This window comes from Aristolochia californica, unplaced genomic scaffold (assembly GCF_029961685.1).
Source record: "Aristolochia californica isolate CCGP_79_NKW_82.1479 unplaced genomic scaffold, dmAriCali1.0.hap1 SCAF_12, whole genome shotgun sequence".
Classification (NCBI taxonomy): domain Eukaryota; kingdom Viridiplantae; phylum Streptophyta; class Magnoliopsida; order Piperales; family Aristolochiaceae; genus Aristolochia; species Aristolochia californica.
The window spans coordinates 15,122,971-15,377,699 of record NW_027181793.1 but is presented as its reverse complement, the minus strand read 5'-3'; the positions used below and the strand labels follow the sequence as shown (position 1 = coordinate 15,377,699).

Genomic DNA, 254,729 nt, shown 5'->3' with positions numbered 1-254,729 from the left:
TTAAATTTTATCAAAGCTAAATTGAATCTAGAAGAACTAAAGTGAATCTAACAAAACTAAATTCAAAATACCCAATGTTATAATAGATACCCAAATTTTTAATGAAAATACGCGAGTTATAATAGAACTTGGTTATTTTTTTTCAAAACTTGGGGTATCAGCTATCCTACTTCTAACTGAACTTGGATCTCCATTAGAAATTAGGCAACACGTCAATTTTCCCCAATAAATCAAAATGAAATGAATTTTTTTTCCAAATGAATAAGTATGTAATAGTTATTTTGTACATGATTAGTTGTTACCATCTAACTCTAAGGGTATAAAAGTAATTTTTATTATATTAAAAGTATAACTTAAAGATAATATCTTAATTTATCTCATAAAACTATGAAGGTAATCTTCTCTTTTTATATGATGTTTTTATAGGTTTTTAGGTATTATGAGACAATGTCATTCTTTAATTTTAATTAATTTCTTTAAAAAAATTACTAATTTTATGTTTATTTACCTGTTTATTTGATTGATAATCGAGTAATAAATGGAAACGGAATATTCTTATTTTTAGTCGGATGGAACAACATAAAATAACAAAATGGTAATTAAAATATACAAAAATAACTTATTTTGTTTCATCTACATATTCTTTATACCCCTTCTGGATCATTTTCATGTAATCAACTAAAATAACGCTATTAAATAGGTACAGTTTGGCCAATTGAATAGGATTCTATCAAATCATGTTCCCTACTCCAGTTAATACGTATAAATACATGTGATTGGGTAATAGTAGTCGACCTTGCCAATTTTTGTAGTGAACCTAAAAGGGTGGGGAAGGACAAAAACAAAGGGGAAGGTGTTGGCCTAGGCGGCTTCTCAATAGGGGTTGAATTGAGATTTACAAATAAAAAACTTAACTTAGGCGTGGAATGTAAAACATGCAATATTGTAATTACAAATTAAAATTTCAATCACACACCATAGGAGACAAAATAATTTTTGTTATCAATGTTTCCCTATTGGTACTCACAACCCAATAACCCTTGATTGGAAAATTCCAATATTTAAACTCTAGTAGCTAGAATTTACACAAAGAAATTTCAGCTATCTTTTAAGCCACGTAACTCAAGTACTCCTTTTACAAATATAATCTCCTCAAGATATTGGCTAGATTATAGCTCTAGCTAGCCCTTTCTATCTAGATTAAAATAGGTTACAAATAAACATTTCACAAATGAAAATCAAAGAAAAGAAAAAATCACTTACACCCTTTCACTTAGAGATTACCTTCTCCTTAAGAGACCAAACATCCACTATTTTTTAACACAAAGTGAATAAGGGAGTTTGTCTAAATGATATGCAAGGAAAGGTAGAAAAAAGAGTAGAAGATTTGCAAAGGAATGACTCTCTTTCACTCAAAAACACTTTAGAGAATAATTTACAAGACTTTAAGAATAAGGCTTATAGATTTGCTAATAAATACTCATTAACTTCTCTATGTGAGGTTTGGTGGGGTATTTATAACTTCCCTAAGCCAAACTAGCCATTTTTACCCATTTACAAAAGTCAGTGTCGATCATTGTAAAGTGATTAATTGATCAAATGATAAAACAATTGAGTACAACAACTATTTTTCTGCAAGGATGTGATTTACTGATTGATGGTATGATCAATCCATATCTTCCCATTGGGCCTAGCATGTTAAGTTGATCGATCATTGCCATGGGATGATCGATCAATCAGAGTTCCCTCTAGCAGTGCAATACAAGTATGATCAATCAGTGAACTTCTTATGATTGATCATGTTTTATATCCCTAACTGACAAAATTTTGTTTGATCGATTAGTCATATGGGATGATTGATCGTTCCATGTATATTTTGCTTGTTTGGATAGTATTGATATATCAATCTAAGTGGGATGATCAATCATTCTTTATAGCATGAAATGGTCATGTTCTTTATAATCAATCAAGCTTTATAGAATGAAATGGCCATGTTCTTGATGATTGATCAATCAACTTAGGTTGTTCAATCATGCTCTATAAACTTGGCTTTTTCACTTTTGGATGATCAATCATTGGTAGATGTTGATCGATCATTTCAGTGTCAGTTCAACTAAGTTGACTTTCAAAGTATGGGAATGATTGATTCTAAGTGTTCTAACATGTTTGAAAATGTGTATTTAATATTTTAAAACATATATGAAAGCAATGCATGTCCTAAAGCTCCATGTAACATTGTACCTCAAATCGAAGGAGTTTGGACAACTCTCTTTTACATGGACTGATTTTTTATATACATCAATGAATACTAAACTCTAGTCTTCACATTGTCTTCTTTTCCAAGGGTGCTTCTTCACGAGTAGACTTTCCATGATGTTTGAGGTCTTGAGTAGACTTGATTCGTTAAGAAGCTTTAGACATTGAAATGCATATATGTTAAAGGTAAAGTATCTGAAATACTTAGTTTGCAAATTGTTAGGTTTATTAAGTTTTGTTATCATCAAAAGTAATAAGAGAGAACCTACGGTCAAAAAAGGGTAGAGGAAAAAAAACCCTCCTCCCTAACTCTTTACCCCTCTTCATTTGAATAGTCATCATAAAAAAAGTGGAAGGGGTGATGGCCCTTCTCCTTTTCCCTAGAGTGACAAGGGAGGATCCCAACTACCACACAATAGTGGAAAGGTTGAGGGTTTTGTCCCTAGTTGCAGACACATAATAGAGAGGGTGCAATCCATATTAAGTGTCGTAAGGTATAAATCTAGAGGGGGGTGAATTGGTTTGAATATTTTATGTCAATTTTAAATCCTTATTCACAGTGTGTCTTATTAGTGTAATTTTGCCTACAAAAAAGATTTTTACAACAAGACACTAGGCTACACAAGTTTAGACGACTAAACAACTTTACTGTTGAATTTATGGATAATAAAAATACTTCATTGACTTCATTAACTTATTATAATCAGAGTACATGAACCTCTATTTATAATAAAGGAAGGTAGTAGAATCCAATTACAATAAAACTACCTTTGTCCCAATTACACCCAAACTCTAACACTTAAAGATAAGTCCTAGTATAATTAAATAACTCAATATAGATAAAAGACAAACATAACTCAAACTAGAACTCTTCTAGGACGTGACCATAAGCTAAAGATGCCTTTATGAGTCCTTCTTGATATTCTAACTTATGTGATAAGGATGTCAGCTCATGGTAATCATGGTGGGTCTTACTTCTTATGTGTTTGGGCCCATCTTGTGGGTCTTCCTTAGTCGTGTGGCCCATCTTATAATACTCTTAGATATGTGGGCCTTCCTTGGTCATGTGGGTTGGAGCCCATCTTCCAACACTCCCCCTCAAGCTGGGGGTGAGAGAACATCATGAACTCTTAGCTTGTTGCAAATGATATATATAATTTTTTTATATAAAATGGCAGTCCTCCCATCTTCCATGAGGCCCAACTGGCCAATTCAGGGGGGTACAATATAGTTGTAATAATAAGTTCCTCCGTCGTGGTTTCCCAACGGTGATATTTTTTTACAGGGTATTAATTTCCTCTTGTCATGGTTTCCAAATCGTGATATTTTTTTATAGGGCCCGTCATGGTTTCCCAACCGTGATATTTTTTAGAGTAAAATAAATCCTGGTATGAGAATATGTATTGAGGCCACCTCTTCTTCAATAATAATGTCTCATCCAAAGAGAAATAATAGCAGCAGTTGTAATGTAACACGAACATCTTCCAATACATATAACACGAACTAAAATAATAAACCTTGTAGAAGGACCCATGAAATAATCATAATCCAATATAAAAAAATTTCTTAGAAGCATAAGCTTTGTCTCTTGTGTTCCCCCTTTCTTGAATATTTTGGTCACATAATACTTATCCACAACATATGGAATAAAATACATCTTCCTTGTACTTCTTCTACTTCTCCCCCTCAAGTTGGGAGGTAATGACAGTGATCCCAACTTGAACCAAATATCATAGATGTAGCAATAAGCCAAAATAACAAAGATGTATAAATAAGACCTCAAACCATGGAGAAGTGAGATATTTTTCTTGATATATCAACTCAAAAAGTGACACAAAACAATGGGCTTAAATTCAGATTTTTCAATGCAACAAAATACCAGCATGACCTTTGATTCTTCCAATGCAAATATATCTTTAAATATAGATAAGATTGATATGAAATTTTCTCATTCTGAAATTAGCATTAAATAAATTTTATCCAAGTATAAATTCTCTTCATAAAATATAATTATCATAAGATAAATAATATGATAGATTTCAATCTTTGTTATCTGGCCAAACTAAGCATTATTTCTCCTTTTTTTCCCGCATGACCATTGACTCTTCCAAGATCAATATCTCCTTATAAAAAACAAATATAGAGAATTGATTGAATAGGAAAGAAAATATAGTTACAAATATTTATTTTGTTATATAATTCTCCATATAAAGTCTCGTTCTTGATAGCATAAAATACTTCGGAAGATGAAGCTTTCTGCTGCTGCTCGAACCTTTTTTTCAATCTGACCTTCACTGCTTCAAATTTTGATTTCTCTTTGTAGATAACTCCGATTGAAAATTGGTTATATATGTAAGAGAATAAACTTAAATATATTTCTTTTGATATATATATCTCAATATAAAGTCTAGTTCTTGATAGCATAAAATACCTCAGAAGTTCAAGCTTTCTGCTACTGCTCGAACCTCTTTTGCAATCTGACCTTTGCTCATTCAAATATTGATATCTCTTTGTATATGACTCCGATTGGAAAAAATAATTTTTCCTTAGGAATTAGACTCAAATGTATTTCCGTCAATATAAATTTTGAAATATTAAACTCTTGTTATAGAAGTGAAAAACATAAAAATCTAACAGGTGTAGGGACTAAAAAAAATAACCACGAACCCTAACTGATAATGATGATAAATTAGAAAAGAGAATCTCATTACCTCTGTGGGTTGACCACGTCAACTCACAGAACCTGCTTTGTTACCATGTTGAATTTATGGAAAATAAAAATACTTCATTGACTTCGTTAACTTATTATAATCAAAGTACATGAACGTCTATTTATAATAGAGGAAGGTAGTAGAGTCCAATTACAATAAAACTACCTTTGTCCCAATTACACCCAAAATCTAACACTTAAAGATAGGTCCTAGTATAATTAAATAACTCAATATAGATAACAGACAAATATAACTCAAACTAGAACTCTTTTAGGACGTGACCATAAGCTACCTTTGTTGATCTTCCAACTTATGTGATAAGGATGCCAACTCGTGGTAATCATGATGGGTTATACTTCTTATGTGCTTGGGCCCATCTTGTGGGTTTTCCTTAGTCGTGTGGTCCATCTTATAATACTCTTAGATATGTGAGTCTTCCTTGGTCATGTGGGCTGGAGCTCATCTTCCAACATTTACAATAAAAAACTAGGCTAAACAAACTTTGACCTACAAAAAAATTTGATAGCAAGCGTAGACTCAAAAAGGGATTTCAACAACTCAATCCACATCCATGAAAGTTTTCTCAAGGAAGTGGGATGAAGGTTTGGTCTTACTTACAAATAAGCTTTCATACAATGCCTCTTAAATATGTTTATTTTAAAATACAAAAATAGTGATTACACCCAGTCTTATTTACTCAACTTATGTGGGAGCAACTCACTTAATTTTGAATTAAGTGCTCGTGAGTAAAATCATGATTTGTTTTCCAAATTAGGGAGGGCAATATGAAAACAATTCAATACTAATTTGATATAAAATTAGAAACAAACGAATGATTATTTGAACTTTATAATTGATATGAAAATAAAATATTATAGTTCAACAACGCTAGACTAAGTACAATCAATAAATTTTAAAGTACAAGCTTATATGCTCTTGGATTTTTAAATTTGGCTTAAATAGCCTATGCTTATGCAAATATCATATCAAACACCTTCGCTAGAATGAATAAGATGATTTTAAAGTATTCATACAATGATTTCAGCAAGAAATGAACTAAGTAAATGTATATTTTAAAGTAAACACCACAATACACTTAGTTGAAAGATATGATGTAATTAGGGTAACACTCATGTAATTAATTTATGTTTTTTGTTTCTTCTTCACTCTTCTACAGTGAAGGGCATAATTGTATCATATCTTCCCACAAAACAGAAGGAATAATGAGGTTATAGACTTGTGTCCAAACCCTTCCTCTAAAGCTCTATTTATAAACGAATAAAAGTAAAATATTACAATTATGCCCTTCACCTTAGAAGAGTGAAGAAGAGACAAGAAACATAAACTAATTACATCAGTGCCACCCTAATTACTTCATATCTTCCAACAACTCCTTGAGGTTTGGGTCTTTGGAACTCAAATTCGAACTCCAAGATTTGATCTTATAGTACAAGAGAGCTTGGGAGTGGTTGTGGGCACTTTGGGAATCAAGAGAGTTGTTGTTTGACCTGAAAACAACTTAAATGAAAGAAATCTTAATGTTCACAAAATTTATGAGAAAAGGACAAATTGTCTTTTTATAAATTTGAGTAAAATCTCAATAAAAATTATAATCATATTTAAATATTTTCAACTTGAGTTGTTGATTACTTAGATAAGTCACTTACAAATTTTAGAGACCTATAAATATTGAATCGAAGCCTAAAAATCCTCTTTTGTAACTTTCTGGGCCGCATCATTAAAACATATTTTTTCTATTCGAACAACTCTTGTTCCAATGGGGACTTTTGTTACAATTTCAATTCAAACACTTTTCTTGTTCAACAACTTCTTTTTTGCTCGGGGATTTTGTCGTAGTCAGATTTTCTTGTTTGAACAATTTCTAAATTTTTACTTGAAGTTGTTTAAAAAAAACTTATTCAAGCAACTTTCTCTAGTAACTTTTTTGTTGTTGGAATTTTTTCCAACAACAAAGTTTGATCAAAGATACTTTCTACAGAGGCCTCTTATTGCTAAAATTTGTTGGAAAAACAAAGTTTGAACAAACAAACTTTCTTTAGAGTCTTCATCTTGCCAAAATGTATCTGATTGTTAGAAACATATTTTTCTCCAATGCCTTTTCTATTATAAAATCTGTTTAAACAAAAGAAGTTGTTGAAGCTTTTTCATAACTTAAAATATTTGCGCAAAATTTTTTCAGGGTACACAATTAGTCTTAAGTGCCTGTTATCATCAAAATTATATTGAACAAGGATCTTGAGACCAACTACCCCGCTCTTCCCCCCTTTCATAGTTTGACATGGCAAAGGGGGGAGGGTGGAGGTCTTGGTCCCTTCCTCTATCAGTAGAATGTAGAGAGAGGGATGTGCTTTGCCCTTTCTTCTTCTTCCTTAAAAGATAAAGGGAAAATACTCTCCAAATTTCCCACACTTTTTTTTCTCAATCACTTTACACTATCAATCAAAGTGTTGACTTTTGCAAACAGGCAAAAAAAGGACTAGTTTGAGTTGGCGAAGTTATAAATACCATACTAAACCATGTATTGAGAAATTAATAAGAATTTATTGGCAAATATTTCAAACATTTACTCTCAATCTTGCAAATCTCTCAAAAAATTGTTTAGAGTGGAAGTGTGAGCTTTACGCTTTGAAATTCCATAACTTTTTCCACCCTATCCTTCCATTCATATTAGTCAAGCTCCTTCAATCATTCCATATTCTACTATTAAAGAAGAGGAAGCTTGGATCTCTCCAAGTAAGGATGTACAATTTTCCATTCTTTTTGCTTAAATTTTTCAAAAGTTCATATTGAACCTATAGGATCTAGAAAGGGTCAACTAGAGCTAAAATCTAGTAGCAATGTCTTGGGGAGATTGGTATTGTTAAAAACGTGTTTTGAGCTACTCGTGGGTTAAAGAGAGCTGGAATCTATGTGTAATTACAACTATTATTGCTTTAAGTAGTGAAATTTCTCAAGCAAGGGTTCTTAGGCGATGAATACCAATAGGGGAACATCGATACAAAAAATCTTTTGTTTCCTATGGTGTGTGCATGTTTTGATTTACATTGAAATTGCTTTTATGCATATTTTTTATTACACACACGACTTAATTTTAATTTGATATTTTCTTCACCTCCCTCTTGATAAGCTACCTAGGCCAACAATTGGTTTCAGAGCAAATCAAACACTTAATTGAAATCAAAATCCACTTTATTTTGAAAAAGATTAAATGGCATCTCAAGACAAATTACTCCTTCTCGAAGGACAATCTGCCAATTGTCCACCTTTGTTGAACAAAAAAACTATGGATATTGGAAGGCAAGAATGAAGTTTTTCCTTCAATCCATGGATTGTGACATATGACATGTAACCAAGAATGGCCATTTTGAACCTCAAAAGTTTCAAAAAGGCATTTCAATTGAAAATGAATTCAATGAGCTGACTAGGGAAGATAAAGAGCAACTCAAGACAAACCCTCATGCTTCAAACCTATTGTTATGTGCCTTACGACCAAATGAGTTCAATAAGGTCTCCATATGTAAGACTGCCAAGGAAATTTGGGAAAAACTAGAGGTCACACATCAAAGAACCACTAGAATTAAATACTCTAGAATTAGCTTATTGATAGTCCAATATGATGAATTCAAAATGAAATTGGGTGAGTTGGTAGCTGTGATGAACTCTAGGTTCATTCATATAATTAATGAATTGAACATTCTAGGATAAGAAATTTCCTTGTATAGACAAAATGACAAGCTTCTCCAGGCACTTTCAAAGTCAAGGGACATGAGGAAGACAACCATTCCTGAGAATGCTTACTTTAGAACTATAAGCTCGGAAGAAGGACATAGAAGGAACAAATGTCAAAAGTTTGAAGAAAAAACCCATCCACAAGCAAAGATCCCAAGAACAAGAAGAAGGTCTTGATCTTTGCTTGGGATGCTATGGATGAAGAATCTAGCCACTCAGAAGAAGAAGAAAGCGATGCTGGAATCACTGCAATTGAAGACAATGATGATGAGTCTACCACTTCCAAAGACGTAAGTGACTCAGACTATGAAACTGAGCTTGAATTACTTTTAGAAAAGTTAATTCATTATATAAATAAATATAAAGAAAAATACAATGCTCAATTACACAAGATTGCATGGATCAAGGAAGAGCTTGTTGTCTTAAAGGAGGCAAATTAAAGCTATATAGAAAATGACTCAATGCAAAGTAGATTGATTAACAAGCAATCATGTGATAGACTTGCATTTGAAAAGAAGATTTTACAAATAGAACAAAAAGTCAAAGTTCTATCTCTTAAATCCACACCCAAGAGGAAAGTTGGTAAGAACAAAAGAAAGCAAAATAAGAAGTTCCCTCCCATTCCTCACATTAGACGCCACTATTACAATGAGATGGGTCACTATGCCTACATTTGCAAAGTTAAGAATGAAAAAGGCATCAAACAAATTTGGGTACCCAAATCAACCAAAAAATGTTGAGGTAACCCAAAAGAAGTTGGGCAAACAGGTTTCGAAGCCCAAATCACCTAGCACCTCAAATGTCATCCCAAAGGGACCCAACCTAAAATGGATCTCTAAGGGTTAAAACTTTCGTGATATAGGTTTGTCTCCGAGCCAAGGAACCAAAAAATGTTTGGATTTTGAATAGCGGTTGATCGAGGCTCATTACTGATTATAAGAAGAATTACATTGAACTCAATCCCAAAGATGGAGGTCATGTAACTTTTGGAGACAATAGCAAAGGTGCCATAAAAAGGAATTGGTAAAATCGGTACCTCAACCTCTTTCACATCCTTTGTGTATTATCTAGAAGGATTGATGAAAGACTTACTTAGCATTAGTCAATGTTTTCATGAAGGAAACAAAGTTTCCTTTGAAAAGGATAAATGCTTAGTAAAGAATGAAAATGATGAACTAGTTCTAGAGGGACATAGAAAAAGGAATCTCTATGTAGTTAACTTAGTCAATTTACCATCAAGTACTGTCATCTGTTTGGGTGAAAAAATTGATGAATCTTGGTTATGACATAAGAGGCTAGGACATATAGGAATAGATTCCTTGAACAAAATAGTGAAAAAGAACCTAGTGAGAGGACCATGCTTAAAATCATCATATACAAAGGTTTTTAAATCATAACACGTGCTTTAGCTTTTTCCAAAAAGTAAAATATCACTTGAAATCATGAAAAAACTCTAGCTCATAATTTGCATTTAGACAAGTTTAGGAACATCATTTAGAATATGCTAATGCACTTAGAGAAAAATATTCCCATTCTTTAAAAGTCTCCATTGTTGAACTATCATTCGATTGATCCAATAACCACTGGTAATGATCAATCATTCAGAACCGTGTAGGCAAAAAATGCAAAGCTTGATCGATCATCCATAACATGGATCAATTCTGCCCAGGAAAGCAAATTTTATTTGGAATTATAGATCATCCCACCTGATTGATCGATCAAACAAAAAATTGCTAGTAAGGGACTTCAAGCATGATCGATAAAAAGAAAATACACAAATCGATCATACTTGTATTGCACAGCCAAAAGGAATCTTGATTGATCGATCAACCATTGATCGATCAACTTGACTTTTTTGGCCAATCAATGATCATTTTGTGATCAATAAGTCCATTGATCAATAAGTCACTATTTGATAGACAAGTAGCCATTATGATTGATTGAACGAACAATCACTTTTTAGTGATTGCAAAAAGGAAAATGACTACTAGTTTGGATTGGGTAAGTTATAAATACACCTACAAACATCTTGTGGACGAGGTGTTTCCAAAAATTCAACATGGTATCAAAGTTCTATGAGTTGACTTAGCCAACCCTGTGATTTCTTTCTGATCTATAATCTCTAGTAGTTTAGGTTCGTATTCTATCTCTTCTCTTTCTTTTGTCGCATACCCATTATTTTCTTGGCATTCACACCTCTATACTGAACTTTTTTGTTGCAAGATGGGCCCAGCCCACATGACCAAGGATGGCCCACAAGTCCAAGTATGTGGAAGATGGGCTGAAGCTCACAAGACCAAGGAATGCCCACACACCCAAGAGAGGTAGAAGATGGGCAAACGCCCACAGACCAAGGAAAATGCCCACAAACCCACATAGTGATGACAAGATGGTAACGAAAGAATCCTCTCATAGAGATGGCTTTGATGTAATTAGTTTAAGTTCTAGGGGCATAATTATAATATTATAATTTTATCAATCTATAAATTGAGCTTTAGGGTGAGGGTTACGACATAAGTCCATAACCTTTTTTCTTCCTCCTGTTTTCTCCCAATGGGTGTCTCTCTCTTTTTCTCCATGAGCTAATAAATCCATGGGGTGCTGAAAATCAACATGGTATCAGGGCATTGATTTTTAGGATTCCTAGTATGGCTTTTTAGAATTTCTATCTTATTGTCTTGGCTAATCATTAAGAGTTTGCCTACCCATATTATTTTTCCTTACTTCTTGCAATTACTAGTATCATCGAACCTTTCAACTTTTCAATCTTTGAATCGTGAAAATATTTGACACCCATCTATCTGTGATTCTCTTGATCTGTAATGATGTTACTAAACTGTGGTGAATTCAATTGTGAAGAGGTTTATCCACGAAGTTTGCACAAGCTTTTGGTTCGCGGTCCTTATCTACTCAAGATGCATTAGTAGAGCTGGCTTCTGGCTCCCTGGTGAAAACAAAGAGCCCAACACATCTTGGAGGAGCTCCTGATAAGGGAAGAAAAGACTCTGGAGGGAACCCAGGCAGTCAGGTGGAAGCCCTTATCTCAGCCAAAAAAGACATGTGATTTGTAGGACTTCATCTCTCAGTGATACAAATGTTTCAGAAATGTCTTTCGTTGACATGCTGAAGAGCATGAAGAATCCAACACCTGCTCCTGAGATTGATGTTGGGGCACATGAGTCTGATGCAGGACAATGGATGAAAAAAGTGGGAAGAAGAAAGGGAAGAAAGGTCGACAGATTGGAGCCAGCGTGCCATGACGACATCACTAGCATCACTCACAGGACCCGCATTATGCAACGACCCACTTTTGGCCATCATGGATGAGGAGGCTACTGAGAAGCAGATGCAGAAGCAGAGGGCTGTCACGACAACCACGACAACTGTCATTCAAGTGTTACAATGTGGGACCCACCATGGTTGCACGAACTGGTGGAACCCATCATGAGGACATGAGCTAGAATGAGTTCAAAGATTTGAAGATCAAGTGGGACCCACAAAGATACCTCAAGCTGATATCCTTACCAACATGAGTTGGAATGATTTGGCAATCTTCCTTGATTGATTTATCTTCCGTTGATTGTTGTAATTTGGTTAACCATGAATGATGTTATTAAGGATATTAGGGAATCCTAATTGATTAAGGATTTTCCCTAAATATGTAATGGACTAGTATAAATAGGGGGTCTTGGTTGAAGCATTCAATCAAGCTCTCCTCTTCTCTCTCTCTCTCTCTCTCTCTCTCTCTCTCTCTCTCTCTCTCTCGTGTAAAGCTCTTCTCTCTTGCCTTGACGTCTTCGTTCTTTCTTCTTCCTTCTCTTCTCTCTACCTGAGAGTTCTCTTATCCTTTCCCCTTTTTTCTTTCTCTCTCCCCTTTCTCGAGATATTAGTGAAGGGATCCTAAATTCAACATGGTAACCGGAGCAACAAATTTAGGATCCCACGTAAAAAAGGAATGCTCTAAGAAGACATGATCAAAGCCACTCAAAGAAGGCTCTTTGTGAAGGAAGATAGTAGCTCTTGAGATAAGTTTTCTTTATTACTATTATTTCTTGCAACTGGTTTTGGGGTTTAGAAGATGATTTACAGATGGTTTTTATGATTGTCTTCATTTTATAAGTTTATGAAGATATATATATCTCGGATGAGAAAGACAATTTTATTGATTTGAAGATATTTTGACCGAAACCAGTTTATGATGAGATTGATACATAAGAAGTTATAATTCTGTGGAAACAAGATTCCTTGATAAAGAATATTGATATTGAGCCTATTATGAGTGATTATTTATTTGTTGAATTTCATAAATATGATTACTTAGTGTTTATGCTAAGTCTCTCCATTAACCGAGTTGATTATAGAATGTTACTTGGTTTCTTTATAATTCTTTTGGAGAATTTTTTAAATTGATATGCTGAGTATGGCTGAAGATAATATGAGTAACAAAAGTGATATACTCAGAATTACTACTATACCCTTGAGAGGGTTATCAAATTTCATGAGCTGGTCCACATCAGTTAGAAGGTTTCTTATAACAAAGGACCTACTTGGTCACCTCACTAACCGTGGATCACCAGTTGATGAAGAGGATATTTTTTTATAACAAGTGGCTAAAAAATTATACTTTGGTGATTAGTTGGCTAATACATAGCATGGAAGAACATGTCTCTAACAATGTTATTCATCTTGTTACTGCTAAGCAAATTTGGGAGACATGCGCTAAGCTATATTCTAGTCCGAATAATTCAGATGTTGAACACTAAACAAGGAGAGAATATCCATGAGTACTTAGCCCACTTTAGAGGCTTTCTTCAAGTGTGGAAATTAGCTATGCCTACTACCAAAGATGTATCGATACAAGACAAGTAGAAAGAAGCATTAGTAACGGTTATTTTCCTTGCAAATATTAAACCATATCTCGAGATTGCTAAGAGTCAATTTCTTAGCTCTTCTGCTATTCCCACCTTTGATGATGTATGTGCCACACTTCTCCGTATTCCAAACGCTTCTTCCTCTAATACTGAAGTATCATCCGCTATGTACTCTGGACATAGGGGAACATCATCAGATCGCAGTCGAGGCCGGGGCAGAAATTATAGAGGAGGATGAGGAAGAGGTGGAAGGAATGGTTTTGACAGAAAAGATGGGAAGGAATACACTCATTGTGGGAGATATGACCACACTATAAACACATGCTATTATTACAAGGAATACTTTTACTGTGGAAAATATGGCCCCTCTAGAGAAACATGTTATAAAACCAATGGCAAACCAGACTGGAATAAGGCTAACCAAGCCTTAGTAAGTGATGCAAAAGAGGATCAGCCCACCACATCCAAAGAAAAGTAAATATTTACTGATGAAAAGTATGAGTTGTTCCAGAAAATGAAAACAATGATGGGTTCTTCTCCAAGTACTTCCTCAACTACCACTGCCACCGCCGCTTTAGGTATGTAGTCTGCCTCCTCTTCATCCTAGATAATTGACTCAAGAGCCTCTGAGCATCTTACATGTAATAAAAATTTACTACACTCAGTTTCTTCGTGTCTTTTACCCAAATTTGGTACCATAGCTGACGGTTCTCAAACCAATGTTCAAGGGAAAGGATCCACTTCTATTGCACCATCACTTCCTCTCATTGATATACTTTTTGTTCCTACCTTCCCTTTAAATCTCCTATCTGTTAGTCAACTCACCAAATATTTTAATCGTTCTATCACCTTCTCACCTACTTCATGTGTATTTCAGGATCTTATGACAAAACAGGTGATTGGTGGAGGCCGTGAACAAGAGGGGCTTTACTATCTGGATGTGCCAAAAATAAATACCGTTTCCACCAACAAAACTGAGACAAAGCTGTTGAATTTATGGAAAAGAGAAACACTTCATTGACTTCATTACCTTATTATAACCAAAGTACATGAACCTCTATTTATAATAGAGGAAGGTAGTAGAGTCCAATTATAATAAAACTACATTTGTCCCAATTACACCCAAACTCTAACACTGAAAGATAAGTCCTAGCATAATTAAATAATTCAATATAGATAAAAGATAAACATAACTCAGACTAGAAGTCTTCTAGGACGTGACCATAAGATAAAGATGCATTTGTGAGTCCTTCTTGATGTTCCAACTTATGTGATAAGGATGCCAACTTGTGGTAATCAAGGTGGGTCCTACTTATTATGTGCTTGGGCCCATCTTGTGGGCCTTCCTTGGTCGTGTGGCCCATCTTATAATACTCTTAGATATATGGGCCTTCCTTGGTCATGTGGGCTTGGGCCTATCTTCCAACACTCCCCCTCAAGCTAGGGTATCTCCTTATTGCAAAATTATACCGAGAATTGGTTGATTAGGTAAGAAAATAGACTTACATATATTTGTTTTGATATATAATTTTCCATAGAAATTCTCTTTATTGATAGTGTAAAATACCTCGAAAGTTGAAGCTTTTTGCTGCTACTCGAACCTCTTTTGCAATATGACCTTTGCTACTTGAAATATCGATTTATCTTCGTAGATAGCCTAAATAAAAAATTGGTTGAATATGTAAAAGAATAGACTTACGGATATTTCTCCATATAAAGTCTAGTTCTTGAGAGCATAAAATACCTCGGAAGCTGAAGCTTTCTGTTGCTGCTTGAACCTCTTTTGCAATCTGACCTTCGCTCATTCAAATATTGATATCTCTCTATAGATAACTCTGATTGGGAAAAATTATTTTTACTTGGAAATATCACACAAATATATTTCAGTCAATATATAATTTGAAATATTAAAATCTCATTATAGAGGTGAAAAACACAAAGAAAATAACTGGTGTAGGGACAAAAAAAATAACTATGAACCTAGACTTAGGGTTTGGAGAAAAGGATCTCATTATCTCTATGGGTTGACCAAGTTAATTCATAGAACCTGCTTTGATACCATGTTGAATTTATGGAAAAGAGAAATACTTCATTGACTTCGTTAACTTATTATAATCAGAGTATATGAACCTCTATTTATAATAGAGGAAGGTAGTAGAGTCCAATTACAATAAAACTACCTTTGTCCCAATTACACCCAAAGTCTAACACTTAAAGGTAAGTCCTAGCATAATTAAATAACTCAATATAGATAAAAGACAAACATAACTCAAACTAGAACTCTTCTAGGACCATAAGATAAAAATATCTTTGTGAGTCCTTCTTGATCTTCTGACTTATGTCATATAGATGCCAGCTCGTGGTAATCATGGTGGGTCCAACTTGTTATGTGTTTGAGCCCATCTTGTGGGCCTTCCTTGGACGTCTGGGCTTGGGCCTATCTTCCAACAAAAACAATGGCACAATCGGTTGGAACATCTGTCCGTATAATCTCTTCATCATATTTTTCCTACTCTGAAAGCAAGGTCGGAGTTTCATTGTGAAGTCTATCAAATGAGTAAACATTAGAAGTCAAGGGACCCTTGAGCGTCTCAAATATTTCTCAAGTCAAATATTTTATCACATTTATTGATAAGTTCACTCGTACCACTTGGTTATTTTTGTTTAAAGAGCATTATGAAATACCATTGATATTTAAATCTTTTCATGCTATGGTACTTAGTTTCGTCAGAAAATAAAAATACTCTGGTCTAATAATGCCAAAGAATACACCTCCAAAGACCTTGACTCCTTTTGTCATGAAAATGGCATTATCCATCAAACATCATGTGCCTACACTCCTCAACAGATGAATGGAAGAACCCTCATATTCTTGAGGTAGCTCGCGGTTTAATATATGCCATGAAAGTTTCATATTTTTATTGGGCACATACAATTCTTACCGCATATTTTCTTATAAATCAGTTACCATCTTCCATTCTTGATAATAAACCTTACTCTCTATTATTACCAAATGATGATCCTTTTTCACTACCCTTGAAAGTCTTCGGGTATTAGTGTTTTGTTCATATTTCCTCCCTAAAACACAGTAAACTTGATCCCAAATCTATCAAGTGTATCTTCTTAGGATACTCTCGCACACAAAAGGGTTATATTTGTTATAATCCCACTCTTCAACATTTACTTGTGTCCAGGGATGCCACATTTTTTGAAGACTCTTCATTCTATTCTGACCGTGCTCCTCTTGGCATTTCTTCAGTACCAGGTTCTCCTCGATCGGTTGTGTCCCATGCGACACAAACTACTCAGCCCCCAGAGACACTAGCTGACACCACACCTGCTGAGTTTATGGATCGCACTGAGGTTAGTCCATCATCTCTAGTTGTCTTTGGCCCTCAATATGATATTCGTCTTATTGCCGTGAGAAAAGAACCCAAATCATGCACTAGACCCTCTACTTATCATCCCATTTCAAATTTTGTGTCTCATCATCATCTATCCCCCATATGTTGTCAAATTCTTCTACTACTTTCTCCATATCTATTCCGAAGTCCTATCATGAGGCTCTCAAACATCCAGGGTGGAAGGCGGCAATTGATGAAGAAATGCAAGCACTTTATGAAAATCAAACATGGTCTATAGTTCCCTTTCCATCAAATAAGAAACCCGTCAGTTGCAAATGGGTTTTGTTGGAAGATAAACTCAAGCTCACACGACCAAGGAAGGCCCATAAGATGGGCCGAAACCCATAAGAAGTAGGACCCATAATGATTACCATGAGCAGACATCTTTATCACATCAGTTGAAAGATCAAGAAGGCCTCACAAAAGTATTTTATCGTATGGTCACGTCAAAGAAGAGTTTTAGTTTGAGTAATGTTTGTCTTTTATCTATATTGAGTTATTGAATTATGTTAGGACTTATCTTTAAGTGTTAGAGTTTGGGTGTAATTGGGACAAGGGTAGTTTTATAGTAATTGGACTCTACTACCTTCCGCTATTATAACTAAAGGTTCATGTACTCTGATTACAACAAGTTATTGAAGTCAATGAAGTATTTCACTTTTCCATAAATTCAACATGGTATCAGAGCAAGTTCTGTGAGTTGACTTGGTCAACTCATGGAGGTAATGTGATCCTTTTATCTAAACCCTAAACCCTAAGTCTAGGTTAGTAGTTATTTTTTTTAAGTCCCTACACCTATAGTTTTCTTTGCGTTTTTTACCTCTATACGTAGTTTTTTATATTGAAAATTATATATTGATGGAAATATATTTGAGTCTAATTTGTATATCAAAACTATTTTTTCCGATCAGAGTTATCTAAAGAGAGATATCGATATTTGAATGAGCGAAGGTCAAATTGCAAAAAGGTTCAAGTAGCTGCAACAGTCTTCAGATTCCGAGGTATTTTTTGCTATCAAGAAATAGACTTTATATGGATAAATATATATTAAAAGAAATATATATGAGTCTATTATTTTAAATATTCAACCAATTTTTTATCTGAGTTATCTACAAAGATAAATATATATTTGAAGCAGCAAAGGTCATATTGAAAAAGAGGTTCGAGCTGCAGTAGAAAGCTTCAAATTCCGAGGTATTTTATGCTATCAAGAAAGAGACTTTATATGGAGAATTATAAATAAAAATAAAAATACGTAAGTCTATTTTCTTGCCTATTTAACCAATCCTCGGTATGATCTTTTTATAAGGAAATATTGATCTTTGAAGAGTCAATGGTCATTCTGGAAAAACAGGAGAAACATTATTTAGTTCGGCCAGATGACAGAGACCGAAATATATCAAATCATTTATCTTCTTAAAATTATATTTTATGAAGTTAGGTTATACTTTCATGAAACATATTTGAGTCTAATTTCAGAAGGAAAATATTTTATTTCAATCTGATCTATATTGAAAGATATATTCGAAATGGAAGAATCAAAGGTCATGCTGGTATTCTTAAGTATTGAAAAATCCGAATTTATGCCAATTGTTTGCATCACTTTTTGATTTGATATATCAAGAAAATATCTCACTTCTCCTTGGTTTGATGGCTTATTTATACATCTTTGTTATTTGGGCTTATTGCTACATCTATGATATTTTGTTCAAGCTGGGATCACTACCATTACCTCCCAACTTGAGGGGGGAGAAGTAGAAAAGTACAAGAAAGAGGTATTTTATTCCTTATGTTGTGGATAAGTTTTTGTAACCAAAATATTCAAGAAAGGGGGAGCACAAAAGATGAAGATTGTGCATCAAAGAAGAAAATTTTATATCGGATTATTTCATGGGTTGTTTTACAAAGTTTATTATTTCGTACGTGTTGTATGTGTTGGAAGATGGTCTTGTTATATACAACTACTACTATTATGTCTCTTTGGGGACATTATTATTGAAGAAGAGCTGGCCTCATACCATCATTTATTTGACCCTGTGAAAAAATATCATGGTTGGGAAACCATGACGGAGGACCTTATTATTACTTCTATGTTATCCCCCCTCCCCTCTTGTAATGTCTCCTACCACTTGAGAGTCGTTGTCCTGTGGAGGGACACGGTGGTGGACACTTTAGAGCAATGCCAATAGACATACTTCTGATAGAAGACAGAGTGTGCCCTACATCCAGCATTAAGATTGGAGTATGGAGCAATGGCTTACCGGCTAGGAGTGATTTTTACTCACTTATATTATGCCACAGGGCCTCATGGAAGGATGCAACAGCGTGAGGGGGAGTATTGGAAGATGAAGGCGTATTGGAATATGTGTCATTTTATACAAATATTCTATATATCATTCATCAAGCTGGGAGTTCATGTTGTTCTCTCACCCCCATCTTGAGGGGGAGTGTTGGAAGATAAGCTCAAGCCCACACGACCAAGGAAGGCCCAAAAGATGGGCCCAAACCCATAAGAAGTAGGACCCACAATGATTATCATGAGTTGGCATCCTTATCACATCAGTTGGAAGATCAAGAAGGACTCAAAAAGTATTTTATCTTATGGTCACGACAAAGAAGAGTTTTAGTTTGACTTATGTTTGTCTTTTATCTATATTGAGTTATTTAATTATGTTAGGACTTATCTTTAAGTGTTAGAGTTTGGGTGTAATTGGGACAAGGGTAGTTTTATTGTAATTGGACTTTACTACCTTCCTCTATTATAAATAGAGGTTCATGTACTCTGATTACAACAAGTTATTGAAGTCAATGAAGTATTTTACTTTTCCATAAATTCAATAGGTTTTTACTGTAAAACACAATCCGGATGGGTCCATTACATGGTTAAAGGCTCGCCTCATTGCTAAAGGTTATACACAATGTTATGGTATTGATTATGAAGAAATCTTCTCTCTAGTGGCAAAAATGAACTCGGTACGTGTGTTTATATCTCTAGCAGCTAATTCTTCCTGGCAGGTATATCAACTTGATGTGAAAAATTATGAATGGGGACGTCAAAGTAGAAATTTAAATGCAACAACCACGTGGGTATGTGGTTGAGGGGGAGTCAATATGTCAACTAAGGAAATCTCTTTATGGTCTAAAACAGTCTCCTCGTGCATGGTTTGAAAAGTTTAGCCAAGCCCCCATGTGGGCTGGATTTCACAAATGCTTTGGAGACCACTTAGTATTTATTAAAGGCACACCTAACAATAAGGTAATTATGGTAGTATATGTTGATGATATTATTATAACTGGAAGTGATCCCGAGGGCATCCAAAAAACAAAAGAAAGGATATTTGCTGAATTCAAGACAAAGGATCTTGGACTACTCAAAAAAAAAAAATTGGGGATTGAAGTACTACAATCCAGACATGGAATTATACTATCCCAAAGGAAGAATGTTCTTGACCTACTGAAGGAGACATGAATAATGGGATGCAGACCAGCAGAAATTCCTATGGACTCAAATACAAAATTATGTGCAAGTACTGGAGAAGAGGTAGATATCGAAAAATATCAAAGGTTAGTGGGAAAATTTATTTACGTTTGCATAACAAGGCCAAATATTTCATATGCAGTAAGTGTGGTAAGTCAATTTATGCACAAACCACAACTCAGTCATTGACAAGCACTAGAAAGGATATTGTGATATTTGAAAGGAGCTCCAAGAAGAGGGCTTCTTTATAAAAATCATGGTCACTTCAACATCCAAGGATTATCAGATGTAGACTGGGCCGGATCCTCAGATGACAGAAAATCTACTTCAGGATATTGTATGATGGTTGGAGGGAACTTGGTTACATGGAGAAGCACGAAACAGAATGTAGTTGCACGGTCTAGTGCAGAAGCAGAATACAGAGCCATGGCACACACAGTTAGTGAACTCCTATGGATTAGATCCCTTCTCACTGAAATAGGATTCTAAAAAGAAGCTCCTATGGATTTATATTGCGATAATCAGGCATCAATACATATCACATCAAATTCAGTCTTCCATGAGAGAACAAAGCATATTGAAGAAGACTGACACTTCATACGAGAAAAATTCCAAACAGGCATCTTGTCTCTCAAGCATATATCTTCGTAGAACCAAGTTGTAGACATTCTCACCAAACCAATCACTCATAAAATTTTATCCACCATCTACAACAAGCTGGACATCTATGATGTTTTCTCACCCCCAGCTTGAGGGGGAGTGTTACAATGTGGGAGCCACCATGGTTGCACGAGCTGGTGGGACCCATCATGAGCACATCAACCAAGAGGACATGAACTGGAATGAGTTGGAATATTTGAAGATCAAGTGCAACCCACAAAGATACCACGAGCTGGTATCCTTACCAACATGAGTTGGAATGATTTGGCAATCTTCCTTGATTGATGTAATTTGTGTTGGAAGATCAAGAAGGACTCACAAAGATAACCACAAACTGGTTGGAAGATCAAGAAGGACTCACAAAGATAACCACAAACTGGTTGGAAGATCAAGAAGGACTCGCAAAGATAACCACAAACTGACATCTTTATCTTATGGTCACGTCATAGAAGAGTTCTAGTTGATTTATGTTTGTCATCAATTTATATTGAGTTATTTAATTATGCTAAGGCTTATCCTTAAGTGTTAGAATTTGGGTGTAATTGGGACAAATGCAGTTTTATTGTAATTGGACTCTAATACCTTCCTCTATTATAAATAGAGGTCTATGTACTCCGATTATAATAAGTTAATGAAGTCAATGAATTATTTCTCTTTTCCATAAATTCAACATGGTTTTAGAGAAGGTTCTTCGAGTTGACTTGGTCAACCCACAGAGATAATGAGATCCTTTTCTCTAGACCCTAAGTCTAGGTTCGTTGTTATTTTTTTCAGTCCCTACACCTATAGTTTACTTTGCATTTTTCACCTCTATAATGAGATTTTAATTTTATAAATTATATATTTACGAAAACATATTTGAGTCTACTTTCCATGGAAAAAAGATTTTTTTTCCAATCGGAACGATATTTGAATGAGAGAAGGTCAGATTGCAAAAGAGATTCAAGTAGCTGCAAAAAGCTTCAACTTCAGAGGTATTTTATGCTATCAAGAACGAGACTTTATATGGATATATATATATATCAAAAGAAATATCTATAAGTCTATTCTCTTACATATTCAACCAATGTTCAATTGAATTTATCTAAAAATAGAAATCGATATTTGAAGCAGTGAAGGTCAGATTGAAAAAAAGGTTCGATCAACAGAAGAAAGCTTCAACTTTTGAGGTATTTTATGCTATCAATAACAAGACTTTTTATTGAGAAATATATATCAAAATAAAGATCTGTAAGTCTATTTTCTTACCTATTCAATCAATTCTATATCTGAGTTTTTATAAGGAGGCATTGATCTTGGAAGAGTCAATGATCATGTTGCCAAAAGGAGAAACAATACTTAGTTCTACCAGATGATAGAGACTAAAATCTATCAGATTATTTATTTCATGATAATTATATTTTATGAAGATAAGTTATACTTGGATGAAAGATATTTAAGTTTAGTTTCATAAGGAGAAATTTTATGTCAATCTGATTTATATTTTAAGATTTATTCCCATTGGAAGAATCAAAGGTGTTGGTATCCTGTTGCATTGAAAAATCCAAATTTAAGCCGATTGTTTTGCATCACTGTTTGAGTTGCAATATCTGGAAAATATCTCACTTCTCCATGGTTTAAAGGCTTATTACTTCATCTATGTTATTTAGGCTTATTGCTGCATCTATGATATTTGGTTCAAGCTAGGATCATTGCCATTACCTCTTAGGTTGAGGGGGAGAAGTAGAAGAAGTACAAGAAAGAGGTATTTTATTCCATATGTTGTGGATAAGTTTGTGTGACCGAAATATTCAAAAAAGGGGGTGCATAAAAGATGAAGCTTCTGCATCTAAGAAAAAAATATTTATATCGGATTATGATTATTTCATGAGCCCTTCTACAAATTTTATTATTTTGGTTCGTGTTATATGTGTTGGAAGATGGTCGTGTTATATTCAGCTGCAACTATTATGTCTCTTTGGGGACATTATTATTTGAGAAGAGGTGGTGTTATGCACCCAATAACGGGCCGAGTCATGCAGAGATGATGTGGCTGAGTCAATTACTCTGGCTGAATCAGTTACTGAGTCATTAAATTTGCTTTTCAAGTTAAATGCCATGGAGGGGAAAATCTGTAATTTTCCCTTGAACCTTTTTCTTTTCAAGTTAAATTCTATGGAGGGGCGAATCTGTAATTTTCTCTTGAACCTTGTGGACATGAACCCTATTTAGAGGGAAAATGGAATGGAAAAGGGAAGTCTGAATTTAGGTTAAACAGAGGGTTTTGAGTTCTCCTAAACGAGCTCGGGGGTGATCATTCTCCTTAACAAACCTAGGGTTTTCAAGCTTCCCTTCAACTTGATTTTCTTTTCTACCCTCTTCTTCCCGATGAATCCATGTGTTAGATCCGGGACCGTATCAATGTGGTATTAGAGCTTGAACATGGGTGATTTGTCCAGGAGTGACAAGCGACAAGTAATTTTTGAGGACTCAATAGCTCACCGAGTCACCCAAAGGAGGCGTCAATCACTCACTGAGATAATTACTTTTACTTTCATATTTTATATTTCTTTTAAGTATAGTTTTTCATTAAGTATGCAAGGGTACATGCCATAGGGGCAGAATTGTCATTTTTATGCCCTAAACTCTAATGGCATCAAACCCGATTTCGAGGGTAATGGAAGGGAAGAAAGGTAAGCATTCAATTAGGTTAAACAGGGTTTGGAGTTCTCCTTGATGAGCTCTAGGGTTTGGTAGGTCTCCTTGACGAGCTCCAGGTACACGTTCTCTCTTGAATCTGAGTTTATTCTTTCCCTCTTGAATTTTGTTTTGTATTGTTCATATCGAGACAAAGGGGGAAGATTTGTTCTCTTTTTCCGAGCTCAATCAAAGGATATAGCCTCTCTCCATCCACAGCAGCAAGAGTGGGCTTCTCTCCCTCTTTCCGAGCAAGGGTAGAGGCTTTCCAGCCCTATAAAGAGAGCAACCCATAAGAGTGGTGCTTCAACCTCTAATCTAGCGAGGAGCAGGGTTAGGGATATCTAACCCCTCTCAGCCGTGAGCAGCAGCAATAAGCCAAGAGGGTCCTAATCCCTCTCAGCAGTGAGCAATCAGGGTGGTCCGAGAGCAGCAAGGGTTTCTCAACCCTTACAGAGAACAATAATCTAGCTGTAAAAAGGAGACTCTTTTAGTCCTTACCGAGAGCAGCAACTCTCCTAAAATGCTGGATTCATCATTCCCACGCCGAGTTACTCGATCCATGGCCAGGGACCATAACAACGTGGTATTAGAGCAGGGTAACACAGGAGAGCCCAACAATGGTGAGTTAAAAGAATTGATGATCAGAGGGCAACAGGCATAGGTAGAAAATGAAAGAAAGTTTTCCCTAATCATGGAGAAGTTGGAAAAACTTCCTAATATGAACCTCCAAATTTATAGACTTTCTTGAATGATGGGAAATATTACGGTTGGAAGGAACTCAACCACGGAACAAAGAGGTGAGGACAACTCACACAACAGAGGGAGAGACCAGTTTGTAGGGCACATTGCCTTTCCAGCCCAGACGGGAAATTTCAACCAAGTAGGAGGCACCATACTAAGGTATACAACATTTGATTTCTCTACTTTTAATGGGTCAGACGACCCCTTGATTTGGTTACATAGTTGAAATGTTTTTTTTACCCATCAAAGAACATCAGAAATTGATAAGGTGGGACTGGCTAATTTCGACATGCTCGATGAAGCACAACTCTGGTTTCATCAAGTAGAGTTGGATAGACTAGTGCTGGATTGGGAAGAGTTTAAGGAATTATGCACTATACGGTTTGGTCCTCCAGCCCACAGTAACCCCTTGGGGGATTTGATGTTGTTACGACAAACTGGCCCAGTGGAACTATATCAAAAACTGTTCCAAGAAAAATTGGCATGAGCCAGTCAGATGGTTCGTGTAGACCAACAGGTCAATTTATTTATGGCAGGCCTTAATGAATCATTATGGTTTGAGGTGGAGTTCCATGCACCTGCCGACTTAGCTGGAGCAATGAATCTAGCTTGATCACTGGAAGCTTGACAAAAAGTTCAAAACAAGAGGACAACTTGGCAAGGGGACCCGAACACTTCCAATAGTTGGCAAGGGAGGCGCAACACTACCAATCGTATAACTTTTCCAACAGGGCAACATGTTAGAAATAATCCCATTCCTACTCTTGCAGCACATATGTGACCATAACCTCTATTTGCAGTAGATATAGGTCAGATTTTTTGTGGTCATGCCATTTGGATTATCCAACTCACACTCCACATTCCAGGCATTAATGAATGAGGTATTCCTCAACTATCTTCGCAAATTTGTACTTGTTTTCTTTGATGACATACTCATTTACAACTAGTTCGAAACTCAGCATTTAGAGCATTTAAGATTGGTATTTCAACTGTTATGTGCACATCAATTATATTTAAAGAAATATAAATGCTCATTTGCAACATCACATGTGGCCTATCTCGGACATTTTATTTCCCATGATGGGGTCATGGTTGATTCCGAGAAAATTCAAGCCATTGCCGAATGGCCGCAACCTATGAATACCTTTGCTTTGAGAGGGTTTTTTGGATTGGCAGAATATTACAGAAAATTTATCAGGAATTATGGACCATTAGCCGCACCATTGACAAATCTTCTCAAGAAAAATTCCTTTATTTGGAATGATCAGGCAACACAGTCCTTCTCAGATCTCAAATTAGCTCTTGCATCCGCACCAGTTCTATAACTTCCCAATTTTGATGATTTATTTGAGGTCGAGTGTGACGCATCAAGTGGGGGCATTGACTCCACACTATTGTATATTTCAGTAGGCAGTTGGCAGTATGACATCACAAATTGCTAGCATATGAACGCGAGTTAATCAGGTTGGCCAAAGTTGTCCAACATTGGAGACCGTACTTATGGGGCTGTGTATTTATCATTCACACTGATCATTACAGTCATAAATATTTGCTTGAGCAATGCCCCATGACTTCTCCTCAACAACACCGGATCAATAAATTGATGGGATTCGACTTTACAATGGAATATCGAGCTGGGCGGTTAAACAAGGTGGCCGATGCGTTGTCACGACGTTTGGAGACTCCGTCGCTTCTCTATGCTATCAGCCAACCTCGTTTTATTCTATTAGGCTTGATAAAGGAGGAAAAAGCTAGCAATCCGGTTCTTCTCAATATGCACAAGCAAATTACAGAGGGGGCATAGGACTCAAGATGGGCCATTCAGGATTCTCTTATTTACTACAAAATTGATTTTATATGTACCACACACTTCAGAGTTAGTTTCAGTCATTGTCTCTGAATACCATGCCAACAGTCATGAAGGCTTACAGAAAACATTGCATCGCATTTGATCGGATTTCTATTGGAAAACTATGAAGACCTCCATTGCAGCATAGTAACATCCTATTCGGTGTGTCAACGTAACAAGGCCGAACACTTAAGTCCAGCGGGTCTTCTCCAGCCTCTTGCATTTCCTACACAAGTGTGGGCTGATATTTCTATGGATTTCGTCAAAGGTCTTCCACAATCTTCCGCCAAATCGGTATTATTTGTGGAGGTGGATAGGTTCTCCAAGTTTGCTCACTTTCTCAAGCACATTTTTCGTTTACATGGCATTCCCAAATCGATTGTCAGTGATCGTGATGCGGTCTTTACTTGCACTTTTTGGCGGGAAATTTTTCGTCTATGCGGCACCAAGTTGAAATTCTCCTCATCTTATCATCCTCAAACAAATGGCCAAATAGAGGTAGTTAACTACATTGTGGAAATGTATCTCCGATGTCTAGTGGGCGATCATCCTAAAAACTGGGTTCAATGGCTACCGTGGGCCTAATCGTGTTACAACACTTCATTCCACACTGCATTGTTGTCTACTCCCTTCAACATTCTATATGGAAGAGATCCTCCTCGACTTCTCTCGTATACTCCGGGCTCCACCTGAGTGGACTCTATTGATCAAGCACTCATTGAATGAGACAAGGTGCTACAAAATATTTCGGCTCGCCTCCTCAAAGTACAAGTTCGTATGAAAGACTTCTATGACAAGGGACACAGGGATATCACATACAAGGAAGGAGACTATGTATGGTTACGACTCCAACCTTACCGCTAACACTCAATAGTGGGCCAACACCATCATAAACTTTCCCTGAAGTACTTTGGACCTTTCTCTATTATTGGATGCATTGGGCCAGTCTCCTATCGACTGCAACTTCCAGCAACAACTAAACTTCATGATGTATTCCATGTCTCCTTACTTAAATCCTTTAAGGGTCCACCTCCTCCTTCAACCCCATCACTTCCTCCGGTGGAGAATGGGCGGGTTATTCTTACTCTAGCTACGGTATTGCATGCCCACCGTATTAATGACCAATTGGAGATTCTAGTCCAATGGAAGGACACCAAACCAGTAGCTGCTACATGAGAACAACTAGCCTACTTCAAACAGGTCTACCCAACTTACGAGCTTGAGGACAAGATTTTTCTCTAGGGGGGGGGAGGGGGGGGAGGGTAGATGTTGAGGACTAAATAGCTCACTGAGTCACCCAAAGGAGGCGTTAATGACTCACTGAGTTGATTACTTTTACTTTCATATTTGATATTGCTTTTAAGTATAGTTTTTCATTAAGTATGTAAGGGTACATGCCGTAAGGGCACAATTGTAATTTTTAAGCCCTAAACTCTAATGATGTCAAAACCTATTTAGAGGGTAAAGTAATGGAAGAAAGGCAAGCATTGAATTAGGTTAAACAGGGTTTGGAGTTCTCCTTGATGAGCTCTTGGGTTTGGGAGGTTCCTTGATGAGCTCCAAGTATAGGTTCTCTCTTGAAGCTGAGTTTATTCTTTCCCTCTTGAATTCTGTTTTGTATTGTTCTTACCGAAACAAAGGGGGAAGGTTTGTTCTCTTTTTATGATCTCAATCAGAGGCTTTAGCCGCTCCTCCATCCACAACAGCAAGAGGGGGCTTCTCTCCCTCTTTTTGAGCAAGGGTAGGGGTTTTCCAGCCCTATATCGAGAGCAACCCATAAGAGATGTGCTTCAACCTCTAATCCAGTGAGGATCAGGGTTAGGGACACGTAACCCCTCTCAGCCGTGAGCAGCAACAATAAGATAAGAGGGTCATAATCCCTCTAAGCAGTGAGCAATCAGGGTCCATCCCTTCCTGTCTGAGAGTAGCAGGGTTTCTCAACCCTTCCCGAGAACAACAATCTAGCTATAAAAGGGAGACGCTTTTACTCCTTACCGAGAGCAGTAGCTCTCCTACAACGATGGATTCATCAATCTCATGCCTAGTTACTTGATCCATGGCCAGGGACCATAACAGTAATTGCCAGAGAAATATGGACAGAAAGAGAGGTGTGAATGGCAAAAAGATGAGCAACATGGCGGGCAAAAGATGAGGAGTGAGATGCAGCATGAAAGACTAGGTTTAACCAGTAACTCGACCTATTCACGAGTAGGTTGATGGAGATACTGGCTGGAATAGACCAAACCCCAGACACGTCAATTCTGGAAGTGAAGGAGGACAATAATATTGAGGAAGAGGAAACTTCCTGTAACGTCAGCTCTGCTTCCCGAAATAATCCAAAATAGAAGTCCGGTGTGGGAATCGTTGATGGGGGTGACTCTTATTCAAGGGCAGAACTCCTTATCGAAAATATCTAAACTGAAAATGAGCCAATGATGGCTAAGGTTCTGGACGCCATGGCTATCATAGGCGAGTCTTCGAATCCCTCTGTCGGGTGTGTACAAATTTGGGTAATCCACACTCTATCAGGGGATACCGATCAACATTAGTATGAGGGTCCTTCTGCTCGTGGGGAGGCTTCTTCTCGTAGTGATGGATAATGGGGCTTCAAAATTTTCATTGGGAATGAGTTGGGTGTTCTAGGAACAGTAACTACAATGGGTTTTTGGAATTCTAGTATGGATGGTGTATGGTGGCAGTGACAGAGGTGGCTATGGTGCCCCACCTAGTAGTGCTGGTGGGTTTGGTGGTGATAACTTTGGAAATGGTGGCGGTAGCTAACCTGGGGATGGTGCGGTGGCTTTTGTAGGGGAGTACTTTGACTCAATGTCACAATGAGACGTGGTAGTTGGGGAACCACCACCTTGTTGAATTTATGGAAAAGTGAAATACTTCATTGACTTCAATAACTTGTCGTAATTAGAGTACATGAGCCTCTATTTATAAGGAAGGTAGTAGAGTCCAATTACTGTAAAACTACCCTTGTCCCAATTAAACCCAAACTCTAACACTTAAAAATAAATCCTAACATAATTAAATAAGTCAATATAGATAAAAGATAAACATAACTCAAAATAAACCTCTTCTTTGACGTGACCATAAGATAAGATACTTTTATGAGTCCTTCTTGATCTTTCAATTGATGTGATAAGGATGCTAGCTCATTGTAATCATTGTGGGTCCTACTTCTTATGGGTTTTGGCCCATCTTGTGGGCCTTCCTTGGTCATGTGGCCCATCTTAAAATAATCTTAGATATGAAGGCTTTCCTTGGTCGTGTGGTCTTGAGCTTATCTTCCAACACTTCCCCTCAAACTAGGGGTGAGAGAACAACATAAACTCCTTGCTGCAAATGATGTATAGAATATTTTTGTATAAAATGGTACATCTTCCAATATTCCTTCATCTTCTAACACTCCCCTTTAGAAGTGAGAGTAAAAATCACTCCTAGCCGGTAAGCCATTGCTTCATACTCTAGTCCTAATGCTGGATGTAGGGCACACTCCATCTTCTTAGTGTATCTATCGACATTTCTTTGAAGTGTCTACCACCGTGTCCCTCCACAGGACAACGACTCTCAAGTGGTAGGAGTCATAAAAGCCATTACAGGGGGGGGGGGGGGGGGGGGGGGGGGGGATAACATAGATGTAATAATAAGTTCCTCGGTCATGGTTTCCCAACCGTGTTATTTTTTGATAGGGTATCCTTCGTCATGGTTTCCCACCCGTGATATTTTTTGACGGGGTAAAATAAATGATGATATGAGGACACCACTTCTTCAATAATAATGTCCCCAAAGAGACATAATAGCAGCAATTGTATATAACATGACCATCTTCCAACACATATAATACAAACCAAAAAATAAACTTTGTAAAAGAACCCATGAAATGATCCGATATAAAAATTTCTTCTTAGATGCACAAGCTTCATCTTTTGTGCTACCCCTTTCTTGAATATTTTGGTCACATAAACTTATTCACAACATATGAAATAAAATACCTCTTTCTTGTACTTCTTGTACTTCTCCCCCTCAAGTTGGGAGGTAGTGGCAGTGATCCCACTTGAACCAAATATCATAGATGTAGCAATAGGCCCAAATAATAGAGATGTACAAATAAGCTCTCAAAAATGGGAGAAGTGATATATTTTCCTGATATATCAACTCAAAAAGTGATTCAAAAAAATTGTTTAAATTTGGATTTTCAATGTAACAGAATACCAACATGACCTTTGATTCTTCCAATGCGAATATTTCTTTAAATATAGATCAGATTAACATGTAATTTTCTCATTATAAAATTATAACTTCTCTTCATAAAATATAATTATAAGAAGATAAATAATCTGATAGATTTTGGTCTCTGTCATCTGGCCGAACTAAGTATTGTTTCTCCTTTTTTTCTAGAATGACCATCGACTAGAACAATATCTCCTTATAAAAAAATCATATCGAGAATTGGTTGAATAGGTAAGAAAATAAACTTAAGTATCTTTTTTTTATATATAATTTTCCATATAAAGTCTCTTTCTTGATAGCATAAAATACCTCGAACGTTGAGGCTTTTTGCTGCCGCTCGAACCTCTATTTCAATCTGACCTTTGCTGCTTCATATATCAATTTCTCTTTGTAGATAACTCAGATAAAAAATTGGTTGAATAGGTAAAAGAATAGACTTATAGATATTTCATTTTATATATATTTCTCCATATAAAGTCTAGTTCTTGATAACAAGAAATACCTCAGAATTTGAAGATTGCTGATGTTGCTCAAACCTTTTTGCAATCTGACCTTCGCTTATTCAAATATCGACATATCTCTGTAGATAACTCCAATTGGAGAAAATAATTTTTATTTGGAAATTAGACTCAAATATATTTTCGTCAATATATAATTTTCAATATGAAAAGCTCTGTATAGAGTAAAAAATGCAAAGAAAACTACGGGTATATGGACTAAAAAAAATAACTAATGACCTCAACTCACAGATTCTGCTCTGATACCATGTTGAATTTATGGAAAAGTGAAATACTTCATTGACTTTAATTACTTGTCGTAATCAGAGTACATGAACCTCTATTTATAATAGAGGAAGGTACCTGTGGTGGTCCGCCCTTACCGTTACCCCCACTTACAGAAGAATGAAATTGAGTGCCAATGCCAGATTGTGCTTGCCCAAGGGATTATTCAGACCAGCTGGTCTCCCTTCTCATCCCCCGTGTTATTGGTCAAGAAACATGATAAATCCTGGAGGTTTTGTGTTGACTACAGAGAGCTCAATGCTCAGACCATTAAAGATAAATTCCCCATTCCCGTGGTTGATGAGATGTTAGATGAATTGTATGGCACCACCTTATTCACAAAGCTGGATTTGAAATCAGGGTATAACCAGATTCGGGTTCACTCTTTGGACATGGAGAAGACAGCGTTCCGCATGCACCATGGGCATTTCGAGTTTCTAGTCATGCCCTTTGGTCTCTCCAACGCACCTTCCACTTTCTAGGTCCTCATGAATGAGGTATTTTGCTCTCTCTTAAGGAAGTTTGTTCTTGTCTTTTTTGATGATATACTGGTTTATAGTAAGCACTGGGATGAGCACCTTCATCATCTCCGCCACGTATTCACTATATTACGCTCCCATCATTTGGTTCTAAACAAATCCAAATATTCAATGGGCACATCAGATGTAGCATATTTGGGCCACGTTATTATATCAGTAGTTGGCGTGAAGGCAGATCATAGCAAAATCCAGGCAGTAGTCGACTGGCCTACTCCCACATCAGTCTCAACGTTAAGGGGATTTTTGGGCCTCGTCGGTTACTATAGAAAATTCATTCATAGCTACTGAAAGATTGCAGCTCCGCTCAACAATCTCCTTAAGCGCAATGTCTTTATTTGGTCAGAGACAACGGATTTGTCTTTTGAGAATTTGAAGGTAGCATTGTCATCGACACCGGTACTTCAGCTACCCAACTTTGCTGAATTGTTTGTGGTTGAATGTGATGCATCTGGAGGGGGTATTGGAGTGGTATTACAACAGCAAGGCCACCCCATAGCTTATTTCAGCAGGCAACTCGGCCAACATCACCACAAATTAGCTACCTATGAAAGGGAATTGATAGGTTTAGCCAAAGCCATACAACACTGGAGGCCCTATCACTGGGGGCGGCCCTTTCTTATAAGGACAGATCATTGCAGTCTGAAGTACCTACTTGAGCAGTGTCTCACCACGTCACCCAGCAACATTGGCTGAACAAATTGATGGGATTTGATTTTCAAGGTTGAATATAAACCTGGTAACCTCAACGTGGGGGTAGATGCCTTGTCCCGTAGGGACCTGCCTGAGCCTCAGCTACACGCCATCAGTCAGCCATGATTTCTTTTGCTGGTCTCTATTCGGGATGAAACACAGCAGCACCCGGAACTCCTTGAGCTATATAATAATATTCAGCAGCACAAAGTGGATGAAAATTGGGCCATTCAGAATCGTCTCATCTTGTACCGGAATCGGATTTATCTCCATCACACCTTGCTACTCATTCACAGCATATTGTTGACCTTTCATGACAACGCCAATGAGGGCCGCCAGAAAACATATTTTCGTCTCAGTAGGGATTTTTATTGGTGGGGCATGAAAAGGAGTGTGGCAGACTATGTGATAGTTTGTCAAACTTGTTAGTGAAACAAAGCAGAATCCTTAAGTCCAGCAGGGTTACTCCAACCCCTGTAGTTACCTTCACAAGTATGGGCAGATATCTCCATGGACTTCATTGGTGGATTACCCCCATCTTCGGTCAAATCAATTATTTTTGTGGTGGTTGACCACTTCTCCAAATATGCACATTTTTTGCCTTTGGCGCATCCCTACACTGTGGCTCACGTTGCCCAGCTCTTCATGGATCGTATTGTCAGATTACATGGGGTGCCTGCGTTCATTACTAGTGACAAAGTTGCCCGCTTCACCAGTACTTTTTGGAAGGAACTCTTCAAACTGCAAGGAACATAGTTGGCCTTTTCCTCAGCCTACCACCCGCAGACCGATGGCCAAACCGAGGTAGTGAACCATGCCTTTGAGATGAACCTCCATTGTTTTGTGGGAGACACGCCTCAACGGTGGGTTAGGTGGCCAGCATGGGCAGAGTTCTGTTATAATACCTCCTACCACAGCGCACTTGCCACCACTCCTTTTAGGGTCATGTACGACAGAGATCCTCCTTGGCTCTTATCCTATGAATCAGGCTCTTCCATGGTGGCAGCCCTTGACCAAGCTTTGGTAGAACGCAATGCAATGCTCAGCCAAGTGTGCACTCATCTCCATGACGCACAATAGGCCATGAAAATCAATTATGATAAAAAGCATCGCAAAGTGATTTTTTCTTCGGGGGATTATGTGCGGCTCCGTCTTCAACATTACAGGGAGCTCTCCCGTACGACCGCAAAATGTCACAAATTGTCCCCTAAATTTTATGGCCCATTCCAAGTCATGGACAGCATTGGCACAGTCGCCTACCGTGTGAAGCTTCCACCAGATGCAAGGCTCCATGATGTTTTTCACATCTCTCAGTTGAAAGCATTCAATGGCTACTCTCCATTGTTCCACACCCCTTTGCCACCACTTCAAGAAGGACGGGTGCTATTCACTCCAGCTTAGGTGTTGCAGGCTAGTCGAGTTCAGGGCGACTGGGAGATTTTAGTGCAATGGGCGGACACTGACCCCCTCGACACTACATGGGAGCCCTTGGCATCTTTTAAGGCTCTCTACCCCGCTTTCGAGCTTGAGGACAAGATCTTTCTTCAATAGGGGGGTGATGTTATGGACTCCATAGCATCTCGGGTAATAAACAGACGTAGGTGGATGTTGCATATAAATTTCTTCTTTAATATTCCCATTCATAAATGCATTTTTCACATCAAGTTGATATATCGTCCAGGGCAGTCAAAGATAATAATATATGTATTAATTTCATTTTTACCACTGGAGACAAGGTTTCTTCATAATCAATTCCATAACACTGAGTATAAACTTTAGCAACTAGTCGAACCTTCAATTGTGCAATTGACTCATCCGGATTATGTTTGACAGTATAAACCCACTTGCACCCAACGGGTTTTTTATCTGTTGGAAGAGGAACCAGTGACCATGTCTGATTGTCATTAAGTTCCTTCTTTTCTTCATCCATTGCTATCTTCTACCCTGGATGTTGTAGAACCTCATGATAGGACTGTGGAACAGATGTGGAGGAAATAGAAGAAAAAAACTGACAACATAAAGGTGAGAGGCGTAGATGAGACACAAAATTTGAAATGGGATGAGAAGTAGAAGGTCTAGTGCATGATCTAGGTTATTTCCTTATAGAAATAGGACGAATATCATATTGTGCGCCAAAAATAATTGGTGATGAAGGACTTACCTCTGTTGGATCTGTTAACACGGCAGGTGTGGTGTCGGCCACTTGCTCTGGGGGTTGAATAATCTTTGTATCATGGGGCACAAGCAGTCAAGGGGAACCTAATACTGAGGACAGACCAGGAGGAGCACTATCAAAATAAAATGAGGAGTCTTCAAAAAATGTTACATCCCTTGACACAAATAAATGTTGAAGAGTGGGACGATAACAAACATAACCCTTTTGTGTGCGAGAGTGTCCCAAGAAGATACACTTGTTAAATTTAGGATCAAGTTTGTTGTGTTTAGGAAAAGAATTATGAACAAAACATTGACATCTGAACACTTGCAAAGGTAGTGAAAATGGATCATCATTTGGTAATAATCTAAAGTAAGGAGATTTATTACCAAGAACGGAAGATGATAGATGATTTATAAGAAAGCAAGTCATAAGGACTGCATGAGGCCAATAAAAGTATGGAACTTTCATGGCATATAATAAACTTCGAGCTACCTCAAGAATAGGACGATTTTTCTGTTCGGGTACACATTTTAGTGAGGAATGTAGACACATGATGTTTGATGGATAATGCCATTTTCTTGACAAAAGAGTCAAGGCATTTGGAAACATATTCTTTGGCATTATCAGGCCAGAGAATTTTTATTTTATGACCAAATTGTGTGAGTACCATAGCATGGAATGACTTAAAAATAAACGGTATCTCAGAACAGTCCTTAAGTATAAACAACCAAGTTGTGCGAGTGAAATCATCAATAAATATAATAAAATATTTTGCATGAGAAATGTTGGAGATACTCAAGGGCCCCCACACATCAGTATAAATTAAAGAACATGGAGTAACATTTTTGATTTCTGGACGAGGAGAGTATGTACTCCTTTGATGTTTACTCAATTGACAAACCTCACATTGAAATTCTGACCTTACTTTAAGAGAAGGAAACATATAATGAAGAGACTGTATAGATGGATGTCCCAACTGATTGTGCCATGACCGTGTCTCATTTTCAGTAGTGGAAACCATATTTATTTTTGGCATGTCTAAGTAGTAAAAACCCCCTTGTTCATGGCCTCCACCAATCACCTGTTTCGTTATAAGATCCTGAAATACACATGCAGTGGGTGAGAAGGCAACAGAGCAATTAAAATATTTTGTCAGCTGACTAACAGATAATAGATTCAAAGGGAAAGTAGGAAAGAAAAGAATATCAGTGAGCGGAAGTGATGGTGTGACAGAAGTGTATCCTTTCCCATGGACTTTGGTTTGAGAACCGTCAGTTATGGTAACAAACTTGTCTGAAAGACTCGGAGATAGAGAATGTAATAAATTGTTGTTACTTGTAAGATGCTCGGAGGCTCCTGAGTCAATTATCCAAGATGAAGATGAGGTAGATAGCATACCTGAAGCAGTAGTGGTAGCAGTAGTTGCGGAGGAACTAGGATAAGAACCCATCATTTTCTTCATTTTCTTAAATAGCTCATACTCTTCATCAGTAAAAAATTTATGTGCTGCTGATTTTGTGGGATTTTTTTTTCTATATCACTTACAAAGGCTTGATTAGCACTTGTCAATTCTAAATGTCCATTGGCTTTATAGCATATTTCTTTATAATGACTATATTGTCCACAATAACTGCATGCCTTGGAATCCTTGTAATAACATTGATCTATAGTGTGGCCAAATTTCATACAATGAGTACATTGTTTACCATCTACTCTGCCAGTACCAGTCCTTCCACCTCTTCCTCTGCCTCCTCTATAACCTCAGCCTCAGCCTCGGCCGTGGTCAGACCATGATCCTTTATGATCGGAATACATAGCATATGATACTTCAGTAGTGGAGGAAGAAGTGTCTGGAATACGAAGTAGTGTTGCACATACATCATCAAACTTGGGGACAACAGAAACACTCAGAAGTTGACTCTTGGCAATCTCAAGATGGGGATTAATATTTTTAAGGCAAATAGCAGTAATTAAGGCTTCCGTCTGCTTGTCTTGGATAGAAATATCTATGATTGAAGGCTGAACTAACTTCCACTCTTGAAGAAAGCCTCTAAAGCGGGCCAAGTACTCATGGATATTTTCTCCTTGTTTAGTATTCAACATTCTTTGGAGAATGTCATATGGTCTATGTAGTGTATCCGGGCAAGAGTATAGTTTAGCACATGTCTCCCAAATTTGTTTAGCAGTGTTAAGATGAATGACATTGTTGGAGACATGTTCTTCCATGTTGTTGATTAGCCAACTAATCACCAAGGTATCATTTTTCAACCATTTTTTATAAAAAATATCCTCTTCATCAATAAGTGGTCCTCGGGTGGTGAGTTGACCAAGTAGGTCTTTTGTTATAAGGAACCTCCGAACCGATGTGACCAACTCATAAAATTTTATACCCCATGTAAGGGTATAGTGGTAATTTTCATTATATCACTTTCGATATTCATATTCTCTTCAGCCATGATAGGCCCTTCTTCTTCAAAAAAAAAATCTAACAATAACACCAAGTAGTATTCTTCAAACAACTCGATGTATGGGGAACTTTAGCATTGAAGCTAAATTATTATTCTGATTTTTTCTCTAATACCACTCATAAGAAACTCAATAACAATCTTCTATATCAGGGGACTCTTGTTCCCATGAAATAAAAATTCCAACAATTTGATCATTGACTGGTCTCAGTTAACAGAATTTCCAAACCGAGAAAACAGTTTTGATAGCTTCTTCTAAATAGAGAGGCCTGCATATCCACAATATAATAAGATGAAAACATTCACATACTCATATTTAAATCATCTTCTAAATTCTGAAACCAGTAACATGAAGAAAAAAATTTTAAGCACTTATCTCACGGTTTATGATATTTCTTCACAAAAGAGCCTTCTTTGAGTGGTGTTGATCCACTTCTTTAGAGCATTCCTTTTGACGAGAGATCCTAAATTTAATGCTCTAATACCATGTTGAATTTAGGATCCCTTTTCCATTATTCCAAGCAAGAGAAAGAAGAAAAGGGAAGAAGAGCTCTCGGGTGGAGAGAAGAAAAAAGAAAAGAGAAAAGAGAGAGAGAGAGAGAGAGAGAGAGAGAGATTAACTTAAGAAGGAGATCTGTAACTTGATTAATTCCGAATTACAACACCTCTATTTATAGTAGAGGAAGAGATAGAGTCCTTATACAATTAGCCTTTCAATCTCCTAATTACATTCCAAGTCTAACTCTCTAAGATAAGTCTATCAACACAATCTACTAGAAGTCTAATATGAGTTGAACTAGAACTCCTTCTTCAATCACGTGAATATAAGGGAGGCCAACTCGTGGCCTTATTCTTGTGGGTCCCACATGATCTTCCAGCTCATATTGATAAGATTGCCAGCTCATCGTATCTTTGTTGGTCTCACTTGATCTTCAAGTATTGAAACTCGTTTCAGCTTGTGCTTCTTAACTCCTTAATTCATGCTAGCTTGGGTGAGGACTCTTCTTGGTGTCCCACGTCCTCATGGTGGGTCCCACCAGCTCATGCACCATGGTGGGTCCCACATTGTAACACTAAATGATCATTATTCTGATTTTTTCCTAAATAACCACTCATAAGATGACTCAATAACAATCTTCTATATCAGAGGACTCTTATTCCCACACAATTTTTTTTTTAATAATCTTCTTATGAACTAGTCTCGATAAAAAAAATTCCCAACCAACAAAACAGTTTTGATAGCTTCTTCTAGACCGAGAGGCACTCATATCCATAAGATGAAAAAGAAAATATTCACATAATAATCTTCAAATCATCTTCTAAATTTGGACCAATAATATGAAATAATAAAAATAATGAAGGAACTTATCTCACGCTTTTGATCTTCCGTCACAAGGAGCCTTATCTTAGTGGTTTTGATCATACCCTTTTAGAGCATTCATTTTGACGTAGGGATCCTAAATTTAATACTTTGATACCATATTGAATTTAGGATCCCTTTTCTGAAATCACGAGCAAGAAGAAAGAGGGAGAAAAAAGAAAGACGAGAGAGAGTGCTCTCGGGTCAGGAGGAGAAGAGAGAAAACTGAAAAAGAAAAGTGAGAGGTTAAGCAAGAGAAGAGTTCTTCACGTGAAAGAGATAAACTTAAACTCCCTTTCTTAATTATAATCCATGTACAATGCCATCTATTTATATTAGAGGATGTTGTAGATGTTGGAATATATGCTTAGCCCACACGACCAAGGAAGACCCACATCTCTAAGAATGGACCACACAACCAAGGAAGGCCCACAAGATGGGCGTGTTGAATTTCTAGAATAGTGAAATACTTCATTGATATCAATAACTAGTTGTAATCAGAGTACATGAACCTCTATTTATAATAGAGGAAGGTAGTAGAGTCCATTTACAATAAAATTACCCTTGTCCCAATTACACCCAAACTCTAACACTTCAGGTAAGTCCTAATATAATTAGGTAACTCAATATTGATAAAATACAAATATAACTTAAACTAAAACTCTTCTTGGTCATGACCCTAAGATAAAGATACTTTTGTGAGTCCTTGATCTTCCAACTAATGTGATAAGGATGCCAGCTCTTGGTAATCATTGTGGGTCCTACTTCTTATGGGTTTGGGCCCATCTTATAATAATCTTACATATGTGGGCCTTCCTTGGTGGTTTGGGCTTGATCTTATCTTCCAACACTCCCCCTCAAGCTGGGGGTGAGAGAACAACATGAACTCCCAACTTGCTGCAAATGATGTATAAAATATTTTTGTATAAAATGACACATCTTCCAACATTCCCCCTCATGATGTTGTATCCTCCCATGAGGCCATACGGCATTATAAGGGTGAGTAAAAATCACTCCTAGCTGGTAAGCCATTGCTTCATACTCCAGTCTTAATGCTAGATGTAGGGCACACTCCACTGCTATCGGTAGTGTGTCTATCGGCATTGCTCTGAAGTGTCCACCATTGTGTCCCTCCACAGGACAATGACTCTCAAGTAGTAGAAGACATAAAAGCCATTACAGGTGGGGGGTGATAACATAGATGTAATAATAAGTTCCTCCATCATGATTTCCCAACCGTGATATTTTTTTTTGACAGGGTATCCTCTGTCATGGTTTCCCCCTTTTCTTGAATATTTTTTTCACATAAACTTATTCACAACATATGAAATAAAATACCTCTTTCTTGTACTTCTTCTACTTCTCCCCATCAAGCTGGGAGGTAATGGTAATAATCCCAGCTTGAACCAAATATCATAGATGTAGCAATAAGCCAAAATAATAGAGATTTATAAATAAACCCTCAAACCTGGATGAAGTGAGATATTTTTCTGATATATCAACTCAAACAGTGACACAAAACAATCGGCTTAAATTCAAATTTTCAATGTAACAGAATACCAGCATGACCTTTGATTCTTCCAATTCTAATATATATTTAAATATAGATTAGATTGACATGAAATTTTCTTCGTCTAAAACTAGAGTTAAATACCTTTCATCCAAGTATAACGTCTCTTTATAAAATATAATTATAAGAAGATAAATAATCTGATATATTTTGGTCTCTGTCATCTCGCCGAACTAAGTTTCGTTTCTCATATTTTTCCTGAACGACCATTGACTCTTCCAAGATGTATATCTCCTTATAATAAAATCATAACGACAATTGGTTGAATAGGTAAGAAACTAGACTTACGTATATTTATTTTTATATATAATTCTCCATATAAAGTCTCTTTCTTGATAGCATAAAATACCTCAGAATTTGAGGCTTTCTGTTGTAGTTCGAACCTCTTCTATAATCTGACCTTTGTTGCTTCAAATATCAATTTATGTTTGTAGATAACTCAGATAAAAAATTGGTTGAATAGGTAAAATAATAGACTTATAGATATTTCGTTTGATATATATTTATCCATATAAAGTCTAGTTCTTGATAGCAAAAAATACCTCAAAATCTGAAGAGATCTGTTGCTGCTCTATCCTTTTTGCAATCTGACCTTCGCTCATTCAAATATCAATATCTCTCTGTAGATAACTCCAATTGGAACAAATATCTATTATTTGGAAATTAGACTAAAATATATTTCCATCAATATATAAATTAAAATATGAAAAACTACGTATAGAGGTGAAAATTGCAACAAAAACTACAGGGGTAGTAACTGAAAAAAGAAAATAACTACGAACCTAGACCTAGGGTTTAGGGTTCAGAGAAAATGATCACATTACCTCCGTGAGTCGATGTTGTATTTATGTAAAATTGAAATACTTCATTGACATCAATAACTTATTGTAATCAGAGTATATGAACCTCTATTTATAATAGAGGAAGGTAGTAGAATCCATTTACAATAAAACTACCCTTGTCCCAATTACACCCAAACTCTAACACTTAATGTAAGTCCTAACATAATTAGGTAACTCAATATTGATAAAATACAAATATAACTTAAACTAAAACTCTTCTTGGTCGTGACTCTAAGATAAAGATACTTTTGTGAGTCCTTCTTGATCTTCCAACTGATGTGATAAGGATGCCAGCTCTTGGTAATCATTGTGGGTCCTACTTCTTATGGGCTTGGGCCCATATTGTGGGCCTTCCTTGGTCATGTGGCCCATCTTATAATAATCTTACATATGTGGGCCTTCCTTGGTCTTTTGGGCTTGATTTTATCTTCCAACAGGGCCCAAGCACATAAGAAGTAGGACCTACCATGATTACCACAAGTTGGCATCCTGATCACATAAGTTGGAAGATCAAGAAGGACTCACAAACGCATCTTTATCTTATGGTCATGTCCAAGAAGACTTCTAGTTTGAGTTATGTTTGTCTTTTATCCATATTGAGTTATTCAATTATGCTAGGACTTATCTTTAAGTGTTAGAGTTTGGGTGTAATTGGGACAAAGGTAGTTTTATTGTAATTGGACTCTACTACCTTCCTCTATTATAAATAGAGGCTCATGTCATTTGATTATAATAAGTTAATGAAGTCAATGAAGTATTTCTCTTTTCCATAAATTCAACATGGTATCAGAGTGGACTTGGTCAACCCATAGAGATAATGAGATCCTTTTCTCTAAACCCTAAACCCTAATTCTAGGTTCGTAGTTATTTTTTTAGTCCCTACACCCGTAGTTTGCTTTGCATTTTTTACCTCTATATTGAGATTTTCATATTGAAAATTATATATTTTTGGAAGATATTTGAGTCTAATTTTTAAGAAAAAATGATTTTTTCCAATCTAAGTTATCTAACAAGAGAAATCGATATTTGAATGAGAGAAGGTCAGATTGAAAAAAAGGTCCAAGCAGCAATAGAAAACTTTAACTTTCGAGGTATTTTATGCTATTAAGAATGAGACTTTATGTGGATATATACCGTGTCAAAGTGATCTTTGTTACAATGCGGGACCACCATGGTTGCACGAGCTGGTGGGACCCACCATGAGGACATGGGATGCCAATAAGAGTCCTCACCCAAGTTGGCACGAGTTAGGAGATAAGAAGCACAAGCTAGAATAAGTTAGAAGATTTGAAGATCAAGTGGGACCTACAAAGATACCACAAGCTGGTAACCTTATCAACATGAGCTAGAAGATCATGTGGGACCCACAAAGATAAGACCACGAGCCAGCCTCCTCTCTTATGTCCACGTGATTAAAGAAGAGTTAGAATTCAAGTTATATTAGACCTCTAGTAGATTGTGTTATCTTTTCATGATAGGCTTATCTTAGAGAGTTAGAGTTACAATGTAATTAGGAGACTTAAAGTTTAATTGCATAAGGACTCTATCACTTCCTCTACTATAAATAGAGGTGTTGTAACTCGAGATTAATCAAGTTCTACAATTCTTTCTTGAGTAAATCTCTCTCTCTTTGCTTGACGCACATCTTGGTTTCTCTTCTCCTCTTCTCTCTACCCAAGAGCCTTCTTCCTTTTTTTCTTATTTTTTTTCTCTCTTCCCTTGCTCAGGATATTATTGAAGGGATCCTAAATTCAACATGGTATTAGAGCATTAAATTTAGGATCCCCACGTCAAAAGGAATGCTCTAAGAAGATATGATCAACGTCACTCATAGAAGGCTCCTAGTGAAGGAAGATCAAAAAGTGTGAGATAAGTTCCTTTATTATTTTTTTATTACTTCATGTGACTGGTTTTAGAATTTAGAAGATGAGTTAAAGATGATTATGTAAATGTTTTTCATCTTATGACATTATGGATATGACTCTCGATCTAGAAGAAGCTATCAAAGCAGTTTTTTCGGTTTGGAATTTTGTCTAACCGAGACCAGTTCATGATAAGATTGTTGCAAAAAATTTGTCGGAATAGGAGTCCCCTAGAATAGAAGATTGATATTTAGTTTCTTATGAGTGGTTATTTAAAAAAAATGATAATAATGATTATTAAGCGTCAATGCTTAAGTTCTCCATTCACCAAGTTGTTTGAAGATTACTATTTGGTTTTTTATTAGAATTTATAGGAGATTTGTTTTTGTTGAAGTGCCCATTATGGCTGAAGAAAATATGAGTAGAAAAGGTGATATACTCATAATCACAACTACACCCTTATGAAGGGTATCAAATTTTATGAGTTGGTCCACATAGGTTCGAAGGTTTCATATAACAAAGGACCTACTTGGTCACCTCACCAACCGTGGACCACCTATCGATGAAGAAGACATTTTTTATAACAAATGGTTGAAAAATGATACCTTGGTGATTAGTTGGCTAATCAATAGCATGGAAGAACATGTCTCCAACAATGTCATTCATCTTGACACTGCTAAACAAATTTGGGAGACATGTGCTAAGTTGTACTCTAGTCAAAACAATCTACATAGACCATATGATATTCTCTAGAGAACATTGAATACTAAACAAGGAGACAACATCCATGAGTAGTTGGCTGCTTTAGAGGCTTTCGTCAAGAATGGAAATTATCTCAGCCTTCAACCACAAATATTTTTGTCCAAGACAAATAGAAAGAAGCATTAATTACTACCATTTGCCTTGCAAATATTAAAACTCATTTGGAAATTTCCAAGAGTCAACTTTTGAGTACTTCCGTTGTCCCATGTTTGATGATGTATGTGCAACACTACTCCGTATTCCAAATACTTCTTCCTCTACTACTAAAGTCTCATCCACTATGTATCCAGAACATAGGGGAACATCATCTGACTGCGGTCAAGGTCAAAGCAGAGGTTATATAGGAGGACGGGGAAGAGGTGGAAGGAAAAGCTTCGCCATAGCAGATAGAAAAGAATATACTCATTGTAAGAAATATGGTCACACTGTAGATACATGCTATTTCAAGGAATGCAGTTACTGTGGACAATATGGTCACCATAGAGAAATATGTTATAAAGCCAATGGCAAATCAGACTTGACAAAGGCTAATCAAGCCTTTGTGAGTGATACAAAAGAGGATCAGCCCACAAAATCAGCAGAAAAGAAAATTTTTACTGATGAAGAGTATGAGTTATTTCAGAAAATGAAGACAATGATGAGTTCTTCTCCTAGTTCCTCAGCAACTACCGTTGCCACCACTGCTTCAAGCACGCTATCTGCCTCATCTTCATCTTGGATAATTGACTCTGGAGCCATCGAGTATCTTACAGGTAACAAAAATTTATTACATTCTTTATCTCCATGTCTTTCACACAAATTTGTTACCATAGCTGACGGTTCTCAAACCAAAGTCCAAGGGAAAGGATCCACTTCCGTTACACCATCACTTATGCTCACTGATATTCTATTTGTTCCTACTTTTCCTTTGAATTTGCTATCTGTTTGTCAGCTGACAAAACATTTTAATTGCCCTATTACCTTTTCACCCACTTCATGTGTATTTTAGGATCTTATAACGAAGCAGATGATTGGTGGAGGCCATGAACAAGGGGGGCTTTACTACCTGCTTGTGCCACAAATTGTTGAATTTATAGAAAAGAGAAATAATTCATTGACTTCATTAACTTATTATAATCAGAATACATGAACCTCAATTTATAATAGAGGAAGGTAGTAGAGTCCAATTACAATAAAAATACTTTTGTCCCAATTACACCCAAACTCTAACAGGATAAGCCTTAGCATAATTAAATAAATCAATATAAATATAAAACAAATATAACTCAAACTAGAACTCTTCTATGACGTGACCATAAGATAAAGATGTCAGCTCGTGGTTATCTTTGTGAGTCCTTCTTGATCTTCCAACTTTTATGATAAGGATGTCCGCTCATGGTAATCATGGTGAGTCCTACTTCTTATGTGCTTGGGCCCATCTTGTGGACCTTCCTTGGTCGTGTGGGCTGGAGCCCATCTTCCAACACTCCCCTCAAGCTGGGGGGTGAGAGAACATCATGAACTCCCAGCTTGCTAAAAATGATGTATAGAATCATTTTTTATAAAATGGCAGTCCTCCCATCATCCAATACTCCCCCTCACGCTGGTGCTCTCTTCAAGGAGGCCGAGTTGGCCAATTTAGAGGGGTATAACATAGATGTAATAACAAGTTCCTCCATCATGGTTTCCCAACTGTGATATTTTTTTACAAGGCCCTTCATGGTTTCCCAATCGTGATATTTTTTTACAGGGTCAAATAAATGATTATATGAGAAATGATATCGAGGCCACCTCTTCTTCAATAATAATGTCCCCAAAGAGACATAAAAGCTACAGTTGAATATAACACGACCATCTTCCAACACATATAACATGAACCAAAATAATAAACCTTGTAGAAGGACCCGTGAAATAATCATAATCCGATATAAATTTTTCTTCTTAGATGCACAATCTTCATTTTCACTCCCCCTTACTTGAATATTTTGGTCACATAAAACTTATCCACATATATGGAATAAAATACCTCTTTCTTGTACTTCTTGTACTTCTCCCCCTCAAGATGGGAGGTAATGACAGTGATCCCAGCTTGAACCAATTATCAAAGATGTAGCAATAAGCCCAAATAACATAGCTGTAATAATAAACCCTCAAACCAAGGAGAAGTTAGATATTTTTCTGATATAGCAACTCAAATAGTGACACAAAACAATCGCTTTAAATTTGGATGTTTCAATGTAACAGGATACCAGCATGACCTTAAATTCTTCCAATGCGAATATATCTTAAAATATAGATCAGATTGACATGAATTTTTTTCCTTTTGAAACTAGACTTAAATAATTTTTATCAAAGTATAACTTCTCTTCATAAAATATAATTATTAGAAGATAAATAATATGATAGATTTCGGTCTCTGTCATTTGGCCGAACTAAGCACTGTTTCTTCTTTTTTTCCTGCATGACCATTGACTCTTCCAAGATCAATATCTCCTTATAAAAAACTCAGATCTATAATTGGTTGAATAGGTAAGAAAATATACTTATATATATTTCGTTTTATATATAAGTCTCCATATAAAGTCTCATTCTTGATAGCATAAAATACCTCAGAAGTTGAAGCTTTCTGCTGCTGCACGAACTTTTTTTACAATCTGACCTTCGCTGCTTCAAATATATATTTCTCTTTGTTGATATATCAAAATTAAAATTGGTTGAATACTTAAGAGAATAGACTTATAGATATTTCTTTTGATATATATATCCATATAAAGTCTCATTCTTGATAGCATAAAATAACTCAAAATTTTAAGTTTTATGTTGCTGCTCCAACCTCTTTTACAAACTTACCTTAGCTCATTCAAATATCAATTTCTCTTTGTAGATAACTCTGACTGGAAAAAATAATTTTTCTTTGGAAATTAGACTCAAATATATTTCCATAAATATATAATTTGAAATATTAAAATCTCATTATTGAGGTGAAAATGCAAAGAAATCTACCGGTGTAGGGACTAAAAAAAATAACTACAAACTTAGACTTAAGGTTTAGGGTTTAGAGAAAATGATCTCATTATCTCTGTGGGTTGACCAAGTCAACTCATAGAACTTGCTCTGATACCATGTTGAATTTTTGGAAAAGATAAATAGTTTATTGAGTTCATTAACCTATTATAATTAGAGTACATGAACCTCTATTTATAATAGAGGAATGTAGTAGAATCCAATTACAATAAAACTACTTTTGTCCCAATTACACCCAAACTCTAACACTTAAGGATAAACCTTAGCATAATTAAATAACTCAATATAAATAGAAGACAAACATAACTCAAACTAGAACTCTTCTATGACGTAACCATAAGATAAAGATGTCAGCTCGTATCTTTATGTCCTTCTTGATCTTCCAACCAGCTTGTGATTATCTTTGTGAGTCCTTCTTGATCTTCCAACTTGTCTGATAAGGATGCCAGCTCATGGTAATCATAGTGGGTCATACTTCTTATGGGCTTGGACCCATCTTGTGGGCCTTCCTTGGTCATGTGGGCTAGAGCCCATCTTCAAATACAAATAAATGCAATTTCCACGAGTGAAATTGAGACAAGGCTATGGCACAACCGGTTGGGACATCCATTTGTGAAATCTCTTCAATATATGTTTCCTACTCTTAAAGTAAGGTCAAAATTTAATTGTGAAGTATGTCAAATGAATAAACATCAAAGGAGTACATATTCCCCTCATCCAAAAGTCAAAAGTGTTACTCCATTTTTATTACTTCATACCGATGTTTGGGGACCCTGGAGTGTCTCAAATATTTCTCAAGCCAAATATTTTATTACATTTATCGATGATTTCACTCGTACCACTTGGTTGTTTCTATGTAAGGAGCGTTATGAAATACCATTGATTTTTATGTCATTTCATGCTATGGTACTTACTCAGTTTGATCATAAAATAAAAATACTCCGGTTTGATAATGCCAAATAATACATTTCCAAATACCTTGACTCCTTTTGTGAAGAAAATGGCATTATCTATATAAAATCATGTGCCTACACTAATCAACAAAATGGTGTAGCCAAACAGAAAAATTGTCATATTCTTGAGGTAGCTCGAGGTTTATTATATGCCATGAAAGTTTCATACTCTTATTGGCCTCATGCAGTCCTTACTGCATGTTTTCTTATAAATCGTCTACTATCTTCCGTTCTTGGTCATAAATCTCCTTACTCTATATTATTACCAAATGATGATCCATTTTCACTACCTTTGAGAGTCTTTGGATGTCATTGTTTTGTTCATAATTCATTCCCCAGACACAGCAAACTGGATCCTAAATCTATCAAGTGTATCTTCTTGGGATACTCTCACACACAAAAGGGTTATGTTTATTATAGTCTCACTCTTCAATGTTTACTTGTGTCAAGGGATGTAACATTTTTTAAAGACTCGTCGTTCTATTCTGACAGTGCTCCTCCTGGTCTATCTTCAGTACCAGGTTCTCCTAGACCGGTTGGGCCCCGTGATACAAAAATTATTCAACCCCCAGAGCAATTGGCTGACACCACACCTGCCGAGTTGACATATCCCATTGAGGTAAGTCCATCCTCACCAGTTATTTTTTGTCCTCAATATGATACTCGTCCTATTGTTGTAAGAAAATAACCTAAATCATGCAGTAGACCTTCTACTTTGCATCCCATTTCAAACTTTGTGTCTCATCATCTCCTATCACCTTTATGTTGTCAATTTCTTTCTTCTATTTCCTCTATATCTGTTCCACAGTCTTATCAGGAAGCTCTACAACATCCAAGGTGGAAGGCAGAAATGGATGAAGAAATAAAGGCACTTCATGAAAATCAGACATGGTCACTGGTTCCTCTTCCGTCAAATAAAAAACCCGTCGGTTACAAATGGGTTTTTACTATTAAACATAATCCAGAAGGGTCAATTGCACGACTGAAGGATCGACTTGTTTCTAAACGTTATACTCAGTGTTATGGTATTGATTATGAAGAAACCTTCTCTCTAGTGGTAAAAATGAAATCAGTACATGTATTATTATCTCTGGCGGCCAATTCTTCATGGCAGATATATCAACTTGATGTGAAAAATACCTTTCAGAATGGGGATATTAAAGAAAAAATTTATAGGCAGCAACCACTTGGGTATGTGGTTGAGGGGGAGTTTGTATGTGTACTAAAAAAATCTATGTATGGTCTAAAACAGTCCCCTCATGCTTGGTTGGAAAATTTTAGTCAAGCCCTCATACGGGCTAGATTTTACAGATGCTCTAGAGATCACTCAGTATTTATTAAAAACACACCTAGAGGCAAGGTAATTCTAGCAGTATATGTTGATGACATCATTTTACCTGCTAGTGATTCCGAGGCTATCCAGGAAACAAAAGAAAAAATATGTGCTGAATTCAAGACAATGGATCTTGGACTACTCAAATATTTTCTGGGTATTGAAGTATTACAATCCAGACATGGGATTGTGCTATCCCAAAGGAAGTATGCCCTTGATCTACTGGAGGAGATAGGAATGATAGGATGCAAACCAGCAGGAACTCCTATGGATTCAAATACAAAATTATGTGCAAGTACAAGAAAAGATGTAGATATCGGGAAATATCAAAGACTAGTGGGAAGACTTATGTACCTGTGCGTAACAAGGATAGATATATCATAAGCAATAACTTTGGTGAGTCAATATATGCACAACCCACAACTTAGCCATTGGCGAGCACTAGAAAGGATATTACGATATCTGAACGGAGTTCCAGGAAGAAGTTTTCTCTATAAAAATCATGGTCACTTCAATATCGAAAGATTCTCAGATGTAGACTAGGCCGGATCCCCGGATGACAGGAAATCTACTTTGGGATTTTGTACGATGGTTGGAGGGAATTTGGTTACATGGAGAAGCAAGAAGCAAAATGTAATAGTACAGTCTAGTGCCGAAGCAGAATACAGAGCCATGGCACACACTGTTAGTGAACTCCTAATTAGATTTCTTCTCACTAAATTGAGATTCTACAAAGAAGCTCCGATGGATCTATATTGTGAGAATCAAGCAGCAATACACATTACATTGAATCCAGTCTTCCATGAAAGAACAAAGCATATTGAAGTGGACTGTAACTTTATACGAGAAAAGTTCCAAACAAGCCTTTTATTTCTAAAGCATATATCATCATAAGGTCAAGTTATAGATATTCTCACCAAGTTGGTCACTCACAAGATTATGTCTACCATTTGCAGCAAGTTGGGCATCTACGATGTTTTCTTACCCCAGCTTCAGGGGGAGTGTTACAATGTGGGACCCCCACCATGGTTGTAGGAGCTGGTGGGACTGTTATGGTCCCAGATCTGACACAAGGATTCGTTGGGAGGATCTGGGATCTACCACAGGTTACGTGTCTGCCATGCATTACTGTAGGGATATTAGGAAGACATGGGAAAGACGAAGATCAATGGAGGATGAGAGAATACATAGGTTTTTTAGGAAAACCCTAACCACGAGATCAAGAAGGTGATCTCAAGCCTGTTTACGCTAGATTTAACCTAATTCTCAAAGCTTGTCCTTCTCATTACTCTTACCCCTTAAATAGGGTTCACCCTGTTAGGGTGTAATGAAATATTACAAAAAATCCCTATGAATAAAATATTCCAAAAATATTCCAAAAATATCTCTATGAATAAATAATTCCAAAAATACCCATGTGATCTAAAACTGAAATAAAATAAAGTAAATTAAAGAAAATAACTAAAATAATAATGTTATTGTGTGCAAAACATTACACCCCGCAGAAGAACGAGCTTGTCCTCAAGCTCGGATGTAGTGTCTATATGCCGACGTCTTCACTGGTGCCCGTGTAGCATCCGCGACAGCCGTTTGAGCTCTCTGGACCCCCAAAAACTGGAGCAAGCATTCTAGGATTATTTTTTTTTAGGTCGAGAGAAAAAAAATAAATAATTCTCGTGGACATTCTTTATTTTGCTAGCTTGTAAACAAATATTCGATGGTTGAGATAGATAGAGCCCATGAAGCAGCGTTTGTTTGGAGTTGTATAAGGTGAGTTCTGAGGCTACTTTCCTTTACAGGCATTGTTGTTGTTGAAACTAATAGGTCTCCACATGCGTCAAGCAGGACACTCTCCAGTGCTGCTACGGTAGCAAGTGCCGACACCAGAGAATTCAACTCCTCTGCCCTTGACAGTAAATGATACATTGAGGAACCCATGGCTGGCACAACATGAACAGATGAACTAATTGAATCCTTCACCAGCTATACATCTGCCCTCGCCCCATCAGTGACAGGAAGGTGGAGAGGACATACTTCCAATGTTGCAGTAGCCCCAGCCAAAGACAGTGAATGCTCTCTATCCCGTACAACCCAATCATCAAGGTAGGTAATTTGATCAATAAGTAGTGAAGCCAACGTCATATCTTGCCTGAGTTGCTGGAGGATGCTCCTCTTCATGGGGACAGAATCAAGCTGCTGCTCATATTTAACAGAAAATTGAAAGACCAAGGTTTTGTCTTTGGTAGAGAGTTGAGGAAGCTGTGAAGAGATAGCAAAAATTATGTAGTCTAGAGAGGTTTGGATGCCTTTATCAGTGGGATCACCACTCCATTTTCCAAAAGTGTGCACCCAATCACCTGCCATTCTTTCATCTTTATTCCAATCTGATTTCACCCAACAGAGTTGTTGGAGCCGCTCTCCTACCATTAGTTCCATTGAGCTGGGGTAGTGACCAAATCTGTTTGGTTCCAGAAACTAGCCGAGATGAAAATTTCTTGCCCTTTGAACTGCTGCCATATCGTCGATTCTCTTACTAGAAGGTTCATACCACAAGAAATCTAACACGATTCCAATGCTGATTGGCATAGCAGCAGACCCAGCAGTAGTTACTGCACTAATAGCATAACCATACAGCACAAATGCATCCTTAGCAGTAGATACAGGTGCCCAGCAGTAGAAGTTCTCAGGCTTGAGATCTCAGTGCATGACCTTATGACACATCTGCACTACTTCCACACATGTTCTGGTAAGCCCAGCAGCAGTCCTTTCTGTAAAATGTCCCCGAGCAACCATACGACCAAACAATTCACCTCCTGCACACAATTCTAGCACAAGATGCACGACAGGATCATCCTCGTAAGTATCCCTCAAACGCACTATGTTTGGATGTTGAGGTAAATGCTTCATAATCTCCACCAACATGCCACTTGGAGCCCGCATAATCCCTCGGTGATAATTAAGCCCTTTCCCAAACAAAAAAGGAACAACTGCGTTGATCCTACTATCAATGGCATGCAGCTCCCTCCATGACACTCCAGAAATTCCAATAGAAATTCCAACAGAATTTCCAGTACTTCCTGTCAGTTGCACCTGGATGGCATCTTTAGGTAGCCCATACCTGTGGTATCTTTTCGGCACGTCATGACTTCGCATTGTGCCAACAGCACGATTCACAGTGCTAAAAGGCATAGCCATGTATACTTGCAGGCCACTTTGCAAGGCAGGTGTGCCTGAAGCACTCAATTTCTTATCCAATGCCATGGCCAAACCATGGACCTGTTTCTGTACACCATATAGAGCTGCATAATATGTTGCAGTGTGTGGTTGCTGCTGGGGTGCCCATATCATCACTGCAATAGCAGCAGGAAAGGGAGAGAATAGCAGCATCTTGGCCTCATCAGCGCGAGCGCCATAGGTCACTGCTGCAACTACTTTATGAATAAATAGCACTGGTTGCAGCAGTGCCACTGGTGGCTGCAAAGCCGTAGCAGCAGCACAAAACGATTTCTGGAAGAACCACGTGGCGGCAAAACTAGCACAAATAACCTCCAGTACACACCTTTCTCGAACCTCCCTCGATACTCCTCTTGCACACGGTGGCAAACACTCTCCTGCAACCAATAAATGAACTCAGCTCTGTGAACAAGAGGGTAGGCCTCAGAATGCAAGTCCCTTGGACCATTCTTGACATCATCAATCATATCCCTCCCCTCATCCACATCGGCATCTACACGTTGTGGTTGAGATTGGCTACTGATTTCCCATGCTGAAAACAGAACCTGGATCAACTCCCACCCCATGAACTGGTACAACAAATACATAGAAGAAGAAGCAAAAGACCCATGAGGTTCATCATCAACATCCAATTCTTCCACCCCAGTGGTACCCTGTGGCTCCTAAACCAGAGTATCATCCATGATAATATCAACCTCAACCTGCTCGTCATGCAGTCCAAATCTACTGAAATGCCAAACAAAAAATCTCCATTCACCCTTTGGAGGATCAAAAGAAATAAATTTAGCACCTTGCCATTGGTTCGTGATTCAAGATAATCTAAGAGGTGGATCTTATTTGACTTTGTCTGAAACTAGTAACTTCTTTTGGAGTAGTAGTGTAACTTCAGCCGTCAACCTTTTATTTTTTGAAGCTGGCTTGGCACCGGGTTTGATGCTGGAACCTAGTCCAACCATTTCTATAACTAAAGTAAGACCATCTGCAGGACCCCATGAATACAGTGTCCCCGATTCATTGCATACCAGTACACGACATTTTTCTTGGGCAATTCATCGAACAGCTGCAATGCCTCATACATCTTCCCTTTCTTCCCCCACAGATTGCAAACAACCTGGTCCAGATAATAAGCAAAGGGAAGCAAGACTATGCAATCCACAAACAGAATTGTGAAAACTGCTTTGATCCTAAGATCAATCTCATTCAAATCTCTCCAACGAATTCCAGCAGGTAAATTAGTCAGGGACAACAATTGAAAAGAAGAGGGAAACCCCGATTCCAATCTCTGAGACACATACCCAACCACACCCTCAACGTCTAGAATAGCAGCATCTACAGTCTCTAATTTACCTTGCTTATCATGCAGGAGCATCCCAATAAGCACAAACCGATATGGGAAATCCAGCCTGCTGGTGGTCTCATCAATAGAAAGAATAAACAGCCCCACATTTTCAATTGGGCAACGAACATACACACAGGTAGTGTGTGCATCAACAGACAAACAGAGTTCCTCAAAAAAAAATTGTCGAGACGCTTACCCCCCCCCCCCCCCCCCCCCAAATTGGAATTTGGGTTTGCGCTGGTCTGCCGAGAAGCAGATTGCGAGTGGGATGTGTTGGCCAGAAATCCAATCCCACGGGAGTTGTTTCCGACTGCGCCGATGGAGCCTCCTCTTCCTCCGGTGGCCCACAGGAGGATGTCGAGGTGTCCCTGCTAGAGGATTTTTCGTTGCCTAGTTTGAGAGGCGTTCTAGCGCCCCTTTTTCCCGTCACCCTTTCTCCCATGGTCTCCAGCCATACCGGCTGCCAGATCGACGGACCCGGTGAAAAGGTGTTGCGATTGGGTGCCCGTTGAACTTTCTCCGACGGCGAACAGTACCCCTTACGGGCTTCTCCGTTGGGTGATTTAATTTGTGTCCCCTATGGAAGACTTCTGGTTGCCCGTGATAAGGGGTTTGGGAAATACCCCTCTGATTTCCCCGAATCATCATCGTCCTTCGGCTTTGGATTTTCGTGCGCGGAAATCTTTATTTTTTGTGACGCCAAACCTCTCCCGTCCGGATTTGAGGGTGCCCCCAAATCGTCCGGTGCTGATGATTTCAGAATTTTTCCCTTTTTTGGAATTTTTGAATTCCCAATTGCGGATGTCGCCGCTGTCGGAGATGCAGAGGGGTCTCTGATTCCTTGCTTCTCCTGCCAGTCCGAGCCAGCGTTTGAAGCGGCAGTGAGTTGCTTTCTATCATAACGTGCAATGGAAGCATCTAATCGTGCTCGTATTTCTTCCAATTCTTTACCTATAGCAATCCATCTTTCTTGGGATATATAATAACCCATTGTGTTCCTGCTCTGATACCAGTTGTTATGGTCCCAGATCTGATACAAGGATTCGTTAGGAGGATATGGGATCTGCCACGGGTTATGGGTCTGCCATGCATTACTGTAGGGATAGTAGAAATACATGGGAAAGATGAAGATTAATGGAAGATGAGAGAATACGTAGGTTTTTTAGGAAAACCCTAACCTCGAGATCAAGAAGGTGATCTCAAGCCTGTTTATGCTAGATTTAACTTAATTCTCAAAGTTTGTCCTTCTCATTACTCTTACCCCTTAAATATGGTTCACCCTGTTAGGGTTTAATAAAATATTACAAAAATATCCCTATGAATAAAATATTCAAAAAATATCCCTATGAATAAATAATTCCAAAATACCCCTGTGACCTAAAACTGAAATAAAATAAAGTAAATAAAGAAAACAACTAAATAATAATATTATTGTGTGCATAACAGGGACCCACCATGAGGACGTGGGATGCCAATAAGAGTCCTCACCCAAGTTGGCACGAGTTAGGAGATAAGAAGCACAAGCTAGAATAAGTTAGAAGATTTGAAGATCAAGTGGGATCCACGAAGATACCACGAGTTGGTAACCTTATCAATATGAGCTAGAAGATCATGTGGGACCCACAAAGATAAGACCACAAGTCAGCCTCCTCTCTTATGTCCACGTGATTAAAGAAGAGTTAGAGTTCAAGTTATATTAGACCTCTAGTAGATTGTGTTATCTTTTCATGATAGGCTTATCTTAGAGAGTTAGAGTTAGAATGTAATTAGGAGACTTAAAGTTTAATTGTATAAGGACTCTATCACTTCCTCTACTATAAATAGAGGTGTTTTAACTCGAGATTAATTAAGTTCTACAATTCTTTCTTGAGTAAATATCTCTCTCTTTTCTTGAAGCACATCTTGGTTTCTCTTCTCCTCTTCTCTCTACCCGAAAGCCTTCTTCCCTTTTTTCTTCTTTTTCTTTCTCTCTTACCTTGCTCGGGATATTAGAAAAGGGTTCTTAAATTCAACAATCTTGAAGACACACCCTAGAAAAATAGCTCATTAACTTCTTAAAATCACGTTTGGTGGGGTATTTATAAGTTCCCCAAGCCAACTAGCAGTTATTTGCCCATTTTCAAAAAGTTGACGTGACATTGATTAATCAATTTAAAGTATTGATCAATCAATCATGTATAACAGACATATTTTTGTCAAAAAATGGTCTATTGATCGATGGTATGATTAATCAATATCCTCTCATTGGGTCTAATAAGTTAAGTTGATTGATCAATGTCCAAGGACTGACCAATCAATCAGTTTTCCTACTCACAGTGCATTGCATGTATGATCGATCAATGACTTGTCAACGATCGATCATGCTTTATGTCCCTAGTTGGCAAAATTTTGTATGATCAATCAGTGTGAGGAGGTTGATTTATCATTCTTCATATTTTTACAATACTTGGACATCATTTATTGATCTATCCACAAGGGATAATCGATCATGATTTATAGCATAGTTTGGCCAAGTTCTGGTTGACCAATCAATCACCCTTGATTGATTGTTTGTGCTTTATATTTTTGTCCTATGTACTTCTGGTTGATGGATCATTGGCAAATGCTAATCAATCAATTCAGTGCCAGATCCCTAAGTATGATTCTGAAGCATGATTAAATTCGATCCTCTGTGATTCTGGCATGTTTAAAACATATTTTTACATCGGCAAAATATGTAGACAATGCAATTTTGACCTGAAACTCCAAAGATTCCCATTGTAGCTCAAGTTTGAAGATATGGGATGCTCTCTTACATAGATTGAGTTTTGTGATTTTTTTAGACTTCCTAAACTCTAGTCTTCAATACTTTGATTCTTCTTTCTAAGTGTGCTTCTTGAAGATGAATTTGACATGGTACTAAAGCTTGAGGTCTTAGTCATGCTTTTACTCGTTCTTTGCATAAACCTTGATTTGTGTCTCATGAACGAGTTGCATCTAAAAATTCTATATTTTCCAATGTTAGACCAAATAAGTTTTGTTACAATCAAAATCAAGATGGGATTCAATGCTGTTATGATCATGGGGTTAAGTACTTAGTTTTCCGCTACCAAAAAGATCGGTCTTTTGGTATGTACTGGTTAAGTGCATAACATTTGGTATCAAAGTTATACCATTGTTGCGAGTTTGAATCCCAGAGGGTGCAACCTAGAGGCCAGATTAAAATTACTGGTAGGCTCAAAAAGTGGGTCGGGCCAGTGTCACTACAGTGGGCCATCGTGGACATCGACTCATAACGGTGGGAGTATTGTTATGATCTTGGGGTTAAGTATTTGGTTTTCCACTGCCAAATAGATCGGTCTTTTGGTATGTATTGAATAGGTGCATAACAAATGTTCGCTCAACAATCTCTCCCCTTTTTATGATGACAAAACCTAATTTAGAAAAACTAAAATGATAAGACATCCCTATAAGTAGGAGCTTATGAAATTTATCAAATTAGGGATATAGCTCCCCCTTAATCTATACATGTCAAGTTTTCAAATTTTATTTTAATGTAGTGGTGCTTGTGACTTTTTCTCATTCTCCTCCTTTTTGTCATATGCAAAAAGATAGTGTAAGTGAGAAATGTAGACAAATAATTCGCTAAAAGGCCTTTATTTTCATAATCTTGTAAAATATTTACATAAATTGATTACAAAAGAATGTCAAGCAACTATGACATATACAAAATGTGCATAAAGGGAGTTTGCTCTGTAAACTTGGTGGCTCCTAGTTCTTAGGCAGTGGCGGTGGAGCAAGGCGGCTGAGAAGGGTCTTGAGCATGGAATGGAGCCGACATTGTCCTTCTTGTAGCACATGTTGACCCATCTCCAATTCCTCGTGTGTAGCCACCAAGGCAACCTAAGTTGCTCTCGACTTTTTGACGGCTTCCTCTAGTCTCTAGAAATGGTCAAATGATGAAGAAGTCTCATTGGTATGCTTTCTCTTGACAAATTCAAACTAATCAGGTTGTGACTATTTCAGACTTAGCTCATCTCTGGAGCCCACTTCCTAAGGAGATGTCTTGCCTATGATCTCGTTCTACACCCACTTACCTCTCCACTTGGTGAAGCCAAATTTCCCAACCTTTGTATCACCAATGGACATTTTCCTAGTCATGTTCACACTCTCGTCCTTGGTGAGGTCCACTTTGAAGTCATAGAGGATGGTGGTGATTTTTTGAGAAAAGGGTAGAGGGTCTACTCTCATGTTCAATGTAATGTCCATCATCTTAAGATCCATGAAGTATCTGAAATCCAACTCGACTCCTTGAGTAATGGCCCACATCTAAAAAATATCAGCGGTAGTCAATCTTGAGAATGTGCCCTCAAATTGAAGACATTGGTTACAATCTCCATGTACACCTAGAACTCCATACTTAAATCCTCGATTTTAATTTCATAGGAGCTTCCCACCGACTGTCCAAACACTTGGAGGATGACATATTGAATGCTCTTGGCCAATCCACTGGGAAGTCTTATCGCCAGCTTTCTTTTATATATCGTTTTAGACCCATGAAGGTGGTGCCTAAAATCTCATTGAGTGGGCTGGAGTGGAGAGAGATAAGGGTCTTCTTCACATAGGAGGTTATTTTCAAATTTCCTGGTGACTCTTCTTCTATCTTTCGGTTTGTATGAGAGACCTTAACAAGTAGAGGGAAAACTTCCTCTTCACTCCAAAGAACCCATGTAGGGCAAGAAGGCATTCTCAAATCCACTAAATTCCCTCTTGCAAAAGCCTTCATCTACTTTACTCGGCTCTACAATGTTTTTCCAAAAAATGTTCTTGAAATACTTACTTCTTTGTACTCAGGTCCAGAAGTGTTCTCTCTATTTTGGCATTTCCTCACACACATCTGAATCATTGGAGGGAGTAGACTTCTTTGTCATGAACTATGTTCTTACTATTGGTCCAGGTAGCTTCTCAAGAGCAGGGGTGAATTGAGTTTTCACAAAATAAAACTTAAGTGTGTAGGAATTTAAGTAAAAAAACAATGTAAGTACAGAGACAAAAATTCACACACCATAAATAATACCAAATATTTAATTATCGATGCTCCCCTATTGGTATTCACTACCCAAGAACCCATGCTTGGGAAATTCCACTAATATAAACTCTATTAGCTTGAATTTTACAAGAAACATATTATGACTCTCTTTCAAGCCACGTGTAAGCCCAAATACACAATTACAAAACAATCTCTCCAAGAGATTAGCTTAGATTATATCTCTAGGAAACCTTTATATCTAGATTTGAACAAGGTTCTAGATGACCCTATCAAGAAAATTAAAATTACTTTATAATGAAAAACATACACCCTATAGATTTGTGGAGAGATAACCTTCTCCTTGAAATGTCCAAGGCTCCAACCTTTGATGCACAATGGTGATGAATAGGAGTTTAACTATATGTGTGCAAGAAGTGGAATTTGAGAAAGGATGAAATGGTTTTGCAAAATACTCTTTCTTTCTCAAAATTGGACTTATGAAGGAATTTCAAGTGTTTGAGAGTATAATGTAGTAGGTATGCAATAAAAGCTCATTAACTTCTCAAAGGGACGTGTTATGGGGTATTTATAAGTTCTCCAAGCCAAACTAGCCTTTTTTTCATTTAGAAAAAGCTCGCTTCACATTAATTGATTTGTGTAAAGTATTGATCAATCAAAGGTGTGTAACGGCTATATTTTTGTTAGAATTTGACTTATTGATCGATGGTATGATCGATCAGTATCCTTCCTTTGGGTCTAACAATTTAAGTTGATCAATCATGTTAAGAGACACCCACATGTGTTAGCATAGCTAGTAAATAAGGAGAACTTTCTTAAAGATGGCATAGAATTGCAAGCGGGTGTATGTCCCCTTATGTTCTTTTAGTTTTTAAGCATGTAGCCTTAAGGGCATTGCAATCATTGTAAACACCTTCACACAACTATAAATATAACATCAAGGCATTGGGTAGAGCATTCAAGCCACTTCCTCTTGGCTCAAATTCTTTCATACTCCTTTCTATCTTTTCCTCTTCTTTCTCTCCCTTGGTTTCATCTCTCTTAGTTTCTCTTTTCTCTCCTTCCATTGAGATTTCTTGTGTTTATATGTTGTCCCTAGAAATCACCATGGAATTGGAGAGGGCAAAGATCTGAAATTGAAAAGGAGAAGAAGATGGAGAAGAAAGGGAGGAAGAAGAACAACAACAAAAAGAAAAGGAAAAAAAAGGAGTTTCTCGTTTTCCCTTAAGTCTTTCTTTCCCAATTCCTATTTTTCATTATATATTTTACTCTCTTACCTTATATTTGATGTTAAGTTGTGGAGCCTAATCAACTTTCTTTCCCAATTCCTATTTTTCATTATATGTTTTACTCTCTTACCTTATATTTACTATTAAGTTGTGGAACCTAATCAACACCTTACGTTGAGTTAGTACACGATATATTGATGGTTGTTTCATTAAGGGCAGTTTGGGAATTTTACTTTTGTTAAGAGATTGCCCTAGTTTTCTCTTTATGATTGGGGGGTGCCGTTATTAGGGTTTTATCATCATCATTCAAAGGAGCATCTTGAGTTTCAACCGTTAAAAAAAATACTTGTAAGTGTGTGCAATTTCTGTTGTAAACTATTTCATCATATAGTAGATTAATGTAGCGATGGAAGATAGGACGTAACCTCACCTTGAGGTGAACCTGTATAAATCTTTTTTGTTCTCGTACTTGCTTTTTTTTTCATTTATTATTATTGTTCTCGTTAGTTTGGAGTTGGGGCATTTAATTCCTAACATTTACTATAGAAAATTATATACCATTAGAAATATATTTGAGTCTAGGTTCCAAATAAAAAATAATAGTCAAAATCAGATTTTTATAGAAAGAGAAATCAACATTTGAAGCAGCAAAGGTCATGCAGCTTAAAGGTTTCATGTAACAGCAGAAAGCCTCAACTTCCTGAACGGTTTGTACCAACATTAGTGAGGATTTATATTGAGTATTATATCTCAAAAGAAATATATGTGAATCTACTTTGTATCCCGATAAACTGTTACTCAATCTAATCTTTCAAGAGAGAAATATTCACATTAGAAGAATCAAAGGTCATTCTGGAATCATGTTGCATGCGGAAATCCGAATTTAAGCCAAATTTTTTGCTTCACTTTTTGAGTTGCTAATGTTGGTTGAATTTCTTGTTTGTTTTCAAAATCTAGTCAAGAATTTACCAACTTGAGTATTTTTCCTTCCTTAAAAGTTTCTTTTGTTTGATCTCACATTACATTAGTTTCCTTAAGAGAAGTCTTTCATTTTATGTGTTTATTTTCCTTTTTTTAAAAGTCTGAATTTTTTTTATTTAGAATGCTTTGTTTCCTAATTCTAGATTCCAAATAGGTGTCATAAATCTCCCTTATTCTAGAATTATCTCTTGAATATTTTCTTTGTGAATTGGTCAAGTTGTGTTAAAAAGTAATTGCCTTATTTGAGAAATCTATTTTTAGAAAATTTCCATTATTATGTTCTATTTCAAAACTTTCTTATTATATTTTTTTTTAATTTTCCTTGTTTATCATGTTAATAGAGGAATTATTTTCTTATCTCCCTCTTGAGTCAAACCTAGTCACTTTTTATCTATCTATTTGTCTAAAAGCACCTCCTTTTTAATTGGAAGTATGAAGAGCTGCATTGTGTACCTCCTTCCTTTTGAGTTATGAGAGCTACCATCTTTTTATTCACACATCATCAAAGTACCTTTTTTTTCAATTTGTGTTTGATAAAATCACTTAAGAGCAATGCCTATAGACCTACAACCTAAAAGTGTAAGAGTGTGCCCAACATTCAGTTTGAATCAAGTCTTTTATTTTTCACCCAATAAGTGATTTGTGTTTGAACTACCATTAAAAAGTGAATACTTTGTTGTACCCTAAAGTTGGGCTATTTTTCCTCCATTGAAATTGAGTGGAGTGTGTTTCAGACTATGACCATTTTAACTGGTGTATGGAGCTTTGTCGTATGGCTAGGAGTGATTTTTCTTCTCTCACCATTATATTGTGCAAGCTAAGAAAAAGATTTCAAACTTGAGAGAGAAAAATCGAAGAAGAAGTACAAAAAAGAGGTAACCAACAATGAAGAATTCCATGTGTTGTGGTAATCAATTTTTATGTGGCTAGAATTTCCAAGGGGAAGACAAGATGAGAACAAGATGAAGACTACAATGAAGATGTGAACAAGAACAAGATGAGTCAAAGTAAGTCAATCAAAATTTATTTTTTAAGCATACGAGTTTCTTGACCAAGATTATTTGCAAGGCAAGTTACAAACACGAGTTTGAGGGGGAGTGTTAAGGGACACCCACGTGTGAGGGGTGGCATAGCTAATAAATAAGGAAAACTTTCATAAAGATGACATAAAATTGTAATTATATAAAGTGGGGTATGTCCTCTGATGTCCTTTTCCTTTTGAAGTATGTAGCCCTAAAAGCATTGTAATTATTGTAAACATCTTCACACAACTATAAATATAACTTCAAGGCATAGGGTAGAACATTCAAACATCTTCCTTTTGGCTCAAATTCGTTCATACACCTCTCTCTCTTGGGAGAGCTAGAGTTTATCTCTTCTCTCCTTCCCTTGAAATCTCGTGTTTATGTGTTATCCCTAGAAATCAACAAATCAATGTACAGGGAATGATCGATAAGTTAGAATTCCAACTAGCAGTGCATAACAAGTATGTCCTTGGTTGGCAAAAAAATTTATGATCGATGTATGACTGCAGGTTGATCGATCAATCAACATGATTTTACATAGTTTGGACATCATTGATTGATCAATCAACGTGATTTTACATTGTTTGGACATCATTGATCGATGAGTCCACTAGGATGATTGATCATGTTTTATAGCACAGTTTGGTTATGATCGATCAATCGACCCGAATTGATCAATCATGGTTCATATTTTTGGCTTGATTCCAATTTTAAATGTAAGTTGGAGCACCAATTTTAGGCTCAAAGTTGAACTCAAGTTCAAAATATTAAGATCAAGCCAAGCTCGAACATATATAAGTTCAAGCTTGGTTTGACTCAATATCACCCTTAATCATACACATATATTAATTTGGAACTTTAATATATGCACATATGTGTGTTAGTGTGTGTGTGTGTAAGAGTATTCAAGGGTATAAAAGCATTTATATACTATTATATTCAGTAAAATTATCTTAAAAGTTTTACTCTTATATACCCACAAACGCTAGAGTATCTTTTATCCTTCCATTTCCTACGACAATAAAAGCAAGATTGGCCAATAACCATTAGGAACTGTTTTCCGATGCTCCATAAACCAAGGCTATTTCAATCTTGAAAGTCACCAGTAACAAAGAATTTCGCCTTACTTTTGCCCGTAGTGCGAGACTACTCAAAAATTATAATACTTACCTGAACATGATTGGAGTCATGGGACGATGATTAGGGTAACAAAAATGGTATGCACCTACTTAAATCAATCCAGATTCAATGTGTTAAGTGAATATCTGAGAAATTAGGTGCAGCATGTATGATAAGAGACGATTGTATTGCAATAAAACAAACAACAAATATAGCATATCTTTCAACTAGGCTGCACTTGGGAAGTTCAACTAATGTAGGCATCAAAGTTTTGCCGAGCAGCAGATATGGGGCGATCCACAACAATTGAAGACAAAATCTGTTCAATTAAATATAACAACTGAAGAAAAAAAAATATAAGACAAACAACTGGATTAAATCTCCCAAGATTTTGATTTCCTATATCAAATTTACAGTGTTATCATCTGCTAACTAATCTTTGTTAAATACGTGAACTCAGTTAGTCTTTTTCTCTTCTGCAGGTGTTGTAGAAGCTGTAGTTTCGGTGGCCGTGGCACTGTCTTCATCATCGCCCCCAAAGCCATACTCATTCACCCGCTTTTTGTCAACTGGATAAATCCATCTTTGGTAAAGATAAATGAGGAAAATAGCATCTGTGTGTATTCAAAGACAAGAAAGAAAACAGTAAGCCAAACTGGAGTAAAAAATTATTGAAAAACATTACGAGTTTTGGGTTGTCCAGAATTAACAAAACCCCGCAATTACTGGCTCTATGATCACAGGAAATAAAGAGTTCTGGCACAGAGGAAATATGCAACTCACCATCTCTAAAAACAGATAATCGATGTAGAATGGGCATTTTGATTACAAAAGCAAAGAGATCATCCACAATAGTGTTCAGAAACTTGTATGTCATTTGCCTCCATGGCATATGAGCGACTGATTTCAACTTATAGTTTATGAAGAGCTGAGGGCACATCATAATGAAACCTGCAGAACCACCAAGAGAATAAAAAAACAAATCATTTTTTTCCCACAAGAAAGAATGAAAAGAATCCTGCCTTGCATTTTGAGTTTATGAAAATTCTGAAGAATAAATTTCTGTTTTATATCAGAAAAGAAAAGAGGAAAGAGATATATCCTTCATAGCAGAAAAAATGTCAAGCTCAAACTTATGGGGATACAGTGCTCGATGTGTGTGTGTGTGTATATATCGCAAAAAGGAGTATAGACTTATGTCAATATAAGCCTGGGTGCACCTAATTTTCATTTTTACATCAAAACTGAATCGATTGACTTAAAAATTAATATTTTATTAAACATTTTTCAATTATCTTATAAATTCATGTCGATGATATTTTGAAAAAAATAATTTTTAATTTTTTAGGATAAATTGAGATAATGGGCATTGTTGTAATACGATAAAGTAAAATGCATTCTTGTATATAGGTTAACTTTTGTGAAGAAGAAAAAATTAGGTGCAGCAAACCATGGCTGGACTTGAATCCAGCCTCTTTCCCTCTTATATATAGATATAAAATGTGATGGCAAAGTGTTAACATGTAAATGGAAAGAGTGGTGATGCTCAACCTTTTATTTCAAAACTAATGCAATGATAGAAGACAACATTAGTAGGAATGCGGAATTCACCCAAATTTATCACATGCATTTCTCTAGAGACTACATTCTATCTCGCAATCTTCCATGCACACTAACATCGCATACAAATTTTTATTAACTTATCTAAGAGATGCAGACTGGAACAAATCAGGGATCTTACCAAACATATAAACACAGCTGGTGAGGGAAGAAAGAATCCAGGAGTACCAACTCTTGTGGCGCTCATACTTGAGAGAGTACACAGCCGAGCATGCCACCAGAAAGAAGAGTACATAAGACAGGTATTTCATGGCAAGATCATCATACTCCTTGGTCTTATTATTCTTATAAGATTCACGATCTCGAAATCTCAACTTAGGGATCTTTCCACTTCGGTCAATCTGAAAAGATCCAAGGTATTAGAAATAAATGGAATGGGGACATATAAGGAGTTGAGTGTAATTACAACATGAAACTGTCAAGGCTTGCTGAGGTGGACGCAAATACCTCAATGTGCATTGCTTTCCCAATCTTCCAAAACTCAATGCAGCAACCAACCCCAGAACTGGCCAGGATCATCCAGGAAGTATCATTATCAAGTAGGTAGAGGAAAACAATCAGCTGACAAGCAAAGTTCACAACAACAGACTTCGCAGAAAGTCCTTCCATTGACTTGTTTTTATTCCAAAACTGGATATCTGGAAAAAGATAAAACCAATTTTTGTGTTGAAGAATTCCAAATGACAGAGAGAGAGAGAGAGGGAGAGAGATTCCACATACCATTTTTAAAAGCCAAGAAATCAAATACAGAATGTAGTAAAGAAACGACCACTGTTATCATCAAAAGGTAAGGATTTCCTTCCAAGAATACCCTCTGCCATGAAAGAACCGAATTAGACATTGAAAGAGTGAAAACTGCTAAAAGGCATTGGCCGCTTACACTTTAGAAGCTCCAAAGGTGCAAAGATTGGTACAGAATCAAGAATTCTAAGAAAAAATCTTCCATACCCTCTTTCAAAATATTTAATCATCAACTGTTTCTAATTCATAAGATAGTCTACAAAAACAAGATGGTGATCAAGTCTCTCTATTGCTTGTCTGGACAAAGGTATTGCCTCGTACTAGTTTTCACAAAAATATGTACAAGATATATCAAAGAAGAGAAAAATAACCACGTAAAAGGTCAATACAAAGAAAGAACATTGCGATAGAGGTTACTTAATGAAATTTGATGTAATACAATTTTTTAATAAATCTACAAACAAATATAATATCCAATTTCATTTTAAGACACTGAACCATTCTGAATAAACAGAATGAAAATGTAATTCTACATTAGACAAGGGGAGTCAAGTGTATTTTAAATTGAAATTGTCCAAATTTCATTTCCAGAAAATATGGAATTTGAACACTTTGAACGATCATGGAAAATAGAAACAACAGATTCTACTGATCTTCAAATGTCTCTGCAAAAAGTGAGAAATGGAATTCCACAGGGGTAGGAAACAGCCCAACAACAGCTACACCATTTCCCCTCTCAGATTTGAAGGAAATACCACAACAGCTCAAATGCCCCTGAACTGTGATCTCTCTACCTCCCCTTCTGGATCCACCTGCAATGAGCACACACCTCACCCTTTGTACCCTTGTCCCTTGTGAACAGTAATTTTAAAGACAAGAAGAACTCTCAAATTCTGCATTCTGGAAATCTAAATTCTAAAATTTATACAGTAATAGCTTTCTAGCAAATATAGTTTACTAATGTAACCCCAAATACATGACCATTCCACCATCCTCCCCTAACAACAGTAAACAAATAAAATATAAAATAAACAACAGATTATCACGGTACCTTCAGTTCATCGGCCTCGCCTTCAAGCATGCTTCCATAATTGCGGTTCATCTGAAAAGACTGATCAATCTGAAGGAAAAGCTGCCATTTGGTCATGCTGATAGGACTAACCTCCAAATGAAGAGGCAACTCTGTCACTGAATCATTTAGCCGTATCAACTTATCCCTTAGCAGCCAAAACTCATTGAAGAAAATGGTAGGATAATAACCCTGAGACTTTTGCTGAACATTCAAGTCTGTGGTCTTATAGTTAATTATAACAACTTCTCAAATAAAATAAAGAAGAAATGCAGATGGAATTGGAATTATGACCTAAGAACAAATATTGAAACTTTGACAAATAAATACAAGAAACCTATGAAATTACTTTAAGGAATTGGTTCCTGGATAGGTGACAAGAAAAACCCAGGAAAATTACATCCTTGGATGATTATAGCTACAGAATAGACTTTGTTTCTGAATTTATGTTGATAGTTGAGCAGGAAATACAAATAAAAATAATAATAATAAACTCTACAAATTATCAGGGATACAACCAGCAACATTTGGAGGGATTGCATTAAGGGTGTACCTGCAGGCAGTACAAGCATTTGAAATTAGAGCTTACTATCATATAAAGAGAGGATAAAAATAACATGAAGAATCATGAGAAAGATGTAGACAAAGCCTCATTCCATCTGCCAACAGAGATAATAAAGACCATTTTAGTGATTGTCATACTCAGTTTATCTTTGCAATAGATGTGGCATGTTCCAGTATGTGAGTGTGATCCACATTTGGTAACACAGTGCATACCAAGCAATGTACAGGCTTCTCAAATATCCAGTACAGCTTGCATCCACCAAAGCAGAATGCATTTTCACGTAATGCAATACATTTATGGTGAATGATGTGTGAGAAGGACTCATGTCATAACCGGTGCTAATGCTCCACAAACTCCAGCCCCAGATAGTTCACAGATATACATATATTTGAACTCTAAAACCATCCTGTCTTACTCTATAAATAATTGACACATAGAAGAACAAGAGTTTCTTCTTCACTTCTTACAAGAGAGAGAGAGAGAGAGAGAGAGAGAGAGAGGGGGGGGGGGGGGGGGGGGGGGGGGGGGGGGGGGGGGAGAGATTTACTTAGTAAAATCATCAACAAGATTAATTGTGATATTTGGTTTCCAAAATGAAACCCATTCAGTGGGGCCATCATCTTTAGTATCCTGCGGACTTTCAACAATAGCCTGTATGATCAAACAAGAAAAAAAATGGTGAGGACATTGACTCAACAGTAAGGGAGGTGTAATATGGCTCTCTAAAGAAAAGATATATTGAATGCATTCTAGCAAATATAACCAGAGACAAAGTGGGACACATATGTTTTGACTCGGTACAATTAAGATAACTTGACAAGCAGTTTCTGAATCACAATAAGATAAGATAGAAAGGAGTCAATAGAACAGTGAAAGAAAAACATATATACTCATATAAAAGTAACTTCAAATAAACCACAAAACTTGGTGAAGAGTAGTCAAAGAAAAGAAAAACCTGGCTGACTGTTTCACCCTCTTCAGAGGGTTTTGAGTCTCCCAACAAGCTCCTCCTTTTGTCCACTTTTGACTTTGGATAGTAAACAACAATGGCTGAAATTTTGGGTAAAAAATGGCAAAGATGGTCTGAAACTGCCACAATGTTATCTAAGTAAATAGAAAGCAGATCACACCATACTTACGATGCGTTTTACCAAAGGCAGAAAGTGGCTGATATTCTGGATCACTAGGGTCTGGAGGATAACCAGAGCGGGCAAAGAAAACATGTGCATAGAGACTCCCATTGTGTTTTAGAGCCTATAATAAGAGAAACATCTTACTTTGCGGCCAATTTACGTCAACTTAAGGAAAGGGATCTAATCCATATGGGACATGAGATTATTCAAGGAGCAATACCTCTGATGGAGAATACTTCAGAGAAAGAGCTCTAGTGCTATGTTGTCCCCACACAGTATATGGTATGTTGGTTTCGTGCCAAACAAGGGCAGCCTCATTACCGAAGTCCTTGAACCTTTCCTGTTCAGAAAGATACAGCCACATGTCCTGCAGAAGAAAACTAGAGTTACAATTCATTTGAAAACTTTGGGTGAAAAAACAGATCATATAACTAAAGATGAAATGAGAAAGGCTTTGATAACTTGTAGCTGTAGAGTATAGACATCAGACTGATGTTAAAAAAAAAAAACAAAAAGTCTCTGTAACTGCTCCAGACACGCTTAGCTTTTCAAGTTATGAGAGAAAAATATCAACCTCGTTTTGCCACAGGAAAAAATAATTTGTATTCAAGCGTCACGTAACACGTTCACAGAATTCACAATATATTACTTTACTCAAGAAGAAGCCATACAGAATTACAGAGAGCTAGTAACTGACATGAAATTTTATAATCCTTAAATTTCCTTTTGGAAACTTAACATAAGGCCGAAGCAGCATACAAACATTTCAAAAAAAGTAAATAAATAAATTGCGGTTATGAAGCTTTCAGGATATGAGAAAGGCGTCGTTATCAGTAAGTTCAGTACGACCAAAGCACAAGTTAAAAGACGATCCAGAGACGAACTTCCGATAGATCCAACCGAGTGAGTGAGAAAATCAGTAAACAGAGAATAACAGAGGTTCGGTACTGACGAGAGGCACTCCCTTCTGAAAGAGGTTGGAGATCTGGTGAGAGGGATCGGAGGAGGTGGGTTTCTTGGGCGAGAAGAACCGCATGGCGAAGTACCATATAACCGCCATCCGAACTATCCCGGTGATGGTCTGGCCCATCCCCGCCTGCTGCTGCTGCTGCTGCTGCTGCCCCCGCCCTTGGGGTTGCTGCGTCTGAGCCTGAGTCTGTTCTGAAGGACCCGCCATGGATCCCACGCCGGACACAGGGAGAACAGAAGGAGAAGAAGATCTTTTCGCGAAGGAGAGAGGAAGAAAACGATAGTGCGTGCTGAGCTATATAGTCCCTCGTAGCCTTCGACAAATTTACCGCGACCTAGACACAGACCCAAAAACTTGATGACGTAGAGGGAAAGGATTGATCAATGGGATTAGGGCAAGTCGCTTTGGAAGAGTCAGATGGATAGCTTCGGTTGAGAAAGGTGGGTCGATGGATGGACTATTTGTAAGGTACTATTTGTGTATAGATAAAAACAAAAGGCAAAAATAAATTGTCATACCATTAATATTTAAAAGATAATCTAAAATTATATATGGATAAAAATAAATTTTCATAACAAGTATATTATATTAATCACTTAAATTTCCTTTGTTATTTCTATTGATGGGAAAAGGATTATTTTAATATTTAAAAGATAATCTAAAATTTATATATGGATAAAAAATATAAAATAAAATTTCTTAACAAGTATATTATATTAATACTTAAAAATATAATCACTTAAATTTCCTTTGTTATTTCTATTGATGGAAAAAATAAATAAATAAATTTTCATACCAAGTACATTATTTTAATATTTAAAAAATAATCTAAATTTTATATGTGGAAAAAAATAAAAATAATTTTTCATAACAATTATATTACATTAATACTTAAAATATAATCACTAAAAATTCCTTTGTTATTTCTATTGATGGTATGAGCCTAGAGTCTAGTGGTGGGAATGGTTGAGTTTGGATTGGGTTTGAGTTGAGTTAACTTAAAACTTATTGTTAAATGAATTGACTCCAACTCGACCCGTTTATTAAATGTCCTAACTAATTTGGATGAGGTGACAAAGGAGTCGTGATTGGAAACAATTGCGAAGAGAGTGGTGAGAACAGAGATTGGTCGCCCATTTCTCATCACCACGTCATTGATTCTAGTAACCCACGACTATCTTGATGCATGGATTTTTTTTTTTTTTCTTTGGGTACCATGAGACCTAGATATGTGGGAGCAAGTTTGTCGATTTTCTTATGTGCATCCATTTGAATTAAACTAGTACGAAACACTAATATCGAACCTGAGATCTTCTTGGACTTTCTTTCATAAATGAAAGCTTAGGCCTTAAGGTTTAACGTTGACCGAGTGTTGACTCTCTTATTGATTTTTATGATAACAAAACTCCATTGAGCTAACAATTGCAATTCTAGCATTTCATATGTATTTCCTTTAAGAGGCACAAAACTCAAAAGTCAAAGCAATGAACTGACACATGCTTCTTGAAGACCTCGAGCTCTATGGAATGGTAATGTGTTCTTCAAAGAGTACCCTTAGAAAGAAGCAGAAAATTGAAGACTAGAGATTAGGAAGTATTGAGAAAATGTCAAAACTCAATCTATGTAAGAGTATAACCCCAATCCTTCAAAAAATTGAAGTACAATGTAAATGTTGGAGTTTGAGGACATATTTGCATTCAAAATTTTATCAAAGCATGCATACATTTTAGACATGTTAGCATCACTTTACGATTACAAATTTCTATGCTTTAATAGTTCATATAGTAAAATGCCATTTGATTAATCGATCAACATCTGTCAATGATTGATCAACCGGAAGTGCACGTGCCAAAAATATAATGCATGATTGATCAACTTAAAATATCAAACCCAACGTGAAGATATTGATCAATTATACCATATAAATTGATCGATCAACTTAAAATGTTAGACCCAACATGAAGATATTGATCGATCATACCATCGATCAATAAGTCATTTTCTAACAGAAATATAGCCGTTATACATGATTGATCGATCAATCACTTTATACTGATAGATCAACGTGAAATCAAACTTTTTGCAAACTGGCAAAAAAATGACTAGTTTGGCTTGGGAATCTTATTAATACCCCACCAAACCTCCCATTGATAAGTTAATAAAGTTTTATTGGCATACCTACCGCAATTCATTAAAATTTTCTTGAAATTCCTTCCTAAGTTATATTTTGAGAAAAAGAACCTATGTTACATATCTCTTATATTACTTTATAAACTCCAACTCCTTGCATACAACTAATCAAGCTCCTATCTACTCTATTGAACGTCAAAGGTTGAAAGCTTGGAACTCTCAAAGAGAAGGTTATCTCTACACGGTTTAAAGGGTGTAAGTTCTACCTTTCTTTTGTTATTTTCATTCCTTGATAAGTTCAGTTAGAACCATGTTAAATCTAGATAGAAAGACCTACTAGAACTAGAATTTAGTTAATTTCTTGGAGAGAATGATTCGTGATAAATTTTTTATTTGCTATTGATGATTGGCAAATGGCAGAGAAAACACCTGGAAGTTCTTACGAGTGACAAGCTTGACGGGGATGCAGTGCAGTACTTTTCAAGCTCTTTGTGATATCTTCCATTGCCTTTCCTTGCGAATGCAGTTTCGTCAATCATCCTATCCATGAGAGAATTCCAAGGTAAGTTGGATTGATCTACAACGAATATGAGATGTAACTAGTCTGTGGCAAATTCTCTGGCTTTGATGGTTCAAACTCCACTAGAGTGAAGCAGGAAGGCATCAACTTTGCTTCCATCAAATTCGGGCTTCTCTGCAACCATGTAGGGAATTGTACTCCAAAGGGGTTTTTTTTCCAGTGAAAAAATTGGGTGAATGAGAAAATAAATTTGTTTTTCTATGTGGCAAAAAGTCCTTTAAAATTTACAATGGGTTGACCTAATGTTTTTACCCCATTAGACCATGTCCTTGTTTAGGCCAATGTATGTGTGGTCAAGTTAGGTTTTACAACCATATTTCACCAATTACATATCTTTGATATTATTTGTCATTTGCCAACGGATTCTAGAATATTGAGAAGCACTTTTCAATGAAAACTAGGCAAATTCATAAGGAGAATACTAGACAAAAAAGAAACTTAACATAGGTTTTATGTAATGGTTACCCAGTTTGACCCCCTAGCCTCCTCCCCCTTACTAACCCCTCTACTCAGGCTCCCTTCCAAAGACTGGATGTAACTAAGGGAAGGAGGGACCCTCCCTCTTTGGAGAAAATTAATTAATAATAAGTTAAATAAACTTCACAAGTATTTATTCGTCGATTAATTTAATCCAAATATATTATATATTATAATCATTCATTTTCTCAGGTAATTTTCTTAGAATTTTTATTTTTATTTAATTATAAAAGTTTTGGCCACCCCCCCACCCCTTACTTTAAAAACACTTTTATGCAAATGAATTAGAAGATTTTAGACTATTATTTTATTATTTTAATAACTTAATATATTATATTTTTGTTGATAATGTGGAAATTCTTTGCATTTTTATCCTTTTCAATAGCTCAAAAAATTACTATCCATTATTAAATATTATATATTTTAAATTTATTTATAATAAATAAATAAATATAATATATTACTCTCCCTTTTAAAAATAAATATAAAAGCATGATTAAGAATCCTGCTTAACTACACTTGCAATGTCACAAGTAAAAATGCTTAACTGTGGCATGGAACCATACACGTCACCAAAACAAACTCTATTTCTCCGCATCTCTCCTCCTTTCTTCAGTTTCTGTGTCTATCCCGGAAATTGACCTGCGAAAGCCATCTTCACACTGTCTTTGCTTCTCTTTTCTCTCTTCATATTCTTTTCCAAAAAGAGAGATAGGAGGGCAGGCCACCGGCCTCCGGGAGACTATCCAACAGATCATCTGGTTGCTGAAAAACTAATGAGATACGTTGGGAGATCTATGGAGCCGTAAAATTCATTCTGTAATTCTGATTTAGTTCTTTACATTGTATCTGCCAAAAGAGAGAAAAAAGCGTTGCTTCGGAGAGTTGAAAATTACAGGAAGTTCCGTATCTGGAATAGGAGTGTTGGTTTGGGGTCTCCGGTTTCTGACTTTTGGATTATTGGTTTTGAGAGGGAGAATCTCCGCTGGCCTCCGGGAGAAAGAACGGAGAGGGGGTGGGCAGCCCTCCCATCTCTTCCATTGCTGCCAGCGCCAGGGGATGGAGAGGAGGTTCCTCCATCCTCTGCCTCCTCCCTCCTCCCGCAACGAAAATAAAAAAAAACGAAGCTGTAACATGCCACGTAATTTACATGTCACATGTAAAGAAATTTACGAGTTGACGTGTGAGTGTACTTAACATTTTCAATTTACTTGACCATGTTTTATTTCAGACCATTCGATCAAGTTTCTACTAATCCGACGGTCACCAGGCTGGGGAAGGAACCGGGTGACGTACAGAACCATCCTCTTCTTCCTCCCAAACGACAAATCCCGTCCAAGCTATACTGCTACACGCTGCTCTGCTCTCGTCGAACAACTAGCAACCAGTAAAGCCTTCGCTTTGAACGGCCGGTGGCTTTCTCTCCTACATTTCAGGTGTGACAACCCTTACCCAGAGGCTTGAGATGAAAAGTTTCTTGCTATTCTTTTTATTTCCACATTAAGTTTATTTGGTCTCGTGATTGCAATGCTTCTATCATAAAAGACCTAAAATTTTCTTTCGTTCGCCTAGTAGAAGGTCTGGAAATCTTAAACGAGCTTCCTGTACTCTCTCCTGTTAGTGAAGAGCACAATAGATAAGAGGATTCTGTCCATTCGACCTCCTTTCGCTTTTGTTGTTTATGTGGTTTCTGGAAAATGAATATTTGGTGGCGATGAATGTAATCCTGCCAATTAAATTCTGTTCAGTTTCCTCTTGAAATATTCCTAATGTTTCTCCACTTATTAAACAAATTTTGACAACGTATGTGCGTGTGATTTACAGCTGTTGTGCTTTTGAGCTGTAGCTGTTTTCAGTTGGAGTTTGATTATATGAAAATACTATTTTGTTCTCATTCTGACTATGTTATTCATGGGTGTAAAGAGTATATTTGAGAGTTTAATATGTGGTTTATTGGATATACCTTTTATTTTGATCAGTGTCTAGTACATGATTTTAGTGGAGATGGATTCTTGTAAGTGATGAGATCCACGATATGCTGAATTCTCTGTGTGTCTGTAAACAGAGAGGTGAAGATGCAACCTCACCTTCGCTTTTGTACATGGACAAGGCAAACTTCATTCATTTCTAATAGATTTCAAGGCTATATGATAATCTTCGAAAATCTAACTTCAATAGATTGACCAGCATAAGCCCAGAGGAAGCTGACCACTGTTAAAATGCCCACAGGAAATGTATATATACATTTCATCTTTTTTTTTTATTTTCCTTTTATCGAATGAAAGAGATTTGCTCTTGTTCTAGTCAGAAGTTCCATGAGCTTATAGAGACATTCAATGACCAAGCAAGAACTTAGTAGCACCATCTGTAAGCCATTCTATCCCACTTTTTAACCTAGTAACACTTAGAAAAATTTCCAGAAAAGAAACATGACTGGGTAGTGCATAAATGCTTGCCTCTGCTCCCCCAAGGCCATAGCCTGCACAAGCTGATCTTCGGTGAAGTCAATCTTCACCTGAAAAATCTGTTGTACTTCTTATTTGCATGATGCAATGAACTAGAGACAAAACAAAGCAGCAATTAACTCAAGGCTTGCACATGCTGAACGAAAGTACAACACCATTTCCTTCTACCATATTCATTTTTTTTTTGAAAAAGATGTATATATATAAACAAGAAAAATGCAAAAATTACAAAGAGGGGAGCATATCCCTGACAACCAGGGAGTGTAGGGTAGCTCTGTGCTTAGCAAGCGCATCGGTTACCGAATTTGCGGATCTCGGAATGTGAGACCAAATACAAGATAAAAATAAACAAATTTCAATAATCTCCCAAAAAATGTCCCAATGGCGCCATGGGGGGAGGGGATGCACGCTCGCACCATCCAATGACCACCTTCGAGTCCCCTTCAATATGAAGGGGACCTGTGCACTTATCTCTGAAAATGCAGAGCCCGTTGAGGAGACCATGAAACTCCGTAGAGTCGGTGATTCCTAAAGGGCTGGCATATGAGTAAAGCTGGTTGCCTAAGTGATCTGAGATAACCCCGCTGAATCCAGAGAGCCCGGGATTACCAAGAGAAGAACCGTCAAAGTTCAACTTAAGGTAACCAGGATCAGGAGGGGTCCATTCCTGCATAGTCCGGATCTTTGTTCTAGAGTGCATCCTAGCCAAATTAAACCAGTTCTCACTGATAGGGGTCCCCACAAATGAGGAGAAAGACTTCTTCATCAAGAGCCATGAAGAAATATGTCCCACAACTCGGTCCGCCACCCAGTCCGTTGATTCGATTTTACCTTTGAACCTTCTACGATTGCGCTCAGTCCATAGACCCCACGATATGAAATTAGCACAAGCCGAGAGCATCACTTTTCCGAGTCCAAAAAGGGACATACCAAGTAGCAACTTACTGAATGAGAGCAAATCGGCCGCCATACAGAATTGAATCCCCAACATGCTAAGTATGGATGTCCACACCTTCCATGAGAAGATGCATTGAAGCAGAATGTGACTTGTGGACTCAACTTCTATATTGCAAAGAGGACATAAGGGGTCTACTGAGGGGTGACCTCTTCTTCTAAGCACGTCTGTCGAGAGAATCTTGCCGTGACAAGTACTCCACATAAAGAATTTAATCTTAGGAGGAGCACATAGATGCCATACAAAAAAGATCTCATGATCCTGATGAGGTGCATTCCAACCATTGATGAAACTGGATGCAGATGATACTGAGAAAATGCCTTTTTTCTCCGGCCACCAAAAGAGCTTGTCTGCCACCAAAGGACGAATTTTTACTGCAGTTACAGAATCCATCAGTCGACTGGCCTCTAGCGCCTCAGTGTCCAAAAGTCCTCTTCTAGGATAAAGGTTCATACCACCCCCCTCGAAAGCATCTGCTATTGATATATTTCTACGGGTGGATAGGAGAAACATGCTTCTGAAGGAATTCTGTAGCGGTGCCTGCCCCATCCATAGATCATCCCTAAATTTGAGGGACCTACCGTTTCCAACATAGAATCTGCAGGCAACTGAAAAGTTTGGAAGAAGTAGGTATAGTGCTCTCCAAATTGAAGATTAAATCTTCGATTTCCTCCTGATATCCACCAATGAGTAATACCCCCAAGCTTGGCAATAACCATTTCCTTCCAATGATTTGAGGAATGAGTATTGATTTTCCATAACCATTTAAGGAGCAGAGCTTGGTTCATATCTTTGGACTTTTGAATCCCCAGGCCACCCAAATTTTTTGGCAAACAAACTTCATCCCATTTGACTAGGTGAAATTTAAAAGTATTGCTCAATCCTCTCCATAAAAATTTTCTTTTGATTTTATCCATTGTCTTACATATGGATGCAAGACAGGGCATAAAAGATAGTGGATAATTTGGAATACTTGCAATGCAAGACTTGAGAAGGGTGAGCCTCCCTGCCTTACTTAGTAACTGCCCTGTCCAGGTTGCCATCCGGGATTCAATCCTCTTAACCACCAGATTCTAAAAACTTTTACAGATGCGGCCGTTGAATAATGGTAGGCCAAGATATGTGGTCAGTAAGTGGCTTGTCGTACAACCAAATATACTAGCCATCTCTGTAAGAAGCTTAGGGCTAACATTGAACCCCATTAGAGAGGTCTTTCCCCAATTGACTTTCTGGCCTGATGCTAACTCGAAAAGACCCAAAACCGCTTTGATCTTTCTGACACCCTCAATGTTACCGATCCCAAATATGATAGTATCGTCTGCATACTGAAGGATGGGAATATTAACAGCTTTTTGAGGGCTGATTGGAGGAAGCCATCTTTCTACCATACTCATATGCTTGATCATCAGTATCCAACTCCATCCCTACCTTTGGCTTCTTTTTTCACTGCCACTTGTGTAGAACTTTGGCGTTCCACTTCGATAGTGTCCATTACCTATAAGTTGAAACACATCACAATCAAAGCAGACATCAATTGAATATATGCTATCTAAGCTTGAGAGAGTTATGATCTACAATAGATCTTTCCAAATTCAATTTTGCCATATTTCAGTTCACTACAATCTTTTGTTATGTAAAACCTACCGATATCCAGCGACTGTTTTAATTCATCCAAGACATTTCTTACATCCCAAGCCACATTAAATGCATAATATGTAAAACTTACCAATACCCAATGGAACCTCTTCAAAGAGTCTTGCAACCCATATCACATTACAAGCATTACCTATTCACATTTAAAGAAAAAAGACAGAAAAAGAAAAAAACTGTTCGTGGACTTGAAAAAGAAAGTTCCTCTAGCAAAAAAAGTTAAGTCATTTCTGAGACAGGAGGAAATTATTAAAAATAGTCAAATTACATTAAAAAATAGTCAAATTAAAGTGTAGCATCATAAAGACTATAATTTAGCAACTCTCACCAATCCCCCTATTACTAAAGGAGAATTCAAACTGAAGAAGTACTGGCGAACAAGCCAGTTTCAAGATTCAATTCAGCAAAGCACCCTCAGCATCAAGTTTTTGCTGTCAAATTGATAGTAGAAAAATTTGAAAGAAAAACTGCTGCAACTAAATTAAACATGAAGGCTTATAAAAAATAATTTCCTACCCTAAAGTCTAAACAGGGACCAGACCGATTGGTTGAATCAGATTCAATCGGAACCTGTACCTGTCCGGGTTGTATTAGGCAAAACTTGGGGGAGACTGAGAATTGGCTCGTCTGACTGGGTTAAGCGGTTAAACCTCTGAACCGCTATGACTTGGCGAATCCGTTGGACCTGTCTACATGAGGAAAAGAAAAATCACAAAATGAAAGGGATCGGCCGATCAGGATTAGGGCTTCTTAGGGCTCATTTCGTTTTTTTCCCTCTCTCCCAGAGTTCTGCTGCCTTCTCCCTTCTCTTGACTCTGGAATATCCTGGCAACAATCTGGAGCTCCAGCGTGCTCCTCGGATACTAAAGACATAGGTGGTAGACTTCTAGTGAACAAATTTATCCTTGGGTTAGTGATTTCTGTTCTCCACTTTTCCTCCTTTCGATTTAATTTTCTTGGAGGCGACTGATTTCACCTATTTGACTGAAATCTGAAATCTTTCCCAAGTAACCATTACGGACGATCTTAGAGGAAGATTCAAAGTCGCCGTTCAGTATTGGGTCTTCGGTGACTAGTGAAGACCCATTTGAGAAGCTTCCCTCTATCTTCCCATAAGTAATTAATTTTTCTTAGTTATTTTCATTCTAATCTCAGTAGTACTTGGTATTTTAATCTCAATAGATAGTTTAGGTCTCCAATGTTCCAATACGACTAAATTTCATGCTTCAGTTGTGTTGATTTTCAGGATTCCATAGTATTAAGATTTTCGGTAATGAAGGGGAGAGGGAAGAAGGAAGAAGAAGAGAAAAACCTAAAAAAAACAAAAAAGAGAAGAAGAGAGGAGAAGAGAGAGAAGGGAGAGAGGACATCTAGGAGAGAGAGGAGATGAGAGCACATGTTAGGAAGAAAAGAGGATGAAGAATAGGGTTGTGGACTTGTCCAAATCCTCCCCCTTAACCTTTATTTATATATACTAAAAATACCAATATTACAAGTATATCCTTCATCCTAGTATGAGTGAAGAAGAGACAAAAAACATAAGATAATTACATCAATGACACCCCAACTCATTCACATCTTTCAACACTCTCCCTCAAGCTGAGAGGTAACGACAGTGATCCCAGGTTGAAACAAATAAAGTAGATGTAATAATGATCTCCTTCATCAAAGTGTCCTGAGGATAAGTACGAAACCTGACACAGACTCTCAAAAATTAAAAAAATGGGTGATAAAACATAAGTCGAAACCAACCTCAAAGGATTTCGAACAAAAATAGTGATAATAATTACTAAAGTGGGTAATGCTGATCATTCACAAGACGACGATAAAAAACCCAAGGGTACCAAATAAAAAGTCACACTGGACTTAAAAAACACCCATATATAAAACAGACCAACCATAGCAATGCACCAAAAATGATTGGCCAAAGGGGGTAAATGAGAGTCAAATAAAAGATGGCAGGAGAAAAACTGCCAAATAATAAAAGGGTAATGGAGAATCAAAGGAAGATAAGATGAAGAAGCCGGGAGCTATCATGTGCTTTATTTTCTGAAGTGATTCAAATTCTTCATCATATGAAATTATGAACCAATGCCAACAACAGTCAACAAATAATGAACCCAAGACAAGCAACCGAGGATTTCTTCTTCAATAATATTGTCTCAATCAAAGAGACACAATAACAGTTGTGGTAATGAGCCAGTACCCAAATAAAACATACCAAATATGCAATTATATAGCAGCGGATAACTGGTAAATAATGAAAATCCTTAAAAATAATAAGGATACATGAAATAATCTGCAAAAATTCCATCTTTGAATAAAGAAGTTGTGCACCAAGTAATAAACTGAGGTATAACTCTAGAACTAAACATCTATCTGGCTAAATTGTATGGATGGCTAAGCCCTATCTCCCCTAACCCTGCCCTTGATATTAGCCTCCTCCAATATGCAGATGACACTATTCTTTTCTGCGATGGCACCCTTAATCAAATTCATAATTTAAGTGCCTTACTGAGCTTATTTGAAACCTCGTCTGGACAAAAAATCAGCTGGGAAAAATCCTCTATTTCTGGGTACAATATAGAACCTGGTCTTCTCAACTCTATGGGAAATTACCCTGGCTGCCGCATTGAATTATCCTCTGGTACATATTTGGGGCTTCCTCTGACCCCACGTCTCCCCTCTAAGGCTGCTTGGCACCCAGTCATTGAATGTCTGGAAGGGAAACTTGCCACCTGGCGAGGAAAATTTCTCTCAAAAATAGGCAAGTTAACTCTCATCAAGTCATGTTTACAAGGAATCCCTAACTATTATTTGTCCATGTTTTGTTGCCTAGCGTCTATCAAAAACAGAATTGAGCTCCTTAAGAGGCATTTCTTTTGGGGAGGCCCAAATGGTGAAAAAAAATATCATCTGGTAAGATGGGAGGAGGTTTGCAAGCCAAAAGTTCTAGGTGGGTGGGGAATTCGTGACACATCCACAACGAACTCTGCCATGCTGCTTAAATGGATTTGGAATTTAATATGAACCATCATTTGATTTGGGGAGCTTTTGTTAAGGAGAAAGCAAACCTTTCCTCTGGCTGGTGGACAGAAGGAGGGCAAATCCGCTCTCTCGCCTACTTGGAAAAAAATTGCTCAGCTCCTTCCCAAATTCAAAGTGGCTACTAAATGTTATGTCGGAAATGGAAATACATCAAAGATCTGGAATGATTGGTGGGTAGGCCAAGCACCCCTCAAAAACAGCTTTCTGGTAATCAGTGGCCTCTCAGGTAAACCCAGAGATCAATATCTTGGATAGTTGGTCAGAAAATGGAGGTTGGAATCTAAACCTCAGAAGACATCTTACTAATGCTGAAGCTCTCCTTGCATCCCAACTCCTTATCACTCTTTCCACAAAACCAAATAAATTCATCCGATGATACTCTAATTTGGACTCCGTGTCCAAGGGACCTTTCTCCACATCTTCTGCCTATGCATTGTTAAACAACCTATGAGATCACCCAAAGCACACTGCGGCCCATGCTTGGGATCTGCTTGCCCCCCCTCGTGCTAAGTTCTTCATTTGGTCTGCCTTCAGAAACAAAATCCTAATCTCTGATGCTTTAATTCGTAGGGGCACTTCTATCTTGGACCATCACTGCCCCTTCTGCACAAATACCCTAGAAATAGCAACTCATGTCCTTCTTTCTTGTCAGTATGCCTACAAAGTTTGGACATCCCTTTTAAACAAAATTGGCCTCCAATTCTGTGCATCGAGAAACCTTGCTGACACTGTCCTCTCACTTGTCAATTTGCAGCTTCCAAAGCTTGGGAAAATGATTTTATCTTGCTGCATTGGACATATTATCTGGGCTCTCTGGAAATAACGTAACAAAAGGAAATTCAAATTCAAATCTTGTCCTATTGAGGTTTTGATTGAGCATATATTTAGTCAAGTCTCTGTTTGGCTCTTAAATAGAAAAGAATTCAAAAAATTAAGTGGCTCAAACTTCAGAGGAAACTGGCAATCTATTGCTGAGATGTCCCTACCCTCTCGCCCCCCTACTATGGCCACATGGACCCCCCCTCCACTTGGATGCATAAAGATCAATTTTGATGGCAGTGCATTAAGCTGCCCTGGTCTTGCAGGTTTCGGTGGTGTTATCCATAATGAAAATAGCGAACTCATCTTCTCTTATGCTGGTCCCCTTGGTAGCACAGACTCGACTACTGCTGAACTTTTTGGCCTTTTGCACGGGCTCAGGGTCTTCACCAGCCATCTCTCAGGCCCCCTTTGTATTGAAGGCGATTCAACAGTAGTCATCAATTGGTGTGCAAACCATGGTCAACCTCCGTGGCGACATTGGGATATGTTTAAAGAAATCTATAATTTACTTTCAGGGTTAAATTGTATATGGCAACAAATTCCACGCTCTGCTAATCACTTAGCAGACTCTCAGGCTAAAACGGGTGTGTCTCTTCAACACTTTGTTGTGGGGTCCGGCCCCCAAGTCTAGGTTTGTATTCCTTTCTTCTGTTTATCAATATACACACATTTCATAAAAAAAAACTCTAGAACTAAACAAGTTCTGAAATCGAGCAGTGAAAGATCAAGTGAGGCTTGTATTTGAAGGACCATCTACAGTCTTTTGTGTGCCAGTAAGGGAGTGAACTGCTGTCATCAATCCCTTAATCACGCCATGGATCACCTTAGCCAGGGGAGCCAGTGTTAAGTACCTAGCCAATACTACCCAAAAGACCGACTTGTTAGGTAGCGGAAAGCCAAACACTCAACCTAGGACTACAACAATACTCCCACTGTTACGAGCCGACGATCATGGCAGCCCACTCTAGCGACACCGGCCCGCTTTGTCGCTCTAACTGTGTCAGACTTCTAGGTGACTCCCTCTAGGTCGCTCCCTCTGTGATTCGAACTAGGAACGTGGCGCCCGCTCTGATACCAAATGTTAAACACCTAGTCAATCCAAAAGACCGGCCTGGTAGGTAGCGGAAAGCCAAACACTTAACCCAGGGTCATTACAATACTCCCACCGTTATGAGCCAACATCCACGACGGCCCACTCTAGTGACCCGGACCGCCTTTTTGCGCAACACAGGTCTCTAAGTCACCCCCTTGGGGATTCGAAATCGCAACAACAGTATAGCTCTGATACCAAATGTTAAGTACCTAGCCAATACTATCCAAAAGACCGGCCTGTTAGGTAGAGGAAAGCCAAACACTTAACCCAAGATCACAAGAATATTCCCACCGTTACGAGCCGACGTCCACGATGGCCCACTCTAGCGACACCGGCCCACTTTGTCGCTCTAACCGTGTTAGGCTTCTAGGTCGCCCCCTTCGGGATTCGAACTCGGAACATGGTGCCTGCTCTGATACCAAGTTGTTATGGTCCCTAGCCTTGGATCTAGTAACTCGGCGAGGTAATTGTGAATCCAACATTGTATTAGGGTTCTTGGTCTCGGTAATGAAGAAAAGAACCTCCTTTCCTTGCCTGTTCTCGGTAGAATTGAAAAGGAGTTTCCTTTTCTTAGTCTTCTCCGTAAATAAAATACTTCTCTTGCTGTTCTCGGCCAAGAAGGGCTAAACCCTTTTTGCTGCTCACGTCTAAGAGGATAGGGACCCTCGAGATTAGGACTTCCTAACCCTCCCTTACTCGGTTAGAGGCTAAAACTGCCTCTTTTAGATGTGCTGCTCGATTAGGGACTCAAGACTTTCCTTTTCTTGATCGGATTGAGGGAGAAGTATTCCCTCTTGCTGCTGTAAACGTGGAAGAGGCTAAAGCCCCTCCTTGAACTCGAAAAATAGTAACCCAAGTGCCTCTCCCTTATCTTGGATAATCTCAATGCAAACCAGAATTCAAAGAGAGAAGAAATAAAAACTCAAATCAAGAGAACCATAGCTGGAGCTCGTCAAAGAGACCTCCCAACCCTAGAACTCGTCAAGGAGAACTCCAAACCCTGTTTAACCTAATTCAAGACTTGCCTTTTCTCTATTTCTCTACCCTCTAAATAGGGTTTGACGTCATAAGTGTTTTAGGGCAAAAACTAACAATTCTGCCCTTGCATCCGTGCTCATTACATAATTAATGAAAAATATACTTAAAGCATTATAAAATATGAAATTTAAAAGTAATAAACTCAGTGAGTCATTGCCTCCTCCTTTGGGTGACTCGGTGTGCTATTGAGCCCGCCACATCTGCCTCCCCCATGGAGAAAGAGCTTGTCCTCAAGCTCGTAAGATGGGTAGACCTGTTGGAAGTTGGCTAGCTGTTCCCATGTCGCATCTTCTTTTTCGGTGTCCTCAACATCTGCACTGTATTAGGGTAACATGGTGGAGAACAACATTAATGAGTTGAAGGAATTGATGCTCAGAGTTCAGCAAGCACAGACAGAGACTGACAGAAAAATTGCTGTAATGATGGAGCAGATAGTACAAATTCCAGATATGAATATACAGATTGAGAGACTTTCTGGGATGATGGGAAATACGACGATTGGAAGGAACTCAATTCCGAAACAAAGAGGATAGGACAGTTCGCACAACAGAGGGGGAGATCAGTTTGCTGGGTGCACTAGTTTTCCTGGCCAGATTGGAAACTTCAACCAGGGAGGAGGCACCGTACCAAGGTATACAAAACTTGATTTTCCTACTTTTAATGGGTCAGAGAAAAGGCAAGTATTGAATTAGGTTAAACAGGGTTTGGAGTTCTCCTTGATGAGCTCTAGGGTTGGGAGGTCTCTTTGACGAGCTCCAGGTATGGTTCTCTTGATTTGAGTTTTTATTTCTTCTCTCTTTGAATTCTGGTTTGCATTGAGATTATCCAAGATAAGGGAGAGGGACTTGGGTTACTGTTTTCCGAGTTCAAGGAGGGGCTTTAGCCTCTTCGACGTTTACAGCTACAAGAGGGAATACTTCGCCCTCAATCCGACCAAGAAAAAGGAAGTCTTGAGTCCCTAATCGAGCAGCACATCTAAAAGAGACAGCTTTAGCCTCTAACCGAGTAAGGGAGGGTTAGGAAGTCCTAATCTCTCCTACGTGGGCAACAACAACCTTTCTAGAGGGTCCCTACCCTCTTAGACGTGAGCAGCAAAAAGGGTTTAGCCCTTCCTGGCTGAGAACAACAAGAGAAGTATTTTATTTACGTAGAAGACTAAGAAAAGGAAACTCCTTTTCAATCCTACCGAGAACAGGCAAGGAAAGGAGGTTCTTTTCTTCATTACCGAGACCAAGAACCCTAATACAGTGCTGGATTCACAATTACGTCATCGAGTTACTAGATCCATGGCTAGGGACCATAACAGCAAGACAATTGAAAGTGCAGCTAAATACAGGTGCAACAAGGATAAGTACTCGACACCTTGCAGCGTAAAATTCAGCATTGTGGAGCTGCAGTCTATGGCTGGTTGGCAGGAAGCATGGGATAGTTGCTGCAAATATTTCTTCAAAAAACAAAAGAGAACTTACTGGAAAAAAACAGGAACGTGACCAGCTTGTTGAAGACAAGTAAGCTGGTTCTGGACTTTATGGTATACTTCAAGAGGTATATGAGGATATTGCTGGGCAGAATTAGACGTATGTTTGATGTTGGTTGGATATGCAGGAGATTGCTGGTTTAAAGGAATCCTGCCATCCAAGCTGTTAACATCAGCCTTAATCTGGAAAGTTGCTGATTAAAAGACTTTCCAAGATAAGAAAGTTTCCTAAGTTACCACAGACCTGAGATGCTGCTGCAAAGAAATACACCAGACTATGGCAAGATCGTTATAGCAGGGGGATAACTTATCCAATTCATCAACCTGCAGCAGAGGACGTTAGTCAAATATTTCTAAAACTATCTGAAACTTGGTAGCAGTAATCTGACCAGCATATTCACGTGACCAGTATATGTGCTTCCAAGGATTAGACCAGATATTCACCTGCTAGATAAAAATAACCAACTGAACTGCAACGTGTCCAAGTATATCTCTGCACCAAGTGTATATCTCAATGAAAGCACCAAGTGTTAGAAGAGTTCCAGTAATGTGTTGATAACCATGGCTTGAAGAAGGATTAAAAAGGATGGAGATAAAAGACTTCCCAATGTGCCCATGTTGAAGACTTGCTGAATAATCATCATCGTGCTGGAGGAGACGTCCTTGGCGAAGCTGTTGCAGGAGATGGTTTCTAAGGAAGTTCGGAGTTAAATAAATTGCTTTCAAAGGGGAATGGTTTAAATTTCTCGCTGGATGCCAGAAAGTATTAGAGATATTTGGAAGCCTGATGAAAATTGTTGGATCCTGGTTGAGTACTACTTTGCCACTCATTCATTTAATCCATATATATTATGTATGCAATCAATGAAAGCAGTAGAAACCGGTGTGCTGCAAGGATTCAAAAAACAGAGAAGAGATTGGGCACAGAAGCAGAGAATGTAGCAGAGAACACAATTCAGCAGTAAACTGGGTTTTTGAAGCTTGTTAGCAAGATTTTAGAACCACTTCCCAGCAACGTAACAGCTAGATAAACAGCAAAGTTGAAAAAACAGCAATATGGAACTTGCCGTAGCCTGAAGGATTTCAATACGGAAGGTTGCTGATTCAAAACAAAAACATTCCAATTATCATGTCAAGCAGAAACAGAAACTTTCTGAAATAGCAGCTATGTGCAGAAGAAGGTTTCTGAAATACTAAGCAGATACCATCGTATCTTAGTTTCTCAACCATAGCAGCAGAAACCAATGCAGCAGAAAGTCTAACACGCAGTAGCTGAAAGTGACTGAAACACGCAGCAGTGAGTCTTTCTGAACCACGGCAATAAGGTTGCTGGAAACCAATCCAGAAACTCTCTATGCAGAGAATCAAAATAAGAAACCTTCCACTGCTAGCCTTCTTGAATGCTGATCTTTGGTTATAACAGCAGCATAACAGATATTGATCATCTTGACAGCAGTAGATAGCAACAGGAATATATGTATTAAAAAACGAGATACCAAAGATCTGTAGCAGGAATAACAGAGTCAATAACATCAGCACGAGATGGAAGATCACTAGCACCTTTTAAACGCCGGAGTCGAAGAACCAGAAAGCTCCGCTCGAAATCTGCTTCATAATGGATGGAGAGACGCTTGTTTCTTTCGACTTCATGATCAGAGTGTCTGCTGCTACTCGTCGGTGGCTGCAAATACTTCTCAAAACAGAGAACAATTTTTTGAAGAATATCATACTGTAGCCTTTTTTGAATCAGCAGTCCCATGCAATCTTCAAAACCGAACGGCAACCTTCATGACTCATAATCCGAGCAGAAAAAAGTATTTGGAATCCTGAAAATCAGTCATTGCGCTGATACCATATTGATTTTCAGGATTCCATAGTATTAAGATCTTCGGTAATGAAGGAGAGAAGGAAGAAGGAAAAAGAAGAGAAGAAGAGAGGAGAAGAGAGAGGACGTCTAGGAGAGAGATGAGATGAGAGCACACGTTAGAAAGAAAAAAGGAGGAAAAATAGGGTTGTGGACTTGTCCAAACCTTCCCCCTTAAGCTTTATTTACAAATGCTAAAAATACTAATATTACAAGTATATCCTTCACCCTAATAGGAGTGAAGAAGAGACAAAAGACAAGATAATTACATCAATGACACCCCAACTCATTCATATCTTCCTTCAAGTCGTTCCCTATCTTGAATATACAATAGCCCTTCACAACAACCCTCCTTTCCAATTCATCAAGTTATTTCCTGTCAACATAATGATTTACTAATTGAGTACAAGTCGAGCAGTGTCACTTAATTTTGATTCTACTTGTCTTCTTGCTCCATTTGGGACCAATAGTTATTATCCTAGGACTAGATATCTCATATTTTATGTATGATATGCGGACAAATTATGCGGCCTTTATTGAATTTTATGATGTCTGCCTTTTTCGTTTCAGTTACTTATTTGAGTATACGCATTGCTCTAACATTCAAAAGCACACTGAACATTCAAAAGCACACTGAACCGTGGGTGAAGAACTTATGGTCTTCAACATGACATTCTGAATCTTACGTCTTGTATTGATGTTTCATGTGCCTGGGTTGACCAATTCTATTACTGACTCTTTCTCTGGGGACGAGGTTGCCCTTCAACTTCTTGTTGTCTAGGGCCCCTGCTTACGTGCTTTGTAGTTTTTTGGCTTTGCCCTAGTAAACTTTCACTTTTCTAAAAAAATAAATAAATAAAGAAATGAAAAATTATGGTTCTCTTAGTGATTGAGGCAAGTTAGCAAAGTCGTTAGACTTTGGATGAGTATCTAGTAGTGGTCTGCACAACTTGATCAGTGGTGTGCATGGATCAAATGAAACCAGCTTCTTCCTGCTGCAAGCTGAGCGCTTTTCTAAATAAGCATATCCATTTCCTAAGACGCAAAAACACATACTATTGCCTGTGTAAAGGTGGTATATCAACCCCATCCTGAGGCTGTGGTTGTTATTTTAATTGATTGAGCACTTTGGTAGGCTAAGTTGGAAGTTAAGTGAACATTTCATGCTTTCTCATGAGTTGTTTGTACGTATCTAGCAGCATTCACTTTCAACAAAAAAAATGCCATCACGCTTCTTTTTTCTTGGCAGGTGCATTAAGTGACGTTCCAGAGCAATTCCCTGTTTGGAAAAATAGGTACGACCATACTATGATGAATCTCGGTGGACTATGCAGAAGAGTGAATCTGAAGGAAATAATCACCAATACCTCTGTCTACAATGGAGTTGTTACAGGTAAAAAAGGGTTAATATGTTGTTAACAATAAAAATTCATCCATTTAAAAATGTTAATGATTGTAAGAATTATGTTAGCCCAGTACCCTGAACTTTGTTCTTTTATTCTCTTCTTACTGAGACTTCAGATGTACCTGAGGGACTGAGCTTGATGATCAGGAGGTGGGCAACAAAAAAGACAGCTGGATCAACCAAGAATGGTCGAGACTCTTTGCCGAAGAATCTCGGGGTAAAGAAATTTGGTGGTGAGGTCAGTGATCTTGTTTGTTGACGTCTTAAGCTGGATTTCTATACGACTTTTTGAAGATAAAACTCCCACTGTTTGAGTTTCTTTGTGTTTTTTCAGAGAGTAATTCCTGGGAACATAATAGTTAGACAGAGGGGGACTCGATTCCATCCTGGAGACTATGTTGGAATGGGGAAGGACCATACACTGTATGCGTTGAAAGAGGGTAATGTGAGGTTTGAGCGTAACAAGCTGACCGGACGCAAGTGGATCCACGTTGATCCCAAAGAGGGCCATGTCCTACACCCCATCTATTCTGAACAGGCACAGACTCTTGAAGCTACTGCCACTTAAAAGCTTCTCCCTCAGCAGGGTTAGAACGAGGGATGCTTTTCTTTCATCCAGCCTGCTTAAATTCTTCTCCATGCAGAATTGCTAGAACGAGAAGGTCTCATTGTGCTTTGAAAACTTTGTTCTGTTGCTCGTGAAGCTGGTTTAATTTTATGAGAAGACCCTTTGTCTCTCAATAGTGCTTTGAAAACTTTGGTGTGTTGCTCATGAAGCTGGTTAATTTTATGAGAAGACCCTTTGTCTATCATAGTGCTTTGAAAACTTTGGTCTTTTGCTCATGAAGCTGGTTTAATTTTATGAGAAGATCCTTTGTCTCTCATAGTGCTTTGAAAACTTTGGTCTGTTGCTCATGAAGCTGGTTAATTTTATGAGAAGACCCTTTGTCTCTCATAGTGCTTTGAAAACTATTTTCTGTTGCTCATGAAGCTGGTTTAATTTTATGAGGAGACCCTTTCATGATAACCATGTTTCCTGCCTCACCAATCCTATTTACATTGCAAGAGAAACTTGATCAAATATTTGAACTTCAAACTTGTGCTTATATAAGACCTTTAAATGATCTGGAAATGTTGCATTTTCTCCAATTCTCAAAACATACAGTAGCTGATTGCACTTGTGAAAGGCTTTTTTTGGGCCATTCATTCATCTGGGTCAAAAGTGAATGGGAAGGCGTGCAGACGAGGCACCTTTTTTTCATTGTTTTTTTAGTTGATTTAAGTGTAGCTGTCTTTTTAGTGGCAACATTGGACAGGAAAAGAAGCAAGCATATTGTAGAAGGAAACAGGGTTGAAGCAGAATCTTTTAGTCGATTTGAAAGTAAAACAGTAAAATATGGATATATGAAGAGAAAAGTAAAACAAAAATATTATAAAGAAATGAAGGATTAAAAAGAACAACGGCTTGGTGCTGCTTCCTAGGGTGGTTGAATAAAGGAATTACATTTTTATTTTTTTATTTTTTGGTTTAACTTAGTGGATCATTAGAAAGGTGCACAATCACTATTCTTTAAAGAATATCCTCATTTAAATGAACTCCTAGATATATCTTTTAAAAACAGTGCTAATGTAGTTGAAGTGAAAGGGTATATATAAAACAATTTCTACTACAAAAGAAATCTCAGGGTATAAGAGAGCAAATAGGGTATAAATATAACAGAGAAAAATATAAGAGAGATAAACAAGATGATCAATATTGACTTTATCCAATAACCTAATTCGATTTTGACCTATTTATTTGATCTGAACACAAACCCAAGTTATAAATAGGGGAGTTTTTTCATTTGAATTGGTTAATAAATGGTCGGGTTTTGAGCTTGGCACCAAGGTGCAGTGGTCCTTATTTAATTGATTAAAGTGCATAAACTGAATTAAAATGGTTTGATTAATAATTTAAATTATTTGAACCCGACTCGAATTAAAAAATAGGTCAAGTATGGGTTTACTCATTCTTTGCCGATTGATAAATCGATTGGATTCGAGTTTGACAGGACCCAATGGGTCCTTATTTAATTGGTTTTAAGAGAATTAAATTGAACCAAAATGGTCTCATATAGTATATTTAAATTGGAATTACTTAAACAATTTATTTATTAATATATTTCTTTTTTATGAAATTTATATAATTTAATTTTAAACAATTATTCATATTTTTTATTTTTTATTTTTAAGATTTAAGTGGATTTATTCGAACTTGAACCAAACTCAAACAAGTATGAGCCCTATAGTTTATACCAGTTTAATAAACGGGTCAGGTTCGAATGAAATTTTTAAGTTGACCCAACTCAACCCGTCCATTGCCTCAACACTTTCACATGATTGAGGCTTTCCTCGTGAAAAGAACACAAAGAAAAAATTAAGGCCCTATTAGTGCACTCTCAAAGTAAAAGTGAAAGTATTTTTACTAGTGAAAATAACCCAAAACTTGTTAGTATACACTGTAAGTGGCGAGTGAAAGCTTTCACACATTCTAAAGAAAAATGAGTGAAAGTGAAATTTCTTCCTAACGCTAGTGAATTCACTTTCACTCATGCGCTCACTCTTGTTCTGCTCATTCTGCTCTCTCACTCATGCATTTTGATATTATAAATTAAGTATTTGTTTAGGTTTTTCATTTTATACATTTAAATAATTTAAAAAACTAATTTAAAATTTTAATTATTTATTAAATTAGCAAGTTGAAATTTTCTTAGTTTATTAACAGGATAGTTAAGTAAATTATCTCATTAAAAAAAATAAATCAGAGTGATTTTATATAATAAAATACCATCTTTTTAATTTATATAAATTCATATTTTAATATTATATTCGATTTCTAATTTAAGAATGAGAACTTATATATTACAAAAGTAAAAATTTGAGTAAGTATTTTGATATTATAAAGTTAACTATTTTTTAATCATTTTAATTTTATATAAGTAAATAAATACATAAAAATTTTAAAATTATTTATTAATCAAAACATGTTAAAATTTATTTAATTTGTTAGAAGATATGATGTAATTAGGATGTCATTAATTTAATTATTTTATATTTTTTTCTCTTCTTTAAAATGTATAATTATAATATTATGCTTTTATCATTTATAAATAGAGCTCAAGGGGGAGGACTTGGACTAAGTCTAACACCCCATTCTTCCTCCTCTTTTCTCCCCAACGTCTATTCTCTCCTTGACCCATGATGTAATCCATGGAGTCTTGAAAATTAACATGGTATCATAACATTGATTTTCAGGATTCACAGCTATGGATTTTTAGAATTTCAAACTTGTTCTTGCTCGATTGATGATCGACTTGTTGATGGTATCTTGTTGGTTTACAATTTTGTTTTTTTTATGGTTGCTACCTTGCTGCTGATGGTATCTACTTGGGATTATCTTCTGAAAGATATCCCTACTGCCTTGTTGGTAAGTTATTGAAGATAGTAAGAGGATCATCTGCTGCTTGACATAGAATGTTTGTTTGGCTTTGGCTTATATCTCTGGCATTATTACAACTTTTGGATACATTGACTTAGTATCGTGACTCGCTGATTTATGCATCTTACAGCTAATGATCAGAGGTGGTTTTTTTCTTCATGCTGATTGGAAGTATTGTTGCTATCCGGTTTGGTGTTATCCTTGGTGGTGCTCTTCTAGCGCTAAGCATTTTGGGTTCTAGGTAGAGTCGACCCAAGTCCGTGAGCACATTCCCTTCATCGTCTTAGGAAAAAGGACTGAATGAATGTTAGGAAGAACACCTTCATGCCTGATTGCATTCCTCACAAATCCGTTTGTCTCTAATCAGAGCTTTCTATTTCTGCACTTGTCTGTTGTCTGTCGTTTGCCTCTACTCAGAGCTTGCTGCCATTGTTGTCATTGCTCTGACTCAACATTGGTGTCATTCTAGCACTGCTGTCTCTATAGAATCCCGTAAGTGATTCTACAATGATTATTGTAGAATATAGGAATAAAGAATAATATTGTCATGATTATTATTGATTAGGTGTATTCTATTTATAGAATTACAACAAAGATAATAGATGATTACAACACTACAATTTGAGTATGTCTTTAATTCAATCACTAGTTATTTTTATCTCTATCATTATCTTTATCTTTGGGGGGTTAGTCAACAAACTGGAAATTTGATCTTCATCTTCATCTTCATCTTCATCTTATGCATCTACATGATCTTCATCTTCGAAATGGGTGTTAGTGTGGACAACTTCATCTTCGAAATCTTCGAAATAGGGTGTTAGTGTGGACAATTTCATCTTCATCTTCATCTTCATCTTCGAAATTTAAAACCATTGATTTTATTAATTATAAAAATAATTTAATTAAACCAAGTGTTTGAGTTAACAATATTTTAATTACCACTATTAAATCACTAATACAATAGAGTAAATAAAAAAATATGATTAATGAATAAAAAATATTATATTAATAACATAAGATAGATTTTGCGTGGTATTAATTAATAATATATTTTGACAAACTTAAAAGTAATTAATTAATCAAATGCATACTTTAATTATATTTTATTTACCAGAGACTTAAATATGAAGTTTAATATAGTAATAAAATTGAAAAAAATAATAAATAAATACATATACAACTTTGAAAATAACAAAAAAAAAATTATTCAAATAACGAGTTCGTGCCTTTAATATTAAAATCAACAAGTTACAAGTTTAGTACATATAAATGATGCATGTTCAAAAGTAATAAGAGTAAAACATCATTTATCGTTCCACATGGAAGTCGAGGAGAGAAAACCCAAAAGAGAAAATTGAACTAGAAAGCCCGAGTACCTCTGTTTCTCTAGATGCTTTTCGGGGACAACGATCATTCAAGACGAGACAATAATCACAGCCACCCCCAAGAGTATAGGAGAAAACCCAAAAGAGAACATTGTAGAAGTGGAAAGCTAAACAACTTTGGGGCGTAGAATGAGGACAGAGCTTGAAGGAGAGGTAGGGAAACAATTGATAAGTGCGAAAAAGGAGAGGGAAGAAGAGCCGAGAAAGAAAAGAAACATAAATTTGATAAGAAAGAGACTTTTTGGGAGACGAAAATCCGATCGATTTTATGGCAGCAGCGACGTTGGGGGCACATGGAGACAAGAGAGGGAGTGCGGGAGAGAGGAAGAAAAAACTGAGAAATGACGACGCGCGGGGGGGTGCGAGGAGAGAGAGGGGAAAAAGCCAGCGTCACCCGTCCTTCAATTCAAAGAAGATCAAACAAGGCCTTTTTCCAGATGATTGAAATTAAACCTCGGAGATGAAGGACCCCTTCATCCCCTCCATCGAGATGAAGCTTTATTTGCGCTCCACTAACAACTTCAAGTGTTGAAGGACATTATGCGGTTGAAGATCATCTCGTCCTTCAAGTTGACTAACCCCCCCTTTATGTTTATCTCTATCATGCCTCGACAAGATGGAGCTACGAGAGGAGAGTCCTATCTTGATCTTAAAAAAAAGGAAGCGTGTTCTCGGAAGTGGTTTAGAATATAGAAATGAAGAATAATATTGCCGTGATTATTATTGATGAGGTGTACACTATTTATAGAGTTACAACATAAATAGTAGATGATTACAACTCTACAATTTGAGTCTGTCTCTAATTTAATCACTAGTTATCTTTATCTCTATCATTATCTTTATCTTTTATGTTTATCTCTATCATGCCCCAATAAGATGGAGCTCCGAAAGGAGAGTCCAATCTTGATCTTAAAAAAAAAGAAGTGTGTTTTCAGAAGTGGTTTAGAATATAGGAATGAAGAATAATATTGCCGTGATTATTATTGATTAGGTGTACACTATTTATAGAGTTACAACAGAGACAGTAGATGATTACAACTCTACAATTTGAGTCTGTCTCTAACCAATCACTAATTATCTTTATCTCTATCATTATCTTTATCTTTATGCTTATCTCTATCAATTATAGTTGATTATCAATAAGGTTGCTACATAATTACTCAAAGAATATTGCTGGAAAAGGTCTGGTCCTATGAAGCTACAAACCAGCTAGACATTATCTTGTTACTAGCTTGGTAACTTCTAGTGGAAAACTTTATTTGGGAAGTTTCTATTTTCGTCTCCTTCACAGGGTGGCCATCTCCTTCGCTAGTGTGAATCATTCCACTGAGTAATTTGCTGCCAATTAGCATCCTATCTTAGCTGTCTCTGTTGTTATTTCCATAATCTTCCCGTAATTGATATCTATCGTCTATTGTCTTATTTCTGGTAGAGAGTATTCTTTTTAGCTGAGGAATTTTCATGACTCCTTACATTGCTATTTGGATGTCGTTGATTCGGTATTTTTCTGTAGAACTGGTTGGCCTAAATCTCTTATCCAACGAGTTGTTCTTTATCTTGGAAATTAGTATACGCAGGCAAGTCAAAATTCTCTCCTCGACTTCGGCACCTGCTGGCATCTTCCAGTAATTGATTGTTGCTACGTTGTCCGAATTCCATCCCGATGCTCGCTACTATTTTTCGAAAATTTCTCCTGCTTGTCTCTTCGTTGGCATTGGATTAGATTGATCCTCCTGGAACGATGCTATGGTATCTCCTTGATATATCTTTGCGTGATTATTATCGATAAGCCGATTATAGAGACTCGACAACTTGTCGATCTCTGGTTCTCTTGACTGAGTGACTGGGTTTGTATTTAGTCTGTTGGATTAATCGTTGTTGTGTTTAATTTGTCGGGTTTGAACTAGCTAACAAGTGACATGAGAAATATTGTTCCACCTAGGTAAACTCCGATTAACTTGAACTGAGTCAACTCAGACTAACGAGTCAGCCTGACTCGGTCATCTCAACTTGGTCGCCTTGACTTAGACTGAGTCTTCCACTCTGCTCAGATGGACTCAGTATCTGACTCACTTTGACTCGACATGACTCTTTTTTTATGACTCAGTTTGACTCACTCACTCACTGTCAAAGTTGCTATCTGCTATCTACTACTGCTTGACTTCAACTTGATTATTATCTTGGGTTATCTTCAGCTGATTACATGGTGCACTACTTCCTTATTCAAGGATGAACTCGCTACTGATTATTTCATGTGTCCTTATTACTCTTAAGGACTTTCATCATTTACCGATTATCCGCTACTATACAATTGCATATTTTGTACATGTTATTTGGGCATTAGCTCATTTATGTAGCTGAGATTATGTCTCTTTGATTGAAACATTACTATTGAAGAAGAACTCTTCGGTTGTTTGCCTTGGGTTCATTATTTTTTGACTGTTGTCAGCATGGTTCATTAGTTTGCATGATGAAGATTTGAATTACTTAGAAAAATAAAGCATATGATGACTTCGACTTCTTATTGATTCCCTATTATCCTTTTATTATTTGGTAACCTTTCTCCTACCATCCATTATTTGACACTCACTTACCCCCTTTGGAGCATTGCTTTGGTTGGTTTTTCTTATATATATGGGTGTTTTTAAGTCTATTGAGACTTTTTACTGGTACCCTTGGGTTTTTATAGCCATCTTGTCAATTGACAAACATTACCCACTTTAGTGATTATTATCATTATATTTGTTCAAAATCATTTGAGGTTGGTTTCAAATTATGTTTTATCACCCCATTTCTACCCTTTGAGAGTCTGTGCCCAGTTTTGTACTTATCCTTGGGACACGCAACTTTTGTCATCTGAGAGTAAAAGCATATTTGGCAGTAGTTGGGAGCAATGGAAGAAAAAGAAATCCGAAGTCACTAACCTAAGAGAAGTAAATAATGAAAGCAAACAAGGAAATATAGTAGTCTATAAGTAATCAAACATATAACAAACTAAACTAAAAAACAAAGTAAACTAAGATCATTTCGCAGCTCTATTTTACAATATAATTGATGCTTAGTTTTTCTTTTTAAATAGAAGGAGCTCGGGAAACATGAGGGAATTTATTGGGTGAAAAGCCATGAAAGATTGGCAAGCAGAAATTGGATTCACTTTCAATTGTACCTCCTAAAAAGTCGAACAAGAGTACATGACCCCGCTCGATCGCTCCTTTGACATCTTTCCTACTATACCTTCGCCTTCACACAATCATTTTCAATCGACATGTATGCTCTAACACGCTATCTTTATTTTGTCTTTTTTTTTTAATTTAGGTTTATAATTTTTTATTTTTTTTTAATTTCTTCTCTTCACTAACCATCATCTTCTTGATTGGGCGGGAGAGATGCCCCTGTTTGAACAAAAGGAAGGGGGTGCCCTGTCTTCCTGCTTGACATGGGGAGAGGCTCCTACCATGCAAAAAGAAAAGGGAGGAGTCAAACTCCCACATGATGGTGGAAAGATGGGTGGCATCTCCCCTTGTCTGACAAAGAGAAAGGGGAGGGGGGAGGGAATATATGCTTTTTGGGAGATGGAGGGAGATAGAATTTGTGAAGTTGTAATCTCTGCTCTCTTTCTTAGAGAAGCCAGAGTGAGAAAAATCAATTTATATAATCCATCAGAATGTCATTACAATGGAAGAAAACCAGCTGTGATGACAACTGGCATAACTAAAATACAGCTAATAGAAGTTCTAGAAGAAGACAATTATAACAAACTAATAACAATAAAACTAACAGTAACAAGTTGGCTTCATTACATGAGTGTTATAACTGACTCCTCTGTCTTTGACTTATCATCCCTCCTCAAGTGAAAAGGTCTTGGAGTTATAAAAAGTTGAGATTTGAGGGACAAGAACCTTGAACTTGTAAGATGCTTAGTCAATAAATCTACTGGCTGCTCTGCAATAGGAATAAATTGCAACAATATCTTTCCTCTTATGACTTGATCTCGTATGAAATGAAGGTCTATTTCTATGTGTTTTGTTCGAGCATGAAACACTGGATTCTTGGCCATATGGTAAGCACTGATACTATCATACCAGAGCAGAGGTATAGCAGGTAACACATAGCTCTTGTAATAAAGCTTGCGTCCAAACAATCTCAGCAGTTGCTAAAGCAAGACCTCGATACTCAGATTCTGCACTACTGCGAGAGACTACTTTTTGTTTGGTAGAAGACCAAGAGACTAAGTTATCCCCTAGATAAACCAGATACCCACTTGAGCTTCGCCTATCATCAGATTGAGCACCCCAATCTGCATATGTGAAGCCTTCTATTGTCAAGTTACTGGAAGGACTTAATAGAAGCCCATCTTGGATTGTTCCTTGTAGATATCGAAGTATTCTTTTGACTGAGAGCCAGTGAGCTGTGGTTGGTTGTTGCATAAATTGGCATGCCTTGTTGACAACAAAAGCTATATCAGGCCTTGTCAAGATAACATACTGAAGAGCCCCTACTACACTCCGATATTCAGTAACCTCTGCCATAGGATCACCATCAAATTTAGACAAGTTCTGCCCAACCACTCAAGGTGTTTTTGCTGGTTTGGTATCAAACATTTCAGTTCTATGAAGCATATCTGAAATGTATTTGGTTTGGCTCAAATGCATAGATCCTTCATTGTAAGACACCTCTATACCGAGGAAGTATGAAAGTTGACCCAAGTCTCTTAAGGCAAAAACAGAATCAAGTTGAGCTATGAGAGAAGAAATATGTGTTGAGGAGCTACCTGTGATTATGATATCATCAACATAGACAAGTACTATCAAAGTAGTAGCCTTACCAAAATGTAGAAACATAGAACTATCAGTCCGAGAATTGCTGAATCCCCACTGTAAAAGAGCAGAACTAAGTCTTTGAAATCAAGCTCGTGGTGCTTGTTTCAAACCATATAAAGCCTTCTTCAATCTACACACTTTGTTAGGAAATTGAGTGTCTAAGAATTCAAGAGGTTGAGACATATAGACTTGCTCTTCTAACTCACCATTTAAAAAAACATTGTGAACATCAAGCTGACAAATTTCCCACTTGAAACTGAGAGCAACAGTTAGTATGATGCGAATAGTTGCAACCTTAACTACTGGACTAAAACTCTCAAAATAGTCCAAACCATGAGTCTGATTATAACCTTTGGCCACAAGCCTGGCTTTATACCTCTCTATACTCCCATCTGGCTTATGTTTCAATTTATACACCCACTTACAACCTATCACATTGACATCAGATGGTTGATCGACAAGATCCCAAGTATTGGTTCGATGAAGAGCAACAATCTCCGTTTCCATAGCTTTAGTCTAGTTTAGATCTTTGAAGGCTTGTTTGAGAGTGGATGGTTCTGAAATTTTTATGGTAGAGAGATCAAGAATAGTCTTTTTCTTGGTTATACCACGCATCAACCTTGTTGTCATTTGTAGAGCAGGAGGAGAAGGAGGTGCCTGAGTTTCGTGTATGGATTCAGGTAAGGAACTAGAGACAGGAGGAGTTGTTGGTGAATCCATAGGAGTAGTAGGGTCAGAATGTTCATTCGGGGAAAGAGACTGAGATGCTATAGAATCATTACTGCCATTTGAACAAGGATCAGAAGAGGTAGAGGAAAGTATAATGGATGGAGTGAAACATTTTGCTGGAGGAGCAATGGAAGGGGAAGAATGTTGAGGTTGAGCTAAGGGAAATTGTGTTTCATCAAAGACCACATGTGGTGTCACATACACTCTTCCAGTCAGATAATCAAGACACAAAACCCTTTGTGATTGAAGCTATAGCCAAGAAACAGACACTTAACAGATTTGTACTGCAATTTATGATTGTTGTATGGACGAATAAAAGGACAGTAAAGGCAGCCAAACACTCGAAAAGACTTATAATCTAGAATTCTATTAAAAAGAGTGAAATAGGGAGAATCATACTTGAGAACCTTGTTGGGCATTCTATTGATGAGAAAAGTAGCAGTCTGAAAAGCATACTGCCAGAATTTCATTGGCAAAGAAGCATGTGCTAACAAGGCCAAACCAGTTTCAACCACGTGCCTATGCTTCCTCTCAACTCTACCATTTTGAGATGAGTTGTAAGGACAAGTAAAACGATGGAGTATACCAGATTGTTGAAGAAAAGACTGGAAAGATCTGAATTCACCACCATTATCAAATTGTAAACACTTAATTTTGACATCAAATTGATTCTCCACTTGAAGTTTGAACTGCTTAAAGGTAGGAAGAGCTTGGTCTTTTGTATGCAAAGGATAAAACCACGTGTACTGTGAATAGTCATCTACAAACAGGATGAAGAATTTTTCACCAGAAGTAGACTTGACTGAGTCAGGTCCCCAAATGTCTGTATGAACAAGTTCCAATGGTTTAGATGCACGAGAAAAAGAGAGATGAGTTGGTAATCACTGGCTTTTGGCAAACTGACAAGAAGAAAAAACAATAGCTTTATATTTTCCACAAGAAACATTATAATGATTCATAATTCTGGTGATAATGTCAGAGGTAGCATGGCCTAGTCTATGATGCCATAACTCTACTTTATTATCAACAGTACCAAAATTCGTAGAAGAAAAAACAGCAGTAGCAGTAACACCAACATAAGCCGACTTCTTGTTGTTGAACACTGGAAATTTTTAAAGACCATTCTCAAGTTTGCCTTGACCAAACACCTTCTTTGTAGGCAGATCCTTCACAAAGAAACTATTAGACTGAAACTCAATTAAGGCATTATTATCTGAGCAGAACTTAGCCACACTAATCAAGTTTGCTGAGATAAAAGGAACATGAAACACCTTTTTGAGTTGGAAAGAGTGTGTATTACAGACTAATCTTTTAAAACCAGTATTCGAAATGGAGAGATGCTTACCATTACCAATTGTGACCTTATCCGTCCCAGTGTATGGTGTAGCATTGGCTAAATTTCCCATGTTCTGAGTCAAATGATGACTTGTGTTAGAATCAAGATACCAATTGTCATCTGCAAGGTTGTTAGAAGAGGCAACCATAATAGGTATAGTATTTTGATTACCAACATTTGAAGAAGAAGTAGAAGTGTCCTGAGTCCCTTGAAAAGAGATGTCAAATCTGTGGTAACAGACCTGAATCGTGTGGCCAAATTTACCACATAACTGGCATTGAGGCTTCTTAGTGAAGCTTGAGTTGTGTCTGCCATTCTGTCCAGATCTACCCCACAACCACGACCTTTGTAATGATAGTTGTTGGTATTTGGAGGATAACCTTGTCCATGACCTCCATTAAATTTCCTTCCACCACCTCTGTTACTAGAGGAAGAGGCATTATTGGCAGATATAGTTGAGATTTGTTGCTCAAGACGCTGTTCAAAAGCTAGCAACATACTGTGTACAACTTCAAAAGAGATCTTATTATTTCTAATGGTAATTGCAGTAACAACAACATTATAGTCAGATCCAAGGCTTCCAAGGAGATTCGTAACATGATCTTGTTCTGAGACAGGTTCTCCAATAGCTGCTAGATTATCTGCAGCTGCTTTGATTTTCATTATGTAGTCTATCATAGATATTGAGCCTTTTTTCGTTAATTGTAATTCTAAACGTAGTTGCATAATTTTGGCTCTTGAAGAAGATGAGAAGGTTTTCTCTAAGGCATTCCATGCCGAGTGAGAGGAATTACAATCTATGATCTGTGCCATGATACCTGGTGTGAGTGACGAGTAGATCCAACTGAGGATTGTTCGATCTTGTCTCCTCCAAGCAACAAAATCTGGATTGAGCTGTCTTGAACTTAATTCTTTCTCTGGACAGATAGAAGTTCCATCTATGAAATCCTCAAAACCATTAGCTTGAACAACATTATCAATCTGAGATCTCCACAAGATGTAATTCGTTCGATCAAGTTTCACAGGCAAAGTGTGATTGAGCATCTGATAGGAAGGAATGGACAACATTGGTGTGCTTTGTCCAAATCCAATTGAGCCAAAGCAGAAAGAAGATTGAGTGGAAGGTATGGTAGAATCAAGATAAAAAAAATTGAAGAAAATTCTCACACCTTTGATCAACAGCTCTGATACCTAGATAGAATTTGTGAAGTTGTAATCTCTGCTCTCTTTCTTAGAGAAGCCAGAGTGAGAAAAATCAATTTATAAAGTCATCAGAATGTGATTATAATGGAAGAAAACCATTTGTGATGACAGCTGGCATAACTGAAATACAACTAATAGAAGTTCTAGAAGAAGACATTTATAACAAATTAATAACAATAAAACTAATAGTAACAAGTTGGCTTCATTACATGAGTGTTATAACTGACTCCTTTGTCTTTGACTTATCAGAGGGGAATTAGCTGACCATTAAAGTTTTTCAAAAGTATGAGGGAAAAGAGATGTGAATTGGAGAATTGGCTACATTTCCAAAACTAAGAGAGAACTCTTTTTGTGTTTTTTTACCTCCCCCCACCTCATTTTGCATCTTTGGTCCATCCATTGGTGGCCTTATGCCCCATTCCTGAAATCCCTATTTTTTTCATCCTTCAAACACCCTCTTTTAGATAAAACTATTTTTTCCTATTATTCTAGTATTTTCAGTAAAAGATAAGGATATAGGTGTAATTCAATTTTCAATCTAATATTTGTTTCCTTGTTACCATTGTTGAAATGATAAATCTTTTCAATTCAAACTTCAATCATTTCTAAAAATTTCAAGGCTATATGATAATAAGACCTATAGGTCGGGTTTGGGAAAGCTGACCACATCTAGGAGTGTAAACAAATCTAAAAAATCACATAAAATCTTCTACCTAACCCCCTTTTGTAGCATTATATTATAATCTTGTTTTATGAATTAATGGTGTTCATTTTTATTTTATTTTTATGATGGGGAATATGAAAATTGTTGTAACATCAATTTACAAACCTTACTTTGATACCATGTTGAATTTCTAAAAACATAAAATAATTCATTAACTTTATGGGTATAGGCTTATATCATAGTAAGCCGCTATAAATCCTTTACAGATTAAGGCTTGTATACTCTAGTTAGTTGTTACTCAAATTCCTTTGTGGGTCTAAGTTTATATGTAGTCGAATGAGTCATGAAAAATCTTGGTATAGGTCTAAACTTGTGTGTTATTGTAACCCCTTTGTGAGAAGAAGACATCATTGTAAATCCCTATATGGGCCATTTTATTGTAAGTGCCACTAGACAAATTTTAAAATAATGAATTTATCTTTAAAGTACAAAAACTTTTGCAATGGATTCACTACTTAAGTTTAGGTTGCGAATCACTATAAATTGTGGTCTTTTGTGTAAATTGTATGTGAACTTTGATTTTCATATCAAGAAGAGAATCACACATTGATTTAGTGAGAACAAGTTTATAACAACACCACTTCAGGACCTTTGCATCACAATGTTTGTGACCTCTGGGACCTAACTGTCTAGTGCCTTCAAAATATATTCTAATAAATTTCCCAACAGGAAGACTCAAATATTATGCACAAATCACCTGAATAAGTTCAATTAATTTGACTACCAACCAACTCATCAAAGTGGATAGGAGATAGAGAAAATACTAGATAAAAGTTTCTTTTTTAAAAAACTCGAGTTGCGCTCAAGCCTTGCATCAATCTTGTTTATTAAAACGAGCATTAACAAGTTTTTTTCAACCTTAGATAAAATACTCATGATCCCATTTATATTCAAAATATGTTAGTTTTTTCAACCTTTTCTAACAAGTTTTCTTGCAAAAAGTAAATGACACTTTTGTTCCCCTCTTTTCCATCAAACATTAAGGCCCTGTTAGTGCCCCTGGTTGAAAATTAATATCCTAGGAAAAACTAGAAATTTTTTTCCTGGGAGGCACATTTCCAAGAAACCTTAGATAAAATTCTATTAGTTTCTAACTAGGAAATTACATGATTTTTTTTTTAGAAATTTCCAAAGAAAATTAAATAGATTTGTTAGTGCTTTTTTTTTCTAGGGAAAGAAATTAAAATTAATAATCAGTCTCGTACATTACCATACTTATCCGATAAATTTATTTATTATAGAATATAAAATTGCCATGAAAAATTACCTTGTGTTGAAAGTATTATATCATCAATTGTCAAAATACTTATTCATAAATTTTCCATATGGTTTTCCAACTCATCTTGGTTGAAAAATCTTACCTAAAAAATTATATGATTTTCCTAGTAAAAAATTTCAACTAAAAAAATGTTTTCATGAAACATGAGACACTAATGGTCATTGAAAACAGATTTCTACTAGAAATGCCTTTCCAACATTTATTGGAAAAGACACTAACAGGGTCTTAATGAAAAGAAAAAGTATGCTCCTCATGTTTCATAAAGGGAGAGAAAGACATTAATTATGTTAAGGCAAGAGGACTTAGGAACAAAATCCAAATGTAATCATCTTTGATTCTTCCAAGTATATTACTCTTCTAGACTTTTGATTACTATACCTTCTTTTTTTTCAACTAATTATTATAAGAACATGTTATTCTCCCCTTCTCCCTCTTCACTTCTTCCTCTTCCCTCATTTTTTACATTTTCTACTTCCCATAGAGAGGAGGGGGATGCCACCCCTTTGGTTACTAAGAGAATAGATCCTCCATTGAAACTCACCTTCCAAGTATAGAGAGGGAGGGATGCATCCTATACACCTCCTCTCTATCAAAACATTTTTTCATAGAAGAAAAGGCAGAAGGCCCTTCCCCTTCTAGCTGAACCCACCCAAATTTTACAAAATGGAGTTGAAAACCCAAGGATTTTACTTGAGCAGCGCTCAAGCTCATATATGAGGCTCAAGGTCAAACTTGAGCCAGGTAGGAATGACTTCCACAACCAGAGCTTACCAAAACATGGGTTCACTCAATTCGTTTCTACCCCTACCATTGCCTACTCGCAGTTTCTCTACCAATATTGTTTAGACTATGAATTGGTCATTTAGGGTCTAGTCGGAACCTCATGGAAAAATAAATAAATAAATAAGAATTAACTATTATTATTCTTAAAAATAATTAGTGAAAAGGTGAATTTGATCATTATCTATTTTTATTAATTATTTTTAAAAATAATAATAGTCAAATTATCATTTTTTTATTTTATTTTCTGGGGGTTCAAAACTAACCCTTTGTGAATGACTACCCACCTTGGCCGAGGTTCTTTGACTCAACAGCGACCAGATTTTGCCATCCTGCAAAGGCAGCTGGGCCATGCCTTCTTCACGTCATAAGCAGTAGTTGCACACGAAAAACCTATTGTCACGACATCCAAGGGCCGGTTAAAGGTTATAAACAAGGGCGAAGTATTTTCTGAAGATTCATGGAATTGAATTTCGTGTAAGGACCAACGATCGCAAGCAGTTAAAATTTGGGATGAAAGCAATTACTCCAATATAATGGTATACAATTACTACGGCAATGCAAAGCCTTCCTCTACACATTGTGATTTTACGTCTTGCATAAGAAGTTGGAGAAGTGTAGGATTGCTTGTAACGATAGCATCAACACGTTTCTGCAGCATCTTCAGCATTGATTCCTCGTCATCAACAGTCCATGCATACACTTTCTTACCGGCACTGTCGTACAAATTTCAGTGTCACAGTGTGATTAGTATAAAATGTTTTAAAACTTTGGTTATGTGGCCTTGGCAAAGTGCAATAACTTCGTTAAGGGCAATAGCTCCAAAGGCTCACTAATTGGACAAACGGACTACCATGAATCAATAGTATATAAATCCACATTGAGGGTCTGTTTTGGAAACCCATGAAAAAAAAAAATAAAAAAAATTTGATCATTATCTCATTTTCACTAACTATTTTTGAGAATAGTAATGGTCAAATTCTATTTTCTTTTCTTTTCTTTTCTAAGGGTTCCAAACAGACCCTTACTCATCGTGAAAAGAACTGAGTTGGTCGACCATACCTTTTAACAACTCTCACTAGTTTCTCATTGATCAAAGGATGATAGACACCAGCAACCTTAGCATTTTTCATCCTCAATAAGTTAGTTCTCACGCCGGTTGAAGGATCAATCATCACAATGTATCCTACCTGCAATAATAAGAACATCCCCTCTTATGGATCAAGGCCACTTCTGCCACAAAACTACTTTGTCAGACAATCTGAACTTTTAAATAAAAAACCACGCATATGGAGCCAACGACACTATTGATTCACAGTGAACCTTAGGCTTGTTGCCTGTTTTAACATTATAACCTGTTCACCGGTCGTGTTTCCTCTCCCTTAACAGTAAATATCACAACCCAAGAACGGAAAACAGTTACCACTGATGAGTTTTGCACTAAATTTTTTATAATTCTTTAATTAGCTATTGGATTATATCGGGAAAAATCATGTTAATATTTGCTTTATCCTTAAATAAAGGAATAGAGTAGATGCATCAGTCATACTGGAACGCTTGGTGAGAGCTTTATTACATCCCTTCCCAGAAGGTCGCTTTTCGCCCAAACAAGACAATTTTTGCATTGTGCTTTTGCTATCTGTCACACATAAATTAGGACATCAGTGCAGCAACATTAAAAACAATTTCTCACACCAAATTTAGGTATCAGCAAATTTAGGCTTTTGTAATCTAGTTCTTAAATTCGGCCCAAGTGCAAGAGATCTGAGGATCCAGATGAGAGGGACATCTTCACAAAATTTAATTATATTGGTGAATAGAAAAACAAATATAAACTTACAATGGAAAGTACATCTGCTGCCAACCCTTCTTCATATAGTGGAGGGCCAACTTTCACATCCAAAATCACCTGCTTAACAAACTTGGAAATAATCTGCAAAACCAAAAAGTTGTCTACAAATTGAAATGGTTTTGTTACTTAAGATGCATAACTAACAGCACAGGACAAACACAGCAAGTCAGTTAAGTACAAGACGTAAAAAGACCCAATTGTTGTAGTTATGGGCGAGTTTTGACTTATACACACAAATTTCTCACACCCCCAGAAGCTCCTGACAGAAAACTAATTGTAGTATGAACGCTAATGGCAGGAAACTAAGTGTTAGACACTAATGGGTGGAAACTATGTATACAACTGAGATATCTGAGAAGATGAAACAACTAAAGGCAGTATAGACAGTTTTTCTGCCAAAAAACTTTCAAAAGAAAGATAGGTAGACCTGGTGGTCAGTTCCTCCAAACTCTGTTGAGAATAAAAGATTCAAGCCAATGCAGCAAAAATACAATAGACACATGAATTCTAGTAATTTCCTTATACATCAACATTGTATGAACTTCTCACATACAGAACTGAAAGCCACAAAATTCAGAATTTCTGAGAAATTTATTTGCAGAAAAACACATGGTTTCAGCTATTGTACTAGAACTTAGAATTTCTTACTCAAATAAAACCTCTCGAAGGTGCTTTTGCATCCATAGGAAGAATTAGGGCAAAATCAATAGAGAAATAATAAAATACAATAAAATAAAACAAGCTAAAAGGATGGATCTAAGTTTGCACTAAGAACTGTTGAATTTAGGATCCCATGTCCCGATTAGCAACCTGGAAGGGGTGTCTCCTCAGCAAAGCTAGAAGGCTAATCCTCCTTAAGTCTTGTATTGCGGGCATCCCAAATTATGCTTTGTCCTTTATATCTTGCCCTTCTTCTGTATGTAAAGCCATGGACAAGATGAAAAGAAGGTTTCTCTGGAGGGGATCAAGCGATACATTTAAATATCACCTGGTCAGATGGGATGAAGAATGTCTGCCAAAGAGATTGGGTGGACTGGGGATTCGGAAATCAAAGGAAATGAACCAAGCTTTTCTCTTTAAATGGATATGGAAGTTCAACACTAATTCTTCTAATCTATGGAAGGATATGGTTTGTGTTAAGCTGGGTTGGAACTCTCCTTGGTGGAAGTTTGGTGGAAATCGAAGAGGGTTATCCTCAATATGGAGATCACTGTACTCACTTCTCCAGAAATTTTCCTCAGCCAGTAGATTCTATGTTGGAAGCAATAGATCTCTTAAATTTTGGGATCATTTGTGGACAGGGTAGGAGCCTTTGCAGAATTCCTCCAGGAATTTATTCCTCCTTTCTACACAAAGGGAGATGTCAGTTGCCGATGCTTTTGAGGGGGGGGGGGGGGGGTCTGAACCTGCACCCTCGAAGGGGCCTTTCCGACTCAGAGGCCTTGGATGCGAGCAGTTTATTGGACTCTTTGAATTCTGTTAGAATGAGAGATTTCGATGCGGACAAGCTTATTTTGTGGCCTAACAAAAGCAATACATTTTCAGTTCAACTGCATACAATTACATTAATGGTTGGGATTTGATGCAAAGGGAGCATAATATCTACTTTGTATGACGTCTTTGTGCACCTCCAAAGATTAAATTCTTTATGTGGAGCGTTTGCCAGAGTAAGATTCTCACAATAGATGTGCTTAGTAGAAGAGGCCACCCATCTATCGACCCCCTCTATCCTTTTTGCAGTACTGAAGCTGAAACCGCCAGTCATATTCTTCTACAGTGCTCCTTCTCATGGAATGTGTGGACCTCTGTTCTATGCAAGTTAGGGCTGCAATTTTGAATATCAGTTGATCTGATCTCCTTCAGCAAGTTGATCATTGGCTTTCCCCTTCCTGGTCTCGAAAAAGTGATGATATCCGCCTGTGCCAGTTTCGTACCGTGGGGGCTTTGGAATGAACGCAACCGAAGGTGTTTCGATGCTAAAAGTGAATCAGAAGTAAGAGTAGCAGACAGGGTGTCAGGGCAAATATCCACTTGGCTTCTAACTAAGAAGTCTTTTTCCTTCTTCAAGGGTACCTCTATCCGTGATAACTGAAGTAATTTGGCAAGGATGCACTTTGGAATCAAGGTTCCAGCTATGCAGGAGTGGACCCCCACGGAAGCTGGTTACGTAAAGTTGAATTTTGATGGCTCTTCTCTCGGCAATCCGGGGATCGCTGGTTTTGGGGGGAGTTATTTCGGATCCATCTGGCAATCAATGTTTCTCTTATGCCTGCCCGTTAGGCATTTCTGATTCAACGTCGGCTGAGCTCTGTGGCCTCCTCAATGGGCTTAGCGTGTTCAGAGACAATTGCAGTGGTCCCATTCACATTGAAGGGGACTCGAAGGTGGTCATTGGATGGAGCGAGCGTGCTTCCCCTCTACCGTAGCGCCATTGGGACATCTTTTGGGAGATTTTAGATATTACCTCACTACTATCTTGTATTTGGTCTCACATTCCGAGATCTGCAAATTCGGTTACAGATGTACTAGCCAAACAAGGAGCGTCCCTGCAATCTATTGTTGTGAGGGATCTGTTCCCTCTTCCTTTGTAATTATTTTCTCTTATTAATATAAATACATCTTTATCAAAAAAAAAAAAAAAAATAGGACCCCATGACTGAATTCTCGAGCAAGGTGAGAGAGGGAGAAGAAAAAGAGAAAAGAGAGAGAGCTCGGGTAGAGAGGAGAGATGAGAAAAAGAGAGAAAAAGAGTTTAGGCTAGAGAGAGATACTTCACGAATTGAGAAGTGGAGAGCTTCTTGACTTGATGATAATTAGAGTACATGAACCCCTATTTATAGTAGAGGAGAAAGTAGTAGAGTCCGATTACAATTAAACTACCCTTGTCCCAATTACACCCAAACTCTAACACTTAAAGATAAGTCCTAGCATAATTAAACAACTCAATATAAATAGAAGACTAACATAACTAAAACACCTTTAAACTGAAACTCTTCTTCCATAATAATTGTGGCTCTGTAAGACTTCTTATTGTGTAAGACTCATCATGCCACCTCACGTGATCATGGTGGGTCCCATATCTTATGGGCTTCGGCCCATCTTCCAACAAGAACCACAAAGACCAAACTTTTTTTTTTGTTCAATGTAGATTACTCACGCATAGACCAGGAATGTTACTTTCCTACAAACTCTTCCAACTTAAATTAGACCAAATCCCTTGAACAACCAATAAAAATTAAACCAAAATCCTTTTTATTAACTTCTAATCCAAGCAATTTTTTTTTCTATATATATATATATATATATATATATAGGTAGATATTATAATAACATTAAAAAATCCTCAAATAAAAAGAAACATTTGCTGCTAAGGAACTCTTTTAAGAGAAACACATTATCTGAAATAGTCAATTTAGGATTTTTTTTAGAAAAATAATGAGAATTACCAAATAATGAAAATTTCATTGAGAAGAGAAAATACAAAGGGCCGTTAAGGCAAAAACCAACCAAGATGAGGCCAACCAAAGATGCTCACAAAGGACAAAAATAAAAGTATTGTTGAATTTCTGAAAAAGAGAAATACTTCAATAACTTATTGTAATTTAAGTACATGATCTCTATCAATAATAGAGGAAACAAGTAGAATCTAATTAAAATTAAGCTATCACTGTCCCAGTTACACCCATAGCTAAATACTAAAAGATAAATCCTATAACAATTGAACATCTAAACATAAATAAAAGACTAATATAACTAAAACATTTTTAACTGAGACTCTTTTGTAAGACCTCTTCCTGTGAGACTCATATAAGACTCTTGCAAGACTGCACCATATTAATTCTGGCTTTGTGAGGCTTCTTGCTGTGAGAGTCATATAAGACTCTTCCATACATGTTCTTCAACACTCTCCCTCAAACTGGAGTTTATAACTTTAGCTTGGAAGGAAAAACTTTTTGGTCTTCAATTTTTTTTTGCTGAAAAAAATTCTTCATATATGCAAAAAATTCATCTTTTGTTCTTCCCCTTTATTGAATATTTTGGTCACATAATTTTTTTTGTTTAAATAGTACTGAGTTATATTAAAAGGCTTAAAAGAGCAAGATTACAAGGAGGGGGAACTGTCCCAAACAATGAGAGATTGATAGGAGATTCCAATTTAGCTAGCCTATCGGCCAAAGAATTGACTGACCTAGGAATGTGATTCCAAGTACAAGTAATTGAAGATACAATATCTGCAATAGATGAAATAATTGGTCAATGCCAGAAAGGGGGAGGTTGAACTAGAGCACCAGCTGATGACCACTTTAGAGTCCCCCTCAATCAACAATTTCCCTTGAAGACAGTTTTTCAAAATTTTCAAACCAAAATGAAGAGTAGTCATCTCCGTAATATTGGAATCCGCGATACCAACTGGCCTAGCATAGGCAAGAACAATCTCTCCACTAGGCTTCCAAATCAATTTATCTGGCATTCGCTCCCGGATGATGGTACTATTGAGATTGGATAGAAGCAATTGGATAGAAGCAAGCAGAAGGCTATAGCTTCATCATCATTCAAGCTCCGACGAAAGAGAAGACTCCAAGAATGATTACTCCAAGATTCTGCTACCGAGCATGATAGGTCCATAGCAATCCTAGAAAGCCTTGGTTATTCCTCATAAAGGGGTTGGGAACCGCACCACTCATCAACCCAGAACAAAAGAGTCCCATTTCCTGGGTAGAAGGAGGTCGCGACCTTGAAGGTTGGAAGTAGCTTATAAACGGATTTCCATATCAGGGATAGACGGTGGGGAGCACCTCCCTCTCTCCACCAATGCCCTGGAATCTGAAGATAGTAGTACCCCATATTCCTCCACAAATTTCTATGGTTGACATTTGGTTCCAAGTCTAGTTAAGTAGGAGGGCATTATTCATATCCTTTGTAGGTTTTATGCCCAACGCACCCCTATCCCGAGGCTGACAAATCTCCTTCCAATTGACCAAATGATATTTGAACGTGTCTTCTGAACCTCTAAATAGGAAGGGGCGGGGAATAGCATCAATCTTTGAGCACACGAAGGCTAGACACTTAATAAAAGATAGGAGATAATTTCTCAAACCAGCCAAGCAAGACTTTAACAGAGTGAGTCGATCTGCTGTGGATAGGACCTTGTCCCGCCAAGTTGCAAGCCGCTTCTCAAATTTCTCGATAAGAGGGGACCAAAGCCTAATTGTGGGGCGAGAATAAAAAAGGCAAAGACACAAATATGTAGCTGGCGTATTCTCCAAAGTGCATCCTAGGCAATGAGCCATATCTCTAAGTTCAACTCCATTAATGTAGTTTCCTAGGAGAGTGGCTTATATTCTGACCCAAAGCCAACTCAAATAGACCAAGAACTGCTCTCAACTTCCTGATCTGATCCATGGTGTCCACATCGAAGCAATTGGTGTCATCCGCCAACTGAAGAATCGGAATATCAAAAGCCGTTATATCCGCTGTGAGGATAAACCACCCAAAGCCCTTAGCCGAATAAATCAGATAGGAGAGATATTCCGCCACCACATTAAAAAGTGGGGACAGGGGGTCCTCCTGACGGATGCCTCGAGTGTCTTTAAAATAACCACACAACATGAGGAACAAAATACCTTTTTCTTGTACTTTTTCTTGTACTTCTCCTCTTCAAGGTGAAGATAAAAAGAACATAGACCTAACTTGGGCAAAACACAATATGGAAGAAGAAAATCACTCCTAGTCGTACGACAAAACTCTATAAACCAGTCAAAACAGTCATAGTCTAAAACACACTCAGTTCAATTTTAGAGGTGGAAAAATTGCCTAACTTTAGGGCACAACAAAGAGACTACTCACTTTTTAAGGGTAGTTCAAACACAAATCACCTCTTGGGTGAAGAATAAAGGACTTGACTCGAGCTGGATGTTGGGCACACTTTTATACTTTTTAGGTAGCGGGTCTAGGCATTGCTCTGAAGTAATAAAAACACAAAATGATAAATATTGAAGAAATACTAGAGGAAAACAATTTTGATCAAAAAGAGGTGACTATGCAATAATACTCATACTTCCAAACGAATCTAGAATGTGACCATTTAAAAAAAACGACGAAGAATAATATGGTAGAACTTAATACTTTTGACCAAGTATAGCTTTTTTGGGGGGATCACAATTCTTAGAAGTTAATGATGTGGAAGATACACAGCCAAATAACACAAATGCAAAACTTCAAACGAACATTGAAGCAGGATATTACATATCTTGAACGAGCGCATCATGGAGTGATTATGTCTAACCAAAACTCTCTGATTAGAGGAGAAATTTGACCAAAAAATAGGATTTAGGGAGAAAAGGAAACTCAGTTCATGTCAACGCATAAAAGATAATAGGAAAGAAAAAGGAAAAAGAGAGATTTTTGGCAAAACTGACCTTTGGTACTTCTGATATCGATATTTCTCAAAATATAGGTTAGCATCATAAACGTTATGTTTCTCAAGACACTAGACTCAAAGAACTTTAATTTGATACCCAATTTGACATAAAAAGATTTGTTCTTGAATCCGTCATGACAGTTTGATTTGCTTTGTTTTGTAGTATGACCCTTGCCGACTACAATACCAATATCTCCTTACATATAGATCAGATTCACACAAAATTTACTCTTTCTGAAACTAGACTTCGATATTTTTCACTTAGGTATAATATTCCTTCACGAAATATACTTCTTTTGAGTAAAAGAATCTAATAGATTTCATACTGTGCAATCTGGTTGAATCGAATACTCTTGCTTCTTTAGCGAAGATGACCCTTGACCCTTTCAAAATTGATATCTCCCTCTAGAAAATTCGGATTGAGAATTGGTTTCATAGATTAGAAAATAGATTTACAAATCTTTCTTTTAACATATAAAATCTCGTTCTTGATAGCATAAAATGGCTCAAAAATTGAAAATTTCTGCAGCTGCTCGAACCTCTCTTGTTGCCTGACCTTTGCTCCTTCAAATATCGATTTCTCTTTGTAGAGAAGTCCGATTGGGACCAGATCTAGGACTGGAAATTTTGGAACAAGTACCACAGACTTAAAAGGCATAGATGGAGTAGGTGTGACATCACCCACTCCCTGAATAGGTGACACAGACCCACCAGCTAGTGTAACATGCGTAACCAAGGAAGAATCTTTCAAATCCGTGAACAAGGATGACATACTTAACATATGAGTAGATGCTCTTGAGTCAATCACCGAGGAGGATCCAGGATCCACATGTAAAATAGACATACCTGAGTTAGCTTGAGTGGTCATAGGAGGTGGACGTTGTACACTCGTTACTAAGGATGGAGCTGAGATAGACGTAAGTTGAGCTATGTGCTGAACTAACTATTGCATCTCATCAAGGGCTCCTAGGAAAATACCACCTATCTATCTAGTTAGGGGGTCAGTCTGCTTACGAGTAAGCAAATTTGCCCAAGCAGGCTTCCCAATTTTAATCCAACATTTGTAGGAGAAATGATTGGTGCATTCACAGTGGATACACTTTCTACCACCTTTACATCTATCTGACCTCCACCTCAACCAGATTCATCTCGACCTCTGCCTTGATAACTGCTTCCAAGATCTCAAGTAGATTCTGACTAACCAAAGGAATTTGTTAAATTCTAGGATTCCATCACTATAAGGTTTAGGTTTAAGGAGGAACTAACTATTGCATCTCATCAAGGGCTCTAGGAAAATACCACCTATCTATCTAGTTAGGGGGTCAGTCTGCTTACGAGTAAGCAAATTTGCCCAAGCAGGCTTCCCAATTTTAATCCAACATTTTTAGGAGAAATGATTGGTGCATTCACAGTGGATACACTTTCTACCACCTTTACATCTATCTGACCTCCACCTCTACCAGATTCATCTCGACCTCTGCCTTGATAACTGCTTCCAAGATCTCAAGTAGATTCTGACTAACCAAAGGAATTTGTTAAATTCTAGGATTCCATCACTATAAGGTTTAGGTTTAAGGAGGAGAAGAGAGGGGAGAGAGGCAAGAGAGAAGAGAGAAGAGAGCAAGGAGAGGAGAAGAGGGGTTGAGTGTGAGAGAACTAGGGTTTCAAGAGGGGAATAATGAGAGCACGATTTTGAGCCCTCCCCCTTACCTCTTATTTATAGTTTGTGATGGTAAAAACCGTAATACATGAGTAAACAAAAGGAACTTAAGTTATTACATAATTACATCCCATACCACTCATTCACTTACTTACATATAATGCCACTATCTTCTTTAAAACTCCCTCCCAAACTGGTGAGAAAACATCAAAGATTCCCAGCTTGGAACATGTCTCTAAAAGGAATTTTTCATCAATGACCTTTGTAAAGATTTGTAAAAGTTGATTCTTGGATGGGATGGACGGCATGGATATCACACCGGCTTGCAACTTTTCACGAATAAAGTGACAATCTATCTCAATATGTTTCATTGTTTCATGAAACACTGGATAGTTGCAATGTGAATAGCGGCTTGATTATCACAATGAAGTTGCATGGGTTTAATTATAAAGAAACCCAGCTTAGTCATGAAGGATTTGAGACACAATAGCTCATTTATTGTATGTGCCATAGACCTGTATTCAACTTCTGCACTTGACCTTGCTACAACGTTTTATTTCTTGCTTCTCCATAGGTGCTTAGTCTCATTGAAGAGTCCAAACTCTTTATAATGCTTTTGTGCCTTTGAATAAAAAAAAAGAAGGGGGTCTATTTAGGCTCTTTCCCTTCCACTGCATAGCTACCTCTGAAAGCGTCCTTCCTTCTCAATGTCGGGCATCCATCCAATGCATGATTTTCGATATAATATGGTACATTGAACACCAACCCAATCTCTACAATAAAAGTACAAGAAACCACAACTTCTATTCCTTACATGACTAAATTTCCTCCAACCATTGCAAGAGCCAGAGGTGGATTTCCTATCATCTGGAAAACCAACTCAGTCTGCATCAGCAAAGCCCTCAATATTAGTACGTACATGGCATTTAAATAATAATCCTCACCCTAAATTTTCCATTAGGTACCGAATAATCATTTCCAATGCTATCCAATGAGATTGTTGAGGTTGATACATGAATTGACTGATTACACTTACTGAATAAGATATATGTGGTTGTAGTCGCAAGATAAATAAGTTTTCCAACTAACCACTGAAACAGCCCAACCTCAACTTCATTGCCACCTTCAGTACAAAGTTTAACATTTTGCTCCATAGGTGTGTCAGTCGGCTTACACCCAAGCATTCATGTTTCTTGTAACAAATCAAGAACATATTTTCTTTATGACAACACTATGTCGTGACTGGATTGAAGGACTTCTATACCCAAGAAGTATTTGAGGAGTCCTAAGTCTTTTGTTTGGAACACCCTTTTTAAATCCTCATTGACATGTCAATGTTAAATACCACTAGAGTCATTGCCCTTAATAACAACGTCATCAACATACACAACCATAAGGATCTTCTCTCGAGTGGTGTTTTTTATGAATACATAATGATCACTTTCACACATTTGGAGCCTAAGTCGAATAACAACCTTGGTAACTTATCAAACCAGACCCGTAAAAATTCTTTGAACCCATAAATGGCCTTTTTTAATTGACATATTTTGTCCCCCTCAACTACAACCATGTGGTAGAATCATATATACTTCCTCTAAAAGGTCACCATGTAGAAAAACATTTTTTAATCCAACTGATTTAATGCCCATTTAAAATTAGTGGCAAGAGATATAAGGACCCGAATAGAATTCATCTTGGCCACCAGAGAAAATGTCTCATCATAATCAATGCCATAAGATTGCGTATAACCCTTAGCAACTAACCTTGCTTTATACTGGGCAACAGTCCCATCGGGATTATACTTTAGTGTGAACATCCACTTGCATTATACGGCTTTCTTAGTGGATGGGAGAGAGGTCAAATCCTAGGTGCAATTCTTATACATAGCTTGGATCTCTTCATCCATTGCAGCTTTCCACCTTGGATCTTTTGAGGCCTCTTCATAAGTACTAGGAACAAGAGAAGATGAGACAAACAAACAAAAATGAAACACAACTAGAAGATAACCGATGAGTGGAGACATAATTGGAGATTGGGTGTGAAGTAGAGGGTGGTTGAGTAGTAGTTCGCGGTTTTTTTCGAAGGGCGATAGGTCGTGTCATATGGTGGACCAAACATAACTGGAGAAGATGGAGGAAAACTTACCTCAAGAGCATCAGGAGACTGCATAGGTGAGTGGTTGGCAGGAGGTGAGAGAGTGTCCTCATATGGTTGCTCATCTTGTGGAAGTTGGTGATCAATGAGCACACTTGGCCTGGGCATACCTGTAGAAGGTGTTAAACCTGGAGGAGAACTAGCTGAGAAATATGGTTGGTCTTCAAAGAACGTGACATCAGCGGAAACAAATGTTTTCTTTAGGACTGGTTTCACTACCTCCTCATCCTCTACCTTCACCATATGACTTACCACCTCTTCCTCTGCCACTTCTTCCTTTTCCTCTACCAAAATTATTACTCCCTCTCCCTTGGGAGAACAGTGTTGAATTCTCAACTTGATCAGCTGGAGGAGTAGGTACCTTGATGGGTATCCTAAGCACTGTTGCACACACATCATTAAAGGAGGGTTTGGTTGAGGAGCTGAGTACCTGATTTTTTGCAACATCCAAGTAATATTGTAAATTAGTAATGCATGTGGCAGCTACAAAATCTTCCCTCAGTTTTGCTTGAGTTGCAATGTCAGTTGAATATGCTGAGCAACTATCTATTCTTGAAGTGGACCTTGGAACCTGGCAAAGTATTCATGAAGATTTCCTTCATGCTTTGTCCTACACATCTCCTGAAATATGTCATTTACTTTTTTACGGCTGTCAGGTGTAGAATATAATAATAAACATGTATCCCAGATATCCGTGCCAGTATTCAAATGAATAAAATTGTAGGAAACCACTTCTTCCATGCTATTAATCAACCAACTTATAATAAATGTATCTTTCTTCAACCATTTATGGTAGCAAGCATCATCAGCATGGGCAAGTGGTTGGTCCAAGTGTTCAGCAAAAACCATTTAATAGATTGAGACCAGGACACATAGTTGCTCAAACCCTTGAGAGGAATAGCAGTAATTCTCAAGGGATCATGTTTGCTAAAACCAGCATAATTCGAGGAAGATGAATTACTTGAAATTTCAGCCATTGAAAACAAAACCACAAGGATTTCCTTTTAAAGAAAACACACAAACACACTTACGACGAACCCTAAGGGTAAAGGATCAGTTTTTTCTCAATCATCTAAACAAGTACACAACTTATAAATTGAATTCATGAAGTAACATGAAACCATATATGTAGAATGCTTATCAATCTAAGGGTACAAGTAAATTTGATTGTATCTAGCAGAGTTTCATTAGTTTCAGGAAGTTTAGAACTGTATATGGTCCAATTTTCATAATTACTAGGCTTGTATATATGGATATATAACATGTACATGTTAGAAGGGTAGAGGAGTCTTTTCCTCTACAACCAACTCAAGTTAATAAAGGTGTTAGGGCGCTTGTGCCTCACCCTATCCCAGATCTTACATCTTCTCCGAAAAGGCTATCACTTTCTCCTCTCTTTTTGTGTTCTCTCTGAATCCTATTTTTCTCAGTATTTTACATGGTATCAGAGCAAATCGGTCTATAAGACAAGCGTTTGAAGCATTCTTCTTATCTCTTGAAGCCAGCAACCTCATAAGAAAGGGGATTTCAAATCTGCTGTTGTCTGGTTGGTAAAAATCTCACCTTTTTGTGTTCTTCTCTGCACAACCCTAGTTTTTTTTTTTTTTTTTTTTGAAATGATGCTGAATTTTATTAAAAGAGATCAAACGAGCAGATTACAAGAGGGGAAGCTTTCCCAAATAATGAGAGATTGTTGGGAGGTTCCGAATTTTGCCAATTTATGAACCAAAGAATTGGCTGATTTAGGAACGAGGTTCCGATTACAATGAATGGATGACACAATGTCAGCAATACAATCAGTGATTCGCCAGTAGCACCAAGGAGAGGAGCTATCTTTTGAACACCAGCTGATGACAATCTTTGAGTCTCCTTCGATAAGCAGCTTGCCATGAAGCCGCTTGTTAAAGATTTGGAGGCCGAATAGAAGAGTACTCACCTTAGGAGTATTTGAATCAGCAATACCCACCAGCCTTGCATAGGATAGAATAGGGTCTCCACTGCTGTCACTGAAAACACCAGCAACTCCAGTGCACAACCCTAGGTTTGATGGCTTGTCCTGCTAATTAGACAAGTTTATGATTGATTTCTGCCCCAAGGGGGTTTGTTGAAGTGGGATTGACCAATTTCCTACTAGGTGCACCGAATTCTGGTCTCCACTGCTTGCGTCATCTGTCTATTTGCTGATGTCAGCCCTTATTGTTGGAGTATTTGTTGCAATTGTTGGATTAAATACTGAGTTTTTCGACAAATTTATTGTCTTTGGTGTTGGCACACATTAGTACCTTACCCTAACGCTAATTTGAAGTGGGGCTCACAGAGCTATTGCTGTTATACCTGCACATAAGTGAAATTGTCACTTAATTGAAATCTATTGGGTTTCTATTGCTGAGTTTGGTGAAATTATTACCTCGTCGAGGGATGTGAAAATTCATATGGGAAAGGTTCCATATTAACTACATCTGAGAGATTGAACAAACACAACTACATTTGTTGGTCCAAATCTGTTTGCATCTACTAGAAGGCGACCAATAAATCCAAATTTATCCGGGATGATCCTCCTACCCCTATTATAGACGATTGGGAATCGGAAGATAGTCAAGTAACTACTTGGCTATTGAATAGTATGGATTCGACACTGAAAAAATCAGATTATTAATTGCAAAACTGCCAAGGAGATGTGGGTCCTCGGAGACGATATATGCTCAGGAGAGTGACCTGTCCAAGGTCTATGAACTCTATGCTAGACTCTTCAGTCATAAAAGGGAGAAGAGGTCAATCACAAAATTTTTGGATGGGTTGGGATCTCAATTTGACACAATCAGGACACAATTGTTAACCTCAGATGATGTGTCAACAGTTTCTACAACATTTAGCCGAGTTAAGAGGGCAGAGTTTACAGTCATATCTAGAGAAAACAAGGACAATAAGAGTGTTAATATGTCAGCATTGAATTTTGTTAAAGAAGATAGTGACATTGGATGTAATTAAGTGAGTGAATGGCATGAGATGTAATTATTTAATAACTTAAGTTCCTTTTCTTTACTCATGTATTAGGGTTTTTACCCTCACAAACTATAAATAAGAGGTGAGGGGGAGAGCTCAAAATCGTGTTCTCATTATTTCCCTCTTGAAACCCTAGTTCTCTCACACTCAACCCCTCTTCTCCTCTCCTTGCTCTCTTTTCTCTTCTCTCTCTTCTCCTCTCTTGTCCTCTTTAAACCTAGACCTTCTAGTGATGGAACCCTAGAATTTAACTTGGTATCAGAGTAGGAATTCTAGGGTAAGCAAAACTACTCTAAGGTGTGAAGCATGCAAATGAGATCAAATTTTAGCCTTTAGAGGAGGTAAAGGTGCTTTTTTTTTTAAAGTTTCAGCAAGGCCCTACTTTAAATATGAGTGTTAAATCCCTTGTTCATTGCCTAAACTCATTCATTGTTATGTTAGAATCAATCCCAATTCGTTTTGTGAATCAATTCTTCAATCTATGCAAAATAGAGTGAAATTTAGCCTAAATCACAGCTGAATTCGAACTTTTTTGAAAGTCTTTATTGTTGCCTTGTTTTGATTGGTTTAGTATGCCATAAATTCACTTTGATAAATTCAAAAATTCCTCTGAAATTCTGGATTATATCTCCACTTGTTGCTCAAGTTATTTGCTCTCTAGTTTCATGAAACCCTAAGTTGGGGTGTGATATTTTTTAGAAAGTTTCTTTATTCATGGTATGTTTGGAATTACCTTCAAAATCAACAACTTTTTCTGAAATATTCAGCCTTATTATCAAGCTGTTAAAGTGTTGGTTTAATAGTATAAAGTTTTTTTGGGTTTCAATATTGCTTCCTGGAGAGGGAAGTTTTTGTCCAAAGCTAGTAAACTCACTCTGATTAAGTCTTGTTTACACAGTATTCCATCTTATTTTTTATCCTTGTACCGTTGCCCTGCCTCTGTCAGAAAGAGAATAGAGTTTTTAAAAAGAAGATTTTTATGGGGCGGGCAAAATGGTGAAAAAAAATATTGTCTAGTGAAATGGGTTGACGTTTGTAAACCTGTTGCTGAGAGTGACCTCGGCTTTGCTTTTGAAGTGGATCTGGAAATTCAATATGTTTTCGTCTCTGATTTGGTGAAATATAGTGGCAAGTAAAGCAGACAATTTCTCGGGATGGTGGACTGAAGGAGGAAGGTATAATAGATTATCTCTTGTTTGGAAAAAAAATAGCTAGGTTGCTGCCAGTCTTCAAAAGTGTTGTCAAGTGTTGTATTGGATCTGACAGTAGGACAGGTTTTTGGACAGATTGGTGTATAGGTCAGGCTAGTTTAAACTCTAGATATAGTCAAATCTTCTCTCTTGCCAGAAACAAGGAGGCTAATGCTTCAGTTGTCGGGCAAAATTCTTGTGACTGGAACTTAAATCTCCGTAGAGCGTTGACAGAAGCAAAAACTCTTGATTTCGTAGCAGAGATTGGAATCACTCAACTATAATGGCAAGAGGTGTGCTGCCTTTGGAAACTGAGGAAACCAATAGAAAATTTTAGTAGGGGAAGGTAGTGTAAATTATGGAAAATCCCCAACTCTTAACAAAGTGAAATAAGTGGATCATCTCGAATTGATTTGATATTGTCTAAATTGTGGGGATCGAAAATATTTGGAGTCAGCTGGATTTTGGAACTTTTCTCAGCATGATTGTCTACTTTGTCATGAAAAACTCATTTTTAATAAATTATTATTTTTTTGGTTTTGAAAGGAGATAGCACGAGGACTTTTGGCCCGGGGGTCTCCTCCCTTGTCTACATCAATACCTATCTTCTGGGTTGTTAACTCTGAAAAATTTAACCTCCCCCAAAAATTTCTTTAAGGTCATACTTGGTCCAACTTGTTGGTTAGTTTCCCAATTCTACCATTACAACCTCCCCTGGAATTTCTTATAAAAAAATAGTCACTCTCATTATTCTATTGATTTGAGCTCCTTCTTGTTTTCTTTAAATTTAATAACTCAAGTAGAGTGATGCATTATTGCCTCCTTCTGCCAAAATTTCTAAATTTAAAGAATTAGTTTGGAAGAAGAAATCGTTGCATTGTTGCCTCCCATTTGAAATATAAGTGTTGTTATTTATGTGTTCCTTTAATATTTCTTCAATTTATCTTTTGATTTATTTATCACTACAAAGCAATGCCTATAGAACCACTACGTGCAAAGCACAGAAGTGCACCCAACATCCAACATGAGTCAACCCTTTTTATACACACGATTTTGCTTGAACTACCCCTTTTTCATGTCCTAAAGCCTAAATCTTTTTTCTGCCTTTGAAATTGAGCGGATTTTATTTCAGAGTTTGACCATTTTTTACTAATGTATGGAGTTATGTTGTCCAAGCTAGGTCTTTGTGTTCTTTTTATCCCCAGCTTGAGGGGAGAAAGTAGAAGAAAAAGTACAAGGAGGTATTTTATTCCACATGTTGAGGTAAATTTTTATACGACTAGAATATCCAAGGGGGAGAATAGAAGATGAAAAATTTGTATCTATGGATAATTTTTTCAACCAGAGAAAATTGAAGACCAATTTTTTTTTTGCAAGCTGAAGTTATATACACTAACTTGAGGGGGAGTATTGAAGAACAAATATGGAAGTCTTACATGACTTTCATAGAAAAGGAGTCTCAAGGGAAGAAGCTTCAGCAAAGGAGGAATTTTAGTATTATTAGACTTTATATTAGAGTTGTTTAATTGTTCTAGGACTTATCTTTTAAGAGTTGTACTTTGAGTGTAACTAGGATATGGGTAGTTTAAATTTAACTGAGATTCTATATATTCTCCCTATTAAAAATAGTTAATGAATTATTTTTACATTCGAAAAATTTCAACACTTAGAAACTCAATTCCTCACAAAATAGTCAAAAATTATGTTTTTGAATAATTAAAACTCAAAATCCACCTTAAGAGGGAGAAAACAAACATAATTGAATTATAAAGCCTGTAATTGGAAACCGACTAGAGCAGGATATCATTATCTGGTCTCACATAAGAAAATAAAAGAAGGACAAAAAGGGTGTGGGAGACGTAATTGAAGAGTACCAATAACGCATCTTCAGCAGATGGCACTTCTTGGTTGAACTCCTGTTGGAAGCTGGCACTTGCATCGAGTCTCCTGATCTGGAACCAAAAACCTAAGTACTTTTACATCTATTTCGAGGGCATATAATTTCAGAAACAAGTATATAGATGATAAGCATCAAGTTTGCAGATTTAAATACAGAAAGGATGACAAATTAAAAGTTTAATGTGACAAATCTAAAAGAATGTAGATTTTGGCATTGCTTGTTTTATAGCACTTATTGTAAACACTTCCTACAAAAGTATACAATATAACCAAAGCTACTTTTTATATGAAAAGTTAGTTCGGAAAACAAAAATAAAGAGTTACTTCTAGAGTTTCCACTGTTAGCAAACATGGTGGCCACTATAAATACAGCAATGTGGCGGCAAGAGATGAGCCGCATTTGGGTGATTTTGGGCAATTTCGGGCGAAATTTCGCCGATTGCTAACGTACACGTCAGTCATCATAACGTGCGCCGTTAGTAATCATATCGTGCGCCGGCTGGTTCGAAATCGCTAACGTACGCCAATACCCTCAAATGAGAGAGAGAACTCTCCCGACGGCTGCCGTCCCTACGGCCGGCGACCGGACTACTCCCGTCAACCACCGATACACAGGCAAGGCTACTGTGAGCCTTTCCGACGCCGACAGAGGGCTCGGCGATGCTGCGATGAGAAGAAATGGAGGAAATGTCTCCCCGTGACGAAGAAGGAAAAATCACAGACGGTCAGATCCGTCCAGCCACAGCTCCGGCAACCTTTCTAAGGCTCCGACGGAGGAATACGAAGCTCGCTAGACGACGGTCTCTCACCGGAAAAAAAGAAATAGTATTTTCTGCTTCAGTTACGGAAAATGCAGAGTTACAGTCGAGAGAGTCGTTCGGAAATCAGGTACGGTGATCCGTATCTCCTCAGCTGACGGATCAAAACTTTCATTCATCTGTGTCCCAGTGGAAGCGATTCACAACTTCAGGATTCAATTCCGGAGAGCTAGCTTGGAAACTGAAAAATCCCGTGAACTCTGGTCACGGGACTTGATGTTCTTCTTCTCTGTGATTGTCTTCCGTGGTCACCGGGAATGTAGGATCACCCATAGAAGAGGAACCTCCATTTTAGCCAGGCTATTCATACCTGAGGCCACAAACTCGGGTTTTGGCTGGAATGAGCTAGCCGATGCACTCCAGAGCCTCTCCCCAGCACTAGCCACAACAGAAGAGCCAATACGTCCCGGTGATGCCAAAGTAAGATTTCCACCTCTCTTCCCAGCAACCCAGCGCCACCAAAACACCCTCCCGACATCCCCTCCTACTCATATCAGCACCCCCTCCTCCCCGAAAATTAATGTATTGCCCCAAAACCATGCATCAATCCCCCCTACTCCCACAGAAACACCCGAAATCATTCAAATCCCACCAAACCTTCTCCATGATGGGCGCAGAATTTTGACTCGCTCCATTCTCGTCCAAACATCCCCCGAAGTCATCCAATCCAGCATTCTTCAATGGTTAATCGACGCACTTTACCTCCCTTACACTCCTAGAATCTCCTATCTCCGTCCCCAAACTTGGCTTGTTCATTTCGGAACCCAACAAGAGTCTTCTACCGCTCTTGCCATCATACCCCACATCAGCTCTGGCATTATCGGGGTCTCAGAATGGCTCCCCTCGGCACGCTCCAGCCAATACGGCCTATGGGTCACAGTTACAGGGCTTCCTACTGAGCTATGGCAAAACGCGGTCTTTTTGAGAGTCGTATCTGAGTTCGGCACTATCATTGCTCTGGACCCACTCACGGAGCACTGGCATCGTCTGGATGAGGCCCGGATCCTCATCAACCCCCTTCACCCATGTGAAGGGCAATATTTCAGATGTGTTATGGTGGATAAAGAGTGCTATTGGATCCATATCAGCATCGCTGCGATGGATGGTTTTAGAGATGTGGTCCCTGAAAGCACTATCAAACCTCGGGAAATCACACAGCCACCCAATGAGCTAAGAAATGCATCTCTCGACTCTGCCCCCTCTCTGCAGTTGCAATCCCCTCCAGGCAGCCTTATAGTTGGCATGGAAACTATACTCGCTGACCCCCCGGCATTCCCCCCCACTTATCTGACACATCACCCACCCACCCACCCTCTCAACCCAATCTCCTAAAAAAAATGCCATTGGCCCAGATCCAGATGTCGTACACACCTCTGTCTTAATTCTAGAAATACCCTTAACCACAACTCCCCCCCCATAGAAACCCTCATAGACCCTCCTGCAAATCATCCCCATAACCCCCCCACTCAACAAACTTCCCCCCAGATATTGGAATCCCCCCCTAGTTCACCCCCGAGAAATCCCCACCTTGGAAATTACCTCTCCGACGCAGAGTCTGGAAGCAGTGAGTGCGCTCCTCGTGCCCACAAGAAAAACAATTCTCCCCCTCCCGTTGTAACCTACCAGCGTCGAGCTAGAGGGCAGCAGAGACAACTTCTACAGGGAGGACCCAGTGCCACCATTCGATACCCCTGCAACCCAGAGGCGGACCCTCTTTTGATCTATCTCTCCAATCCTTTTGGGAGAATATGACCGTTGCAGGACCAAGAGGGTGGGCCTTCCCAATCAAGCTTAAGATGCTAAAGCCGCTACTGAGGTCTTGGGCTTCTGAAAAGAAGGCCTCCTCCTCAATGGCGAGAACCGATGCCCTGGCTCAGATAGCCGTTCTCGACTCGGAGGAGGAAGTTAGAGGTCTCTCTTCTCCGGAAGTCTCTCAGAGGTATGCCCTTCAAGGGCAATTGTAGTCCTTTGCCTACAACGAGTTAGTGCACTGGAAGCAATGTGCAAGATTCAAATGGCTCTCCGATGGGGATGCCAATACAAAATTCTTCCATGCAGTTACCTCTGCACGAAGAAGGGGCAACCGCATTGCCACGCTCAACGTCAACGGTGAGGTCACCTCGGACCGAGCCATTATTTCTGACTCACTGGTGAATTTTTTTGCAGATTTATACTCGGATCACCAGCCACTTCGGCCCTTCTTCCAAAGGGTTAACCTTCAGGTTATTCCATCAGCTGTAGCCAGTCTCATCGAGCTCCCCTTCTCTACGCGGGAAATTGAAATTGCAGCCCTTGGTCTTCCTTTGGATCGTGCTCCTGGCCCGGATGGATTCAACGGGGAATTTTATTGTCGTTGTTGGCCCTTTATCAGAGAAGACATTTCCAGTATGGCCCGCTCCTTTTATCAGCATGGCATCAGATATAGGAGTATCGGAGCCTCTTTCATCGTCCTCATCCCTAAAAAAGAGGGGGTTGAACTCCCATCCGACTTCCGGCCGATCAGTCTCACTACCAGTGCATATAAGGTGATTGCGCACCTCTTTGCTAGTCGTCTCAGGGCAATCCTCCCTCTTGCCATTCACCATGGTCAGAGTGCTTTTATTAAGGGAAGAAACATTCTTGATTCAGCCATGGCATGTCATGAACTTAGTCATCATTTCAAGGTCCGAAAGCTTCCTAGATTCATCCTCAAACTTGACTTCGAAAAAGCATTTGACAGAGTTAACTGGAAGTTTCTGGATACCCTCCTGGGGAAGATGGGATTTGAAGAAAAATGGCGCTTCTGGATACAAAGTTGCATCTCATTTGCAAGCTACTTTGTCCTTCTCAATGGCACAACTTGCGGGTATTTTAAGGGAACTAGAGGAATCAGACAGGGAGACCCCCTCTCCCCCCTGCTCTTCAATGTGGTGGCAGAATACCTATCCTCCTTGATCTACTCGGCCAAGAACATGGGATGACTCCTACCCATGACGGACTGCACAACTTTCGATATTTCGATTCTCCAGTTTGCAGATGATACTATTTGCTTCGGGGTTGGTACTATGGATCAGATCAGAAAATTACGTGCCGTGCTAGGATTATTTGAATTGGCTTCTGGTCAGAGTATAAACTGGGGAAAAACCACTCTCCTTGGCTATCATATTGATCCAGCTGAACTTTAGAATATGGCGGATTATCTGGGATGCTCTGTGGGAAATATGCCAGCTACGTATCTTGGGCTCCCACTTTTTGATTCTCGGCCTTCGGCTTCACTATGGTCCCCCCTCATTGAGAAATTTGAAAAGAGGCTAGCCACTTGGAGGGGTAAACTCTTATCAACAGCGGGGCGTCTCACTCTCCTCAAGTCTTGTTTAGCGGGGCTTCCAAATTATCAGTTATCATTCATGCACTGTCCAGCCTCCGTTTGCTCCAAAATTGATGCCATCCGTCGACGATTTCTGTGGAGGGGTTCAGAAGATACCTTTAGACACCATCTGGTCAGTTGGAAGGCCATAATAGGGGAGGTTTGGGCATCCGGCCTACAAAAGAAATGAACAAAGCTCTTATGCTCAAATGGATTTGGAATTTTAATAACAAGCACAACAGTTTATGGAAGAATATGATGAAATTCTACCTTCAGTTTTCGGGTGCATGGTGGAGAGAGGGTGGCGTTGCTCGCCTCCTATCCCCGATATGGAAATCAGTTTTCAAGCTCCTTTCAGTATTTAGAGATGCTACCGCATTTCACACGGGCAACGAAAGGACCCTTCTCTTCTGGTCGGACGAATGGTGTAGCCCCTGATCTCTCTCAGAGGTCTTTCCGGGGCTGCATAGGGGGGCAAACAACCACTCTTGCTCTGTGGCCGATTCATGGAGTGATCACTCGTGGAGTCTTCAGTTTTTTCGGGGATTAAATGATGAGGAATCGTTGGCTTTTTGTTCTCTCCTTACTAAACTCAGCAGTACTATTCTTCGAGAGCACTCAATTGATAAGATGATTTGGAAGCCCAGTAATAATGGTCGATTCACTGTCACTTCGACTTACTCTCATATCAGAAAGCAAGACTATAGTCCTCATGAGCACAAGGCAAATCTGGTTTGGAAACTCTCAGCGCCAAGCAAAATCAAGTTCTTCGTGTGGTCAGCTATCAGAGAACAGATTCTTACTTCAGACAACCTTCACAAAAAAGGCTTCATTGCCCCCAATCTTTCTTGTCCCCTATGCGGTGAGTGTGAAGAGATAGTCCAGCATGTCCTCTTACACTGTGGATTTTCGTAGCAAGTTTGGAAGAAGATATTTCAGAAAATCGGACTCCAACTGGGGCTACATCAGGACCTCTTTGGCACCTTTTAGATGGTTCGAGGGATTCTCCTTCCTCGGTTGGGCAAGTTAATTCTTTCAGCCTGTCTTGCTCATGTTCCATGGTGCATTTGGCTCGAGCGGAACAACCGAAGATTCAACTCCAAAGCTAGTACCCCAGACAACACGGCTTCTCATGCCGTCGGCCTCATCTCGAGTTGGCTTCATACAACGAAAGATTTTGCCACTCTTTAAGGGGTTTCCCTTGGAAAATTAGAATTTGATCGCTCACATGTCTGGCCCTAGCAGAGCTCCTAGAATGGTTATCTGGGATCCTCCCCCCAGTGACTACATAAAGCTGAATTTTGATGGTAGTGCTATTGGTTGTCCTAGTCCAGCAGGAGCAGGTGGTATATTCAGAGGTCACAATAGAGACCCCATTTTTTCTTATGCGGGTTCGGTGGGCATTGCCGATTCTAATACTGTTGAAGTTAGTGCTCTGCTGTTTGGCCTCCAAATCTTCAGAGATCGTCTCCATGGCAAGTTAATCATTGAAGGCGACTCGAAGACGGTTATTAGTTGGTGTTCCAAAGACAGCCTCCCCCCTTGGCGCCATTGGCCCATCACTAATAGTATTGCTGACATTGTATCTTCTTTGCATTGTAATTGGAATCTCATTTCTAGATCAGCCAACTCTCTGGCTGATAAATTGGCTAAATTCGGAACTTTCCAACAATTTCTCATTGTATGAGAAGGATTCCCTCCTTTTTAATTTGCTCTTTTGAGCTTTTGTCTTAATAAAAATCAGCATCATTTCAAAAAAAAAAAAAAGAAGAGATGAGCCGCATTTCAGAATAGGGAACGAAAGAAGCAAAGAAAAAGTGACAACTTAAAAGAGATTGGTAACTTTCTGAAAAGAAAGTGGAGACAGAAGAAAATGAGATGGACTGCAGAGAGGGACAACATTTGTACATTCAAGTTAATGGTGTAGGGTTTTAAAGGTCTCTGCCCAAGACTGCAGGTGCAAACTATAGAGAGTTTCTATTTTTCTTGTCTTTCCTCTCTCTGACAAAGAACTACTGTGTGGCAAGAGTTGAAGAGTCAGGTAGATTAATTACTTGAGAGCTGACCTAATCGATGAAATGTTTGACCTGGTCAAGAGGAGAAGATCATTGTCAAGTTGCTGGAATCTCTAAGAAACAGGTGAGTTGGACTTGGACTATACTTCTCTTTGTCTCTTACCAAATCTGATTCATATCTATTTTGTTCAATGAAGAGACATTAGTCTAGGAAATAAGAGCTGCAAGATTCACTGGAAACAAGAGCCACAAATTCTGCAGCACCATTAAAGGCAAGCTCCTATCTTTCTTCTCCTTTGCCATTTCTCCCTTTCTTCACAGTATCCCAGACGAAAACGTCAATTGCAAGGCAAAAATGTCTGGCATGACCCACAAATAAAGAAGGGACTCGACCAACAGATTTACAGAAAAGCTTCATTTTAATCTTATCTGAAAAGAGCTTGAACCAAAAGATTTTAGCTTTTTCATTTTTTTTTAAGTTGTGGTCAGCAAAAGGCTTTTTTTATTTAACAAATTGCCTTTTTACTTTCAAAAGCAGCTTGTAAGCATAAAAAAGCTGCACCAAACGGTGCAGAACTATAACATCAGTTTCTGGAACTTTATCTTCAGACATAATATTAGGTCAATACTAAAACTCAGCCTTCATTCTTTCCTAAGTTATTCATAAATCGTATCTTTTTTTTTTTTTGAAATTATCATAAATCCTATCTTACAAGCATTCTTATGTAGAAGGAAAGAAAGAGACAGAAAAACGCTGGAGCATAAAACCTTTGATTGACAATCAGAAGATAGGTATCAAAAGGGTGGATTACGCACCTGACTCTCACTTAGATACCCAACTTTTGCACTAGCATTTCCCAACATACGCTGTAAATCCCTGCCTGCATTATATAAAAATCAATTCCCCAAGTCATTCTGATAAATAGTTCCACACTTTTTCAAGATAAAAAAATGAAACATTTGAAGCTTAATCATTTGTCAGTCTGTTAATTCCCCATTTTATAAGTTAGAAATTTACTAAGGCATTTTAAACTTTGTCTTCCTCTCAAAAATATAATAGAAATACTTCATTAAATGAGAAATTATTTAATTTATTGTCCTCCCTATGTGCTCAGCTTCAATCAAAAATATCAAAAAAGATTATTTCACAGTGGAGCAGCTCAAGGAAATTACATAGATAATGGAAATCAATTGCCATGTTGCTCTTTTCTTTTTTTATCTGTGTCTCCTTTTCTTATAAATCAAATTTATGTCAAGTTTACTAATAAGAATTTCAGGTTTTAGATAATAGATCACAAGCTTTCCATTAAAGATAACGAAGTAAACCTGTCATGTAGTGAGAACAGAACACCATCTGATGAACGTGATATGTCAATCTCAATGCAATCTACATGATCAAGAATGGCAGCTCTGTATGCACCCATCTGTTATCAGAAGAAAACAAGAGAGTATTTTAGCACCACATACCCTGGACAGTTGGGAAATGAAGAATATCTAAATACTGCAGAATGCCTTTTAGGGCATAAGATGAGATGGAAGTTATATGGTCCCAAGTAGAACGAAATATCTTGTTTAAGTTCAGAGGCAGAAGTGAATAAATATGGAGCAGAAATGCTAATGTCAGGATTGACCACAGAATTATCAGAGTATTATATCATCAATATTCCCATGGATGTTGCAAAGATGACACACCCAGTAAATACACATTAGCCCATCCAAGTCCAAAGATAAAATGATCCTTCTCAGCCTCATGCTTGACTAAGTTGAACTCTAGGTGACACTCCTCGCATGATCTATTCTCCATACTGCTTAATCACCAAATTACACCATAGTCTCAAGTGCCTTACAGTCTTACTGGGAGGAGCAGTACAGAACTATCTGACTGTTATATCAACAATTTTTTCATGGATGTTGTGAGGATGATACATACCAAAAAACTGATGTTGGCATGTGATAATTCAGCTTCAAATGACTCATTTTCATAGGTTGCACTCTCCAAGAAGTTTGGAACCGAACTGAATCAGAACATGGTATCAAAGCAGGACGTCTACTTGGACTTGGGCCCCGTTTGTGCTCCGTGAAGTTTGTACCCTGTTTGGGTTGTCCACTTCTCAAGCCCATTATCCATTTGTGTAAGTTTGGATGTGAGGGAGAGCTTCAGTAGGAATAGTCCCACAGAGAAAAATGTTAAGAAAATCTTTAGCTTATAAGGTTGAACAAAGGTCTCTTAAGTGGTTAATCATTTTGGATGGAACTAGGCTATATCTTAACATGGAAAAGGGCTCATTTTAACATGGAAATGAGCTCAATCTTAACAGTCGTGAGTAGCAAGACACTTGAGGTGTGGTATATCACCATAGAGCTCACTCACTGCATTAGACAAGATATAAGTAGTTTCATGGACATTCTAAACTATGACATAAATGTCAACAGAAGAAAACTAAGAATATGAACAAAACAAATAACACGCATACTGTGTTAGGAACCGCTTTGCTTGCATCACCACCATGAGCACACACAAGTGGAGGACCATCTAACCAACCACACTTCTGTAGCTGCATCTGCAAAAAATTTAAGCATAGCAAAGGATTTTTAAGAAACAATTGAATCTTTCACAGGCTTTCAGAAAATTTGCAATCTTTGCTACCCACATTAGCAATCCCATGGACCAATATCAACGCACAGGCACTCCTAGCAGTTTGCACAACTGACATTAATTTTCTATAACAAGTACACCATTTGAACTGTGACAATCAGATAACAAGAAAAACTAATAGCAACAGCTAAATTTCATTTGATGTTATCATCTTTTTGCTTCTTGGGATGAACGCATGAGTGAGCACCAAAATTCTGAATACATTGAGGCAGATCAAACATAGAAAATAAAACTGAGAACAAAAGGAGCTCATGAACGGCGACTTTCACTCAAAAAAATGAGCCAAAGTTTGAGGTTCCACAGTAGCTTAAACTTAGGGAAAAACAAATCTCTGATGTACTGGGTTCGTGCAACAGCTTGTCTAACCCAAAAAAAATAATCCAATGGGCAGCTCATGTTAAACAGCATTAGAAGTAGCTAGATTGTCTAACAAGATCAAACTGCCAGCAACGACAAGGATCTTTGCAAAGAGAGGACGCAAATCGAAAAATATCATTTGGAAGTTGAACAAAAAGAAACTAGAACTATCACGGTGCGACGGCATCTAACATTGAAGGATCCGAGAATTAGTCTATCCAGAAATATTAACTATCCTAACGGACTCCAAGAGTTCGTCTTTCCACAGTCCCTAACTATCATAGATCCGAAGTTCAAATCAGCATATGTTTTATCTAATTAATTCTCCTCATGAACAATGCCAAATTAAAATAGACAACTCAACAGAATGGAGTACCTCGTGAAGTCGTCTTAATCGATAATGGAAGAGAAACGGTGGAATTACAGCCAAAAAAGCAAGCAATAATAGCAACCGGAGAAACTTTTTCGAGGAAAGACTACGACTCGGATTCGAGAAGCGCCGTCCAAAATCACGTGAGGTTTTCTTCCATTGTTTCGATCTCGCCATTAATCATGTGTGCAGATCAGCAGAGCAAGTGTTTCCTCTAAAACATCAGAAGAACTGCAGTAAGATTAAGTGTTTCCCAGCGGCATCGAACGCGGTTACATTTCCTGTAAATAACAAGCTGTTCCGACTCTTATAATTAGTTACCCACTTGTAACCACTAAAGCTCAAGTATTAAGAAATAATTAAAGCCGAAAAATTCAACAAAAAAAAAAAGTCAAACTAAAGAAAAGTCAAAACTTTAATATCCCAATTAGGTAAATTTTGATGATAATAAATACTTAGTAACTGATTATGTGAATTAAATTTGAATAACAATAAAAGTCTCAATCTAAAGAACTAGCGGAATCATCCTCACACCATCCAAACGTTATGTACAAAAACACTGAGAGTAAAAAGCAATCCAAAGCAAAAAACAAAAACAAAAAAAAAAAGCACTCTATTTGAATGGTCTAGCAACTCCGGTTCGAACAATAATCTCTAGAAAAAAAATGAAAAGCTCTCATAAGCAATCGTCCTTGCCAATATCCAAATAACTAGAAAACTACCATTTGAACAATATGAACCCAAATCCAACTCTTTGTCCAAACTATTGAAGAAAATTATATTAGCCTAGGTGACTTCTCAAAAGGGTGAATTTAATTTTTACGATTTTAAAGTAAGTGTGCAAAATTGAAAATTAAAGCGATTGAAAGATAAAATATGAACACAACACAATCAACACAAAAATATTTTATTATCTATGTTCCCCTAGTCGTATTTACCAACCAACAAATATTGCTCGAAAAATTTCACTAACTAGTTCTACTAGCCGGAATTTACACAAAAGAGATTTTGACTCTCTTTTAAGCCACGTGTATGCCCAAGTACACGATTACAACAATCTCGCCTAAGATTTGGCTAGATTCTAACTCTAGCAAACTCTTCTATCTAGATTTAAAGGTCTTAGATTCCATATGAATTAAAGTTGAAAATATAAAATAAAAACTTTGTATTTGATGGAGAAACAACAATTTCCTTTGGAATCTCCAAGGCTCCAACTTTGAACCACTATTTGAAATGAATTTGGAGATAATATGAATGAAGTCCAAGGAAAAATTTGAGAGGAATGAATGATTTGCTAGATGATGGCACTTTTCTCTCAAAAAGGACTTTGAAAGAGAATTAAAGAATTGAAAGCTTTGGTCAAGGTAGGTTTGCCAATAAAGGCTCAATAACCTTTCAAAGTCATGTTTGATAGGGATTTATAATTTTCACCGGCCAAAACTAGTTATTTGGTCATTTGCATGAAGTTGACAACTCAATGATAAATTAATATACAAATATGATCGATCAATCATTTTTTGTTAGAGAGATTGATGCATTGATAGATCAGTCCACCTAGGTTGATCAATCATGCATTGATCCTACTAGTTGTGTAAAATTGTATCATCGATCAATGGCAAGGGACTAACTGATCATGCATTATGTCCCTCATTGACATACTTTGGTATGATCAATAAATCCAATAGGTATGATCGATCATGCTTCATATTTTTTCAATGTTTGGACAAGATTGATCGATCATACCATAGGGTTTGATCAATCATGCTTTATAGCACATTCTAGTCAAATTATGTCTGATCGATTAGTCACCCTTGATTGATCAATCATGCTTTATATTTTCAACTAGTGAACATTCTAGATGATTGTGTTGACAGTATATTGACTTCCTTCTTGATTTTGATGATAACAAAAGTTAATAGAGTTGACAATTGTAAATATAGTATTTCATATATTTTTCCTTCAAGAGACATCAACTTCAAGGTCTAAAACATTGAATCGATACAAGCTTCTCAAAGACCTCAAACCTCATGGAAAATCGAGAACTTTTGAAGAAGCACCCATAGAAGATGAAGAAAAATTGAAGACTAGAGTTTTAGAATTCACTAAGAAATGTCAAAAACTTTGTATATGTAAAGAAAGTAGTCCATTCCTTCCAAAATTTGAGGTACAAAGAAAACTTGAAGTTTTATGACATATTTTGCATTCGAATATGTTTTCATGACAATCTTTTTGGAGAACATGTAAGATTTGAATTAGGTTGAGGCACGAGCCTCCCTAACCCCATTTATTAACTTAAGTGAGTTGTAGAGGAAGAGACTCATCTACCCCTCTAACATGTACACCTTATATATCCATATATACAAGCCCAAAAATTATGGAAATTGGACAATAGACACTTCTAAACTTCTTAAAACTAATGATACTCTTCTGGATACAGTCAAATTATTATAAAATAACCAAAAGTACCCTTTCAATGCATTTAACGCTATCCTATGTAATTTTAAAGTGTCCTATTTTTTAATTTCTTTATTTCTCTCTATTGGATTTAGGATCCCATGATGGAGGACGTGAAATAATCAATCAAGGTAGATGATAGGCTAAGGGAAGAATGAAGAGAAGGAAGAAGAGAGAAAGAGTGAGAGAACGAGGCGGACAACTAGAGTGTTTGAGAAGGGGGAAAGAAGGATTAGGGTTTTAGTCACGTTCCTAATCCTCCCCTCAAGAATTACATCAATACCCTTTACCCTAAGAAAGGAAGAAAAAGGACAAAAATAAAGGATCATTTACATCATTGTCACTACATAACTTTTATCATCTAACACTCCCCATCAAGCTGGGAGAGAGAAAACATTGTAGATACCCAAATTGCCTCATATAGTTGACTGGCTTTGTAAGTATGTCTACTACCTACCTTTGAGACGAAACATGTCTAGGAGATAAAGTACCGGCTTGAAATTTCTCCAGTATAAAGTGGCAATTAGGGGTGGCATCGAATCGAGCCGAGTTTGAACCTGCATATATTCGAGTTGGGCTTGATTTAAATATTTCGAACTCGAGCTCGAGCCGAGGCCAGCCTCGAGCCCAGCCTCGAGCCTAAAATTGTAATCGAGCTCGAGCCCAATAATTTTAACCTAGTTTGAGCTCAAGCTCGAGCAAAGCCGAGTTTGAGCTTGAGCCAAGCTGAGTTCGAGCTCCCAACATATATTTAAAACTTTGCAAAAATTACATGTCAAATAAACTGTATATAAAATTATGCATACATTTTACATAAATTTGGGCATGACCTTTACTTAAAATTGGGCTACATAATACCTGTCTAAAATTGTCTATACACTCTACATAAAATTATTAATAAACACTAGATAATATTATGCATAAACTTTATACAATAATCAAACCCAAAAAAATAAATGAAATATCAATATCAATTTACAATCACCCAAATAAAAATGATAAATCCAATATAAATTTATAAACTTCTCTTTCTCTTCATGCTAGAAAATAATATACTAAGTCCCCGCATGAGTAAAATCTCCACCTCTGACAAAAACAAAAGAATAAAACTTATTATTGTCTGATAAAAAAAATACTCTTCCACTTCTAGTTACATAATGTAGTGAAAAATGTTAAAATTACCATGATGAGAAAAAGATAAAAAATCAAGTAACTGGTAGCATTATCTCCACAATCTTCTTCTCAGGTTGTAATCATCAAACAAAAATTTAATAAATAAAACTAAAACACTTACAAAAAAATATCATAATAAATAATTATTCAAAAATAGTTCACCTTTTGATTTTTCTTGACATTGTGAAGAGCCCAAACCCAATCACCACCACAAATCAAAGCTTGAATTGTATTTGGTATCAATGAAGAACGATATGGGTCTATTAATCTACCACCAGCACTAAAGGTAGACTATGAAGCTGTTGTTGATACGGGAATTATAAGGATGTCTACTGCTATCTTAGATAATACCCAAAATTTTAAATTATTCACTTTCCACCATTCCAAAATATTGAAATCATATTGTGATATTTCCTCACAAATATACACACCACCTTCAAGATAATTGTCTAATTCTAACTGTGGTGAATTCACTACTTCCATTTGTTTCACATAAGTCATTAATTTTGACCAACCTGAACTTGATGAAGAATTTGACTTACGACTTGTAGAAACACCCGTAGAGCTAGTACTTGAAGCAATCCCTTCATTATTAATCTCCACATTATATATGGATACATATTCATCATCAATCTCACATAAGGTCCGTCGAACTAAGTTTATATTCATTGCAACTTCTTCCTCGTAAAATATATCTTTGAAAAACACATTTTAATCAATCTTAATTTGACCCTTGAATCCAAAACTGAAGCAACAACCATCAACAAATTGCATTCACCTTAGTACTTCTCAAATTTCCCTTTCATTCTACCAATTATTGTCCTAATGAAAATATTTTCAATTGTAGAATAAAAATTCAAAACTTTTTTTACCTTATATACCTCACTAAGGTACAAATTAGAAGTAGGTAGTCACTCTCAGAAAGACTACACTAAAAACTTCTAGAATCCCACACACCATTTCAACCTTTTCCTATTCATCAAGACTTAGCAAACAATCATAAGTTGGTTCTCTATCTTGAAATCTAGGGAATGCATATTTGAATTTAATATAGAAGACAACATGTCATAAGTGGAGTTTCAACGAGTTAGACAATCAATAACGAACCTTTTTGCACCTAATTGTAGTTGCTACACAATTTTAGAAAAAGTGCGAAGTCTAGCCTCAGTCAGATTTATGAATTTGACACTCTCAAAGACATTGGGTCATCATCGAGGATCATCAGTTGTTGTAGAGAGAGGTTAGAAAAAAAACACTCGAGTTTGTGCGATTTCTCTTGTAAACTACTTCATCGTCATAGTGAATTATTGCAGTGACAAAAGACAGGATGTAGTTTCACCTTAAGGTAAACTTGTATAAATCTTGTGTTTTTCGTGCTTGATTATTTCTTCTTCTGCAATTATAATTGGTCTCATTAGTATTGAATTAGGACATCTAATTTTAAACATAGAGGACCATTGTTGTATTTTGAACATATAATTGTAAACATTGCATAGATTAAACTATATGTTGTTATGGTTTAACCCCCCATTTACCAATAATCCATTTTGATTTAGTGTTGTTATTGTTTTGACGCCTCATGTTGTAAATAGCTTTTATAGCCAAGAGATAATCATTTTATTGTAATTTGATCTTTGGGTTCTAACTTTTATAACTTATGTTTTTTTATGGCTTTGACAATTTGACAATTTGATTATAGTGAATTTAACATGAAGACATCTTGGGAGTAGATTAGTAGCCTTAGACTATGAATCATTACAATTTTTTTTTTTGTTTGATTATGGTTTTCTGACTGCTTGTGTTTGCTCTTTTAAGTTTAGAGATGTATTTGTCAAAAAGTTCTTAAGCAATAAACTCAGAAAATAATTTCAATTTTATTACTATATTAAACTTCATATTTATTGTTCCGGGAAATAAAATATAATTAAAGTATGCATTTGATTAATTAATTACTTTTAATTTTGTGAAAATATATTAGTAATTAATACCATGTAAAAAATCTATCTTAATATTTTTTTATTTATTAATCATATCTATTTTTTATTTACTCTATTGTATTAGTGATTTAATAGTGGTAATTAAAATATTATTAACTCAAACATTTGGTTTAATTAACTCATTTTTATAATTAATAAAATCAATGATTTTAAATTTTGAAGATGAAGATGAAGATGAATTTGTCTACACTAACACCATCTTCGAACATGAAAATCATATAGATACATGAGATGAAAATAAAAATGAAGATCAAATTTCTAATTTGTTAACTAAACCCCCCTTAGTAGAAAATACAAAAAAATAAAAATAAACAACAAAGCAACAGACGGACAAAACAAGTAACAAAAAGGTGACCAGGTGAGGGGGTGATTAAGGAGAACGAATCGAGCTTGGGTAATCCTATTTCTCGTCTTAACGGATATTATTGGATACCTGTTAAGTCATCGGAATCAACCCGCACCCATATTATAATGAAACATATATCCGTTTCTGATAATGGATACCCTCTTCACAATGATTTGGTACAAACAATTGACACATCACGTAACTACATGAAGAATAACAACGTTAAAACAGGCACCGGGAGGCAGAATCGTTGGTAGAAATCTTGTAAATGTTCAGGAAAAATCTTACTATCTTCATATCCTTGTGTCTAATTCCATTTTATCCCTGTCTAGGAAAAACTGCCCAACTCGAACACTTTATGTCAGTTACAACTAGAAATCTTATGACTCTGCAAGTCACTAACATTCAAATCTTTCAAGAGCCAACTATTTTATCAAGAAGAAAAAGAAAGAAAAGGAAAAGCAAGAAAAAGATAACGAGATACCAAGTTCAAACGATTGATCTGGTGTCCAAACCCGTCCAAACAGCTGACCTTATCCATCTCTACAGATATTTGGGTATGAATAGAAGAGAGGCATGAACCAGCCTCGCTTCGTGTGTCTGAGAGACAGAATAGTGCTCACATTTGCATAAACAAGAAAGTAAAGCAAGGCTGATTGAACCAATAAAACACATGGGTAGCCCCATGCTTCTAATCAAAATGACGAGAGCCCGACCAAAATCTTCAAGCCAAAAAAGAACATCGACAAGACTTGCCTCATACCTCTATAAATAGATTTCAGGCTAATTAGTTTCCCAAGGGTGATATACACAAGGCCATTTTCCTCGAGTTCTCAATGTTTTGGGCTCACTTTGGAATGACCATTGCCCCCAACTGTACCATGCACAAGTTCTTATTTTGGCTGACGGAGCCCTGATATCTGTAGACAAGAGAACAAATGATTTAAAGTTATATCACTAAAATGGGAAGCTGTAAAGCTTCTTTAACTGCCTAACTCGATAAATACAAGAAAAGTTTAAATGATTATGGGTGCTCAACCTTAGCAAGGAGTATTACGAACTCAAGGCTTTATGTGCGTTCCCAGAACAAAGGAAATCTTGGCTTCCTTAATTTTTAATGGTGTTGTACAATAAAAAGTAACAGTTATCTGCTTTGACTCGCTCACAGGTCAAGAGGTTGAACTCTACTTCCTCATCAAGCAAAAAAGTACTGCTAAGTGCCTTCTATTATTCTTAAGGACTTGAGAAAAACAGGAATACGATTCAATTTTCATTGTTTTTCCATAGAACATTAAAAAATACTAATGTCCCTAGTTTCTTTCTGTTTTTTTTTTCTTTATTCCAGTCTTCTTTTCTTCACTGTTTAATTTTAAAACCCCACAGAGATTTATCTTTGTCATTCTTCTTTTCTTTCTTGATTTCTCTTCCTCAATTTTCTGAAGGTATCTTACTGTAATTATTTTCAGATTCTAGACTTCTTCTCATTTCTCTACACGTTGTAACTTTGAAATGGCTATCATTTTCTGGTAACTTCAAAAGACCAATTTTTCAGATGATGGAAGGGATGTCTAAGCCTAAATTTCCTGTGTTTGCTAGATCTGCACAAAATTTGATTTAGCATGTTTCATTCCTACTATAAATTGGTCACTTTTAAATACAATGTTGGAAAACAAGTCCAGGGGTATTTTGGTTATTTCACCACTTCAATAGATTTATCTTTATATGTAATCTTGTTCTACATGTTGAATTGTATCTATGGTTCAACTTTCATTTACATAGGACATATAGAATGGGAGATATAAGGAGATAAAGATTGATTGTTTAAGGAAGGGTATTTTTGTAATTTGAAAAATCCCACTTAATTAGATAGAGAGCAGGTTGTGTAGAAGCTCCAATTATATGGGAGATATAAGGAGATATAGATTGATTGTTTAAGGAAGGGAATTTTTGTAATTTGAAAAGTCCCACTTAATTAGATAGAGAGCAGGTTGTGTAGAAGCTCCAATTTGGAGCTTTTCTCCATTCACGCCTCTCTCTTCCTTCTCTCCTCTCTTTTTACTCTTCAATTTTCTATTTTTACATGGTATCAAAGCAATAGATCGTGTCTGGAAGTACCTTCTATCAATCTTCATCAATTTTTGAAGGGCGCCATCTCATGAAAATGGGTTTTATCAAATATTTCGGCTATTAGTGGGTAAAAACTTAAGTTTTTTCCTTTTTTTCTCTACCATAACCCTAGGGTTATTGGTTTTTCGTAAAAACTTGAGTTTTTTCCTATTTTTCTCTGCTATAACCCTAGGGTTACTAGTTTTTCTGATCATTGAGTGATCCTTTCTGATTTAATTGCCCTAAGAAGGTTTGTTTGATTCTCCTTGGGATGTGAGCCATCTATACCTACGTCATTGCTTACATCATCATCTCTTAAAGCTGACATCAGCCCTATTTAAGGGTTATTTGGTATTATTTTCTTGGAAATTGGAGTTTCATGTACTGATTAAAGTTGTTTGAAGTCGTACGTCCTATTCTTGCACTAACCCTAATTTTGCAAGGTGGGGCCCACACTGGTGATATTCTAGGAAATACTTGGGAAGTGTCTGGTGTTGATTTGTGACTCTCTCTCTCTATATATAATATGGCAGATTCAAGTCAAGGATATACCCCATCTAGAGAAACTACAAGTTATGATGGAAAGGATAAGATTACTTACTTCTGAGAAATTAATACGGTCAAATTATCTCAATTGGGCCAAATAAAGGATGTAGTTGAAGGTCAGAAAGAAGACTACGGGGGGGGGGGGGGGGGGGGGGGTTAGTCAACTTGACTCTAGAGATGAACTTCATCCATATTACTCAGTTCATCTCCTGGGGTCGTTAGTGGAGAGCCGGACTTCAAGTCATGTACATGACTAACATGACTTTGAAAATCATGTCCAACGCTTAATCGACGGAATGTGCTTTCCGCCCAATTTTGCCATTCATGCACATGAAACAATCGCTGGGGTTCGAACCCTCGACGATTTTTTTTTCTTCTCCCCTCTCTCTCCCGCACACCCTCTCATGCTCTCTTCTCATTTCGTTTTTTTTCTGCCCTCTCCCGCACACCCTCTCACGCTCTCTTCTCATTTTGGTTTTTTTCTTCCCTCCCGCACCCCCCTCTTCTCCCTCTCCGCTTGCGACAAGCGACGCCATCCCTTCGTCCGTCGAGCGACAAGCAATGAGCATCAAGGAATGGGAGATGGAGGCCGACGACGAGCAATCAGGCCTCTGTGGTGAAAGGGCAGCACTGGCTGGCGCGGGGTGAGCTCGCGACATTGACGATTCTGACATCCGACGGGGGTCGACGATGGCTGCCGTTGTCCCCCTCTACACGTGCAGAAGACGACCTCCAACGCGCAGAAAACAAATTATTGACAAAAATATTTATTGAATAAAATTATATATATTTATTTATTATATTTATTTTTTATTACTGTATTAAATTAGTGATTTAAGAGTGGTCAATTATTTTTGTTTAATTATTCCTTTTTATGTTAAAGTATATCTTATGTTATTAATAAATTTATTTATTTATTTATTTATTATATCCACTTATGTTATTTTTTACTTTTTATTTTATTTTATTATTAATCATTGTTAATTGGCTCACGTAATTATAAAGTGAAGTCATTAAATAATATAATATCTAATTTAATTAATTAGAATATTAATATATTTTAATTAAACATTAAATTACTTATTAGTGTAGTACTCATGTTTGTTTTACCTAATTTGGGGTTTAAAGATTATGTTGTAATTAAGTGTATCGTAAGGTTTTATGGATTCTTTTGTTTTTTATGTTTTTCTCATGTTGGGGCACTAACACTGGAAACTGTTTTCTAGTGCACATGAAGTTGTCAACACTAACACCAAGTGCGAAGATGAAGTTCATGTAGGTGACTAACATTAAGTTCATGTTGGAGATGAAGATGAACTTCAAATTTCCGTTTTGTTGACTAACCCCCCCTAAGTTCATTCGAGATGATCATCCAGTTCCTATTGATGGTGATTGGGAAGCAGAGGACAACTAAGTTATGACTTGGATTGTCAATATTATTTAATCTACACTAAAGAATCAAGTAATGAACTATGAGACTACGAAGGCTATGGGGGTGTCCTTAGAGTCTTTGTATGCTCAGGAGAGCTATCTTTCACGAGTGTATGAATTAGACACTATCTTCTTTGGACTATAAAGGGAAAACAAAACGGTTAAAGAATCTTATAGTGCATTTCTGGGTATCTGGTAGGAGATAAATGTGTATCATCCATTCACTACAAATGAAAGGGAATTGAGAAAACAAAAAAATCAGCTCCTGGTAGCAAAATTTCTTGATGGTTTAGGTGTTGAATTTGAAGGAATCAAGACCCAGGTAATAGCCTCTTATGAGATTCCCACATTATCCTTTAACAAGATTATGAGAGCTAAGAAGACAATTGTACCCAAAGTGGGTGAAGATGTTAACATGGTGGAGCTACTACTCTTAATACCTCAAAAACTGTATTGGGTTCAACAGACTCTTCTAGCATACAAGTACTGGCAAATCCAGAGGTAGATATGGATTAGGCTTGTGGTAGAGAGGCCGTAGATGATGGTAAATCTGAGAGGAAGTGCGTTCATTGTGGACATAATGACCATTCCTTATATAGAGGTTGGGTAAAATTTTGGAAATCCACATCGGCCAACTCTACTACCCAAAATGGCACTAGGAATATATTTGATGTTGTCGCATCTGTTCCACAAGGAGCCCCAAATAAAGCAACAATTAATTCAGGTACAACAGCATATTGCACAACGTGTGGCGCAAATTTCAATTGCTTCATCCTCTGCATCTATGGCTCGTGCTTCTGTTCCTACTCCCATTGGAACCAGTTCAGGTATGTCAGCCTTCCATTAACTTGAATGAGTCCTTGAATATAAAGCATGTCAATCTTGTCGGTGGGTCTACTTCGTCAGTCCAAGGAGTGGGTACTATTACTCTAGCATCTTTCTTGTTTCCCCAGTCAACCTTACTCATTCCTAAATTTCTTTTGAATTTGTTGTTTATTAGTTAGCAAACAAAGTCTATGAATTGTTCCTTAACATTTTATCCTACTTATTGTGTCTTTCAAGATCTTGTGATGAGGAAGATGATTGATTCCGCTAGTGAGAGAGACAAATTATATTATCTAGAGTGTCACTTGCTAGGTAATATCCATGCACTACACTCAACAAACTCTACAATGGCATTTGAAGATTAGATCATCCCTTTGTAGTAAAACTGATTCAAGTATTTTCAGAATTTCCTTCCAACATTTCTTTCAGTGTATCATGTCAACTGGGCAAGCATCACAGAAGTTTGTTTCCAGTCTCACACCATAAGACCAGTAAATTTTTTGAGATTGTACATTTAGACATCTGGGGTCCTTGTCCTGTGACTAGTCAGTTTGTTCATAGGTACTTTATTTCATTTATTGATGATTTCAGTAGGTGGATTTGAATTTATCTTCTTAGGGAGATATCTATGGCTTTTGATTTATTTTAATTTTTCTATAATGAAATAAAAATCAGTTTGCTGCTTCAATCCATATTTTGCATACTGATAATGGTTTTGAATCCATGAATCAAAACTTCCATATTTTTTTGTCAAAGTTAAGGGATCATTCATCAAACGTCCTGTGTAAATACTCCTCAGCAAAATGGAGTGGCTGAATGTAAGAATCGTCATTTGCTTGAAGTTGCTCATACAATGATGATTCGTATGAATATTCCCAAGTCCTACTAGGGTGATGCCATACTCACTGCATGGTTTTCTATTAACAGGATATCTTCTTCTATTGTTGAGGTAAGATTCCTATTTAGGACCTCTTACCATCTGTCCCTTTCCTATATCACCCCAAGTGTTTGGTTGTGTTTGTTTTACACGTCTTGGGATCTTCTAGGGAAAAACTGTTTCCACGAGCTGTTAAGTGTATCTTTTTATAGTATTCTCAAACACACAAAGGATACAAATATTTTTGCCCCTCTCTTACACCAGGCCATGACTTTGAATTGTTTAAGGATCCTAAAGTCAGTGACTTACCCCTTCCTATTGCACTCGGAAAGGGTGATAGAAAAGGTAGTCGTTATCCTTTGTCTCATTTTGTTTCCTTGAGTTCCTTACCTAACGGTTATAGGCAGTTTGCCTTGTCCATCTCTACTTGCACTATTCCTTATTCAATGCAAGATGCTCTTTTGTCCTCCGAGTGGAAGCAAATCATAGATGTTGAGATGGAAGCATTGGTAGATTGAGGAACGTGGCAGTTGTGAATTACCTCCAAGGGTTGCAGTTGTTGGTTGTTGATAAGTGTATATCAAGTATAATGTTGATGGGCTTGTTGAGAGGTATAAAGCTCGTTTGGTGGCTAAAGGGTATACCCAAACATATGGTTTTGATGTTTTTGAAACTTTTTCTCCTATTGCTTGACTATCTTTTATTCGTATATTGGTTTCTATTGCAGTGAATCAAGGATGGTCTTTGTGTCAACTAAACATAAAAAATGCTTTCTTTTATGGTGATCTAGACGAGGAAGTGTATATGGAGCAACCTCCGAGATATATTGCTCAAGGGGAGAAACGTAAATTTTGTAGACTAAAGAAAGCGATCTGTGGCTTAAAACAGAGTTTGAGGCTTTGGTTTGAAAAATTCAGCCAGGTGGTGATGTCTATGAAGTTCTCGAGATGCTCTTGTTAATATAATTACATCTTTTTCACACACAAAAAAAAAAGATCAACTTGGAGATGTCTTCACTATGGGGAGTGTTGGAAAATAAGTCCAAGGGTATTTTGGTCATTTCATCACTTCAGTAGATTTATCTTTATATGTAATTACATGTTGAATTGTACCTATGGTTCAAGCTTCATGTACATAGGACATAGAGAACGGGAGATATAAGGAGATAAAGCTTGACTGTTTAAGTGAGGACATTTTTTTAATTTGTAAAGTGCCACTTAATTAAATAGAGAAGCTCCAATTCTGAGCTTCTCCATTCTCTCCTCTCTCTCTTCCTTCTTTCCTCTCTTTTACTCTTCAATTTTCTACTTTTACAAACAACTATAGGTTTATCAGGACATCTTTGGTTCTCTTACGATTTTAAGTCATGAGAATGCATTCCTACAGGGATCTCTCTGTTTTCATTAGGTACTCAATTCGTCAGTTGTTTACTCAGATGTCTTAATACCTTGAATTTCAATTTATACTTGAGATATTTCTATGATACTCAAGACTGCCCTGCAATTACCTTCTCTTGTTGGACTACGTCCTATATGTGCACCTCCTTTAGATAATAGAGGTTTAGGTCTTCAATTAATTCTGCCAATGCAAAAATGTCTACCCATAATTTATATTCCCCACCCTCCATTTCCTTATTCTTTCTCAGAATGAATTTCGGTTCCCAAAAGTCATATTGAAGCTCTTACTTATCCTCGATAGTAAGCAGCTATAGAAGAGGGTATGACAACCATGTAAAAAAGTCATACATGCAAATCAACATTATTAGCATCAAGCAAAAATGCTCTCTGAATGGAGAACAGTATTTACTGTGAAATTTCTTGCTGATGGGTCATCTGAGCAACACCAGGCCACACCAGTGGCTTAAGGTATAAAAAAAATATGGCTTTCATTTTAAGGATACTTTTTTTTTTTCCTATGACTAAACTCTATTAATGTGCTCTTGTCTATTATTCTGAATATCACTTGGAAAATGTTCTAGCTAGCTTCTAAGAACGCTTTTCTACAGATCATTTGCATGTAGTGGTAGATATATGTAGATCAGTCACAAAAAAATAGATATTTGGCTTTACGGAAATATCCTTCTATATGACATGATAAATTCAGCTCAGTTGTACATCCTTATTGATTTATTAGATTTTGAAAAAAATATGGATTTCTTAGCTGAGTGGTCAGCCTGTACTTTTTTTTATGAGGATCCTACATACCTCATATTAAACTAACTTTTCCAGTGAGTATATGATAAAAATATAGAAAACACTAAAATGAAGAATCACTTTTGAATCTGAAAGATTACAGATCTGAGGAAGAAAAAAAGTGACGAAGAGCCGAGAGAGACCAAAAGGGCTCTTGTTGTTTTCTTAATTCATGAGGTCTACAACTAAAAATATTCTAATACCCTTCAACTAGAAACTATTGATCCAGAAAATAAAGTAAAGAGACTAATCCACCCTTAAGCATGCAACCCATTAGACAACACTAGAGTAAATTACAAATTTACCCCCTTTTCTCGTAACTCTTGACAAAATCCATACTTTATTCTTTACCTGGTTAAGATCTGAATAACTTGATCCACTTTTGTAGGGATTGGATCAGATCTGGGTCCAGGGTTTCCCTAAACGAATAGGACTCACATCCTCATCCAGAGAGTAGATAGAACTACTGGTTGGGCTGCTCCAGTGCAAATAAGAGGTAACAGGCTAGATAGCTATGGTCTGGTAGGAGAAGAGATGGAAGGCTTATGTTTCATAGTGCCCCAGTGGTTGGCCTGATAAACCGTGGTATGAGCAGTTCATGGCTGAAAAACACCTAGAACTATGCTTGCTTGAACTCACAGGTGTAAAAACCACAGAGGCCAGCATGAGCATTTGAAGGTCCTGTCAACTAACATTCCCATGTTCAAACTAGTTTTAGCAGAAGAAGGAAAAGGCTAGTTTTTGGCCACTAAACATTCTGTGATGCAGGTAATTGGTCAACTTTTTTGATAGATGAGAATGTCAATGGTCCACAATGTTCAGCTTGTTATCCCAACTAGTACCAGCTGGCTAAGAGTAATTGAGCTTCTTAGTGCGAGGTCTGGGTTGAAGTCTATAGGGTGGATGCAAGTCTAAACTATGTTAGCAATTTTAAATGAAGGAAAAAACCTGTCAATCAGGAGGGTAAATGCCATAGATAAAAATTCAAACAGCAAAAAGGAGAAAAAGACCAAGCTACCTAGTTCTTATCATCCTCACATGGAGACTAATCAAGAGAATTTTTTTTTTTTTTATGTTTTTCCATCTAAAGATGTGGCAAGAGAAAATAATTAGGATTTTGAACACCCTTCAGCAACAACTCGGACGCCCAAAAGAGGGTATATAACTTACCTCAATGCCATGAGGACCTATTCGATTGCGAGAAATAAAATTGAGTACAAGAGAGGCAAACTCATCTGGCACATCCTCCTACAATAATAAAAGATTTTTAATCAACATCACCAAGAACCATGCATTCCTCTTTGTTTTTTTCTTTTCTGACAAAATCCATTTTACAATTGAACACAAAATTAGTAGTGGAAGGGACCTGTAAAGCATGTCCTGTGTTACGAACCACCACCAACTGAAACTTCCCTTGCATTTGGCCAATAGTGAGAGATCTGTTGAAGCATATAATAGTTTCATCAGTGAATCATAAGTACATATCCCAATAGTAAATTAATCAGCTATGTCCTGCAAGGTGACTGAGAGAAAAGAAAGTGCATATCAGTGACTGAGAGAAAAGAAAGTGACATATCAGCAACTATCCCAAAGACGTTCCTACTTTTCTAGTGTGTGCAATTGAAATTTCTGTAACAGGAACATTAGTCATAATACTTCCTATTAGGCAAAGGACAAAAATGATCTGGAGGAAAAACTGAAGGCAAAAAAATAGTCTTATCAATGCAGAAAAGATAGAAAGAGCACTTGTCTAATCTGTCTGTCCCTGCTAACATTAAAAGCTTTGGCACCGGACATGACAGAAACATTTCAGAGAGTCCTTCATACCTGGAAGATCAATAAAAAAACCTGTCAAAAAAGTCGCATCCAGGACAGAAATATTAAAAATTACTCACCACCAAGAAAAGGTAAAACAAAATAAATACTAATATCACAACTGGTAAACTCAAAAATTACAAACTGGCATGCATAGAGTTGGCACAGAAAAATGGCTTTTGACAAAAATGCCAGACCAATTGCAAATTTATCCTGATGGGAAAGATATGTTCAATGGTATGGAAGATATCACAATCAGCTAGAATCTTTAACCATCCTACTTACTATTTTTCCTATATGATCAGTAAGAAGGTGTCTAAAATGTTGAACATTCCATATAGGTTCTCAAGCAGAAAACCTTGTTAAAAGTAGTTTTTTAATCAGTCTTAGGCCTAAGGGCATAATTATAATTTTGTTTAAAGGTTCCATTATAAATAAGAAAATTAGGAGGAGGTCCTGTATGCCCTAAGGGGAAGCTCTCCCTTATTCACTCAACTTCTCATGAGAACCCTAGCCTCTTTAAGCCTTCTCTCTAGCTTCTTCTCTTCTTACTTCTTCTTCCCTCTTTCTTGACCCACCAAACATAATATGAAAAGGTCCTAGAATTTAACATAGAGCAGTGGTTCTAAGACCTGAATTTTGAATTTTACTGCTCAAACTTAATATTTTTGCTGCAAGGATATCTGATGGCTAAAAAATGGGAGAATTCGAGTTGTTTATGGCTGCCAAATCAAGAGCTGATATATTCTTCAAGTGAGATCAGTGTCCTCTTTTTCTAAATCAAAATTTCCATACTCCAAGTAGTGTTTTATTCTCCCATGCATATCCATACTCAGCATACAAGGCACGTCCTCCAGCCCATGGAATTTTTTTGGTTTTTCTTCATACTATGCAAGCCATCACATAGCTGACATCCTTAGCATCGTTGTTGATTTTCGAAAATTCCAATTAAATTTCATATCTTGTCATTGGGTATCTCGGTTGTTTTTAGCTTTTTTTCTGGAGTTGAAACCCTAATTTAGGGTTTGAAATTGCTTAATTTCCAGAATTTCAGTTGCATTGAAACTATATTACTTCATAATTCTATGTTGATATAAAGTAAAATTTTATAAGTTGTTTCTCCTTCCTTTAGAGATCACAACCAATAAATTCTGGTCTTTAATCTGGTCTGGTCCCTCCTTTTTCTGTTGAAATTTGTTTAGAAATTTTACAATTGTTATATAGTCTTATAAGTGCACCTAAGTTCCTTCTTGATTTGGTGCTTCTACACCTTATTCTTCTTAATGTTTAATTAGTCATTGGCTACTTCAAATCTCTGATGTCAAGTGTGACTGAGAGTTCTTCTATCTCCCATGACCTTGAGAAAGTTGATTTTTTGAAAATTACCACTATACCATTGAAAGGTGTCTCAGATTATTCTTCCTAGACTCAGTCAGTCAAGTGGTTTCTTATTCATCGGGACTTATTAGATCATATCACAAAGTCCTCTCCATCCACTAATGAAGAAGATGTCAGTTACAAAAAATGACTCAAAGAAGATACTCTGGTGATCAATAGGATAATTAACAGCATGGAAGAATCAATGGCTAAAAAATGTTGTATACTTGGAAACTGCCAAAGTTTTATGGGAAACTATGTCAGGGCTGGGTGGTTCCGTCCACCATTGATGGGTTAGGTACTTGGCTTTCCGCACTTAACAGACCGGTCTTTTGGGTTGTATTAGCTAGGCGTTTGACATGGTATCAGAGCTAGGCACCACGTTCCGCGTTCGAATCCCGACGGAAGCGGTAGGGAACGGGAACGGCGGGTGTCAGAGCTGGGTGGTTCCGTCCACTACTGATGGGTTAGGTACTTGGCTTTCTGCACTTAACAGACCGGTCTTTTGGGTTGTACTGGCTAGGCGTTTGACAAACTAGTGCCAAACTTTATTCAAGATCTGACAGTCTGCAAAGACTTTATGATATTTGTTAGAAAATCTGCTCAAGGGTACTTTGGTCATTTTACATGATCAGTTATTTTATATTGCTGTATTATCTTATTCTGCATGTTTGACTTAGTTTATGTATCAATTTTTATATTCATAGGAAGAGCAGAACGGGAGATAAGGGTATAAATGAATTCATGTAAGTAGGGGCATTTTTGTAAATTATCAAATCAAAACTCAACAAATAGCATTGTGGTTTGTGCACGACCTCTAACGCAGCTCATTCTAAAGCTCTTCTTCAAATCTCTTCTTCTTCTCTCATTTTCTCTCTCTCTCTTCAAGTTTCACATTTTTTTACATGGTATCAGAGCAGTAGATAATCACTTGGATTGTTTCTTTGCGATTGAACTCCTTTTGAATATGGTGACCTCTTAGAAGAAGGATTCTCAAATCTCCTCAGCTACTGGTTGGTAAAAACTTGATTTTTCTTCCTTTTTCTTTTTCCATAACCCTAGGGTTACTGATTCTATCACTTATTGAAGGATTATTCATGCTTTAATTGCCCTAAAAAGATTTCTTTTGATTGATCTTGGATGTGCGTCACCTATACTAGACCTATTGTTTGCATCATCAATCCCTACGTTGATGTCAACCCTAATTGAGGTTTCTCTAGGATTATTCTCTATAGAATTGCAATTTTATATTAATCTGGAAGCCTTTGACCTGCACGCATCCCATCCTTGCCCTAATCCTAATTTTTGCAAGTTGGGGCTCACATCATTGTGATATGAGAAAGTATTTAGGTATTGAAATTGCAGTAATTTGTGACTTTATATTTATTCTATGGGTGATTTGGGTGAAGTGTATGTTCCATCTAGAGAGACGGATGGATCTGATGGTAAGGATGTGCTTTTCATCACTTCTAAAAAGTTGAGAGGAACAAACATCTTAATTGGTCCTGTGAGGATGTACATGAAAAGCAGGAAGAAGACAAAGTACATTCGAGATGAACCTCCAAATCCTACAACTGATGATTGGCAAGCAGAAAACAGCCAAGTTATGACTTTGATTGATTCTAATTTAAGAAACCAGGTGATGAACTGTGAAACTGCAAAAGCTATGTGGGTTTCATTAAGTCCTTGTATGCTTAGGAGAGCAACCTATCTCGGGTCTATGAGCTATATACACTACTTTGGCAAGAAATGAATGCGTATCATCCGTTCACTACGAATGAACAAGAATTGAGAAAACGGCAGAATCAATAACTTGTGGCAAAGTTTATTGATGGTTTAGGTGCTGAATTTGATGGGATTAAGGCATAGATTCTAGCCTCAAAAGAGGTGCCCTCTTTACCCATTCATCTAACAAAATTGTGAGGGCTGAGACGACTTTGGTATCCAAAGGAGAAGAAGGGGTAAAGATGGTTGATGCAATTGCACTTAATACTTCAAGCCCTTAGCCCAGCAGATTCTTCTCGAGGTCAGACAAGTTTTGGGAGAGGTAAAGGTAGAGATGGTTTAGATCGAAGTAGAGGTAAAGGTGATGGATGATCCAAGAGGTACTATGTTCACCATGGTCGGACCAATCATTACTCAAGATAGGTGCTGAATTAAACTTGGAAAACCAGCATGAACAAACTTTACCACTCATGAAAACAGAGGATCAGTATCAGAAGCTACAACTCCTATCACTCCAGGGGGGTCAGATGAAGAAAAACATTTATTTATTATTTTTTTTTTTTGAAATGATGCTGATTTTTATTAAGACAAAGGCTCAAAAAAGCAAATTACAAAGGAGGGAAGCCTTCCCAAACAAAGAGAGATTGCTGGGAAGTTCCAAATTTTGCCAATTTATCAGCCAAGGAGTTGGCTAACCTAGGAATGAGATTCCAATTACAATGGCTACAATGTCAGCATTGCGCCAAGGGGGGAAGCTGTCTTTGGAACACCAACTGATGACAGACTTTGAGTCTCCTTCAATGATTAACTTGACATGGAGATGTTCCTTGAAAATTTGGACGCCGAATAGAAGAGCACTAACTTCAGCAGTATTAGCATCAACAATGCCCACCGGTCCAGCATACGATAGAATATAGTCTCCATTGTGACCACTAAAAACACCGCTTGCTCCAGCAGGCCCAAGACAGCCAATAACAATAGCACTACAATTAAATTTGAGTTTAATGCTATTGCAAGGGGGAGGATCCCAGATGGCCATAATCAAAGTCCTGTAGGGGCCTATCATATGGGCGATCAAGCTCCAATTTTCCCGAAGGGAGACACCCGATAGAGAGGCAACTTTCTTCCTTGTATGAAGCCATCTCGAGATGAGGCCAACAGCATGTAAAGCCGTGTTGTTCGGGGTGCAAGCTTTGGAGTTGAATTTCTGGTTATTTAGCTTGAGCCAAATGCACCATGGAACATGCGCAAGACAGAACGAAAGTATTAACTTGCCCAGCCGAGGAAAGCAAATTCCTCTAACCATCTCAAAGGTGTCAAATAGGTCCTGATGTAGCCCCATTTGGAGCCCAATCTTCTGGAAAATTTTCATCCAGACTTGCCAAGAAAATCCACAGTGTAAGAGGACATGCTGGATTGTCTTGTCGCAGTCACCACAAAGGGGACAAGAAAGATCAGGGGCGGTAACGCCTCTTCTATGAAGGTTGTCAGATGTAAGGATTTGTTCTCTAATGGCCAACCACACGAAAAATTTGATTTTGCTTGGTGTCGAGAGTTTTCAAGCCAGATTTGCCTTTTGCTCATGTATACTGTAGTCTAGCTTTCTGATATGAGAGTAAGCAAAGGCAACCGTTAATGCTCCAAGTCAGCTTATCAATTGAACGCTCCCAGATAATAGTGCTGTTGAGTTTGGTAAGGAGAGAGCAAAAAACCGAAGATTCCTCATCATTTAGTCCTCGGCGGAACGGGAGACTCCACGACTGATCCCTCCAGGAATCAACCACTAAGCAAGAGAGGTCACTAGCCACCCTATATAGTACCGGGAAGTCCTCCGAGAGGGAGCGAGGGCCACACCATTCATCCGACCAAAAGAGTAGGGTCCTTCTATTGCCCGTGTGAAACAAGGTAGCATCTTTGAATATTGGGAGGAGCTTATAAATTGATTTCCATATCGGGGATAGAAGGCAAGCGACATCATCCACTCTCCACCAGGCACCTAAAAACTAAAGGTAGAATTTGACCACATTCCTCCATAGACCGTTTTGCTTGGTGCTGAAGTTCCAAATCCATTTTAGCATAAGAGCTTTGTTCATTTCCCTCGTAGGCCGGATGCCTAATCCTCCCTTATTATGAGGCAAACAAATATCCTTCCAACTAACCAAGTGGTATATGAAGGTGTCTTCTAATCCTCTCCAGAGAAATCGCCGATGGATGACATCAATTTTGGAGCAAACGGAGGCCGGACAATGTATAAATGATAGTAGATAATTTGGCAGCCCTGCCAGACAAGACTTGAGAAGAGTGAGACGCCCCGCTGTAGATAAGAGTTTACCCCACCAAGTGGCTAGCCCCCTCGCCCAATGGACCCCGTTATTCAGCCCCCTCATAGGACTCTGACTACGAGTCCACTTCTTCGACACCAGCCATCCTAGACACTTTCTGGAAGGCGAGCCCAGGCCTCATCCCACTACAGCCCACTCGCCAGCTCCTCTGGCCACCTATCAGCGCCTGCACTGCAACATACCCAGCATCCCCTATAGAGGGGAATACAGTAGAGTGCCTGCACTGCAACATACCCAGCATCCCCTATAGAGGGGAATACAGTAGAGCGCCTGCACCGCAACATACCCAGCATCCCCTATAGAGGGGAATACAGTAGAGCGCCTGCACTGCAACATACCCAGCATCCCCTATAGAGGGGAATACAGTAGAGCGCCTGCACTGCAACATACCCAGCATCCCCTATAGAGGGGAATACAGTAGAGCACCCCCACCCCGGTGGACATAGCCTCTGATGATCTCAATTTTCCACCGACTGGAGTGCTCTGCTTCCCCCCACCAGATGACCGTACACAACAGTTCTTTATGGTATTACAATCTGAACAAAGCAAATTTAATGAGGAGACAAGGAGTCAGATGATGGAACTTACCAAGAAAATGGGAGTGACCTATAAGGGGTATTTGTCAGGTGACAAGTGCACCCTCGGAGTCAACAACAAAGAATGTCAATGATTGTTATTTCCTGGAATGTACGTGGTATTAGTTCCCCTCGGATGCGTGCCACTGTGCGCAATCTTCTTGTCAAAAGTCATCCATCTATTGTTATACTTCGAGAAACTAAATGTCAAAGTTTAACTGAGTCACTGTGCACGACTTATGGAAATGTCCTAATTTGGAATGGTTGGCTATTAACGTTGTTGGCTTCTCAGGAGGAATCCTTCTCCTTTGGAACTCATCTGTCGTTGATGTGATGGACCATATCATTGGCACTTTTTCTATCGGGATTAAATTACGGGACAGATGTACCGGCTTCACGTGGGGCCTCGCTGGAATTTATGGTCCCACTCATTATCGGGATCACCGCTTTCTTTGGGATGAGTTCTTTGACCTTCTCCCTTGTTAGCCAGTCCCATGGCTCTTAGCTGGAGATGCAATCAGATTCTGCAGTGACAAATCCCCCTCAACAACCAGAATTTCTTCCACTATTCACAGTTTTGCTGACTTTATTGGAAGCTTTGCGCTAGAGAAGATTAGTCTTTCTGACAAGAGTTTTACTAGGTCCAATGGGCAAAGGCTGCCTATCCTTTCGAAGCTTGACCGCTTCTTTTCTACTAGGGAGTGGCTAGGACTTTATGTTAATGATTGTGGCTCAGTTCTGAACCATGCAGGCTCTTATCATTGGCCCATCCAGACTGATACTAAAATTAACAAATGGGGTCTGGCTCTGCTCCGATTTGACAACTCTTGGCTGCTTGACAATCAGTTTGCTGACCGGATTCACTCATGGTGGGAAACTATTGGGGGCTCAAATTATGATGGTTGGATCCTCCCGTGCAAATTAAAGCAACTTAAGAGTAAACTCTAAGGCCTAGTCCTCGGAATATCGTCTTTCTACCACTGTTGATAAGTCTTCCCTCTAGTCTCAGATTGCCTATCTTGACTTGATTGAGGAGCAAAGGTACTGAATTTTCTCATCGTGCTGATCTTCAGAATAAATTTTAGCCTATTATTCACACTGAGCGAATGCAATTGAAGCAGCGGGCCCGTTTTAAGTCGCTGACCGAGGGCGATGCCAACACAAAATTCTTTCATGCCATCACCTCGGCTCGCCGGAGGACTAACTAGGTTACTTCTATATCTATTGACAACGAAGTTACCTCAGAAAAGGCCTCTATTATTGATGCCTTAGTTTTTTCACAGATTTGTACAGGGAAGAATGCAGCCACCACCCTCAACTCTCGCATCTTCAGTCCTACTTGATCTCTCCCGCATTGGCTGCCTTCATTGAGCTACGCTTCTCGGATCTCGATATTGAGGAAGCCATCATGAGCCCCAGGCCCCATAGGTTACAATGGCGAGTTCTACAGATCATTTTAGCCTACCTTAAAGATAGACATCCTCTCCATGGTTCGTAGTTTCTATGACCGGGGCATCACCTTCAAGAGCATTGGTGCCTCCCGCATTGCTCTAATTCCAAAGAAAGCAAACATTGAGCATCTGTGTGACTTCCGACCGATTAGTCTTGTATCTAGCCCATACAAAATAATTGTTCGCATCCTAGCCCAGTGTCTCAAGGTTATTCTCCCCACTATCATCCACAGAAGTCAGAGTGTTTTTCTTCGTGGTAGAGATATTTTGGACTCCGCCATGGTTGCTCATGAGATTATCGACCACCTCTCCAAACTTTCCCCCGCTTCGTCCTCAAGTTTAAAAGCTTTTGACCACGTGAATTGGACACTTCTCGACAATGTCATGTAGAGTAAGGGCTTTGGGGACAGGTGGAGATTTTGGATTTGAAGTTGCATTTCGTCGGCCTCTTACTCATTGCTCCTCAACAGCACTGTCTGTGGTTACTTTCATGGCTCCCGTGGCATCCGGCAAAGAGATCCCCCCTCCCCGCTTCTCTTCAATATTGTTGTCGAGTACCTGTCCTCCATGTTCTACTCAGCTTGCAGCCTTGGATGGTTTAATGGCATATCGGATCAGAGCGCCTTTGACATCCTGCTCCTCCAGTTTGCAGACGACACCTATTTGTTTGTTTGTTTTTTTTTTGGGCATAGGCACTCTTGACCAAATCCACAATATCAAGGCTCTCCTTGGTCTTTTTGAGATCACTTTCGGGCAAAAGATTAACTGGAGCAAGACGTCCATTATGGGAGTTCATATTGACCCCCCTTTACTGGAGCTTATGGCAGACACTTTGGGTTGCTCGATCACAACTCTCCCCTCTACTTATCTTGGGCTCTCCCTCATTGATGCAACCCACGGAAAGGGCTTTGGGCCCCGGTGATTGAAAGGCTTGAGTGTCGCTTGTCTACTTGGAAAGGGCGACTCCTCTCTAAAGTTGGCAGATTGATGTTTCTCAACTTTTGTCCGACGGGTATACCCAACTACCTCCTTTCCTTCGCTCCTTGCCCCACCTCTGTTTGTCGGCGCATTGACATGATCAAAAGGCGATTCTTGTGGTGCAGAACTAGCAATGAGTTTCATTATCACTTTGTCAATTAGGATGATGTATGTATGCCGAAGACTATGGGTGCATTGGGGATTAGACGCACTAACGATATGGGAGTCACTCTCCTCTAGTCGTTTTGGAAAGTCAATTCTGGCTCAATGGCCTTTTGGAAACCAATGGTAACCTCTAAGTTTCGCCTTTTTGGGGCTAGGTGGATCTTATATGGCAGCAGGCACAACCTCTCTCTCCTCTAAAGAGCATTTCACCATCTATTTCCGGTCTTTCGGTCGGCCGTCAGATTTTTTGTTGGTGATGGGTCCAATCTCAATTTTTTGACTGATTGGTGGGCAGGTGCTGGCTCTCTTGTCTCCTTCCCCCCACTTCTTCAGCTCAATACATGCCACAACCTCTCTATTACTGATGCTTGGGTAAATGGTTCAGGGGATTTCCATTTGAGACGTGACCTCTCTGATGAGGAGGCCATTGCCATCTATGGCTTGATTGATGATCTTGGTGATGTCACTATTCGGGCTCATGTGGCCGATCGGATAATTTAGCTCCTCAATGACGGTGGTTATTTTTCTGTCTCCTTGGCTTACCAGCACTGCATGGGTTGGACCAGAACCCCTACTACTTACCCAACTACTACAGCCTGGCGCCTCATGGCCCCTCTTCGTGTTAGATTCTTCCTTCGGAGTGCTTGCCGCAACAGGATTCTAACAACGAAAAATCTTCTTCGGTGCGGCAACTCATTGTCGGATCCTCTTTGCCTTTTTGTGGGGTTGAGGAGAAATCTAACTATCACTTAATCCTGCATTGCTCCTTCACTTGGTAGGTGTGGTCATCTCTACTCAACAAGTTGGGCCTCCAATATTGTATACCTCAAGATCGGAGCATTTTGGGACTCACCTACACAGACAAGGAAAACTCTTTTTCTCTGTCTGCATTGCCCACATCCCTTGGTGCCTCTGAAAGGAAAGAAATTCTAGGATATTTGAACTTATCTCCCGCATGGCTGCTGAGGTCTCTTGCACTGCCATGGGCCTCATTTCTACCTGGATGCACTCTAGAAAGGAATTTGAGTCTCTCAATGGAAGCGCTCTCAATTGTCCTGGTTTGGTGGGGTGATTTTCAACTCTAGTGGAAATGCTATTATTTCCTACTCAGGTCCTCTCGGCATTGCTGATTTGACTACAGTGGAGCTATCTGGTCTCCTTCACGGACTTCGTATCTCCATGATCATTTCAGCAGTCCGCTCATTGTGGAAGGGGACTCATGGGTTGTCATCGGATGGTGCTTTTCCTCCACTTTCCCGCCTTAGCATCATTAGCAGATTTATCTCGACATTATGAATCTTGTACCCTCTATCCCTTGTACCTGGTCCCATGTTCTCAGATCAGCCAATTCGACTACAGATTCTTGTGCTAAATTGGGCCCCTCCTTTCAATCCCTTGTTGTAAGGGGAGGCCTCCCTTGATGTATTTTCTTTTTTCTTGAAATAAAATCGTCACTATTTCTAAAAAAAAAGTAAAGTATGGTGACTTGATCAAGTGCAAAAGTAGAATATAGAGTCATGGGCAGATGCTGTAAGCGAAATGTTGTGGTTTAAGTCTCTCCTCACAGAGCTCGACCTCTTAGTGGAAATTCCAATGTAGCTTCATTGTGATAATCAAGCAAATATTGCTACGAATCCGGTGTTATATGAAAAAACCAAATACATTGAGATTGATTGTCACTTCATCAGGGAGAAACTTAGAGGTGGAATTATCAATATAAACTATGTTCCCTCCAAGAGTCAACTTGCAGATATCTTAACCTAAGCCGTTACGGCTAGTCTACTTCAGCTTTGGTGTTCCAAGCTTGGTGTCTTTAATGATTTTGTACCAGCTTGAGGGGAAGTATAAAAAGTAATCATGTAATCATTCTAAATTATTCATTTTTCTCTATTGATAGGCCTGAGGGCAGAATTTTTTTAAAGGTTTCATTATAAATAAGAAGATTAAGAGTAGCTAGTGCATGCCCCAAGGAGGAGCTCTCTCTCATTCAGTCTACTCTTCTCACGTGACCCCTAGCCTCTTAAGCTGTCTCTCTAGCTTTTTCTTCTTCTTCCTTCTTCTCTTCTACCTTCTTCTTCCCTCTTTCTCTACCTCACAAAAGTCATAATATGAAAAGGTCCTAGAATTTAACAGACCTAAATAGGCAAGTGACACAATTGAATAACCCCATAGTCCCCTTATCTCCTATAGATCATCTTTTAGAGAGTCACATCAAGATCTCACTTTTTTTCATTGTTAAACTTTAGCCTTTGTCACCACAATGCTACACTTGGACGATTCAGGAAACTGTAGAGAGTACCACTTCCATTTGAAACAGCCAAATAACATGAACATGTGACTCATGATGCCTTGAATTCTTGTACAGAAAGTTCAAGGATTGCAACTAATTTTAGATGGACTCAAGAAAATGCAAAATATTCCAACATAAAATTACTAATATACGACAACCAACGACCAGCTGCAGATAGTACAAATCTCTGAGCAAAGTTCAATCACTTTTTAAGTCAAAGCTTCAAAGAAACAAAAAAAAGGCATCTTTTTGTTCACAACAGTGCTGTCTTCAGCACACTGTGAACAATAATTCCATACACACTCACCAGCCTTTCCAATATTGTTCTGTTTCCTCCAGAGGTGTTCGGTAAATATAGCTGCAATACATTAAATATCAGATGCATTTAACCCATGCAACCTTAAAAAATATTAAGTGATTAAAATTACATGAGACAACATTTTTTTTTTTTTTGAGTGGTACAAAAGACAACATATTATTTTGGAATGGTACAAAAGACAAATCGTTTTCTTGAATGGTACAAGAAACAACATTTGTAAGATAAACTAGAAAATTGTACCAATCAGCTTACCATTTCTGGGAATCATTGTATTTTAAAGTTGATGGAACAGATAGACGGGCAGATTCAACATTTCTTAGAGAGCCTCCTTTGACACTCCATTCGATCTGCATAAAAATAACATTGTAATTATATGTACTAATGAGACAACATTTGAACTTGCTTTTAGAGAGATTAATAACACCTTCAGATTTTAGAGAGATTAATAACACTTTTAGACTATTCCAGACAAAGAAGCAACATAAATTGATAAAAAAAAGGCAGCTACTAAAAAGTCTGTGGTGGATGTATAGAAGCTAGCTGTTTCATTTGACTTTATGACATCTAACTCGACAAAGTTAAAGATCTGCACTATCTAAAATATTCCACTGCGAAATGGACCAAATTCTGGTTCTTAAGCTAGTTTGCAAGAAAGTGACAATAGAACCAGTTGATTAGTTACTTTTGGACTTTCAATAAAATAATAGCAATCTAATGCATACACCAGAAGCTACACTATAGAGACTTGACCTGTTTCTTTTTAGAAAAATAGAGACATGACTTGTTAATAAACCAACTCCTGTAAGCTTGACCTACACGAGAGAGGCATGAGAGAGGCATGAGAGAGACAATTTGGGCGATTTCGGAGAGAAATTTAACGTCACGCGTAACGTGCGCCGGTGAAACGCGAAACGTGCGCTGGGGAAAAACGTAACGTGCGCCGATTTTCGAAAATGAGCCGAGATCTTTCTCCAATTATTGTCCCTTCGGCCGGTGACTGGAACCCTCGATGGCAGACTTCCAGCAAGGATGCCGATTCCTTCTCCGACGCCGATCGACGGAAAGAGGTTGACTTTCTGAGAAGACACAGAAATTCTGAACTAGAAAAACGTCAAGCCAGACGCTCGGAAACCTTGAATCTTCCCTCCGACAAGCCAATGGAACCTCCTACGAAAGATTTCGAAGCCAGCTGGAAGACGATTTCCCGGCGAAAGAAAAGGAACCCCCCTTTCCGTTTCAGCTACAGAAAAAACCGAGTTACAATGGATAAAGTCGCCCAGAGCTCTGGACAGGTGATTCGCATCTCCTCTGCCGTCGGATTGAAGTCCTTCATCTGTGTTCCGATAGAAGCCGCTTCAAGCTTCGTCCTTCAGTTCCAACGAGACATGAACGAAGCTAACCGAACCTGTGAACTTTGGACACAGGATTCGATTTTCTTCCTGTCGGTGAGCTCCTTTCGGGGACAAAGAGAGTGCCGTGTTGTCCATCGGCGTGGCTCAACAATGCTCGCCAAGATCTATATTCCCGAGGCCACCAACTCGGGATTTGGCTGGAAGGAGTTCGAAGAAGCCATCCGGAGCCTCTCTCCGGCGCAGTCTCCGGCAGAGGGAGCCCCTAGATCCAGTGGTACCACCCTAGCCTTCCCCCTCCCCCCCCTTATATCCAAGCCCCATCAGCGGCAAAACACTCCTCTGAGCCCATTTCTCCCCCACCAGCCCTCCCCTTCCTTCAAAATTACCTAACCCCCCTAACCCAGCCATTCAAAACCTCTCTTTAGAACACCACATTCCTACACACCTTTTTTCCTTCAGAAAAATCCAAAACCATCCAAATCTCTCCCAACTTGCTCCATAAAGGGTGACTACCTCTGACCCACTCTATCCTAGTCCACACCCCCTCCAATATCGTCAAATCCAGCATACTTCAATGGCTGACCGATGAGCTTCACCTCCCCTACACTCCCATAATTTCCTACCTCAACCCCCATTCCTGGCTTGTTCACTTTGAAACCCAACAAGAGTCTTCTATGGCCCTTGCTCTCACACCCACACCCCCTTGGGCATCATTTCGATATCAGAATGGCTCCCCTCGACTCCTTCTAGTCAATTTGGGCAATGGGCTATAGTCACTGACCTCCCTGTGGGACTATGGCACAATGAGGTCTTCACGAGCATCATCTCGAAGTTTGGTGACATAATCGCTCTGGACCCCCTTACTGAGCATTGGCATTGTCCTGATGAGGCCCAGATCCTCATCAATCCTATCCATCCTTGCGAATAACACTACTTCCGATGCATTATGGTGGATAATGCCCGATTCTAGATTCGTATTGAGTTGGCAGATATGCAAGATTCAGAAATGTGACCTCGAGTCCTACAACTAAATTCAGAGACTCTCCGCAACTTGTCCACGCATTGAGAGCAGCAACCCTGGCCTCTTCTCCCTAGAAGATGCATCCTGAACCAGCCAGTCTTACAGTTGAAGATGACTCTATTCCAGCTGCCTCCTTGGTTGTCCCTCCCTCCAACCTGCCATACCACCCACCCACCAGTCCATCTCAAACCACCACAGATATTATCCCTGATAGAATCTATTCCACCCCCCAGATACTTACAGCTGCCATTCACCTTCCCACTTTACCCCCCGAAATAACCACTCCCCCTCCTTCCTCCCCTCCCCCCCATTAAAAGCTCCACAAACATTCCTATAACTCCATCCCATAGTCCTCACACCCCTCAAGCCACCACTCAAATAATGAACTCCCCCTCTACCACCTTCGAGATATTCCCACCCCAAAATTCCTCCTCCTCCCCTTGCCACCTACCAGCGCGGGAATAGAGGTCATTCGAGACAGCTTCTCCAGGATGGTCCTAGTGCTATTTCTAGATACCCCTGCAATCCAGAGATAGGGGACTTCATCCTTCCAGAGACGGGTGACAGAGCTCAGAAGTATGTGGCTGGTCTTTAGATAGAACAACAAAAATTCGACCCAGAAACCTGGGCACATATAGTGGAGCTTGCCAAGGTGATGGGCACCATCTACACGGAGCCCCTCAAGGGAGATAACCACCTGTCTGAGAAATCCAAGAAGAAGACTAGTGATCAATGATCATTATCTCTTGGAATGTTCGAGGAATTGGATCCGTGTGTCATCGTGTCGCAATTCGAGACCTCCTTGCCTCTACCAAGGCAAATGTTGCTAATTTTCAAGAAACCAAGGCCTCTTCTCTGCCCCTTGGATATATCCGTGAGTTGTGGGCTCACAAGGAGCCTGGATGGATTTCTGCGGATGCGATTGGATCGGCTAGCGGTATTCTGATTGTGTGGGACACTAATACCATTGAGGTGATCGATCGTTGTTGTGGCACTTACTCCCTCGGAATCAAATTGAGAGATAAAGGATCAGGGAACATTTGGTGCCTTGTGGGTGTGTACGGTCCTACTAGACACGATGAGAGACATCTCTTCTGGGATGACGTTGTGAGGACTTGTCAGAGGTGGCCCATTCCTTTGATGCTTGCGGGAGATTTCAATGTTACCCGCTTCCACCATGAGAAATCCCCGCCCTCCCGGAGAATCACTACCTCCATGAGGCTATTTGCAGACTGTATTGGCAGCTGGGATCTTGATGAGGTTACCTTATCTGGGAAAATCTTCACTTGGTCAAATGGCAGACAACCCCTCGTCCTCTCCAAGCTTGACCGCTTCTTAGCCAGCAACGACTGGCTCCAGTTATACAGCAATGCCACAGGCAAAGTCCTTAATAGGGTTGTTTCCGACCATTGGCATAACAACCTATGGGGTGATATAGTCAGGTTCTATCTTCAACCTTCGGGTGCCTGGTGGAGGGAGGATGGCGCTACTCGGCTCCTATCCCCGATATTCAAAAACTCCTCCCATTATTCAGAGATGCAACTTCCTTTCACGCAGGCAATGGAATGACCCTCCTCTTTTGGTCGGATGAATGGTGTGGCCCCTGCCCCCTCTCTGAGGATTTTTCGGGGCTCTCTAGAGTGGCGAGGGACCTATCTTGCTCAGTGGCTGATTCTTGTAGAGATCGCTCATGGAGGCTTACGTTTCGCCGGGGATTAAATGATGAGGAAACTACTGCTTTTTGCTCTCTCCTCTCCAGACTCAGTAGCACTACTATTCGTGAGCATGTAGGTGATAAACTGACATGGAAGCCCAACATTAATCGCCGATTCACAGTTGCATCCACCTACTCTCACATTAGAAAACAAGATTACAACATGCATGAGCACAAGGCAAACCTGGCATGGAAGCTCTCAGCCCCTAATAAAATCAAATTCTTCGTGTGGACGGCCATCAAGGAACAGATCCTCACCTCTGACAACCTCCATAAAAAAGGTTACACAGCCCCCGATCGCACTTGTCCCCTTTGTGGTGTGTGCGACGAGACAGTCCAGCATGTTCTCTTAAATTGTGACTTTTCATGGCAAGTCTGGATGAAGATATTTCAGAAGATTGGTCTCCAAATGGGGCTACATCAGGACCTTTTCGGCACCTTTGAGATGGTTATGAGGATACACCTTCCTAAGTTGGGCAAGATAATTCTCTTGGCATGCCTTGCGCATGTCCCACGGTGTATATGGCTAGAGCGAAACAACCGGAGATTCAACTCCAAGGCTAGCAACCCGGATAATATAGCTTCTCAGGCAATGGGCCTTGTCTCGAGTTGGCTACAATCTAGGAAGGAGTTTGCTTCTCTATCGGGCGTCTCCCTTCGAGAAAATTGGGGCTTGACCGCTCACATGGTGGGCCCCTGTAAGAATCCAGTTATGGACACTTGGGATCCTCTCCCTTACAACTGCATCAAACTCAATTTTGATGGCAGTGTTTTAGGCTGTCCTGGGCCGGCTGGAGCTGGTGGTGTTTTCAAAGATAGCAATGGAGACCCTATTCTATCCTATGCAGGGCTGGTGGGTATTGCTGATTCAAATACTACTGAAGTGAGCGCTCTTCTATTCGGACTCCAAATCTTTAAAGAGCGGCTCCATGGCAAGCTGATTATTGAAGGCGACTCAAAGACTGTCATCAGCTGGTTTTCAAAAGAAAACACCCCTCCTTGGCGCCATGGGCTAATCACTGATTGTATTGCTGACATTGTGTTATCCATTCATTGTAATTGGAACCTCGTTCCTAGATCAGCCAATTCTTTGGTTGATAAATTGGCAAAATTTGGTATCCTGATCATGATGAAAATATTTCTCGAGAACCCATTCCCCCCTTCCCGAAGTTTCACCTTATATTAAAGGAAATCCCCCCACCTAAACCAACTCACCGCCTCATACATCCAATTCCATCTTCCTTTTCCGCACTCCACCAGCAGCAATGAACCCCAACTCCTAAAGCAATTCACAAACCCCCGCCTCTCGTTATGGAAACAATAACATCTCTCCCATCACCTATTCCAGATGCAGGCCTAAGCAAAAAAAGACGCCCGCAGCCCCCATCAAAACCTACTCCCAAAGGAAAACTCGCAACAAATCCAAGGACCCTATCCCAGAATCTAGCAACCCTCAACAGGAACCACCTTCCATCCCTTCCCCCCTCGCTCGGAATACCTTAAAGACTACCCTCACCTCACCCGGGAGGAGCGATGCAAAAATTTACAAACATGGATAATGAAATACTCGGCTGGCAATGTCTCCCCTCACAGACTCGAGAAGATGATGTACTGTTGGGACTTCTCCAAATATTAAAATGGCCTCTTCTGCTACACAGACGAGGATATTTGCAGGATCTCCTGGCCATGAAAGTCTTATCCTAGAACGTCCGTGGAATCAACTCGCCCTCCAAGCGAAACCTTATCAAAGCTGCCATTTTTGAATGTAAGCCTGATATAGTTGTATTTTTAGAAACTAAGCTACAGTCTTTTGACCACTCTGTTGCGCGCAGTATCTGGTTTAATCTTGACCCTGAGTGGGCAGTAATTGATGCGATAGGGCACTCTGGAGGCATCTTCGTCATCTGAAACCCAAATTCGGTTGAGGCAGTTTCTACAGACCTCGATCTTTTTTCCCTCTGCATCCGCTTCCGGGACAAATTGCTGGGATCTGAATGGGCCCTCACGGGGATCTATGGGACTTCTGGTAATGGAGACAGATCCATTTTCCGGGACGAAATTCTAATTAAAGTCCAACAATGGAATGTCCCCTGGCTTCTAGCCAGGGATTTCAATGCCACCCTACGTTGCTCGGAAAAAAACCCTCCCGCAAAAAGAATTACCTCCACAATGCGAGCTTTTTCTGACCTAATCAGCCGCCTTGAACTCATTGAAATTTCTCTCGCAGGAAAAAAAATTACCTGGTCCAATGGTCAAAACCCCCTCGTCCTCTCCAAATTAGACCGTTTCCTGGTTAATAATGATTGGCTGGCTCTTTTCCCCAATACTGCTGGTCAGGTTCTCAACAAAATTGGCTTAGACCATTGGCCTATCCTCATAAATTCTCATCCCCCAAAATGGGGTTTTTCTCCGTTCCATTTTGAAAACTCCTAGCTATCGGAGGATTCTTTTTCTTCAAACTTGAAGAATTGGTGGGAAGGTCTCCCCCATCTTCCAAAACCTGGGTGGCGTTCCACTGCAAACTCAGAGCTCTCAAATCAGTTATAAGACCTTGGGCTCGCTCCCTTACAACTGATGTTAGGGAACAAAAAGCCTCCATCCGTCTCCGACTCTCAAATTTGGGCATCCTGGAAGAACAAAGAACTCTCTCTCCTCTTGAACTTATTTGTAGAAACAGCCTTACACATAATCTCTCATAATTCCTAACCAGTGAAACCATTCACTGGAAGCAACACTCTAGATTCAGATGGCTCTCTGATGGGGACGGGAATACAAAAAATTTTCATGCTATTACATCCAGTAGAAAAAGAACTAATTGTATATCCTCCCTTATTATCAACGGAGAGGAATGTACAACTAGTATTTCTATTGCTAATGAGTTTGTTAAGTTTTTTCCAGGTCTTTACACATAGGAGTATTTCGATCGAACTATCCTAGACCATATCAACTTCTGTCGGATCTCAGAATCCGATGCTTCTCACCTAGAAAAACTTTTCTCCCCAGATGAAATTGATGCAGCAGTCCTAGGAGTGCCTAGAGATAGGGCCCCGGGCCCTGACGGTTTCAATGGGGAGTTTTACCGTCAGTTCTAGGGCATTATCAGAAGCAATGTTCACAACTTTGTGAACAATTTTCATCAAGTAGGTATCACCTGCAAATCTATTGGAGCCTCCTTCATTGCCCTCGTTCCAAAAAAAATTTGTTCCATCCAAGCCAAAGATTACAGACCCATAAGCCTCACCACTAGCTCTTACAAAATCCTGGCCCGTATCCTTGCCAAACGCCTCAAGTCTGTTCTCCCTAACATCATCAACCTCAGTTAGAGTGGTTTTATTGCTGGTCGAAATATTCTTGACTCGTCTATGGCCGCACATGAAATCCTTCACTCCTTCAAGAAATTGAATAACCCATGAGTGGTCATCAAACTTGACTTTGAAAAAGCCTTTGACAAAGTTAACTAGAAACTAGTTGACCACCTCCTCTGTAAGATGGGTTTCCCCACTCGTTGGAGATTCTAGATGAGAAGCTACATCTCTAACGTCTCCTACTTAGTCCTAAAAAATGGCAAACCTTGTGGATACTTCAAAGGCTCTAGGAGACTCAGGCAGGGGGACCCCCTATCCCCACTTCTGTTCACTCTCATTGGAGAACAATTAGCCATAATGATCCGTCTGGCTAAATCATCTGGATAGCTAAGCCTTGTTTCTCCTAACCCTGCTCTTGATATTAGCCTTCTCCAATATGCAGATGACACTATACTTTTCTGTGATGGCACCCTCAATCAAATTCATAATTTAAGTGCCTTGCTGAGTTTATTTGAAATCTAGTCTGGACAAAAAATCAGCTGGGAGAAATCTTCTATATCTGGTTACAATATTGAGCCTGGTCTTCTCAACTCTATCGCCAGTTATCTTGGTTGCTGCATCGAATCATCCTCTGGAACCTATTTGGGGCTTCCCCTGACCCCACACCTCCCCTCTAAGGCTTCTTGACACCCTGTCATTGAGCATTTGGAAGGGAAACTTGCCACCTGGCGGGGAAAATTTCTCTCTAAAGTAGGCAAGTTAACTCTCATCAAATCATGTTTACAAGGAATCCCTAACTATTATTTGTCTATGTTCCATTGCCCAACGTCAATCAGAAACAGAATTGAGCTCCTTAAGAGACGCTTCCTCTGGGGAGGTCCAAACGGTGAAAAAAAATATCATCTGGTTAAATGGGAGGAGGTTTGCAAGCCAAAAGTATTAGGTGGACTGGGAATCCAAGACACATCCACAACAAACTCTGCTTTGTTGCTTAAATGGATTTGGAAATTTAATATGAATCATCATTTGATTTGGAGAACTTTCGTTAGGGAGAAGGCAAATCTCCCCTCTGGCTAGTGGACAGAAGGAGGGCGAATTCGCTCTCTCTCACTAGCCTGGAGAAAAATAGCTCAGCTCCTCCCCAAATTCAAAATGGCTACAAAATGTTACATAGGAAATGGAAATACTTTAAAGTTCTGGAATGATTGGTGGGTTGACCAATCACCCCTCAGAAATAGCTTTCAAGAAATCTTTCGCTTATCATGTAACTCAGAGATCAATATCTTGGATAGCAGGTCAGAAAATGGGGATTGGAATCTAAATCTTAGAAGACATCTCACTGATACTGAAGCCCTCCTTGCATCCCAACTACTTCTCACTCTTCCACCCGGACAGCCAAATACCTTCAATGATACTCTAATCTGGACTCCCTGTTCAAAGTGGTCTTTCTCCACATCTTCTGCCTATACATACTTAAACAACCTTTCAGCCCACCCAAAGCACCCTACTGTATATGCTTGGGATCTGCTCGCCCCCCCACATGTTAAGTTCTTCATTTGGTCTGCCTGCAGAAACAAAATCTTAACATCTAATGCTTTAATTCGTCGGGGAACCTCTATCATGGACCCTCACTGCCCCTTTTGTACAAATACCCCAGAAACAGCAACACATGTCCTCCTTTCATGCCAGTTTGCCTACAGCGTCTGGACATTCCTTTTAAACAAAATTGGCCTTCAATTGTGTGCTATTGAGGTTTTGACTGAGCAAATATCTAGTCAAGTCTCTGTCTGGCTCTTAAACAGAAAAGAATTCAAAAAATTCAGTGACTCCAACTTTAGAGGAAATTGGCAATCTATTGTTGGGATGTCCCTACCCTCTCGCCCCCTACTATGGCAACATGGAACCCCCCTCCACCTGGGTACTCAAAACTCAACTTTGATGGCAGTGCATTAGGCTACCCGGGCCCTGTAGGATTCGGTGGTGTTATCCACAAGGGAAATAGCGATCTCCTCTACTCATATGCAGGTTCCCTTGGCAACTTAGATTCTACTACTACTGTACTCTCTAGCTTTTTGCACGGGCTCATGGTCTTCACCAACCACCTCTCTGGCCCCCTTTTTATTGAAGGCGATTCAAAAGTAGTCATCAATTGGTGTGCTAACCATGGTTACCCCCCGTGGCGTCATTGGGATATGTTCAATGAAATTTGTAACTTAATTTCTTTAAATAATGCTGATTTTTATTAAGAGAGAGCTCAATCAAGCATATTACAAGGGGGGAAGCCTTCCCAAACAATTAGAGATTGCTAGGAGGTTCCAAATTTTGCCAATTTATCAGCCAAAGAATTGGTTGATCGAGGAACAAGGTTCTTATTACAATGAATAGATGACACAATGTCAGTAATACAATCAATGATAGGCCAGTGGCTCTAAGAGGGGGAAGTATCTTATGAGCACCAGCTAATGACAGTCTTAGAATCTCCTACAATAAAGGGAGAGAGATGTTAAAAGCATATTGATTGGCGGGGCAAACTACTATCCTCAGCGGGCCGACATAACCTATTAAAGTCAGTCTTGGCGGGGCTGCCCAATTACCTCATGTCCTTTATGTAGTGTCCAGCCTCAATGTGCTCAAAGATTGATGCCATCTGCTGGCGTTTTCTCTAAAGAGGTTCTAAAGACCCCTTCAGATATCATTTGGTCAGTTGGAAGGAGATTTGTCAGCCTTGGATCAAGGGTGGTATGGGTATCCGGCCTATTAAGGATATGAATAATGCTCTACTTCTTAAGTGGAATTGGAATCTCAATTCCAAGCACAATTGTTTATGGAGAAATATGGTGAGGCTCTATTTACAGTTTCCAGACCATTGGTAGAGAGAGGGAGGCCGTCCCCGCCATCTATCCTCGATTTGGAATTCCGTTTACAAGTTGCTCCCCACCTTCAAGGTCGTGACCTCCTATCCTGGGAATGGGAGGACTCGAATCTTTTGGACCGATGAGAGGTGCAGTCCCCACCCCCTTTCGAAGGATACCTGGGCTTATTCAGGATTGCTATGGACCTATCATGCTCGGTGGCCGACTCATGGAGCAATCAGTCTTGGAGTTTTCTCTTCCGTCGGGGATTGAATGATGACGAAGCTATGGATTTTTGCCCACTTCTATCTAGTCTCAGCAGTATCACCATTTGAGATCACGTGCAAGATAAGTTGATATGGAAGCCCAACATCAATGGTATCTTCTCAGCGGCCTCAACTAATTGACACATTAGAGAGGACGACCCCAGCCTGTCTGAGCACAAGGCAAATCTCGCCTGGAAGCTCTCTACGCCTAGCATGATAAAATTCTCCATATGGACATCCATTAGGGAGTAGATCCTCACTACAGACAACCTCCATAAGAGAGACTTTCCCACTCTTGATAGCACTTGCTCTCTATGTGGCGTGTGTGAGGAGTCCATTTAGCATGTTCTTCTTCAATACGGCTTCTCTTGGTAAGTTTGGATGGCGATCTTCCAAAAAGTTGGTATTCAAGTGGGACTCCATCAGGATCTATTCGGTACTCTCTGCATGCCTTACTCACATTCCGTGGTGCATATGGCTTGAACGTAATAATTGAAGATTCAACTCCAAATCCAGCAACCCGGAAAGTATTGTCTCTTGCGCAGTGGGTATGATTTCTAGCTAGCTGCACACCAGGAAGGAATTTGCCTCTCTTGCAGGTATGTCCCTTCGTTAGAATTGGGTCTTTTGGCCCATATGGCGGGTCCCCAAAAGATGCCGACCATGGTAGTGTGAGAGCTTCCCCCTAGTGACTACATCAAGCTAAACTTCGATGGGAGTGCTTTGGGATGCCCCGGGCCGGCGGGTGGAGTCTTCAGGGATTGTAGAGGAGAGATCATTCTCTCATATGCAGAGCCGGTTGGTATTACCGACTCCAATACCGCTGAAGTGAGTGCCCCCCCTTAGCGCCAGTGGCCAATCATTTCCTATATTGCAAACATTGTATCACCAATTTTTTGTACATGGAATTGCTTTCCTAGATCAGCCAACTCCTTGGCTGATAAGCTAACTAAATTTGAAACTTCCCCCCCGCCCCCACCCCCCAGTAATCTTGCTCTTTTGAGCCTTTTAATATAACTCAGCACCATTTCAAAAAAAAAAAAAAAGGCTATTGATTGGAGACAGGTTGGAGCTGTTGGAAGATAAACTCAAACCCACACGACCAAGGAAGGCCCACAAGATGGGCCCAAGCCCATAAGAAGTAGGACTCACAATGATTACCATGAGCTTGCATCCTTATCACATAAGTTGGAAGATCAAGAAAGACTCACAAAAGTATCTTTATCTTAAGGTCACGACCAAGAAGAGTTTTAGTTTGAGTTATGTTTGTCTTTTATCTATATTGAGTTATTTAACTATGTTAGGACTTATCTTTAAGTGTTAGAGTTTGGGTGTAATTGGGACAAGGGTAGTTTAATTGTAATTGGACTCTACTACCTTCCTCTATTATAAATAGAGGTTCATGTACTCTGATTACAACAAGTTGTTGATGTCAATGAAGTATTTCACTTTTCCATAAATTCAACAGGAGCCATCCAGTTTGTCACGCGACCATGGCCGAGAGAAACTCAACAATAATATTGAAGAAGAGAAGGGACAGGGGGTCCCCTTGTCTGAGGCCGCGGCTGCTTTTGAAATAACCATAGGTTGTGCCATTTAGGATGAGAGAGAAGGAGGAAGAGGCGATACAGCTTTTGATCCAGAAACGCCATTTCATGTTGAATCCCATATGGAGGAGAAGATCATCAAGCAAGCTCCAGCTAATGCGGTAAAAGGCCTTTTCTAGGTCAATTTTGAGCACAAACTGAGGTCGGTGGCCGGTCATAAAGTGGTGGAGAAGCTCATGGGATGCCATCGCATCATCAAGGATAGATCTGCCATGAAGAAAGGCGCATTGGTTTTGGCTAATGACTGCAAGAAGGGCCGCCTTTAATCTGTGAGATAGGATCCTAGCAATGATTTTGTAGCTGCTAGTGACAAGGCTGTTGGGGCAATAATCTCTTGGGTGTTTAGGGTTGGATTTCTTTGGAATAAGGATAATGAAGGATGCTCCCAAGCTCTTAAAGGTGATGCCTTGGTGATAGGAGGAGTTAACCATGCAAGTGACATCGTTCTTGAGGGTGGGTTAGTAGCGTTTGAAAAAATCACCATTGAAACCATCAGGCCCAAGGGCGTGAGCAATGGGCAAACCAAGGGTGGCCTGCTCAATTTCCTTCACAGAAAAGGGCACTTCAGGGATATTTGCGACAGCGTTTGAGATGGTCGGGAGCAGCACTCTGGTAAGCTTGGGGCGATAACTGCATTCCTCTTTGTATAGATTTGTGAAGTAATTCAAGAAGGTGTTAATAATAACTACTCAATCAGAGATCACCTCGTTTTCCAGGCATATAGAGTTGACACAGTTGATTCTTCGTCTGGAGGAGGCCATGACATGGAAGAATTTTGTATTACCATCCCCCTCCAGAAGCCATTTGTATCTGGCTCGCTGTTTCCAGTGAAGTCGCTCTGGTGAGATAACGAGAGGTAGCGAGCTTGTAGGGCTAGTCTACCCTCAAAATCGGGGAGAGAGTTGTTGACCACAATCTTCAAGTCTAACCAACACAGCAATTTTGGAAAGCGGGTCAGATTTCTCAGCGGTTGCAGCCTTACGCTTATCAGACACCCAATTCTAAAGGTGAGGTCTGAACTTTTTAAGTTTCAGAGGGAGGGTTCAGGCAGTGTCGCCAATTGGGGGGATGGAGGACCAACAATTTGAGAAGACAAAAACAAAATCCTTTTTAAGCAACCACACATTTTTTAACCTAAAAGGCTTGGGGCCCCATTGGTCAAATTTGGTGTTTATCAGAATGGGCAAGTGGTCGGAGCAGACACGGTTAATCACTTTGCCCAAGGAATTGGGGTAGAGTTGAAGCCATTCTCCATTAGCTAGGAAGCGATCTAGCTTGGAGAGGATGGGCCTACATTGCCAACAGATAGACCAAGTAATCCTCAAGCTTGCAGGTTCCCGTGAAATCCGTAAATTTGTGCATGGAAGAAGTAATTCTGGGGCTAGGGGTGACTTCTCATTGCAGAATCTTATAGTGTTAAAATCTCCCATAAAAAGCCATGAGTTTGCATCTTTGGGGGAGGGAATTGAGCTCCTCCCAAAATTGTTGCCTTTCCCTGTCATGAGTAGGACCATAAACACCAGCCAGGCTCCAAGAGTTCCATGAGGTATGATCAAAGATCTTGGGGCAAACTGAGAAGACGCCAATGAAGCTGTCGAGGACATCAACAGTGTTGGGGTTCTACATCGCAAGAATTCCACCAGAGTGACCAATGGCATTTAATGTGATCCAGTCAGAATTTGGGCAGCCCCAAATGTCACGGACGATATTGTCATCCAAAGATTGGTGCTTAGTTTCCTAGAGGAAAATAATAGAGGCTTTGTAGGAAGAGATTGTGTCTCGAACAGTGGTCATTTTGGGAGGGTTTCCAATTCCACAGGTGTTCGATGTTAGAATGATCATGATCGCTTTCGGGTTTTGGAGACTCCCGATTTGGATTGGGGGTAATGATGGGGTCTTGTGCAATGACGTCCATCAATTCTGCTAATTGCATCATTTGAGCCCAGGTTTCTTCATCGTATTTGTGCTTCTCAGATTGTAATTTCACCACAAATTTCCAGAAATTCTCATTGGAGAGAGGATGATTCTGCACATCTCCGGGTCCACCGGAAATTGGGAGCGGCAGTTTGGTTCACCACTATGGGTCTGGTGGATAGGGGCAAGAAGTTGGAGGGTGTGAGTGCTGGAAGCGATATCTGAGAGGGGGTCTTCGATGTGAGTTGGAGAGGTGGGAGATGAGGTGGTGGAGGTTTGTCTGGACATTTCTTGGGTGGGTGTGAGGGGGAGTGTTGTTTGGGTTGTGGGCAGAGCAGCACCAGTAGTGGCGGCAGTGGTGTTGATCGGCAGTGATGTGGCAGTGTCCAAATTTGGAGAGGCAATTTGGGGTGGGTTCAGGGTGATGGGAGAGGTAGCTGAAACTGGGTTATTTAAAGGCAGATAAAAAGGGGAGATGCAGACCACGGCAACATTTGAGAGTTGGTTTCTGTTTATGGTTTGGGGGACTGAAAAAAGGTGCTTCTGACAGGGTTGCTTGTAGTGGTTATCTGTGGGGATCTGGGTCTGACGTGGTGAGGTGTCTAGGTCATGATCAGATCTCGGGTAGAACAGAAAAGTTGGTATGGTGGGAGTTGTGTCATGCAAAGGTGTGTATCTGGAGGGGGATTGCAGATGGGGGTCATAGGTTGTCTCGATGGCTTCTGTGTAAGGCGGCAGGCTTTCTAACATGGGGTCCGGGTTGTCAGTGATAAGGCTGGCAAGGTGAGTGGGTGCTGTCATGTGGTCAAGAGAGTTCAAATTTGAAATCGGATTGTTACTATCAGGACCAGCAGTAACATGGTGACAAGGTGAGTTGCCCACTGGGTTAAGAATGGAATTGGGTCGGGGAAGATTGGGGGGGATGGCTGAGTCAGCTCGGTACGGAGGACCGGAAGCTATGGTTGCTGGAAGGAGGGTTCGTTTTCAAAGACGATGTTGATCCAGAAGGAAAGGCCATTGACCAGCAGTTTCAGGAGCGTGGATTCAAGGAGGGGCCTGTTGGGTGTGATAACAATGTGGGTGACATCAAGTCTGGATTTGGAGGATGTAGTAGTGTTGAGACCAGAAAAAGAACTAGAGGCCATAGAAATGTGGGTGAAGGTCTGGGTATGCCAGAGTTCAGCAGAGATGCCCTAGACATTAATCCATTGCCCAGGGGAGTTGCCAGGTTTTGACAGGGTCCAGTCAGAGACTTGCCCAATGTCCGGTCAGGAGATAATGGGAACAGTAAGGGCAGCTGATTTATCAGAGTGAGTGAGAAAGTGGAAAATCCATTGACCAGGCAATAGGGAAGAGTAGGACGGGGAGTATTGTAGGTGTAAGGATTTGTGAAACCAGGAGGCAATGAATTGTGGCTCGAGTAGTTGAGTACATATAAGGGATAGAGAGTAATTTCTCACCTTTACTCCAAAGTAATGAAAGGAGGGAGATTGAGGGGGGTGGCAGTAGGTTGTGTTGTTGAGTGTCTGTTAGGAGGGGTGGGGGAGTTTTCGAGGAGCTGGTTTGAAGAGGGGGGAATGTAAGGAAGGGTGTTGTGGGGTGACAAACAGAAGTCGACGATTATAAACAGAGGCTGATGGAGCAGCCAAGACCAGACCTTCACGCTCTGGATTTTCATGGACAGAACCACCCCATCTTGAGGCTGACGGCACAGCCTAACCAAGAACACTAAGCTCTGAGATTGGTGGACGGATCCACCACCACCTCCAAAGGCCGATGGAGCAGCCTGAACGAAGAGCTTCAGGCTCTGGTTTTACTGTGAGGAAGAAGAACTTTAGGTTGCTGGAAAAATTCAAGAGAGCTCCTCCCCTCCTCTTCGTTTTCTATTTAAACTTAGGTTTAGCTTATTACATAACAGCCCATGGGCTCAATACAATGCAACCCAGCCCATTAAGCCCTTTCTAATTACCCTATGTACATAACATAAATTATACAACAAATATTAAAATAAAGTTTATCTAATATACATTCCAAAATATCGTAACATCCCCCCTCAAATTGATGCTGGGAGTCAACCAACAACAATTTGCCAACAAGAAAATTATGCCGGGGTTGAGACAATGCTTTGGTGAAAACATCAGCCACTTGAAGATCCGAAGAGATGTACGGAAGAGAGATTACCCGGCCCTCCAAAGTGTCGTGGATAGAGTGACAATCAACCTCAATGTGTTTGGTGCGCTCATGGAAAAAAGGGTTGGCAACAATCTGAATAGCACTTGTATTATCCGCATGGAGAGGTGTAGGTGAAGTCTGATGAAACTGGAGCTCAGCAAGAAGACCGCAAAGCCATATAACTTTAGAACACGCAGTAGATATGGCACGATACTCGGCCTCAGTAGATGACTTGGAGACCCGATCCTGTTTCTTATATTTCCAAGAAATCAGTGCATTCCCTAAAAACATACACCAACCTATAGTAGAGCGGCGGGTATTGGGGCATCCAGCCCAATCAACATCACTGTAGGCGACCAGTCAAAACGCAGAGTTTTTAGGAAAGAATAATCCACGAGTAGGAGAACCTCGCAGATGGTGGATGATGCGCCAAACTGCCACAAGATAAAGGTGCCGAGGAGAAGACATAAACTGACTAACTTGATGAACAGCATAGGAGATGTCTAGACGAGTAGTGGTCAAGTATATGAGAGTCCCAACCAGGCGTCGATAGATAGTAGGATCCTCAAGAAGGCTTCCCTTCATCTTTTCCCATGACAAATAACCGGAATTGAAATACCTAGGCACTGTAGTTCTTACCCGTGAACCGAATAAGAGAAAAATCTAATTTGTCCGTTGACATGATGAGAGCGAGAGTAGCTGAATACAACCTTCAATTTGGTTTCTGAAGGCCACTAATTTGGAAACCCTTGCTGAAATTTTCAGAAATACCACCCCGCTGAAAATTCCAGATTTACCCCCACTGTTGCTGAAAATTCCAGATTTACCCCCACTGCTGCTGAAAATTCCAAATCTACCCCCACGGTTTCTGAAAATTCCAGATTTACCCCCACTGCTGCTGAAAATTCCAGATTTACCCCCACTGCTGCTGAAAGTTCCAGATCTTCCCCCATGATTTCTGAAAATTCCAGATCTACTCCCACGATTTCTGAAAATTCCAGATCCAACCCCACGATTTCTAAAAATTCCAGAAATGTCACCTTACTGCTGTACAGCAGTGTACGCACGTAATATCAGAAAGAAGAAGCACTTCAGCACAGAAATTCTGAGCTCGGAGAGAGACACCGACCTGACCTTTCAGCTTCCTTCAAACAAGAACCCTTCAGCCCACTCCTCTGAGCTCGGACAGAGTTTCCGACCAGACCTTTCAGGTCCCCGGACAGATACCGAGAGCTTTAACAGATCTCTGAGTCGTCAGACAGAGGCTCGTCGGACAGAGAGAGCTTGAGCTCCAAGCTCACGTTCAGCACAGAGAAGCTGAACCACCAAGCTCTGATACCATGACAAACAGAGGTTGACGACGATGAACAGAGGCTGACGGAGCAGCCAAGACCAGACCTTCACGCTCTGGATTTACGTGGACAGAACCACCCCGTCTTGAGGCTGACGGCACAGCCTAACCAAGAGCACTAAGCTCTGAGATTGGTGGACGGAACCACCACCACCTCCAGAGGCCGATGGAGCAGCCTGAACGAAGAGCTTCACGCTCTGGTTTTATCGTGAGGAAGAAGAACTTTAGGTTGCTGGAAAAATTCGAGAGAGCTCCTCCCCTCCTCTTCCTTTTCTATTTAAACTTAGGTTTAGCTTATTACATAACAGCCCATGGGCTCAATACAATGCAACCCAGCCCATTAAGCCCTTTCTAATTACCCTATGTACATAACATGTACAACAAATATTAACATAAAGTTTATCTGATATACATTCCAACATATCGTAACATGGGGATGGTCGAGGCTGGTGGCGGTGTGGGGCCATTGGGGAAATATTGAAGGAAACAATTGTGAAAAGCAGCCCATCCAAACTCAGAAGTGGTTTTTTCAGGGATGTACAGCCTGGCCATAATGGATTTTCTATGGCATTGGTATTTTTGCATTCAAGGCCTCCTGGAGAGATGGAAAGTCGAGAGGAGGAAGACGATACGACCTGTCCAAAGCTCTCTTGTTTGCCTGTTCTCCACACGATTAGTAGTGAACCGATCGAAAAGATTCACAAAGGTGTTGATCGCCCTTCCAGGGATGGTGATGAAGGATCTTTTATCGCCGGATTGAGAGCTTATTCTGATGCCATTGCTGGTTTTATGGAAGAAGAAGGTGGAGTCTCCGGATCGGAAGTTCGCCAAAAGCAGGTGCTTGTCACCGGGGCGCAAATTCTTTCTTTTCCTTCCATGAACAAGCATCCATCCGGCACCATCCTTGTCTGAAGGTGGATGCACCCGTGAGGAAGGAATCTTTCTATTCATTCTCTAACGTACCTCTAAAGATCGGGTAAGGTCGAGTCTTTAGCCAACAGGGTGGTCATCAAAACCCCGTCGTGCAATTGATTGTTTCTCCCGCTGAATCGCCGTACTCCAGACGTGCTGATGATCCAAATGAGCTCCAGGTCAATCTTCACTCCCTCGACTTCGCGGTCGGACTCGCACCAATTTCACGAGCTCCCTACTCACTCTCACTAGCTCACAGACTCTTGCTCTCACCATCGCTCGCCCTCATAAACTAATTGAACGACTACTGCCCACATGAAATCTGATGGGAGAGTAAAAGATTGGAAGGAGAAGATAAAGAGACTCCAAATTGGCTATAAGCATCTTCTGTTTCCTCTCGAGGTCCACCATGGAGAGGAGCAACCAATCTTCGTAGCCACCATATCCTTCCAAAGGTTGGAAGATATTGTGTTGAATTTCCAAATCCATTTCAAAAGAAGAACACGATTCATGTCTTCGATTGCCAAATACCCAAACCACCCATGCATTTGGAGAAACAGATGTCCTTCCAACTAACCAAATGATATTTGAAAGCATCGTTGCAGCCCCTCCAAAGAAACCTTCATTTTATTTTAGTCCATAATTTGGCATACGAAGGCAGGGCAGGGCAAGAAAGAAAGGAAGTAATTTGGGATGCCAGCAATACATGACTTGAGGGTGAGTCTTTGGCCTTGCTGAGATGGCGACCCTTCCAAGTGGTGAGACGCGACTCAAGCTTTTCAATCACCGATGTCCAAAGGTCCCTCTTGATACGACCCGTGAATAAAGGAAGCCCGAGATAGGTGGTGGGGATTGAAGAGACCGAACAACCCAAAATGTTTGCCATTTCCAAGAGCCCCATAGTCAGTGTTGAAGCCCAAAAGAGAAGTTTTCCCCCCAATTAACCTTTTGACCAGAAGCCAGCTCAAAAAGGCCAAGCACCGCTTTGATTCTTCTCACTCCGTCTATGGTACCAACCCCAAAAATAATAGTGTCATCAGCATATTGTAAGAGGGGACATCGAAAGTAGGGTAATGATTGGTTGGAGCCAACCAACCGAGTTCCTCAGCCGAATAGAACATATAAGATAGGAATTCTGCCACCATGTTGAACAGAAGCGGGGATGGGGGTCACCTTGTCTCAGCCCTCTAGTGCCTTTTTTTTTTTTTTTTTTTTTGAAATGATGCTGAATTTTATTAAGAGAGCTCAAACGAGCAAATTACACGAGGGAAAGCCTTCCCAAACAATGAGAGATTGTTGGGAGGTTCCGAATTTTGCCAATTTATCAGCTAAAGAATTGGTTGATCTAGGAACGAGGTTCCAATGAATGGATGACACAATGTCAGTAATACAATCAGTGATTGGCCAGTGGCGCCAAGGAGGGGAGTTTTCTTTTGAACACCAGCTGATGACAGTCTTTGAATCGCTTCCAGTAATCAATTTGCCATGGAACCGCTCTTTAAAGATTTGGAGGCCAAACAAAAGAGCACTCACTTCAGCAGTATTTGAATCAGCAATACCCACTGGCCTTGCATAGGATAGAATAAGGTCTCCACTGCTGTCTCTGAAAACACCACCAGCTTCAGCCGGCCCAGACAACTTAAATCACTGCCATCAAAATTGAGTTCGATGAAGTCGTAAGGGGGAGGATCCCAGGTGGCCATAACCAAATTCCTATGGGGGCCCACCATGTGCGCTATCAAACCCCAATTTTCTCGAAGGGAGACGCACGATAGAGAAGCAAACTCCTTCCTAGAATGTAGCCAGCACGAGTTAAGGCCCACTGCTTGAGAAGCTATATTATACGGGTTGCTAGCCTTGAAGTTGAATCTCCGGTTGTTTCGCTCTAGCCATATACACCATGGGACATGCGCAAGGCATGCCAAGAGAATTATCTTGCCCAGCTTAGGAAGGTGTATCCCCATAACCATCTCAAAGGTGCCAAAAAAGGTCTTGATGTAGCCCCATTTGAAGACTAATCTTCTGAAATATCTTCATCCAAACTTGCCATGAAAAGTCGCAATGTAAGAGAACATGCTGGACTATCTCATCACACACACCACAAAGAGGGCAAGTGCAATCGGGGGCGGTGTAACCTATTTTATGGAGGTTGTCAGAGGTGAGGATTTGTTCCCTGATGGTCGTCCACACGAAGAATTTGATTTTAATAGGCACTGAGAGCTTCCATGCCAGGTTTGCCTTGTGCTCATGCATGTTGTAATCTTGTTTTCTAATGTGAGAGTAGGCGGATGCAACTGTGAATCGGCCATTAATACTAGGCTTCCATTTCAATTAATCAACTGCATGCTCACGAATAGTAGTGTTGCTGAGTCTGCAGAGGAGAGAGCAAAAAGAAGTAGTTTCCTCATCATTTAATCCTCGACGAAACGTAAGACTCCATGAGCGATCTCTACAAGAATCAGCCACTGAGCAAGATAGGTCCCTCGCCACTCTAGAGAGCCCCGGAAAATCCTCAGAGAGGGGGCAAGTGCCACACCATTCATCCGACCAAAAGAGGAGGATCATTCCATTGCCTGCGTGAAAGGAAGTTGCATCTCTGAATATTGGGAGGAGCTATTGAATATCGGGGATAGGAGCCGAGTAGCGCCATCCTCCCTCCACCAGGCACCCGAAGGTTGAAGATAGAACCTAACCATATCACCCCATAGGTTGTTATGCTTGATGTTGAAGTTCCAGATCCATTTGAGCAAAAGGGCATTGTTCATCTCCTTCGTAGGCCACATGCCTAAACCACCCCGATTTCGAGGCATGCAAAATCCTTCCAACTCACCAAATGGTATCTGAAGGTGTCCTTTGATCCTCTCCAGAGAAAACATCGACGAATGGCATCAATCCTGTTGCAAACTGAGGCCGAACAGTGCATGAATGATAATAAATAGTTTGGCAGCCCTGCAAAACAAGCCTTGAGGAGAGTGAGCCGCCCAACCGTAGATAAAAGCTTGCCCCTCCAAGTAGCTAGTCTCTTCTCAAATTTCTCACTAAGGGGGGACCAAAGCGTCACCAAAGGCCGAGAATCAAAGAGTGGTAGTCCAAGATATGTAGCTGGCAAATTTTCCACTGAGCACCCCAAATAGTCAGCCATTCTCTAAAGTACAGGTGAGTCAATATGATAGCCTAGGAGGGTGATTTTCTTCCAGTTAATGCTCTAATCAGAAGCCAGTTCAAATAGTCCCTATACAACACAGTTTTCGGACCTGATCCATAGTACCAACCCCAAAGCAAATTGTATCGTCTGCAAACTGAAGGATCGGCACATCAAAGGTTGCACAGTCCGCCGTGGGGAGGAGCCAACCCAGGTTTTTGGCCGAATAGATCAAAGATGATAGGTATTCCGCTACCACATTGTAGAGCAAAGGAGAAAGGGGGTCTCCCTGCCTGATTCCCTTGATTCCCCTGGATCCCTCTCGTGCCTTCAAAAAAACTGCACACCGTACCATTAAGGATCAGCGCATATGAAGTTGAGGACGCAGCTTGGAATCCAAACTCTTCGCTTCAAACCAAACCCCATACGATCCATCAAGTCATCCAATAGGTGCCAATTGACACGGTCGAAAGCCTTCTCTAAGTCTAATTTAATACCAATCCTCTGTTCACTGGAACGGCTAAAATAATAAATGAACTCGTGAGTGGCCATTGCAGAGTCAAGAATGTTTCTTCCTTTGCGGAAAGAGTGTTACCCACAGTGGATAACGATTGGTAGGATAGCCTTGAGTCGGTGCACAGAAATTCTAGCAATAATTTTATATGTGCTGGATATGAGACTGATTGGTCGAAAATCCCCCAGCTGCTCCACATTGGTCTTTTTAGGGACCAATGCGATGAAAGAAGCATTAATGCTGCGAAAAGTAATTCCCTTATCATAAAACCCTTGAATCATTACAGAGAAATCCTTCTTAATAATCGGCCAAGTCGTAGGCCTGGGACCCTATCACTAGCCATACCAAGCACCACTCGCTCAATTTCGCCATGCGAGAAGAGAGACTCGAGGAAGGACGCAGCTGCTGTGGAGAGGCGGGTGAAGAGAAGGTGCTGGATTTGTGTTCTATTGTTGTACTCTTCCAAATATAAATCTATGAACAACTGGATCAACACATTAGTAATGGAGATCTTATCTGACGTTACCTAGTTATTGCTACATAAGGAGGTAATTAGGTTAGATCTCCTCCTCGACGAGGCAAGGGCATGAAAAAATTGTGTTTGCATCTCCCTTGGTCAACCACTTGAAACAAGCTCTTTGTTTCCATCGAACCTTTTCTTGATGTAAAATTAGTTGCAAGTCGAAAGAAAGAGAAAGGTGGGTCGAAATTTTGTGGGAGACTTACCTTTAATCCTCCTTCGAGTCCAAATCGGCAACCCGAGAGAAGATAGGCCATTTCAGCCTCCAGTAAGACATGATGTCTAGAAGACCATGCCTTGAGCTTATCTTTAAGAAATTTCAGCTATTCGGGAAAGAGCCAATCCAGTCTTCCTCCGAGTTGGTCATTTTTTTTTTTTTTTTTGTTGAGAAAAGTGATGAATTCATTAAACCATAAACAAACAAACAAGATTAGGTAGGCCTCCCCCTAACAAGAGGGGCAAGGAGGGAGGCCCCCTGCTTAGCACACTTGTCTGCAATAGAGTTTGCAGATCTAGGGACATGAAACCAAATACATATAATATGTGGAAGAATATCCATAATGGAATACTACACATCCCAATGGCGCCACGACAGGGAAGAGGGGGACGAGAACCATCCAACAATCACCGTAGAGTCCCCCTCAATGTAGAGGAGACCGGAGAAATGCTCGCGAAAGATGATGAGGCCTCTGAGGAGAGCCTAAAGCTCAGCAGCAATGGAGCCAGCAATACCCATAGGTTCTGTGAATAGAACAAAAGTTGGCTTCCATTTGAATCACGAAAGACACCACCATATCCGGCCAAGCCAGGATTGCCGAGGGAGCTGCCATCAAAGTTCATCTTGATGTAGCCCGGATCAGGGGGCTGCCATACCTACATCGCTGGAGACTTCAACGAGCCTCCCATCTGAGCAATAGTGCTCCAGTTCTCCCTGAGCGAGAGCCCCGAAAGAGTAGAAAACTCCTTGGAGTGGAGCCAGGCAGAGATGTGGCAAGTAAAAGAGGAAAAGACTCGGTCTCGAGGAAGATGCTTGGAGCTTAAGCGCTTATTATTGCGTTCCGTCCAAATGCCCCTGGGGATGAAAGCAACACAAGCAGAGATGATCATCTTCCCTAATTTAGGGAGGGGGATCCCGAGAAGTAAACGACCAACCGAGAGGATGTCCTCTGGCAGGCGGAGCTGAATATCAAACCGGCTGAGGATGCTCATCCAAATGAACCACGAATAGGGGCAAGCCACAAATAGATAGCGAGAGGTCTCCTCCTCAAGGCCACAAAGGGGGCACGAAATGCTCACTCAAAAATTTCCACAGCGGTGGAGGTTAACAACAGTGAGGATTTTGTTAAGCCCAACACTCTAGAGGAAGAACTTAACCTTCGGGGGAGCAGAGAGACGCCAAATAAAATCCACCTCGTGGTTGGGGAAAGTCAAGGTCCATCCCTTGATCAGGGAGTAAGCGAACGAGACCAAGAACTGCCCACTAGCCTCAAGCCACCAAATCATCGAGTTTGCCAAGGAATCACGAGGCCTAGAGGCGGAAAGCACCTCCAGTAGCCAAGAGGCAAGGAGGGCATCAACATCATCCAAGCCCTGCTACTGATGGAGATCCCAATCACCCAAAACCCAAGCATCCGCAACTGATAAGCAGCATTGAGAGGAGGCTCTCCAAATGCTGTCAAAGGAAGCCTTTAGAGGCCCAGAGCTAACCCACCAATCTTCCCAAAAGCAGATCGAGCGACCATTCCCAACATGGAGGCGTGCGCCAGAATGGAACAACGGAAGGAGCTTCCATGGGACTTTAGACCCATCAATTTAGTTTCTAGCTCTTACAAGATTATTGTCCACTCCTTGCGCATAAGCTCATGACTATCCTCCCTATGGTCACTCACTGTGGACAATGTGTTGTTATCCATGGGCGTGACATTCTAGACTCAGCTAGGGCTACCCATGAGATTCTTGATTACTTCAAGAGATCTGGTCTCCCTCAATTCATGCTTAAACTTGATCTTGAGAAGGCTTTTGACTGAGTTGACTGGGCTCTCTTGGATGATATTATCGAGCGCATGGATTTGGGGCAACATGGAGGTTATGGATTCGTAGTTGTATATCATCTGCTTCTTATTATCAGGCATGGCGATCTCATGTCCCCCTTTATATTTAACTTCATTGTTGAATACCGGTCCTCCTTGGCCTATTCAGCAAAATGAGAGTGTCTTAGTGAAATTGCCAGTAAAGAGGGCTTTGACATCCCCTTGCTACAATTTTTTTATGATACCATTTGTTTTGGCATTGGCACCCTCAAGCAAGTCATGAAGATCAAGGCTCTTTTTGGCCTCTTTGAGATCCCCTTCAGACAGGAGATTAATTGGCACAAAACCACCATCTTGGGATACCATATTGATCCTGGTTTGCATCAGACTATGCCCAATTCTCAGGGATGTACTACTGCCACCCTCCCCTTCACCTATCTCGGGCTTCCTCTGATTGATAGTAGACTCTATATGAGACTCTAGGCTCCTGTCATTGAGCGCATTGAGAGGCGACTTTCCACCTGGTGAGGGCAGTTGATGACAGCTGGTTGGCTCACTCTCCTTAACTCTTGCACCACAGGGCTGCCAAATTACATTCTCTCATTTGTGCGTTGTCCTACCTCCATATGTCATCGCATTGAGACTATTATAAGACGTTTCTTACAGAGAGGAGCTAGCAATGAATTCAAGTATCACCTAGTGGGATGGAAAGATGTTTGTGTGCCCAAGCATCTTGGGGATCTTGGAATTCGACAAACTAGAGATATGGACAGACCCTATTGCTTAAATGGCTATGGAAACTTAACTCTAGCTTGGCAGCTATTTGGAATCCCATAGTTTTAGCAAAACTTTGGATGGCCAGGCTTAGATTGATTCTAGAGCTTAGACAACAGCACCTATCTCCAACTTGGAGATCTATCTTCAACCTCCCCCCGACCTTCTGCTTGGCAATCCAATTCCTTGTTGGAGATGGCACTAGTCTGAATTTTTTATCTCACTGGTGAAGTGGGGATGGTCCCCTCCTTGATTCCTTCCAATCCCTATCGCAGCTCACAATTCACCGTGACATGACAATGGCAAAGTTTGGGGAAATGGATCCTAGAATCTACACTTTCACAAGGAGCTTAATGATGAGGAAGATCTAGTTGCTTGCAACCTTATTTATGGACTTAGCTCTGTGAAGACCCGGACTCATGTGCAGGACAAAATGATTTGGCCCCCTGAGGATTTTTTTTTTTAATATGTATAAACTAGTAAAATATAGGGAGACGAGTACAAACCTAAGTGAGCCTTCCTCCACAACAAGGTGTTGGAGTGAAACACCCAACTTAGCTTGAATATTTGCCAAATGATTGGCAGATCTAGGGATATGTTTCCAAATACAGTTTATAAGAGAAATTAAATGACATATATCAAAATACTAGGGATATGTTTCCAAATACAGTTTATAAGAGAAATTAAATGACATATATCAAAATACATATCCCAATCTCGCCAAGGAGGAAGGGTTTGACTTTGCATACCAGTCTATGACAATTTTAGAATAGCCTTTAATAAGGAGGGGGCTTGCGAGATGGCTTTGGAAGATTTGAAGCCCATTGAGCAATCCAGAGAGTTCTGCAGTGGTGGAGTCGGAGACTCCAAGTGGTCCAGCAAAGGAGAAAAGGAGACAATCATTTTTATCATGGATAGTAGTCGCTTTATTGTCTCTTTGGCTTATCGGCATATTATGGGCTAGACAGGCCCCCGCACTAAGCATGATGTTGCTATTGCTTGCCACCACAAGGCCCTATACAAGATTAAGTTCTTTCTTTGAAGTGCTTGCCTTAATAAAATTTTCACTGTTGACAACCTCTGAAAATGTGGAGATGTTATTCCTTGCTCCTTGTGACCTATTTGCAACTTTGCAGAGGAACTCATCAGTCATCTCCTACTACATTGCACTTTTGCCTCTCACATCTGGACCTCCCTTCTTGGTATACTGCGTATTCAGCTCTCTTCCTCATGACCTGCACAGAATGTGTCGTTTGTCCCTTGGGTGCCGTATCCCCAAGCTTGGCAAGCCCCTCCTTTCAGCCTACACTACTCACATTCCCTGGTACCTCTAGAAGGAAATGAATAATTGTCGATTCAATTGCAAGTATAGCATTGTTAAGGAAGTCGTTTGCAATGCCACTGGTCTCGTCTCTACGTGGCTTCATACCGGGAGGGAGTTTGACAACCTCATGAATGTCCTTCTCCTCACCAATTGGTGTGCGATTGCTCAGATGTTTGTCCTCCCTAGAGCGCCTGCTCTAGTGAGCTGGCAGCCTCCCCTGTAGGACCCCCAAGCTCAACTTCGATGACAATGCCCTCAGATTGCCTGGAATTGTGGGTTATGGTGGCGTGTTTCGTGATGTTGATGGAAGTACACTTATTTCTTACTCCGGCCCCCTTTGTATGGTTGACTCAACTACTATTGAGTTGTTTGCCCTCCTCCATGGTCTAATCCTTTTTTGGGATCAATTTAGTGGGCTCCTCATCATTGAAGGCGATTCAAAAGTTGTAATTGGCCGGTGCTCCTCCCCTTCGGACCCCCTGAGGAGACATTGAGATGTGTTTTTTGGACTTTTTTTTTTTTGTATCTTCCATTTCATGTATTTGGTCTCATGTTACTAGGCCAACAAACTTTACTGCTGGCTCTTGTGCTAAATTAGGAGTTTCCCTACAATCTTTTGTTGTAAAGAGAGTGTTTCCTTAGTGTATACTTTATTCTCTCCTTGCTTGCAATAAAATAATCAATTTTTTAAAAGAAAAGGTATAATTATAATTACCCCTAAAGTCAAGTTATTAAGGAGAATGGGGGTCGAGCTTATAATTATAATTATCCCTAGAGTCAAGTTATTAAAGAGAATGGGGGTCAAGCTCGACCACAAAACGAGAGTCATTCTAAACTCTCTTCTCTCATCTCTCTCCTCTCTTCTCCCTCTCACTTCTTCTCCCTATTTGCATTTGCCATGTATGTTTCATTAGTTCAATAATTAGAACATATCTAGTTTCTTGTTCAAGCTGTAGTTGTCAATTTTGAACATTATCTTGAAAAAAAATTCCTTTTGTGAGCGGTTTGAAGTGTCAATCCTTTAGTTTGAGTTTAAGTTGGTCTTCTTAGCATGGTGTATATGAGTGACTTCAACCCTGGTGACATGCTCCTGCCCTTAAGGGGGTGATTTCATGTTGTCATTTAGATATCTACTTGTGTTACTTCTTGCTATGTATCAACTCTAGACCCAAGTTGGTTTTCTCCACTTAATTGACTATAAGTGGTTCAAACTTTTCCCATACAATGTAATCCAACTTATTTCTACTTAGTGATTGTTACCACAATCTTTTGTTCGAAATCACATGTTGCATTTTTTGTTAATTTTAAAATTTGTCATTTGCAACACCTCTATATTTCTACCTCTTCCTTTGTTGCATTTACCAACCACGTGCCTTCTCTTCACAACTTTTTCCAAGTGTTTTATCATACAACGGCCATAGGCACTATCCAATAGGACTTAATAGATGGTGTTCTTCTTGGGGGCAATGGAAAAGATAAATATCGAGAGGAATTTGAATTTCTATCATATTCAAGCCAAGGCTCCATGAGCCAAGGTTCCATGGAATGTACTCCCTAGATTGAGGGGAAGATACAATAAAAGTATGTTGGTGCTGAGAAATTTAGTCCAAGAAATCACCTTACAAGTGCAAGCACATGAGACTATTCATAGCCAAGAATCAGTTTCATGAAATGTTTTGTCAGACATAATGCAAATCAATTTGAAGGTACATTGCAATGGCAAGTTGGGCATTCAGTTGCAAATTTTGAAAACTATTTAGGTAATTTTTCACATAAAGTGGGACAAATGTAACTTATTCCGTAACAAGCTAAGGCTCTTTAATTTATATGCTTCAGCTTGAGGGAAGTGTAAAAGGTTACAATTTTGAGTTTATTTAGTTTGATTTATTTTCTAGGAAAGTGTTTTCCTATAAAAACTAGATTCCTAGGGTTTAAGAAGAGTAGAGACATTACTTTAATATAGCCATTTTTACCATAAATTAAGTTATAAATAAAAGAGAAGAGTCTCTAAACCCTAACCTCTCCCACACATTCTGCAAATTTTACAAATTCCTAGGTTGGACAGTCACAATTGACAAGACCATTAATTGGTCTATTGAAGTCCAAATCAGGTGGATTTTTGTTTATTAGTTAGCTTACTTACTTGAGAATAGAACAATGGCGTACGGGCACATTATTTTGACCACGCCATGTGGGCACTAGGGATAGATTAAGTTTTTGTAATGATTACTTTCTTGTTTTAAGACTTTTGAGTTAACCAAGTGAGTAAGACTTGTTATAGGCTTAAAGCTGTATATAACCCAACAAGATGTGAGAAGAGAAGAATTGTTTGTTTTGAGCTTAGAAATCTACCCCAAAAATATCACATAATATGTTAGCTTTTCAATTTTTTTATTTTTAATCACAAACTTGTCTAAGTTTTCATCCCAACCAAAATAAAATTATCAACAGATATAGATATATTGATATATATAAAATATTAGTAACAATATGAGCTCATTTTTTTCCAAAATACCACTTACTGCTTTCTCAATGGAGTTGAAGTGCTGCATTCTGCTCGATAAAATTTTCTGCATATGAATTAATGACGCCATGGCAGTCCCCTGTTGTTGAGGATAATGAACTGGAAAACTCAATAGATCTACAAGCCAAAAGAACAAATGAAGAAAGAAGAAGAACATGACTGTGAAACTGATCTCTGCCACAAAAAGTAACCTCAACAACATCTACAACAATTAGGCCTGTCACATTTGGTATCTTCTTTGCAGCAACATGAACAGCAACTGACCCTCCCATGCTGCAACCAAGTTTCATTGAACCAGCTCAATATAATATCCAAATATTCCATTCAGTTATAAACGATATGCATCTAAAAATAAATATTCCCCTTTTTCCCTGCTTGTCAATTACTTATACATCTTTCTCTCCTCTCTCTCTCATGCCCAGTTCCCAATCACTTGGAGAGAGAGAAGCATTATTGATTTGCATGGAAATGTAGCCAAATTAACTGCTCAGACTCTCTCTAAACACCATTCGCTCTTTCTAAAGAATGGCTTAGATCATAACAAGTTAATGACAAGACGTAGGATAACCGTTTGTTTCATGCCATTCACCAACGAATAACTGAATCAGATTAAACCAGTCTTTTCAAGGCCTGAATCAGGAGGCTTGAATTACAGTCTACATTAAGCAGTTCAAGCCAGATAAGGGAAGGATTTGAAGTTAACCCTTGCTGTAATCTAAGCCAATAAATGACATAATATATGATGAGCGTTTAGGAAGTGTCAGAGTAGCTAACTTACCTACAGTTTTGATGTTAAATAATGAAGATATTAGTTACACTAGCTTGCCAAGGAAAAACCTGTGACCGACAAGCACAATCGCTGGAGGAGAATCACCATACAGCGCACTCATTACAGCAAGGACATCATTGCACAAAGTCTGCAAATTAGCATTGCCTAGTATTACATTAAAATTTGAGAGATCACTCAATCTTAAATTGCTTCAACAGACCATTTCTGCTTTTTCTAAGATAAGCATAAAAAATACAAAATAATATTAACAAAAGAAGAAAAACATCAAGATAATTTTTTTATGTGGCACATCCATCATTTGCAGAAATACTTACATCTATAGAAAGGTCCAAGTCATTATCTGTGGTCGTCTGTCCATGTGCCCTCAAGTCCAAGGCAGCAACTCGGGCCTTCTCCTTCATTTTACTAGCAGCTAAAGCAAACGAAAGCCTAAAAAAAATTTAAAAATTGAAGGAAATATAACAAATAAGAAATCCTTCCACAATCATAACTGCCACATGAATATGCATGTAAAAAAAGGAAGCCACAGAATCATTTTACTTTAATCTGCACAAAGGTTGAGAATCTTCTACTGGATTATGTGCACGAGAGAGCTCAACAGCAGAACTTTCTGAAATTTGTCTACAGTCTAAAATGATTAAAGCCGTATCATTTATGTAGACTGTCAGTTTATAAAGACGTAAGAGGGAGAATAGAATACGAGAAAGGAAAGTGCTAAAATACCAGTTCAGGGGTATTTTGGTTATTTATCATATTATGTGTATCCTAGATTATGTCCAGTTCAGTGATAATGATTTTAAATTCTTATGTTTTAAGTTTCATCCAAAACAGGCTTGTATTTTAGGAGTTATGTAATTTTTTGTAACTAAGGGCGTTTTTATCCTTTCTGTAATTATTCAATTAAACCTCTAACAAAAGAGAGGAGCTCATTCGTATACGAAGGAGGTTTCTTTGGCATGGCACCAGTGATCTCTTCAAATATCACCTAGTCAATTGGGTGAAAGTTTATCAACCCAAAGCTTTGGGGGGGCTTGGTCTTCGTTTAACCAAAGACATGAATTCTGTTTGCCTTCTGAAATGGTTTTGGTGCAATAATCTCTATCCTAATGCTATTTGGAGACCTTTGGTTGCTATGAACCTTCGTTTGGATTGGAGATGGTGGATTAATGGTGGTGACCAACGCTTTCTTTCACCTCTTTGTCGCTCCTACCCTCTACTCAGCTGCTTTAGACCTGGGATCAATCACAATACTGGCAATGGTGAAACAGTCCAATTCTGGTCTGATCACTGGTGTAACGGCATGGATCTAGGAAGACACTTTGCCCCATTGCTCCCCATTTGTTCCTCACAGAATGTCATGGTTGCTGACTTCTAGTCCTCCCCTGGATGTTCGAATTTCCATTTTCGGCGTGGGCTCTCTGATCCGGAGGCTATTTTAACCTTCCAACTCTTATATGACCTTCAAGACGTGGACATTTGACCCACCACCCAACCCTAGTGGAACATTTTCGGTCTCCTCCACTTACTTGCCCATCACCGGCAAACTTGAACCTCAACCTCCTCATACCAGCTCTATCGCCTGAAAGATATTGGCTCCTCCAAAGATTCAATTCTTTCTTTGGTGTGCCCTCCATGGCCGGATTCTCACGGCGGATAATCTTAGGAGAAGAGGAAATTCTGCTCCTTGCAGCCTTTGTCTTTTGTGCTCCCAGGCTGATGAAACTATCCCGCACCTGCTCTTACACTGTCAATTCTCTTGGAGAATTTGCTCCCAGATCTTGCAGCGCATTGGCATTACTTTCTGTATGCTTGAGCAATTATCTGATGTTTGTCAATTCCTCCAGCATATCTCCTTGCCCAAGCTGGGTTGCATGATGGCATCTACCTGCCTTGGACACATTCCTTGGTTGCTTTGATAGGAGAGGAATAGCAGGCAATTTAGCACAAAATCCCACTCAACCAATGAGATCACTGATTCGATTGTTGGGCACATTTCTGTGTGGCTTCACACAAAGGACACCTTAAGTGGTACCTCTTTGAGAACTAATTGGCGATGCATCGCTCAAATGGCAAGAAGCCGCCACCCTCCAGCCTGTATTCCCTAGTCCCCCCTCCCCAAGGGATTTTTAAGCTAAACTTTGATAGCAGTGTTTGGGGAAACCCAAGCCCGGCTGGGTTTGGAGGCGTTACCAGAGATGCTTCTAGTACTATTCTATTCTCCTATGCTGGCCGATGGGCGATTTAGATTCCACTACAGCTGAACTCCTGGCCTTATACCGTGGGCTAGCTACCTCTTGCGAACATCTTCGAGGCCCTGTTAGGTTCTCTTGCCATGGATCATGTCACCCGGAGTTCCCCTCTTGGTTCCAGTGTTGAAGATGAAGAAAGAGGTGCTGTAGTTTCTGAACGTCAACTGGTTGCTGGTGATTTCAGAGAGAGAAGGTGAGTGAGGGCGTGAGGAGAGTGGAGCTCCAAGGGAGGACATGAATTCTAACTAGTCTACTGGAATTAATCTACTGAACTTTGCTTGTCTCATTTCAAGTTTCCGTCTTCCTTATAAACCAAGGAAGGGACGCATACAAGTGGGCCAAGATTTGGCCAATTAATTTGACGCAAAAATTACAAAAGTAACCCATGACTTAACCTGAATTTAACAACAATTAAGTCCTATGCCTCGTTGTGACTCTCGATGCTATGGAGTCCATAACATCACTCCCCTCCTGGAGAAGGAGCTTATCCTCAAGCTCAAAGTCTGGAAAGAGTTCCCTGAATTCAGCCAACGGCTGCCAAGAGGCCTCCACCGAGTCTGTCTCCGCCCAATGGACAAGCAGTTCCCAACGATCATTAACTTTGCAAGCCTGGTAGACGTGAGCTGGAGTGGGCCGTCGCTAGAGTGGGCCACCGTGGACATCAGCTGGCGAAGGTGGGGTGTGATGTTATGGTCCTGGGGTTAAGTACCCTTGTCTTCCGCTCCTAACAGGCCGAAAAGAGTTCACTGAATTCGGCCAACGGCTGCCAAGAGGCCTCCATCGGGTCCGTCTCCACCCAATGGACGAGCAGTTCCCAACGATCATTAACTTTGCGAGCCTGGTAGACGAGCTGGAGTGGGCAGGATGCAGCCGTCGCGAAGTGGAGGGAGAGGGGTGTGCAACAGTGGCGAAATTGCCCTTGAACGGTTTCAGCAGAGACACGTGAAATACATCATGAATATGGGCATTGGCCCGTAACTGGAGACGGTAGGTGACGCTGCCGATACGCTCCAATATCTGAAAGGGCCCAAAGTACTTGGGGGAGAGCTTGTGACGCTTGAATGCAGAGAGGGACAATTGGCAGTACTTGTGAAGACGGAGCCACACATAATCGCCTGGGACATAAGAGTAGTCACAGTGGGTTTTGTCATAAGAGTTCTTCATGCGCGACTGAGCCCTTAGTAAGTTGTCGCGGATATGTGCCAGCATGCTATCCCGTTCCATCAAAGCCCGGTCGATGGCAGTCACACATGAAGAGCCAGCAAGGTAGGAGACTAGGCGAGGGGGAGGTCTACCATAAACCACCTAAAAGGGGGTCAGCTTGAGCGCTGAGTGGTAAGAAGTGTTGTAGCAGAATTCGGCCCACACAAGCCAGCGGACCCAAGTCTTCGAATTATCGCCCACAACGCAGCGCAAATACACCTCCAGTGTGCGGTTGACAACCTCGGTTTGCCCATCAGTCTGGGGGTGGTAAGCAGAAGAGAAAGTCAGTTTGGTGCCCTGTAGTCAGAAAAGCTCCTTCCAAAAGGTGCTAGTAAAAAGAGCATCTCTGTCACTGGTGATGGTTTCCGGTTAGCCATGAAAGCGCACAATGTTGTCCATGAAAATCTGAGTTAAATGCACCGCTGTATATGGATGTGATAAAGGAATGAAGTGGTCATACTTCGAGAAACGGTCCACCACGACCAAGATGGTAGACTTACCGGATGACTTTGGAAGGTGCTAGTAAAAAGAGCATCTCTGTCACTGGTGATGGTTTCCGGCTAGCCATGAAAGCGCACAATGTTGTCCATGAAAATCTGAGTTAAATGCACTGCTGTATATGGATGTGATAAAGGAATGAAGTGGTCATACTTCGAGAAACGGTCCACCACGACCAGGATGATAGACTTACCGGATGACTTTGGAAGACCCTCAATGAAGTCCATAGAGATCTCTACCCAAACTTGAGTAGGTAATTGAAGGGGCTGCAGCAAACGTGCTGGTTGGAGAGTGTTGGTTTTGTTGCGCTGACAGACCTGGCACGCGGAAACGTAGTCAGCCACCATGCTCTTCATACCTTTCCAATAGAAGTCACGACTCAAGCGGAAGTAAGTGCGCCGCTGGCCTTCGTGAGTACCGTCGTGATAGGTGGAAATAATGGTGGGCAGTAAGGGCGATGTGGCAGCCAGATAAATGCGTTGCTTGTATAGGAGGAGGCCATCCTGGATGGCCCAGCTGCTGTCCAACTGCTGCTGTTCAATGCGCTGGCAGAGGGCGAGGAGGTCCGGGGTCTGCTGAATCTCATCCCGAATAGTGTCGAGCAGTAAGAAGCGGGGCTGACTGATGGCTAGGAGTTCGGGCTCTGGCACCTCATGGCGGGACAATGCATCAGCTCCTTCGTTGAGGTGACCCGGTTTGAACTCTACCCGAAAGTCGAAGCCCATCAATTTACTGAGCCAATGTTGTTGAGGGGACGTGGTAAGGCGCTGCTCTAGGAGGTACTTAAGGCTGCCGTGGTCGGTACGGATAAGGAAGTGGCAACCCCAGAGATATGACCTCCAATGCTGAATGGCCTTGGCTAAACCGATAAGTTCACGCTCATATGCAGCTAATTTGTGATAATGAATGGCCAAGTGTCTGCTGAAATAGGCAATGGGATGTCCTTGCTGCTGTAAAACTGCCCCGATGTCGCCCCCGGATGTGTTGCATTCAATAACAAAAAGATCCTCAAAATTCGGAAGTTGAAGCACGGGAGCTGATGCTAACGCAAGCTTGAGTTGAGCAAATGAGGATGCTGCTGCCTCGGACCATGCGAACGCATTGTGTTTCAATAAGCACGTCAGGGGTGCTGCTAGCTGACTGTAGTCGTGGATGAACTTGCGGTAGTACCCAGATAAACCCAAGAACCCTTTTAACGCCGTTGCTGAATGTGGAGTAGGCCAGTCCACAATGGCATGGATCTTCGAACTATCCACCTTGACGCCGGCGGCAGAAATAACATGGCCCAAATAAGCTACCTCCGGAGCACCAAACGAACATTTGGAGTGCTTGAGAAAGAGATGGTGTGCACGTAAGAGTTGAAACACCATGCGCAAGTGCTGCATGTGGCTCTCCCAAGTGGCGCTGTAGATCAAAATATCGTCAAAGAAAACAAGGACATATTTCCGTAGAAGGGGCCGAAATACCTCGTTCATGGGGGCTCGGAAGGTGGAGGGGGCATTGGAAAATGGCATGACCAGAAACTCGAAGTGGCCATGGTGAGTATGGAATGCCATCTTCTCCACGTCGGGCGGGTAGACTCAGATCTGATGGTACCCGGAACGCAAATTCAGTTTGGTAAATAAGTTGGCACCATGGAGCTCATCCACCACGGGGATCGGAAATTTGTCCTTGACAGTGTGTGCATTCAACTCTCTATAGTCGACACAAAAGCGCCAAGTCTGATCTTTCTTGCGCACTAACAGCACCGGAGAAGCAAAAGGGGACCTGCTGGATTGAATAAGGCCTTGTTCAAGCATTTGCTGGCATTGCCTCTCAATTTCATCCTTCTGTAAATGCGGATAGTGGTATGGCCGGACAACGACAGGCTCCGTACCCAATTTGAGACGTATACGATGGTCACAGGTCCTGATGGGAGGAAGTGACTGAGGCTCCATAAATAAGTCCCCAAACTTGGTAATGAGGGACTGTAAGGTACTGCTGTCCGAGGTGGCTACCTGTAAGTGCTGGAGTGTGCAGCGGGAGGGGGCATGAGTGCCATGAAGAATGACGTCTCGCTGTCCAGAAGTGAAGGTCATCGTTAAGGATGTGAAATCCGATAAAATCGGACCCAGTTGTTGAAGCCACTTGATACCCAAAACTAAGTCAAACCCGGCGAGAGGAATGACCAAGAAGTCTGCGACAAAGGGATGGCCTTCAATATCAAACCGGACTGCTGAACATACTCCAATACTAGTAAGCTTCTCCCCATTTGCCACTGAAACCGAGAGGCCAGAGTTGTGTTGCACTGGTAAGCCCAATTGCTGTGCTGCGGTCTGGCTGAGAAAGTTATGGGTGCTGCCCGAATCAACCAAGGCAACTGCCATGAGATTTTGGATGTGGGCGGGGACCTGCATGGTGTTGGTGCTGTGCAAGCCGGTCATGGCGTGGAGGGAAAGGGCAGGTTCCTCCACTGCTGGCTCCTCTTCAGGTTCCGAAATGTCACCCTCTTCAGGATCGCCCCTGTCAAGATAAAATAGCCTTTTGCACTGATGGCTGGTGCGATACTTCTCATCGCAATTGAAACAAAGGCCTTGAGCTTGCAGTTGTTCCTGTTCAGCTTTAGAGAGGCGTTTGATGAATTGGGGATGTGGTGTGGGGGGTGGAGACTGTGTAGGAGGAATGGAAGTGGGGGCTGGACGCAGGGGAGTGGGGGAATGGGGAAAGCAGCTTGGGAGGGGGGAGGGGGGGTTGGCGGCGCTTGGCCGGGGGTGTCTTCTGCCAATAGAGTCTCTCAAGATTCGCTGTTTGGCATCCAATGTTCGTGACAAATTTATGGCGTGGTCGAGAGTGGGTGGGGCATGTAATTCAACCTCAAGGCGGAGTGCCTCAACCAGACCTGTTGTGAACAAGGGAACATATTGGTTGGGGATCACCAAGTGAGAGGCACGGGTCAGCTTTTCTTGGAAGGATTTCTGGTACTGTTCTATCGAGCCAGTTTGTTTGAGGTTGGCTAATTCTCCAAGAGGGTTGTGGCGGGCTGGGGGTCTGAAGCTTTGAAGCTTTGAAATGCTCCCAATCATACAGAGGATTCTCGTTTTTGAACTGATGATACCACAGAAGAGCTTCATCGAACATGTGGAAGGCAGCAAGTGGAACCCTTTCCTCGGGCTGGGTGCGTTGGTGCCAAAAGAACTGGTCGCACCTATGCAACCAAATGAGAGGGTCCGAAGACCCATCATACTTGGGGAAGTCCAATTTGGCAAATTTGGGCACAGACGAATAGCCTGGTCCTTGGACGCCCATTGCTGAAGGATGGGGATGACGGAATTGGGGGGTTGGTGGCGGGGTCTGGGACGCTGGTTGGGCAAGGGGAGAGGAGGCATGTCCGTGCTGGGCAGTATGGCGAGGGGAGGCTTCGTCCATCTTAACCACCAGGAGCTGGATAGTGTCATTGAGGGAAAGAATTTGCTGCTGCATGGAGTCAAGCTGGGTCTGCATTCCCACACGATTTTCCTCCACCAAATTTCGGATTTCAACAGGGGAAGATGAATCACCAACGGTGGTCCTGTCTGATACCACGATGTTAGATTCTCTTGCTATGGATCGTGTCACCCGACGTTCCCCTCTTGGTTCCAGTGTTGAAGATGAAGAAAGAAGTGTTGTAGTTTCTAAACGTCAACTGGTTGCTGGTGATTTCAGAGAGAGAAGGCGAGTGAGGGCGTGAGGAGAGTGGAGCTCCAAGGGAGGACGTGAATTCTAACTAGTCTACTGGAACTAATCTACTGAACTTTGTTTGTCTCATTTCAAGTTTCCGTCCTCTTTATAAACCAAGGAAGGGACGCATACAAGTGGGCCAAGATTTGGCCAATTAACTTGACGCAAAAATTACAAAAGTACCCTTGATTTAACCTGAATTTAACAACAATTAAGTCCTATGCCTCGCTGTGACTCTCGATGCTATAGAGTCCATAACAGGCCCCCTCATTGCTGAAGGTGATTCCAATGTTGTCATCCACTGCTGCTACTCCACCTTGGAGACATTGGCACATTTATCACCGTGTTTCTGACATCGCTCCAACCTTACTTGTACCTGGTCTCATGTTCCTTGTTCAACCAATTCTTTGGCAGACGGTCTAGCTAAACACAGGACCTCCTCCCTACTCTGGTTGTAACGAGAGGTCCTCTTATTATGTAATATTTTTCTTGTTTACTATATTATCGCTTTTTATAAAATAAAAAAAAAGAGAGAGGACCCCATGCTTTCCTGGTACATACTCCAAGGCTAGTCTTTCTCCTCTCCTTTTACTACTATTTCTTCTCTTCTTTCTTCCTCAAACCTCTTTCATTACATGGTATTAGAGCAGTGCAGGGAATCTTGGGCAGATTTCTATTAATCCATCTCCTTTATATCTCCTTCTATGGCAGTTAATAAAGGATGACCTATCTTTCAGCTTGTTGTGAAAAATGTCTTCTTGTATGGTGATTTATATGAGGAAGTATACATGGAGAAACCTCCTGGGTATGTTGCTCAGGAGGAAACAGAGAAGGTATCTAAGTTAAAGAGGCTATTTATGGACATACAAAATCCACAGGCATGGCTCGAGAAGTTTAGTATAGGAATGATGAATTTCGGTTTCTACAGAAGCCATTGTGACCATTTTTTACTCAAAAGGAAGACCGGTATGGTTATCTTGGTGGTCTATGTTGATGATATTGTACTATTTGGGGATGATCTTGAAGGCATTACAGGAGTTAAAAAGCACTTAGCCACACTTTCAGACAAAAGATTTGGTCGCTTCCTTGGCGTCAAAGTTGCTTACAATAAACGAGGTAAAGGAAAGTATGTATTAGATATGCTGCAAGAATATGGTCTTTTAGGTGTTAAACCTATAAACACCCTATGAAAATCAACCATAATCTCCATGACACACGTAGTCATACTCTCAAGGACAGAAGATAGTATAAACGCTTGGTAGGTAAATTGACATGTGCTACAATTAATACGCCAAATATATCCTTTGTTGTGGGAGTTGTGAGCCAGTTCATGGCAAGTCCTCAAAAAGTGCATTTAGAAGCTGCCTAGAGGATTTTAAAGTATTTGAAGGGTGCCCCTGGAAAAGGTTTGTTGTATACTCAGAATGACAAAATTGATGTGATTGGATATTCTGATGCAAATTATGCTAGGTGTAAGATAGATAGATATTCTACGTCAGGCTACTGTTACTTTGTTGAGTAAATTAGTAAGCAGGAAAAGTAAGAAACAGACAATTGTGGTCAGGTCGAGTGCAGAGGCTGAGCATAGAGCAATGACTCACACTTTTAGAAAGAAGGGGAGCTCGATGAGATTAGTTGCAGCTGATGGAATAACCTGGAGGTTAACCCTTTGGAAGAAGGGGCGGACTGGCTGGTGATCAGAGTATAAATCTGTAAAAAAATTCACCAGTGAGTCGAAAATAAGGGCTCGGTCCGAGGTGGTCTCACCATTGACGTTGAGCATGGCAATGCGGTTGACCCTTCTTCGTGCAGAGGCGACTGCATGGAAGAATTTAGTATTAGCATCCCCATCGGAGAGCCATTTGAATCTTGCACGTTTCTTCCAGTGCACTAACTCGCTGTAGGCGAAGGACTGCAATTGCCCTTTTAGGGCATACCTCTGAGAAACTTCTGGAGAAGAGAGACCTCTAACTTCCTCCTCAGAGTCGAGAGCAGCTATCTGAGCAAGGGCATTGGTTCTCGCAGCCGAGGAAGAGGCCTAGGACCTCAGCAACGGTTTCAACATCTTGAGCTTGATTGGGAAGGTCCACCCGCTCGAGCCAGCAACGGTCATATTCTCCCAAAAGGATTGGAGAGAGAGAACAAAAATAGGGGTCCATCATCCAATTATTGATGAATCTGAAAAGAGCGGGGGGGGGGGGGGGGTGGCAACTGCCAAAATGGGTATCAACCATAATCGGCCAATGATCAGAGACAACTCGATTGAGCACTTTTCTGGAGACATTGCTGTAGAGCTAAAGCCAATCATTGTTGGCTAAGAATCGGTCCAGCTTTGAGAGGATAGGGGGTTGCCTGCCATTTGACCAAGTGAAGGTCTTCCCAGATAGGGTAATCTCATCCAGGTCCCAGCTGCCAAAAAAATCAGCAAATAGCCTCATGGAGGTTGTGATTCTCCGGGACAACGGGGATTTCTCGTGGCAAAAGCGAGTAACATTGAAGTCACCCACAAGCATAAGAGGAATAGGCCACATCCGACAAGTCCTCAATAGATCCTCCCAAAATATGTGGCACTCATGGTGTCTGGTAAGGCCGTAGACACCAACTAGGCACCGAATGTTCCCCGAACCTTTGTCTCGCAGCTTGATGCCAAGGAAGTAAGAGCCACAGCAACGATCAAGCACCTCGGTAGTACTGGTGTCCCACATCAGTAGGATACCGCCTGCCGATCCCACTGCATCCACTAAAGCCCAGCCGGGCTCCTTAGGTGCCACAACTCACAGATGTATCCAAGGGGAAGAAAAGCCACCTTGGTTTCTTGGAGAACAACAACATTTGCCTTGGTAGAGGTAAGAAGGTCCCGAATGGAGGCAAGGTGACGCAAGGACCCAATTCCACAGACATTCCAGGAGAGAATAATCATTGATCATTATTCATCTTCTTTGACTTCTCAGATGGGTGGTTATCACCCGAGAGAGGCTCCGTGAAGATGGTGCCCATCACCTTGGCAAGTTCCACTATATGGGCCCAGGTTTCTGGAGAGCTACCACAAACACTTGAGCTCATTCACCCGGCTCTAGAATGATGAAATCTCCCATCTCTAGGTTGTAGGGGTATCAAGTGGTGGCACTGGGTCATCCCTATAGAAGTTGTCTCTGCTGACCTCTAGCTCAGCACTTGTAGGTGACAACGGGGGGAGCATTGTCTTGCCTGTGAGCACGGGGAGCGCTCTCACTACTTCCGGACTCTACATCAGAGGGGTAATTCTCGGGGGTGAGCGAAGGGGGGATATATCCGGGGGAAGTTTGTGGAGTTTGGGGGCTATGGGGACGATTTATAGGAGGGTCTGTGAGGGTTTCAATGGGGGGGAGATGTTGGAGTTTATTTCTGGAGTTAAGACAGAGGGGTGAACTTGGATCTGGGCCAAGAGTATTTTTTGTGGGGGACTGGGGTGAGTGGGTGGGTGAGTGATGTGTCGGATAAGGGGGGGGAGGGGGGGGAGGGGAGATGCCGGGGGGTTAGCGAGTATAGTTCCCATGCCAGCTATAAAGTTGCCTGGGGGGGATCGCATTTGCTGGGAGGGGGCAGAGTCGAGAGGTGCACTTCCAAGAGCATTGACTGGTTGTGTGATTTCCCAAGGTTTGACTGTGCTTTCAGGGACCACATCTCTAAAATAATCCATCACAGTGATGCTAATACGGATCCAGTATCACGCTTTATCCACCATAACACATTTGAAATATTGCCCTTCACATGGGTGAAGAGGATTAATGAGGATCCGGGCCTCATCCAGACGGTGTCAGTGCTCTGTGAGTGGGTCCAAAGCAATGATAAAGCCAAACTCAGACACGAATCTCAAGAATACCGCGTGCTGCCATAGCTCGATAGGAAGCCCTATAACAGTGACCCATTGGCCGTACTGGCTGGAGGATGTCGAGGGGAGCCACTCTAAGACCTCAATGATGCCAGAGCTAGAGTGGGGTATGATGGCAAGAGCCGCAAAAGACTCCTGCTAGGTTCTGAAATGAACAAGCCAAGTTTGGGGACTGAGATAGGAGATTCTAGGAGTGCAAGGGAGGTAAAGTTCATCAATCAGCCAGTGAAGAATGCTGGATTTGATGACGTCGGGGGGATGTTTGGACGAGAATGGAGTGAGTCAAACTTTTGCGCTTGTCATGGAGAAGGTTTGGTGGGATTTGGATGATTTCAGATATTTCTGTGGGAGCAGGGGGGACTGAGGTATGGTTTTGGGGCAAATCAAGAATTTTGGGGATAAAGGGGATAAAGGGGTGTTGTTAGGAGTAGAAGGGGATGTCGAGAGGGGGTTGACGGGGAGAAGAGATAGGAATCTTACTCTGGCATCATCGGGGAGGATTGGCGCTTCTGCTGGGTCTTGAGCCGGGGAGAGGCTCTGGAGTGCAACGGCTAGCTCATACCAGCCAAAACCCGAGTTTGTGGCCTCGGGTATGAACAATCTAGCCAAAACGAAGGTTCCTCTACTGTGGGTAACCCGACATTCCCGGCGACCACGGAAGGTAGTCACCGAGAAGAAGAAAATCGAGTCCCGTGACCAGAGTTCACGAGATTTCTCAATTTCCGAGGTAGCTCTCTGGAACTGAAGCCTGAAGTTGTGGATTGCTTCTAATGTGATGCAGATGAATGAAAGTTTTGATGTCGGCTGAGGAGATACGGATCACCAAACCAGATTTTCGGACAACTCTCTCAACAGAACTCTACATTTTCCATAGCTGAAGCGGAAAAGATTATTTCGCTTCTTTCGACGAGAGACCATCATCCAACAAGCTTCGTAGTCCTCCATCGGAGCCGTAGAAAGCTCGCTAGAACGGTGGTAGGACAGATCCGACCGTCTATGGGTTTTCTTCCTCGCCGTAGAGAGACATTTCTTCCATTTCTTCTCATCGCAGCATCATCGCGTCTTCTACCGGCATCGGAAATGCTTGTGGTAGCCTTGCCTGAGTGGCGGTGGTCGTCGGGAGTGGTCCGATCGCTGGCCGTAGGGACAATGACCGTAGGGGGAGCTCTCTCTCTCTCATTTTGGGGTTTTGGCACACGTTAGCAATTTCGAAATGATCGGTGCACGATATGATCGCTAACGGCGCAAGATACGATCGTTAACAATGCACGTTAAGCGGAAAAAAAAATTGCCAAAGTCGCTCTCTCTTCAAAAAAAAAAGTCTCCTCGTCCTGGTTCAGATGGTTTCAACGGTGAATTTTATCACAAATTCTGGGGAGTAGTAAAAAATAATGCGTATGCCTTTGTTCAAAATTTCCACCAAATTGGTATCACTCACAAAGCTATTGGTGCCTCTTTCATTGCTTTAATCCCTAAAAAAGCCAACTCAGCCTTTCCCCAAGATTTTAGACCTATCAACCTCACCACTAGCTTTTACAAAATCATAGGTCGAATTCTTGCCAACCATCTCAGATCACTCCTTCCCAAAATCATTAACCCTGGTCAAAGTGCTTTTATTCATGGTCGAAATATTCTTGACTCAGCAATGGCAGCCCATGAAACTCCTGGACTCCTTCAAAAAATCCAAGCTGCCTAGATTTGTCCTGAAACTTGACTTTGAAAAAGCCTTCAACTGTGTCAACTGGAAACTAATTGACCAGCTTTTTGACAAAATGGGGTTTGGGACTCGCTAGAAATTCTAGATGAGAAGCTATATCTCTACTGTGTCATACTTTGTCTTTGTTAACGGAAAACCTTGCGGTTTTTTTACTGCTGCCAGAGGCATTCGTCAAGGAGACCCCTTGTCTACTTTCCTCTTCACTCTCATTGCAGAACATGGTCCATCTTGCAAAAAATTCTAGTTGGCTTAGCCCCATCTCTGATGACCCCAGTCAAGATATTGCCCTCCTTCAGTATGTTGATGACACCATTCTCTTTGGCGAAGGCACAATGAACCAAATTTCTCATATTAAAACTCTGTTTTGACTTATTTGAACTCTCATCTAAACAAAAGGTAAGTTGGACAAAATCCTCCATCACTAGCTTCAATATTGATCCAAATGTATTGAAGGCTTACCTCCTTGTACCTATCTGGACCTCCCCCTGTCATCTGCTTTGCCTTCCAAAACTCTTGGCATCCTATTATTGATCGTCTGGCTTCTTGGAGAGGAAGATTTCTCTCCAAAGCAGGTAAGCTTGTTCTTATTAAGTCTTGCCATCACGGTATCCCATCTTATTTCCTCTCATTATATCGATTTCCTGCTTCTATCCGGAAAAGAATTGAACTCCTTAAGAGGAGATTTCTATGGGGAGGACCGAACGGTGAAAGGAAGTATTGTCTCGTGAAGTGGGTCGAGGTATCCAAACTTAAACTCCTTGGAGGTCTCGGAATCCATGATATTGCTACCACTAATTCTGCCTTGTTGCTTAAATGGATTTGAACATTTAATTTGTATCCTGATTTGATTTGGAGGATTTTAGCTGCCGCTAAAGAAAATATATTATATGGATGGTGGACTGAGGATGGGAGACGTAATAGATTGTACCCCGTATGGAAAAAAATTATAATTTTGTTGCGTAATTTCAAAAAGGCAATCAAATGCTACTTTAGTAAAGGAAATGTTACAAAATTTTGGTCAGACTGGTGGACGGGCCTGTGCAGTATCAATATCAGCCATAGTTTGATTTCAAACTTACGGAAGCCACTATCTCAAACCAGTGGAGTGATTCTGAAGGGTGGAATTTAAATCTCCGAATAGCGCTTTCGGACTCGGAGGATCTAGTGGCATCCAACCTCATGACTTGTCTATCCTCGGTAAGACCCCGAAATGTGCCCGATACACTCATATGGACTCCTTGCTCCCAAGTTACTTTTTCCATTTCCTCTACTTATAATTTCTGAGCTGCCCTAACCCCCCACAAACAAATCATCCTACAGCCGTCGCATGGACCTTGCTTGCCCCTCGTGCAAAAATTTTCATTTGCAGCGCATGTCAGAACAAAATCCTCACATCTGATTCTTTAATCCATCGAGGAACCCCTGTCAAGGACCCTTTATGCCCCCTTCTGCCAAACTTCCCTCAAAACAACCACCCATATCCTCTTACTCTGCAAATTTGCCCACACTGTCTGGACTAGCCTCCTCAACAAAATCGGATTCTAGTATTGTCTCTCTCAAAATCTTACATCCACAATCCTCTCTGTTACTAATGCTAGCCTCCCAAAGCTCGGGAAATTACTTATCTCTTGTTGCGTTGGTCATATCATTTGGGCATTATGGAAGGAAAGAAACCACCGAAAATTCAGTTTAAAATCTATTCCTAGTGATATACTGGTAGAAAATATTATTGGCCAAGTTTCCACATGGATCTTAATGCGTAAGGAATTCCGAAATTTAAACGACTCCAACCTTCATGGGAACTGGCTGCTGATAGCTGGCATGTTTTATCCTTCTCGTCTCCCGACTATGGAAATTTGGTCTCCCCCTCCGATGGGCCACTATAAATTGAATTTTGACAGTAGCGCTTTTGGATACCCTGGCCCTGCGGGTTTTGGCGAAGTTATCCATGATAGTAACGGTTGTCTTTTTTTCACCTTCGCTGGGCCAATTGGAATCTTAGACTCAACCACTGCTAAGCTCTCTGGGTTGTTAAATGGGCTCCAGATTTTTTCAAACGCCATCTGATGGGACCCTTCTACATCGAAGGCGATTCAAAAATTGTTATCAACCGGTGTGCGAAGTCAACTCCTCCATGGCGACACTGAGATATGTATTTTGATATATGTAATTTAATTTCTCTTCTAAATTGTAATTGGAAGCACATTCCTAGGTCCGCTAATCATTTAGCTGACACTCGGGCTAAATTAGGTGTTTCACACCAACAACTTGTTGTGGAGGAAGACCCTTTTTAGCTAGGTATTGTACTCTTTTTTCATTTTTTTTTTCTTCTTTTAATAGCCTATACATCTTCATTCAAAAAAAAAAAAAAAAAACATATAGAGTTATAGGTATGTAAATGTCTAAGGGGCATTCTTATCCTTTAGCTTTTTATCACTTAAAGTTATAAAAGAAGGGAAGTGGGGCTCAACTTTCAAGACATGAGAGCCTCTCATTGCTCTCTTCCAAAATTTCTTCTCCTCTTCTCTCATCTCCTTTCTCTCTCTACCTTCTCAAATCCTTAATTTTTACACCATCAAACATCAATTATCTTTCTAGAGGGTGGAGTCTTAACTAGAATTTCTCTCAATATAGGATTCACTTTGTCAGATCCATCCAAAAGGTGCCATTGGGAAGTACCCCAAAATCCTCACAAGCACCAGAAATCAAAGTGGCAGGAGATTTCTGCTTGGTTTTAGGAGGCAACTTTGGAAACTAAGGCAAATAAACTGTGGCCCAAGAGAGCATAGGGAACCGAAGATCGTATTCGCTCTAAGTGTGTCAATGATGAAGGTTGCTGGTAGAAGTCAGCAAATAAATCAATAGATGGAGCCGAGGATATAGAAGGGTCTTGTTCCCTCGTTGAAAATGGCAGGGTGGTGTCAGCAAAAAAGCCAAAGAGTTTGCAGAGGACTGTAAATTCATCAAGGGCTTATGATTGAAGTCACCAGAAAGATCTATAGGATGCTCTGCAAAGACATTTCAGGTTCTATTACAAAGGCAACTTTGACAACAGCAAAGATGCTTCTGATTGATGACACTGATGTTTCACAGTTGAAGACTTCATACAGCAATGGCAAGTTTGGCAGGAAAAAATACCACATCACAATCAGTACCCCATAGAAAGCAACAGACAGCAGAAACCAACGAGCATGTTCATGCAGAGGATCATCAATCAAGTCAAGGAAAGGATTATACTTTAGTGCAGCTGGGTCCTGAAGAGAGTACATTACTCCACTCCCCAACACCCGTAAAAAAAAGCCTAACAAAGTGTCGCTCAGGGAACTTGTGCCATAGTTCTTGGGGATCATACTGAAGAAAATATATAAGGAAGAAGACTTATAACAAAGAGTAGAAGACTTATAACAGAGAGCTAAAGTGTCCAACAAGGACTCATAACAAACAAGGAAAACTGAGAAGAGAACAGTAAGACATGAAAACATTCTGAAACAACAATCTGAAATTATGAAACAATTATCTGATGTCATGTCAATTTGTAAGAATGTAAGAGGAAGAAGAGGATGAGAGAAACGAGAGAAACGAGAGAAACAAGAGAACGAGAAGAAGCACAAGATACTAGAATTTTCCCATCAAAGAAGTATGGGACAGAAAATAGGGTTAATGAATGACCCACCTCAATTCTTATAACTTTAAATAGTATAAATGACTGCCCTAATGCTCTATTACACTTAAGTTATCTAATATCTAAGAGTAAAATACCCCTAAGAAAGATAAAACTACATTTTCTAACATAGACAAAGGTGAAGATGCCACACAAAGGGCAGTTGTTACCCTGAATAACCACCTCCATGTAAGCAAAAAACCACAGGTCCCTCAGATCCAGCACTGTACACATGAAACACCTAAACAAGAAGCCCACGAGAAAAGATCAAGCATTTTCTCATATCAGTTAAGTAATAAAATGATAATGAATGCTACTCACATCATTCGATCCTGGAATGGCGACATCTTCTTCATGGTCGAAGCAATCTGACCATTTTAGAGGTGAGTATTTCTCTTTTGATTTCCTACATGCAAAATAAAAATAAGAATAATTAAAAAAGCATTCAGGTCATGCCAGGAATCAGTAAACTATGGCCAACCTGTTTTCTCTGTTTTTTTTTTTTCTTTTAACTACAATATTTTGGCTCATCATATGGTTTTACTTCTAGCACAACAACAACCACACTATCTGTAGAAAAGCAAATTTTATTGGATTTTAATGTCTAAGCAAGACATCAAAGAATCTATCACTATTGTGGGCAATGCTAAAACCATGTCTTTTTTTAATCTAGAGACACACTCAAATCACACCTCTTTCCCCTAGAGAGACTTGAAACCAAGACCTTACACTAAAAAACCCCATATGTCTATTGGGCTAATAACATAATAGCTGGCCAGTACCAATAAATTTAGGACCCACATGCATGATATTGTTAAAAAAACTTCACAATTTGTGTGATCCCAGATGCTTATGAATGTTTTGGTTTACCTTTTTACATTAATGATTGTTGAAACCAGTTGCGCTAAAACGACGCCGTGTTAGAGAAGGTGCAACAGGTATAAATAAAGAGGATAAGGACCGGCCCGATATAAATATCTCAACACTCCCCCGCACGGGAAATCCGTGAAATTTGGAGCCCGTGGAAATCGGCGGGAGCGGGATTCGAACTCGGGACCGACCTGCTCTGATACCATGTTGAAACCGGTTACGCTAAAAGCTCGAGCTATTAGAGAAGGCGCACGGTTATGCTAAAAACTCGAGCTATTAGAGAAGGCGCAACGTGGATATTAAAGACAGGTAACGGGACTTCTCCAACAATGATCAATCAATTACCTCGAGAAATGATTGAAACCTGAAAGAAATTCCACCATACAGAGTACCGTTTACTTACTGTTATATTTATTCTTCTGAACCAAAGAGCTTCAACATATGTTACTTACAGAGTTACAAACATCTTACATATTTGGAGTCCAACAACCCGTTTTCACCCATTGGCATTTCGTCTTCTTATCTTAGAAACCCAAAATAATTTAATCAATTAACTCCACGTAGGCACCTTTGTATATCTTCTGATCACATAAATTAGACCAACTTGACAGACCACAAGATGAGTATATCTATTACGCACCATCCTGCAATTTACCATTAAATCCCCACAAGTCTATCATACTGAGAGAAAATTCAGTAGAAATTACAAGTGCACTTAGAAAATCTACTGGACATCATTTCCTAGAAATATTCTCCACAGGTTCCTATCGCACTGAGAAAAAAATCAGTTGAAATTAAGAGAGCATTTTGAAAACGTAGCGGACATCATTTTCAAGAAAGAACCCCGTTCCATGTATCACTCTAAAATCAACGATATCAAGACATCCATCTCGAAGCCTGGGAAGCCAATTATAAAATTTATCCAAACAGATAAATCTTCTACCATTTCAAACCAACAAGAGAAAGAGAGAGCTCACTGAGTCAGAAGTCGAGTAGGGATTGAAGAGAAAGCAGAAGTAGCTTCCGGTACTTCGGAGTTGTCTTCAGAGAGAGGAGGGAGTTGTGAGGATTCCATGGATTTCGCAGAGAATCAAAATGGAGGCCAGATCGTTTCTCGACTACTGAAAAGTTCGTGAAGAATGTTGAACTGAGACTCAGAGAAATTTTCAACACCAAAAATGAACAGTGACAGAAAGAAGCAAGTCGGAAACTTGCACGGGCCCATCAAATCGCCACGTGTTTTTGTTTGAGACGTCGGTGGAGGTTGAATTAGTACGCCGGAGAGCAGGTGTTATCCGTTATGTATACCTAATTTAATCTAAATCAAATTAATGTAATATTAATCTAAGGCCCCGGTAGTGCCCTGATGGAAATTTTATATCTCAAGAAATGCTAAAAACGGTTTTTCTTAGGATACACAATTCTAAGAAACTTTCATATAAAATCTTATTAGTAACTTACTAGAAAATTACATGATTTTTTTAAAATTTTAAGAAAAAATAAATTGACTTGTTAGGCCACGTTAGTACCTCTGGTTGGAAATTTATATCCTAGAAAAATCTAAAAATATTTTTCCTAGGATACATATTTTCTAGAAACTTCCACATAAAAACCTATTAAATCCCATTAGTGCCCCTAGTTAGAAATTTATATCCCACGAAAAACTATAAATATTTTTCCTAGGATACACATTTCCAAGAAAACTTCATATAAAGCCCTATTACTGATTTACTAGGAAATTATATAAAAAATTTTAGAAAATTTCAAGAAAAATTAAATGGACATAATAGTATTTTTTAGGGAAATAAATAAAAATTAATAATCAATTTCATACATTACCATACATATTCAATAAATTTTAAGTAATATAAATTGTCAAATACAAAACTACCATGAAAAATTACCTTGTTCTGAAAGTATTACAACATCAATTGTCAAATACTTATTCAAAAAAATTTCATATGGTTTTCTAGCCCATCTTGGCAAGAAAACTTAACTAGGAAAATTATATGATTTTCCTGGTAAAGATTTTTAGCTATAAAAATATTTCCAAAAAATCATGAGGCACTACTAGTCCTTGAAAACATATTTCTACTAGATATCTCTTTCTAGTGTTTCATGGAAAAGACACTAATAAGGCTTTAGTGCCTTACTCGGAAATTACATGGAAATTTTTAAAATTTTCCAAAGAAAATTAAATTGACTTATTAGTGCCTTTTCCAAGGAAATATATTAAAGTTAATAATCAATCTCACACATTACCATACTTATTCGATAAATTTTTAGTAAAATAAAATGTCAATACAAAATTTTAAAACTTTTATTATCTAAAAAAAAATAGGTCATATTGAATCAACTACTGTATTGTACATAATTGTCCCATATTTGAGATGCGCTATTGTTCCGAAAATGGTTAGCTATTCAATTTGTTGATTTCTCCTTCTTCTCCCAGATATTGAGACTGTAGGTTGGTTAATTAGTTCCTCCAAATCATCTTCCTTCTTCTTAGTCTTGTCCAAATGTTACATCTTCCCCAATAACTTCTATTGGTTTCTCTCCTTCAATTCCTTCACCACTGCAATCTAATATCTATATAAAATTACGAATAATACAACATGGAATGACAACTTTCACTTGAGTCTTGTATGGGTATGGAAGTGCTCGATCCAAAATTGCAAACCATTGCTTCCATATTCGCAAATTTCTCTCGATTGTGCTTCTTAATGATGAATGTCGATGGTTGAATAACTCTGTTGCAATCTAAGGGAGATGATTTTTATCATATTCATTTAAATGATATCTATTTGAAAGATAAGGTGCCAAAAAACCAGGATAGTTAGTATACCTAACATCTATTGAGAAGCATTTCTTGCAATATGAAACAACAATAATGTTTAATATGAATAAATGTAATATGTACAAAAATAAATAAATAAATAAATAAAATAAACATATTACCTCTAGGGACGACAAGCTTGTTTTGTGCATCTAATGCATGTATCAAAATACGAGCATCGATTGTTGATCTGGAAAGACTAGTAAGCGAAGATCTTATCTCAAATTTAGCAATTTGTCCAAGTGACTAGTGTGCCAATGGAGAAGAAGGAGAAGTCTCTTCCTCATTTGGATAAGAAATTGTTGGTCCAATGGTGTAATAGGTCTAGATAATTCGTAGGCGGTAAGACTTGCATAAGATGAATTTTGGCAAGGATAGAAGGGTTTACCTTAAAAAAAGTGATATATGCATATATAAAGGTATGACGCAAATTGGATAATAACATATATATATCCTTTTTTATCTTTTGCATCAAGTTTGTTTTAACTTGCATGGAAATTGTGCACAAAGCAAGCACACCCAAATATTTTAGCATGAAGGGAAAATGGTTTTATGTGAGGAAGGAGAAGAGAAACAGGTAATGAGTTTTGTAAAATACTAGAGGGCATTCACACTATGAGATAACAAATGATGAGAAAAGCTTATGGCCTATAAATTTTGGGAACATTCATTGAAAATTGAACATGATGATGTTTGTATTAGAACGAAGAAATGTGCATATGGTTGAAAGGTAAAGAATTTCACTTTGTTAAGGAGAAGATGTGGGTTCGATTCCAACTATCTGCCCATGGAAAAATAATCTAATTGTTAGCCCAGGTGACTTTTCAAGAGGGGGGTGAATTGATAATTTCAAATTAAAACTTCGTAGTGTGTGTAATAAAAAAATATGCAAATTCACAATTTCAATGTAAAGTAAATATGCCAACACCATAGGAGACAAGAGAACTTTTGTTATCGATGTTCCCCAATTGGTATTCACTGTCCAAGAACCCTTGCTTGAAAATTTTTATTATTTCAAAGCTCTAATGGCTAGAATTTACAAAAAGAGATTTTGGTTCTCTTTAAGCCATGTGTAGCTCAATATACGCTCTTTACAATCACAATATCCCTGGCTCTAGCTGACCCTTTCTATCTAGATATGTATAGGTTGTAGATGAACCTTTCACAAATTGAAACTAAAAGAAAGGAAAACTTACACCCTTTACTTGGAGAGTTCATTCTCCTTGAGAAATCGAAGTTTCCACGTCTTTACCAGCACAATATGGAGTGAGGGAGCTTGTCTAGAATGCGATGCAAGGAAAGGAATGGAAAGAGTAGTGGAATTTTCATGGATGAAGCTCACTCTTTCACTCTAAAGTACTTTTTGAGAATTTTTTCAACTTTGAGGATAAAAGCTCTAAGGATTTGCCAATAAATGCTCAATAATTTCTCAATGCACGATTTGGTGGGGTGGGGTATTTATAGCTTCGCCAAGCCAAACCAACCATTTTTTGCCTGTTTGAAAACCATTACATTAATTTATTGATCACTATAAAGTGATTGATGGATGAATCGATCATAACGATTCTTTTTGTGTTAGAGTGTCACTTATTGGTTGATGGACTCATCAATCAATATGTTACCATTAGTCCTCAAAAGTTAAGTTGATCAAACTTGGCTAGGGGATGAATGATCAATCAAAATTCTCCCTGGCTGCAAAATACAAATATGCTCAATTAGTGAATTCCCTATGATCGATTATGCTTTATGTCCCTGTCTGGCAAGATTCTGTCTGGTCGATCAATCTGGTGGGATGATCGATTATTCCATGTAAAATTTTCTTACTTGGACAATATTGATTGATTAAATCCAAATGAGTTTATCGATCATAAGTTATAGCATGAAATGACCATGTTATGGATGATCGATCAATGAACTAAGGTTGATCAATCATGCTTTATAATCTTGGCCTATACTCTACTAGATGATTGATCATTGGTAGAGGCTGATCTATTTATTCCTGTGCCAGTCTTGCTAAATTGACTTTAAAAGCATGGGACATAGCTGAATTGATTTACTTAGCATTAGTCAATTATGTGATAAAGATAATATATTATTATTTAAAAAAGACAAATGCTTAGTAAAAAAATAAAATGATTAACTAGTACTAGAGGGACATAGAAATAGAAACCTCTATATTCTGAAAATAATTGATTTTCCCTCAACTAGTGCCATCTATTTGGATGCAAACATCAATGAGTCTCAATTATGGCATAAGAGACTAGGACAAATAGGAGTAGATTCCTTGAACAAATTAGTTAATGAAAACTTTGTGAGAGGACTACCAAATAAAAAAATTGCAAGAGAGAAACATTCTAATGCTTGCCACCTTGGAAAGCAATAGAAAAACTCCTTCAAGGCTAAGAATGTAGTCTCAACCTCTAGACTTCTTCAACTAATCCACATGGATTTAGTTTGACCTCCTTGGACCTTAAACTCAAACGGAAAGTGTTAAATTTATGAAAAAGAGAAATACTTCATTGACTTAATATAATCAGAGTACATGAACCTCTATTTATAATAGAGGAAGGTAGTTGAGTCCAATTACAATTAAACTACCTTTGTACCAATTACACTCAAACTCTAACACTTAAAGATAAGTCCTAGCATAATTAAATAACCCAATATAAATAGAAGACTAACATGACTAAAACACCTTTAAACTGAAACTCCTCTATGAGACCTGCTTCCATAATAATTGTGGCTCTGTTAGGCTTCTTATTGTGTAAGACTTCTTATGCCACCTCATGTGATCATGGTGGGTCCCATATCTTATGGGCTTGGGCCCATCTTCCAACACTCCCCCTCAAGTTGGGGGTGAGAACACATCATAAACTCCCAACTTGCTGCAAATGATGTAAAAAATCTTCTCGTATAAAATGATAGTCCTCAATATCTTCCAACACTCCCCCTCGTGCTGGTGCTCTCTTCCATGAGGCCAAGCTGACACAAGATAAGTGAGAGTAAAATCACTCCAAGTCATATGACATCGCTCCATAATTGAATCATAACTCATGTTGGATGTAAGGCACACTCCTATCATTCTTAGGTAGTGGCACTCCTATCTTTCACAGGTAGTGGGTCTATACATAGTGCTTAGAAGTATAGTAAAAACTCCTCCATCACCATGTCCCTCCACAGGACAACGACTCTCAAGTGGTAGGAGTAATAAATGCCAATTAAGGGGGGTATCATATATGTAGTAATAAGCTCATCCATCATGGTGTCTCAACCCAGGCACCGACTCTCATAGGTAGAAATGGGTGATAAATGCCTGTCATTCAAAACACGGCGATAAAAAACCCGAGGGTATATATATATATATATATATATACATATATACATAAAAAAGTCTCAATGGACTTAAAACACCTACATATGTGATAGACTTAAAACACCTATATATGTGATGGACTTAAACCCCAACCGAAGCAACACTCAAAAGGATGGCCCAAAGGTATGTGAGATTCAAATAAAGGATGGTAGGAGTAAGGTTGTCAAATAACCAATAGGTAATGGGTAAAGAAGAAGATAGGACTTTGAGGCCACCACTTCTTCAATAATAATGTCTCATCCAAGGAGACTCAATAACTGTAGTTGAAATGGGCCTAGACCCATATAACACGAACAAAAATAATAAAATCCTTGTAAAAGGACCCTGAAATAATCCGATGCAAGTATCTGCACCAAATAATATGTTGACCAAGGAATATGTATTGAATACCTCAAAATAATAGTCCAAACGGAGAAATAGAATCAAGTCGAGCCGTGTCAGGTATCACCAATAATTACCACAATCATTATTGCGAGTCAAGATTCTTGGTCTTCAATTTTCTTTGCTAAAAAAAATTCTTCTTAGATGCAAAAGCTTCATCTTTTGTGCTCCCCCTTTTCTTGAATATTTTTATCACATTAAAATTACACAACATATAAAATACCTCTTTGTTATACTTCTTTAACTTTTCCCCCTCAAGCTGGGAGGTAATGGCAGTGATCCAACTTGAAACAAATAACATAGATGTAGTAATAAGAAGGGGGAGAAAGGTAACCAAAAACGGGGTAAGTAAGATATTTTTCGAATATAGTTGGTCAATAAAAACAACTCAAAAAGTGAGGCAAACAATTGGCTTAAATTTGGATTTTTCAATGCAATAGGATACCAACATGATTTTTGATTCTTCCAATGTGAATATATCTTTAAATATAGATCAGTTTGACATAAAAATTTATCCTTCTAAAATTAGACTTAAATACCTTTCATCCAAGTATAAATTCTCTTCATAAAATTATTGAAAGATAGGGCCCAAGCCCACACGACCAAGGAAGACCCATATATCAAAGAGTATTATAAGATGGGCCACACGACCAAAGAAGGCCTACAAGATGGGCACTAGCCCATAAGAAGTAGGACCCACCATGATTACCACGAGTTGACATCCTTATCACATAAGTTGGAAGATCTAGAATGATTCACAACGACATCTGTATCTTATACTCACATCCTAGAAGAGTTCTAGTTTGAGTTATATTTGTCTTTTATCTATATTGAGTTATTTAATTATGCTAGGACTTATCTTTAAGTGTTAGAGTTTGGGTGTAATTGGGACAAAGATAGTTTTATTGTAATTGGACTCTACTACCTTCCTCTATTATAAATAGAGGTTCATGTACTCTGATTATAATAAGTTAATGAAGTCAATGAAACATTTTTTTTCTTTTCTATAAATTTAACATGGTATTAGAGCGAGTTCTATGAGTTGACTTGGTCAACCAACAGAGATAATGAGATCATTTTCTCTAAACCCTAAACCCTAAACCCTAAGTCTAGGTTCGTAGTTATTATTTTTTTTGTCCCTACATCTTTAGTTTGATTTGCGTTTTTTACCTCTATAATTAGATTTTTATATTTTAAATTATATATTGACACAAAGATATTTGAGTCTAATTTCCAAGGAAAAATTATTTTTTTTAATCGGAGTTATCTACAGAGAGATATCGATATTTGAATGATCAAAGGTCAGATTGTAAAAAGGTTCGAGCAGCAGCAACAAGCTTCTGCTTACAAGGTATTTTATGCTATCAAGAACTAGAATTTATATGGATAAATATATATCCAAAGAAATATCTGTAAGTATATTATTTTACCTATTCAACCAATTTTTTATCTGAGTTATCTACAAAGAGAAATCAATATTTGAAGCAGCAAAGGTCAGATTGCAAAAGAGGTTCGAGCAGTAGCAGAAAGCTTCAACTTTCGAGGTATTTTATACTCTAAAGAAAGAGACTTTATATGGTTAATTATATATCAAAATAAATATATGTAAGTCTATTTTCTTACCTATTAAACAAATTCTTGTTATGGTTTTTTTATAAGGAGATATTGATCTTGGAAGAGTCAATGGTCATTCTGGAAAAAAGGGAGAAACAATACTTAGTTCGGCAAGATGACAAAGACCGAAATATATCAAATTATTTATCTTTTAAAAATTATATTTTATGTAGTGAATTTATACTTGCATGAAATATATTTAAGTCTAGTTTCAGACAAAGAAAATTTCATGTTAATCTGATCTATATTTAAAGATATATTCGTATTGGAAGAATCAAAGGTCATGCTGGTATTTTGTTGCATTGAAAATTCCGAATTTAAGCCCATTGTTTGCGGCACTTTTTGAGTTGATATATTAGGAAAATATCTTACTTCTCCCTGGTTTGAGAGCTTATCTATACATCTTTGTTATTTGGGCTTATGGTTACATCTATGATATTTGGTTCAAGCTGGGATCACTGCCATTACCTCTCAGCTTGAGGGGGAGAAGTAGAAGAAGTACAAGGAATAAGTATTTTATTCCATAAGTTGTGGATAAGTTTTATGTGACAAAAATATTCAAGAAATGTGAAGCACAAAAGATGAAGTTTATGCATCTAAGAAAAAATATTTATATCGGATTATGATTATTTCATGGGTCCTTATACAAGGTTTATTATTTTGGTTCATGTTATATGTGTTGGAAGATGGTCGTGTTACATTACAACTCCTACTATTATGTCTCTTTGGATAAGACATTATTATTGAAGAAGAGGTGACCTCGGTATCTTTCCTCATACCATTATTTATTTTTCCTCGTGAAAAATATAAAAAATATCAACGGTTGGGATTCGATGACGGAGGAACTTAATACCCCGACAAAAATATAAAAAATGTCAATGGTTGGGATTCCATGACGGAGGAACTTAATACCCCTTAAAAAATATCAAGTGTCAATGGTTGGGATTCAATGACGGAGGAACTTAATACCCCGTCAAAAATATCAAATGTCAACGGTTGGGACACCATGACCGAGGAACTTATTATTACATCTATGTTATACCCCCCTGAATTGCCCTGATGGGTCTCATGGAAGAGAGCACCAGTGTGAGGGGGAGTGTTGGAAGATTGGAGGACTGCCCTTTTATACAAAAAGATTTTATACATCATTTGCAGCAAGCTGGGAGTTCTTGATGTTCTCTCACCCCCCAGCTTGAGGGGGAGTGTTGAAAGATAGGGCCCAAGCACACACTACCAAGGAAGACCCACATATCTAAGAATATTATAAGATGGACCACACAACCAAAGAAGACCCACAAGATGGGCCCAAGCCCATAAGAAGTAGGACCCACCATGATTACCACGAGCTGGCATCCATATCACATAAGTTGGAAGATCAAGAATGACTCACAAAGGCATCTTTATCTTATAGTCACGTCCTAGAAGAGTTCTAGTTTGAGTTATATTTGTCTTTTATCTATATTGAGTTATTTAATTATGCTAGGACTTATCTTTAAGTGTTAGAGTTTGGGTGTAATTGGGATAAAGGTAGTTTTATTGTAATTGACTCTACTACCTTCCTCTATTATAAATAGAGGTTCATGTACTATGATTATAATAAGTTTATGAAGTCAATGAAGTTTTTTTTTTCATAAATTCAACAAAAATATACTTCTATTGAGATATATAATCTGATAGAGAGACCGAACTAAGTACTCTTTCCCCTTTTTCTAGCATGACCATTGACTCTTCCAAGATCGATATCTTTGTATAAAAAACTCAGACCGAGAATTGGTTGAATAGGTAAGATAATATAATTAAATATATTTCTTTTGATATGTAATTATCCATATAAATTCTCGTTCTTGATAGCATAAATAGCTCAAAAGTCGAAGCTTTCTGCTGCTGCACTAACCTCTTTTGCAATATGATCTTTGCTTCTTCAAATATCGATTTCTCTTTGTAGATAAATTCGATTGCAAAAAATCATTTTTCCCTGGAAAGTAGACTCGAATATATTTTCGTCCATATATAATATGAAATATGAAAAGCTCAATATAGAGGTAAAAACGTAAATCAAATAATGGGTATAGGGACTAAAAAAAAAGAAATACGAACCTAAACTACAGAAGATAATAAATCAGAAAAGATCACATTGCCTCTGTGGGTTGACTGAGTCAATTCACAGAACCTGCTGTGATACCATGTTGAATTTATGGAAAAGATAAATACTTCATTGACTTAATGTAATCAGAGTACATGAACCTCTATTTATATAGAAGAAGGTAGTAGAGTCTAATTATAATTAAACTACCTTTGTCCCAATTACACCCAAACTCTAACACTTACAAATAAGTCCTAGCATAATTAAATAACCCAATATAAATAGAAGACTAACATGACTAAAACACCTTTAAACTAAAACTCCTCTATGAGACCTACTTCCATAATAATTGTGGCTCTGTTAGACTTCTTATTGTGTAAGACTTCTTATGCCACCTCACATGATCATGGCAGGTCCCATATCTTATGGGCTTGGGCCCTTCTTCCAACATACTTGGATATGTGGGCCTTCCTTGGTCTTATGGGCTTGGGCCCCCCAGCTTCCAACACACTTGGATATGTGGGTCTTCCTTTGTCGTGTGGGCTTGGGACCATCTTCCAACAGAAAGCATCTCACCTTAGAGGTTGTAGATGACTATTCTAGGTTCACATGGGTAGATTTCGTAGCAACAAGGATGATACTTTTCCTGTCTTTGCAAGGCTATGTTAAAAAGTTAAAAAAGAGCAAGGCTATAGCATTATCAAAATCACCATGGAGGAGAATTTGAAAATTAACAACTTGAAAAATATTGGGAAAAGCGTGGTATAGACCATACATTTTAAAGTCCTCGAATTCTTCAACAAAATGGTGTCCTCGAGAAAAGAAATAGAACTTTAATTAAGATGTTAAAGCCATATATACAGTCTACTACATCATGAACTGAGTAAACATAGGGCCCCTTCTCAATGAAATTCTTTATTAGTTGCATATGGGCACCCATCCCAAGATAACTTATTTTCAAACTTCTCGATACACAGTGTATGTATTAAAAGAACCAAAGGAGAAATTAAGGAAGTTTGACTCTAGGACTGGTATAGGAATTTTCTTAGGTTATTCATATCATATCAAGGCTGACATGTATGAGAATTAAGGAGTTGTTGCATGCTGAATTTGACGAATCTGATTCTCCAAATCAAATCCCAACTCCAATTTCTAATGACGAAGAGGAAGGCCCTGCGAATCATCCCCGGGATTTCAACCTCAAGACCAAAGTCTTGAAGAGAACCAAAATGACCCAAATAACCAAGATGAATGACCTATGGTGCCAAAGAACTTTAGGTTCATGGCTGATCATCCCCTAAAAACAAATAGTCAGTGTCCCTCAAGGTAACATTGTAACTAGAAGAACAACTCATGAAGCTATGGAAAATAGCACCATCGTTTCTCAAATGGAGCTCAAATGCTTTGTTGAAGCAAGAAAAGATGAATTTAGGATTATAGCAATGCAAGAAGAGCTAAATCGGTTTGAAAGAAACAAAGTTTCGACTCTTGTTCCTAGACCCCACAATCAACAAGTAATAGGGACAAAATAGGTCTTTAGGAACAAGGCAAATGAGGACAATCAAACTATGTGAAACAAAACTAGGTTAGTTTCCAAGGGATATAACCAAGAGGAAGGAATCAATTTTGAAGAAACCAACACACTAGTGGCAAGATTAGAGGCAATTAAAATCCTATTAGCATATGTTTGTCACATGAAATTCAAATTGTACCAAATGGTTGTCAACAGTGCATTCTGTTGAATTTAGGACCCCATGACTAAAATCTCGAGCAAGGTGAGAGATGGAGAAAAAGAGAAGGAGAGAGAGCTCTCAGGTAGAGAGGAGAGAAGAGAAAAAAAAGGAAAAAAAGGAAAAAAAGAGTTTAGGCAAGAGAGAGAGATACTTCATGAGTTGAGAAGTGGAAAATTACTTGACTTGATTAAAATTCGAGTAATGAACCTCTATTTATAGTAGAGGAAAGTGGTAGAGTTCAAACTCTAATACTTAAAGATAAGTTCTAGCATAATTAAGTAACTCAACATAACTAAAAGACTAACATAACTAGAACTGAAATTCTTCTATGAAGCACATGATCATGTGACAAGGATGTCAACTCGTGGTTATCATGGTGAGTCCCACTTGATCTTCCAACTCATGTGATAAGGATACCAGCTTGCGGTTATCATGGTGGGTCCCACTTGATCTTCAAATCTTCCAACTCATGTCAGCACATGTGATGATCCATCATGCCATTTCAAGTTATCATGGTGGGTCCCACCAGCTTGTGTAATCATGGTGGGTCCCACTTTGTAACACATTCTTAAATGGGTACATTATAGAAGAAGTCTACATTGAACAACCCAAAACTTTTGAAGACATGAGTAACCTTGACCACGTATACAAATTACACAAAGCATTATAAGGGTTAAAACAAACTCCTAGAGCGTGGTATGAAAGACTAAGTGAATTCTTGCACAAAATGAATATAAGTGAGGTAGTGTGGATAAAATTATATTTACTAAGAACGATGATCAAAATCAGATCATTGTCCAAATTTATGTAGATGACATCATCTTTTGTTCTAAAAGCCCCTCACTATGTCAAGAATTTGTTGATGTAATGAAGAATGAATTTAAAATGAGTCTAATTGGTGAACGTACATTTTTCCTCTAACTTCGATTTATGCAAATTTAAAATAAAACCTTCATAAATCAATCGAAGTACACAAAAAGACTGATTAAGAGGTTGAACATTGAAAATCTTAAGCCAATTAGCATACTAATGAGTTCACCCTTGACACTTGACTTGGACAACTCAGGTAAAGCCATTGATCAAAAGCTATATATAAGTATGACTGGGTCCTTTACTTATTATTTAGTCTACCGAACATAATGTTTTTGGTATGCCTATGCACTAGATTTCAATCCAACACTAGAGAGTCTCACTTAGTGGCTGCCAAAAGAATTTTTTGATATCTACTTGGAATACCAAACTTAGGACTTTTGTACTCAAATTCCTCTTCCATAAATCTTATAGTTTACTTCAATGCCAAATTTATTGGATGAAAAAGTGATAGAAAGAGTATGAGTGGTAGTTGTCAATTACTTGGATGTGTGTCTCTTTTTTTTTCCAACAAACAACACTCAGTTGCCCTATCTACCATTGAGGCTGAGTATATAGCCTGTGGAAGTTGTTGAGGACAACTCCTATGATGAAACAAAAACTAGTGGATTATGGCTTAGAGGAAAATCAAATTCCAGCCCATTATGATAACATGAGCACCATAGGTCTAAGTAAGAATCCGGTTCACCACTCTTGATCCAAACACATTGTGACAACACAAAGAAATCTATGGGGATGGGTTTGATTAGTTAGGGAGGCCAACCATGGCTATCTGAAATAATAACTATCATTTTTTATTTAACTTTAGTAGGATAAGGTCTTTTTGATATCTTAGAGTGGAGTTCACCAATTGCATATATTATTTTTCTTCTTTTTTTCTTTCATGTACTTTACAATGTTATCATCTTGGATCTTGGATGAGCCAAAGTAGGTAGATTCTACTCTTGATTCCTTTTGTTAAAAGACACCTACATGTGTAAGGGTGACATGGCTAGTAAATAAGGACATGTTTCATAGAGATTACATAGAATTATAATTATGCAAGTTGGTGTATGTCCTCTTATATCTTTTTTCTTTTGATTCATGTAGCCCTAAGGGCATTGTAGTCATTGAAAACACCTTCACACAACTATAAATAAAGCCTCAAGGCACGGGGTAGAGCATTGAAACCCCTTCCTCTTGCCTCAAATTCGGCCTTACACCTCTTTTTTTTTTCTTGTCTCTCATTTGATTTCTTCTCTCCTCTCTTCCAAGAACTAGAGTTCTTCTCTTCTCTCCTTCCCTTGAAATCTCTTGCGTTTATGTGTTGGCCCTAGAAATCAACATGGTATTAGAGCTAACAAAGATCTGGGATGGAAAAGGAAAAAAAGATGGAGAAGAAAGGGAAAATGAAGAAGAAGAAGAAGAAGTAAGAAAAAAGAGGAGTTTCTCATTTTTCCTTTAGTCTTCTTTCCAAGTTTTTGTTTTTCATTGGATGTTTCACTCTCTTACCATATTTTTCATATAAAAAATTATATACCATTGGAAATATATTTAATTCTACTTTCCAACTCAAAATAAATAGTTGAAATCAGTTTTTTCTTAAAAACAAATCGATATCTGAAGCAAAAAACGTCAAGCAATAGAAAAGTATCATGTAGTAGCATATTGTGTCAACTTTAAGAACATTTTGTACCAACATGATTGATAATTTATATTGAGAATTATATCTCAAAAGAAAGCTATGTGGGTCTAATTTCTATCCCAAAAAAACTGTTTCACAATCTAATATTTCTATAGAGAGATATCCACATTGGAAGAATCAAATGTCATGTTGTTATCTTGTTGGATGCGAAATTCCGAATTTAAGCCAATTTTTTTGCTTCACTTTTTGAGTTGCGAATGTTGGTAACATTTCCTATTTGTTTTGAAAATCTAGTCAAAATTTACCAACTTGAGTATCTTTCCTTCTTTAAAAGTTTCTTTTGTTTGATCTCATATTACATTAGTTTCCTTAAGAGATGTCTTTCACATTATGAGTTTACTTTCCTTTTTTGACAAAGTCTAAAAATTTTGAATTAGAAATTTTTTTTGCTCATTGTAAAGTCCAAATATTAGTGTCCTCAATCTCTCTTATTCCAAAAATTACCTCTTGAATATTTTCTATGAAAATTGGTAATGTTGTGCAAAAAATAATTGCCTAATATGAGAAGTCTATGTTTGGAATGTTTCCATTATTATGTTCCATCTAACTTTCTTATTGATTTATTTTTATTTTTCTCAATTATCATGTTCATAGAAGAATTATTTTTTTTACCTTCCTCTTGAGTCAAACCTGGTCACTTTTTATCCATCTGTTGGTCTAAAACTGTCTCCATCTTACTTGGAAGTATGAAGAACTACATTATGCACTTCCATTTGAAATATGAGAGTTGTTATCTTTTTATTCACATCCTTAATTCCTCAAAGTATTTTCTTCAATTTATGTTTGTTAAAATCACTTTAGAGCATTGCCTATAACTCACTACCTAAAAAGCATAGGAGTGTGCCCAACATCCAACTTGAGTCAATTTTTTTTATCCTTCTGTCCTTAGAAAGTGAGGAGTCTCTTTATTGTGCCCTAAAGTTGGGTTATTTTTCTGCCATTGAAATTGACAAGTGTGTTTCAGATTGGGACCATTTTTGTCTTGTGTATGGAGCATTGCCATACAACTAGGATTTATTTTTCTTCTCTCACCATTATGTTGTACAAGCTGGGTCTCTTCGTAAATAATAAAGAGATCCCCAGCTTGAAGGGGAGAAGTAAAAGAAGAAGTACAAGAAAGAGGTAACCAATAATAAAGAATTCCACGTGTTGTGGTAATCAAATTTTATGTGACTAGAATATTCAAGTAAGGGGGAGAACAAGATGAAAACTACAAGTAAGATGTGAAAAAGAACAAGATGAATCAAAGCAAGGCAATTGAATTTCTTTTTCAAGCCACACAAGACTAGAATTTCTTTTCAAGCACACAAGTTTCTTGACCTAAATTATTTGCAAAGTGAAGTTATAAACACTAGCTTGAGGGGGAGTGTTAAAAGACACCCACATGTGTAGGGGCGGTATGGCTAGTAAATAAGGAGAAATTTCATAGAGATGGCATAGAATTTTAATTATGCAAGTTGGTGTATGTGCTCTTATGTCTTTTTCCTTTTGAATCATGTAGCCCTAAGGGCATTGTAGTTATTGTAAACACCTTCACATAACTATAAATACAACCTCAAGGCATGAGGTAGAACATTCAAGCCCCTTCCTCTTGCCTCAAATTCATCCTTACAACTCTCTCTCATTTCCTCTTCTCTCTTTTGGTTTCTTCTCTCCTCTCTTCCAAGAGCTAGAGTTCCTCTCTTCTCTCCTTCCCTTGATATGTCTTATGTGTATGTGTTGGCCCTAGAAATAAACTTATAAAATCTATTGCATAAACTTGGTGTGAGTTGAGATTCTTTGATCCATTTTTTTAATTTTTGTCTATTTTTAGGAATATGTAAATGAAGATATGGAAAAACTAGGAATTAGAGACAAAGTCTTCATAGTATCATTGGTAAGACTTTAACAATTTTATGTTGATAGGAATGTGCAAGATAAACTGATTTTGAGTGTTTTTCTTTAATATTTCTTCTTATTGAGTAATCCATTAGAATTTCAGAGAGTTTGGAGAGTTTCCAAATGGGAGAGGTGATTTGGATTTAGATTTGTTTGGTCGGTTTCCTGCGCAAATTTTTTACTTTTTCTTTCATCCTATAAGGTTTGTTATATGTTTGTTTCTTATTTTTAGGTTGCTAAGCTTTTTTCATATATATTTTTGGTAAGTTTTAGTAGAGCCATTCTACTTTCTTGCTATCTTGATTATATGGACCATACTAAAAACTGGTATATAATTCAATCTTTCTTGGGTTTGTCTTTCTATTTATGCTTTAGTCTTTCATTGCCGTTTTGTTCTCAATGATGCTCTTTTTTTTTAATGGATAACACCACTCCTTTTATGGCTAGTTCAGCTGTACTATTTGTTAGCCATAAAATAAAGCTATGAATGAACTGGCTGGAGTCTTTACCTTCCTTAAAGTAGTCATGCTTTTCTCTTTTCTTTCATTTCATTGCTTTTTTTATTCAAGTAGTTGATGGATTGGTCTCTTTGATCAATCTCATCAATCTAACAAGCACAATTTTTTCCTTACTTGTGTCTAGTTCATTTGTTGTTTCTTCATTTACTGCATTAATTTCTTTGCTTGCTTCTCTATATTTACATGCTTTTGTTTTCTTGTTCATAGAAAATCATTTCCTCAAAGGTACACACCCACTGGTCTACGAAGTTCCAGTGAGATAGTTCTAGTAGATGCCTTCAAAAATCCTACAAAGAAAATTATTTTGGCACCTCCCTTGGAAATACTAATGGTCTATTTTGACCCACCACTATAAGAGTGTAGAACATTTATTTTTTATCCAACATATTGTTGGCCTAGGTAGCTTCTCAAGATGATGGGTGGGTAGGTTGAGAGGGGGTTCTTCGAGTGCTAAATTAAATTTTGACAAATAATAAAATATTAAAGAAACTCAAGTGGTTTATCTAATAATTAAGAGAGCGAGTAGTATAAGCTATAATTAGTTAGAAGCTTGAGAGTTTTTTTTCTTTCCTTTTGTTCGAGGACATTGATCCCCTACTTATACAAATAACATAGAGAGGGGGAGGTGTTGACTATAGGTTGACTCTCACATTGCTTTTGATGATAAAAAAACTTAATTGAGTGAATAACTTAAAAATCTAGTACTTTCAGATACTTAATCCTTCAAAACATTTTAAAGTTTAAAGCTTCAAAGCCAAAATGAAGACTTCAAGAACAAAAATGAACAACATCTCTTGAAGAAGCACCCATAAGGAAAAAGTCAACGTGAAGACTTAAATTCAAACTTCAATAGACAAATAGTTAAACTCAGTCATATTATGTAAGAGAGTTTTTCTAACTCCTATTCATTAAATACTTGTAGAGATCAGAGCTTAATGATTTAAATTGCATATAGACATGTTTAAAATCATTATCCGAATCTTTTAGAAACATGTTAAAATAACTTAGAAAAAAATTTCCATGATTTATAAAGATATATAATTTTATCTGGCATTGGAATGATTGATCAGTCACTGACTATGAACGATCATCCAAAACTGTATAGGCCAAAAATGTAAAGCATAATCGATCAGCCATAATCGATTGATCGATCATCCAGGACAAGGACATTTCATGCTATAACACATGATCGATCATCCAATAGAGATTGATCGATCATAGCTATCCAGGCAAGCTGAATTAACATGGAATGATCGATCAGTTAGAACCTTGCCAGCAAGGGACTTCAGTATGATCGATCAAATGAGAATACATTGATCGATCATACTTGCATTGCATAGCCAAAGGGAATCTCGATTGATTGATCAACCACTGGCAATGGTTGATCAACTTAACTTTTTTGGAACAACAATAACATGTTGATCAATCAATCTATTGATTGATAAGTTACTATCTGACAAAAAAGTAGCCTTTATGATCGATTGATCGATCAGTCACTTACCAGTGATCGATTAATCAACTGTATGATTTTTGCCAATGGGCAGATAATGGCTAGTTTGAGTTGGCGAAACTATAAATACCCACCAAACCATGAGTAAAGAAGGGGCACGAGCATTTATTGGCATATAGTTTCAAGACACCAAACTTTATCTTGCAAATTCCCTTTCAAAAGTACTTTTGAGAGAAAGAGAGTGATCTCACTTTGTAAAACCTTCATCTCTTTGAATCATCCTTGCATGCATATTAGCACAAACTCCTTGATCATTCTAAAACGTGCTACAATGTAGGAGGAAAGGTGTATTTTTCCCCTTTCTTTTATGTTCTTGTGAAAGGTACATCTAGAATCAATTAATCTAGATAGAAAGGCTTAGCTAGAGCTAGAATCTAGCAACAATCTCTTGGGGAGATTGGGTTGTTTGAAAATAGTGTATTGACCTACACATTGTTGAAGAGAGCCAAAATCTCTTTGTAATTTTCCAGCTATTAGAGCATAATAGTGATTAGCTATTAGACCTTTAAGACATAAGAATCATGCATAGAATCAAATTCTCAAGTGAAATTGATTCATAGCCATGAGATGAGATTCTCAAGACCTTGATAGAGATCCAAAAACACAAGAAAATTAATTCCATAGTAAAGGCTACCTCAGTAAAAATGTCTAATATGAAGTTTTATCCTTTTTAACTGATCCACTCATTAGCTCTTACTATCCAAGTATGGCTAACGGCAATATAAGCATGATTTGCCTCTTATATTTCCTAGACCAAGAGATTTCACTAATTTTTTCATGTTCTTGGTCTATGAGATTTTCACTATACATTCACAAACTATGCAAAAGGCATCTAATGTTATTGAAGATTTCTCAATTATCCAATTTCGGTCTACTTTGTCTCCAATGGTAGTAGGACCTAGCGATTTTATAATTATCTTCTAATTGGATCTTAATCAACTCCTATCACATTAGGCTCGACTAGTTTGCACAGAGGTACATAATTTGATGGGTTTCATTTCTCCAATAAACTAACCTTTCCCTCTACATTTAACTATTCGAGTTCTAGGAAAATACCTAATTAATAGTTGCTCAAATACATCTAAACATCATGATTTTTAACTAAGCTCATGTGAACAAAGTAGTTAATTTAGAAATAGCTAATATTGTTGATTAAATTCATTTTGTTGTGGGTATAACTATACTTTAGGTTTGAACATATGCTGGGTTAGATTCTCAAATGTGCTCTAAGTCTAAGGTTCACACAAGTAGCACTAATAGTAAACAATCTAAGCGTAAGTTTTAGATTCGTCTAATATTTAAGTCCTTAACTGAGTTGACACCAAGTGCTATAAAAATTTAGTTATTGTGGAATGTTTAATTTTCTAAGTCAATGAGGAGGTGCCTAGAGAGTCGTTCCTTTGAAAAAATTCAACCATGAAGTAGAGCAATGACTTCGGCGGTGGTAGAGTTAGTAAGGAAACAAATTAGGGATTCTTGGGTTATTGATTGACTCATAAAGAGTCACCCAAGGACACCTTTATCAGATTGATTATAGAAATTACCAGCAAAGTATTATCTATCTGATGGATAAAAGTGGATACTTGCAATCAATTCCAGCCACTAATATCATTAGAGGTAGAAGGTATATAATATTCAAGATTGACTTGTTATACTCTCTAGACACTCCAAAATACAAGATGCATGATCCTTTCTCAAATCTGTATTCTTGTTTGAAGCTAAGAGAAAGTAAGCAGGAGTGCATCAACATATAAGCAAGGAAAACTACTCATTCTAAAGAGTTTCTCTTTTATGTGTCTTAGTGAGTAGGTCTTATCCCTTTAAGGCTAGTTGTTCTAGTTAAAAATTGGTGGATTCATGTGAATCACATGTAGGGGGGGTTAGTCCACAATGAAGTGGAAAATTGAATTGAAGTGAGATGAATTGCTTCCACTTCAACTCATGTTGGGTATTAGTCCAGGCCAGTTGAAGTGGTTGGAAAACAGATTCTAGTGTCCTTTTCTAAATAAAGAAGAGAATGAGTACATAATTAACCAATTAATGATTACAATTCATTATAAAATTAATATACTAATTACGTGTGACTAGAATAAATTATATAAAATTAATAAAAATTTAAAAATAACAGAAGGGAATATAATAAATAAACATAATGGTTTAATTAATTATAGCAATTGGATAATTAACCAATTAATGATTACAATTCATTATAAATTAATATACTAATTACGTGTGACTAGAATAAATTATATAAAATTAAGAAAAACTAAAAAAATAATATAAGGGAATATAATAAATAAACCTAATGGTTTAATTAATTATAAAAATTGGATAATTAACCAATTAATTATTAAAATTCATTATAAATTAATATACTAATTACGTGTGACTAGAATAAATTATATAAAATTAATAAAAATTAAAAAATAACTTAAGGGAATATAATAAATAAACATAATGGTTTAATTAATTATAGCATTTGGATAATTAACCAATTAATGATTAAAATTCATTATAAATTAATATACTAATTATGTGTGACTAAAATAAATTATATAAAATTAATAAAAGTTAAAAAATAATATAAGGGAATATAATAAATAAATTTAATTATTTAATTAATTATATAAATTGCATAATTAAACCAATTAATGATTACATTTTATTATAACTTAATATACTAATTACGTGTGACTAGAATAAATTATTTAAATTACATAAAATAGTTAAAAATAACATAAATGAATATAATTAATAAATAAATTATTTTGTAATAACATAATATATAGTATAAAAATACTTAATAAATTAAAATATTTAATAAATAAAAATAAAACACATGACAAAAAGGTATAAAATGACAATAACTTTCCTTGCATCCTCAGTATAATGACATTTGCCATATGGATCGATAAGACTATTTGTGACATAAACATCAGACTCCAACCCCAATTTGATAGCATATGAGTGGATCTCTTTGCTCGCATCAATTAACTGCAAGCTAGCAATTGATTTCAGAATAGTGGACATTGTTGTCTGGTTACAGTTAAACCCTTCTTTTTGCATCTCACAGAAAGGTGATATGGCTTCTTCATCATTCAAATTTTGTACGTAGGCTGAAATTATAGAATTCCAAGAAATTAAATCCTGCATAGGCATCAAATTGAAAACCCTTCTTGCATCCTCCATAAGACCACATTTTGAGTATATATCAACAAGTCCCACACAGACAAATACATCAATATCAAAACCCACTTTGATCAAATGTGAATTAATTTGCCTGCCCAAATCGATCATTCCCATGCTTGCACAAGCTTTAAGAATACTAGATAGAGTGAACATGTTTGGAGTTGTGCCTAACACTTTCATCTCTTGCAACAATTCCAGTGTTAGATCATGGAAACCATGAAGAGCACAACCTGCAATAAGAGTGTACCATGAAACAATATCAGGTAGCAAAATTTTCTCAAAAACCATCATAGCAGCTTCAATATCTCCAAATTTAGCATAAATATCAACAAGTGCATTGGCTGAAAAGGAATCGGCATCATATCCAAGTCGTATCAAAGATCCATTAGACATATGCAACCTTTCCATACAGCATTTACTAGTTCGCTCAATTGGCTATGCAAAGAAAAGCCTTAACTAGTTCACTGAACTGGCTATTCATAGAAGAGAAGACCTTTTACAAGGTCGCGCTGATACACTTTAGCTATCAGGTACATCAACTGTCTTCAACCCAATTTATAAAAGACTTACTGCTTAGTTCGGTTTATGATTCTACAATAAATTCAAAAACAAGATACTGATTTTTATGCTATATCTTCTAAAGGAACCATACTGACTCATGTAAGTCAGCACTAATAAAACTTCTGGATCTATTCTCACATAATAATCTCCGCTCTGTGGTCTTCCAAACCTCCTTTCAGTAAAACACTGAATGTCACTCTACTTTACCTCAAGTTTATTTTAAAATCGTGAGAATTTCATAGAAACAGCTCCAAGAAAACAAAATGCAAAGAAGTCAGCCTTTATCCGATGGGGAAGTTTCTCCCTCAACGATATGTTGGAGACCGCCTAGCGTTTACTTTTACCTAAATTCAACCACACAAATACAACACAGAGAAGTTTCTCCCTCTGGAACAGAACCCTTCTCTGTGATACACCTTAATGTGGGTACTTGATTTAGTATGTGTGAGGGACACTAGAACCCTTAGTGATATATGGACAGAAATCCACCTTTCTGTAGAGCAAAGTATCCCCTCGACATGGAAAATCCCAGCATCAGTTAATTGCCAGTTTATCATCCCTTGTGTTAGTTATTTGCCAGTTTATCATCCCTTGTGTCATCAACAACACAGATGGTTATATTCCATACTTCTCCTCCAATGGTCATTGCTTCAAATGTGTTTTCTGAATTGCAGCTCAGCTGCCAAGTCCTTACAGGCATTAGATGCAAAGGTTGTGTCAGAAATTTATGTATGCTATGCTCAAAGTTTGGACTTACGTTGTACTCTATTCATCAAATTCACTGTTACAAAACAGTAATGAATACGGAACCACTGCAAGAAATGAAATGCCAATTATAATAGTGACACATTTTTAGAAATATTAGTTGAAAAAATCAACGTTTAGTAACACAAAACTAAATTAGTTGAAAAAAAATTAGGGTTTCGGATTACCTTCTGAAATTTGGGGGAAATCACCGCCGAATGGGGAAATGTAAGCCCAATGGAAGAAATCGACGCCTAACTGTCGAAAATCAAAGAAGATTGAAGGAAATCGAAGGATATCGAAACCGGAATAGGTTAAATCAAAGGAAATCGGGGGAGGAGGAAAGAGAAGAGCGAGAATGAGAAGGAAGAGGGAGGCCGAGAGTGAAAAGAGATGGAGGCCTACAGGGAAAAGAGAGAGGGAGATGAGAGAGGGAGAGGGAAGAGAAAGGCCGAGAGAGAAAGAGACGACAGAGCGAGATGGGGCGAAAACGAGAGATAACAAGAGAGAGGGAGCAAATACAGCAGAGGGAGCAGACGAGAGCCGAGTGAGAGGAGAAGTCGGGCGAAAATTTTCGTCCAGAGACGAAGGCTGAGCGAGAGGAGAGGAGAAAGGAAATGAGCGTGATTTTTTAGTTTCGGGGGGGGGGGGGGGGGGGGGGGGGAAAGAAGCGACGCCTTCGCTCGCGGTAATTGGATGACTTTAAAAAAAGGGCGTAAATAGAATTCCGTCATTTTTGCCTGAGGAGATGAAATGGTGTTATCTCACTTCAAGTCAAGTCATTCTGGACTAACGCCATAAGTGGGATGAACTAGGTAATGCGGAGGGAATTCATTCCACTTCATTGTGGACTAACCCCCCCGTAGTGATTAAGATGTACATGCATTCAAAATATAAGCTTAGAATGTGCATTTGACATCTACCAATCAATTGAGCCATAATCACTTAATTCAACAAGAAGTATGGATTAAGAATAATCACAATACTGCTACTATACATAACCTTATTTAACGAACAACTAATTTTATTTCCAACATGTGTCAACTAAATTCCAATTGGGTTGAAAACTAACATGATCATTCCTTTGACATGTCATTTACTGATTATAATCTAATATTCATTAAGACAATGGTTTTTGATGTGCTAGTTTATATAGGGTTTTGATTTCATGTAAATTCCAAGCCTACATAAAGTAGACAAGGATTGGTATATGAGGTAAATGATGAAATTATCATTGAGTAAATCCTCAAAACCAAGTCCCATATAAGAAATCTTCAAATGTCATGAACATCAAATTTAGAGTTCAATTTGCAAAATTCATGTCCCACAAGCTATTTAGGTGATTGTCATGTAGTATATAACTTGAATTGGAGAATTCACTCCTTGCTTGAAGATCAAGTGACCTTGGGTACCAAAATTTGTTTGGGTCCCACTGTCTTAACATTTGAAGAAAAAATTAGGCTTCCCTTGGGAATCCAAAATTGCTTAACTACATTCAACTTTGATCTTCTATATGAGTATTCAAATGCATAATGGCCGTTGGTTTCACACTGGTAACACACATCCTTATGCATTGGCGATATTGTGACCTTTGTCACATTTGTCCTACAAGAGCTACTAGATTTTCATTTTATTCTCGTATCATGGAACTTAGCTTCATGTTCCATTTTTCTCACATATTGTGTAAGATGTTTTGATTTATCTGTAAGCTAAAAGGTTTCAAATTGGTTGATGTATGGAACCCTAGAATCTAACATTATCAGAGTAGGGGTCCTAGGGTTCCAAAAGTTTGCTGATCATGAGTGATTTAGATGTTTGTAATAACTGTTCATTGAGTTTTTCTCATTGAAATTCTAATGAGTGTTCCATCTTTTCTTCTTTTTTATTCTTTCATCATCTAAGAATAAAGGAACTTCCATTAATCCAACTCGTTGAACTCTCGTCCATTTGAATACTTATGGTTGTACTTAAATAGTTGATTTTTTCCTTTATTCTTTCTTGAAGAGGAGGTATGAAAGAGTCTTACACGACTCTCACAACAAGAAGTCTCACAAAGCTTATGGTGGAGTCTTATAGGAGTCTCACAAGAGGATGTCTCATAGAAGAGTCTCAATTAAAGGTGTTCTAGTTATGTTGATTTTCTATTTATGTTCAGTTATTTAATTATTCTAGGAGTTATCATTTAATGTTTAACTTTGAGTGTAAATGGGACAAGGGTAGTTTAATTGTAATTAGATTCTACTTGTTATCTCTATTATAAATAGATTCTTATGTATTCAAATTACAAAAAGTCAATGAAGTATTCCTCTTTTCCAAAAATTCAACAAGGTAGCAGAGCCAAGTTGTGTGAGTTGAGTTAGTCAACCCACAAAGATAATGTGATCTTTTTTTTTTATCTATCGTCTCTAGTAGTTTGGGTTCGAATTCTATCTTTTTTCTTTCATTCATGTGCTAGTACTCGTTGGTTTCTTGGCGTTATCACCTTCATACTAAAACTTTCATATAGAAAATTATATATTGACGGAAAGATATTTGAGTCTACTTTAAAAATTAAAAATAATTTTGGAAATCAGATATTTTTATAAAGAGAAATTAATATTTGAAGTTGAAAAGGTCGGACTACAAGAGAGGTTCATGCAATGGTAGAAATCTTCACTTTTCGAGCAGTTTTAAGTCATGAAGAATGTTGAATTTAAGACCCTATGCTCGAAACCTTGAGAAAGATGTGAGAGGGAGAAGAGAGGGGAGAGAGAAGATAAGAAAAGAGCAAAGAGAGAGTGGGTAGAGAGGAGAGTTGAGAAATGGGAGAATTTGAGAAGAGAAGAGCTTGATCGAAGGTTGAATCAAGCCCCCTATTTATACTATTTCCATTACATATTTAGGTAAACTCCTCAATCAATTAGGATCCTAATTACATCAATCATGATTAACTAAATTATATTAATCAAAGGAAGATCAATCAATTACATTAATCAAGGAAGAGGGCCAAATCTTCCACTTCATGTGATGAAGATTTTAGCTTGTGTGATGACTCATTATGCTACCGCATGTGGTGACTCCTCATGCCACCTCGTGAGGGCATGGTGTGGTTGGTCCCACCTTCTAACACTCCCCCTCAAGCGGGGGGTGAGAAAACATAGTAAATGCCCAACTTGTTGAAAATGGTGGACAAGATTTTATGGGTGACTGGTTTGGTGAGAATGTCTGCAACTTACCCTTGTGAGGAGATATGTTGGAGAGACAATATGCCAACTTAGAATTTATCTCGTATAAAGTGGTAGTCCACCTCAATGTGCTTTGTTCTCTCATGGAAGACTGGATTTGAGGTGATATGAATTGCAGCTTGATTATTGCAATGTAGGTCTATAGAAGTTTCTTTTTATAATCCTAGTTGAATGAGAAGGGACCTAATCCATAGAATCTCACTAACTGTGTGTGCCATGGCCCTAAATTCTACTTCTGCACTACACATTGCAACTACATTCTGCTTCCTACTTCTCCTTATAACCAATTTCCCTCCAACCATTGTACAATATCCCGAAGTAGAATTTTTGTCATCCAGGGATTCAGCCCAATCTGTATCCGAGAACCCTTCTATGTTGAAGTGTCCACATTATTATAGAGAAGCTCTCTTGCTAGTGCTACTTTCAGGTATCTCAATATTCTTTCCAATGCTTGCCAATGAGTAAATTGTGGTTTGTGTATGTATTGACTCACCACACTTATTGAATATGATATATTCGGCCTCATTACACATAGATAAATGAGTTTTCTCACAAGTCTTTTATATTTTACGATATCCACATCTTCTCTAGTGCCTGTAGATAATTTTTTATTTGAATACATAGGGGTTTTTGCTAGTCTACACCCTATCATTCCAGTCTCCTCCTGTAGATCAAGGACATACTTCCTTTTAGATAGTATAATCCCATGTTTAGATAGTCGTACTTCAATACCTAGAAAGTATTTAAGTAGTCCAAGATCTTTTGTCTTGAACTCTTCACATATCTTTTCATTGGTTTTCTGAATGCCCTCGAGATCACTGCCGGTTAAGACAATATCATCAACATAGATGACCAAAAGAAATTTCCCTTTATACGTGTCTTTAAGAAACATGGAGTAATCTATGAAATAATTGTAAAACAGAGTAAGCTTAACCCAGGAACGTCTAAACAACAATCAAGAAGAAAGCCAACACTGATCTATTACAAATAGCAGAAGGTTTTGTCCCAACACACGCTCTTAGAAGAGCTTCAATGGCTTCTGGACTGAACAGAAATACAAGAGAAGAAACTAAAACAAAACAGAGTAATAAGGAAGAGGTTTGATTCTGGATGACTCATGCTACTGAAGAACTCTTCTATTTGTAAGCATTGCAGCACTCAATGACTGCTGCATGCTATGGCTGTTTCACGCAATGGCTACTGCATGCAATTCAGTTGACCTTCATGAAGCTTCCCCAGTTCTAACTTGGGTGATGCAATCGTGAAAAGGGTGCCCCGAACCACGCTATCGGGGGTGCTGCCCCCGAACCCCCGTCTTCCTTATTCATTTTATAGTTTCTTCACAAATAACCATTGCGGTCACAATATGACCTCATCAGCGTCTAAGCCGGAACCGCTAACTAATTTACTCACTATCGATATTAGCGCTCCTCATAATTGGGGGCTAGAGACATTACATTAACGGTAACTTGTGAAAGGTGGGCATTGACACACTAGCAATAAAAGTGAAATCCGGCCGGTTTAAGTGCTTGGCTAAATTTATCAAACCATGCACGAAGAGACTATTTCAGACTATAGAGGGATATCTTCAATTGACATACTGACTCCTCCTCAACCACAAATCAGGATGGTTGTTGCATATAAATTTCTTCCTTTATCTCCATCGAGGAAAATTTTTTTCACATCAAGCTGATAGACCGATTAGGAAGAATTAGTAACAAGGGATACTAAGATACATACCGTGATCAATTTGGCCACTAGAGAGAATGTTTCCTCATAATTGATCCCATAGCATAGGTAAGGATCTTGTTTTATGGTGGTGGACAGAATTGTCCTCTATTGGACCACTTACTGAGGTTTGATTAGGCATCCCATGGATTTTCCAATACTAATCGATAGTGTGGCCATATTTCCCACAATAGGTGCATTCCTTGCCTGTTGTTCTATAGCAACTATTCCTTCCACCTCTTCTTCATCCTCCTCTATAATTTCTTCCACGACCTTGGACACGGTCTGTTGATGATCCGAATGTTGAATTTATGGAAAACAGAGGAAGGTAGTAGAGTCCAATTACAATAAAACTACCTTTGTCCCAATTACACCCAAAATCTAACACTTAAAGATAAGTTCTAGCATAATTAAATAACTCAATATAGATAAAACACAAACATAACTCAAACTAGAACTCTTCTAGGACGTGATCATAAGATAAAGATGCCTTTGTGAGTCCTTCTTGATCTTCCAACTTATGTGATAAGGATTCCAGCTCGTGGTAATCATGGTGGGTCTTACTTCTTATGGGCTTGGGGCCATCTTGTGGGCCTTCCTTGGTTGTGTGGGCTTGGGCCTATCTTCCAACACTCCACCTCAAGTTGGGGGTGAGAGAACAACATGAACTCTCAGCAAATGATATATAGAAACTTTTTTGTATAATGTTGAATTTAGGATCCCTTTTCCATAATTCAGAGCAAGAGAAAGAAGAAATAAAAAATAGAAAAAAGGAAGATGAGCTCTCGGGTAGAGAGAAGAAAAAATAAAAGAGCAAAGAGAGGTTGCGCCAAGCAAAGAGAGAGAGAGAGAGAGAGTAACTCGAGAATGAGATGTATAACTTGATTAATTCTGAATTACAACACCTCTATTTATAGTAGAGGAGGAGGTAGAGTCCTTATACAATTAGCCTTTCAATCCTAATTACATTTCAACTCTAACTCTCTAAGATAAGTCTATTCAAACCAATCTACTAGAAGACTAACATGAGTTGAACTAGGACTCTTTCTTCATTTACATGAATATAAGGGAGAAGGCCATCTCGTTACCTTATCCTTGTAGGTCCTTCATGATCTTCCAACTCATCTTGATAAGGTTGATAGCTCGTGAGATATTTATGGGTCCCACTTGATCTTCAAGTCTTCTAACTCAATTCGGCTTGTGCTTCTTGATTCCTTAACTCGTGCTTACTTGGGTGAGGACTCTTCTTTGTGTCCCACGTCCTCATGGTGGGTCCCACCAGCTAGAGCACCATGGTGGGTCCCACATTGTAACATATAAAATGGCACATATTCCAATATGCCTTCATCTTCCAACACTCCTCACGCTATTGCGCCCTTCCATGAGGTCTTGTTGGCATAATATAAGTGAGAGTATAAATCACTCCTAGCCGGTAAGACGTTGCTCCATACTCCATTCCTAATGCTGGATGTAGGGCACACTCCATCTTCTATAGGTAGTGTGTCTATCAGCATTGCTCTTAAGTGTCCACCACTGTGTCCCTCCACAGGACAACAAATTTCAAGTGGTAGGAGTAATAAAAATCATTACAGGGGGGGTAGTGGGTTTATTTATAATGGTGTCCTAATCCAAACACTGACACTCATGGTATCCCAACAATGATATTTTTGAGAATTAAATTTATCAAGGTGTCCCAATCCGGACACCGATTCTCATGGTGTCCCAACCGTGATATTTTTGAGAGTCAAATAAATTATGGTATGAGAAAAGGTACTGAGGCCACCTCTTCTTCAATAATAATGTCTCATCCAAAGAGACATAATAACATCAACTGTAATGTAACACGACCATCTTCCAACACATATAACACGAACCAAAATAATAAACCTTATAGAAGGACCCATGAAATAATCATAATCCGATATAAATATTTTTTCTTAAATGCATAAGCTTCATCTTTTGTGCTCCCACTTTATTGAATATTTTGGTCACATAAACTTATGCACAACATATGGAATAAAATACCTCTTTCTTGTACTTCTTTTACTTCTCCCCCTCAAGCTGGGAGGTAATGGCAGTGATCCCAGCTTGAACCAAATATCATAGATGCAAAAATAAGCCCAAATAACATAGATGTAGTAATAAGCCCTTAAACCATGGTGAAGTGAGATATTTTCATGATATAGCAACTCAAGCAGTGACGCAAAACAAAGGGCATAAATTCGGATTTTTCAATACAACAAAATACTAGCATGACCTTTAATTCTTCCAATGCGAATATATCTTTAAATATAGATCACATTGACATGAAAGTTTCTCATTATGAAACTAGAATTAAGTACCTTTTATCCAAGTATAACTTCTCTTCATAAAATATAATTATCAGAAGATAAATAATCTGATAGATTTTGGTCTCTGTCATCTGGCTGAACTAAGCACTATTTCTCCTTTTTTTCTAGCATGATCATTGATTCTTCCAAGATCAATATCTCCTTATAAAAAACTCAGATTGAGAATTGGTTGAATAAGTAAGAAAATAGACTTACATATATTTCTTTTGATATATATTTCTCCATGTAAAGTCTCATTCTTGATAGTATAAAATACCTCGAAAGTTGAAGTTTTCTACTGGTACTAGAACCTTTTTTTCAATCTGACCTTCGCTGCTTCAAATATCGATTTATCTTTGAAGATAAATACGATTGAAAGTTGGTTGAATATGTAAGAGAATAGGCTTATAGATATTTATTTTGATATATATCTATATCTCCATATAAATTCTGGTTCTTGATAGCATGAAATACCTCTGAAGTTGAAGTTTTCTGCTGCTGCTTGAACTTCTTTCACAATCTGACCTTTGCTCATTCAAATAGAGATTTATCTTTGTGTATAAATCTTTGTGTCCCAATTACACCCAAAATCTATCACTTAAAGATAAGTCCTAGCATAATTAAATAACTCAATATAGATAAAAGACAAACATAACTCAAACTAGAACTCTTCTAGGATGTGATCATAAGATAAAGATGCCTTTGTGAGTCCTTCTTGATCTTCCAACTTACGTGATCAGGATGCTAGCTCGTGGTCATCATGGTGGGTCTTACTTCTTATGGGCCTTCCTTAGTCGTGTGGGCTTGGGCCTATCTTCCAACACCGATGTACATAGTGGATGATACTTTAGTGGGAGACGGGGAAGAGGAGTTTGAAAGTTGGAGTAATGTGGCACATCCATCATCAAAGGTGAGAATAGTAGAGGCACTAAGGAGTTGAGTTTTAGGAGGCACTAAGGAGTTGAGTTTGAGGAACCTCAAGATATGGCTTTATATTTTCGAGACAAATGGCAGTGGCTAAGGCTTCCTTTTTCTTGTCTTGGATAGAGATGTCAGTGGAGTTAGGCAGAGGTAGCTTACATTCTTAAAGAAGGGATCTGAATCAAGCCAAATATTCATGGATATTTTCTCCTTGTTTAGTATTGAACATAATTTGGAGAATATCATATGACCTTTGTATATTGTCGGAGCTTGAGTACGACTTAGCACATGTCTCCCAAATTTGATTAGCGGTGTCTAGATGAACAACATTATTGGAGAAAAGTTCTTCCATGTTGTAGATGAGCCAACTAATTACCAAAGAATCTTTTTTAACCACTTGGCATAAGCAACATCTTCCTCATCACTGGGTGGCCCAAGTTTGGTTAGGTGACCAAGTAGGTCTGTTGTAGTAAGAAACCGTCGAACCAATTTGGACTAGTTCAAGTAATTTGATATCTCTCACAAGGGAATGGTATTAATCTTGAGAATATCATTCTTGTTACCCATGTATTATTCTTCAGCCATAAGAGGAAATTCAAGAGAAATAGTGCACTCAAATGTAAACTAGCCTGAGTAAGTGGCTTGTAGAATCAAGTGAATCTATGAGTAGCTCGGGTATATGGGAGGAGAACCTGAGCTTATAAAGCTTTTTAGGCCAAGAGAGAACCCTCTAAGGCAAGTAAACTTGCTGGCCAAAAAATTTATATAATCAATTCTCTAGTCTTCATTTTAGAGAATAGCAAAAATCAATCAACAAACATGAAATAAAGGTAAGGTGGCATTCCCAGTAAGATCTTTCCAAGATCATTCCAAAAATATATTTCTTCAGGTTGAAAGATGTGATTGATTAAAAATTAAAAAAATCAGGCCTAATAAAAAAGATATTGATTGAATGTGAGATCTCAAAAAACAACAATCGTTCTTCAAATAGATTGGTGCCAACTTGGCTTTCCAAAGGACCACTTCCTTAATTTTTTTGTGTTTGCTTCCTTTTATGTAAAATAAAATCATCTATTCTTTACTTCTCTTGAATATTGAGGCAAGAAAAAGAATCCAACTCGTAGCTTTGAATCAAACAATGTCTGGCCTCCCCGTTTTTTTTTAAAAACTTTGCACAACACTTTTCACAAAAAAAACAACCTTCTTCTTTCAGATTTCCCTTTGTTTTTTTTATTCAAAACTGATGAAACTTGGCATGAGAGATGATCATATCTTTTTAATGCTCATATAAGGGCCTAGACTTCAAAATAAAACTCCAAAAAAAGTCAAAAAGTCGAGTAGAGTTCCAACTCTTGAAACAACTCGATTGATGGAGAAGCTTAGTATAGAAGGTAAGTAATAAGATTTTCGAAATCCAATGGATAAAAAACCACTCATAATAGGCTCAAGAACATTATTCTTCATCTTAAAATCTGGTTCCCACTAAATAATAACTCTTCATGCAGAAATTCTCAACATAAACCAATTTTCAGCCAAGAACTTGCAAACCGTAAAAAATAGCCTTGGCAGACTTCTTTCAATCCGAGATGCGTAAATATCAATAATACAATGAAGAGAGTAAGAAAATTAGCTCTGAACCATCTTATAGAGGTAATAAAAACAAGAGCATGAAGTCATAATAACAAGAGTGAAAAACAAACTTATCTCAACAAGTTTTAATCTGGCACAAAGAGTCTTCTATGAGTAGCTTTGATCATAACTTCTTAGAGAATCCTTTTGAAGTGGGGATCCTAAGTTCAATGCTATGATACCATGTTGAATATAGGACCCTATGCTTGAAATCTCGGGCAAGATGAGAGATGGAGAAGAGAGGGGAGAGAGAAGAGAAGAAAAGAGCAAAGAGAGAGAGCTCGGGTGGAGAGGAGAGTAGAGAAAAGGGAGAATGGAGACTTTAGACAAGGAGAGAGAATCCTCCACAAATTTGAGAAAAGGAGAGATTGATTGAAGGCTTCAACAAAGACCCCTATTTATACTATTTCCGTTACATATTTTGGGAAACTCCTCAATCAATTAGGATCCATAATTACATCAATTATGATTAACTAAATTCCATCAATCAAAGGAAGATCAATCAATTACATTAATCAAGGATTTTTGGAATATAGGGCCCAAGCCCACACAACCAAGGAAGGCTCACATATCCAATTGTATTAGAAGATGGGCCCAATGCCATAAGACCAAGGAAGACCCATGCATCCAAGAGATATAGAAGACGGGCTCAAGGCCCACAGATCAAAGAGAAGGCCCATAGGCCCGCATACAATGATGGCAAGATGGTAAATAAAGAGCTATCTCATAGAGATGACATTGGTGTAATTAAGTTAAAGTTTCAAGGTTAAAACCGTAAACCCTAAGTTCAGGGGTATTATTGTAATACAATAGTTTTATTAATATATAAATAGTGCTTTAGGGGGAGGGTTAGGATCATCAAGTCCATAACCTCTTCTTCATCTGGTTTTCTCCCAATGGGTCCCTCTCCCTTTTTCTCTATGAGCTAAATCCATGGAGTCTTGAAAAATTCAACATGGTATCAGAGCTTCGATATCCAGGATTCCGACTATGGTTTTTCAAGTTTTATTCTCCTCCATTTAGGATTAGAAAATATATTTTTTTCTCTTTTATTTCTTTGTCTCATGCCCTGTTTTTTTGTTTTTGTTTTTTTGCATTCATGTTTTGATCAAACTGTATCATCCACCATCCTGTTCTCTCTAGCAATTTTAGAGTTTGCTCTCTGTTGATGGTTCATGCTCTACCGTGAGCAGTAGTATCTTTACTCTTCTTGCCGACGAAGATGACCTTCCTATCTAGACGTCTCTATTTATCATTTTCTATCACTGACGGTATGTTATATTTCTCAACGCTCCAACTGCATGCATGGGATGCGCCTAACCCATTGAATCGCTCTTACGGATTTTGTAAGAATTCTCTACCCATCAGCGAAAGAGTGAGTACTTCGTCTCTTGGCTTACAGTAGATGAGAAAATCTCCCACCTCGTGGCTAAATTCTCTGCAGACACCTTGGCGCTAAAGGACTTGGCGAATTTCATGGCAACGTTGCCGAGGCCACTGAGACCAACATGAAGGCCGGGCTCGGAGAGGCATAAGTATTTGAGCAGGATGTAGGCGGTTATGCCGGCACAGAGGACCGTCAAGAGTTTCTGGTTGCGGGAAGAACTTCCGACTGGATCAATAGAAGATACATCATATTCAACGTCAGGGAAGAAGATGTTCTGCTGCTTAATTTGGGTCTAGCTATTTTTTGATTAGTTGCCTACTCTGGTTTTTTTGACATTGCAGAAAACATTGCTGCCCTAAAAAAATCATATCTTCGTTGTTGATTCTCCACAAAATCATGTGGTTTCTACTGCTTGATTAACAGAGGAATGTTTCCCTTTTCGACTGCTTCTCTGGGATCGTCGGTCTGAACGTTGTTTTTATTTGGAAAGTTTCCCTCTATTTTCCGCTGTTCGGTCGGGGAAGAAGATACTGTAGCAACATTAAAGTTTCCTAAGTTAGGGGGGTTAGTCCTCCAAATGGATTTTTGAAGTTCAAGTTCATGTCTAACATCAAGATCATGTCAGTCATGTACATGAAGATCATCTTCGCACTTGGTGTTAGTGTTGACGACTTCATGTGCACTAGAAAACAGTTTCCAGTGTTAGTGCCCAACATGAGAAAATCCCTAAACCCTTACAGTACACTTAATTACAACATAATCATTAAACCCCAAATTAGGTAAAACAAGCATTATTACTACACGAATAAGTTATTTAATGTATAATTAAATATATTAATATATGTATTAATTGAATTAGATATTTTATTGTGCATTAATATGATAATTACATGAGCCAATGAAACATGCACATGATTAATTACAAATAATAAATAAATAACATTATAAATAATAAAAACGAAAGTAATATGTTGAGTTATTAATTTATTAATAACATATGAAATACTTTAACCTAAAAATAAATAATTTAAGAGAAAAAATTGATTTAATAATAACTTTAACACACTATATATTTGTACATAATATATTTTATGTATTATTAATTAATAATATATTATGACAAAATTTAAAACCATTGGTTTTAATTAACTAAAGCAATAGGATAATTATGCCAAAATAATTTATCAAATATTTATTTTTACAATATTTTAATTATGACTTTTAAATCACTATTTTAATATAGTAATTATAAAATAAATATATTAAATAAAATAATTATTTTATAAATAAAATAATTATTTTATAAATAAAAATAATTATTTTATAAATAAAAATAATTATTTTTATAAATAAAATTTATAAATTAATGATTTTTATGACGATAGTTTAATTTTTCCTAACTTACGAAAAATTAAACCATCGTCGTCTTCCTCAGCGGTGAGCCAGCGGGCAACGCCGATAGAGGGGGTGCTTCGACGGTACGCTGAGAGGGTGAAGAGAAGGAGGTCGAGAAGCTCTGCAATAGATGCTCGACCTCTCGTGCTCTGCCACGGGGGGGGGGGGGGGGGGGGGGGGGGGGGGGGGGGGAAGAGAAGTCGTCACCGAGGGAGGAAGGCCTCCCTCCCTCTCGACCTCTGTCGCAGAGCCACTCGGTTTCCCGTACTCTACAATGGAGGTCGAGAGGGAGATGCCGTAGAGAGGGAGACTGGAGAGGGACAGTGGAGACGAGAGAGGGAGCAGAGAGCTCGGGGTTTAGGGAGATGACAGAGGGGCTGTGGGAACGAGAGAGGGGTGCACCAGAAAGAGCCCCGCGTGTGAGTCATGTACATGATTCTCAAAATCGGGCGAAAAACACTTTCCATCATTTACTCTTGGGACATGAACTCCTGAGTCATGGATGATCATGTACATGACATGAAGTTTGGCGCTCCCTAACGACATCAGGACATGAACTGAGTAATGCGCATGAAGATCATGACCTGAGTCATGGTTGACTAACCCCCCTAAGGAAACTTGCAATAATCGAGAGTCGGTTCTGCACCTGTTCTAGCCCAACCCGGACCAAACTGGGTCAACCCAACAACCCAACAACAACTTACTGCTTCTGCACCAGCTAGACCGCATCAACCGAGACCAACTAGGACCGAGTCAACTCGGGTCCAGGTCAATCTAACTTGGGCCACTTATTTTTTTCCTCGATATACGTGTTTAGACCAAAGCTTATACATATTTCTGCCCCGACTCAGATATATTGGTCTACTATTTGACTCAGCGTGACTTGGTAAATTTTTTCTCTGGCTGGATTATTAATTTGAAGAATTGACTGATTATTACTTGGTTAGCATATTATTTAGTTCAAATACTTGCATTGGATTATTTCATGGGTAATTTTACAAGGATTATTTTGGTTCGTGTTATATGGGCCCAAGCCCATTTCAGTTGTTGCTATTGTGTCTCTTTTGATGAGACATTATTATTGAAGAAGAGGTGGCCTCATACCATTATTTATTTGTCCCTTTTAAAAAATATAAAAAATATATGCGGTTGGGATTCCACGATGGAGGAACTTAATACTCTGTCAAAAATATAAAAAATATTTGTGGTTTGGATTCCATGATGGAGGAACTTAATACATGTAAAACATATAAAAAATATTTACGGTTGGGAATCCAGGATGGAGGAACTTAATACCTCGTAAAAAATATAAAAAATATTTGCAGATGGGATTCCATGATAGAGGAACTTATTATTACATTTATGTTACTTTCCCCCATTAATGTCATATATTACTGTACCATTTGAGAGTCGTTGTCCTGTGGAGGGACATGGTGGTGGAGGTGGACACTTCAGAGCAATACCGATAGACACACTACCTTCAGAAGATGGAGTGTGCCCTATATCCAGCCTGAGTTAAGACTGGAGTACAGAGCAATGCCTTAGTGGCTAGGAGTGATTTACTCACTGATGTTATGCCAGTTGGGCCTCATGTACGAGAGTACCAGCATGAGGGGGAGTGTTGGAAAATGAAGGCATATCGAAAGATGTGCCATTTTATACAAAAAAGAATTTTATACATCATTTGTAGAAAGCTGGGAGTTCGTGATGTTCCCTCACCCCTAGCTTGAGGGGGAGTGTTGGAAGATAGGGCCCAAGTTGACACGACCTAGGAAGGCCCAAATATCCAAGTGTATTAGAAGATGGGCCTTGGCCCATAAGACCAAGGAAGACCTATGCATCCAAGAGATATAGAAGACAAACTCAAGTCCCACCGATCAAAGATAAGGCCCATAGGCCCACATACAATGATGGTAGGATGGTAAATAAAGAGTAATCTCATAGAGATGACATTGATGTAATTAAGTTAAAGTTTTAAGGTTAAAACCCTAAACCCTAAGTTCAGGGGTATTATTGTAATACAATAATTTCATTAATCTATAAATTGAGCGTCGGGGGGAGGGTTATGATCATCAAGTCCATAACCTCTTCTACCTCTAGTTTTCTCCCAATAGGTCTCTCTCCCTTTTTCTCCATGAGATAAATCCATGGAGTCCTAAAAATTTAACAAGGAAGCTTGCCAAATCTTCCACCTCATGTGATGAGGATTCCATCTCATGTGATGACTCATCATGCCACTTCATATGGTGACTCATCATGCCACTTCGTGTGGGCATGAAGGGGTTGGTCCCACCTTCTTCCAAAGCATGAGACTTTATATGGAGATTTAGATCTCAAAAGAAATATTTGCAAGTCTACTTTTTACCTTATCAAACTAATTCTCAATCTGAGTGTTCTAGAGGGAGATATCAATTTCTCAAGGGACAATTGTCATACTAACAAAAGAAGAAAGAGTACTATGTTCAGCCAGATTACAAAGTCCAAAATTTATCAGATTCTTTCTCTCAAAAGAAGTAAAATTTTGGAGTATTAAAATTTTATTAAAGGTATCGGAGTCTAGTTTTAGAAGGATAAAATTTCATGTCAATCTCATCTACATTGTAGGAGATATTCATATTGGAGTCTACAAGGGTCAAACTATAGAACAAATAAAATTGACAGGTCATAAAAGATTCAAGAATGAATATTTTTATATAAATTTAGGTATTAATTAAAATCTATTTGTGTCTAGTTACTTTAGAAATAAACCATTTGTGATTCTGATCTATATTTTTGGAGATGTTGATATTAGAAGTACCAAAGGTTAGTTCTACGAAAATTCTCTCAATTTTCCCTATTTTCTCTCCTATTATCTCTCCATTCATTGATATTAATTGAGTTTCCTTTTCTCCTAAAATTCTAGTTTTTTAGCTAAATTTCTCTTCTAATCACAGAGTTTTTATCAGACATAGTCATTCCATGATGTGCTCATTCAAGGTATGTAATATCTTGCTTCAATATTGTTTTCATGCTTTGCTTTTTTGTTACTTGGTTGTGTGTCTTCCGCATAGTTAACTCTAAAAAATTGTGGTCACCCAAAAAATTTATATTTGGTCAAGTTTATTAATTTCTACCTATTGGAAGATGGGCCCAAGCCCATAGGTCCAAGTGTGGAGAAGGCCCATTGGCCTACCTAGTGGTGGCATGATGGTAAATAAAGAGTTATCTCATCAAGATGGAACTGATGTAATTAGTTTAAATTTTTTTGTCTCTTATTTACTCTTACCAGGGTGAAGGGTATTCTTGTAATATTACTACTTTTGATATCAATAAATACAACGTAAGGGGGAGGGTTTGGACAAGTCCATTACCCTAATCTTCCTTCTCTTTTCTCCAAATTCGCCACTCTTCCTCTTCTCCTCCTAAAAGCTTCTCTCCACGACTCTTGTTCTTCTCTCAAACCCTTAATCCTCTTCTATTGTGATTATACATCATGGAATTCCAAGTTTTAACATGGTATCAGAGTAGGTACTCATATGTGAGCCTACACCTAAATTATAAAGAAGCTTCCTAAGTTGGTTAGTCATTTTGGGATGAGCCTTGGACCCAACTTCACATGGTATCAGAATAGGGAAAGATCTGAGATGGAAAAGGAGAAGAATATGGAGAAGAAGGGGAGGAAGAAGAAGAAAAAGAAAAATAAAAAGAAAAAAGAGGAGTTTCTCATTTTTCCTTAAGTTTTATTTCTCAATTTCTATATTTCATTGGATGTTTCACTCTTTTTATGTATTTTTACTATAGAAAATTATAAACCTTTGAAAATATATTTGAATCTATTTTCCAACTAAAAAATAATCGTTGAAATCTGATTTTTCTAGAAAGAGAAATCGACATCTAAATCAACAAAGGTAAAGCAGTAGAAAAGTTTCATGCAACAACAAAAAACTTTAACTTTTTGATTCATTTTATGCCATCAAGAACGAGACATTATATGAAGAATTATATATCAAAAGAATATCTATAAGTCTATTTTCTTATCTATTCAACCAATTCTCATTTTGAGTTTTTTAGATGGAGATATCAATCTAGGAAGAGTCAATGGTCATGCTGGCCAAAGTAGAAAGAGTACTCAATTCAGCCAGATTATAGTGTCCAAAATGTATCAGATTATTTATCTCAAAATAAGTATTTTTTATGAAGAAAAGTTCTACTTGGGTGAAAGGTATTTAAGTCTATTTTTATTATGAGAAAATTTCATGTCAATCTGATCTATATTTAAGGAGATATTTGCATTGGAAGAATCAAAGGTTATGCTAGTATATTTGCACGTGAAGGTCTGGATTGAAGCCAATTTTTTTGCTTAACTTTTTGAGTTGCAGATATTTGTTGACAATATCATGAAAGTATCTCATGATCTAGCTTGCAAATTTTATGTCTGTTAACTAATAATATCTGGAAAGAATCTTTAGAAGATCATCTTATTTTAAGAAACTTTACTTGATTTATTTGTTAAATATTGCCTTGACTAAAGATTTCAAGCAAAAAAAGCAAGGAAACGAGTCTTCTTTGATTGCTAAGTTGGCACAAATTGAAGGAAGAAACTACCTTATTTAGAATATTTTCAATCACGTATTTTGTGAGATTTCGTTGGTATTTTGTAAGATTACAAATAATTTGATTTTGTATCCTTGCCTAAAAAATTGAGGCAAGAAAAGATTGAAATATTTGGCATGGATTGAGTTACTCTGTTTACATTATTTGAGCTAGTGAAGTTTGTTGGAAGATGAACCCAAGCCCACACGACCAAGGAAGGCCCACATATCTAAGAGTGTTGGAAGACGTGCCCAAGCCCATAAGATATGGACCCACAGAAGAGTTTTAGTTTAAAGGTGTTTTAGTCATGTTAATCTTCTATTTATTTAATTATGCTATGATTTATCTTTAAGTGTTAGAGTTTGGGTGTAGTTGGGACAAATGTAGTTTTATTGTAATTGGACTCTACTACCTCCTCTATTATAAATAGAGGTTCATGTACTCTGATTATAATAAGTCAATGAAGTATTTCTCTTTTCCATTGTTGGAAGATAGGCCCAAACCCACACCACCAAGGAAAGCTCACATATCTAAGAGTATTATAAGATGGGCCACACGACCAAGGAAGACCCACATATCTAAGAGTATTCTAAGATGGGCCACACGACCAAGGAAGGCCCACATATCTAAGAGTATTATAAGATGGGCCACACGACCAAGGAAGGCCCACAAGATGGGCCCAAGCACATAAGAAGTAGGACCCACCATGATTACGACAAGCTGGCATCCTTATCACGTATGATGGAAGATCAAGGAATGACAAAGGCATCTTTATCTTATGGTCACGTCCTAGAAGAGTTCTAGTTTGAGTTATGTTTGTCTTTTATCAATATTGAGTTATTTAATTATGCTAGGACTTATCTTTAAGTGTTAGAGTTTGGGTGTAATTGGGACAAAAGTAATTTTCTTGTAATTGGACTCTACTACCTTCCTCCATTACAAATAGCGGTTCATGTACTCTGATTATAAAAAGTTAATGAAGTCACTGAAGTATTTTTTCTTTTCCATAAATTCAACATGGTATCTGAGCAGGTTATGTGAGTTGACTTGGTCAACCCATAGAGATAATTAGATCCTTGTCTATAAACCCTAAATCCTAAGTCTAGGTTCGTAGTTATTTTTTTCAGTTCCTTCACCCGTAGATTGCTTTGATTTTTTCACCTCTATATTGAGATTTTCATATTTCAAATTATATAGTTAAGGAAATATATTTGAGTCTACTTTCCAAGGAAAAATAATTTTTTTCCAATCGGAGTTATCTACAAAGAGAAATCGATATTTGAATGAGCAAAGGTCAAATTGCGAAAGAGGTTCGAGCAGCAGCAGAAAGGTTAAACTTCCGAGGTATTTTATGCTATCATGAACGAGACTTTATATGGAGATATGTATATCAAAAGAAATATTTGTAAGTCTATTCTCTTATATATTCCACCAAATTTCAAACGAATTTATCTACAAAGAGAAATTGATATTTGAAATTGCAAAGGTCAGATTTAAAAAAAGGTTCAAGCGGCAGCAAAAGGTTCAAGCGGCAACAAAAAGCTTCAACTTCTGAGGTATTTTATGCTATCAAGAACGAGGCTTTATATGGATAATTATAGATAAAAATAAAGATATTTAAGTATATTTTCTTACCTATTCAACCTCGTTCTGAGTTTTTTATAAGGAGATATTGATCTTGGAAGAGTCAATGGTCATGCCGGAAAAAAGGATAAACAATGCTTAGTTCGACTAGATGACAGAGACTGAAATCTATCAGATTATTTATCTTCTGATAATTATATTTTATGAAGAGAAGTTATACTTGGATGAAAGGTATTTAAGTCTAGTTTCTGAATGAGAACCTTTCAAGTCAATATGATCTTTATTTAAAGATATATTTGCATGAGAAGAAAGAATGGTCATGCTAGTATTATGTTGTATTGAAAATTCTTAACTTAAGCCGATTGTTTTGTGTCAATGTTTGAGTTGCTATATCAGGAAAATATCTCTCTTCTCCCTGGTTTAAGGGCTTATTACTATATCTCTATTATTTGGGTTTATGGCTACATCTATGATATTGGTTCAAGCTGGGATCACTGCCATTACATCCCAGCTTATTACCATATCTCTATTATTTGGGTTTATTGCTACATCTATGATATTGGTTCAAGCTGGGATCACTGCCATTACATCCCAGCTTGAGGGGGAGAAGTAGAAGAAATACAAGAAAGATGTATTTTATTCCATATGTTGTGGATAAGTTTATGTGACCAAAATATTCAAGAAAGGGGGTATACAAAAGATGAAGCTTCTGCATCTAAGAAAAAAATATTTATATCGGATTATGATTATTTCATGGGTCCTTCTACTAAGTTTTTAATTTTGGTTCGTGTTATATGAGTTGGAAGATCGTCGTGTTACATTCAGTTGCAGTTATTATGTCTCTTTGGATGAGAAATTTATTATTGAAGAAGAGAAAACTTCAGTACTTTTTCTCATACCATAATTTATTGGACTCTAAAAAATATCACGGTTGGGACACCATGAGATTCGGTGACCGGATTGGGACACCTACACCCTTTCCTCCCCCCCCCCCCCCCCCCCCCCCCCCTTTAATGACTTTTATTGCTCCTACCACTTGAGAGTCGTTGTTCTGTGGAGGGACACGGTCGTGGATACTTCAGAGCAATGCCGATAGACACACTACCTACAAAAGATGGAGTGTGACCTACATCCAACATTAGGATTGGAGTTTGGAGCAATGCCTTACCTATTGGGAGTGATTTTTACTCTCACTTATATTATGCCAGCAGGGCCTCATGGAAGGACGCAACAACATGAGGAGAAGTGTTTGAAGATGAAGGCCTATTGGAAAATGTGCTATTTTATACAAAAAAATTCTTTACATCATTTGCCACAAGTTGGGAGTTCATGTTGTTCTCTCGCCCCTAGATTGAGGGGGAGTGTTGGAAGATAGGCCCAAGCCCACAAGACCAAGGAAGGCCCACAAGATGGACCAAAGCACATAAGAAGTGGGAGCCATCATGATTCCCACAAGTTGGCATGCTTATCACATACGTTGGAAGATCAAGGACTCACAAAGACATATTTATCTTATGGTCACGTCTTAGAAGAGTTCTAGTTTGAGTTATGTTTGTCTTTTATCAATATTGAGTTATTTAATTATGCTTGGACTTGTCTTTAAGTATTTGAGTTTGGGTGTAATTGGGACAAAGGTAGTTTTATTGTAATTGGACTCTACCTTCCTCCATTATAGATAGCGGTTCATGTACTTTGATTATAAAAAATTAATGAAGTCAATGAAGTATTTTTTCTTTTTCATAAATTCAACATCCATAAATTCAACATGGTATCAGAGCAGGTTCTGTGAGTTTACGTAGCCAACCCACAGAGACAATGAGATCCTTTTCTCTAAACCCTAAACCCTAAGTCTGGGTTTGTATTTTTTATTTTTCAGTCCCTACACCCGTTATTTACGTTTTCACCTCTTTTCTATTTCTAATTCATGATCAGTGACTATGATGATCTCTATGTCTTTGAAGCTGCTCTCTTGCTCCGTTCGGCATCGGGGAAGAAACTTTTGTAGTTCTGTTTCTTGTGTAGAGACACGAAAAGATGGCTGTTAATCATTGGAAGTTCTTTGGAGGGTGCTCCTATCATCGAAAGTTTTATTTCTGGAAGATCTATCTGCCTCAACTGCTGTAATCCGACTTCCAAGTTACTGCTGCCAGCTATCTTTAGAAAATTATTTTGCGTTGCTGTTTGGAAGGTTGCCATCCGATGACACTCAATTTATTTCAGAAGGTCTTGATTTCTATCAAGCCAATGGTTTCTTCATCAAAATCATATCTTTGTTGCTGTTTCTACTTTCTGTCATTCCGAAATTATTTCACTGGATTATTTCCTTTGCCAAAAACTTCGTAACTCGTTGGACTTACGCTAGAATGTCACTTATCTCTAGAAAGTTTCAGCCTGGATATCACTGCTCTCTGAGAGATCTTCTCTCTGCTTTCTCTCGGATATCGTTGTATCTTATAGAGATGTGTCTGCCCGTGTTTATTTTCTGTCATTTTTGGAGACAACGGACTTTGAACGGCTCTCTGCTCTCTGGTTTTCATTGAACCGCTCTATTCGGAAGAATCTCCACTGCTCTGCCATCACGATTTCGCTGTTTTCTATTGAGGGCTCAATAGCTAACCGAGTCATCCAAAGGAGGCGAACTAAGTCACTAAGTTAATTGCTTTATTTCCATATTGTTTTAAATTATTTTTTATGCATTATTTAAATTAAATTGCTGTAGGAGCAGAATTGTAAAATTAAACCCTAAACTATGTTGGCCTCAACCCTACTTAGAAGGGAAGAAGAATGAGAAAAGAAGTCTTGAATTAGGTTAAATAGGGTTCAGAGTTCTCCTTGACGAGCTCTAGGGTTTGGAGGTCTCCTTGACGAGCTCTAGGTTCAGGTTCCCTCTTGAATCTGAATTTCTTTCTTCTCTCTTTGATTTTCTATTGTACATTGCTCTTCACTGAGAACAAGGAGGGATTTCTTCCTCTTTTTCCGAGCTCAACAAGAGGCCTTTAGCCTCTAATCAGTGCATAGCAGCAAGAGAGGATTTCCCTTCTCTTTTTGGGACAAAGCTAGAGGCTTTTCCCAACCCCTAAACCGAGAGCAGAAAGAGAGGGTCTTCTCTCTCCTTTCCGAACAGAGATAGAGGCTTCCAGGCCCTATACCGAGATCAGCAAGGCCAGAGGTTCTTCAACGTCTAAACCAGAGAGCAGAAAGCAAGGGGCCATTCTCCTCCTTTTCGTGAGCATTAAGTGGCTTCCCAGCCCTTACCGAGAACAGTAGCATAGCTGCGAAAAGGAGGATCTTTTACCTCTAATCCAGTAGCCACAAGACCTCTCTAGGTCTCTACTGAGAGTAGGAGCAAAAAGGAGGACCTTTTCCTCCTAACAGAGAGTAGCAAGTCTCTTACAACTCTAGATTCACCAATCCCATGCCGAGTTACTCGATCCATGGCAAGGGACCATAACAACTTGGTATCAGAACATGGTAACATGGGGGATACATCCAAAAATGAAGAACTAAAAAGCATAATCAGAGAGGTGTAGGATGCATAGGCTGAACAACGGGAGAGACTGGCCAGTTATGGCCCACAACTGGAACAAATCCCTAGTATTAATTTGCAACTCCAGCGACTCTCTAGTATGATTTCTAATATCAGGGCAGAAAGACACACTACCCTAGACCAAAGGGGGGAGAATAATTCGCACAGCCGAAGGGAGGGGCAATTTGCTGGGATCACAGCTGTCCATGCACCGTAGGGTGGAGGCACAATACCCATGTATACAAAATTGGATTTTCCTATATTTACTGGGTCGGTCAACCCCTTAATTTGGTTGCATAGATGTGAGATTTTTTTTTCAAATGAAGGGACTGCTGAGTTTGACAAGGTGGGACTAGCCGCCTTCCACATGCTAGATGAAGCACAACTATGGCTTAATCAAGTGGAATTAGAAAGATTAGTGCTGGATTGGGGGAAATTTAAAGAGTTACACACAATTAGATTTGGCCGTCCCGTCCACAACAACCCCTTGGGAGATTTGGTGCTGTTGAGACAAACCACATTTGTGGAACTGTATAAAAAATAGTTCCAAGAAAAATTGGCTAGAGCTGGCCGGATGGTGTGAGTTGTTGGAAGATAAGATCAAGCCCAAACGACCAAGGAAGACCCACATATGTAAGATTATTATAAGATGGGCCACATGACCAAGGAAGGCCCACAAGATGGGTCCAAGCCCATAAGTAAGACCCACAATGATTACCAAGAGCAGGCATCCTTATCACATCAGTTGGAAGATCAAGAAGGACTCACAAAAGTATCTTTATCTTAGGGTCACGACCAAGAAGAGTTTTAGTTTAAGTTATATTTCTCTTTTATCAATATTGAGTTACCTAATTATGTTAAGACTTACCTTAAGTGTTAGAGTTTGGGTGTAATTGGGATAAGGGTAGTTTTATTGTAATTGGACTCTACTACCTTCCTCTATTATAAATAGAGGTTCATGTACTCTGATTACAGTAAGTTATTGATATCAATGAAGTATTTCACTTTTCCATAAATTTAACATGAGTCGACCAACAAATCAAATTATTTACAACAGGCCTCAATGAATCTCTAAAAAGGACTTGCTATGATAAGGGTTGAGCTATAATAAGGCAGGAATGGGTATAGAAATGTTGCACTTAGCCCTACAACAACATCTACACCTCGAGCTATTCCAATAACATAGGCAGGTATCTTTTGCCATTCTAAAGTAGTTGTCATCAGTGTCCCAAGCGGAGAACTGTAAAATATAGTAGAGCCAAAGCCACTCCTGGAAGCACCACTTCATACTGTAGGTAGACAATCCATGCATCCATACAAAAAACATTTTGTGATCAAACAAGTTACTTTTCTTACATACCCATTTTTTGATGATGATGAAATTGTCTCAGAAGAAAGCAAGTCCTTTTCCTGAGGATATAAAGAACTCTCCCATGTGTCATTAGATGCGAGTTCCCAAGTCCTTTGACTGTTTTCACTCAAGGCCGGATATCCATTATATATAGAAAGCAGAAGCCAATATTGTAGCCAAACAAATATATTGTTCCAAAGAGCCAGGGCAAGTACAGAAGCCTGGAGGGAGATACAACTAACGATCAATCCAGTAAATACAGGAGCCATTAACTTGCATATTTGATCAATCTGTCTAATAGTGGAGTTCATTTTTGTTGGGATGTCGTGTGGTTGTCCACTTGAGATCACACCCACCCATTCCCTTTCAATCATAATGGCACCAACCATACTTGAAAGAACAACAGTCCCTCCAGTCATATTGGTTAAGATGAAAAGAAAAACTAATGCTGAGAAATTAGTTGACTTCAAGCTATGATAAAATAGAAGCAAAAAGATAGATAGTCCAGCCACCGTAAAGGATATATTTTGCATCAATAGCCATGCTCAACGAACCTAAATGTGTGTAAATCGGTCTATGCAGCTGCCAATAGTTGGAACCAATAATGCAACAGATGTGGCTTCAATGACACCATAAACACCACCAAAGAGCAAAGAGTTGGGCCAGACATTAATCATGTATAAACCTACTACAAATTCCCACATTTTGATTTGGGGCCCAACAACCCCGAATTGAAGGTCGTGTACAGCACCACGAACATGGGCCTCATCTTGTTGAAGCCATTTCAATCTGAAATCTGCTGTGCGAGACCTCTCTTCTTCCGCCAGGGTCACGATTTCAACTTCGAAATCGAAAGCTCTGGGTTTTGGGGGTTGCACGCTGTTGTCTGTCTGTGTCCGATGGGGAACATTGGCAAATCGGTGCTGAAGTGTCAAAAATGGATGGCGCTCGTCGGTCCATTCCGGTGGGATTTGTGGGCCATAAGCTGCCAAATCATCCAGTGCCGTGCGTTACATTGCCGGTGGAAGTGGGATGGCATCCTGTGAAATAGAGGTTGTGGAATACCCCTCCGAGTTCCACAAAATGGGGTGGTTGTCGCCTGATTGCGGAAATCCAGGGAGCTTCTGAGACAAAGAGCGCCAAGATTTCAGGCGACTTCAGTTTGGGAAGACGCATGGCGTCCAGTGAGAAAGGGTTTGACGACAAATCCCCTTCCGTTTTTGCCGATGAAGGTGGTACTGGGCGCAGAGGAGGCAGTGTAGATGGAGGGGTTGGGGGGGGGTGGTAGTCGGAATGCCGATTGGAACTGCTCAAAAGTGCAGTATCCCACGCCATATACTCTTCCATACAAAGAGTGAATTGATGAAATGAATTTCAAAGTTCCCTTAATTCTTTCGAACAGAGGTGAAAAAATTCTATGTCTCCATTCTGAGTTCGTCTAGCTAATTTCTCGCATCCGTAGGGAAAGAGGAATTGCCGACGGTGGTCCGCTCTGATACCACTTGTGTTATGGACTCCATAGCATCTAGAGTCATTGCTAGACGTAGGACTTAGGTGGGGTCACTTTCAAGTTAAGTTAAGGGCTGGATCTAATGTAATTTTGAGTTATGAGTGTGGGCCACGTCATGGTTTGGGAAGTGTAAGCGTCATGGTGGGAAGTATAAGTCTTGGGAAGTGTAAGCATCATGGAGGGAAGTGTATGTCTTGGGAAGTGTAAACGTCATGGAGGGAAGTGTATGTCTTGGGAAGAGTAAGCTTCATGGTGGGAAGTGTAAGCATCATGGAGGG

The 254,729-nt window shown here is 38.6% G+C and overlaps 5 protein-coding genes and 1 pseudogene across 8 annotated transcripts; 1 reads left to right on the top strand and 5 right to left on the bottom strand.

Moving 5' to 3' along the window:
• Positions 1–63,078: 63,078 nt before the first annotated feature.
• LOC137945823 (uncharacterized) lies at positions 63,079–69,394 on the bottom strand. Its single transcript, XM_068791868.1, has 12 exons — positions 68,991–69,394; positions 68,259–68,405; positions 68,045–68,159; positions 67,861–67,955; positions 67,453–67,556; positions 66,856–66,893; positions 66,323–66,558; positions 65,251–65,344; positions 64,978–65,168; positions 64,652–64,871; positions 63,694–63,861; positions 63,079–63,524 (listed from the first exon to the last, which is right to left on the bottom strand). Exons 1-12 carry the CDS (start codon positions 69,213–69,215, stop codon positions 63,367–63,369), a joined length of 1,791 nt encoding a protein of 596 aa, XP_068647969.1. The 5' UTR covers positions 69,216–69,394; the 3' UTR covers positions 63,079–63,366.
• A 4,129-nt stretch (positions 69,395–73,523) lies between these two features.
• LOC137946278 (uncharacterized) lies at positions 73,524–88,821 on the top strand. Its single transcript, XM_068792511.1, has 4 exons — positions 73,524–73,631; positions 87,857–88,000; positions 88,129–88,250; positions 88,347–88,821. The coding sequence occupies exons 2-4, from the start codon at positions 87,916–87,918 to the stop codon at positions 88,578–88,580; spliced, it is 441 nt and encodes a 146-aa protein (XP_068648612.1). The 5' UTR covers positions 73,524–73,631; positions 87,857–87,915; the 3' UTR covers positions 88,581–88,821.
• Positions 88,822–104,189: 15,368 nt separating this feature from the next.
• LOC137946518 (glycerophosphodiester phosphodiesterase GDPD4) lies at positions 104,190–131,734 on the bottom strand. 3 transcript variants are annotated; one of them, XM_068792850.1, is made up of 9 exons: positions 131,494–131,734; positions 130,579–130,665; positions 129,431–129,528; positions 128,921–128,981; positions 121,901–121,978; positions 105,587–105,679; positions 105,296–105,385; positions 104,809–104,936; positions 104,190–104,462 (listed from the first exon to the last, which is right to left on the bottom strand). In XM_068792850.1, exons 1-9 carry the CDS (start codon positions 131,662–131,664, stop codon positions 104,297–104,299), a joined length of 972 nt encoding a protein of 323 aa, XP_068648951.1. In that variant the 5' UTR covers positions 131,665–131,734; the 3' UTR covers positions 104,190–104,296. The 3 variants fall into 3 exon arrangements, with proteins under 3 accessions (XP_068648951.1, XP_068648953.1, XP_068648952.1); XM_068792852.1 differs by lacking the exons at positions 128,921–128,981; positions 129,431–129,528; positions 130,579–130,665; positions 131,494–131,734 and adding an exon at positions 115,825–116,443 and having other exon boundaries at positions 121,901–121,911; XM_068792851.1 differs by lacking the exons at positions 121,901–121,978; positions 128,921–128,981; positions 129,431–129,528; positions 130,579–130,665; positions 131,494–131,734 and adding an exon at positions 115,825–118,575.
• A 5,963-nt stretch (positions 131,735–137,697) lies between these two features.
• LOC137946041 (uncharacterized) lies at positions 137,698–207,467 on the bottom strand. 2 transcript variants are annotated; one of them, XM_068792205.1, is made up of 13 exons: positions 207,298–207,467; positions 205,772–205,856; positions 205,621–205,691; positions 188,870–188,984; positions 188,603–188,682; positions 187,957–188,038; positions 187,764–187,844; positions 158,724–158,818; positions 158,460–158,510; positions 147,181–147,261; positions 146,801–146,873; positions 146,605–146,682; positions 137,700–138,377 (listed from the first exon to the last, which is right to left on the bottom strand). In XM_068792205.1, exons 1-13 carry the CDS (start codon positions 207,393–207,395, stop codon positions 138,351–138,353), a joined length of 1,017 nt encoding a protein of 338 aa, XP_068648306.1. In that variant the 5' UTR covers positions 207,396–207,467; the 3' UTR covers positions 137,700–138,350. The 2 variants fall into 2 exon arrangements, with proteins under 2 accessions (XP_068648307.1, XP_068648306.1); XM_068792206.1 differs by lacking the exon at positions 158,460–158,510 and having other exon boundaries at positions 137,698–138,377.
• A 20,150-nt stretch (positions 207,468–227,617) lies between these two features.
• On the bottom strand, positions 227,618–228,397 carry LOC137946601 (pentatricopeptide repeat-containing protein At4g39530-like). The gene has a single exon (XM_068792937.1). It carries the CDS (start codon positions 228,395–228,397, stop codon positions 227,618–227,620), a length of 780 nt encoding a protein of 259 aa, XP_068649038.1.
• Positions 228,398–252,661: 24,264 nt separating this feature from the next.
• On the bottom strand, positions 252,662–253,645 carry LOC137946600 (solute carrier family 40 member 1-like; annotated as a pseudogene).
• Positions 253,646–254,729: the final 1,084 nt, after the last annotated feature.

Coding starts and splice junctions, on each gene's coding strand:
- LOC137945823 (XM_068791868.1), bottom strand. CDS start 69,215: ATGGCGGGTCCTTCAGAACAGACTCAGGCTCAGACGCAGCAACCCCAA. Junction 66,559..66,855: donor CCCTCCAAATGTTGCTGGTT/GTATCCCTGATA, acceptor ATAAGACCACAG/ACTTGAATGTTCAGCAAAAG. Junction 63,862..64,651: donor CAGCTGTGTTTATATGTTTG/GTAAGATCCCTG, acceptor GTGGTTCTGCAG/GTTTCATTATGATGTGCCCT.
- LOC137946278 (XM_068792511.1), top strand. CDS start 87,916: ATGATGAATCTCGGTGGACTATGCAGAAGAGTGAATCTGAAGGAAATA. Junction 88,001..88,128: donor CTACAATGGAGTTGTTACAG/GTAAAAAAGGGT, acceptor CTGAGACTTCAG/ATGTACCTGAGGGACTGAGC. Junction 88,251..88,346: donor TAAAGAAATTTGGTGGTGAG/GTCAGTGATCTT, acceptor GTGTTTTTTCAG/AGAGTAATTCCTGGGAACAT.
- LOC137946518 (XM_068792850.1), bottom strand. CDS start 131,664: ATGGCGAGATCGAAACAATGGAAGAAAACCTCACGTGATTTTGGACGG. Junction 105,680..121,900: donor CTGCTGAAGATGCGTTATTG/GTACTCTTCAAT, acceptor TTGGTTTTGCAG/ATTATTTCCAAGTTTGTTAA. Junction 104,463..104,808: donor CTAGTGAGAGTTGTTAAAAG/GTATGGTCGACC, acceptor TTTGTACGACAG/TGCCGGTAAGAAAGTGTATG.
- LOC137946041 (XM_068792205.1), bottom strand. CDS start 207,395: ATGGAATCCTCACAACTCCCTCCTCTCTCTGAAGACAACTCCGAAGTA. Junction 205,692..205,771: donor CCATTCCAGGATCGAATGAT/GTGAGTAGCATT, acceptor CTTCTTGTTTAG/GTGTTTCATGTGTACAGTGC. Junction 146,683..146,800: donor ACACAGGACATGCTTTACAG/GTCCCTTCCACT, acceptor TTATTATTGTAG/GAGGATGTGCCAGATGAGTT.
- LOC137946601 (XM_068792937.1), bottom strand. CDS start 228,397: ATGGAAAGGTTGCATATGTCTAATGGATCTTTGATACGACTTGGATAT.